Source organism: Scomber japonicus, chromosome 19 (assembly GCF_027409825.1).
Source record: "Scomber japonicus isolate fScoJap1 chromosome 19, fScoJap1.pri, whole genome shotgun sequence".
In the NCBI taxonomy this organism is placed as follows: domain Eukaryota; kingdom Metazoa; phylum Chordata; class Actinopteri; order Scombriformes; family Scombridae; genus Scomber; species Scomber japonicus.
The window spans coordinates 21,187,940-21,429,097 of NC_070596.1; the positions used below are offsets into that span (position 1 = coordinate 21,187,940).

The window sequence follows — 241,158 nt, forward strand, 5'->3', positions numbered from 1 at the left end:
GATATATCTTATTCCTCTCTGCTGTAGACCTCTGTTGTTTTCCTAAAACTATTAAAAACATGTCAATGGGCCACACTGTGACAGTGAGTGACATGTTCCTTTACCATGAGGATAATAGTCACAGTAGTTTGTTTAAAACAGCTCTAAGAACTAATACTATTAACCACTTTTTATTATATATATAACAGTTCTGTGTAAAGCAGACTTCACCAATGTTGGGAAGCTTACTTTTGAATAGGTTTGCAATAGGTTACAGATTACTAGTTAGCCTGTTAAAAATATAATAATTAATGTAATAATTGTAATTACTACATCAAAGTAATGCAACTTACCTGTAGATGTTTCCTAAGGTTTGACATGGAGCACTTTGACATTTCCACCACTGGTAAACAAGCTTTACGCTGACGAGTGATGTTCCATCCCTTTCCTGATTTCATTAGGAAAATTTTGTTGAATTTCCAGCATTGAATGGTGTTCTTGTCCGACGACATGGCCATCCACCTTGACGTGGTCAGCTGGTCGAAGGCATGACAGACTAATGTTACTTAGAGCACTGTGTATTACTTTGACTGGCAGACAAGAGGCGTTGCAAATTCATACAAGAGAGCGAATCAAACATTGAGCACACACAGCCAAATGAATGGAGCCTGTCTGGATGTAGAGACAGCTCCTTGGTAGCCATATTCTATATAAGCTATTTACCTAGAAGAATATATCTGGATGTAACCCCATTGTAATCACCAACATTTTGATTAGTAATTGTGATTTTATTACATATTGTTTCCAGTAACTGTGACGGATTACAATTACATTTATTTGGTCATTTAATTTCAGAATGCTGTACACAGTTCCATATACAGTGCTTTGCTGGTTTGTTGTGCTACATATCTTCACAACCTCCTGACATTGTACATTTGCAAATAACTTTAGTACAAGGAACTACTCTCCAGAGAGTGAAAACATGATCACTGTTAGTGTTTGGAGCTGTTTCTAAACAAACTAAAGTACCTGTAGTCTTCGAGGTGAAGGAACATGTCACCCAGTGCTATGATAAGACTCAGTAACATCTTTTTAACAGTTGTAGGACAACAATAGAGGTCTATGGCACAGAGGAATGACATATAGTAGGCTTTGGATACACACACAATAGTTGTAAGTAGATCCGTTTATTGTTGGTTTGTCTCTGCACATGAGATTGGTTGACAATAAGAAAAACCTAGAAAATCACTAGTCATATCATTCAATGCTGAAGGTAGGAGATTCACCCCAAACATGAACTCAAGAGTAAAATATTTGGATCCAGTTTGGGTTGAAACATGATGTCAGTGACCAAACATGAGTTACTAGACTAGATTAGAAGCTGTTCGTGTACAGTACATTTGTGTAAGAGCCTGGGGGAATTGGTAGCAGCCAGTAGGAACCAATGCAATAGAGTTTCACCAGGTCACTCCTTCTCTGCATGGGGCCGTCTGAGGAAGGTTTTAAAAGCAGGTTTGGGCCCTGATGCTCCTCCCTCAGAGTCCTGCAACCCTCTCCTCACATTCACACACACACACACACATACACACATAGTCAGAAGCTTCCATTAGGCTTAACATGACAGCCTTGTCTCACTTCTGATTCAAAAAGGAGGTAAGGACACAAACCCACCATTCGCAACAGGCGCAGACATACTGGAAACTGTGACTCTGTCACATACAAAGGAGTCACTACAGAGAAAGTGCTGATCTGGGACCAGTTGGAAGGACAAAAATGGGTTTGTGGACAGCCCTGCTTCTGGCCTGGCAGCTGCTAGTAAAACTGTGCTTACACGTGGAAGCCCAGGCTTTAGGTGAGTAATATGAAGTGTTTTAATTTAAATGTTCTCTTCAGATATTTAAATTACATTATCATTTTCATACAAGTGCCAAAACACTGATTGCAACAACTCTGGTTGCTGCTGCTGAGAATATCAATTCAAAAAATGTAAATCACCTTTTCAGGTTTTCTGTTTAAATTTTAAGACACACACAAAAAATGTCTGATTTTATTTGAAGGAGGCATTTTTCTGACATCCTGCCTGTGATGCAGTGCTCGATTTTCATTATGTGTCAAAAATGATTTAATGGCTCCACCACTGGGTATTTTAACACACTGTGTATGAGTCCAATGCATAATGGATAAAGCAGACTCTGTGAAAGGAAATATAATATGCAGACCCAAAGAACACAAAGGATTTGACACTATGTGTGATACTCACCAAGGTATGAATAAAATGCTAAATATCCCTGTCAGTTGTAAAGAAAGATGGGGCACTGGAATAATTTTTGTTTATGACAGGAGGCAGACAAGGATGCAGTATAAAAAATAGAGGTAGCCTCACCACCTTTCAGCTGAAGTAAAGTCACCCTGCTTTTCATATCTATCCAGCCGGATCTTCTTGATTACTTGAGCTCAGGAGGTTCAGCTTTCTGGCTCGTATTAATTTAAACAAAGCTCCAGCTAGGTCACACACATGGGAATAATCAGACATGATCTGGGCGCAGGATTGAACTTGAAGTCACACATACACAGTCACACACAAATTTGTTCAAGGTCACTCACAAAACTGAGCCCCAGATGACATGTAGAAATATTGGTATTTATATTTTATCAGCTTCTTACAAATCACATCAGTGATTGATGGTGTACCTTTCAAACACCCATTAATCCCTGCAATCTTTTGGCAATTGCTGCCTGATGTTATGTATAAAACAGTCTCCAGTTTAATGGAGTTCATCATCTATCATTTCCCTTTGAAATGGCTTGTTGTCTGCATGAGTGGAATTCACTGTGTTCAAATGGAGTGTGGCCAATTTTAAAGCTGCAGTAAGTATCATTTTAGTAGCACAAAACAGCTATTCTAGTTCTGTATGGGTTATTGATCAATATTAATGTCTCAAGGACGGCTTCACCGGGAGCTAAGATTACAGGAATTCGAAATTCACTTTCTACTCTGGGAACAAAGACTCTCTGCTCAGGGATAGAGCACATCTCCAAACTGCAACTGAGAGCACAATATCATCATTATTACTCCATTATACATCACAAAATATCACATCTTCACTGAATCTCTGCTCCGTATAGTGAGGTCACTGGTGGCTATTGCAAAAAATGTGACTTCACTGTTTATGTTATCTACAGTCTGAAGTTAATGACGTAATTCCCTCATCACCAGTAGTGGTTGACTAAAACCACATGAAACTACAATAAATCATAGCTTTCTACATGCAAACCCTCAAAACTTGACATATTTGTTAAGCACTTAAATGAAGAATGCCAACCATTTGTACGCTTTACAGGGATCTATGACCGTGGCAAATTTATGCGCTGGTGTTAAGGAGAGGACAAGACACTGGATTACTTTACAGCTTTCAGCTAAGTTTTATGAAGCTTGAAATCTGAGGTTAATCAGGGGGTGAAATGAGGCACTTTCTCAGGATGTTGGCTGTAAGACGACCCTGACCCCCATAAAGCTGTCTGTCCACAAGACTTATGAACAGTGGGACTGTGTGCTTATGAACAAGTGTGTGTGTGAAGGGTGTTTTGTTTATTTATGTTAACCCTAAAATAGTGAAGCATGATTGTTCTCTTGGGTTTTTTTGTTCATTTTTTTTACTTTTAGTCAATGGAACAATACTAAGTCACGCTGAGTCAAAATGAGATGTTTGTGTAACACTCTCCAGGTTGATGATTGATGACTGTGAACACAAAAGACTTCCACAAATCAAAAGCATATCATTGTTTGGTGAAAGTGGTTTTGATGATGCTATATAAGCAGGCATTTTCAATAGTCACATTTAACTACACACGTTTTTAAAGCCCCCGTGTTTGACTGAAGAACGCCATGTGCCGGACGAAAACACAAGGGACCAGAGGAGAGAGATAAAAGAGAGAAGGAGAGATCTCCGGGGATCATGCTTTGCATTCTTGGCTGACAATGGCCAATTTCTGGGAGCATTTGGGAGCAATTTTGCTCCCTCACGACACTGGGCCTTGCAGACTGCTTTTAGGGTACTTATGTATTCATGATGTGTGCAGATGGTGGACTAGAGATTCACTGCACATCCTCCAGTGGCCAGCCCAGCTCCCAAGCCACTTTATTAAAGGAACACTCAAACCATAAGCACAAGTGTACAGCCTCTCTCTCTGGATTTTTTCTCCTCAGTAGATATGTCTAAATCCTACCATAACTCTGCCTGTGAGAACAATGAATTGGTTATGACTGAAAATTAGCACTAATATAGATTTCATCAGAGGAATGTCTTTGATATGCTAACAAAAAAAACACATTACATCTAATGGTTATAATACATATCTTGATTTAGCCACATCCTTGTGATTTCTCTGAGCCAACTCCGCCTTACAAACTAATGCTGTCTGATTGATGCAGCGTCTCGCAAGAGCAACAAACAGTGGGTCAACATCATCATCGTCTTGTTATCGACTCACAATGTGTTTACTCTGGGATCTGAGTGCGGCATTGCTTTGTAAATATTCATATCTCATCATCTATCACTCCTGTGCTTTACCGCTTCTCTCTTTGCCCATCTCTGTCAACAGTCTATGATCTGCTCACCTCACCCGATTGCCTGCCAGACCTGCTGCAGGGGGGTCTGGTGGAGCAAGGGGTGAACGACGCTTTCATCCTAACCACCTTCAAGTTGCAGCCCAAGACTGGAACCACTGTGTTTGGCCTGTACAACCCAAGAGACAACACCAAATACTTTGAGTTCACTGTGATGGGGAAGCTCAACAGAGGTATGAAATAGTTACAGTTTAAAGCTGCACTTTATGACTAATGAACAAAATGTAAAGTTGAGGAGAGAAAAAAGAGATTATCGCCTAATTCTGCAGTCCCCCTCAGTTCGATGGATCGTATTATTGTCTTTGAGCTCATTGTTTGTTTTACAGCCTGCAAATTCATTGTTTAGTTCATTCTCACCAAATTGCACAACCATCTTTCCAGCTGGAATAGGAAGTTAAAAGTTAGATAAACCTACTGCATAACACCAAACAGCAGACAGACAAAGCCAGGAAACTAGCTTGTGAATATATTGAAGTAACTTGTATTTGATTGGTGGCATAAACATGACTGATTATCTGCTCTATGTGTAAATAAGCCACTGTCATAATGTTATAAGTTGATAATATGTGAATACTGTGTTTACTGGTTCATATGCTGCCCCGAAGTGGCTGGAAAAAATAGAATCCAATTATTTAATATTGCTGTGATGTTGAGTTGAGGTGAAAAGCTTAAATTCACAGTATTTATTTCCATTACAATCAAAGTACAAATATTAGTTGTCAATCAATATTTTCTGTCTCTCAGTTCTACACTGATTTGACCTCAGTTATCTCCAGCTGTATCTAGCCAGATAGTTGTGCTTTAATTTGCCCATGCTTTGAGATATCTACCCACACCAACACAATAAAATGGATTTTAGTTTTTGGTGCTCACAGCACTGAAAGCGTTACTACAACATTGACAACATCAGCTCTACCTTCAGTATTGACTACATTTTTTAGTTGGGTGCCCTTCACTTTGAAAGAATCAGGTTTTCTCTGTTGGAAGAACTTCAAGACTTTAAGAAAAAAATTGCGTCATTGCTTTTCAAGAAGTCCATACAAATTTTCTAGATCATTTTTATTCATTGTCAGACAGTTGTTAACGGAGCAGTCTAGAATGACCTCTTGGAAGGGGTGTACATATTTTCCTTTCCTAATGTCTTTATTACTGTAATGTCTATATTTTTGTTTGGATTCTCTGTTTGTTTTTTCAGCTTGTGCACTTACTATTATGATTGTGGGTTTACCAGGATCTGTGTTTGAATGTGCTGGCGTTATTTTACAGAAAATTGAAGCATTCAACTGCCCCAACTTTGTAAACACCATCAGAGAATAAAATAAAAATACAAATAACAAAAACATTTCACAGCAGAACAGCTTCTCAGATTGAAAGTTCCCATAACTTTGGATAATCCACCAAAAACATTGTCAGCAGTTTTCACTGAGACTGTTTTTGTTAAGTTGATTCTAATGAAAATTAATCACAATGTGGTCAGCCTGTGTCTTTGATGCTGTTTCTGGAAAGTTGTTGTAGAATTTTTTAAATGTCATCATTCAACGCCATGATGACAAAATGAAATCCCATTAAATTCTCATTTTCTTTTGGTACCTGATAAAATAAAACCCTAACTATCTGAATTGCTTAATGTCTCTACGGGTCAATTACAAAATACATTTTCAGAATTTAGGTGAACTAGCACATTAAATGCTTCCTGTAAATCCTCTCTCATCTCTTCCTCTCTGATCTCTTTTGCTATCCCTGCTTCTTCCTGTCCTCCCATAGCTGTGCTACGCTACCAGCGGAGTGACAAGAGGATGAGCTCAGTAACCTTCAACAACCTGGTGCTGGCAGACGGCCAAATACACCGACTGTTGTTCCATCTGAAGGGACTGCAGCAGCAGGGGCCAGGCGGGGTGGAGCTGCATCTGGACTGCAGGCTGGTGGAGACAGTCAGGGATCTCCCTGCTGCGTTCCAGGGTTTGCCAGCAGGCTATGGTATGGTGGAGCTAAAGACCATGCAAGCCAGAGACCAGGTGATCCATCAGTTACAGCATTTCCATACAATAATAAAAATGTTTCTGTCTCAATAATGGATCTGGAAGCTTACAGTGGGCTTAGCTGTCCACTTTCACCTGTTTTATTCTTACAGGAAAGTTTAGATGAGCTCAAGCTGGTTGTTGGTGACTCATTTGAGAATGTGGCTTCATTACAAGACTGCCATTTCCAACAAAGAGACTCCGTTCAAACTCTGGGTAAGAATCTTTTCTGTGGAAGTAAATGTCCAAAGAGACAGCCAGATGTTCCCTAGAAAAACAGTCACCGTTGTAGGAAAACAAGAGTCAATGTTTGTCAGAGTGAGTTGAGAGCAGGCTCAGAAAATCCCCCTCCTCTGCTTCAGTTAAACTAAATAACAGTCCCTTTCTTTTAGGGGTCAACACAAAGCAGCTGTCCAATCAAATGCTGGACTTAACGAAGGTGATAAATGAGCTGAAAGATGTCCTCATTCAGCAGGTGAGGCCACTTAATCCCTGCTTCCTCACTCCTGACCTCCTTGACAGCTTGCCTGACTACATATAATTGTGTTTATGTTTGACCCTTTGCAGGTCAAAGAGACCTCATTTCTCAGAAACACTATCTCAGAGTGTCAGGCCTGTGGTAAGATAATCACCAACAAAAGTCATGTCACATACCAGTGAATATAATGCTTAATGACCACTTTTGTATTTTGTGAAGAAAAAAAAATTAAATAGCTTTCCCTTTGTTGATTAAAGGTCTTGGTGGAAATGACCTTGGTGCAACAGAGAAACCAAAGTGTGCCCCGGGTGCCTGTTTCCGTGACGATATGTGTATAGAGACAACAGATGGTATCGAGTGTGGACCCTGTCCTGATGGATACACGGGAGACGGTTTCAACTGTGACGATGTAGATGAGGTAAGGTTACTGTAAGCAATTATGCTTGTGAGATTCACTGACTTCAAGATCAACAGACTCAAGACTTGTTACAAAGTCAGTACATGTTAAAACTTGGATTTATAATTAAAATTATAGCTATTACAAAGTTAAGATAGGTAAAGTTGGTCTAAATACATGTATACAAAAAGTAAACCACAAATTCCAAGGTGACAATATAGAAACAAGTTCATATACTGGTTTGAGATCCAGATGCAGAACATGTGAACCACCCCTTAACTCTAGTTTAAACTGAAATGATGGATCCTTGAACCATAGCATGGGCCTTTACAAAACAAAGTGAAGCTAAAAACTACAATACAAACTGAATTTTAAAAAACAGCAACAACCTAATAACAATAAGTAAAAGAAGTTCATCACAATACAATAATACATGAAAAGCGATACCAACAAGGTGAATAAAGTTACCGAGAATTAAAAGACAAATTAAAAAGATAGGTAAAGGAGTTTGCTGTTGTAAGATCAAAGATTAGTGCCATAAAAACAAAAAAGCAGCCTCAACATATTTCTTGTAGGACACCTTAGGTGCTTCTAAAAGGTAGACAGTAAAAGATCTTTGAGTCCTTGTTGGAACATAAAATGAAAGTCAGTCAATGATATATGAAGGTGCTATGTTATGTGAAGTTTTATAGTGTAATAAAATGGCGTTAAAATCTATTCTAAATGTAGTGGTGTGACATACTGCCTGCGTGTAACAGAGGTGTGCCTTCACTGTATTCTTGTCTACTTATCATATGTCCCATAGAAATGAACAAGCTTATTAGTCAGAAATGTTGCAGTGGGGATCCAAAAGCCAACAGTTTGTCCATTTCACCAATTTTGTGCCAAAGAAAAGATAAATACCCATGTAATGAGAGGTTGAGTAATGTGCAAGAAGGCATATTTTGTTAAATTTCCATGAGGTAAGTGCAGGCCTGAGGCTTTTAACATGATTTGTATATTTCCGCAAGGAAACACTAGTGTTGCATACACAAACTGGTAAATAGTGCCTGCAGTTAGCCTACATTAGTCATTTGATTTTACATGGTATTTTAAAATTATTCTGGGGGCATTAGGCTTTTATTAAAAAATAATCTTAGCAGATAGGTGACAGGAAATGAATTTAAAGAGGGGGGAGGGTGACATGCAACAATTGTCTGCAACTAAGAATCAAAGTGGTTACAGTATGTATGGTATGTATGCACCTTAATCAATTGAATAGCCTTACACCATATAATGTTAAAAGCTGTATATGTGAAAAAGTAAGGACTAATGTCTAGACAGACTTTTGTTTCTCCAAGCTGAGGACATGGGAATTAAAATAATTTGAATACATTAGAACATAGTTTTTCTAGGCCCCAAAGGGTTTATTAGAAATTTCATAGAAGATTTCACCAGTTTTTTGTTGACTTAGAAACAAATTCTGGCAACGGGATCAATGAACAGGAAAGCTGAAAAGGCATCATGAGATTCCCAAACAGCAAAGGTGAAAGTTCAGAAATTGAATTAAAACTTAAGGCATGACTGTTGTTAATGGAGGTCCTCATAAGGATAGAAGTACAAGGACTCGTGTTTGAGGTTTTTTTGCCTGTCTTTTCATGTTTGCAGTGACCTCTCTTCTAAGAACCAGCCCCGGCCCCTTCAGCATTCTCTTTTTTGCATGAGCAATAGTGTCATCAAACCTAAAAAGCTTTTGGGAAGAAGCCCTGTGAGAACCACATGCATTTTGCATCTTTAACAAAGCTCATGCCCTCCTTTCTGCAGTGCCAGTTTAACCCCTGCTTCCCTGGAGTGAAGTGTGTGAACACGGCCCCGGGCTACCGCTGTGACGCCTGTCCTCTGGGCTACACCGGCCAGCCAGTGGAGGGTGTGGGTGTTTTGTTTGCCCAGACCAACAAACAGGTAAAAGAGTGGATACAATATGGAGGACACAAAGACAAAATGAGAACAGAATATAAAAGGGATGCATGTTGACTACATCAAAGACAATTTTAATTACAAAGGCATAAAACAATTATTAAAAAAGTGCTAAAAGAAATAAAACATATGATAAACTTGAGCTCTTGGGGAGATATGGCCTCTTCGTTGTGCATTTTATGCAGTAAATATTGTAAATATGACATCTGAAGATAAAGCAAGAGGGGAAGTAGTCATAAAAATGAACATTAAACTCATACCAAACAATTCAGGTCTGCGACGACATTGACGAATGCGAAGGACCCAACAACGGAGGCTGCACTTCAAACTCAATGTGTCACAACTCTGTGGTAAGAATGCTGTAAAAAATGATTTGACCACTACACACATGGCTCATGTAGGACTATTTTTTCATTTGTGCAGCTTTACAATTGCTGTACACAGAGACCAGATGTCCTTATTCCTCCACAGGGCTCTTACAACTGTGGCAGCTGTAAGTCAGGCTTCACAGGAGATCAGGTGAAGGGATGTAAGCCAGAGATCAGCTGTGCCAACAGCCTGACCAACCCCTGTGATGCCAATGCCCAGTGCATTCTAGAAAGAGATGGGTCAGTCTTTTGTCAGGTAGGATTTCATACACATCTTGCATACACATATTGTGTATACTTCCACATACATGCCATCTGAGCTCTAATTCATCTTCTCAGTGTGGAATTGGCTGGGCCGGTAATGGATACTTGTGCGGGAAGGATACCGACATTGATGGATACCCAGATGAGAAGCTCAAATGCAAGGATTCCAGCTGCAGAAAGGTAACAAAGGTCACACAAATTGTCCACAACTGCAACTTTGCTAGGATAGGCAGGTCTTTTTTCATTCCTTTCCTGTAATATCTCTTTCCAGGATAACTGCATGTTCGTTCCTAACTCTGGGCAAGAAGATGCTGACAAGGATGGCTATGGAGACGCCTGTGACGACGATGCAGATGGTGATGGTATTCCAAACGAGCAGGTAAACAAATGCCTGCAAGACAGGGGCTGCAACTAACAATTATTTTCATCCATTTATCTGTTAGTGTCTTTCTTGAATGCCCCTTGAATCTCTCAATTAATTTATGTCTGTAAAAGGTCAGAGTGAAATAGTGAAAAATGCCACCAGAATTCCCCTTAAACCCATTGTGATACCTTCAAAAATGTTTTTATCCAACCAACATTTTACAAGCATACAAAGAAAAGCATTAAAACATGACAATGAATTCTCTGCAACCAGATAATATTGTACACATTTTGTTGACTAAAATGAAAAGTTTGACATTTTTGGGAAATTTGCTTCCAAGAGTTACATAAGAAGATTGATTCCACTCTAATGTTTGTATGCTAAACATGAAGCTCGCTTAGTTTAGCTTAGCATAGCCGCTGGGGGAAACAGCTGACCTATCCAAAGTTTAATAATCTGCCTACAAGCACTTCTCATGCTCACTAATTAACATGTTTTATCTCAATTGTTTAATCCACACAAAAATCAAAGTGTACCAACAACAATTTGTAGAAGTAGTCCTGCCCAAGAAGTCCTGCACAAAACATCTCTAAAACCACATGTTTGAGATTTTTGCAAGGTATAATATGTTAATTACTGAGATTTAGAAGTGCTGGTAGGCAACTTTTGTTACCTTTATACACACCGAGGCTAGCTGTTTCCCCCTGTTGCCAATCTTTACATTCAGCTAAGCTATGCTAGCCATGTGTTGGCTTTAGTTTCATGTTTAGTGGTGAGACATTACTACAAAATGTTGACTTGTTACTTTGAACAGTTTTCAAAAAAGTTAGTTCCTGTTAATAGACTAATAGAGTAATCAACTAATCATTTAAGTTCTGAAGCACACAGATACACACTTTTTGTGCACATTCACTTATTAACATCCCACATGGAAGGGAAACCTTTTTTGCTAGCATTATTTTCTTCAATAACCAAACATGTGCACACACAAGCCTATATATTGATACAAACGTACATGCTGTGAATGAGAACTTTTTGCTCGCATTTCAGGACAACTGCTGGTTAAAGCCTAACTTGGACCAGAAGAACAGTGATAAGGACAGCCACGGCGATGCCTGTGATAACTGTCGCATGGTGGAGAACCCTGACCAGAGGGACACTGACAGCGACGGCAAAGGGGACGCCTGTGATGACGACATGGATGGAGATGGTATGGAGAGGAATTACATCACTAACACTGACGCTCATGTTATATAACCAGCGTCACTGAAGGCATTCACTGTTATGACTTATTACTCTGCTCTCTCCTTCACATTTCCTTGAGGAAATTATGCAAGAATCATGCTCATGTAGTCAGGTTTTACAGTTAAACTACATCTCTCTAAATCATGTCATAGAAACAGTTATAAGCCAGCTGAGGCATGAGAAACAGCATTGCCAACAAAAAAAGAAAAAGCCAATTCCAAGAGCAGTCTAACCCCAGAGCGAACACAAGCTTTGATCATTCGACAGTATGATTACACCTCAAAAAAATCCCCACAGGACAGAAGATGGTTTTTGCTCTATTGCTGCTGCTTGACCTTTATGCATTTATGGTGCTGCTGCTGCCTCCCTGTGATGAATAAAAAACAGCATCTAAACTCAAACTGGTGTTCACTACATAGCCAGTGCAACAGTGCATCCCAGTGGTGAAATTACAAACATGTTGTTAAATTGTTCGATTATTCTTAAAATGGATATTATATTATATTATATTATATTATATATTGGTTTAATATGACATGTACATTTCAATAGGAATACCCTCTGAATACAATATTGAAAAGGAGACAGAAGTGGGTCTGATAGCTAAATAAAACACTAACCATCTCCTCTGGGTGACTGGCGAGCAGGTCTGAAGAATTTCCTGGACAACTGCCAGCGTGTCAAGAACAAAGACCAGCTGGACCGGGACGGAGACGGGGTAGGAGATGCCTGCGACAGCTGCCCTGACATCCCCAACCCAAACCAGGTCAGCCAGAGCCAGATAGATACATAGAAATATGTTGGGCGATGGTGGTTTTTGTGAACTCTATGCTCTATGCTCTTGTTTCAGTCTGATATTGATAATGACCTGGTTGGAGACTCCTGTGACACAAACCAAGACAGGTAATATTACTTATACAGTCTATGTGTTGTGTTTTTGCAGATATCTATTTGGGTATCTACTACTTCTAATAGGTTTTGTTTACGTCATGTGCTTGTGTCACTTCCCCTGTAGTGATGGCGACGGTCACCAGGATACCAAAGATAATTGCCCGTTCGTGATCAATAGTTCCCAGCTGGACACTGACAAAGATGGGCAGGGTGATGAGTGTGACGATGATGATGACAATGATGGAATCCCAGATTCATTGCCACCAGGACCAGACAACTGTCGACTCGTACCAAACCCTGACCAGATTGATGACAACAGTGAGTATCAGTCATAAAAAATCAGCAATCAGTTCACTGTAACATACTGTAACTTATATGTAGAGTTTAAATAATAGTGCTGATATCTTTGACTGAAAACAGGCCAGGTACTGAGAGATAAATATCCATAATTTCATCTTAACATCCATATACTCCCTGAACTGTTCCTCATTGACCTCTATGTGCAATTTTGGGCCCCAATTTCACACCCACACAGATCAAGCAAAACAACCTAAAGCACATTAAGTGGCAATTGCTTGGCAGGTAAAAGCACTGTTTTTTGTGCCTGAGCCCATTTAGCAAATGTGACTCACAGTGAATTTACTTGAGTGAAAATTGGCTCTAAAGTCAATGAGATTGGTGTGTCAATTCAAATGGAGTGGGGCAGGGCAGTTTTAGTTGGCTGTCAGTGAGTTCAGTGTTGTAGAACAAAAACAGACCTTTCCAAAGGTGTTATGTGACCAACTGTGTCCTAAGAATGTACATCTCTACTTGTGCTTCTGTTACCATGATGAAGAAGTTATCATTTCCCCTGTATATGGTCAACAGTTTGGTCAAAATTTTTGCAAAGGGAAAATCAAGATGCACATATTGGGTAAGACAGTCTCACATTTGCCAAATTAAGCAAATGGCACCAAATTAATATGCAGTCAGTGGCGTTGTACTGCATCTACAGTCTTCATAGTCTATCTATCATGACACCGATATGGAGGAAAAACGTTTCATTTATTTCCTTCCATTAAACATAACTCATCATCAGGCAGATTTGGAACTTCACGTGCATATTGCAAGACACAGACTCAGCACATCAGCCTAAAACCACCTCATGTCCTGGAGAGACTACAGAAAATGCATCATAGCAGTTTTTAATTCAGTGTAGACCAGACTGAGCTTAAATTTCAGTTTCCCTAAATTATAGAAAAGCATTATACAGCCTTGTTCTTTTGCTAGAATGTGAATAGCCCTTGAGAAAGGACATTCAGCAGCATATTCAGGATATTTTATACTCTGCCTCTGGACAGTTTCTTTTAAAGGCAGACCTTTTTGACATTTCTGAAGATAAAATCTCCTCATTATGACAAAGCAGGGAACACTGTGGTTTTAAAAGGAGTGAAACGCGATAATCACTTAAGTGTCTGCACTTCTATCTTGACCATGAAGTAATGACCTGTCATTTTTTGTGCTTTAATCTAATCTGGCTTTATTCCTCCTCTCTTGTCCCTCAGATGATGGAGTTGGAGATATCTGTGAGTCTGACTTTGATCAGGACAAAGTGATCGACAGAATTGACAACTGCCCTGAGAACGCTGAGGTTACCTTGACTGACTTCAGGGCCTATCAGACAGTGGTGCTGGACCCTGAGGGTGATGCTCAGATTGACCCCAACTGGGTTGTTTTGAACCAGGTCAGATTACTTAAAATGTAGAGTATATGCAAAAGTAATTTTATTAGACTTTAAACTATTAACTATTCTCTCTTTCGCACACAGGGAATGGAAATTGTTCAGACCATGAATAGCGACCCAGGACTTGCTGTTGGTAAGATGTACATTACATTTTTGAGTTGAATATGAGTCCCTAAAATTCACAATGTTGTCTAAAAAAATCTAAACACAAATCAAATATGCTTTCTGTTGGTCAGGTTACACGGCCTTCAGTGGTGTGGACTTTGAGGGGACGTTTCACGTGAATACAGTGACTGATGACGACTACGCCGGCTTCATTTTTGGCTACCAGGACTCATCCTCTTTCTATGTTGTGATGTGGAAGCAGACTGAACAGACCTACTGGCAGGCAACACCGTTCAGAGCTGTGGCTGAGCCCGGCATCCAGCTTAAGGTGAAAACAACAAATCATGTCACAAGTGTCAGATTCATCCTATTTTTATCCCTCCACATATTTTCCACATTTCAGCCTTTCTCTTGTGTATCTACTTCCACATCCACCCTCACTTCTCTGTACTTCTCTGTCTGTGTTCGGCAGGCTGTGAAGTCGAAATCGGGCCCTGGGGAGCATTTGAGAAACTCACTGTGGCACACCGGAGACACCAGCGACCAGGTGCGTCTGCTGTGGAAGGATCCAAGAAATGTTGGCTGGAAGGACAAGGTGTCCTACCGTTGGTACCTGCAGCACCGACCACAGGTTGGGTACATCAGGTATGACAAACCATCTTTTTAAGATATTTGTCTACATATTAAAACCCAAGTGAAATTATATTGCCTTTTCAAATCTTGTGTAAAGCAATAACATGGCATTCAATCATCGGTAGAGCAGACAGTCACACTGAGCCTGATTGCATCCTGCTACACAACACAAGTGCAACAGACTGAATAATGACTCAGATTAGCATTCCTGCTAAAGTCTCCTTCTGATTCAACTTACAAATGTAAACACACATCTTGTCCTGAACCTTACCCAGCTGATATTGATGGCAGACAAACTTTCACTGGGGAAAAGTGCACCACTTATCTCAGCTAGCAGGCTAGATAGCTAATAAGCACATTAAGCAGCTTATGAACATACCTGCAAATGTCAGTTCAGATTGTTAGATAGATACTGGTTTGGTCATTGCTCTTCAAAATCCCTGTTAGCAACACACTGTCCAACTTCTACAGCAGTTTGTTTATTTTGTCTCTGTTCTGCTCAGTGTTAGCCTGCCAGCTAATGTAAATCAAACAAGCCTCCAACATACCCTTCCAGTCAGCTGAGATAGAAAGAAGCATTTCTGATACTAAAACTATTAACAATATACTATAAAAATAACAATTCTATTATTAACAATATTATTTTTGACTGCAAGGAGGGATGATTAAATGTGATTTCAGTTTAATTTTAACATCATGCAGGCCTGCCAATTCAAATCATCTCTCACGTTGAATCTCCTTAGTGGATAGAAAGCCCCCCCCCCCCCCATCTCCAATATAGATGCCAAAATCCTTTCTTGTTTTTTTTTTTCAGGGCTCGATTTTATGAGGGAACTGAGCTGGTGGCTGACTCTGGTGTGACTATTGACACGACCATGAGGGGAGGACGACTTGGCGTGTTCTGCTTCTCTCAAGAAAACATCATCTGGTCTAATTTGAAATACCGCTGCAATGGTGAGGAAAGACTTATTATTTTACGTTTCTTAGCAAGCTTGGTTTGTTTCACTGTTCTTATTTTTAGGACATAAAATATCTTCCTTAATGGCCATTCTGACTTGTGTCTGCAAATATTAGATTATGCATAAATAAGACTGCAATTGTAAAGAAAATTAGTTTTGCCCCACTACATCTGAAACAACTTTGACCTTATTTCATGATGCCTAATGTCTCTCTTCCACAGATACTATCCCTGAGGATTTCCAGGAGTTCAGCACTCAGCACGGCGTTGACTCACTCTAAAGTCAAAACAAAGATATGACACCAGATCAACAAAGAATGTGTGACGGGGTGTATGTATGTAAATGTGTGTGCTTGTGGGAGAGTGTGGGATATGTGTCTATGTGTATTGATGTGTACAGTTTCTGTGCATATATGACCACAATCTTTGTACTGTATGTGCATAATATCATGTCTGACTTTCCTTTTCCCAAACATCTCCTCCTATCAACTCATAAAGACTCCAGCTGAGCTTATTGTGCTAAATATTGTAAATTATAATAAACTTTACCAAATATGAGATAACACAACAAAGCATGAGGTAGGACAAGAAGACAGACATGTAACATAACACAATATAGCATATGTCTCATAATGGACATTTTACAGTGACTTGAGTAAATAAGTTGCATTTTTCATTTCTTTAAATGCTTATAATAAATGTGACATGTTTGAAATCAAGTTATGATAAAAACAGTATTTTGCTCCTACTCTGCAGTTGATCAGAAACTTGTAGCTCATGTATAGTATTATAATCACGTTCAAATCCTGTTTTTTGATCATTAAGGGGTTGTATTGTGTCACAGTGTCAATCATTAAGCTTCTCGTTTAACTATCAGCATGAAACTGTTTACTCCGTTTGTAGAGACGATGAACAGAAACAGACCAAACATACCAAGACCAAGATTGTGCTTTGCCTCTAGATGATTAACTTAAAGCTCGGTGTAACCTTGTTTTCATCATGTTTTCTATCATTCAGTCCTCAAGATCTTGATCATTTCATTTCTATGGAGCTTGGTCTAAATAAAGGGCTTTAAAATATACTGAAATTCATGTTGATTTCAAATTGAATATGAACATGTTTTGATGTTTCAATTTGTTTCTAAGATTATCTCATGTTTGCTTGAAGATGTCAAAAGACATGACATCATATAACCATACATTACATACTATACATGCAAACAACCAATTAACCATCTGAATGCATGAAAATAACAACTCAATACAATCTTCCTCTAGAAATGGGTGCTTTCTCCTTTAGCTCAGAGAGAGGTACTCCTGAAACAAAGCAACTGTTTTGCTTGAACAGGAAATACTTTCCTAATAAGAACATTCTTACCCCTGATTAGCTGCTGAGAGAGACTTTGGTCTTTGTTCCAGGAAGGGGGTGTGGAAAAGAGACAGGGATGAAAGTTTTTTTTTAGTCTTTAATATAGACAAAAGGAGGCCACATAACATCATGCAGATTATTTTATGCCTACCTATTTCATCAAGTATATATGCCTTCATTAGCATAGCTGGTACCTTTTAGATAGCTTAATGATACAGGATCTGAGACTCAAAGAGGTAAGAAAAAATCCATTTTTATTAGACTATATAGTAAGTTACATGACACGGCCATGTATAATAATTTAGTGGGGCTTAATTTAGCTAAAGAATCAAATGTAACTGGTAAATTCAACAGCAACACAATGTTTTGACCACTCTGTATTACTTAAATATTTAGACATTATATTTATATTTTTATAAATATAAAAAAAACATTATATTTAGAAATGAATAAATGAGACAATAAATACAAAATCAACAAATCAATGTCCAGTAAGATTTTTGCAGCTATGGATGAAAGTCCATCCATCTCTCAGTGCTTTACTTTTGGTCCAGATGTAGACCTCCTTTAAGAATTGTATTGATCTATTGATTGATTGATTGATTTATTGGTTAAATATGAAGAGTGGTGCTCTCACTGTTCAGTGTTTTATTGGAGAATCACTGCTGAAAGTAGAGCGTGAGGGAATTTTATTTGAACTAACATTTGCATAAAATGATCGGATTAGCAACAACTCTGCACCTCTAATCCAGAAGTAAGAGTGTGATCACAGTTTCTAACTCACAGCAGGAATCTGCAGCATTATAGGAAACTAACTCCTTTATGAAAACACTCAAAGACTATTGCTCAAACTAAACTGAATTTGCAAAGCAATATAAAAGCAGGTTCATGAAGATAATGCTATCATGGTCTGAAATACCTCTGAACACATTCTAGCATAGATTATGATCAATAATATTGGCTGTTTTATTATTTTTATTTGTTAGTTTCATCAGAAATGCTAGTAGTTGAGAGTTGTGCTCTGTTGCTACCTTATTTGTTGATTCTTAGGAGATTTTGGGAGGTGTTGCTACACAGAGGAAAAGAGGTTTAATATTGACAGAGCTGAAAGATCAAGAGGTTCACTGCTCACTGAACAACAAAAACACACCCAGTCTTTCATGCAGAGAACTGTGACTGAGGATGTTGACGGTAACAGTGGGAAGCTCCTCGGGAAGTCTACTTTGATCACTCCTTCAAAAAATCTTAAAAATAAAAATAACTGAAAAAGATGTAGCAAACTGGCAGCGAGGTTTTGATGTGATTTTAGCACACACTCACATTGATTTAGTTTGTGTGCATGAAGGCATCAAGTTACCTCATTTGTGAGTTGCGGTGGTAGGGTGGATAACTATTTCTAAATTATGGGTTTCACAAAAACACTATTGGATGAACACAGGCTTGTATAATAGTGTACAGTGATGAGACGTATTGTTACTTTGCTGAAAACCAACCAGTGAACTATAGAGGCATATTATTGGAAAAAATTCAAAGTTAGCTGTTATGCTAGTTGTAATGTTAGCACTAACATGCTTGTTAGGGAATTTTCCATATTTGGGGTCAAACATGGACCTTGACGTCACAGTAAAGGCTGCACTATCATCTTGGCAGAAAGACATACTGTCTCTCTCCTTGGCATGGTGAAGGCAGCTGTCTGTGGTGTTTTGGGGCGCAGAGGTCAGAGGTCAGAGGATATGACCGTCTGATTCCCTAAAACCACAAATGGGTAACTCTGTTTCCTTGCTTGTAGAATAACGAACCAATAGGCTAATTCCATTACTGTAGATGCATTGAGTATCACCAATTATGGGCATAGAGTATTCGTGGTACTGTCTGTGAAGTCTTAAAAACTATCCACGGAGGACAGTGTCTTCAGAACCTTGTTGGAATCATGCATCAGACGGGTGTATTGATAATACTTTGATTCTCCTTGGCCAAGCTTCAATAAACACTTTCAGTGTAAGACATGCTGGACTCCTGTACACTTTTCTCTACAGCTGAAATTAACCATTGACAATCTCCATAACAATGCTGACATGCCAGCATGCTGATGTTTAGAAGGTATAATGTTGTCCATCATCTTCATTTAGCCTGGTAGCATGCAGAAATTTCTTAATTAGCAGAAAAAAACAAAGTAAAGCTGAGGCTGATGGGAAAGTCATTCAGTAAGTATTGGACCATATTGGACAAACTGAAATTTTGACCTGATGATGATGACTTCATGGCAATCCATTCAATAGTTGTTTAGAAATTAAGGATGAAATTTGAATGACTGGATGAATGAGTTGAGAGATGAATAGAGATCAAAATAGATTTCTGTCTGGACCAAAGGGGCAGATTGACGGCAAACCGACAGACCTACACTGCCACAGAACTATGATCCACTGGTGTGACCAAAAGATGTGATATATGTAATTAGGAACTTTATAGTCTGCCAACTATTTACAGAACAATTCTTTTTTGTGATCAACTCTAATGACAGCAAATATGGACAACAGGAACCAGCCGTCACATGAAGAAGCTCCAGCTCGCTCCTTCCTCCTCAGAGCCTTTGGGCTTTTCTCTGGTGACATGCGCATGTGTGGCGAGTGGGTGAAAAGTAAGTGATAAATCATATCTGTCTGTTATACTTGAATTTATTTTAAAAACTGTAAAAATCTGATTAAACCTATTTGAATTTTAAATAATTTCGTATTGGCAAAATTTGAAATGTAACAGTAGCCTATAGATCGAAAATTGAGCCAGCAAAAACAATTTATAGTTTCTTTTAAGCCATCTGGTGGCCATAGTAATTATGACGTCAATGTAAGGTGACACATTTTCATTTAGAAGGAGGTGAGTTGGGTGGCTGTCTACATAGATTGTTGTTTTAAAAAAAAAGTGGTAAAAGGTGGACTGTTACAATTACTGCCAATAGATGAAGCATATTAGAAAACACTTCTATGGGTTGTTTTTCGGAAACACTCCTATGAATTGGAAGTACAATCGACCTAAGACTTTTTCATAACCATCACGATTGATGTACATGATGACAGTTGATCAAAATGATATCATTATCCATCCAGGACAGCCTTTTGCGATCCAGCTGCTGGATTCGGTTTTTCGAGGGGTAGCCCAGGTCATGTTTGTCAACAACCCTCTCAGTGGGCTCCTCATCACAACCAGCGTCTTCCTGCAAAACCCCTGGTGGGCTCTGAATGGTCTGCTGGGTACCCTTGTCTCCACTGTTTCTGCCATAATACTGGGACAAAACAGGTCAGATGGTATCCTCCTTATTCTTATCTGACCTAGGAAAAAGAAAATTCCTCCTGCCATCAAACAGTTATTGCTTTCTTTCACTCCCTGGGGCTATACTTTCAGCTTTGACACTGTGCTATTTTCAGTTTGTTACACATTTAACTGTGTTTTTACACTCATGTCAGCTACATCTGTCACATTCACCTCAGGGAAGCCGTATCAGCAGGATTATATGGCTACAATGGGACCTTGGTTGGCATACTCATGGCTGTTTTCTCTGCCAAAGAAAGCTGGTACTGGTGGCTTTTACTGCCAAATGTGTTCATGTCCATGGTGTGGTAAGTGTTCTCTTCTAAAAATTAATCTGAGTAATTTGCAATAAGCTATGCAATAACACAAAGTAAAAGGAGGGGAGCCACTGAATGCAGAAAAGTGTGAAAAGGGTAACGAGTGCCAAGTCAGGAGTGGCTGCCAAAACAAACCTTGTTCTGTGTTCTTTATGCCACTAAAGGGGACACGTCATGCACATTTAGGTCTATATTCATATGCTCCGCTGCAATATTTTTTGCATGATTTACTGTTGACAGAACTACTCATTTATCTTATACTGGACCTTTAAGCAGCCCCTCAGTTCAGCCTCTGTCTGAAACTGGCCAATTTAGCTCCTTTCTCTTGAGGGAGTGTAGATGAGTTCAGTGAGCCCACTCTATTCTTATTGGCCAGCTACCAGAAGCTGCCCCTTAGCAGACTACATAAACAAACAGTAGTGGGTGTCACTTATTTTTCTCATTCTTTACTCAAAATGTAAACTTCTCAAATACATCCATCTATGTTAGAGCCTGAATGTAATCTGAATTATGCAAGTGTTCGAACAAACTTAGCAACAACCTCAGTAACAAAGGCTAAGGAACATACAGCTGTTAGCGGGCATGTGGGGGCGATCTAACATCATCACAAGGAGGGAATAGAGGTAACGTTTCAAATGAAGCATTTACTTCGAACATAATAAAGACATCCAACATCATGAAGCATTTAGCTGCTCCTGTCCTCTTTTCTTTGAATCACATATTGTAAACAGGAAAGAGACAAAGGCAGCAGCATGCAGTGAAGGTCCTGAACCCTATTCAAATTCACCCAAGGTAACTCATTTGCTATTTCAAAAGAATTTGAGTATAAAGACGACACATAGACACAAACTCTTAAATCCACCTTTAAGGTAAACATAAACAAGATTCAATTATAATGTTGGTGTATTATGGTTTACTTTTATGCACAGTAGGTAATCCATTTCCTGCCTCTGTTCACAGCCCAGTGGTCACCAAAGCTTTGTCCACAGTTGCCAGCAAATGGGACCTCCCAGTATTCACTCTACCCTTTAACATTTTGGTGTGTCTGCACATGGCAGCTACAGGAGCAAATCACCCCTACTTTCCAGAGGTACAGTAGAGCCCTGATATACACAGATGGATAAACATATATAGTATTTTGATACAACTTAAATATTTTTTCTGCAATTTCAGGTTGATATCAAGCCAAATAACCATCTGCACGCTCATAATGACTCCATCGAAAGCCTCAAAATCACCCAGGTATAACAGGAATGACACTGAACTACCAGCTATCTGGAAAAAAGAAAAAAAAACATTATTATATTGGCTATTCTCATAGTTCTCCCTGCCTCCTCCTCTACGTGCCTGTTTAATTCACAACAAGTAAATGGAGGCTTCACATTTGCAGCTCCTCTTGTCTGTGCCAGTTGGCGTTAGCCAGGTGTACGGCTGCAACAGTCCTTGGAAAGGAGGTCTTATCCTTCTGGCCCTGCTGCTCTCCTCACCAACTATCTGTTTTCATGCCATGTTGGGCTCTGCTGCTGGAATGCTGTCTGGTAAAAAGCCTCTCCTATTTGCATAGAAATATGCATAATAGCTGCTGAGGCCAGAGCATTGACCCCTCAAAGGGCACCTTGGCATTATGTTGAAAGAACCATGGCACGCTTTCTCAAATAATGCTTTACAGCCTTTGCATATTGACTCAATTTTCAAATAAGACATGTGTGCAGTCATTTGCTGTTAATAATACATTTAATGGAGAAAACTGTGCTCTGTTCTCTGGGTTTGTGAAAGGCGCTATATAAATCTCACCTATTATTATTATTGATGTGTGCTGCAGGACTCGCTCTGGCAGCTCCTCACATAGATATTTACTCAGGACTCTGGGGATATAACAGTGCTCTATCCTGCATTGCCATTGGAGGTGTCTTCTATGTTTTAACATGGCAAACACACTTACTGGCTCTAATGTGTGGTAAGTTCCACAAACAGTATGATCACTGTCAGCTAAAATGTTAATGCTGCACAGAGCAGCTGCATGGGTTTTTTACATAAAAAATAACAAAATGTGTCTCTCTCCAGCACTTTTCTGTGCATACATGACTTCAGCGATCTCAAAATTGATGTCTGTGGTAAGCAAGAAAGTTTCTCCTCAAGTCAAATTCTATAAATGTCATCTGAACACCCAGATGTCTCTCATGTCATGTGTCATGCTTCTCCTCTCCTACGACATCCCCTTTCAGTTTGCATTACCAGCCTGCACGTGGCCTTTCTGCTTGTCGACTCTCATCTTCCTCCTCATTTCCTCTGAGATCCCGGCCATCTGCAGACTGCCTCTGTCTGTGGTCTCCTACCCGGAGGAAAATCGGCACTACCAGAGACAATTAAAGACCTCTGAGAAAGCTCAGCACAGTCAGCAGAGCGGTGGCCAAGAAGAGGCCCCGCTGAAGGAGAATGGAGGTCCAAATGTCCACTTGGTATTAGAAGAGGGCTACAGTGATGCTCTTTTGTTCTGACATTTCCCTCTACATGTGGCTAATGTATGGCTGTATACAAGTGTGTTATTTCATCTCTTATGTAATATTTGTTACATAAAAACACCTGGCATTGCAGTAAGAAGGATTTTCTTAACAGGAAATATTTTCTTCTGCAGTGTATATCTTCTACACAGCAGAGGGCAGTGCTTTCCAAGAAAAGATTGAGCCCTTTTTGCATGTACATCCCACAATACTGAGCAATAATCCTGAGCAGATTTGAATACTGGAATACTATACTATCTATTTTTTTTAGCAATAATATATATTTTATTGCATTTTTTTCATTTAGCAAGCAAAGCCTGTCATGTGGTGGTATTTATATTCAGTAGTTACAGAACAAAGATGAGCAGTTAACACTCTTTTCTCTCAAGAGCACAATTTTAATGGTTGCTGGGAGATGATTTAAAATGCAGCAGTGCGTTTCATCAGAGCAGACTGTAGCTGTAGGGGAGATTTCATAAAGTGCTCCCCAAGCAAAAACACCCTCTTCTCTGCCAGGCTTAATCCATCACTGCCTTCTGCATTCCAATCTGCCCTATTGTTTTCTCTTATCATTTCCCTGTACCCTTCTTCTCTTTTGCTTTCTTACTCTTCCTTGATTAAACCTGCCTGTATAAACTCTTTTTGCTTATCTGTTGTCTTCTCTTCTGGCGTTATCTGTCTCCATCTTTTCTTTTGTGGATAATCGTTTCCCTTTTTCACTCGAGAAAGATTTTGATCTCTGTGAAAAGCTACCAAGATGTTAGGTGATAATGTCACAGCTGAAAAAACTTACTGAGCTCTGTCTGGTTCTGTGTCTGCATTCATATTTACTTTCATATATTTAAATGTGCCTTTATTTGTGCCATCTGCCTGTCTGGCCGATGTACCGCGGCACATGGCTTTAGTCTAGCTAGTATAACACACAAGAGACAGTCACACTCCCAGACATGTGTGGGAGTGGTGGTACAACGGGGGAGAAGGTGTGAGACGAGGGGAAGGAGCCGAAAATGAGAACATCTCATTTTTTTGCCTGGCGATAAAATATGACTTGTGATGTTTTCTCTCTTGAATATGTTATGTGCATTTTTTTCTCTCTCTGCCCTTCCTTTGAACCCAATACCTAGCTTTTCTGCTTAATATTTTAAAAGCATTTCAGAAGGAAACTTTCTTCAGCAGTGCCAGTTATGTCTTCTTTTATCCACTGTAGCCTGTAGATAAAAGTGACTTTAGTGGATGGATTTTTCTGTGGCCTTTTACACAACATTGATTCATCCAGCAACCTTTGAAGGACAGGATAAGTGTTGGCAGTGGGTTGATGTGAGATGAGGTTGGTGTCACTTCCCCTGTGTCAGTGCTGTGTTCTCACAGCAGTGTGATTCACCCACCCAAGTCCCATGCAGGCAGCACCTACTTCTCCAATAAAACATGACAGGAGAGAGTGAGACAGTGCTGAACCTGTGTCTGATAAAACTTCATCACACAGTCACGCACACCTGCATGTACACAGACACACAAAGACAAAAGGGCAGAAAGGCGTTAGTATCTTGGTGCTGGCGGTTTGTCTACTAAAGTATATGTCTTTTAAAAATAGCCTGTCTCGTATATCAATACATACCTATATACATATGAAATTCCAAAAGTGATAACGTACTGTTACTAAACAAATCTGAAACTATACCAATCACAAAAGCAACTCTGGTTAGCTGGTTTAAACAAAAAATAATACACAGAAACCACTGCACACATTATCCAAGCAGAAATGGCTGCTTTCATTTTTTGAAAATAGCATCTGTCAAAGGCTTTACAGCAACAGAAAAATCCCAATATATCTTAAGCTGCATTGATGGAGGATCTGATAGGATATGATCACCTTTGCCAGGGATGTAGCTAGCATTCACAGCACTGAGGTCATGTAATCTATATTTTGTGTCTGACAATTTGTTGGAGTGGGTGTATCCACTTGGAATATTCCAGTAGTTTTACAATCAGTTTATCTGAATTTGACTACTTTTCAACAAAGAATGTTATTCTTGGCAGTGTGAAGAGAGCTTTGAAACACACCTTCAATGTTCTTCAACATATAACTATATAATATTGTTAGGAAGTCAGCTATACTTCCCTCGTCCCTGTGTTTTGCCATTGTTTTCCCTTCTTAGTGTTTCATATTTGTCTCTCTGTGTTTGTGTGTGGGTGTACGCTGGACGTGACCTCCTGGTTTCTCTCCCCCATTCAACCTGAGCATCTGCAGCTGATCAACACATTAACTCTACAAGCCACAGCAGTATGAAGCCCTGGTTCATCTCTCCAGACTCTGCCAGATCGTTCAGTCACCAATGCAGTACATCTGCTAGTTTGTTTCTCTGACCTTCTGAACTCCACTGATTCTGTTCTCTGCCTGTGCCTCACGTTCACCACACAAGTTTCCAGCACACCTGCTATGTCAGCCTTGTCCTTATCTGCTGTTTGGCAGATTGGGTCATGGATCCCCTGTCTGCTCTGTGCTGCCTTGAGCCCCTCTGCCAGCTTCAATCCTGTTCTTTGTACCGGTTATGGACTCATGGCCTCAATTTTTCTGAATTTTTCGAGGCCATGAAATTATGGCTTTGGCCTTGGCACTAATGTAAATCTACTTTTTTATATATACTGAATTGTATATGAATATGTATGCATGTAAGTGGCTCTGCATACACTTGTGTCTGCATGCATTCATTTATATAATCACACTCCCCTGCATAACATTTGAGAAAGCTGTTATAGGCCTATATGTGTATAATTTGTACTGACTACATTATTGCTGTGATTGACTGTCCAAAAGCAGTGACCTGTTTGTTTTATTTTAAGATATAAAACAATAAATAGTACTTGTTATAAAAAAGAAGAATACTATTATTATACTTTGTTTAAAGCTACTATAGCCACTAAAAAAACTAGGGCACAAAAGTATCTAATACTGAGCACGTGAAAACTGCAGACAACACCATGAGAACTCTGAGCCGCATGTGAGCTGTCCGCCTTCGGGCATCCTAACAATAACAGTGTCAGTACAGCTTGATACTTTAATTAGCATTATTTTCTCCAAGACTGACAAGCAAATGTGTATGTGTTTCTATGAACATGATCGTGTGAATGTGTGAAAAACAGGCCAACACACAGTCAGACTGTTCCCGTGGGCAGGAGGAATGAATGCTGTGAAAAAGGCTGCACTGATTCACTCTAGCCTGCTCTATCTGTGAATACTATGTAAGAGCTGCTATCTGGTGCATGACGCTCCTGGCACAACATGTTCGAACCAAATTTGTCTGTCGTTTCCTGTAAGACGACAGGAGAATCCACAGGAATCTCCGACCTCTATTGGATGTAAGAATCATCACAGCAAAGGAAGCACTTCCATGTATGTACGGCTCCCTGTGGCACTGATTTCCATATCCATGGCTGAACTGCCGGCTGCAGAGTGTCGTAATACTGTAGTAGGATCTGTGTAGTATGATCTCAAAATAGAAATACTGACTCTCAATGAGAGTAAAAGTGGGATTCACGCAGATTACTAGCTACATTTTAACGGGTGACCAAAAGGACTGTAGTGATGTTTTATGTCAATCAATTAATCAAGATAAATTATTCAGGCAGTTTGACAGTAAAATGCAATCCTGCCAGATTGTGAGATAAAAATAGATAAAATAAGTAATTATTAGGAAATAATTAAAAAATATTAGTTGTTTATGAAGCTCATCCTGAGCCTCTCAGTGCTGGCCGGGTGGATCTATTACCTTCTTGCCAACTGCAGCAGGAAGAAAAGGCCATTATCTGGAACTGGATTCTCCCAACCTTATTTTTACAGTGCCTAGTGTAAATATCCTTTAGGCAGGGTAGCACTGCCTATTATATGTTCAGCTGAACAAACCACTCTTTACCAGGCAGTGATGTTCCCTATCAAGACACCCTCAATGATGAAGGATTAAAAATATGTCAGTATTTGAGAGAATACCTAAAATTTCCTCAAGTGTATGAGGTGAAACAGTCTATGCTTTGATTGAGTCAGTGTGCAATACCCAGGTCAGGCCCTGTGTGATGTGGACACCAAGGTACCTGAAGCTGTCTACCCTTTCACCAAGGACCTGTTCATACTAAGGGCAGCATAGTTCACCCCTGCTTCTTCCCAAAGTCCTCTATAAGCTGCTTTGTCTTCCTGATCTTCAGGGAGGGTTGTTGTCCTGACACCAATGGGTCAGGTTATCGACTTCTTTCAGGTGGGCCTTTTCATTGTTATCTGTGATCAGGTCCACCACAGCTGTGTCGTCAGCAAATTGATGATTATGTTGGAGTCAAATGCGGCTAGACGGTCGTGTGAACAATGAGTACAGCAGGGGGATCAAAATGCAGTCCTGGGGTGCTTTGTTGTTAAGGCAGAAGAGGTGTGTCCTCCAACCGTCACCACCTGGGTCTCTCCGTTGGGAAGTCAAGGGTCTATATGAATAGTAAGGTGTGTAATCCTAGATCCTTAAGTTTTGTGACAAGTCTGGAGGGAACTATGATGTTAAACACTGAACTGTAGTTAATGAAGAGGAATCTTAAAGAAAGGGTGGTGTAGAAATGTGTGCTATGGCATTTTCTGTTGATTGGTTGGGCCAATAGACTGTATTGGGTCAAGTGTGCTGGGTAGTGAGGACCAGCCATTCAAACCACTTCATCATTGCAGAGGTAAGTGCCACTGGACAGTAGTTGTTCAGGCAGGCTGGACTTGTTTTCTTGAGCACATGAATGATGATGGATTTCTTGAAGTATGTGGGTATGACAGACTAAGCCAGGGACAGGTTGAATATTATTATGAACATTAGTGCTAGATGGTCAGCACACAGGGTGAGGACCCACCCACTGATACCATCTGGTCCTGCTGCTTTCTTGGCGTTCACAGGCTTGAAAGCCCTCCTGATGCCATGCTCAGAAAGGGTGATAGGTGTGGAAGGTGCATCCACCCATGCACTTTGATTGGTGCTACTTCAGCTGTTGCAAGTACAAAAGATGTTTAGCTCACTTGCTAGAGACATATCAACATTTGAGGCGGTGGGTTCGGGTGGGGGGTCTTGTACTCTATCATAGTTCTTATGGTTGCCCTGCTACATCTTTTATGAACAATTGTATCTCATGCATCTCTTTCCCTTTTTTTTTCTTTTTTTTTTTTTTACAATGCATCTTCTTTGCTCAACTCAACAACTCAACATCAGAGAAAAGTGTGCTGGAAAAGCAACAGCATCAGTCAGTCTTGACTGTGTAAATATTTTGGGGTAAAATCTTGAATTTTCACTCTCATGGGGAAGACATGTGAACTCTTATCAAACACCAGGATTTTATAACATTCAGTTATATAACATGAAACTGCCTGTTCCTTCTGCAGCTGTTGTTGTTATCTGTTAAGTGTCTCATTTGCATTGGTTTGCATTCTCTTACACAACAGCTATGCAGAAGTACGGGGGTGGACACCATAACATACACACAAGCACAATCTAATGCATGAAAGAACCATTGAATAAATACCTCTGTAAATCATTGACCTTCTTCTGTGAGACTCCATTTAGAGAACAGTCTAAATTCATTTCAGCTACAGAAAAATAAACCTGGACACATTTAGAGTGCTGGCCATTTATATGTTTTTTTAGATTTGCAATATGTGATGCTTCTGTTTTGGATTATGTCCAAATGCCCCAAAAGCTGCAGGATTGCTGTGTGTCAGCTGGGCTAAGTTCACATATTTTAGTGTTATATATACCGGTGATACTTGGTATATATCACCGAAACATTTCAAATTACATAATAAGGGCCTTAACTTGGGTCTTACATATCACCTTGAATGTCTTAAGGAGGGCTCCTGCTTCACCCTGCTTCAGGGGCATCTATAATGCCAAACATGAGCTGCAGTACCCCCAGTTTGAATTCAGTCTTCAGTCTAGAAATGGCTGCAAAGACTAACAGTGGTCATGTTTTCCTTTACAGCAGATGGCTATGTGCATGTGTGCACACTGTTGTACAATATATCACATCCTCTTGACTTTATACTGAAGCTGATTGATTCTAAACAAACTACTGTCACCATAATCTTTATAGTGAATGTCACCTAGTTTAACAGTGTAGTTCATTGATGTGTTTTTAATAGTTTTTGGACAACTGAGGTCTATAGCACAGAGGAATAAGATATATCAGGCTGTGGATACATATTTGGAAGTATATCCAGTAGTTGTTGGTTTGGCTGTGCACCAGAGATTTGTTGCCATTAAAATATACATGTTGAAAATCACCAGCCATGCTTCTAAGAGTATCTTTAAAAGAGTTATCAAGATATGAATGTATTATATGGAGTAGTGATAGAGTACAAGCCTCCTTGCTGAACTGCATCATGCCCTCATCATTTTTGGGGGGTTTTGGGGTTCAGGAGCAGGACTGATCTGATGCTCAATGGTTTGGATGTCTGGACGTTTGGTTTGGAACACTGAAATGGCAGCTGACAACAGCAGAAAATGTTTTTTGACTGTTTGGCAGCAACAAGATGACTGGCTCACAGAGACTGTAACAGATTTAGCAAATCAGCTGACAGAGTATATACTGGAAAGGTGAGGGACATAAATAGATAGAACAAGCACAAAGATGTTCTTTCTGATTGAATTTTCAATTATCTTCATGTTGCATATCCCCATATTGGGCTATGTTTAATCACACTAATAGACAGTAAATCTATTAATTAACAGCAGTTAATTGGAGCCAAGCTGAACAAAACCAGACTAATATGGCCACGATTACCTCAAAAAGGTGCGTTTTTGTTTTGAGGGGTTTTTTGGGGGATTGGATTGTCAACCTTATGTAAATATGAATGTGTCATACGGGTAACCTGAGTACCTGCTCTTTCTTGGTACCTCACAGTAGAATCAAAAATCAAACATTACTGATTAACCTAAGAAAGAAGTATCTCAGTTCCCTGCATTATCTTCAAGTGTCAAAAATACACATTAAAAAGTCATTTGAGGACATCCAGTTGAGCAGGTGACTGTCTGGAGTTTGTCTGGGAAGCCAGCATAGTCTCTTATATCTGCATGTCTTTGTGTTCTGGTCTGTCTGCAGGAAAAAAAGGACTCTGTGCACTGTGTCGTGACTGTCTGCTCTGCTCTGCCTTCAAGAACTCCGGAAACAAGTCTCGAGATGGAAAAGGAGGCTGCAACATCCGCGTGATCATCCGCGGAGCTCCAATGAGTTTTCGCCGAGCAGACTGAGGACACCGGCATCCCCTACTGCGCGTCAGGAAATGGGTGGATCCGGGGAAAGCTCGGTCACGCTGCGTGGGCGGGTGAGCGTATAGTAAGGAGCTGCAGCGGCAGTATTTATAAGAGAGCCGAGGAGAGCTCAGACAGGACGAACAGTAGCCCGGCACTGAGGAGCGATTTCAGCACCATCCCGACTGGACAGCGACACGTAGCCCCACACAACTTTTGCACTTTTGTCATCATGGTTCTCATCTGGACTCAGTTTGGTGTCAAGCACAAAAATGTCAATGTCAAGTGCAAAGTGCGAGTTATGCACAGAGGTGACAGCTCAGGATCATCATCATCAGCGGTAAGTTGAACTAATGTCTATGAATGTTCTTTTTTGTTTTTTTAAGCTTTTCACCTGTTTAAGTCGTTTAATCATTAATTAAATCAATTACTCAAATTCTTAGTGAATTGAAGACACTGTCAGGTTATTTAAATGTTAGATTTAGGTTTTTATGTTGATATATTGTGTCTTGCTGTGGGGAAAAAAGCCCTTTAATGTACCGTCATCTCTGTCTTTATTGCCTTATTTCTGTTGCTGTGGATTCATTCAAATGCTAAACTCGCTGTTTCGCGTTCAGCCAATCGCTGCAGAGGATCTCGGTCGTTGGGGGAAGTCTTTTTGCCCCTCACGACTTTGCCCCCTTCTCTCACGTTGTATTGTGCATCAGCATATTAAATTCACAGCAGATATATGCAGAGATAAGCTGTTTTCCCGGAAAGTGTCCCCGGAGGGGCTGTATTTTTCTGCACATTAAAAGATACTGTGCAGCAGTTTGAATTTGCATGATCATAAGTTATTTATCGGCAGCATTTTGGGTTTTTGCAGCTGATAACATTTCAGATGTCTATGCATCATTGTGAATACTGTATAAGATATTGGACAAAAAAGAAGATTTTTAAGAATGGAGATATGACAAGTAAATAGTCTAATGTATGATTGTTCTTTTTTCTACAGGAAAGCACCAGGTCTGAGCCAGACACACCCTGCCTGTCGATCAAACCCTCAGGCAAGGACTTCTACAAGATCTTGGGTGTGTTACCAGACTCCAATGAAGACGAGATCAAGAAGGCCTACAGGAAGATGGCTCTCAAGTTCCACCCAGACAAGAACAGCGACGCTGATGCTGAGGACAAGTTCAAAGAGATCGCAGAAGCCTACGAGATCTTGACTGACCCCAAAAAGAGAGGCATATATGACCAGTTCGGAGAAGAAGGTGAGAATCAGGCAGTTTTGACACTAAGATGATTTAAATATCAGAAGAAATGGGAATTCATTTACATGTGTTAAAAGGCTTTAATGGTAACTGCCATCTGGCTAATTACTGTAGCAGAGACTGGTGCATTAGCCATTCATGCCATGATCGAGGCTAAATACTTATGCGAAGTGAAAGGATCATGCCTGAAACGCTCCCACCCCTCTTTAAACCAGCTAAACATGTGCAGCATAGACAGCTGTGAGGCTGATAAATTATTCAAGGTGCAATGAAAGAGTCCTGAAAACTCCTTTGATATAAATATAAACCTTCCAGAAGGAGATGCAGAATATGCATGAAAGAAGCATCAATATCAGCATAAAAAAGGAGCATTAGATCAAAAAAGATACTCTGCATGAAGTTAACACATATATTTTTGTTTTCTCTGTGTTTTCAGGCCTTAAAAATGGAATGTCTATGGCTGGCCCAGGCAGCGTTTTTCGCAATAATTTCCACGGTGATCCCCATGCCACCTTCTCCTCCTTCTTCCATGGCTCCGATCATTTCGACATCTTCTTTGGCCCTGACACTGATGGCGACGATGACCTCTTCAACCCCTTTCGAAGGTTCCCCTTCAGCCATGTGGGCGGGTCCACCGGCAGTGAGGGCGGGCTGCGAAGAGGCCAGCGGCGCCTACAGGGCAAGGCAGTGGTGCACAATCTCCTGGTGACCCTAGAAGAGGTGTTGCACGGCTGCACCAAGCACGTGAAGATCACCCGCAGCCGCCTCAACCCTGACAGCCGCAGCCTGCGATCTGAAGACAAGATGCTAAATGTGGTGGTAAAGAAAGGCTGGAAAGCAGGGACCAAGATCACCTTCCCTAGGGAGGGAGACGAGACACCCAACAACACCCCTGCAGACATCACCTTCATTCTCAGGGACAAGGAGCACACCCAGTACAAGAGAGATGGCTCCAACATCGTTTACAAGGCCAAAATCACCCTCAAAGAGGTGAGTTGAATAAATGCATTCATATCAGGCTGAAAGGTCTATCAGGGTTAAGAATCCTAGCCTGGTGGCTCTCAAATAAAAAATTAATTAAATTATATGAAACACATAAGTGGTCTATAAGTAGATATACTGCCATTTTACCAGTTACGCCTACTCAGGGTCATCCAGTACTTCTCATACATTACATAACTGTTGAATGGTGCCTTCTCTTAAATGCCAGAAGATCGATAACTGAAAGACATCAGTAAGACATAAGGCTAAAGCTGCCATCTCTGGCAATAGCAGGGAGTGTAATATGTTTGATTGTAGTCAGAGGACAGAACACAATGTTCTGTTTGGGGACATCTGAGTCCAAAGCTGAGAATGGGCTGACAGACCCCCGCTAACAGAACAGCAGCAGCAGCCTGCCAACGCCTTTGTTACCTCATCAGCCCCTGCAGAGTGAGAGAGAGCAAGCTAAATTTAGCCTCAGCACTGACTGCCCCCACGAATCGCACCTCACTCTGCCTCTCAACTACTATGTATGCTGCAGACTCCTCCACCTCTACGAGGCAGAGAGAGAGGCAGAAAGGCAGCTTTTTTTTTTACTCGGTCCCTGGCTCTCACTTCTACCAACCCACACACAGATTAGCTGGGTAGCAGTCATAGAGACTGGCATTTCAAAAGAGCTCCTCCATCTTCTTCAGTTGCTGAAGCACTTGACTCCCACACACCGGCAGTATATAGAGCAGCGATTATAACAGCTGTAACACCGGTTTATTCCACAACACAGAAAACCATTGTGCTTTTAGAAAGACAGACGCTCCATATTTAGCTCTTATGTAACTTGACACTTTCAAAGATCAGACATTTAATAGATTTTTTTGTTCTATGTGTACTTCATTCTAGTCATTTCGAGGCCACTCAGGACACATTTATGAAACTTGTACCTAAATATAACAGGTCTAGAGAACTAACCTTCTGTTCCCTTTTTGTCCTCCAGGCTCTATGTGGCTGCACAGTTAACGTCCCCACACTTGACAACCGGATGATGCCTCTACCATGCAGTGATGTCATCAAACCTGGTGCTGTACGGCGGCTAAGGGGCGAGGGTCTGCCAATCCCCAAAAGCCCATCCCAGCGGGGCGACTTGGTGGTGGAGTTCCAGGTGCTCTTCCCTGACAGGATCCCACCCCAGTCACGCGAGATTATCAAGCACAGCCTGGGCCAGTGCTAGCCTGCTTTCATTAACCTGATTGGCACAGCTTCACCATGCGTGTGTGTTGTTATCAGTTTACAAACACAGCCTTGCCCGAGGTGCTAGTATCACAACCAATCACAACCTCTTATTGTGTTTGGAAAATGGCAAGCAGCAATGAAGTGAGTTGTAATTCGGACAGGACTTTCTGCATATGTACGCACTTTAGGCATAATGCACAACAACTATGATGCCACATGAGCAGTGAGTTAAGAAGTGATGAATGGGGTCTTTGGTATCTGAGGATGTCCATTGACTCAAAAGCCTTTTGTCTTGAAGAAAAGGTTATCTGTACTGTTATACTTGCATATATATAGCAGGATATCAGTGTGCTATTCAAGTCTGTATAGACTTCCTTAAACCTGAATGGTAGAAACATTTAAAAAAACATCTTTATTATAGTTATATGGTGTTCATATGACTGACTTTTGCATTGATTTATTACAATAGCGAAATGTACTTTTGTGCAAAGATCTACTTTGTGTAATGCAAAAAACATTGTCTCTAAGAGAGATTCATCGTCAAATGTTCTATTGAATTATTTGAAATGTTTGTATACATTCTGCAATGAGCCAGCTGTTGATGTATTATTACCTGATATATTTGGAAGCATGAAATATAAAGGAAAACGTAGAATTTGAAGTTGTGTTCTCTACTTTTCTTTGTGATAATCATGTATTTTGCAAGACAGTGGACTCCAAAACTCCTCATCAAATGATCAGACATTGCAGTCCATGTATCTTCCAGATATTGTTTTAGTTTTATACATACAAAATCTCAGCTTGGAAATGAATTTAAATACATTAAATAAATAAAAATCAACATACGACTTTATGACTTTATGACTTTATGTGATGCTTGAAAGTGCTTTTTTCATGTGCTCGGGGGTAATTGGTTTCAATATATCTTTACAATAAGACAACTAAAAAAAAATGGGTAAGATCTAAAAATGTTCCAGTAATGTTTTAAAAAATTGCTTAATAATATAACATATATCTTTTGGAAGGGATGAATAACAATCAAAGTAAGCAAGGTCTACATTTGTTAGCTGCATACTCTAGACTAAAATCCTCAACATATTTATCCAAATCTTTAGGAAAAAATTAATGTAGCCTATTGAGTCTTGGTTTTCTATGTTTAAACTGAATTTTCCATTCAGTACTTTCAATATAAGCATACCAGAAATATGATCTATTCATAATTTTTAATCAGTCACTCGTTACCATAGAAACTGCTCCCAATTCTTCCCATTTTGAAGACGTGACCTGAACGCAGCATTTGGATGCAGCGGATGCAGGAGTCAGGGGCCATCTGCTGCCATCTAGCTGTGATTTGTTGCTACGACAACGCGAAACATCCCTGCAAATAATAGGACACACCTGTTGATCTGTAATTTACCTGCCAACTGAGTGGGCGCTGCGTAGACGTCTCAGATCTTTGGCTTTGATAACTCTGACAGCTTCAGTCTGCAATGATGAAGAAAAAGGTGATCAAAGACAACATTAACACTTGCAGACTGTGTACATTTGAGATGCAGCCTGGCATTTCGCTATTAAGAAAAGCAAAAAACAGTTTGAAACACAAAGTAGTCCACATTGATTGACACATCAAACCACCTGCGCACAGAGACAACGTGAGATCTCCAACTGAGATCAGCAATTCTCTAAAATTTGCCCTTTATGTCCTCTGTAATGAAATGTCGCAAGTACATCAGACCACGCCATCACTGGCTGAAGGTTACCCTGTGACAAATCTGACTTTGGTGGTCCTTTTGCTCATACCCTGCGTGGTTATTCTGCTTCTGCTGAATTGCCTGTTCCTGGGTTACAAGTTGCTGATCCTGTCAAAGAAGAACAACAGACCGAGGCGAGAGGACACAGAGGAGATGCTTCTGCAGTCCACCCTGCATAGAGTCAGAAGGGTCTCGGACGTGGCTTTCTCCCCGCTGCAGGAGGGGAGGAGAGCCTACATGTCTCTGTCAGAACCCGTCCTGCCCCATCCTGTCACCTCTTCCAGGGCTTCATCCAGGGAGGGGGCCGAGGTGGATCACAGAATCAGGCTCTTGAGGCCAGATGGTGCCACCGGCTCAGGGTCTCTGAGGGCGCCGAGCACCATCCGGGCCACTTCCTCCGCAGCTGGTTTCACCCCAAGACTGGACCTGCCCCCCGGGTCACGGACACGTTGCATCAGTAGGACAGGGTGGTGTAAAAGCGCACCGGTCCTACCACAGTCCAGTGACTCGGAGGCTGAAACCAGAGTGAACCTAGTTCCGCCCAACTCTCCCATGGTGAGTGGTCCATTCAGTAACTAAAATATAGGGTGGATTAGGGTAATGTGTAACACTTTTTGCAATTCTGACTTGTTCACCATATTTAAATATGAATCACATTACATCTCAAACACATTATATCAACACCTAATATCTATATTATGAAATCCCTGAGATGTTTCCTTGTTTAATCAGAAGACAATTTTTAGATATTGTACTCAAAAGATAAATTGCACACATTGATGTTTCTTGTGTCATATGGTTTCAGTGTGGAGTGTGCAGTGGAGATAAATAAAGGCTTTAAAGGCACAATATGTAATTTCTCACATTAAAAAGTCTGGAACTCCCATGATCCCACACTACTTCACAGTGTCATCAAACTCCATCTGTTGTTATTGTTTTGAGAGAGACTCCTAGTGGCAGAAATTACGATATACGATATATTAGCATATTAGGTTTTTTGATCATTTCCTAAAAGTAGCTGTGGTTTGGTAGCACACAAGATATAGTTTAGCACACAAAGCTACACCCTAAAATCAAAGTATTTTCTGCCAGTTAAATAATTATCAAGAGTCTAATCTATGAAGAACCAACATTGCTATTTGTACCAAATGACACCAACCTCGTGGTAAAATGTCCTGAGAACATATTCTTAAATACCTGAAAATTACTCAGAAAATGTTAAGGAAATTAGTATAGAATTAAGGGACGTACAAAATAAAGTGTCACCTTGCTTCATGTGTAAAGGTCTCAATTAAGCCCCATTTTTGTAGAATTGACACTCCTCACATTTATTATTCAGTATATCTGTGTGCCATTTGTCTCTCTAACTGCCTGTCTGTCTCTCTCAACTTTGGTGTAGAAGCTCTTCTTTCTGTTTTCAGAGATTACATTGCAGTCAATTTATTGAATGAGCCTCCCTGATTATGTGTTTATGTGGGTGGTATCTGTTCCCCTGTGGTGGCTGTCACTGTTGTACTATCCACCCTACAGTATATTCTTGGGTGATTTATTCCAAACAAAAGGGAAAAATAAAACCCACGCCATGTACACCACAGGATAATCCCAGGAAATGGCAGAATTCACAGAGCAGCACATGTAAAAGCTTTAATTAAAACCATGCTCATTGTCCTATCATTCAATATGATGCTATATTAATCAGCAAAAGGGATTAGCTAGCAACAAAACAGTCAGATTGAGGTCACCCTTTTTCTTAATGTGACGTCTGTATTTTGTCCTTTGTTCACAGCAGGAGACAGAACATGTGGGTCTTAGACGTCAGAGCAGTATTTACCAGATGTTGACAGATGTGAACCCAGGTGTTGCAATGCACGTGTTTGACAAAATAGACATGGAGTGTGAGTACACCAACCCGCCCTCCGAGGTGTCCTGTCTGAACACATCTGCAGTGGGTCCTGGACTGGACAGCGACTTTGGTGCAAGTGCAGGTAGGTTACATTTCAGACTCCATCAGCTCCACTGTAATCAATATGACTTGTCATTAAGAACACGTTGACTGGGAATATGATGAGTAATATTTGTAATTGTCCCTATCACCCCCCAGTATTTGTTTCCTTGAACGTCCACACAGAAACTCATCAGTGAGAAACATGAACTTTCTTGATAAACTCATACAAGGTGTTTAGAGTCATATGCAAAGTTACAGTATGACTTAATGTAAACTAGTTTTAAGTAACGCATTAGTTTGTGGAGGACAGGGTGAGTACTGATTGAAAATTTGACTTAGGCTATATCTTAATTTACAGACTCTTATATGCAATAGATATCTAAATTACAGTTAGTCAATCACTGGAAAAGTGAAGTAAATATGGCACATGAACATTCTTCTTTCTAACTTTCTAGATGTGTAGATTTGCTGTTTGTTGTGACTTATGAGGCTATAAAGGTGAAAATATGTATATTGGTTGGACCTAAACAAGTGAAGGCATCACACAGGGCTCTAAGTAGTGAATGGCATTTTTTCACAATTTTGTAACATTACATTGATGAAACTATTAATAATAATAATTGTTAGCTGCAGTCCTAATCTAAATGGTTTTGGCAGTATATTTTTATGTTGAATCTGCTTTCAATCTGCTCGTTTGTAGGCAAATAAATACAGTGGAAAGTCTCTGTGCTAAGTCATGTAGCTTAATTTGTTGTTATAGCCAAGAATAATGAAGAGAACATGTCCAGTGTAGTACAGCTATGTGGTAGAAATCTATTTTTTAAAAGTTTTTTTCCATACGGTCAGTTAAATTGTTTTGACATCTGAAATATGTAAATTTGGGGATATGCCTTGTTTTGCATTGCCATCGTACATTATTACAAAGCTGTGAAAGACTGGAAGCATGAGGCAACTCTATCACAACGGACAAGCCTCCAGGTTTCAGATTTATACTGGTTATTTTTATTTGAACTTCTTTTCAGGTGTCTCCTTGCGGATTTTGTCAGCAGACAGTGACGGTTTGTCCAACGGTGTGCTAGCTTCTGCTTTGGAGTGGGATTATTACGACCCCTGCTACGTCAAACAGAACAATGTACCCAAACATAAACATCACAGACCTGCAATGCACACCAAACAGTACTGGGTGTGATATTTCCCAGCTGTCAGCGTCATTAGTAGTTTTAATATTTATTTTTATTATCTATTTATTTAATTCTATCTAAATGTTTTATTTTTGGAAAGTCACATTTGTTTTCTCTCACTTGTCATCACTATGCCTTTACACTGATTTCTATTGATACCATTATTTGTTGATGAATGCACCCTTCCACAGTATTAGTTCCCATTGCAGAATATTAACACACGCTCTTCACTAAAAACCATTGTTAAATATTTACTGTGCACCCTTCACATATGTTCATTTTAAATATAGTCACTATTTCATAACACCAGGGCTGTTGAACTAGTTCTGGGTTTCATTAACATTCACATCAGTTATTCACTGTTATTGTTTGAAATGTTTTGATTCACTCTGAACAATAAAGACTAATTTAAAATTTAATGAAGTGCTTTTTGATTACTGTTATTTATCCAGTGAAATTAATTAATAGTCACACAAGGATAATTAGATTTTCAGGCAGTGTACACTAAAAACCAGGATGTTTTTCTCTTTTTAAAAAATTCCCATAAAGGCCTGCTCCATCAAACTCATTTAAGTCATCTTCATGACATTTTATTATTTTTGTGAGCTACTCCCTGCCACTATAGTGCTGGTTTTGCCTATTGACGCTCAAGGTTTTTCCTATTTGAATTGTCCAACATCCAAAACATGAATTCCTTTAACTATCATTTGTGAGAAAAGCGTTAAATCATCACATCTGAGAAAATGTTTGGCAATCTTAATTTAAAAATTTACTTAAATGATTTGATAGTTTGATTATCTGTCAACTAATCATTGCAGCTCTAATACAATATGAAGTAGGTTTATCATTAAGGCATCATAGCCATTACATACATGTGAGATCTAATTTGTAAAGTCCACAATGAGGGTCTCACTAGTTTGTTAGTTTTATCAATTTCTGGACAAGAAAAAAATCTGATTTGTAAGTTGTGAGGGTTTAGGAACCACCACAGACATTGACGATTAAAAACCTTTACTTTAGATGAACCAATTTTCTTCCAAGTTTTAATAAAAAATAAATCAAAGTTTCTGTGTTTGTGGTGGGAGACTGTTACAGTTTATTGTTGATGTATAAAATGCTTAATATGTTCTGTATTGCTTTGAACAGCATCAAGTACATTTGAAACTGATAATGAGCCTAAATGGTAAAAAAAAAGGACTTCAAACACAAACAGACCATGTCAACTAGCTGGAATACTTTATTCTCTGTTGGGAGATATCTGTACATTAAAGATCAAGTGCCACTTGAATTGTTTTTTTAAGTTCATAGAAAGTATAACCGACGATGCAATATGCAAACATGGAAACAAACCAGACCGAAAACCATCACATTACTCAAAGCTGGAGAGGAAAGTCAACACAGTTTGCTTAAGCTTAGCATCGGATGCCTCAGAGATTTTGCCATCAGCCCTGCAAATAGGAGAAATAGATTACAAAATGTGTACATACATAAATTAATTTGCAAAAATCCCTGTTCCCTAGAAGCTATAACTTACCTAATAGCTGCCAGCAATTCTTGGTGCTGGCTCAGAATGTGCTGCAGGAAGGCCTTCTCGAACCTGGTGATCTTGCTTGGCTCCATTTTGTCCAGGTGTCCCCTCACACCAGCGTAGATGACTGTTACCTGTTCTTCAATAGCCATGGGAGCTGAAAGATAAAGAGAATACAGTTACAATGGATAAAGACAGCTGTAGACTGGATACATTTACTGACAGAGGTGCCTACAAACATTTTCAGCACAAATGAATACTCACAGTACTGTCCCTGTTTGAGGAGCTCAGTGAGACGAACACCACGGTTCAGCAGCTGCTGTGTGGCGGCGTCCAAGTCGGAACCAAACTGAGCGAAGGCAGCGACCTCACGGTACTGAGCCAGCTCCAGTTTCATGGTACCAGCCACCTGAGGATAAACAGTAATTAAAATGTCAGAACTGAAGACTTTTATCAATATTTACAGCTTAGAGATGATCCCGCTTAAAGCCTCACCTGCTTCATGGCTCTGGTCTGGGCAGCGGATCCGACACGGGACACAGACAGACCGACGTTGATGGCGGGACGAATACCCTTGTAGAACAGCTCAGTCTCCAGAAAGATCTGTGAGAGGCAAAAGCATTCAGCATTCAGTATTCAGCAATCGGTATTTCTCTTCTAATGAAACCAGACAACCGGTCACGCATTCACCTGTCCGTCTGTGATGGAGATGACATTGGTTGGAATGTAGGCTGACACGTCGCCAGCCTGTGTCTCGATGACGGGGAGGGCAGTGAGGGAGCCACCGCCGAAGTTGTCGTTCATCTTGGCAGCTCTCTCCAGCAGACGGGAATGCAGGTAGAAGACGTCTCCTGGGTAGGCCTCACGACCGGGGGGACGACGGAGCAGCAGGGACATCTGACGGTAGGCGACGGCCTGCGGAAAGACAACGAGGTAGAGTTTTACACTAATTGTTTTCCTCTGTGTTGAAATCTCCTTCAACATCAGATTAAGTTTTAAAAATACAACTCACCTGCTTGGACAGATCGTCATAAATGATCAGGGCGTGCTTGCCGTTGTCTCTGAAGTACTCTCCCATGGAGCAGCCGGAGTAGGGAGCCAGGTACTGCAGGGGAGCGGCATCAGAGGCGGTAGCAGAGACCACGATGGTGTACTTCATGGCGTCGGCATCAGTCAGCCTCTTCACCAGCTGAGCCACGGTGGATCTCTTCTGGCCGATGGCGACGTAGATGCAGTACAGCTTCTTCTTCTCATCGGTTCCCTCGTTGAAGCGCTTCTGGTTGATGATTGTGTCGATGGCAATGGCGGTTTTGCTGCAGAACAAGATTTAATGGCTGAGTACAGTGGATACACCAACAAACAGTTTCAATTGTGTACATGAGTGGGTCTAAATTATATGTGACTAGCTCAAGATTCTGCCAGATTAATTTAAAATCCCCTGCATCACCTGATTGAATGAAAGACAACTGAGATAAACCATTATGCATCAATGTTATATTGTAACAGGCCTTATATTGATACATTACGATTTTGATTTGTCCCTTTTCAGCACTTCAACTGATTTAGCAGCATTTAGCAGCACTAGAAATAGCATCAAATGGAGCCGTGTGTTCAGATATTCACTTTGAGCAGAATCCTCTTACCCGGTCTGCCTGTCTCCGATGATGAGCTCACGCTGTCCACGACCGATGGGCACCAAACTGTCCACGGCTTTGATGCCAGTCTGCATGGGCTCCCTCACAGAGATACGGGGGATGATACCAGGGGCCTTCAGACCCACACGCCTACGGGTGCTGGCGCCAAGGGGGCCCTAAAATGTTAGTGGGGGGAGAGAAAAAACAAAAAACAAAAAACAGTGGACATCAAATAAACTATTAAATCTAAAGTGACGATACTACAAAACCCCAATATAATCACACAAAAGGTTTCAATCAACAACTTTATTGCATGTACAAGTCTATGGATGACTGAAAACTTCTTACAGCTGAATCAAGATAAAACTGGGATTTTAGTTATTTGAGCAAATTGCTGAGCGAGAGAAACTCATCCCCTAAAATCATTTGCATTGACCACCAAAGAAGAGTCTTAAAACCTTGGTGTCATCATTGGCGCTGACCTAAACATTAGAAATGTGACTACGGTGTACCATTTATCATTTAAACTGGCAATGTTGGATAATTTTTGGCGGCACCATATGGCGACACAAGGTAATTGCAGGAGTGTTGTTCTTTCGCAGATGTTACTAAATTGCTCTTATTGGCTCTTTACCAGCAAAACTTTTTTGCCCTTACGGTTACATAACAAGTGTAGTTGTTGTCAACTCGAGTACTTAACCTAGTTCACTGTCACAGAAACAGACTGGAGAGGAGTGGATATAGTGTGACTATAAAAAGAACAGCAAATCTGACTGCAAAACGGGTTTGTAATAATCATGATACTGCAAATGTGAAGGCCCCATTTGGCTATACTGACTTAACAGATATTTTTAGACTGCCACGAAAAAGGAATAATGCGAGAGTCAGACCATTTCTCTCCCAGGCAGACACAGAAAGGTCAATCATTTCTCTATATCAGGCGGGACTTCACCTAGCAATTATTTCATCTTATCCAATCTTTTAAACTTTCACTTTAAACTTTCGTTGTTTTATTGTAAATGTCATGATTGTTTGCTTTTATGTAACACACTTTGTGTTGTATTTTATGCATGAATTATGTTATATAAACAAATGTTAATTTTATTCCTGTGCATTATTTTTTACCTTTCCATCGATGGCATTTCCCAGAGCATCAACAACACGGCCAAGGAGCTCTACGCCGACAGGCACATCGACAATGGCACCAGTTCTCTTGACAATGTCGCCTTCCTTGATCAGCTTATCGTTACCGAACACCACAACACCAACATTGTCGGGCTCCAAATTCAGAGACATTCCCTGGAGAAAAGCAGAAACAGTTAGTCTTTTCCCTTTACTTTACACTGTAATGTTACTGTGTCAGTAACTGTGCTGTGCTGTCATGTACCAGAAATTGGTATAATCATCTGTTTTAGGAGCACTTCCTTATACAGTGTACTTCTCTTAATATCTGAGCTGCAGCGTCAATACATTCAAGAAAAGATGAGGATCTAACCATTACATTATCAGTCTTACCTTCAGACCAGAAGAGAACTCCACCATCTCCTCAGCCTGCACGTTCCTGAGACCGTACACTCTGGCGATACCGTCACCGATGGACAGCACACGACCAGTCTCCTCCAAATCAGCACTGGTGTCGGCTCCCATGATCTTATCCTCCAGGATGGAAGAAACCTCGGCTGTGCCTTTAATGTACATAAAGTGTATTATGAAGTTATAATATCCCCACGAATTTATAAAAAAAATGTGAGATTTTTCCCCCCTAAGTGGCTAATAAAAGTTCCCCAAAAACACTGACCTGTTTTCTGCAGCCATGGACGGGTGGTGTGCAGATTCCTGACTCCTACACATGCTGCAGCAACGTTCTTGGATACCTTTAAAACAATAAGATGGAGTTTTAAAAAAAAATTTGAATTCGACTTCAATTCATCTTTGTGATCATAATGGCTGTAGTTTGTGACACTGTTGAAACTGGTTAAAAAGATTATTGACTTAATCTTAATCTAATTCCAATTTCAGTTGAGTCAGTTTTCTCACGTGCCAGTCTAACATACTTCATGTCAACACTGATGATGAAAATACTCAATACACAGCATTAGACAACAGTATAATAAAGTAAATATTTCTTAATGGCTGAACAGGTGGTCTGTTTTCTATTCAAAAACAAAAATCTACTAAAAATAAAGTAATGAGATATGCTGCACAACATTCATTGTCTTTATTTTTAAACCCAAAAAAAAAAACATTTCTAGCTATTTCTGCATACCTGAATGATGAAAAATTAAATAATGAGGATTTTGTTCTTGTGTAGCAGACAGAATATTTTGCAAAGACTTCTATCTTAATCTGAGGATTTTCAAGATACCTTCAGCACACCAGTAACTATTATTAAATGACCTTCTGGAGGTTTTCAGATATTGCTTTCTTTACCAGAGAAACTGTTAACCTTAACTTAAATGTAATGGAAAGATCAATCTAACCTAATCATACGGTAGTCGAGCTTAAGCCATTTAATAACTAATTAATGGTTCTTAGATCGGTTTAGTCTTCTATGGCAGTAAACTGAATATCTTTGGTTGTGGACTGTCGGGCAGAACAAAACAGAACATTTCAAGATGTGTCCTTGAGCTTTGGGAAACAGTGATCTACATCGTTCACAGTTTTCTCACATTTTATAGACCAAACAACTATCAAGAATCAAAAACATCTGCCTATTAAATCGATACTGAAAATAATAATTATTATTATAATAAAAAGCTAGTTTACATGCACATTACATTAATAATTAACCCTGGCCCTTGAAATCTAAATATTAGGACGTTAATATTTCTGCAACATAACTTCAGACGTCTCCCCAAATATGAAAACATTTGAGAGAGGCCTCAGGTCATGCAGTCTGCAGAGTCACAGGACAGTCTCACTATTAACATTTACGACACAGAAACAGTAATGTCATTTAAGAAAAATTAAGCCTAATATTTAATTTCGCATTAACAACTACGCCAAGCTTAGCCGCACAAATACATTTCTAGTGACACCTCAGCTAGCGTAGTGACACAAACATGACCTTCACTATCAAATTACATTCGTCATCGCATTTTTATTTAGCCTGTTCCATATCCAATGACAATGATTTTACAACACAAAACAAAACAGATAGTCGCTTAAAAATAATGCACTGTGCAATCCTTGGAGAGGATTTGTTGCTATCTGTGTGCTACAACAGAAAGAGGTAGCTGAGTGAAGGGCCCGGTGTCCTCCGCCGCTAAAGACCTGAGCATGCCACGAGTTTACATCTGAATAAATTACACGTTTCCTGCAAAAAATACACCAGATATCTACACTTTAATGAGTTATCTTTGCTTACATATCCAGCCCGTCGTGGCAGGGTGCGGGCTAGGGCCGCTGCGACGCGTACTGACAGCATATTGGTGTGGCGGAGGGTCTGTCCTGCTCCCGGAGCAGAGAGAGAAGGATGGCGGAGCGGCGGCCGTGCAGAAGAAAGGTCACACTGACCCGGAAGTGCTTCTACTGAGTCTTTTCTTTTTTTCTATTTTTCTTCTAAAACATTATTATAACTTATTAAAATATTTTCTTGTTGTTGTTGTTTTTGTTATGTACTCATATATGCTATGCTCCTTTTATTTTCGTATAATCGATCTATTAATAATGTCTTTTTAAAAAATATATATATATATTTTATACAGGCACACGCACACACATACAGACAGAAAGACAGTGCTAATCAAATTAACAAAATACAATGTGTATATATATATATATATATATATATATATATATATATACGCATACAGACACACACAATACATATACATACATATATACACATACATACACACATATATATATATATATACACACACACACACACACACACACACACACACACATATATATATATATATACACAATAATAGTAAAGAAGATAACAAGTACAGGCACACAATAAGAACAAACAAACAAGAGGTTCCTTTGAATTTATAGATGTTATTAATTTGTGATTTAGGTTTCTGCAGAAAAAATTGTCTTTGTTGTTGTCCTTTCAGTGATGTCTTATCTTAATACACAATGTAATAAATGATTAAATAAATCACTTAAACATTCAATAATTAAAATCTACTCTGAATGATTTAATTGAAGATGTCTGTCACTTATAGCATTACTTGTTGTCTTTCTTTATATTGAAATTATACCCATCTTTTTATACCTACATAAATTTAATATTTAATTATGAATTGGAATGACTGGTCGTTTGTGTTCAACAAAAACTAAAGAGGCTTTTCTTTTTGCAGATTATTTCATGTGGAAGGGTACATTATTAGATAAAAGACTGACATGTTTCCTATTTCGGTTCCGACTCATAGTCTCGAGCAACAACCTATTCGGTGATTGAATACCAATATCATGTGACTTCAGGGTTAAAAGAGCTGAGTGGTACACAGCATCCAGTGAATTTAGTACCATAAAACTCATGTGAAGTACACGAATTAAGTGGTTATTCTCCACCATATTATGTACCCGTAGTATTTTTCTTATCCTGTAGTGTTTATATTCAACCAGTGGGGGCGCTCGATAACGAAAAAAGGCCGGAAGTGACGCACGCATCTTTGTGACCGACGCTGATGGAGACATTTTAAAATAAACAGCTAGCGGCTAACAGCTAACAGGGCTCGCAAAGGTGCGAGCGCACTGCGCCAAAAATAAATCCCTTCAAGTTGTAAATAAGTAAAGTATACTGAGCAGTGCAATATTTGTGCAGCGTAAATTTAGAGCGGTGACCAATTAATGAAGATGTTGAAAAGTCTGACACTGGGAAAAGAAGAATAAAAGTAACGCCACGGTAAGTTGCAACTAGCGCAGCCGATTTAAATGCTACGTTAGCCGATAGCTGCTGACATGATCCCGTCTGTTTCGCCTCTGGGTGGCTACATACGCTTCCATTTTTAGGATCTTGCGAGGCAGCTTCCCTGCAATCTGAATATATTTGTCCATGACTCCTTTGCTTTCTTCTCGCCAAGTTTGTGTGTACGTATGAGAGAGAGAGAGTAGGGTCGAGGTTAGCTTCAATACGCAGCTAAAAGTAGTGTCTGGATGGCAAACCTGTGTTAGCATCAGCTAGCCACAGACCCAACTAACTAAAGTCATTCAATCTGGCACCTATACATGTCTCATAGTAGACACACTCAAATAATTGTAGCTGAAGATGTTTAACAGACATGCAACAACTCGCTCTCGGCCTATAAAAGACTGAAAAGTAGAATAAAAACATATGTAAAAGTATCATTCATTGCTCTTACATTACTTAATAATGCCGCTAATATGAAATTCTGGCCGAAATGTGCATAAAATTGCAATGAGATTATTTGCTGTTTTTGGTACGTGAACACACAGTAAGTGATTGTGCAACAATTTATCCCAGCACAAAATGTACGATAATAATCAGCGCTTCTGCATCTGGAATGGAAAAAAAGGAGGAAATGGGTCTACATTTATGTGAAGTAGTTGAAATGAACATATTCAGGTTTAGAGTAAATATTGTGGGGCCTTTGTGATCATAATAATAAGAGTAATTATAATTCTGAATGACCACTACATTTGAATGAGACCTTTTTAAAGAAATGGAAAATACAATTTGATGCCACATATTGTGTTTATTCTACAAATATAGAAAGTAGAAAGCCAGAGTGCCAGTGTATTTTTATGTTGAATACATACGATACTAAAAATAAATAAATATAGATAAAGATACTATGTCCCTTGCTCTCAGAGAACTCTGACACACAGTATCTTGCACAAATTTAGACTTTTGTGACAGTATGTTTTGTTTTTTTCCTGCAGGTGAGCTCCTGTCCAGGCACGTTGGTCCATGTTTGTTGGACCACTGGGCTCTGGGCTCAACTAGCATGAAGATGGCTGATTCAGAGAAGGCAGAGGAATTTGTAGATGCTGAGTGCCCCTCAGAGTGCCTTGATGAAGCACAATCAGCCACAACATCTGTTCAGGGAGAGCAGGACGAGCACCTAAAAACTGAGACGACCACAAGTACCAGCTCACCACCGAGGGAAAAGGAGGATGGGAGCCCCTTGCATACAGAGGGTGAGCAGAGTCTCCTCTCCATGCCATGCCTGATGAAGGAGCTCCGCAGAGACTCCCCAGAGTCCCAGCATGCCTCCACAGGAAGTGACAAACCCGTCTCACGTCATATCTATGAGAGTGACTCCTCAAACCCCTGCATGCTTTCCCCCTCATCCAGTGGCCACCTTGCTGACTCAGACACACTCTCCTCAGGGGAAGAAGGTGCTGCTCCTGCCATGGGAGAAGAGGAGGACGGCAGTATGGAAGCTACAAATGATCCTGGCCAAGCGTCAGGAAAGCAAACGTCTGCCATGGCAGCCGGTGGGAGGAAGTCTCGGCGGTCACGTTCCGAGAGCGAGATGCCTCCCAATGCAATGGCTGCAAAGAAAAACCGCTGCCATCCCACTGTGGTAGCAGCAGGAGGGCAGGAAAAACAAACCAATGGAAAGCTGGCAAAAGTGAAAGGTCACCGGAGCCAGAAACACAAGGAGCGCATGCGTTTGCTGAGGCAAAAACGAGAGGCAGCGGCACGGAAGAAGTACAACCTGCTGCAGGACAGCAGTACAAGTGACAGCGAGCTCACATGTGACTCCAGCACCAGCTCCTCTGAGGATGACGATGATGACACTTCAGGAGGCAGCAAGACAATCAAGACAGATATTCCAGGTAAAATCCAGTGTTCACAACACACACTTACAGCTCAGTACTACTACCAAAATCCAGGGTATCAGTCACTTAGAAATCCCATGTAAAAACACTCTTGTCACATAGTAATAGAAAGACTCATAGGCCCATAATGAATGACAATCAAGAACTGAACACAGCTAAACAATAAGAAGCTGGCTGTGTAAACCTGTACATTTTTAGGCAACCCCAAACAAATTGTACTCTTGTCACATATAGTCAGAACATGTGATTCAGCTGCACAAAGCCTTTGTAAAATCAGATTAATACAAGCACTGCTTTGTTTGTTACTCTCAGTCACATCATTTTTCGTTTTTTAGTTATTTCCTCACTCATCATTTGTCTTCATTCATCCTGTCTCTAGATATTTAGATTCTCTGTTTGTAGAAGGGTCCACGCCCAGTCACTCGTAGTAATATACATGTTTTGTACCTGGTACTTTGTCTCACTGTTTTGCATGCTGTGAAAGTCTAGTGAACATTATTCAACTCATGGAATGACATAATCGGAGATGTGATAATATAACCTATATTGTGAGTTCTGCAATTCAACAAGTGAGCCATTTATATCCTCAGCCTTTGCTGCGAATAGACAGTGGTGTGTGATCTCATTGTTTTAGACTGTCTCTGCAGCTACTCTTCAGCCTTGGGATACGGGTAGAAATATAGTCTTAATGTGCCATTTTATTAGAATGCTTAAAAATCAGTTTTATACATCTTTTCAGTTTCAATTATAGGGCGGGTTTAGTTTAATGTCTTTCCCCTCTAAAAGTACGAGGTGTTTCATATATCCTGCTTTTCTGTCCTGCTGCTTTTGAAGCCTCGATCTATCATACACTTCACTCTGCCGAACACAAGAGATGACAAAGCTTTTTAGAGCTGCAAACAGGTGGTTCTCTCCTCTATAATTGGCTCTGTAGCACATTAAAGTTGGATAGCTCTTGTCATCTGACTAGAAAATATGAATGCATATCATGTCTGTGCTATAAACTAAACTGAGGCACAGAAAGGTCCAGTAAAAATAAACACTGACAGTATTGTCCACTCGCACGCCGGCCCCTATGTTTGTGCTCTTAGTTAATCTCATGTTTTCTGATGTTTTTGTAGAGATCTCGTGGGTGAGTTGAGTTCTGTGTAAGTAGCTTCAAACAGGGTGGTATATTATTTACAGGCCTGCTGCTGCTGCCGCTGCTGCTGCCACTGTTGCTGTTGGAAGAGGAGTCACTTTGTTTACTTTTAGACTGATCTTTTCACTGTGATTACGTTTCTTAGAACCTGTTTGGTTGGTTCTGGTAGGCGTTTTTCTCCCAATAAATTCAGAGCTTAGCTTGTGGTGTGTCAAGGCTTTTGTTAAATAAATGGTTTATGTCTCTTTTTTATTGTATTTACAGAGAGGAACTAGTTTATCTAGTTTTTTTCAGGAGCACTCTAGTGGTGTATTATTAGCTGCCTATTTTGGCCCATACTAACCCTACCTCATATTCACAAAGAAAATTCAAATATTATCAGTGAAACATATCTGTTGCTCTTACATCACAGGTTTGTAATTCATTCGCCTTAGATGGGTGTGTTTACTTCAGAGTCTCACAAGTTAACACATTTTCCAAACCACAGCCACTAAATCAGTCGCCCGAGACATCCAGTTATCTTCCGTAGTACATGAAATGCTTTCAACCATTTTTTACATCCCGCACACAGATTTGAGTGCTTCAACTGCATGATGTAGTCCATCAGCATGAAAGAGTCGATCTGCACGTAACCAAAAAACAAACTGTCATTTTCTCTTTTTAATACAAAAGTCCACCTCCGAAGCATGAACGTGCTACTGTATTTTCTTATGGCTTGGCCTCAATGTCTTTAAAGCTGGCTTCAGACGTGCATCGGAGAGATCCAGAGTGGGCGCCCAGATTCATGGGCTGCTGGACACCAGTTCGTGGGACAGGAACGGCATCGGCAGTGTTCTGGAGGAGGCCATGACGCGTTTTGCCGTGATGCAGCGCCAGACTGAGGAGCGCTTCCGCATCTGGATGGAAAAGCTCGCACACCTCGACTCGGACAACGACTCGTCCAAACGCTCAAGTGACGCCCACGAGGGGCAGCATCCATCCCAAGGGGCACGCCCCTCTCCACCTAGTTCCTTTTTGCCATCGTCAGAGTCTGCAGAGACTATGGCTGCCTACATGTTGGCACGAGAGAACAACAGTCTCACCCCCACCCCCATAAACAACAACAACATCCTACCTGAAGTGGTCACTCAGAATGGAAATCTAGGTGTTCCAGATCCTGGTCTCTTGAATGTTTAGATTTCACTTCTACTTCACTCCTCGCAGTGTCATACTTACCAAGTGTAGAGCTAGTTGATGCAGAAAGCATAGCAGTGGGTATTAACAGGTAAACGATGCAAGGTCACCAAACAGATAAAACCATCAACAGCAGCTGGGCCCAAGCTGGTCATTGGAACTTTGACTCTACACGGACCCCCGAGGCCTGGTGCACCTGCTGGCACTGAATCACTGTGAGATTTGACTTTCAGAATAATTCAACTCACCTGTTTGATTTCTGCAGCATCTGGGACACGGACACGGGGCATATCTCAATAGACTGTTGAGTCAGGGCTCTTATTGTATTGCTTATTGTATGGCCTGTTTCTTTTTTGTTTCACAGCTGTACACACACACACATACACACGCGCATACACACATGCACACATAACCAGTAGCTGATTTTTTGTCATTCATACAGAGTGTGCATTACAGCAGCTGGGCAGCCATCATTACAGTGCTAGGTGGGGTGCTGCTGCATAATAGCATGTGCCTTGTCATTCTGAATTTGTGCTGGGAATGATAGATAGCGCATCATAGTACTATTTCTTTAGGAATCAGGTTCAACACTATACACCACCTTCCTTTCTCCTGAACTATGTTTGCACTTTGCTTGTAAGTGGTTCAGGACTTTTAAAAACTCTTTTATTTTTTGGTGGCATAGCTTTACTAACATCATAACATTTAAAACAACAAATAGATTTACCTACAAATATAAACTCAATATACTAACCCACACAATCTCTTGCTTTTTAAAAATCATATTACGTAATTAGATTAGATGTGTTTACATTTCTTTTTAACGTTTGCCTGTCTGTTACATTTGCTGCTATTGCTGCCTTTGTGCAGTAACAAGAAACTAGTGAGGGAGAGATTAATCCTGATGTTTATTTTTAGTGGCCTGTGTATAGATAATGGACATCAGACAAGACGGGGGGGTTCCTCTTTGTTGTGGCTATTAGCTGCAAAACAAGAGCCTCAAATCTTTACTCATATTATATTCACCTAGTTAATTTTTTATTTGCACTGGTCTGCCAGCTTGGCCTGTGTCTCCAAAAGGCACTGCGTGTTCTGCAGCTTGACTTTAAACTAAAAACCCAGGCATCAAAACTAACAAGATACACTAGCAGCAGTGCAGCTGCAGTACGGTGCATGGCAATGTTTACTGACTTCCTAAAAACTGACTGATCTGGGTGATCAAGTGGCCTTCTCTGGTTCAGATCCTGTGGTCCTCTGAGGGGGGAAAACATTCCTCCTTAACCCCTCTCCTCAAACTATTTTTATGATGTAGATGACCATAGTGTCACGGTTCTTGACACTGACACTATCTAACCATCAAAGACATCGATTGAAGGAATCTTTGGCCTAATCATATTTATAGTTAGGATGTTAAAAAAAAGTGTGACATTTTCTGTATGTGTATATGTAGCCCTAATATGACTGTCAGTTTTACAAAACCTAAAGCTGAAAGCATCGTTTCCCCACCTGTTTGCATGTGATTATATTAGTATATAGAATGTGCAAGGCCAAAATAAGTTCTCATTAGCAGCATGAGTGCAAGGTATAGCTTTGCTTATGCTGATAAACGGTGACTGACAGAACATTTTTATCTATTTAGTTGTTCTCTCTTGGCCTAAATTTTTTTTAATGTTTCAGATGGTGTGAATACTGGTGTTTTTGTTTCATGTTACATAACTACGTTGCCAATTTTGGGTTTAAATGGATCTGACGACTGCTGTACTGCATTTGTTAAAACTGAAATTACCTTTAAATCAACGTTTTTTGTCGACCCAGTAAAGGGAGCCTTGTGCATACAATCACATACTATGTGCATTAAAAACAACTAAGGACAGTTCATTGTTTACCAAAGAGACTATCCTGGTTTACATGAGTCCTTTTTTCTTTCTTTACTACATGGCCTTTACATTGACCAGTGCTTGGTTTCTCTGGTAACCCCAATACCTGCCCGTTTTCAGCCCAATCAGCTATTCATAGGCAGTGTTCTCTCATAGTACATGCTGTCCAGACGAATCCCCTCACACACACCCACAGACGCGTCTGGATAGCAGAGTGTGCGCGTCTCTACTAGGGACTCCTTTTTACAGGGTAGAACAAAGATCCATGTTCCCGCTCTTCCACAGAGTTCCTGTTGTGTTGTTTGGCTTTTATTATCCCACTGCATTTCACTCACTGAGTAAGATTATTTTGAAGTGTTTTGTAATGACTGTATTCTAGTGTAGTTTTTATGTGAATGGCTGTTATTTTAAAAGCAATAAATGGAGAGAAAAAAAAGGCTGCTGCAAAAGGTTTATTAATACACTGCAAACACGACCACTCTTACAATAGGGCTTTACAAGGCGATAATAACCATATTCACATAAGAAAGGAGGTTCCTTTTAAATTGTTCATGTTTACGACAGAATTAGTACTATCAAATTAAATTAGCCAGAATATCTGAGGCCTTCGCAACTAGGAAAACGGGGTGTGCTTCCTTGTATTTATTGTAGACGCTGCAGCGAGCAGGACTGTGAAAGCAGTGTCCGGCCTCTGTTCCAAACAGAGTCCCACTATTCTCAGGCATGATTTGAATAATGAAGTGTTTTCTTTGTTTTCTGCAGACGGGCCTCCAGTAGTGGGTCACTATGATATTTCAGACACTGATTCTAACCAGGAGAGTATGAGTGTCGAGACAGTCCGGCCCACGGTGATAAAGCATGAGCTAAAAACACACAGAGGCCAGGATATGGCAGCTCACTCTGGGTGTATAAGAGCTCTGAGCTCTATCTCAGGTCAGTTACAAACCCGGTATATCCAAACTGATACTTTCAACTCCTCTTAGTGAAGACAGGACATTTAGAGGCATGGGTGTCATCAGTAAGCAGCGTGCTATGTGGGGGAAACGGTTTTTATTAATCTCAGCAAGAAGCCTTTGAAGCGCTTCTGCCTTCATCCCACACTCCACTGGCTTGCATTTGGTGCTATAAAAAGTGTTGCTGCCTTGCTTCGAGACAAAAGAATTGACCTTTTTACGACTGACTAGCTGGCATTGTCAAAACATGAATGTAAAGTCTACAATTTATGTTTTGTCGAATGTGTCACTCCATGCTATCCAGTGAGCTTTTCAAACACAAGTGTCAGATTCATCATTGTTTTTGTTCCTGTCTGTGTCAAAGCAGCTGCAGTCTTTATGTGTCAGCAAGGCCTGAAGCTCACTAATGCTCCAGCCCTCCATACAATGTGTGACTGTGTTCCTCTTTATTTGTTTCAGGCCACGCGGAGGCAGAGCTGTCGCGCAAGGAAAGTTCTCAACACAAGGGCCAGATAAACATTGCTTCCTCAGACAGTGAGGTGGAGATAGTCGGAGTGCAAGAGAAAGCACGGTAAAGGCAATCTCTGGACAGTGGGGAAACTTTACCTGTTTATTTATTTCCGACAATATAAATTGACTGTGCAAATGAATTCAACTTTCTTTTCTAAATCCAGATGCGCCCATCCATGCGGAGGTGTGATAAAGAGTTTGTCCACCTGGAAGGAGAACTCAGTGGAGCAGTTAAACAGCACAAATCAACCACAGCTCTGGACTACTGTTTCCCCTCAGCCCAACTGGGTGTCCCCTCCTGAAGTGGTGGACCTCACGCTGGATGAGGACACCGGACACAAATACCTACTTTAAACACCTAGTACACTGAAGAACTCCTCATTTTCTCCCTCTCACTCCTCCTCACCCCTTCTCGCCTCGCCTCCATGTTATGGCTGAAATCCTTCCTAGAGTTGCAGCCTCGCCTGTAACCGCTCATAGACTCTTCCTGCTCCAGAGCACTGTTTGTTTTAAAACTTACTGTTGAACAATCATATGTATCGAAGCCATTCTACTGACGTGATTCCCTGATCTCGACTTGTCAGCTTTGAATTTAGTTGTAATAAAATGGCACAGCACTTCAAGTGCAGGTGGAAATATACGTAAGAGTGATCTGTTAATGATAGCAATATCCTCCCTTCATTTAATACCTCAGTTTCCCCTTGATAACGGATGTAGGTAGTAATTTTGTCTTGTATGCTTGCAAGCTGTTAAGTGAAAACGTAAAAGTTGCTGCTTGAGAGCAGGTCAGTATCACGACATGGATGTTAACCCGCTTCAATACAGACTGGTGTATTTTCAGACTTGATTCGGCATTTTTATCTGCAGTCAAGACAAAACGGCAGCTGCTACACTTTCTGTACAGTAGACCTTAGATGACTTGGTTCTCTTTGTACCTCCCTATGGTCAATTTTGTTTTAAAAAAAAGTCTCACCACTGGTTTCACATTTAGTTCAGGCTCCATTGCTTTACTCTACAGTGCCCAGGACTGTTTAGGTTTTTTGTTTATGCCCTAAATTTACAGCTTTTATTTTCTGTTGCTGCCATATTACAACGTTTCTTTTCATGAAAGCAAAGCAAACCACTGGTTAAAATCAAGACTCAAAAGGTGTAAAACACAAGCACACATGTCACAACAACACTAAAACTTACGACTCATTTCCACCATGGCCCGAACTATCCTGCGGCATATTGGCAATACAAACGGTCTACATTTCAGTTTGTTTTTTTAAACATTTTTCTGAGTCTGAGAGTGTCCCAGGTGATTATCTGTGAATGTATGACCCTGCAGTGCAAACTGGGTGCACTTACGGTTTGCATGCTTGTCCTGAGTGAATGCAAACACCTTTAAACCTCTGGGGACCCCTTTATAACAACTGAGGAAATGTATCTTCCATTGAAAACTGCAACGCAAGATGGCCTGAATGCCTTGAAATGTGCACTATTTTCTTTTAGAATCGTATAAAGCTTATTCTTTTACCTTACAAAAGCAGTGGATTTTGCTATCTCAACAATAAATATTTTAATAATAGATGTGAATTTAGCACATGTATAAAAGAGTAAAAGTGGTGTTGAGTTTGTGCCCACGTGTAGGGCATTTCTAGAAGAGACATTTACTGTATGAACTGTTTTTACCCTGATCCTCAGGGCCTGCTCTTTCTCTCTTTTCCCTGTGGTCTTATTTCTGTCCTCATGCAGTACTGCTGGTAAATTATTATCAATGATCCAACTTCACATACTGTTTTAGCATGTAAGATTTGTTTTGGGTAACATCTAGTTTCCTAAGTGATGCTTTGAATAGTAGTGTCATACTATTTCACTTCTGCTGGTCACAGAAAGGGAAAATCCTAAATACAAGGAACTAAACCAAAGTCTAAATGGAATTTTATTTAATTTTTCTTTTCTCTCCCTGTTTGATTGTTTCTTCTGGCTTATTTCTTTTTTTAATTTTCTCCATGAGTCTAAATATTTTAATTTCAAAGTCATTGCATTTGTTGTGAAATAAGTTGACATGAATTCTTGTTTCAAACTCAAGATACAGTTTAATATAATGTGATGGGTTTTTTTATATTTTCCATCGGCCAGTTTCCACTATATGCAGCTACCACTGTAACAATAATTATTTTACCAGACCACTTCTGCTTGCGAAACCCATTCTTGCTATTGCTATTGTTACTTATGAAATGTAAGTATGACATTGCTCATGTCTCTTTTTTTTTTCATTCTTTTTTTTTTGTAGATAGAGGTTTGGTAGAAAATGGGGCAGTGATGCTCTCAACTACGGTTGCACATAGCATGTTTGGTCACATCTTTAACCTCAAGTCTTGATATTATCCTCATTACAAGTAATTTAGCCTCGCTCTTCTGTTCTGTTTTTTTTTGTTTGTTTTATTTCACTGTCAGTATTTTAAATTAACAAAAAAAAGGTGTTTATTTTGTTGCTTCTGCAAGTCCTTGACTTCCTTGAAATTATGTCTGTAGAACAAAAAGAAACTATTTTAAAATTAAATAAATATAGCGTTATTTAATGACAGTCTTGTACAGTAATTTGTTTACTCCATGATTCATATTTCAATCAGGCTCTTTGCTTAGATGCTGCGACTGAAATGGTTTGGGGGTGTCACATCTCTAGTGTCAAGCTTTTCTTTATAGTTTGTCACTGAAGTCTGATGAATGAATGTCTGCTAGTTAATCAGGCTGCCAATTTTGGCCATCAAAACAAGTCTAATTGGGACTGAAGTTTATGAATTGCAGACAGTGACATTTGTGACATGGTTTTACTGCTTTGAGACATCCAAAAAATATCACTTTAGCAAACAGTGTTACTTTAATTCAACAAAAGAAATGTCCTCACACTTATGATGTATTTGATGTTCTAAGTCCTGTCTATCAAGAATTGACCCGGCTTTACACCAGTATGTCCTCTCTATGAGTGAGAATAATTACCATCATAGGTGCAATGCTTAATGAGATGTTTCATTGTTTTCTTTCATCCTGTGGCCAAACAGTCTAGACAACTGCCTCGCTGTGAACAATACAACCTCACCCTCACCCACAACAGTAGCATGCCGGGTCAGAGGTCACACCGTGGCAGCTGCCGCTAGGGGGACATATGGAGTTCACATGAAGAGGACAATGAGGGAGTGGAGCAATGCAGTCGCGGGGCCCTTTTCCCTAAAAGCAAAAGCCCTCTAGCCATCTCTTTTCACCCTCGGGGCAGAACATCAGCTGTATGCTAATTTTTGTTACAGGGCAGCGGCTGCCTCACAGAGCAGCGAATGTGCTCACTCCTCCTTCTTATTGATATCTTTTTAGCCTGGATGACGCAGATGAAGAGAGTTTGCTGTTCCAGGTTATATCCAGACAGCTTCAACCACCACCAACAACTAAAATAACATATTTAACTACTTTATATTACCAATAAACACATAAACGTTTACTTTCAGCCTGCTGTTTATGAGTCAAATTTAATGAGCTGATGTTCAAGCCATCTTCCAGTAGTTCTTCATTTTTTCACTTTGATAAGACAAGTTAGGATTACTCAAAAATCTAAAACTATTTTAATAATTCCTATTTCAGCCAATTTTTAAGCAAAAATAGTTTTAAAAGATAAAATATTCTCTGGTTTAACTTCTGAAATGAGAGGATTTGCTGCTTTTCTTTGTCTTAAATCACTGATTATCTTTAGGTTTTGTACTTTTGATCAATGACAAGACATCTGAAGACATCATTGTGGGTTTGGGAAGTTACGTAGGGCATTTATTAATAGCAAAAATAATTAGCAAATTAATCAATCTTGAAAATAATCATATATATAATTTAATTGTTCACTGACACACTGCATTGACATAGAAGGTGATTCATAATCATGAGAAAAGAAATTGAACACAATGGCTACTGTTCTTATACTGATATACTCTAAATGTTATGTAATATAAAGTGATAGTTTGACAGTATTAAAAGTCAAAGAGCTGATGTGACTAAAAGAAAGTGACAGCAGTAGTTTGACCTGTGCCGATAGTAAACCATTGTGAAAGGCTCTTTGTGTTGCACTGCAGGCTTAAAGCATAACATGGTGGGAACTGGAAGACAAGGACATATGGGACTAAGAGTTTTTGTGACCCCCTGAGCCTCCCCAGGCCCATCTGTTCCTTCACCCTTCAGGCTTAACACTGAAGGCGACGACTTTTTTAGTTCACAGTCTTCCTGCATATCTGCTATAAAGGGAAATGGTGCAACATATGTTTGCATGAAAGGATTGTTTTTTTTTCAGAAGAATTATGATGAGAATTAAATATTACTTAATGATCTGTAACAAATTATTAAGCAGAATTTCCTAATGTCTGTGTCTACAGGGGTCTTCTCACTGAGGGGATAAATAATCTGCTGCATCCCAAAGTGAAGAAGAATAAGATTCAACTATAATTTAATATGATTTATGTGAAGAAAAATCAAATGGAAAATAGTCAAGATTCAGGTGTTTCCTTGACTTCAAAATATCTTATAAGCAGGCTATGTTGTCTTTTCTCATGTGTTGTTGTGGCTTAGGGAGAGAAAATCAAACTGGAGAGATTTTAAGCCTGATGAACGAACGTCTACTTGCAATGTCTAATTTGGATTGGGGTCTTTGAACTGAAAAACACTGACATTTGTTACATAGTGGTGGAGGAAGAGCTCACTTCCTTAAGTAAAAGTAGAAATACCATTATGTAAAAGTCCTCCATCCAGAATTCAACTTGACTTGTACTGCTTTTATTGGCTCTACTAGTAAAATGAACTCTAAGGTAAAAGTATTCATGAAGCAGAATGGCTCCTTTTAGTGTTTTAAATGTGTTATTATTAGTGGCATTTTATTTGCATTTCAATGAACTTCTAAATATTTAAATGTTAAATGAAGCTCATTTGAACTCTTTTATAAACTGTGGAGTAGTTCATAAACCTGGCATACCTGTGGTCCATCCCCTGAAGTGGTTTCACTTATTTTATCTGATTAAAACTTTTCTCAGGGCTTTGACGGTGCACAGACTTGACATGATTGGACTTTGATGTGGAGCAAGTTTGAACTTCATCATTTTTATTAGTAGCCAGAGACAGGTGACCTTGTGTACAGCTTTGCACGACTCAATCCAGAGCAGGTGCAATCAGCCACAATATTTGAAAACACCAGTGTAGGTATGCAGGGCCTTTTTCTACATTATAATAATGCACTGTATATTTTGTGTATAAAATCAAATTATAAATGTAGTCAATCAGTCATTTACTCTATGTGTGCAGCATTGTAACACAGTAATAACCATATAGATAAGCATGTCTGGGTCTGGCTTCATGTTGACACTATATGAGTCAATTCACAGCCTTAGACCCTCAGGTGGGGCCCCTCTGGCTGTTGCAAAATCAAGGCTTAAATCTAAAGGTGACCATGCTTTTGCCATCAGGGCCCTTCAGCTTTGGAGCGACCTGCCTAAGGAGATAAGGCTCACATAATCAGTGACTCATTTTATAAAATCTATTTTTATAGACTTACTTTTATGTGATGTCTTTTTATGTTTCATCATGTCTCATTCCTCCCCCTACTATGTGCACCTTTTGTCTTCTTGTCTTAACTTTAACTCAGTTTTGTCTTGCTTTTGTATTGTCTTGGACTTACTGTGTGGCTTTCTAACAACTTGTTTTGTCTTTCAAAGGACTCTGTTTTTAAACGTGCGATAAAATATGGCTTATGTGAAATATATAGAGAATATCTCAGGACTCCTCAGGTGTTTTCTTGACCTTAAAAAACAAGTCTGTTACAAGAAGCTGTGTAATCTTTGCTTGTTTTAAAGGACCAGTGTGTAGGATTTAGTGACTTCTAGTGGTGAGGAGACAGATTGCAAATGACTGAATACCCTTCCCCCTTCCAAGCATGTAAAACCTACCATGGATGTATAAAGAGAAATGGATACAGTGTCAGAGGTGGGGCCCTGTTCAATCCTATGAAAGTTGCTCAGTGGTGCATGAAGCCAAAAAAAGCCACTCCCTGAAAACCTGCTACGTACACACTGTATGGGTCCAGTGCGTCCATGGAGCATGTTCATTTCAGACTTCCACAGAGAACAACTTGAATAGGGATGAAACAATTCAATCATGAAGCTCTTCTAAACTTTCAAAATATTATCAGACCGAATGGATAAAATTCTAATATTGAAACAAGTCATTTTGCAGGGGTTGTGATGTTTTAAAAAATGTCGAACCCTAACCCTAACCCTGATTTACAGAAGTCTCTTTCACAATGTAAGTCGACAGGAAACATTTTCGGGCTCAATAGCATCACACTTTGACCACTATGTCAAATTAGCTTCAAAGCCCAGCACATTTTCTGGGGGTTGGAACCCTATTGTGGCTGCGAAAAATGTGAAAGGCCCTCTCTAGAGGCAATGTTTGGTTTGTCCATTCTGGGCTACTGTAGAAACATGGAGCTCTGTGGAAGAGGACCCGCTGCCTTTGTAGATATAAAGGGCTCATTCTAAGGCAACGAAAACACTGATTCTTATTTTCAGGTATTTCTTATTATATGTTAATTAAAACATACGTATGAATATTAGTTTGTTCTGCAAGATACTGCACCTTTAATTTTATCTTAATTTTGTCTTGCTTTTGTTTTGTTTTGTTTTGACCTTACTGTTCATGCATTTAAAAGCACTCTGTATGTTAGGATAAAATAAAATACAATTTACAGTAAACTGAATCTTTGTGTAAATAAATCACCAATATATAAATGTGCAATGTGCAGAAACTCTGAGATAGTATACATGTTTAATGTTCCTGGGATTTACAGGTACTTAAAAACATGTGCAGCATCAGTCTTTTTTAACTGGTTTATGGTTTGAGTCCTAGTCAGTGGAGTGGGAGGTACTGGGAGCTGTAGTGTTGTGCAGTGTGATAACTGATGAGCCCAATCTACATATGTGTAAATAATATTTTGCCAGCAGAATCATGTTGTTTATAGGATATTCAACCTTCTTTAACCCCAGCATTACAAAATTAAACTACAAAACAAATCTAATTGTAATCCATTATAGTTACTGAGAAAAAATGTGTAATTAACAGTTACTTATAAAAATGTTGATGATTACAAAGCTGGGTTACATCTGAAGTCAGACCTTCAAGATTTTGTTCAGCAGGAGGGATTTTTCCCCAATTGTTAATATTTAACATGTTACTGAATAGTATACATAGCCTATATTGCTGTTTTTAATTCATACCATACATTCCAAAATGAGAGATAAATACATTGCTTTATAAGAATTGATCTCCTTTATAAATCATGTCAGTATCCATGAAAAACACTTGAACTTAGATTTCGGTGGGCTTAATGGGTACACTTACCCTAACTGCTGAAAACATTGGTTAGAAAATTAGAAAAGTAAGGTTAGGGTTAGAGTAAGATACATTACATTGATTAAGTAATTGAAATAATTACATTACTTATTACATTTTAAAAAAGGCTGACTAGTAATCTGTAACTTAATACATTTCCAAAGTAACCTAACCAACCCTGACTATATAAGTGGGGCTGTTAAGTACCTTATCTGGGGCTGGTGGGTTGAGACCACAAGGAGGGGGCGGGCTGTCCTAAACACAGACTCCCCGCCCCTTCGCTGATGTGATTGGGGGAGCCGGGTGCCAAAGCCGGAGGGTTCATGTCGGAGGGATGTAGTGATTGGCTGCTGGGTGTGTGTGTGTGCAGGCAGCTCAGCCTGTGTGTTTGAATGTGCAGAGGACTGGAGGGGATCATTTCCATGGACCATCTGTCTCTCCGGCTGCACACACAACAAAGAAGGACCCAGGATGGTGTTAGTACATGTTGGATATCTGGTTCTCCCCGTCTTCGGCTCAGTTAGAAATAGAGGTATGACTAGCTTTACTTATTTTTATTTTATTTTATTCTTTAACCCTAACAATTTTTCTCGGCGTCTCGTCCTCTTTTTTTTCTCCTTTTAAAAAAAAGTGCATAAAATGATGTAAACAGAGCTGACACCTGCTAGCAAAGAAAGAAAAACAAAAAAACAAACAAGCCAGCTTAATAACAGCGAGTCTATCTTGGATAATGCCTTAGCTTGTCTTGCTAACATAGCTGTAGCGTTGCGTCAATTTAGCCGAAATAAAATCCTGTTAAAACACTTACTTAGAAATGCCTTTTTCTCTAGTATTAACACTAGGATGTTTCAGGGCCTGTTAATCGCTACCAAAATGACTGCAGCTGTCAAGAGGCTGCACAGCTTTGATCCTCGGTTGCTGCAAAATGTGGACAGTCACCGTTTCTTTCTCTTGACTATCAGCCCAAACATTCACAGATTTTAGCTCATAATATATCCAAAACTCGTCGTGTATGTTTGGCTATTAAACCGAGGCGAAGCTGACAAACATGACAACCGCTTGTTTGCCTCCTTTGTGTGCATCTGGCATCCAAGTGTGTTGAAATCAGGCGCTCATTTTGTTCATTTTTTTGTACCATGATTTAATGAGATAGTTCAGTATATATCTTCCCCTTTAAAAAAATAAAATAAGACAAGAGTGTAATAGCTGCTACCTTCAGATTAAAGGATATGGCTGGCTATTGTAATCGGGCTTTAAAATGATATGCCCCCTAAACCTTTTAAAAAACATATCAATCAGATGGGGGGAAGCAATCAAACAAAACCTTCATTTTTATTATAGTGAAAAATCTGAGCAGCATGAAAGACGAATAATAATAACAACAACAATAATAATGAATAATCACACTCGTTCAATTGGGCAATAACAACAATAACATCACCCCTCCATTGCAGCAGGCTTTCTGTGTTGATTATGTAATAATAATAATAGTAAAGATATTAATTAAATTTTTAAAAAAAGAAAAAGATGACGTGCATTGTTAAAGTACATGCAGTAGCACCAATGATTTCATTGTGCTTTTATTTGTGTTCTTTTTTCCTGTTCCATAGTATCGAGGCTGGCTCCACATTCCGCATTTCTCAGACCTTTGTCCCCCTCCATTGTGTAGCTAACGATCATCTGCTGCTGTCTGCCGTAGCCTCTGCCTGTTCTCTGCATCTAGCTGTATTGTGAACCCCTTCTTCCTCATTTCCTCTTTCCATCTGAAGACGACATTGGCATTAAAAAAAAAACCGAGTTCTCCCACTCATACCGTATCCTTCTGTGTAACAGACTAAAGAATAACACCTTTCTGTAGAAAACAGTTTGTCTTTATTTAAACTGTCATGTTGCTCTTTAGTGAAATAACCCATTGTAGCATTTAGACTTTACTACAGACTTGTCATTGTGATTCTCCCATTCAGTGTGGATAGACTACATTCTGCTGTAAATTTCTGTAAAGTGGATACATTTTGACCCCCCCCCCCCTCCCACACACACACACACACACACACACACACATCCTCGTCACTACCCCCCCCCCCCTCCCCACACGATTCGATTACAGCCAGACTTGATCGAACTCTTTGATTATTGTCTCCATCCCCTATTTGCAAAGGTGCATTGTACCAGCTTTTATTATCTATAAAGCAAAATGTATGATCACCTTCTCTAAATCTCCTAACATTCACCAATTGGCCAATACCAGCAAGTACTAAAATCACAGTAATTTGTGTGTGATGTTATGCTCACCTCTTGATGGTCCACTGCACCTGTTATAGTGGCGTATACATATATACACAGCTGGTCATAATCCTATCCATGCCTTTTCTTCCTGCTAGCTGATTTGATTCATTCGGTCACTGTAAATTTGGCGAGACTCAAGTATTAACTCATCTTGCCATTTGCACCAAAAAAAAAAAAGCAAAAAGAAATCCCCCCCTTAATTTATCCACTGTCATGCACAGCCCCCACCCCCCTCTCTCAAGTCTCTCCTCCAGAATGCTATCCATTTTACAGGGATGTGTATATCCTGCACTGCTGTAGAAACTCCTTTTTTTAGAATCAAAATGTCTTTTTTATTCTTTGGTTGTGGTTTTTTCTACCTTATGTTCTTGTATTAGATCCTAATGCATGGTCATTTTTATACTTTTTGTTTTTCCACATTGAACAGCAGATTCCAATGTAATCTTTGTGTAGAGATGTCCCTGCTGTACTGAAATGTGCTGTAAGCATACACATCTACTCATTGGATGCTGCTTCTGTTCTGTTAACCCTACAGAGAGCATGGTCGGGCCTTGCCTTTTGGTCTTTTCTTGCATGGTATTATTATGATTATATAGGAGATATTACTCTTATTATTACTACTATCACACAGTGCCACACATACTAATATTTTCCAATAAAGACTGTAGTTTTCTTCCTAACCTTCAGTGTGCTTTTTGCTGATTTCCATGTGTTTCCCCCCTTCCTCCCTCCACAATGTGCTGTCACTGAGACGGTCCCCCTCACTCTATATGTGCTCTCATTTCTCAGCTGTCTTTGACAGAGTTTTTTCAAGTTGCTGCTCTGCTTACATTGGAGTAGGGGCAACCAAATGTTCTATCCATTCAAAAAAAAAAAGAAAAAGAAAAGAAGCATGTTTATACTGAAACACACCGGCATTGATTTTTAATGTTACATGCTGTCATTCCCTCCTAATCCATACACAGTTGTTTATAGAACAAAACATAGACTCCCTCACATCCACTCATTGGTGTTCATTGGTGTTGACTTAACATTGGAACAATTTTGGGTGATATGGATAAAATTCTCTATCATGGTACCTATAAATTCGTATTGCATCAATATTCACTTACTGAGCACTTTTATATAGAACATCTGTGAAATCGCATCCAATCCAATACAACAGCTCTGCCATAAAATGTTCTTTTACGAAGCTTATACATTTTCATTTTTTATTGACATTGTCAGAAGGGTGATAATCCTACTTTATGTTTATTACAGAGGTTATAATGGGTGATGGTGTAATGGAGTGTATTATATTGAAAAGTGTATGTTCCCCTTGGAATAGACAAAACTTTAGGAACACTTCAAATTATGATATAATCCATTTTCTGTAAAAACCCTGTTAGAAACTTAATGGATTAAAACAACCACACAATCAATTTGCTGATCTAGCAAATTGAATACCTGACAAATCAAACGCACGTTCATGCAAAATCAAGGGTAATATGCCACGGTATCAATGGTATGACAAATGAATAGTCTCATGGTACATACATTATCATTATCCTCCAACTCTACTCTAAGGTATTGACCAAAATTGACGAGTGTCTAAAGCCCCAAAGACCTTTTGAAATCCCTCTTCATTACAAACATTTAACACTGGGCTTAACTCCACTCTTGGCTGCGCTTCTCTCTCGTATGGTCTTAACTGTTCAAATGTGTAGCATAAAGAAAAACATTGATTTTCAATCACCAATGACGACTATTTCATCCGCAAAGTGTTATGTCTAATGATTTTACTCTTCCATCTGGTCTTTTTTCTGCTGATAAGCAGAACAGAAACAGATTTCAACACTTTTATACGAATAAAGAAAAGCAGCACATTGCTGCTCAGTTTTATAATATAAGAATAAATTCTTACAGTCATCCTGTCACTTAAATCTTATTTGGCTTTACAAGTGCAGGTAAAGCTTTTCATTATGTATTGCAGGGAGTTAAACATTAAATTAAAGGCGTAGAATTTACTATTTTTGTGAGTGATTAAGTAATATTCTACTTAATGTTGTCTACAAAGTCCACACAATAACTGTATGTTTATATAAGTTCTATAAAATGGCAATATTTTGTTCTTAGGTTCTTGTTTTTCCTTTAAATGTGTTTACATGTTTTTTAAATGTACCATTTGGGTTGAAGGTTTGCTCTCACTTAATGCACACAAAGTGTAAACATGGGGCAGTCGGTCACAACCTGCAGCAGAGGCTTCGTTGACATTATTTCAAATATTTAGCCCCACATTTTAAATAGAAACTTAACTGTTTAAAGGATTTTAAAGTATGTGAGACTCCAACTGTCCCACTCCTGTCACTTGAGCCTTACATCTGTCCGTCTAAAATAGAGTCACTTAAGACGCAAAGTGTGACTGAGACTCAGCAACTTTCTCCACACTTTTAAATAACACAACAGCTGTAATGCACATGTCCACAGTTGCTGCACTGCTAAAGCAAACATTAATGGCACAGTTTTTTGTTACCACTCAGCATTATCCTTATTTGACCGATGTACAGCATCAAGGTCAGCAAGAGAAGTGCCGCCATCTAGAGCCATTTGTTTGCAGATTTTCAGTCCAGCTGTGCGACATACAGTAGAGGCTGATTTCATTCATTAGTCCCCCACCCCACAGCCTCCCACCCACCAACTCTGCTTGTGAGTGCGCTGATGATAGTGATGTGCAGTGATATCAGCTGGCGCAGTGATGGGCTGCAAAGAAATACCTGCATACACACAGCTCAGAGTGTCACATGATGGAGGAGAGCTGGACGAGGCAGGAGACAGGATTATGGTTAGCGAGGAGGAGGTGTGATTGTAAAGCTGCAGTGATGGGAGCAGTGGGAGGGGGGTTGGGGTGGGTTGGGGGTGGAGGGAGCGGGGAGGACAGGTTCGATGTCAGACTGCTGCAGTCGCGAGTGGGCGGTGCTTCCTAGCTGTCACTCACACTATGACACCATGCCGCAGCCACACAGTGGGGGAGGGGCTGCCTGTGCAGCAGCTCAGGGGTGAGGAGAGGTGGATGGGTTTGTATGTGCGAGTGTGAGTATGTATGTGGATGGATGGGTGGGGGTCTGCTCTGCACCAATCAGACGTTTTATGGCAGTAAGTCAAAGCCGAAGCAGAGACAAAACAATATCAACATCAGGGCTGTTACTGCTGGCAGCACTGCAGTATGTCAAATATTAATGTCAGCAGTTCATGCTGTGGAAGAGCCCAGAGACAAATAATTTGATATTTACTCTGAGCCTCATGCTGAGTCCAGTCTTACCAGGTCACAGGCCTCATACAAAAGTGATATACAGCCCTTTATCAATCCAAACCACAAATCTGCCATTTCTGCTCTATTTCCTCAGCCAAATGTTGTTTTGAGTTTGCTCATGGCTCTCAAGGTTCACTGGCTTCCCATGTCCCAAGGCTATATGCAACAAAGCACAGCAACAACCAAGCAAATGAGTCACATTAGCAATAATTAAATGCACAAAAAGATGTAAATGTTCACATATTAAAGGGATGTTTTTGGATTTTGTGTTTACATAAAAGCAAAGCCCTGCCAGATAAATGTTACTGACTTGACAATTTGTAAACTCAGTGAACCTTTTACTGATAATTACATTTGGCAGCAAAATGCTAAATATATCACAAATCATTAACTAATAGCCAGATCCTCATCATATTAGATACAGTGTCACTTCATATTATAATAAGTCCTGAAAGTGTGAAACTGTTAGATAAAGACAATAATTTCTTCCAACCTGCACAATTTAAAAGGACTGCATTTATTCCTGGATCATGGAAAAACACAATACTACAATACTCAATATGTACATCTCATCCTCCAGACCCTGTCGTAATGGGAAGTTGAAGTAGCAACTGTTTGTCCCTGCCTAACTCTCCTTCCAGCCCTCCTGTCTAAGCTCAAAGTAATTTGTACTGATTGTTTTGTGCAACTCGATACCGAAGTAGTTAAGTGGAGCTACCACACAATCTCATGTCTCGTCCACCTCTGATAGAAAGGGTGGGGGAAGGTAGAGATAAAGGTGGATAATCCTCTGGTTCCTGTGGTGTCTGACTATTATCAGACCAGCAATAGATCTCAATGAGAAATCTACAGTTGAGTTTTTATTCCTTCAAACTGCATGGTATAGAGAGGCCAAATTCAATCCATTCGCTAGCGATGGACCACAGATCCTCCTGGAAACACCCCAGGCTCTTCCACCATTCCTGCTGGCCGCACTATGGCAAGTGGGGAGGCGGGCCATTGGGCGCAATCTGTCTGTGGATTTAGGTGGTGCTCCACAGGGGTCTCAATGTCTGTGTCCTCCATCTGCTGTTCTGTCTGTCTCCTCTCTTCCTGTGTCTCCTATTTTTATGTTCTGTCAGTGTGATTGGCAGTTGAATGTATTTTTTTATTTGTTGTATTTGTGTATGTGTGTGTGTGTCTTTGTGTCTTTTTTGTAAATATGTCTTTCATTATGTGCTGGTGTGTCACTGGTTTGTATCTCTGTGGGGTATGCTTGAATGAAAGTAATCGCAGGCTTATCTGGTTTCTGATCGCTTACATTTATTTCTCCCAGGAGCACACTTCACCAGGCATCAACACAGCCATGCTACCTCCTGCCGACACTTTCACCTGGGTGCTCCCCAGGCGCCCATCTCAGCTGAGTTCCCTCTAGGACATGCCAGCCAGCCCCCTCAGACTGGCCTGGCCACCCACCTGCCCCCGGCACACCATCCGCCCCTCACTGCCCTACCTGCAGCCCCTCAGTTCCAGGATGTGCCAGGGCCTCCATTCCTACCTCAGGCCTTACACCAGCAATACCTCATCCAGCAGCAGCTTCTTGAAGCGCAGCACCGCAGGATTCTCCCACACTCCAGGTAGAAATACAACTACATGCGTATTAATAAACACAGAGAAACAAGCCAAACATTTTTACTTCATATATATCTTCCCTGTTACACAGAAGAACCCAGGAGCGCCTCCCCCTGAACCCTCACCGGCTGCGCTCAGGCTATGAGTACTCCCCTCCCCTTCATGTTCCCCAGCCAATGTCACAGCAGCCACGGTACCTGGCCGAAGGCACCGACTGGTGAGTCGCTGTTGGGGATTAACGAGAATCCTGCGGAGACGAGAAATGACCCTGTGCTTTCATCTCTGCTCCCATCTGTCTGTCTGTCACATTGCATAGCATGGATGACGACACTGATTTAGTTGCATGTCTGTCTTCCTGCAGGGATCTCAGCATAGATGCTGGCCTCCCTCACCACCAGTACCAGCTCCAGCAGCTTCCGCAGCACTATCAGCATTACCTGGCCTCCCCTCGAATGCACCACTTCCCCAGGAACAATTCGTCTGCACAAGTGGTAAGTGTGTGGCAGGCTGTTTGGGAGCATGTTGGAAATAAGTGTAAAATAAGTAAAGGACACTATTATTCTCCCAAAAAATTCTATTGATACACTTCTGCTCACTGTGGTCCAAGACTGCAAATACAGTAATCCAATCCAAACTCCAAATGCATATAAGAGAACATTTAATATTCCCCTGTTTACGACTGTTTGTGGGACAAAACAAACAAATTGAAGACATTGAAACAATGAGAAATTGTTGTTTGCATTTTTAAAAACAATTCATAATCATTAGTTTCAGTTTTAAAAGGGACACACTTGAACAGTTTTGGGAGCATTTCACTTTTTCCAGAATACTTGCAAACAGAAAAACATTTGGTGTTAGTGTCACCCTACGGCCTTCTCAAAAATGTGTTTTTGTTTCTAACAATGCATCAGGGGAGCTTCTGCTCTGCTTATGGCCTCACAGACTTAGGTGCCAATTTACAGATTGTGTACACATGGTGAAATACCTTCTGGGTTTTTGGCTATTAATTCTTAAAGGACCATCTTTTTCAAATGTGAAGCACTTGGTGCATGTCATTTCTTTTGTTGCAAAGCACTATGAGCTCCACTTTTTTGTATGAAAGTTGCTAAACACACATAGTTGCTGTAATATGATGACAACGTCTCTCCAGGTTGTGCATGAAATCAGAAACTACCCATACCCCCAGCTACACCTGTTGGCACTGCAAAGTCTGAACCCGTCAAGGCACGCCACCGCTGTGCGGGAAAGTTATGAGGTAAATTTGACCTTACCTCATATTACATTTAATATAATTTAAACTCTTTATCACTGCACCCGCCAAACCCAGGACCCTCTTGTTGCTAGGAAACAGCTCTAAGCTTTGTACCACCGTGCCAGCCCATCTGCATCAGTGATTAGTGTAGTAGTCAACTTGAGCTTGAACTCTTCTTTTTTATCTCTGCCTGTAGTTCCATTTAGTGGCTGTTCTGGAGCTTTCAACCATATTCCATGTTCTCCTTTAGCAGATGGAGTTTTACATTTCCAGTTTTTGATCACTTTTGTGTCTTAGCTGGTTTAAAATCTGAGGTTCATTCTTGAAAGTATGAACAGCAGTTGACAAAACAATCGCACCTTTGAGGCTTTTACTGTTCTATTATCTAGTTTATTCTACTCTATGCTTGTCTCAACTGTTTGCCCACTTTGTCACCAGGAGTTGTTGCAGCTAGAGGACCGGCTGGGGAGTGTCAGCAGAGGCGCCGTGCAGACCACCATAGAGAGATTCACCTTCCCTCACAAATACAAAAAGGTAAGGCAGAAAACAGTTATTAGTGGATGTTAAAGATTCACAATTTCTTAAAACAACATTCAGGTGCCCTTATTTATCATATTGAAACAGGTTTTGCTCGCTGTAATCATTCCTCCTGTTCATACTGACCATTAGAACATCACCTCAAAATGTGCTTACAATGTAAGTAATGGGAGACAAAATAAACAGTATATTTTAAAGTTTTTCTGAAGATAATATGAAGTTTCATCCGTCTGAGTTAGTCAAAGCCACAGTTGGTCTTTTTATTTAAAAAATCATCCCCCCTTTGTGTCTTGGGGGACAGTGTTTTCCTGTTCAGCTGCAGTGGAATAGTAAAAAAAACAAAAAAAAACAGGGAATTTGGCACAAAAAGGACTGTAACTTTGACTCCATTTGACTCATTTGGATGACTGAAGCCTCGTATTAGTTTCAAATAAACTTTTAGCTACATTTTTGCACAGAGGGAGAGCTGTGGATTTTTTCCCCCATCACTTTATCCACATTATAAAAGGATCTTCTAATCGTCAAACAGGAGGAATGACTACTGCAAGAAAAACATGTGTCATAGTTCATTAGGGCACCTGAATATTGTTTCAGAGCAGACTTGAAAAATAGTGAAACTATCCTTTAATAACACATCTGCTGATTCGCTTGGGGCTCTTATGGCTTTTTGACCTCACCCTTTGTCTCTCTGTAATCTGACCCACTAACAGAGAAAGCCCCTGCAGTTGAAGATTGGGGAAGAGGAGGAAACAGATGTGGATGAGAAATGCACCATCTGTTTATCCATGCTGGAGGACGGCGAGGACGTCAGGTTAGGATCACTCTTTTTACACTGTAACTGTCAATCTAACATTTTCACCAAACTTTGCTTTACTTTAAGGGAGATTTCAAAAGTTGAGGAGCTGTTAGAAGCACATGCACATATGCTTTAAACCAAGTTGGGGGTGGGGGACAAAGAGGGAGGAGGGTAGGTTTACAGCACATGGAGTCTCAGCTGTCTGAGAGGCATGTAGGATTGATGACTCAACAGAAGTCGCCTCTGCATGCCTGAATGAACAAAATTATCTCCCTATTGGTTTCAGAAGTTCTTTGCAGGCACATAAACTACATGCACGCCTCCCCATGTGACTCAGCATTGACCCCATGTCTCTCTGTCTCTCTGTCCTCCAGGAGATTACCCTGCATGCATCTCTTCCACCAGGGCTGCGTGGACCAATGGCTGGCCACCAGCAGGAAGTGTCCAATCTGTCGAGTTGACATCGAAACACAGCTGAACCCTGACAGCTGATGAGATTCCTCCCTCTCCCCCTTCTTGTCAATCACCCTCGTGTGGTTCCTGCTTTCATCCACCCCGGCTTGCCGGCCCTCTTTCCCCCACTGTTGGGTGCTTTTGCCAAAATGTCTCCAGACTTCATGTGACATCATCACCCTTCTGACTCACGCTTTACTGAGCCAAGCCAGGATAACTAACTGCACGAGAGGCCCCAAAGGACTCTCTTTATATAGAAGCACATCCCTCTGGAAGCAAAAGACACGCAAACACACATACACACACAGACACACACACATACTCATGTACACAGGGTTTACTTGTAGCTTGCTGATCATAAGTGGGGTGTTGTTACTGTTGTGGTGTTGTACTGTAGGTAGCCCTGGGCTGTGTAGCATGTCCTTAAAGCCATGACTTAATGTCCCGAGAGTGGAAAACACAACCCCACACTGAGCTGGCTACTTTCTCTCTTTTCTCTCTCTTTCTACATATATATATACATATATATATATATATATATATATAGGAATATATATATATTTCTCTCTTTTCAAATTCCTTCAATCAAAATTAATATTCTGCCACACAAGAAAGCTTAACAAAAACTAAATGCTCTGATGCCATGTTTACTTAAAGATCATTTGTGGTCGTAGTAGAGTAGCAGTAACCAACAAGTGATATCTGGTGCACTGTTGCCTTCTTCTTCTTCTTCGAGGGCAAGCAAGCACCAGCTGAGTGTTTTAATTCTATCATGCAGCTTTGATATTTTGCAATACAGTTGTACATTTCCCTTGGGTCGGTGTCCTGTGAGATGGTGTTATGTGAGTAGGTGTCTTTCACTGCCGCGGAAACCTGAACCCAGTGATGGAGTTGTCGTGTGTTCAAATGTAATATAGGTAGAAGGTGTTTTACCAAAATGCATTTCATCACAGTGTCGCTTGACCTGACGCACAGGTTCACGTGTGTGTGCTCCACCCTGCTGTGTGGACTCGCAGAATGTGTCTAACAAATGCGTGGATGTTCAAAAAGTGCAAATGCGAGTGTGTTTCAAGGGTTCCAGGCAACACTTAAAGGATAATTGAATTTCTATATTTTCCTTATTGTCAAATAATCTCATGCGCAGAGCCAAACCAACAATGAAGTAATCTACTTCCTTAAGTATTATATGTGTACCCAAAGCCAGATGTATCTTATTCCTTTAGCATTGTAGACCTCTGTTGTTGTCCAAAAATTATTACAACTACTTCAGTGAGCCACACTGCTGTGTTATGTTGCAGCTTCAAAGACTAGTAACAGCAATCAAGGTTTCAGACTTATTTTCAGAGTAGTTCTGTGTAAGGCGGGCGCCACTGAGCAAGCATGATTCTGTTTACAGAGCTTCGCGAGCTTGTGCTACTTATCACAACCTCTTGACTTTGCACTGAAGTTCTTTGAGAAATGTTAAGTAAAGCACAAAGTCAAGAGCTAGTGAAGTCCTGCAAACAGAACTGTGTTCCGGTGCATATGCAGGGGCGTCTGCCTTACACAGAACAACTCTCCACAGACTGAAAACGTGATCACTCTTATTAGTCTTTGGAGCCGTTTCTAAACAAACTAACGTCCCCAAAACTTTTTGTGGTGAAGAAATGTGTCATCCAGTGACTCACTGACATTTTTAAAATAATTTTTGGACAACAATGGACATCAACGGCACTCAGGAATAAGATAATCAAGCTTTGAATGCACACAGAACCCTTGTAAGTAGATGGTTGGTTTGGCTCCAAACATGAGATTTGCTCACAATAAGAAAAATACAGAAAATCACCAGCCTTATCTTTTAACATGAACTTACTGTAGTTAGGTTACTAGCATGGCCACTGGAGTACTTATACACCACAAAGCCAAAAAAAAAGGAAACTAACATGCACTGCAGAGTGAGGTAGGAGGAAGACTTAGCTGCCCTTGTACCTGTATCTTCATCTGGCGCAGGGCCAGTGGCAGAACAGTGTGTACTAAAAATGCATGTTTCATCGTTGATTTGGGCTGTTAGCTTTTGGTAGCGTTTCTTCAATTTAAAAAGGTACAGAGATGGCTGTGCTTGATTTAGTTAATCTGAGCTGTGACTATCTTCTCAACACTAACAAACAGACAAAAAAAGAGCACGTGTCAGTGGCTGTTCCCCTGACTTGTAGCGTGTGTTCATCCTATCCCCTTCGGTGGCAACGATGGGATCCTCTTATTGATGTTTACCTTATTGCCTAAAGAACAAGCACATGTGACAATAGTTATAGCAACAAAAAGTTTTTCCTTGCATTTGCGTTGGTTTATATTTAGGTATAGATTCATGCAGTGTTTCAGCAGAGAGGTGCTTGCGTATTGATCTTGTGTATTTGTGTGACAGACCTCCCCTCGTGGTTGCTATGCTGGTTGCTATGCTGTATTGCTAGAACATGTAGAATGTGGTGCGACGGAGGCAGCCTCTCTCTCACAGTGCACACAGACATGAGACGACACAACAGCAGGAAAACATTCAGGCTGTTAAAACCAACAAGTCCACTCCCTCACTTGCTACTAGGTCTTGCCAGCTTTGTTTGTTTTGTTGTTTTTTTTTTACCCTTTGTGTCAGCTTGTCATTTCAGTTTCCCAGGGCTGTGTGTTAATGCCTTTAGGACCCTCACTGTCCTTTGCACTGTGATAGTAAAAGGATAGGACTTGACTCTTTCAGCCTTGTGGGCCAAGGATCAGTTAATCACGATTACTTCTCCCTGTCTTGTGCACTGCCAGTGTTGACACTGCCTCCTCCTGTAGTGGAGTCATCTGTGATGAAGTTTTCATAGTTTACACAGGGTGTTGTCAGTTGAGATGCCTTAAGTATTTAACAATCATAATTTATTACTAACTGTAGATATTGTGGGTATGTATTTAATTTTATATAGTTTTTTCGGGGGCGACTGAATCATAATTTATTTATTTAGAAATAACACAAAAATGCTATGAAAAAAACTATTACCTCATTTTTGCATTGTTTTAAATGGGAATGCTTTGCATGCAGTTGTACTTTTATGGAACACTAAAGTTAAAGAAAAAAAAAAGGAACCCTGCTGTTTGATCTCCACAAGCTGGCTGTGCGATGTTTACTGTCCAAGGCTGAGCTACTGAGCCCCCTCTCTCTCTCTCTTTCTTTCTCTTTCTATGTCTCTCTATCTCTCTCTCTTTCTCTCATGTGGTGCTGTGGATCTTGGTTACATTCCATTCAATGCAATTTCTCTGATCCCCCATGCTGTGATGTAGTGGACAAACTGCAATGACATGAATTGGTTTTAGTTTGTGATTTTCTTTCTTTTCTTTTTCTTTTTTTGTTTTGCACTCGCTGTTTAAATATGGGAACCCTCTCACTGGCAAAAAAAAGGTAGTTATGATAATTTAATAATATCACTTAAGATCTCTGGCTTTTCTGTTTTTATGCTCTGCTTCTCACAATGCACTATGGGTCTTAATAATGATCATCTGTGAAGCATGTTCCTTCGCTTTGTATCTGTCTTTCTTTTCTCTTGGTGTTTCTCTTCAGTTCTTTTTCCAGACTAGTTTGTAGACTTAAGCATAACAAGTGCCTCGCTTTAGTGTTAGGAGATATTTCCATATGACTGAAAACATTAATAACAATCAATCCATGAAGCCACCATGCCTTATTGGTTGCATAATTAATTAAAAGAATGAAGGAGACAGACAACATTTGACACAGGTGTCTACAAAAGCCATTATCTGCAAAGAATACAAGTCAAATTGTCCAAAACAGCTGCTGGTTTGTAGTTCTTAAGCATTACATGTTGTGGAAATCGTTCTGACAACAAAGAGGCATGTCTCACTGTGGGCTTTTCAAATACTACAGTTACTATCTTTCTTTCAGTTCACTTCTCTATTCAGTTCATCCTCTTACTGTATCTCTCCATCCCTCTGCTCCCTCTTCTTTCCATTTTGTGTTTGATTGTACCGTCCACCCCTCCTCTCAGTATCTACCCTCTATTTCCTTTCACAGTCTAAAGGAAGGCAAGGATTTTAAAGCACAACCTTTTCTAAAAATGCATGTTTTCTCAGGTTTCAATATAGTCTCAATGGTTTAATAGTATATGGTGAAAATATATACAAAGAATATAACAGAAAAAAAAGTATTAATTTTGTTGCTGCTTGAATCTGAAAAAACAAAACTGAAGAGAAAATATCCCAAAAAGTGCCAGTGAAAGGGCTGCCGCCATCCTTGTATGAAAATCTGCTGTTTAGTTGTGACTGCGCAATGTTTTTTCAATAGGATATTTTATCTGAAAATAGAACTATTTATCATTAATATTAAAGCAATAGCGCATTAATGGTGATGAGTGTGTTGATGAAGAAATGGATGAGCATATTATGGGTAAATGTTAGATTCACATGTGGTGGAATTTTGTACTTTATTTATTATTACTACTAATAATAATGATAATGATTTCAAAAGTTGCATTGCTAAACCCAAACTGTTCTGTTTTTTGTTTTTTAATTTTAATTTTATTTCATGGCTTGTATATTATCCTTTTGTATGTGCTCTTTTTGTAATAAATTGGATAAAATGGACACTTTGAGTCTTTTTAGTCTCAATTTTAAGATAATGAACAACATAACATGAATATAATAAAACCCTGGTAAGAGGTTGCTTAGGTTAATTGAGTAAATGGTAAAAATGCAGCAACCTTTATGTTATAGAAACATTCCAGATGTTAGTTAATACACATTTTTCAGACATACTGTATTTCACACCTTTGAAACCATTTGGTACCTTATATTATACAGTTGTTAGACTGTGTTAGCATAAAGTTTCCTTTTTTACACATCTATCAGAAACAGAGCAACAGTAGCATTCATGTGTGGTTCTGTTTCTGGCCACCCAACAAATCTAAATAAAATATTCTCTCTTTTTTTAGCTCTGTTTTGGCATCTAACAACTCCTGAGGCAAATATCTGGCTCTTTAGACTCTAAATGCTCCAATACATACACCAGTTAGTTGCCCAGTTAATCGGTCTGCTATTTGGCTCTGAGCAGGTAGTGCACAGTCAATGTATCACTAAAAACATCTGCCTGCTGCTGGACACTCGATAAGAGTGGTGACAGTGAACCAAAACGGTAATGAGTGAGTTGCAAAACCAATACAACAAGCTGAAAGATGCTCTCCTTTCAATTTACATCTAGTCATTTGATCCATTGTTCATGTAAAAACACTCATTTGTGCAGCTTTAAAATAAAGAGAATCAAACAGGTTGAAAACTGTAATTCTGAGTATTACAAAAGAGTTTAATCTTTTATAAAACCTCCAATATAACAAAGTAACTGACTGCAAACCATCCCTGACATATGAAATGTAAAAAGATTGGCACATTCAGCTTCCTGACCAAAGTAGATATTGTCACAGTATTTCATTGCAGGCTATATTCTCAGATATTATTAAATATCTAAGCATAGTATAATTCTTAAAAAAGCTATGAATGTAAAAATCTGTCACAGTTCCTGAGATATAAAACTTGTCAGAGCAGAAACTTTTTGGTCATTACTTTAAAGCATGAGGGAAGAAATCTCTGCAATGGGAAATAATACTTTAGTATTTTGGATAAATGACTCTGACGATCTGCCCATCAGCCAATTTAGTGTCCAGCCACTTCCTGCACAGGAAGATGGTTGTGACACCATTAGATGTGTTGGTGACTTCCACACGATCCAGTAGCCAGCCAGGACTAGGACCCGTGTTGTCATGCTCCACCCGAACTTTCTGCAGCTCTCCCATGTCCAGCATTTCCATCAGGAAACGATCCGTCTGCTCACGTTCAAAAAGGTTGCGAAACTTCTGCCGCAACTGTCGGCGGCCTGAATCTCCATTGGAGCCATAGATAGTGATGAAAACGTTGGCATCTGTACCTGCTCCCTTCTCGTTGCCGGTGATGACGATGATCTCGTAATTGACAGGCACCAGGCTTCTAGCTTTACTGGCGAAGCTCTCGATGGTCTTTGTGCACTCAAAGGTCGAGAATTCATCCCTTTTTGAAGAGAGAGGGATGAGGGCATTGCAGCTGAAGATGTACCTGAAGCATAGAAGGAAGAATATAGTCTGATACCAACAAATAGTATGCATATGGTTGAAAAACAAAAAAGAATGACTTTTGTGTGGATGTAGATGTGTATTAGAAAGCATGTAACCAAAGTCTTACTTGTTTCCCAGCTCTCTTTCAGTGACGACAACCTGCTCTACTTGCCAATGAAACTCCCCCTTCACTTTCTTTCCATCTTTGGGTGTGTGGCCCAGGCAGATACCTGCGATGTCACCCAGGTTCTTGGATGAAAACTCAAACCTGTCCACATTTCCCCTGAAAAGACAGGAATACATGCATGTTAAAATGAGTAGCAAGTCTCTTAAATTAGCCTACGTACTTTAAATTCATGTCATTTCCAAAGTATCCTGTGTCACAATTAATTTTCAACAGGATGGTGTAATAGCATGAGAGCGGATGGCAGCATTTGTCTGGACTCAAGTACTCTGTGGTGGTGGGATTATCATAATAAGTGTAAAGGAGGAATTAGAGGGAGTGAAAGCACATTTCTTTGAGCTTTTTCATGCAAACAAGTTGCAGCTCATCACGTTAATCTTGCAGTGAGTACCTACCGCAAGAACCTCTTCTTCTTAGAGGAGTTCTCCATTACAAATTCTTTTGATCGGCCCTTCCTCCCCTCAAGTACAATCCAGCCATTTTCTTTGGTCTCAGTGTCTCCAGTTGTGATACAAATTTCATACTCTTTAAGGGAGAAAATGAATGCAGTTAAGGTAAATTGTCCCTGTGTCACATCAATGCCACAAAGAATATACAGCATACACATTTTTTTTTTTGATTTTTTTTTCATTTGAAATTTTTTGATTTTTGGATCATTTGTTTTCAATGAATTATACATAAATTGTGTTGGCAGGTGCTGGCCCTTACTTGTCTTTTCGTCCAGGTCTAAGAAGTCATTGCTAGCCAAGGCCAGTTCTCTCATTATCTGTCCATCATCGTCATTTTTTGCAAGCCAGCGGCCACAGGGGAACCGAAATGTTTTGTCTATGATGTCATCTTTCACTTCAATGTATTCTAAGTGCCATCCAGGAGCAGGACCTGGGTGTAATGGGATCAGGAAACAAAGAAGACAGTAAGTAAAATTGATGTCAAAAATGACGAACTAACGAGTGATGTCTGAACCTTTAGGGGCCAATCAGTAAGAAGCTGTGTCACCCCTTCAGGTCTCCACAAAGCCAGACTAAAGATGTAGCTGGTAATTGTGGCCAGATTTATTTTAGTTTCTGTGATTGTAAATTTAGATGTTGCATGTGTTGCAAAGTGAGTACACTTTTCAACATGACAGTGCCAGTTTAATGACTTCACCACACAGAGTGACTGTTTATCCAAACGCCTGACCTGTGTTGTCGTGCCAAACTCGTACTTTGGAGAGCTCTCCCAGGCTGAGGATGTCTGTGAAACGAAATGTGTCGGTCTGCTTGCGCTCAAACTTGTTGGACTTGTTGCACTCTTTCAACGCCAGCGTCCCCGTGTCACCGTTCTCTCCGAAAATGATGATCCACACATTGGCATCAGTGCCTGCCCCTGAGGAGACAAGAGAGAGTAACCCAGTTTTAATAAAATAAATAAGAAATCCTGTTTCCCTGGACAACCTCTTTAGTGCTCTGTCCAGTTTACATTTTTTAAACATAAAGACATGTGTTGAGGCTATAGCCCTCGTTGCATGTGACCCCGGTTTGAATCCCGAGCCGAGCCGTCTTATCCTGCGTGTCATTCCCCCTCTCTCTGCCTCCTGTTTCCTGTCTATCTCCACTGTCCTGTACATTAAAGGCAAAAAAGCCCGAAAAAATATACTTTCAAAAAAAACCATAAAGACATGTTGGAGTAAACAAAGGACAGTGTGACTAGATCTGTGAGCTTGGAAATATACAGTATTAATGTGTTTAGATTCAGGTTTATAGAGTTCCATCATCTAATGAATCACGTAAACTGTTGTTTTAGTGACATTTTCTTGTTGTATTTTTGAAGAGCATGAAACTCATGAAAATGGAAAGTGTATACATTTACAAATGCTTACACTTTGTTGTAGATATTTTTATTATTTCATTATTTATTGAATTGCCAATAAAGACTAAGGCTGAAAAGGTCTGAGGTAATTTCTAAGCTGACAACCAACTACATTATGAGAGGAGCAAAATGAGGGGCAGAGAGAGCCGAGTTCTCTGACTCTGACAGCACAGCTACAGTATAAGCTGTACTTTATTATTTTACTGCAGAGGTTTAGCTACTAAGTGAATGTTTATGAGGTGATGAAGAGCACAAACATTGCTCAGTCTGCAGCATGCTTTTCATTACTTCTGTCTAGAAATCCTGCTGTTTCAATAAACAACGATAGCGTTAGCAAGATTAAAAATGCTGTTACCTTTAAATGTTCATTTCATTTGCCCCTTCACACTACACATGCAGATCACCCTATAAACATCTCAAAGGAGTCCATTACTTTATGCACTGCATCGCCTATGTAATGGTGTCTGCATGTGTGTGCCGCTGTGTGTGTGTGTGTAAGTATCAGCCTAGCTCATTATTCCTGCCAGAGCCTCTGTGGTGGTGCAGGGCTACATCTTAGCTTCCAGTAACTGCCAAGGGCGAGAGAGCACTCCTTTGAAGTCGGCTCAGACTTCTTGCTACGCTATCGTATTGATCAGCAGCACTACTGAGCTATAGAAAACACTGCATGAAGAAAAGAGGGAGCAAAGCCATGTGGGGGATTTCTGAAGAGGATTTCTTTCATTACTGTGTTGCAGTCACACATGAATTATTCCACCTTCACTCTTACAGGAAAACACAAACATCAGCATAAGGACAGGTCAAATTAGGAGCTGTGTAATGTCAATCCAACACAGCCTTGAGCTTTGGATAATGATTGAAAGAATGAGATTACAGACATAAATAAACCAACTCATTTGACATTCAGAGAAGTTGACACTGATTTCAGAGGTCATCAATATCATGACACCATCCTCTTTGACGTCATTTTATCACCCGTAGGATACCCCTCAGGTGCATCCCTGTGAAAGTGTTCGACTGTGAGGTGATGGCAAAGTGGATTAAATCTCTCATCTGTCCTTTGGAGAGGTTCAGGATTTCCTAGAAGGAGCTGGAGGTGGTTGCTGATGCAGAGGATGTCTGCTCACTTTGAATATCCCTGGGCTTGACCTTACACTGACCCGGAGATCAAAGGATGTATGGTGAATGCTGGTATGCCTACTGAGATGGCTTGAAATGAATTTGAAGCTTTCCGTTCCTTTGGCTCATAATTTGTGAGGTGAAAATCATCCAAATATAAAAGGTGTTCCCCACAGATTAATTCTAGGTCCTCTGCTTTTATGATAATATTGTTTTATAATGTAAGTATAGAAATACATAAAGCATAATTCAAACTATGCATTTAATTTTGGAATAACTACACATATGTACTGTCTGTTTATAAAACATTTTCCTCCTTCACTGACTGTAATCACTGCAGTTTGTTAACAAATGTTATATGTTGAGGTCACGTGTGAAAATATGTTTTCAATGGAACATCCCAGTAACCTAAATAAAAACATTGTTATGAGCCCACAAACGCCAGCCTGCATGGGTTGAAAACTTACCAGTAGCATCACTGGTCTTGACCTGGATGGTGTAGGTGGTGAGCTCCACCATAGTCTCCTCGTCTACCACAGCAGCCATCTCGCAGATCATGGTTCTATTGGGTCCGTGCGTCCTAGACAACCAGTCCTCGTAGGTGAACACGGCCACCTCCTCTGTGGTAAGGTTACGCATGATCACCTGGATGCAGATGCACAGATTTAGCACTGTTAGTCATTCAACATCAGAATAGTATACACATTGATTTTTTATCTGTCAAATAAAATAAAATAAACTAGAGAATTAAAGCGTTATTATTTCCAATTTTAAACACCTTCAAACACCTTTAAAATGTGCATGTGGTATGTTAAAAATCATTGTCACATGTTATGCTCACTAATGTTTTACCAGTATGAATACAAAGTGTCTGATGATCAGTAGCCCTGGGAAGTGTTTCATTATTAGACAGTGACTCGGCTCATGCAGCCACACTTGTAATAGCGCTCCACTCTGCATATTTATGCAGGCAGATGCCGGATATACTGTTGTGTCCATTTCATGCACAGACACAGGCAATCCATAAAGGCAGCACATCTGCTTGTGATGCTGAACACACAAGGCTCTGTGCAGGGTCAAGTCAAGGAGATGTTTGCAGTCGCTGAGTCCCAGGCACGGACGGACAGGGCTTGGTATTGTTCCTGACTGCTCTGCTGCTCTGCAGGCATGGTGCCTTTACCAGAGAAGACATTTGCATAGGAAATGTGTTCTGTTTCGTCAAAGCAGCTGGCCCGAGACATCACACCGAATTTAGAAGTGAGAAGTGATGTTGTCCTCACAGGGTCAAAGGAAGAGGAAAAGTACTGAACCGGTTATTTTAGGAAGCAAAAAATGTATGTTAATGAAGGTGATTATCTTGCAGGACTACATATTAATAATAAGTGATATTTGCACCAACACACACCAATTCACACTAACAATAAATATGAAATGAAATGAAATGTTTTTAGCAGAGCATATAATATTCTGTTTATCTCTCTACTGAATACAGAAACACACAGTACTCATTACTGAGCCTGTTTGTGCATGTGTGCAGTGTACTCTGTGTGTGTCTGTGTGTGTGTGTATATGTGTGTGTTTGTGTGTGTGTGTGTGTCTGCAACAGCATGGTAAAAATGGGTCAATATGCTCACTCCAGGAACTCTGGGCCCCGCTGTGTATATGTGTGTGGCTGTGTGTGTGTCTTTGTGGGTGGGTGAATCATTGACCATTTTCCTGCAGGCAGTGATAGATGTGTGCTTGTGTTTGTCTGTGTCATATAATAGATTGAATGATCCTGTGACCTTAAGAATATAGCACCGGGGTAAAACCTGTATTATTGATTTTGCAAGAAGCTGACAATAACTGTTCTGCTTTTTATGCACCTGGTTTCATGTTTTATGCATAACCTCTGCTGTTTCTTCTTCTCAACTAATAAGCCCATGACAAGAATAAAGGAAGCCAGTGTAAATGCATGATCAGCTGATTCTGGAGACTTAAAAGCTCTCCTTTTGTCTATTTAGCAGGTAAACAGCACCTGAACAAAAACGATACCATCTGTCTTGCTGCTAGGTTAGTTAAGATGTGCTGACCTGATTGAAAAACCAGTCAGGTCGACTGCCAGAGCCATCAATGCGAAGCCTCATCTTCCTCAGTGGGGTAATGTCATCGATCTCCATGGTGAAAGTGTCCTCCTGACCACGCTCAAACCTGTCATCCACAACACAGAGCTTATAACCTGTACCATTTGTATTTTAATAGTCCAAAAAGATACATAATGTGTGTATGAGCATGAGGTGAGCACATGCTAAGAAGACATGTTTTGGCTACCTGTCCTCATTCTTCTGCAGCAGCATCTCCTCTGTGCTGCCGTTGGCCCCAAACACAGACATGAAAATCTTAGTGTCTGTTCCTGCGTGCTGAATATCTCCCGTTACCACCGTCACCTCGTAGATAAACTGGCATGAAAAGATTAGGACATTTTACTTTTTTATTTTTATTTCATAGCCATCTCCCACAAGCAGTATTACCTCTAAAACATGAGTAGACAAGGATGTGAGTTTTACATTGCAGCTTATATATATTTGAGTGTGTGGAATTCCGTTAACATATATAAAGTCGTAGTAGATGGTATTTGAAATTTGCCATGTTTCTAGTTAAAACAGGGACCATTAAAAATGTCTGAGATTATAATGTAGTAAATATTGTATTGTTTCTCATTTTTATAGCTAATATTGAGTTAAGGTGTATTATTATAGATACTCATTATCTATAATCTTACTTGATGTATTATTCCACATAACCCTCAGCCCTTTTATTACAGAGCCACCAAATTTAAGAACTACATACATTTATAAATGCAATCCCATTTTAAGATGTTAAAACCAGTATCAAAGATTAACCCTTGAACGTTTTCATTTTTATATCAGTCAAAAAATACCATTACTAATAAATCTACCCAGGATAAAGTCATTTTAGTCTATATACTTTAAAGTGTTGTGAATAATATTTGTATTTGAATGTTCTTGTGATAATACATTTAGATGGTCTAAACCCGCAGATTCGCTAGATTTGAAGGTGTTAATTGTTCAATTATGTTCTTTCCGGAAATCAATTAGTATAAGGATGTGGAGTGTGTGGATGTGTTATTATTGGATAGAATATTTATTTTCTGTACACTGTTTTCCACAAATTGTTCTGTTATTGTCATTAGTGACAGTATGATAGAAATGGGCTCATTATCACCCGTCTGTTGCAGTAATTTGATCTAACTGCGATGTATGTTTTGTGCCATATGGCTGTGCTTGCATCCATTAGTTCACATCTACATACCTTCTGGGAGATGGAAATGGCCTCTGCATCCCGCATGTTGAAGACTCTAGAAGTTAACCCATCTCCACGATCTTTGGCCAGCCAGAAGTCGCTGGCAAAGACGTATTTGACCCCTTTGGTTGGCACAGCAACAGACAGCTCATCAACCAGCCAGCAGCTCTCAGGAGTGGCCCCATCATGGCCTAGCTGCAGGGAGGGAGAGAAACAATCACTTCAAGCAACGTGGGTGTATTTTTCTGCATGTTCATGTGTGTGTGTGCGAATGCTTGAAAGTGCACGACTCTTGCTGAAATTTTAACAACCTCCCCCTTCCTCACCTCGACCTTTTTGATCTCCCCCAAATCTGAACCGTAGGACTCAAAGCTCTCCAGAGAGCCGGCCTCAAAGCCCTTCCTCCCATTCGGCGGGTCCAGCCATAACCTCTCTGTCTGGGTGTGATTGGCCCCGATAATGATCACATAAACCCTGCTGGTAGTGCCCGCATCTCGCTCCAGTCCAGTACAGATGGTAATGTGGTATGGTATGACTGCACAGGAAGGGCACAGTAGTTATTCATTCATCAGAGGGCGAGATTATGTAAAGATGTCTGTGTTAGAATATCAATGACAGCCAGTAGCAGAGCAGACGATGAATCAGGCGTGCATTGCTGAAAATTCTTGATTTTTGTCTGAGTTTTCTTACTCTGGAGCTCTATTTCTTCCCCCTTCTTCTTCTTCTTGTTCTTTTTGTTCATGTTGCTGTCAACACTCTTCACCATCATGGCTGAGTTCTTTTTACTGTTTAAGCTTTCTCTCACTCCCTCATAATCCTGAAATAACACAACACATAGTGATACAGACAAACGCACAGACACATGCCGCATACATAACACAAAAGTCTATATGCATTTATGTAACAAGTCTTCCACATATGAGCACTGACAAAAATATTTATCACTGTTCATTTCTATAGCAGCAATGTATGCAATAAATCATTATGGTCACCAACAGCAATTAAAGGGTCAGTTAATTCATGCAGATGGAAAACACAAATAGTTATTACATGGTTTTTATATGCCTCTGAAAATCTAATATAGTCAAGTGGAGGGGAATGGAAACTTCATTTGCACTCCTCAGAGCACTGAAAAATGACACCTGAAAAACTAACAATTAACTTGCTAGTTACAGTGAGTCGGGATGATTCACTGACCTCATTATCAACTGTTTTTATAGGGACTATTTTTCAAAGGAAGGGGCTCCGGTAAAATGAGTAATCAGGACTGTGTTTCTGAGAGATACAATGAGGGTTCAGTGGAAAAACCGGTGCTTTGTTAATTTAATGCGAACTGACCTTTCTCATTTTGCCAGTGCAGTACTAGTACAGTAAAAAGCAACTTAACAGCAGCTGAGAATCTTGATTTGTTGCTGATTTCCACTGATTCAGCTTCTTACCTTGGTCCTGCTTTCACCCAGAGGGGAAACAGGTTTAAACTATCATTCAGAGAGGGCAGTGCAGTACTGCTTTTCTGCATGATATTGACTTCCACTTTAACTCTCCTTTCTACTATTTTGCTCTAATAGCTTATTTTCTTTTTACACAGAAAGTCACCCCTTTTAGGTCTTTCATGCTACCTTGACATAGAAGAATCTCTCAATGCGTCCGTCCTCTTTCTTCTTGGAAAGCCATCGTTCACATAAGAAGAGGAAGACCTCTTCTGTATCCTCATCAAACACCTCCACTTGGTCCAAGTACCAATCTGCACTTATCATACTGTTATCATGGCGGATTTTAATCCTAAAAACCTGCCCGAGGTCGACTGCCTCTATACTGAACGTATCCACCTGTGAAAATAAAACATGAGCACAGAACATCAACATAATGATGTCATTTACTTGTTTGTACTTTTTGAATAATGATGTTTTGCTGTAGTATTTTTCCTTTCTTACAGATCCTCGTTCAAACTTGTTTCTGTTTGTCTCCGACTTGCTGAGTTTCCTCTCTCCAGTGTCCCCCAGGTCTCCGTAGATTGTGAGGAAGACATTGGCGTCGGTGCCGGCTCCGTACACATCTCCTGTCATTACTGACACTGTGTATGTGTGAGCTATTGAGGGGATGATGATCACAGACAAGCACACAGGAGATCGGTTTGAGGCAATTGGCAGAAAATTGAGTGAAAAGAAAGCAATTTTCCGTCACTGTTTGATGCCAATGTCATAACAGAGAAAGAGAGAGAGAGAGAAAGAGAGAGAGAAAGAGAGAAAGAGAGAGAGAGAGAGAGAGAGAGAGACAGAGAGAGAGAGAGAGAGAGAGAGAAAATTGTCTATAGCTTCCAAATTAATGCTCAGAAAGATGTATAAAAGAGAGGACACAACAGGCAACACAACTGCTGAATGTCTGCATGTATGAATGCAGTTGAATGTATCTCTGGTCTGAGGATGTAAACATACTCTCCAGGGCATCTTCCACCTCGATTTCAGTTACTTTCAGGCTTCCATCTCGTGAAAGTTTCTCTGTGATGATGTCAGAGGGCACCAGCTCTCTCACTGTTTCTCCGTCATCCTCCGACTTGGCGAGCCAGCACTCACACGGGAAGATCAAAGTCTCTGAACCCTAGAGAGAGAGAGAGAGAGTGGGAGTGAGAAGGGGGCCACACACATAACACATCTACAATTTTATGTGTGTGTGTGTGTTTGAGGAGAATCAGTGAACACAGGGTCCTTTGGCTCAGAGCTTTGGCTCAGTATGTGAGAAAAAAAAAAGAATTTGCAGCATCTAATTGTAAAGAGAACATCTCCACCTACTGACCAAAATGAGTGTTTGTCTGATATCACGAATGTGAGTAGTGAGATGCAGGCTCAGTGTCAAAACTAAACATTTGACATGTTTAAGCATTAATTTGCAAGCATTAATTTACAAGCGTTAATTTCAATATCAGCGTTCATCTCGACAAGTGTTCACGTTTAATTTTTTTCAGTATGTGGAGCTTTTGAGATGACCTGATGCTTAATATTGCAGTACCTTTCCCTTCCTGAGCAGACGTCTGATCTCCACTCTGTCCAAATGCCAGCCTGGGTTGACCCCACGGTTGTCATGGCCGATACGGATCTTCTCCATTACATCCCCCACGTCTTCTAGCTTGAGAGGGAAGAAAAGTGAATTAACAAAGCATTATTTAAGTAATATTATGATAAATGTGTATATAAATTACAATACAATGGAAAGAAGCAGCAACATTATATAATTTGTAATACTATAAATTGTTACAGTCACTTTCAGGTTGTATGATAACACTTGTAGTGTATATACACTGTATTTGATGACCACTAGCCTCCAGAGCTTGATGAATGTGCTTATTCTGTTTATTTATGACTGTTATTGTACCTCAACAATAAACATGTCCTCAGCTCCTCGTTCAAAGTACATCCTCCTCTCCCTCTTGTTGAAACACAGAGACTTCTGCTGGCTGCACACCGCATCCTGGCCGTACAGGACGATGAAGACATCTGCATCTGTGCCTGCTCCAAACACGTCACTCGTGAAGATTTTGATCTCATAAGGAACAACTAAAACAATAATAAAAAAAAAAGTATAAACAATTATCCACATCAAATGATACATATCTTTAATATTTGGAAGAGTGATTTAGAGTGACTTATTACAGTGACCCAGTAGGATTTACATGGTGTGTAAAGCTCTGTCTGTAGGGGATTAGGGAAAAGGTCCCTGACAATGGCCCCATCATCCTCCCCTTTATCCAACCAACGGCCGCAGGGGAAGCATAGTTTCTGCCCCAGAGAAGGAGCATCAATCTCCACCCAGTCAAGGAACCAGCCTGCTGATCCCCCTCCTGAAACGTTGGCACAAATGAAGTTATTCACATGTGTACATATTGTAGAGAACTTCAGCATCATTCACTCTGCAGGCAGGAAGTCTGTCCTACTGTACCATTGTTGTGTCCAATACGCAGCTTCTTCAGCGGTCCAATGTCCACCGCTTCCACGGTGAACTCGTCAATCAATCCCCGCTCAAACTTGTTCTTATGAGTCTTAGAAGCCTTCAGCTTAATTATCCCTGCAGATGTGAACATCACAGAGTCAATAAATCATTTGCAAAAACACATGCACACAGATATAAATGCAGTATGATGCTCTGAAATATTACCTGTGTCATCCTTGGTGCCGTACAGGATCATAAAAACATCTGCGTCAGTCCCTGCATACTTTTTGTCACCAGTTTTTATCTTCACTGCGTATGTTGTTGACTTGGCTGTTGTAAGAAAAAATCAAGAGTTGACATCTCTGCAGATGTTGGCATGGTATCAACACACAGTCTCTCACTTTCTCACAATACGCCTCTCACCTTTCTGTTCCAGACCGAGTGCAGCGTCAGATCCCTCCTCATCCTCATCATCACCCTTCTTCATAAAGGCCTCGTCCACAGGAACCAGCTCCCTGGCAAGCTGTTTGTCATCTTCATCAACAGCCAGCCAGCGTTTGCAAGGGAAAAAGTATCTAAAACACATTATATAACATATTTTGTGCTTTGTACATTTTAAATAGTGACAGTACTATGATCAAACTGTGTTCAAAAATGCTGGCTGTGGTTTCACCAGCATATTTCACAGTTCCATTTTACACCACACAGTGGAGCTCCATGGACATTTAAAATGCAAAGCTTTTGTCTGCTATGTAGGATGATGTTTTGTGAAACCTGAAGCGTGGATTTTGTGTCTAGTATGACTCAGCAAGGTGTTGACTTTCTTTTTTTTAAATTAACGTGCTCATTAATTCCTAGAGTTTGTGTGATGATTCTGTGTCACGTCTACATTAAAGCTCAGAAGCTCTCTTTTCTAATATCATCATGACTTACGTAGTGTCATCTTTGTTGTCTACAATCTCCACTCTTTCCAAAAACCAACCGGCACTGGCCTGACTGTGGTCATGTCGGATCCTCACTTTCTTCAGGGCACCCAGGTCGATGGCCGTGATGTTGAAAATGTCCTCCTGGATCATACACAAACAAACTGGTGACAAAGGGTCCAGGAATGTCACAGGTCCATGAAAACCTCATTACTTATTTATTCGATCTTTATTTAACATGCAAGGCTCTTTAGATCCAACATTTGTTTGACAAGAGAGACACAGCCAAGAAGAGTACCATTGATAACAATTGCGACCATGTGAAACAGAGCAGATAAAACAAATACATCAGTGCATTATGCACTGTGGAAGTGGGAAATCTCTGTAGAAGAAACCTCTGGGGGAAAAAAGTATTTTGCAATGTAATAATACTATAATAATACAATAAATATTAATAGTATGTGGCATTTTACTGAGCCCCTGTTCAGCTTGTGGCTCCCTGACATCACTCAAAAGAATAAAATCAAACCTGGCATGTTAAGAGGCAATCATCATGTGGACATAGTTTTAAATGTAGCAGCCAAGGATGACAAATTTGTTTTGGGAAATATGCTTTTATTCACTTCCTCGCTCAAATTTAGATTAGAACATTAATGTTCTAAACTGAGTCTTGGCAAAAAAATCGAATTAATGTATTCGATAAAATATCAAAATATTCCTAAAATATCAAACTATTGCTTTAATAGTACTAATACTCAGATTATCTCATAAAACAGAGCACACCCAGCACTGGCAGAGATAAAACTCACCTGGCCTTTCTCAAATTTGTTCAGGTGGTTTGACTTCCTGAGCCGTCTCTCCCCTGTGTCGCCTATCTCTCCATAAATGTTGATGTAAACATTGGCATCTGTTCCCGCTCCCCACATAGTCCCAGTGAACACATGGACCTCATACGAGTTCACTGAGTAGAAAAATACATTGCTCATCACCAGTGACATTTTCATATTGCACATTATGACATTTGCATTTTGCCCATTAGCATGTAGCCTTTAGGTGCAAATAACAGTGGATCAGTGCTCTACTAACCCTCAAGATCTTCATTGCCCTCAGTCAGCAGCTCAACCACAATCTCCCCGTCCTCCTCATCCCTAGCCAGCCAGCGGTTGCAGGGGAAAGAGAATGTCTCCACCACTTCCTGCAGCTCCTCAACTATCTCCACCTCTTCCTCTTTCTTCTTCTTTTTTTTGTCCTTCTTCTTGTCTTTCTTGGTGTCCTCTTTCTTCACCTCAATCTTCACCTTAGCCATCGTCAGCCGCTTGATGTCCACTTTATCCAGGAACCAACCGTCTCCAACACCCTTACCGTCATGGCAGATGCGTATCTTGTAGATCTTACCAACATCCAGAGCCTCAATCTGGGTTGTAGATATGAAACTATGGTAAAACTAGGATCTCAAATCTCCAACATATGTTATAATAACAAAACACAGCCTTTATACAGACCTTGAAGATCTCAGTGGTGGCACGTTCAAAGTTGTTGGAACGATTCGTTAGAGGAAAAACTTCAGTTTTTCCTTCCTTTCCATACATCTGACAGAAGACATTGGCATTTGTGCCAGCTGTACGCCTATCCCCTGTTATCACCGTTACTTCATAGTTGATCACTGTTAAAGAAAGGGCATCATGGAAGTTGATAAGTCAATAAGAGTTTATGTGGAGCAGAGAAATATACTTCATCTCATAATCACTGTAACTGTATTTAAAATGATGAATTTTGACTGCACAGAACGTTTTATGTTGTTGTTATTTACATTGTTCAATATCCAGGATCTCACTCGGATAGAGCTCCACCTCCACTTTCCCATCAGCCTCGTCCTTGCAGAGCCAGCGGTGGATCGGGAACATGTACTCCTTCCCATGAACTGGCACAGAAATCTTCACACTGTCCAGATACCATCCAGCCTGCAGGCCTTCGTTCGTGTGACCAACCAGGAAACGGATGATCTGTAAGTAGACAGTGGACATAGATAAAACAAAATTAGGAAAACATGAATTCGCTTCTCTGTGAAATGTGCATATGTCTAAAGGACTTGCCCGTCCAACGTCAAAGGTTTCAATGGTAAAAATGTCAGTGCGTCCTGTCTCAAAGTAGTTCCTGAGGTCATTGTCAGTGACCGCCAGAATCATCTTGTTGGTGTCACACTTCTCTCCGTACAGCTTGACAAACACCTTGGAGTCGGAGCTGGCCCCATTCACATTGCCCGTCTTGATTGCTATATGGTAGCTGACATCTGAAATTAGGCACATTAATTCATATTAATTTAAAATATATGTTGTCTGTTTGTTCCATGCATGTAGTTTGCAGGCAGTCCTCATTGATGGTTTAAATGGTTATAATAAAACCTACCATCAAATCCAGCCTGCAAAGTCAAATCCAGCCTGCCTAAATGACTTCCGCCCTGCGGCCCACACACCAATACTAATGAAATGTTTTGAGAGGCTGGTCATGCAGCACATTAAGAACTGTCTTCCTTCAAACCTGGGCCCCCTACAATTCGCATACAGAACCAACCGATCCACAGAGGATGCCATTGCCTCCACACTCCACTTCACACTGTCTCACCTAGAGAGGAAAAACACCTAACAGTAAACTCAATGAAGTTGAAAATGAATCACATTTTCTTTTACACTGTCCCTTGTATGATGAATGGAGAACTTCAATATTTACTGAAATGTCTGTTAAAAACCCAGAAATGTTCTGGTGTTCTGATGATGACAGAATGGACTGGCTGTTTAACTCTAATGTTTTTAAGTTGGCTAAATATGTATCCGAAGCTTGGAAAAAGCGTCAGGACGGTCTATATGTTTAATTGCTCTAATGTCTGTTATCTGGTTTTCATTTGTTATTATTTGTTCCTTTCTTCTTTTGTTTTGGTGTCTTGTAAGCCCATTTGGGCTGGGCACTTTTGGTGCATGACACATTAATAAAATCACGTTAATAATCAAATCAAATCAAATCAAATCAAATCAAATCTATACCAGAATCCTCCTCATTGACTTCAGTTCAGCATTTAATACAATCATCCCACAACAGTTGGCGGAAAAGCTGAAGCTGGTAGAGGTGGACACTGGTACCTGCAACTGGGTCCTCAACTTCCTGACACAGCGGCAGCAGGCAGTCAGGGTAGGCAGTCAAACATCTAGAACCACCTCAATGAGCACAGGCTCTCCTCAAGGCTGCATCTTGAGCCCCCTGCTGTTCAGCCTGCTCACCCATGACTGTACTGCTAGACACAGTATCAACCACATCATAAAGTATGCGGACGACACAACAGTGGTGGGCCTTATCAGTGACAACGATGAGTCCGCTTACAGGAGGAAAGTGGAGCAGCTCACCGCATAGTGCGAGTCCCCCAACTTTGTCCTAAATGTGGATAAAACGAAGGAGATGGTGACTGACTTCCGGAGGGCTGGCAAACATCACACACCATTAAATGCTGCTGTGGAGAGGGTCAGCAACGTCAAGTTCCTGAGTGTCCATCTGGCTGAGGACCTGACCTTCTCCACTAACACCACAGCAACCGTCAAAAAGCCCAGAGGCGTCTCCACCCCCTCTGGAAGCTCAGAAAGGCAGGTCTCTCCACTCCTCATCTCACCATCTTCTACAGAGGCAGCATCGAAAGCATTCTTACATACAGCTTTACTTCCTGGTTTGGGAGCTGCAGGGCTTATGAACAACAGCAGCTCAACAGGATTGTGGAAACAGCGAGCAAAATCATTGGTGCCCCTCTGCCTTCCATGATGGAGATCTACAAGCAGCGCTGCATCCACAGAGCTACCTCCATCACCCCTCTCACGGACTTTTCTCCCTCCTGCCATCTAGAAAGACGTACAGGAGCATCCACAGCAGAACATCCAGAATGCTGAACAGCTTCTTCTCACAAGCTGTGAGGCTGATGAATGGACTGCGCCCCCTCCCCATACACACTCATATCGAGTAGGCAGCCAGCCAAAGACAATTCTTTTATGTAGCGCTTTATTAAGGGTCACTCATGCACTTTTTACTCAACCCAAAATACATGTGTGTGAAATGACAAATAAAGAAATCTTGAATCTTGAAATGTTGTTGCACTCTTCACCCTCAGTATAATTAATATAAATAATTATGGCTGTTGTGTTTTCCTGTTTTAGATAACATGAGATCATAATATAGTAAGATTGTTTAAGGATTTTCTCTAAACATGACAGACCTAAAGAAGACAAGCTGCCTTATGTGGCTCAAAATTTGGTATAGGGACCAATTTTAAAGGGATAATTGAATTGGGTCAAAAATAACCCACTTCATCTGGTGAAGGTCCAGAAAATGAACATTATGTAAGGGTTAAAATGTTCTTTATCTACTCACGGAAAAGACGCAGGCCATCTCCAGCTGGAACTAACTCGCGGAAAATCTGCCCATCATCCTCATTACGGTCCAACCACCTGAGGGAAAACAGATAGAAACACTAATTTAATCCTAAAGCAGTAAACATGAGATCTCTATAACTATAACTCTATACACACACACATATATAACTATATAGAATACTTAAATATTGAAATAAAATGTTACTGGATCCCTTTAATTCAAGATACCATTCTGGTAGAAAAGAAGCTACCACCCACATAAAGAGAGCAAGGAATAGAGGACAACAGGTGTGATACAAAGATTAAAATACTGTACATTCAACTGAGATATGCACCACAATTATTACATTTGCCATTTTCAAGTTATTTAAAGCTGAAAAAAGAAAGCAGCTGTATGTTCTCTGTCGTTTGTGCACAGGAAGCTACCAAACCTTTCCTTTTTAACAGGATAGACAGACAGACAGACAGACAGGAAGATGCTCTTTCCAAATGTAACACAGCACCTCAGCCTTGCGGTTTGGCTCCAGTTACTGAAGAGAAAAGCTGGCTGACCACTGTGCATTTAGTGCCTATTTGTAATGGCAAACTCATCCATCAGCTGCCTAACTACATACTTGAATGCTTGCCACTGGACAACTATTTAATGTAAGCATGGCCAATTTACAACACATGGGGCTTTTAGGACTGTTTGGACAATTTTGTCCAGATGGTTGGCAGATTTTAGACTTTTAGATTTTAGGAAATAATAAATAAGGAAACTCAACACTCAAAATGAAGGCTGTATAACTTTTGTACACACAGCATTTCCTTGTTTAAAAGAGTAAACATTTTGGGAAATGTTCTTTCCTGCTGATTGAGTTGAGAAGAAACTGCTCAATGCATCTTTCATGTCTGTTTGATAATTATGAAGCTACAGCTAGAAGGTGGTTAGCTTAACTTAGCATAAAGACTTGAAATGGAGGAACAGCCAGTCTGACTTCATGCAAGGTTTAAAACTACACTTATCAACATTGTTAAATTTGACTAAATAACACATCATATCTCATTTGTTTAATCAAGAAAAAAATGGAGTGGTCACAGCCAATAATCCTCCACAAAACCACAACTTATTGTTTTTATGCTTTGGTTGTTGTACAGATTAAACAAAACGAGATATAACTTGTTTTATAGGTGCTGGACAGACCCAGGCTAGGTTTCCTTTACCCTTGTTTCCAGACTTTATGCTAAGCTAAGCCTGGCTTTATTGTGGTATTGATATTACCATCTAACTCTTGGAAAGAAAACAAATAAGCTTAGTTCCTAAGATGTCAAACAAATATTTTACATCATGTGTTATGTATTACTATCTTACCTATAACAGGGGAACTCAATGGCCGTAGCCTCTGGCTGGCCCTCCTCTCTGACCAACACCTTATCAAGAAACCAACCACAACCTCCACCGCTGCCATCATGACCTACACGCACTCTGCGCACCTGGCCCAAGGACACGGACTCGATGATAAACTCATCATGCTAAGAGAAGAGAGAGAAAACTGGTTAAAGATGCTGGCAATGCCTTTCCTAAACAATATTTATTGAATGTCTGTGTATTAATAAAGCACTTACGTTGCCCTTTTCAAATTTGTTGACATTGGTTTTGCTCATGACCATGAGTCGCTCCCCTGTGTCGCCAAGGTCACCAAAAATATTTAGAAAGACGCTGGCATCGGTGCCACTACCACTGACGTTGCCGGTGCAGATGGTGGCACGATACTTTATCACTGAGTAAAAAAGCAGTAATAGAGACTAGCATCATATGACAAAAAATAATCATATTCTATCACTCATTTCCTGCCATGATCACTGTTAAGATTAGTGACTATATTGATCATTGAAGGCATAGTTTGACATTTATTGATATTCTAAAATTTTAAGTTGAATGAAAAGACTGATACCACCAAAGATGTACAAACAGAGCCAGGCTAGCTGTATCCTCCTCCTTCTTCTAGTTTTTAAAAGGACCAATGTGTAGGATTTGGGGGCATCTATGTATATTTAGTTTGTCCATTTGCGGACTGCTGTAGAAACATGGCTTCTACACATTGCACCTTTAAATGGTAAATGGCTGCATTTGTATAACACTTTTGTTCAAAGCTTTAAAGTTTGGAGCAAGGAGCAATTTTGAGTTCAGTATCTTGCCCAAGCACATTTCGATATGCAGCCAGGAGGAGCTGGGGATCGAACAACCAACTGTTAGAGGACGACCCCCTCTACCTCTTGAGGCACAGCCAAGCCCCCAAGAAGTGTGCTGAGCTTTGAAGCCAATTTGACATAGCAGCCAAACATGACATGACCTAGCTTATGCTAACCAAGGTTATGTACCACACAGACATGAAAGTGGTGTCAATCTTCTCATCTAACTCAGCAAGAAAGGAAATAAGTGTCAAACTAATCCTTTAACATAGAGTCCATGGGTGTGTCTTACAGGGCAGTGGCTCATCAATGAGTGGTCCAGTAGCCGGCAGCTCTCTGATTATCTCATTGTCATCTTCGTTGATATCCAGCCAACGGCCACATGCAAAAGAGTATTTCTCCCTTGTCAGAGTCTTCATCAAGGTGACCTGAAAAAAGTCATAGCCTTGAGTGTCATCATAATTCATTATATATGAGGTGTATACAAATCGTCATCTTCATCTCTAGTTAATGATAACTTTCATACAAGCAGCGGGGACACTAACATGCTCACAATGACAAGGCCAGCATGCTGATGTTTAGCAGCTTAAATGTTTAACATGCTTAGTTATCGTGTAAGCATGCTAACACTCGCTAATTAGCACTAAACATAGCTGGTTATAGCTGAGGCTGATGGGAAAGTCATTAATATTGCCAGTATTTGTGCATAACCCAAACCATTGGATTCAGATGATGGCACTGGATAAAAAGTTATGGGATCATCAAAGTGAATACAAGTGGTTTTTGGTCAATTTTTATTGCTGCTAAATTGACATATCGTCTTTTTTGTCTCTTTCTCAGATCAGATGTAAGATTAAAGTCTAATCTAATTCAATGTTTGACTCAGAGCCCCGAGGGGACACAATCAGACAGACAGTGCCATGGGTCTCACCCTTGCTAAATGCCAGCCACAAAATGGATGCCTCTTCTCGTGCCAGATGCGCACTTTCAGTAGTTTTCCTATGTCTGGCATTTCAATCTACAGTGATTTCAAAAAGTTAAAAAACACACACAGAAAAACAGAATATTACATATTTTTCTACATGTATCAACATACAAAACTGTTGAAAAGGTAAAGGTTACTGCAGAGGGCTTACCACAAATTTATCAATCTGGCCCTGTTCAAAACTGTCTGAGCTGCTTTCCAGTTTGATCTCATCAGATTTGCCTTTCTCTCCATAAACCTTCACAAACACCTGGGCATCTGTCCCTGCCCCCTTCATATCTGTGGTCCAAACCCACAGGGACCATGGGCACTCTGGAGTGAAAGCAAAGTAAATTATAAGAAAATCAAAATGTTTAATCAGCAATCAACTTGTGCTCAGAATGAGATATATTTCTTTAAAATGTGACTTAATTGAATTATTTTTCTGTAAATAAATTGAATATGTGTGATATGCTTTTCTTTCTCTAAGCAGAGATCTGTGAGGAGGATGAAGTTACACACTCTTCTGTTTCTTCTGCCTGAGAGAGACCATCTCGTTCAGCTCCCTCTCAATCAGTCCATCCCCCTCATCCTCATCCAGCCACCTCCCGCACTGAAATGTCTGCTCAATGCCCGTAAACGGACAATATATCACCACCTAGAAGGGAAACGGATGCTCATTGGGTGAATAACACTTCACCCAAGAATCACTTTATTTCCAAAAACGGATGTGAAGTACCTTTTCACAGTACCATCCGGCACCGACAGCCGCATTATCGTGTCCGATGGTGACCCTGCTGAGTGGGCTGATCAGTTCAAAAATCTCCACATTGAAAATGTCAATGAGACCACGCTCGAAAGCACCGCCCTCCAGAAAGACTTTGCCGCTGTTTTTTATGCCCTTGGCACCATGCATAACTATGTGGATCTTTGAGTTGGTGCCCGCACCCCTCACATTTCCAGTCATCACTTGTACGTTGTATACAATAGCTATGTAGATGTAGAGGCAAAACACAGAAGCAAAATAACATAAAACACTAATTTATCACTGAATTCAGATGGATGGGATATGATTATTTCCTTATATGGTATTAATACATTTTGTCTATAGGGGTAATATGCTCACCCATTGGTTGCAATGATCCAACCAACACATCTCTCTGTATTTTGCCATCAGCTTCATCCACAGAAAACCAGCGATTGACTAAGAACTCGTACACTTCTTTATTCCCCATGTCATCAATCACCACCTGGACAGATACATAGCACATACCAGTGTAAGTGTATGCACAGACAAGTGTCATATTAAAGTAAAAACCTGGCGTAATTAGAGTCAAAATATGAGAAGTACAGTTTTAAAGAGGACATATCATGCTTTTTGTGATTTTGTTATTTTCATACCTTTGTGATGTCAGATATCTATGTTAAACATGGTCAACTTGAGGTGAATGTATGTAAAAATGCTCCCTGAAAATGAAAAGCCTTTTGTTTACCTCTACTTCCCCATCGAACTGATGTCAGATAGTTTGCACATGCTCCATTCCATAGTCTTTGTTAAGCTAAGCTTGTTCCACAGGTTGTTCACGTTGGCCATATTTCAGATCAGATCGGGACTCACACATGTACAGATGTATTTTAGAAGTTTCCATTTAGAGTAAAGAAAAATAAGCTAAATCCTACTACTATTGTTTGTTTATGTAGCCACCCAAGCTGCTAAAAATCTGCCAAGAGGAAGCATACAGAACCTGTCCAATCAGAACAAGTGACCTAATTGGGAGGGGAGCCTTAAAGAGACAGGAGCTGAAATGGCCTGTGTCAGACAGAGGCTGAACTGAGCAGCTGCATAAAGGGGCCAGTATAAGATAAATATGTTTGTGTATGTATGTTTATGTTAAATACGATTTTGAATTGTAAATCATATAAAGATGTTCCAGTAGAACCCCAGAAATTAAATACAGACCTGGATATGTGAATGATATGTCCTATTTAATACAGGGCATGACAGGTCGCTGTGAGTATCAAAGTGATGTGAACCATATTTTTGCATATCTCAACCCAATTTGACACCTATGGGAGATCTCAGAATGAAATGTTAGACAGTGCTCTCCACCATCATCATCACAAGTCCAAATGAGGGAAAACCTTTTGGAAGAATGGTGCTCCTATCTCCAGTAGGACTAAGCCAAATAGCACTAATGGTGTTTTGGCAGACATTTTTCCTATTGTGCATAAGCAAGAAATATGTGAATGTGTAGGAAGCACATGCCTTATCTAGACACCATCCAGCTGATGAACCTTTGTTGTTGTGGCCGATGGAGATTTTCTTCAGCCTTCCCAAGTTTGGAGCCTCTACCATAAACTTGTCCTCTGCGGCACGCTCAAAGTTGTCTTTGTCACTGATCAGTCGTTTCTCTCCTGTCAAAATACAAAACAAAGCATAGTAGTATAGGGAATGAAACACTATCATAGTAAAGATATAGCAGGTAGTCAGTATCAGTGTCACCTGTGTCGCCATTCTCTCCAAAGACATTCAGGAAGACGTCGGCATCAGTTCCACATCCCTTTATGTCAGCAGTGAAGACACTCACTATGTATTTATTCGCTGTAAAACACGTAGAATCAGTTCATAATGAGGGTGATTGACGTATATAAACAGCAACATACCAGAACCAATTTACTGCCTGGACAAGTTACATAATTACTACTCATAATTACCAGATGGACTTTTCTATTGTCATTAGGCAGGCTCCTCGCTAATCCACACTGAGATGGTTTCCAGGTTAAATATTCATAACTGTGTGTGTGTGTGTGTGTGTGTGTGTGTGTGTGTGTGTGTGCGTGTGTTGTGTTTGTTACAGTTATATTGCCATGACCACTCCTTCACACCACAGCCTGCCTTTATCTGAGCCTCAGCTTCAAGACGCCCTGCTTGACTGACTGCAGTTATTGAGATGTTAGATCACATTGCATTAGAGGGCACATGGCCTGGTTTACCTGAGGATTACACTCTGACGGAATTCACTTACACCCTGAAACATTAGGAAGATCTGTGGGCTATCAAACACCTTTGCGTGTAACTGGCCAGACACGTGGCACTGATAGCGACAAGATTGCAAAAGAGAGAAAAGGGGGTTCTCAGATATTTATGGTGCCCAGATTTAAAATACCTCTCTGTGTGGTGCCATTAATTCAATTAATAATCAGATCATTTATAGTGTAAAATTAAACCCAAAAGAAAACAGTAGTTTACTAAAGTTGTAGTCTCAAATGTGTGGTGATAGGTTAAAATGTACTGAATATGTCTCCAAAAGAAGAACCAGCATTTTTCAACAGATCCTAGCCTTATTACTTATCAAGTGTAATTAACAAAATGAGGAATAGCATCACTTGAGTTTGAGTATCAAATCATTTGCCACTGAAATCACTGTCAAAGTCAAGTAAGTTGTGAGCAGCACAGATCCCACATAGTTTGAGACTCAGAGATGTGTCTGGTATCATTGGAAAGGAAACACTCTCAGGATTCTTGTAAAAGTGTCTGTGTGATTCTGTGACTTACTGACAAAGAGTGGCAGAGGTTACAATGATGGGGTTGTTTACTCGCCCATAGGTTTGCCTTTACAATGACATGTGTACAGACATTCAGGGACCTCTCAGCGGGATATAGACACAATGAGGCCACAGCCACATGTCTTGGCTTCATGGAGTCCAAATTTGGAGTCAAAAGACCAAAAGATGAATTTTTCTGAATTATTTTTCAACAGGTATGTCCATGCGTTTTCCTCCGGTCCTTTTTGGAGACTCCAAATGGACACTTGGTTACCAAAGCTGTATAACCACAATCAAACACCTATAACTTCACATCCCCTTTGTCTACAATCAAAATCTTGGTCTCTAATGAAAGCTGACGCCATATTATTATTATTATTATTATTATTATTATTATTACATATAACCATATTTTTTTGTTTGGCCATATCTATCTATCTATCTATCTATCTATCTGTTTATTTTGCTATAAGTCATATGTTAAGTCGAAGAAGAACCAACCGTGTACGAAAATGCCGTGTGCGTAATGATATGGCTTGTGTGTGGTGTCGTCAGAAGCAGGAGAGGCTCACGGTCGTAAACATCTAGTCACGTGTACTCTGAGATGGACGTGCAGGTCAGGAAATGACGTAAACGGACCGTATATGGTTTGTTATTTGTGTTATTACGTTACGTGTTGGACTAAATACATGGACATATTGTGGAAAGTATTTCGGTTTTATGGAAACGGATTTCATATTTCACAAGAATGGATATTTGGCGAGCTGTACAGAAAGTCCTGAGTCATAAGATGATCGTTGTGGATAAAGGGAAGACTTTGAAGGTATGTAGCATTATAGCTTTTCTTACTTAGCTCAGGGGCTAGCCGAGCTAATCGCTAATACTATTACGGCTGTGAGCAACCATACAAGTCGTGAGTGGTCTTGAATGAATCAGGACTATCTAAGCTTTCCAACAATGTACGGCATGAGTTGGTGTTTAAAACATCCAGAATAACTTGTGGCTACCTCCTAACATGTCCCGTTCCGTAGACGGAACAGCGTTAAGTGGTTAATATTTTTATGACTGAAATTAAGAAAAGAAAAATAATTTCTTCAGAGTGTGCTTGTGTGATTAACAGAGAAGTGCAACATGAATGGAGAGATAAAGCAAACAAACTTGCATCTTACAAGCGTAGGATTTTCCATAGTTGTTAGCAGCGAAAGTGAAGGAAAAACTGGATCTAGATATTTGCAGTAGAGAAGTTTTTAAGCTGTCGAATGTGCTTGGGCTGACCAGCTAGTTAGCTATGTAGCATACAAACTGATGTTCACAGTGCATTTTTCCACGGTGAATGTTTGTTTGGCTGCTCATTCAGAAAAGCTACGTTGCAGGAAATGCCATGTTTGTAGTTCAGATGGAGACATTAGCTAAAATGCTAACATGGGTTGTATATATATGTATATATATATTGTAGCTCTTGTTTGGCAGGCTGCTCTCGCTGTTTGACCATCTGCTTAAGATGATGTTACTTAATTACATAAATATAGTTTAAAATTAAGCAATTTGATTGTCTGTATGGAGGGAAGTTCCCTCTGTCTTTTGGGTACTTTTTTCCTTCTCAAAGTAAAGCAAACACATAATTTACAGAACATATCTGTGTTCTTTTACAGAAATAAAAATAAGCATTATTATTTCAGTTGGACTATATTTTTTAAGAAAAAAAAAATCCCCTAAAAGTGCAGGCATATGGAATTTTATTCAGTTGTTATTTTGGTGTATCCTTTGTGAACCTTTGTTTCTGCTTTGTGTTATGCATTTGTCCTAGAGTGACCTACATTTTGGGACGTCCATGGGGTTCAGGCTGCCCAGCAGGTCCCTGACAAACAATTTGTCACCCTCCTCCCGACTCAGCCAGTTGTTGCAGGCAAAATAGAAGCGCAGATGGGGCCGGTGCATGTCGGTCACCACCACCCTGTCCAAGAACCAGCTGGAGTTCATCCCCGTGTTGTCGTGCTCAATCCTGGGGAAATCAACATAGTGTCAGAGTGTGACATGAATTCCCCTTGCAGGTAATCATTTCTCAAATGGGCACCTTAAATGTGCAAATATCTTTTTTTAGTTTGTTTTAATTCTTGCAGTGATAAATAAAAAACTGTGAAGAGACACAGGTGCTATTTATCCTCAAGCATTGTGGTTCTGACACATCAGAAATATGAGGGCTGACTAAAATAGGGTAGAATAAAATACATGAATAATGCATCTGATTTACATAAAGCTGCCATATTAAAAGTAGACTAATGGGCATGGAAATTCTTATAGTTTCTTATGGACTTCAGCACCTCTGGCTAATTCTGCTGCAGGATGATATAACTACAGTTTAATATAAGCAGAAAAGTCTTCACTCTCCAGCATTACAAGCCTTGATACTGCCTGAGTATGTATTACTATTATTTTGGTGAATATTATTCATGTAAAATAGAAATCTAAAACTATTTCTCGTAGGTAGACTCATCTGTCAATGTTTACAACAAAATTTTGAAGACATGAAAGATCTTCATCTCGATCTTGGACAGGACAGTTCACAGTTCCACTTACTGCCTTATCATGTTGATATCAAGCATATCACACACTCTTTATCCATGGATAGAGTGTGCACAGTTGTAATGGAGATGGATCTGACATGCAAGCTTAGTAGCCTTTACGATAAGGAATGAGACTTTAAAATGCATCCTGCTGCATCATGACACTGTTTACGTCTGGTAGCTGTGATGTAACTCCTCTGAAGTAAGACACTAACTCCCAACAACAGATGGGGCTTAACCTTCTCTCACTGGATGAAATCCTTTGATGGCCAGCACAGCTGGAAAATAAGTGAGAAATGTTCCTGTGTGATCCCCTTTGTAAGCTGCTGTTATCCTGTGTGAGGTATAACTACGAAGCGTAAACTGTGATGCTGTCAGTGTCCTGTAGCTGGGAAATCTTCTGCAGTCAGCAAACATGAAAGAGGCATTACGGTATACAATAAGGTCCACACTGTAAAATGTAAACAGTAAAATATTTGTGTGTGTATATATATATATATACTGTATATCCATCTAATAGGTTTCACAGATCAAAGTCAGCACAGTGGTGTTTACCTCAGCTTCTTCAGAGGCCCCACGTTGTGTGTTTTGATACGGAAAACAGCGGTCTTATTCCTATCAAATGCAGTTCGGCTTCTGTGAATCGAGGAAATGTGGGAAATGAATTTGGGAGACATGCAGCTTAGCTGAGAGCATGTGTGTGAGAAAGACATACTTTATTTGATCAAGAGAGATTATAGGGGGTGAAGATAAACAGTTCAGACAGACAACAGCAACTGAACTCTTGCACAGTAAATTACATCTCCTGACTGATCCAGCTTAGGGTACCCTGGTGGTCTCATGGCAGTGGTATAATCTGAAACCTCCTGTGGCTCAGCCACTTCAACGCTCCCTCTTCCTCCACGTCCTTCAGAAAATACCTGGCTTTGTTTCTGACCCACATCTCCATCTGTTCTCCTCTCCCTTCAACACTCAACCCAAGGACAATGCCAAGGCTCGCATAATTAAGGCTCACAGTGCCATATACAGCAAAAAACTGCCATGAATGAAATACTGTCCAACACATATTAATACATGCCCTCATTCTCTCTTTCTGTGTAAAATCACCTGTGGGAAAAGGATGTTGAGACATTGATGAGGAAAAGCAAACCCAATGCAATGCACTTTGGAATTCATGCAATTTGGATGATTTGTAATTACACTGAATTTCCAAAGAGTTGCATCTTCAATCTGCCTCGATTGTTCAATCGGGCAAATATGCTAGAATCCATAGCAAACCTCCCTTACCTGTATCATGTTGTAAAGTTTTAATAGATCATGACACAATACAGGCAGGACCTAATATATATCGGAGTAAGGCGAAACTCCTTACTATGCAAATTCATCAACGTCCATGTATAGTAGTTCATCAGCTGAGCAACACTACAGTCACACAGCATGGAGATACTGAATACATGGTATGTTGATGCTGTCCGAAGTGGATGAATGAGACCACCACAAGGTGTGTGTAACATGGTCCAGTGTGGCTAACAATAAGCTGGTAAATCCTATACGCTGCACAGGTAACCCTATCTGTCAATCAATGTGTAGAGAGATAAAGGAAGTTTGCTGCTGATAAGATCTCCTCAGAGTCATTTGATCATCCACAGAAATGACATCGTGGTCTTCTTTCATTTGCCTTTGAATGGAAAAGAAGACCGGCCATGTCTAATAGTTCCTCCTTACTCCAGATATTCTGTGTCCGACACTTTATACGACTGTATAGAAGAGAGATTCCTCAGCATAACCCAACCTCTGTTATGAGGAGGATTTTAATGGTTGGATATGGTTTCGACAAACATGTTAAAGAGGTTCTTCCTGTGCAGATTGAGTCTAGTCTACAGGTATCAGATTAATGCTGAGCAAGAATGCTCTCTCTTACAGTGTTATATGTACAATACAACCCAACACAAAGACAGAATCATAATCATTCTTTATCAGGTTGATTATAGAAATACCTCTTTTCTGTGCTGAAACGTTAAAGAGGAATAGAAAACATAAAGTTAAGTTAATAACTGATATAAAAAAGAATATTGCTCTATGAAATTAAACAGATTGAAATGCAATTGACTCAAAGCTACAACATTACATTTAAAGCCTGATATAAAAAAGTATTTAAAGAATCAGTGTAGAGACATTAATTGAGACCTGTTTAGAGTCCTAAAGAGTCTTCCTTTTCAAAACTCACTTGCTTGCCAGGCCAACCTTGGGCGTGACGCCAAATTCTCCAAAAAGAGTAACAAAAATATTAGCATCGGTCCCGGCTCCTTTTACATCACCAGTGACAGTGACCACTTCATACACTGAAAGAGAGAGTAAAACGGAGATTAGAAAGAGATGTGTGCCATGTCACGCAACATCACAACAGAAATGCACATTTTCTTAATGACGAGCTGCGAATCAGAAACTTCTATCACTTGATAATATCACGAGTAAAACGTTGAACAAAAGGACAAACCCAAAGTCACATTCGCAGACAGTGTCCAATAATCCATAAACATTAGGGAGCATTATGTTTCCTTCCATGCTCAGTTGCCAGGGAATTCAATGCGGCGAATCTGCAGCGAATCTACGTCTTGGTGTAATGCACCAGCCAAGCCTCTCTCACATTTCACAATTGTGTCTCTTTGTCTGACCAAGTCACCACATTGATGGGAAGGTAAACAAGGTGAATACTCAGCAGTATTCAAATCTGCATCAGTTTGTGACATCATGGGCATTTGTATGTTGGGAATTTACACTTTTACTTTACAGAAGCAGTTGCTGTTTATCTGTATAGGCTAATCTATTTACTGTGTCACTTTTCAATTAACTTTTGTGACCATGAATCCCATGAGTTGATAATGACTCATCAAATAATTTGTGATCATCATCATCTGCATAAAGAATTACTATTTTATTGGAGAGACCTTCAAAAGTCACACCTGCTAAACGGCCTTTGTTTGTGTTACAGTAACAACATTAAATCTTCAGTAGGAGATTAGTCAGCTATTGGCTGTTGCCTGAGACTCTACAGTTTAGACTATACAGTGGTAATTCTATAGTCCTGTTGCATTACTCATCTCTCCTGTGGTTATGTAAGATGAACTGGAAGGTATGGGACACTCACACAAGCTATCTGACTTAAGGTTAAACTGTACTTTGTCTCCGTTTAGAGAAACAAAGAGATGTCCAGTCTGAACAGAGGAGAATTGTTTTAATGGTAAAATGAATGGTAGACTGGGGTCTTTGTAGGCTAAGCAGTGTTTTAAGTAAATGATCAAAAAGTGGCAAGCTAAATGTGTTCATTGTAATATTTGTATCTAAATTTAGGAACGAATTAATACATTATGATCATGATATTGACTATTATCTCGATAATTATTGATAGGTTGAGATTGGGGATGGTGGTGATAATTACTATCATAATAATAGAATTGCTATTACACATGTTAAAAGGATATCGAAAATTATGGTGATGATGAAGGTTTTCCTCAGACCCCTCTTGTAGGGTTGAGGGCTGTTCTAGAGGGTATCTGTGAGAGCAAAGAAGAGTAAGGAGGAAAGGGGAGTTCGGACTGGTAGACAAACAAACTGTAAAAAGAAGTGGTTGGGTAGGAGTGGAGAGAGGGAGAGAAAAAAAAATCTGTCCCGACACATCCTGGTTTCACCCTGGCGCCTCTTTGTCTCTCAGCAGCTTTTCTTTTTCCTTTCTTTTGTCCCCTCTTCTCTCTCTACTCTACATCCTTACAAAAAGACACACCAACACATAACACACACACACACCACATGTGCATCTGGTATTAGGCCATTTTTTAAATTCTTATTTTAATTTTTCATCATGTTGCTCATGTTGTTTTGTTTTGGTTACTGCCTGCTTCTCTTTGCTTCTCCTGTTTAGACTGTCCCATGTCATGTGTTTTCATGTTAATCACTTAGCTTGCACTAAATAAAATCGAAAAAGAAGGAGGGAAAAGAGGATCAGCAAAGAAGAATGCTACTAACAGAGACAGAGTGTCTACAAACATCCAGGACAGGAGCAAAGGAGAAGCAGAGATCTGATAAAGAGCAATTTGACCAAAGAGAGATCTAATTAATAGTGAACTAACGTATTAAAAGCTGATTAAGGAGAAAGAGAGACACCTGATAAAATCAGATAGAAACTGGCCTAGTAAAACTGAGCCTTGATAAAACTCCTTGGAGAGACAGAGTCAGAGGTAACAAAGGCATGTACACAGGAATGTATTACTGACACTGACAATGATACTTACTACTCATTTCATAATCGCCACTACAGATAAAGAGCTAAAAGTATAATAAACTAAAACAGCTCTTGTATGGTCACATTTTGAGCACTTTTTCTGTCAACATGATGGGGGGAAATAGATGTAGAGCTTTTAAGTCCAGATGTGTGCAATTTCCTCATTCAAAACACCTTGATCTCAGCTGAGTGCTGCACTTTCCCAGTGCTCCTTCATAGTAACTTTGTCCCCTCTGAATTGCGTTGATAGGCTACCAACTGGTTTCGCCAAATAAGGAAAAAATCAGGAAGAACAAGCTTTGATACCGAAGACTGGATGTTAACCTCCTGAGCCCCATGAGTAGTTAGGTTTAGGCAACCAGAACACGATGGTTTCAGTTTGGCATTACAGTAAACATGTCCTGTCCTGTGCTTTAAGTAACAGTCAATTTTTTAAATATTTAACCAAGAACAGGATCTTTCTAGAGCCTTAACAAAGTGCTGTTAGGCTCTAAACACAAACATACAATCACATCAGGTTTCAGTTGTTTAACGCAGATATCGCATCATAAAAGGTGTATTAAAAACTTTTTAAAAAATAGTTGTTTATGCGCATCTGCAGTAATTGATGTAAAATACAATACGATAAATTTTATGCATTTAAATTTTAGATTTAATGTGTATTTTTAAAATGATGATCTGAACTAAATGATTATTTTCAGTGGATGATGGTGTAATTCAGCTCCACACAGCTGAGCAGCACAGAATGATTGTTACATTTTACACCCACTATCAGTAGTTAATAGTTTTAATAGTAGTAGTTAATATCATTTCTGTTCTAAACTAAACATGGTGAAGCAGCTTTTAGCTGTTATGCTGCACACAACTGGAACAAACTACCAGCAGAACTGAAATCAGCCCCAACTGTGAACACTTTTAAATCCAGGTTAAAAACATTTCTCTTCTCCTGTGCTTATGATTGAGCTCTTTTAAAGCACTTTACATTTGCACTCTATGTCCTTTTAATGATTTTAAAGCAAATCATTATCTTATAATGCAATCTTATATTTAATGCTCTATTCTAGCATTTTATTTCTGTCTTTCTATTTTTCTGTACTTTGTTTTTATTATTAGTGTGTGTGTGTTGGGGTGGAGGGTTAATTGTATGTTTTAATGTTTCTCAAATTGCATGTTTTTCTGTTTTATGTAAAGCACATTGAGTTGCCATTGTGTATGAAATGCGCTATATAAATAAAACTGCCTTGCCTTGTTCTGTATTGTCACATAGATCAGTAGTTGTTAAGAGTTTTATTGTTCAGGTTGTTTAAGGATAAGGGTGGAAATTCTCTATATTTTTCTTAATGTAAAGAAATCTCATGAGTCAAACCAACAATGAATGTATTCTTCTTACATGTATTGTGTGTGCATCAAAAGCCTGATATATCTCATTCCTTCTCTGCTGTTAGACCTCTGTTATCCAAAATCAATTCAAAAACTCATCAGTGAGCCACCCTGTTTCACTGGGTGTTGCACATGTTCTTTGGCTCTGAAGCATTTGGACATGTTAGATTGTTGTGAGATGGCTTCAAAGAATAATAACAGTGATCATGTTTTCAGTCTCAGGGGGTTAGTTCTGTGGAAGACAGATGGCACTGAGCATGTGCAGTTTACAGACCTTTGTTAGCTTACTGTGCTACATATCATAGCCTCTTCATTTTGTTACTCAATTTCTTTGAGACATTTACAAGCTGTAAATGGAATATCTGCCCTACACAGAAATACTCTCAGGAGACTGAAAACAGTATCATATTTGGAGCCTTTTCTAAATAGACTAACATGTTGATACTCCTCAGGGATGACAGAAGTGCAATGGTGTGGCTCAATGTCTTCACAGTTTTTGGATAACAGAGATGTATGGCAAATATATCTGGCTTTGAATATACACATACTTGTAAGCCAAGGCAATTCACTGTTGGTATTTTTCTGCTCATGAAATTTGCTGACAATAAAAAAAAAAACATCAGCAACTATATCCTTTTTTTTACATCCAACAAATCATTCCTCCCTATCAGACACAATTTAAACCATTTTGCAGTCCCCTATCCTAGCTCCCTTGTTTGGGAACCTCTGTTCTGCTACCTCCTCTAGCTCCCGGTTGTGCTTCTAACCACAGCAACTGGGACAGCACCCAGCACCTGTCTGCCCCCGAGCCTCTGTTTGGCTCCATTCATGTGGAACATAACTGAGCTTTCACCCAGGAACAATCACAGAGGGATTCCCTGGGTGCTATGCTGAGAGCTAAAGGGCACCAGAGGAAACCTGTATACAAGATTTGGCTGGATGGTCCACTCCAACAGGTAGGTACATACTGTATGTCAGATAGCTGACACTTACCTTATGTTGCATCATGTGAGGCTTCCCTGTGGGCTCGACAATGACAAATCCTTACCTTTCTTTTTGTAGTACTCATCCTCATATCCATCTGATGAGTCTGAGTGGTAGTTAAACAGCTCGTTCTGGTAGATCACAGCATAGTCCAACTGTTTAGTTTTGGATTTTTTCCCCTTTTTCTTTTTTTCGTCGTCACTGTCAGTAGAGCCCTTCTTTGCCTTCTTCTTTTTCTTTTTCTTTGAGTCCTCCTCTTCTTCCTGCTCATCCATCAAAGGCTCCTCATCATCATCATTGTGAGACTGCTTCTTCTTCTTCTTGCCGTCTTTAGACTTCTTGTCCTTGGTGCTCATCTCCTCGTCCCCCTCTGGATTCTCTGTGGAGGATTTCTTTTTCTTTTTCTTCTTTTCCTCCTTTGTTCCCTCAGTCACTTCCTCTTTGAGTTTCCCTGATTTTTCCTTTTTGGAATTGGTGATGGGGTCATTATTGTTTTGCTCGCCATCTCCATCTTCATTTTCAATCACAGCACTACCATCAGCATCCTCCTCTGGGTTCTTTTTCTTCTTTTTCTCTTTTTCCTCTTTCTTCTTCTTCTCTTTCTTCTCTGAGACCTCCTGTTTCTCTGAGCTCTCCGCACTCTTCTGCTTCTTCCGACCTTTCTCTGCTTTTGTGGTGTCCTCACAGGGCACTCTGTTGCTCCTCTCCTTTATTTTTGGCTCCGTTTCCTCCACTTCGTCATCAACCTCTTCGGTTTCTTCTGAAGCTGTGGAGTTTTTCTGTTTCGACGACATCTTTTATTCATCTACTTCCCTGGCCTTTAGTTTCGTAAGTGCTGCCTTGAGTTTCTAATGTTGTAAGACAATTCATTTGACCCTTGGCTGCAGAAAGGTTCTGGGATCGTGGGGTTCAGAGCCACCTGAGTGTGTGCAGCTGCAGTAACAGACTCAGGACAGGCAGAGGGAGTGACGGCTGCCTGGACATCTCCTACCTGGGTAGTATGGCCATACGACCAACACACACTACTCATGAAAAATTACTGTCACCTCAGCACTCATGTGACCCACGGGAGAAAGCCCTGTGAAAAAGGAGCCTTGCACAGAGAACTTATCCTCTCTGCCACGGCACTCTCCATTATTCATGGTGTCAGGATCGCTTTACGGGCCGGGGGTGTCTCGCTTTTATCTGTACTCACACGCACACAGACAAATAGACAGACACACACAAATAAACACACAAACACACACACACAGACAATTATTCCTCTTTGTTTATTATGATATAACAAAACAGAGATTTGCGTATAAATCACATTTATGACTCCTGAAATCTTGACAAGTCCAGATCTGCAACATATCCGCTGTATCTTAAGATTTACCATAAATGAGTAAATGTCCATGTAGCACTGATTTATTTCTGACTGTTGTTATTTATGACTGGTAGCTTAAAGACTGTAAGAGGAGGGAAACAGCTTGGAGAGCTCTTCACATTTATTAGGCAGATGAGAGAGGTATCAATCAAACTCCCAAGTAAATTTAAAAAGCCAAATTATCATTAAATTATACATTACAGCTAATTAGAGTGCAATAATGGCTTGGAGAAGTAACTATATTTAAATTAAGTTGCACTCTATAAATTGAGTATTTCTTCACCTGGACCTTATGTAAAATGTTGCCAAGTGATGATGGGCTGGATGACAGATGTGGATATGTGCATTGTGTGTTTTTGTCTGCGTTTATTGTTATTGTGAAGCGACCTTGGGTTTCGTGAAAGGCGCTATACAAAATAAAGTTATTATTATTATTTAGTAGACAGTTCTTTTAGATTTCAAACTGACCACCATAGAATTAGCATTCATTTTAAGTATTGTGGAGAATAATTATATCAATTAAATGTAAATATGTTTAACACATTTTCATCCGAAGTACCTGTTTGAATAATAAAGTCTCAGATAGGGGTAGTAAATTTATAGTGCTCAGTTCAAAATTGACAGATAAACTGAGGTATGAGTATGTACTAGCATACAAAAGGTTGAACATGAGTGTGGTATTGTACTGGTTTGAGAACTGCTTAATAATAATCATAATAATCAAGGAAAGATGGGCAACGTTATCATCATGACCTCTAGGTTTTCACTCAAGGTTCATTTAAATTGAAACCCTTCAGCACTGCTTAAAAGTACTCACTGAAATAAGTAATTAGTAGAAATCAGACCTTTCATGTCTTTCACATTTTCATTATAATGGTGATTTCAGTCAAGGTGCCAAATAGAAATATATAATGAATGTTTCCCTCATCCCATCATTTTCAGCAAAGAATTTATTGAAATTATAAAAATAATTTGATAATGAAGTAATTTATCAAATAATAATTTAATAATGTAATAATAATAATACTTAATATGGTAAAGAACTGCTGAAGAACAAAGCAACATTGCATTAAATTCATGAGAACAATGTTGAGTTAACCTGCATAATTTCATCTAGTACACTAGCTAATTTAAATTTAATATCAACATTAAAAATGAAGAAAGACAACAGAAATTCTTCTATTTATGTTTCACTTTGATTGGACTGGCATGCACATCTGCACCTGACTATGAGCCAAATCATTCCATTAGCCTTATTACTGCCACCTGACACCCGATAATGTAGGCATCAAGGGCAGAGTTTGGTCATATTGATCTTTCATCATCAGATTACCCAACCCACAGATGACAGCAGAGAGTCAAACCTCATCTGACCCAGGGAATCAAAGAATCATCCATTAAAATAAAAATCATTCAAACTTCCATATAAGACCTTATGTGTATATGTAATAAATATGTTATAAATTGACTTCTCTGGTTTCTGGTTTGTGTCATGTGATCCTCTCTTAATGTCCTGCAGAACTATCATTGAACAGGTGCATATTTTAATACCGTTCCCCTGTGGTTAAAACAAAGTATAAAGTACTGTATGTTAATAATGTAGATAAGGCCACGAATATCACTTCTAGCCAAGACAGGCAGATGCACCACGAAGGCAAGCACAAGAAACAGATCCAGATCTGTCATCCAGCCCATCAACACTTGGCAACATTTTACATTGCAAGGTCCAGGTGAAGAAAATGTTTGCTTTTTTATTATTATTACCAGAAGAGAAATTTCAGCTGTAGTATGGAAACAATACTGAGCCCTGATGTAATAATCAGGTAAAATCTCAAGTCCTCATTTTGTCTTAAGTTTACAGTTCTGCTCTTATCTCTTTTTGCTTAAATCAACATCTTGTTCATCATTTTCTGAACATGATTTCATATGTTGTGCAAATATAAATAGTATTCACCATAACACTGCCTTGTGGCATGTTGGATCATATTTGTAATTACATTTTCATGTATTTTTTGTAAATAAAAGACTTCCCTTTTAACATGCATATAGTGTTTAGATAAATATTTATTTATTGTCATAGCATACAAAAACACAACGAAATTTCGTTTGCAGCACCAAAAATCAGCATAAAAGATTTACTTATGGGCGCGCACAGGAGGAGTTACTGTGGACAAATGTGTTTGTATACACTTATATCTGCTTACATTACAGTGTGTCATTTATTAGCTATATATGGGAGGGGACTGAAAGTTAAGTGCATTCGTTTTAATGTTAATGCACAATTAAATTTTGACACAGGTTTGCTTCCTGTATTCAAATACTCTGGGTTGCTATCAAGACAAATGGGCCATTTTAATAACAATCAGTAGATCGTTATTGTGAAGCTATATTTTTTTGTTACCTGGCTCTGTCACCATGACCAAGATGAAAGAAATTACATCACACATTATGACTTTATTTAACACTAGAACCGCGGAGACGGTCTGACAGGCCTTTTGGGTTATTAAAATGTAAATAATTCTGTTTAAATAAAGACTACAAGCCTTTCAGCCCATGACTTTTCCTAAATATGTGTTTTTAATATTTTCTGAAGCCCATACAATAAAACGCAAAAGATTTCTGAGCATTTATACCTCTCTCCGCCCTACAGTCACACGTACCGCAGCTGACTTGTATAAATTGTAAAATTAAAAAAAGGGAATTCTAATGCAACCCTAATAAAGCTCAACAGTGCAACTACCAGTCCAAGTGCTGCCTGCTGCTATTCAGTCCAACGCACTAGCTGCAATGGTCTCTACCAGCGCTCATGCGTCATCTTCAGGTAAAGTGGTTACTGAAAAACATTTATGGCTGTTTTCATCTTTTGTCAAATGCATATAATAAGTAAAATTAATTAAGTAATTAATACATAAATAGATAAATAAATATATAACAATGTGATAAATCTCAACTGTGCTAACACCAGCAGGTACTGACACCAGAGCGCACACACCATCTCCAGATCCGGGTAAGACTTACAAAATACTGCTAAAGTGCACCAAAATACAAATGTTAAACTACACAAACATGTATTGAACAATTTCTGGAAACAAAAATACTTATTTGAAAACGAAAATATTTCTACAAAAGAAATCATTATGTTTTGCAGTCCCGAGTCCATGTGAGGTGGGGAAAGATGGGACGGTCTGGAGTACCATCCAACCTGGAGGGAGACACCAGGCACAAAATATGCTAACAGAATCCGCGGGTCCTACAGCCTTTGCCAAGCGCAACATCGAGGATTCCCAGAATGCGTTTTTGTGTTTGCTCGACGAGAAAACCTTACATCACATATGTGAGTACACCGTGGCAGAGGCACATCGGGTTGACAAAAACACTCAGTGGGATCTCTCGGTTAGAGACCTGAAAGCCTTCCTCGCTCTCCTCTTTGTTAGAGGAGTTTATAATAAGAACATAGAGATGGAGATCTTTTGGTCCGAGGAGTGGGGTTGGCATTTTTCAACTCAACAATGCCAAGGAGCAGGTACAGAGAAATAATGCGCTACCTGCGCTTTGATAAAAAGCGTGCCCATCTCTCCAGTGACAAGTTTGCGCTCATGTCTCATGTGTGGGGGAGATATGTAGACAATTGTGTTGCTTGTTACAAGCCAGGGCCCAATATCACTGTGGATGAACAGCTTTTCCCAACCAAGGCACGGTGCCGCTTCACGCAATATATGGCAAACAAGCCCGGTAAGTTCGGGATCAAATTTTGGATAGCTGCAGATGTTGAGACAAAATATATGCTGAATGGATTCTTACACCTCGGCAAAGATCCATCAAGGCCAAAAAATCTAAGTGTCGGCAAAAGAGTTGTCATGAGGCTGATGGAGCCCAATTTGGGAAAGGGTAGAAATGTCACCACTGACAACTTTTTTACATCCCTCACCCTTGCCAAGACCCTACTGAAGAGGAACACTAGCCTGGTCGCCACTATGAACAAGGCCAGAAGGGAACTCCCGCCTTTAGTAACAAGCCAGAGAGGAGAGCTGTTCGCCACAAAATTGCTGAGGCACGAGTAGTCCACTCTCACAATTTATCAGGGGAAACCAAGAGTGTCGCCCTCCTCAGCTCGATACATCAGACTGTGGCCATCGGGAGTGACCGCAAGAGAAAACCAGAGACAGTCACCTTTTACAACACCACCAAGGTAACGTGATGGTTTTATCATAGGAATAATAATTTGTGATTTTTAAAAATCATCAGATAATCAGACTATTATATAACGTTCTTACCCTGCACTCATTTTTTTGTTTAATTTGTTTTGTTCAGTCTGTTTTGGGATTTGCTTTGTTTTGATGTCTGTTTATGATGTTTCTATGTTTATGTAAATAAAAAAGTTCAACTTTGTGAGTGCAGCACACAAGACCAGTTTCTGATCAGCTTGTCTCAAAGAGTCACAAAATGGCTGAAAAATCAAGCTCTTTTGTCGCTTCTAACATAAACTCCCTAATCCCAGAGATGTCCTCCCATAATAATGACAAGAGGACTATCTGTGGAGGAAGATTTGCTATGAAAAGGTCCTATTTAGAAATGTCACAGGACAGCCACATAACTGCAGAGCTCTCTTCTCCTGAAAGGCAGAAGATCAAGCTTGACAAACGAATACTTGCCAACAAAAGGCCCTACTCTGACTTCTCTCAGGACAGCCACAGAGACCCAGAGATGTCCTCCCCAGAAAGGAAGTGGAGGAGGGTAACTGCCGACACAGAGCACAAAGTCAAAAAACGACCAAGTACCTCCAAAGAGGCTTCCAGCACTGTGAACAAGGTTGTATCTTCCATCAGAATAGAGGTATCCTCAAATGGCACCAGACGCTCTACGCTGACGGAAATGGTGTCAAAGATGTGGATCATTGGCGACAGTTATGTTCGTCGAGGGGAGGAAGCGGCGTGTGACAAGTTTGGCAAGAATTTCTGAGTTAATGCCAAAGTTCAGTGGTTTGGCAAAGCAGGAATGTGTTGGAGTGGTGTCCTTTCCCGTTTTTATTATGAGTTGAGCAAACAGAGTCCCCCTGACATTCTGGTGGTCCATGCCGGTGGCAATGACCACAGACTGATGTCCCCCAAGCAACTTGTATTTCTAATGCAAAAGGATTTGCAGCAGCTGCATGCAGAGTTTCCCTCAATGCAGATTGTGTTTCCCAGCATCAGTGAGCGGCGGGTGTGGAGAACTGGAAAACCAGTCAAGATTAACAATGACAGGAAGTCTGTCAACAAATTCATGAAGAAGAATGGTCAAGACCTCAGAGGCGAATTCATTGAACATCCTCTGCTCAAGTTTTATGACAAGAACATCTTTCTGCCAGACGGAGTGTACCTAACCAAAGCTGGAAACCAAGCTTTTTTGACCAGCATCCACAACATGTTGCAGAAGATTCTTCAAAAGTCTTCTTCCAGGCAGCATGTTTGACTGCCCTGCAACTCTGCTGATTGGCCCCCTGCCTTGGATCCATGGGCCATTCTGAATTGTATATAATTGTGACTGAAAATATGATTGTTGTGTGTATTTGTGTCAGTCTTGTCAAATAAATGTAAAAATAAATGTTGAAAAGTTATAAAAATAGATTCTGTATAATATATAACAATACTCGTTGGGACATAAATTCATGTAAAATATTCAAATATTCACATTATTTAACATCTGTTTGGGCCAATCCATCATTTCACTTTAGCTCAATATATACATCGCATAAATCAACCTTTCAAACATTATTACATAATTTGAGAAATTTTACATAGTCAAATATTCTACATCATTAGTTCAATTCTTGATGTATCAGTGTGTAAGCAGAATCTTGCACATATTGGTTTTCAGATTGATTTATTTTAACTTTTTCCTCTGATATTTGATTTTTGGTCACATAGTCATTAATAAATGTATATATCATTCATTGAAATTAAACCATTGTGAGACATTCAGAGGGCAAATGTCATTTTTGGTAGAGCTGCTAACAAATCATAGACATCTTAAACATGGCCGAGACAATCTGAAAATAATCTGAAAAGTAACTAAAGCTTTCAATAATGTAATGGGTTAAAAAGATGTAGTGTGGCAGAAGTATGACATAGCAGAAAATGAAATTACACAAAATATTTTTCACCACTGAAAAACATGCAATTAAATAGTTTAAACAACCCTTTAACTGCCCGCTCAACCATATGGTTGAGCACATTTTGGGTCACTATATCTCAATGAGATGAGTGCCTAATTTAGCTTAACCTGGTTGAGCCATCTCTACCACTTGGCTGAGGTATGTTATGCTAAAAAAATCTATTAGAGGGCACTGTGTCTTTAAATAGTATTCTTCTTCACCCCCCCTCCAACCAGGAAGTCAAAAACACAAAAATCCTTCGTGACATGTTGACAATTTTTAGTAAAACTTTGAAAGGTAGGAATAATTTTTTGACATTTGATAGTGTTAGAGACCTTACTAAACAGAATTATGTTACTTGATACCACCTAAAAATCTAAATTGAATGTCTAATAATTTTTTTAAAACATGCTCTACCAAATGGTTGATTTGTTGCTTTATGGTAAATGTAGCAAATTAAGCTAATGTAATTAAAATTTACTTTTTTGCTATAAAATCAAAAGTTATTTTCATCTATTGCTGTAAATATGAAACATTAAGTGTTACTACAATGTTATACATCATGAATATGCTGAGAGAATTATTTTACAAAGTAATTTTTGTGACCTTCTGAGTTGAATAAATGTGGAAAAATCATAATTTTCGTAACTGAACCAGTTCAATAAGCCAGCATCCAAAGTTGGCCGACCATCTTTCAGCGCTCCACCAACAGAGAAGACAGGCTACAGCCCAAGACCTTCATGACCAAAACCACAACCAGATGTGCGCTACGACAACTTGGGACACTGGCCTGTTCACTGTGAAAAGCGAGGGCGATGCAACCATTGTCCAAAGGGAGTGGCTAGGTGGAAATGCAAATGGACGTAACATCCGTGACGTCACCAATTGGTTTGTGGACTGCTGCTCGGAAGCCAATAGTATCACATCTAGGCAGCGCCATCTTGAAAATTTCAGGTGCATGCCGGGAAAAAAAAGAACACGGATTCTACTTATATGGGCATGAGGCGGGGTCATGGATGGACGTATGGGCGGGGCCAACGGCGGAGCGTTGGCCACGTAGCCACGTAGCCTGCTTTATCGTCAAATATAAAATCAGGGAGGCTGCATTGGCCACGTACGGCGGAGCGTTGGCCACGTAGCCACCTAGCCTGCTTTATCGTCAAATATAAAATCAGGGAGGCCAAAATTTCACAAATGAACATCATACTGCATTGAAGAAGGCTCAAACTAGCGATTGAGACCATAAACACATTTTGAAAACGTTTACTGAGGTTAGAAATCAAGTGAGAAGTTGGTGAATTCTCCATTGACTTGTATAGAGATGGTCGCCCCCTAGTGGCCTTTTGATAGAATGCAGCTCTAAGTTACTTCCGCATTGGCTTCTTTTCAGAGGACAGGAACTCCCCGCCTGGTTTGAATGCAAAACAGGAATGCTTTGCACTGTTACATATAATCAGAAGTGGATTGAATGTGAGAATTTTGTGCTGTTGCACTTTAACACAGATACAGTCAAGATGGGAAAATTAGAAATGCAGTATGTTGTTCTTTGGTTGAAATAAAGTGTATCCAGTGCCCCAGACATTTTTTGTAGTTTATTTCTTCATAAATTAGCATTTTATTTGAATTTATCTACTGTTCCTGGTATTTTCATGAAGTTATGCACTTATACCATTAAGTGAAATCTCAACCGTTTGGTAGAGATCAATATTTTAAAAACCACAGGGTCTGTTAAAAAAAAAAATCATTGATTTTTCTTATGACTCACCCAAAGGTAAAAGAAATGCAAAGAAAACATTTGTTCACAGTTTTTTTGAGCATATTTCCAATGCCTGCAATAATCTTAATAAGACATAAATGTTCGGCTACTAGCTTAGCTTTTAATTCTTTACTTTGTACCCATCTATTTGAACTAAGTAGGTATTTGGACTGTTATCAGTCACTGTTTATGTCAACCAATTGTCCATTTAGCTATTATTTTTACTCTTAGCAAACTTCTTAAAACCCGTTGTCCTTTTAGCATTGTCAAGGATTTATCCAACACAACAATTTATCCCCAACTTTTAGATAATTGTACAATTTAACTTTTAGTTCAACCAAAAAAAGGTAGGGATTGTTTTAATCTAAGGAATGACCTTAGATGAATGATGTAGGAACATAGTCGTCGTTGATGAAGTGTGCACTACACACACAAAGCTTTTTTACCTTTGCTTAGTTCAGTTTCAATGTTCAAGCCTATGGCAAGAAGCCAAAGTTGCCTAATAACAGGTAAGCGGTGAAATATATACGGCGAATCACACTGATTTTTGTTGCTGCAGCCCGGATAATGGCAAATCCGCACCATTGTTGATATATTTTCTTGTCTAATAATATATTTACCTCTTTCTAGTTTTCACGTTAGCTCTCTCGCATATCCAAGCATGTAAACACTAGAGTTGGCCAGTTTGCGAACAAATAAGTTCGAACGAACGACTCTTTAAATGCACAAACTGACCTGATTCCCCGCTTCACTTCTCTCTCGTTCTTTTGTTTGCTGCGTTCATTGTTAAGTTATCAGAGTGGTGAAGAGGGACTGAGAGAGCCAGCCAATCGTATGTTGTCTGTTGAGTCACTTGCTCTCAAGATCTGTTAACAGACACCCAAGAAAGATACTGTTCTGTTGAAGCTAACATTTCTGAGTGTTAGCGAATGTTAAGCTAAGTGCTAGCTTCCTGAGTGTCGGTGAACGCATCTCGAGACTGACTGAACAAGAACGACTGAGATGAATGAACGTAGTGACTGACTGAACGAGACCGACAGAAGAGATATGAACGGAGTGACTTGAGTATCTGGGCTTAATCTCTCTTTTTTAATAACACACGAAAAAGTAACGTGGCCCAGTTTGTTAGCATGTTGAGTCTTTATTTCTTTATTTAGTAGCCCTTGCTGAAAATGAACAAAAAATGAAGACAATAAATTAGCTGATTTAGCTGGAGTCTACTCTCTAGTTACCTTCAATACATGTAAATGTAATGTCAAGGTGTATACACATTAGCCACTGTTGTATTGTACATAATCATGAATTTGCAGCTATATATTTACCTTGACCGTGTTTACCGTTAGCATGATCGTTTGAGAACGAGCTGAGAACCGTGCATTATGATTCACCGCTAAACAACATTGTACCGGAAACACGACTGAACTGAACTGACCGGGAACTGAATCTCGACAACAAATCATGAAATCCATCACTAGTAAACACCATGAAACAGCCGATGGAAAGGTGCTCAGCTGTCAACAGGCGGCAGCGCAGTGATACGAAGGGAGGGAAAATAGTGCCAGGTGATTATGAGGTCTGACTTTTTTACGGACAATGATTTTGTGATGCAAATGTATTACTCTTTTGTGGGCATTTTGGTGAGGATGTCATCAAAAAACCCAAGCTATCCCTTGAATGCGTGAATTTCAGTGCACCCTCAGTAAATGGATCCGACCCACTCATAAACTTCAATCTCAACTGCATTGATTACACAGATTCCTGTGTATTGTGTAGATGCAACTTTTATTTTTAAACTGTTTCAACCACTTCACATCCTTTTATCAATTTCAGTGATTTATCTCACCACTACCGCTAGCTATTTCAGCCATTTATTACATTTAATTATTCAACCGTTTACTTTTAGCTAACATTACTTCTAGCACATTTTTTCATTCATTCTTTAGTTTTTGTTCATCCATTTACCCTTACTTTTAGCTGATGTTATCTTTATTTCTAGCTGTTTCAACCATTTATCCATGCACTTTATTTCTCTATCATTGCTAGCTAACTGTATATCTGTCTATAACTATTTATCCCGTTAGCTACCGTTAGCTAACTATTTACCCATTACTTGCTAGGTCTACAATTACTATTTATGATTACTATTTTAGTTATTACAACCATTTATCTATTTTAGCTAGTTGTTAGCTAATTTGTAGTAACTGTTTACTAAGTGAAAATTTACACTAAATTTAAACCAGGCATATAGCTGAAGAACCGACTGACAAAACTAACGTTAGCTTGCCAACATATGACCAGTTTAGACTGAAGTGGAAAAGAGTATTAGTTTGTTTATTAGTTCATGGTCTACATATCTGACCTGAACTTTGAGCTAATATCATTAAACTAGATTAATGTTAGCCTAATATAAACAGATATTTCCCTCTCAGAGCTAACTGCATGTACTGTTAATTCAGGAATGTAGAGATGAATAAAACAAAGTTAGACATTCACAAAGGATTAGCAATAATGCTTTTTTTGGCTCCTAAAACTGTTATATTTACAGGTTATATTACAGCTTGTGTTGCTTTAGTGACTTCTTGTTTACATAGTTGGTAGTTTATTGGACCTTATTAATACAAATAATTCCCAGCAACAGATTTGCACATTTGCCAGATATTTCAAGTGTTAATGGTTTAATCTGATTCAGTAAATCACTACTTAAACTACTATTTACTAAGAACAGCTGGTGCAATCCAGTTGTGTATGACTATAGTTTGGAATAACTATATTAAATATTATGCCAAATTTCAGCATTAATCTTCAATCGCTTCCCTGATGGTAATACTTATTTTGAGTGGATTCATTATCTTGTCTTGTGCTTGCCAAACAGGCTTGAAAATGAAGATCTGCACAGCTACAACTCATATGACCTGCCACTGAGAAGTCACAGCCATCCTTTGCTGAGTCAGTCTGTCTGAGGACACTGACACCAGCCACTGCTTAATAATTGAAGTGTTGACAGTCGCTTTGCTTAAGGAGCTAATTGGAGCAGACAAACCAGAGGTTAACTGGCCTGAAATGAGACAGTTAATTTGCTTTCTCTATGACCCTCAGCAAGCAGAAGATGGTGGTAAGTGCACTGTGCACCAAAAAGTCTGGAAGTTATGTAAATCTGTCTGCAGATATAAAATAATTATCCACACTCAACCACAGACACACACGAAAATAATTAATCCACAAACATACAAGTGAGAAAATCCAAACAAATTTATTTACAAACACCATACCAGTATAAAGAATGATCCAGAGTCAGTTAAGAAGCACTGTGTTATACATTATTACCTCCATTCAGTAATTCAGTACACAGACCAGTTTTATTCCTTTTCCATTCTTGATTCAGTTGTGTCTGCACAACAGTTTTTTTGGTGTTCATATTTGCTTAACTCATAAGTCTTTGTAAATTATAAGTATGTTTAAATCTTATTAGCAATCAAATATAAATGAAAAAAAAGGACAAGTGCAATGATTAAAATATGAAATTACATTTAAACAAAAAAATGAACAAGAAAAATGTCTTTCCAGTTATTAAATGCACAATGCTCAAATGCATGAGTGCAAACTGAATGTTCACAGTTCAAAGGGGAAGGTGAAGTAATACAGTAGTAGTAAAAGTGTTTTAGCACTTCACAAAGGGGCAGCAACCGTCATCCTTGCATCTAGAATCAATGCAAACTGCATCCACTATAATACAATTCTACTGGACGAATCCATTCATCTTTTGTGTGAAAAGATTTGTGTAAATATTTCCAAAAGCACTGTGAGCTTCAGTAGAGGCTTAAGTGTAAACATAGTTCAGTGATCATTGAAGCAGGCACACACAAAGCTAAGTATAGAGCAAAGTCATGCAGAGCATTACATGGTTATGGAGTTTACAGGGAGTAAGACTTCACTAATTCAATAGAATATGCATGTGGATTTTTACCTTAGTCTTAAATTACCTTTGATTTTAGAGAGAAACTAATATTTAATTTGGAGTTAATATATAGATGAGCAAAACACATGGGTGCATTGCATATCATATACAGTAGAGGGGTTTGATATAAGGCAGCATGGCTTAAGACATGAATGACAACAAGAGGCTGGGTGACTCAACAGTGCTGTTTCTTTACAAATTGGACAGCCTTGAATGTTTGCTGAGGTGGTGTCATTGCAAATTTTGTATTTGGCTTTTGTCCAAAAGAAAACTCACCTCCTCTCACACACCCTTTTTCACCAGAAATGTAAGAGGAAAATTTCAAATGGGAGAGAAAGGCCACTGAAAACAGGCCATTTCAATAGAGTTTAAAATATTCACCTAGTGAATGTGGTGAATAGGAAATAGTTTACAAAAGTAGACAACTGGATGTTACTTTTTATGTTTTTTTTTCCATATTTGCTTAATATCAAGGTTCAGGCGTTGTTTTACACAAACATTAAAAGCTGCCACACCGACAGTGTGTCCAAGATAAAGAGATAAGAAGAAGAGAGGGATTGAGGGGTCATAAGACACCCACCGTGGCCCTGTTTCAGCGTACATATTTGTGCAACATTGGGTAAAAAACAACACCTCTGTACAGCAGAGCCACTAGAAAACTTCACAGAAACAACATCACTATGAAGACCACTTTTCACATTAAAAACAAGCATCCTATGGTCAGAGAGTCAGAGATAACCATAGTGATTTGATTGGCCGCGATAAACAACTTAAAAGTACACATCGAAAAAGAAATGTGTTGGCAATTAAAGAAAGCTACCTTCAACGTGTCATAGAAGTAGTGACAGCAAGGAAGTGTACACTTCGAAGGCCAACTCTCTTTTTTTAATAGGGAAGAAATAGTGAACTGTCATTCACTGAAATAAAAGACAACAAAAAAACAAAGTGAAATGTTGAACTTTCACGTTAAATCAAAGGAATGAGGGATCACGTGCACTGCCCTGTGTGTACATTAATGATCCCACGAGTATGCATGTGAATGAAGTTGAAAATTTCATGCGGCATCGCGTGGAAACCTGGCCGTGGCTTGACGTTGTCGTAGTAATGGTGAGTGATGAAGATACCAGATGGGTTCATGGGAAATGCCCAGAAACCGTAGAGGTGTACTTCCTCACACATCTCTAATGCTGCGGTGACGAGCATCAGGCCGCTGCTGAGGCGCTTGGCCCGGACGCCCTGCACCGCCCAGAAACGCTGCACGTTGAGCAGGTACTGTGGGTGGAAGAAGAACACGCCTCTCTGTGAATCGAAGTCATCCAGCATATACTTGACTCTGAAAGATACATCGGTGTTGCGGGTGTTATAGAAGGCAGGGAGAACCACCGACGAGTTCTCATAATTCTGGAGTACTTCGTAAAATGGTCTCCGCCATTTCTCCAGCTTCTGAAACCTGTAGTGCAGAGGACAGGAGACATGAGATAAAATAAGCCAGAAGAGAAGATTACTAAAGAGACCGAGAGAGTGAGACATCTTTCTCTCTCTGACCCATAAATACAGTACCTCTCAGTAATAATGCTTGGATTTATTGTCACCAGATCTGTTTTAGTGCCAACATCAGCTGAGTACTTCTCATTAATGGGTGGTATGTTGCATCTGCGACAAAGAAAACAAACTGTTATGGAAATTCAAATGCATTTGATGTGACATTTTAAAATAGGCATGTTTGTGAGGCATAATGTAGAGCTGCACAATTAATCATATAGTTGCAATAAGGAGTTGGCCATCAACTATGAATTCATTTTGAAGCAGTGTGCATGTGATGGTATTAAAAGTGATACTCTGTATATCAAGTGTTTGCAGGGTGGTGTGTTTCTTTAAGCCTTTCCACAACCAAAGACACAAGAGAAACAGCTCTAATATAAACTGTAAATATAAGTGTCTTGCCAGTTGGCAAGGAGCGCCTCATAATGCATTATTTTGTGGTGTTACATTATACACTGTGTAGTATTTCTCTACTGTGCAGAAGTTGGTCCTGGATGCTACTTTATCAAAGTTTAGGTAAAGTTAGTGGCCCTGTCCTGCTATTTATTAGATTTAGGCAATTTTCCATTCCTGCAACCCCAGCCTCACTCCAAGACACCATTAGTTAGTTGTCCTCTTATGACTTTTCTCTTGTAACATTAAAGGTGAAACATACAGTTCCAAAAATATAAACAATAAAGAAAAGAGGAAAGGAAGGACAGAGAATGGAGACCTCTTGTTGGGACCATGATGAACAATCAATGATAATCCTAATCCCTTAAGTATGTTGGTTTTTGGTCTCAGTCTGCATTTATGTGTTAACCCGAATGATCAGAAACCAAAGATGGGTCCTGCTCACTCAGGTTCACCCTAACACATAAAGTCTTGGAATTTGGCAACCAAGGCATTCAGTACTACCTGTGTGCCAACTTCTTCTACATGGATCATCAAATGATGAGGATGTGACTTCTGCCTAGACATGCAGCTTTAGCTGTAGCACACGTCCAACAGGTAAACAATTTATTTTACTATGCCCTGCTGTGAAACGGAAAAACACTCACAGCTTGCCTGCTCAACTTGAGTCATGGCTTGGCATGACTACCCCCAAAACAATGGAAAAATGCCATAATGTTAGCAGAGCAGTGAACTTTGATGCAATCGATAGAAACTGAGCATTCAGAGCAGTCTGAAGCTGGGATCATTTAATTGTACGTTTACCTAATTATTTGATACTTTGGCCATGTTTAGTATGAAAATCTGACATTTTAACATTATGTATATGACTGAAAATAAGGAAAAGTATAATAAGTGCCCATTACCTACAGAGGCAATGCGCAAAAGTAATATCAGTGGATTTTCTATGAAGGGCTAAATCTTTTTTATGTGACTGAATGCTGTGTTGACATTATTACTAAGTGGAATATTCTGAAGTGCAACAGAACCAATCTGTTTCTCAAAATGACTGCATAATCATAATAAATACTTACAGTCTTAATGGTGAGTAAAATAATTATGATGATCATTGTGCAGCCCTCACTTAACAAACACTGAAGGATTATATTCTGTATACCTAAACACAAAATCTGCTGAGTCAATTTCCTTTCCACATTTGCTGTTCTTGATGATGCCACCGTTTCCAATGACAGCACATTTCTTGTACTGTGATTTGGAATACGGCATATCCTGAATGAGACATACATGTTTTGGTTAATTTCAGAAAAAATAAGACAGCTTTTTAAATCAAATAGTTCTCAGCGTGGGCTTAATACGTAAATCAATGAGCTATAAACATGAACATTTAAGTTTGCAATGCTTCTACATGTGTTAATCACTAGCAGGTGATGAACTCACATCTGGGAACATCTTGAAGACCTCAGTGGTGATGGGAAGGATGCCACTGGTGTCCACTTCATATCTCAACTTGGTCCCTGCAGGAGTGTTCCTCTTGGTGGTGAATAAAAAGGAAGGAGCATTACAGCAGCGAGACAGAGACATCCTTTAAATGGACACCAGAGAAAGCCAAGCGTTAGTTTAATCATAAAAGACTTCATGTCAGCATCAAGACCAAAGTTTTATGTTTTGTTGACATCAGCTTGGGATCTGACAGACACTACTGCTATATGTCTACATTTAATATTGAATGCAAAATCAAGCAATTGTTTTTTATCTGTCTGACTCCAGGTTTAGGGCAGTTGGGTTAAAAAGGACTAAATGCACTTCAAAGGGAAAAAACACTATAGGTGTAGTTTGCAAACTGAAGTTGTGTCAGATTTCTTTTGTTGAGGTTGAATCATGCTTACTTGAAGTTGCTGGTCTCCTCTTTGCTCTGCTCCCACCTGCACACCTGCAGGTTTCTCCATCTCTCAAACAGCTCTGAGGTTTTCACCCTGGCAGACAGGCAGAGAGACCTGACGCATGAGGAGGAATACCCATGGCTGTGTTTTTTCTGATTAACCATGTTTCTACAAGGGTAGTAGATTGAAGAGGCATCATAAAAACAACTCAAAATACGCACAAACAAGGGGACAAAAATGGAGCAAAATGAAAATTGCAGTTGTTACTCTGTGATGGCTGCGCTGATGAAAATTCGATTTCGACTCGTTATCACAAAGATAGTGGCTTCATCTAGCCTGTCTGTAAATAGCTGTCCTTGAACTGACATTTCCTTGGAGATGATTGGGAGATGAAATTTGCTCTGGGAGGCCGGGCGGCACCACTACTCTTTGACTGTCTGGCAAAGTGACAGCATCTGTTCTAAAGCCACAGTCAGAGTGCCTCATGGCCCTTTGCCAAGAGCCTAGAATGCATTTGACAGTAAAGTCTAAGAGGAAGACTGAGGCACAAAATGCCACTGGACAATGATCACTTTCATATACGAGGAAGAGATGCTGTTCAAATGGCCGTTAGCACAAGTAGCTCATTGAGGAGTGTAAGGAATCATGCCAAATGATCTACTGCATTATGTGGCCATGTGTTATTTATAGTGTGCTGCAGTGAAGTTACAATGAAAGATGAATGCAACCATTTTCAGATTGGACATGATGAATGTTAAATGTCATTTGACAACAGATTACAGGATTTGAGCATTCTTTCCTTTAGTTTTCCTTTATGTTTTTGGACGCCTTTATTTATCAGTAGACCGACAGGAAACATGGGAGAGAGAGTGGGGGGTGTGACATGCAGCAAAGGACCTCCAATCGGGATTCGAATTGGAGTCGGCTGCGTATATGTCATGTACTCTAACCACTCGACCACCTGCATGCCATAATCCCAGTTTTTGTCACTTGGTTACTTAATGACTATAAAGAAAGACCAAAAACTGTCAGATTCACTCTTGTCCACGCATGGTCACACATTCAATTTAGATTAATCTCTCAGATCTGTCAAATTACAGTATTATACAGCCACTCTTGGTCATGGTTATATGTTATCTTCTTATTTAGCCTTTTGTGGATGTATGAAGAAAATCCCCCAGCCTCACAATGAACTCAAAATGTGGTGTCGTTAAGCAAGAATGAGAGAGAGTGTTTTACTTTTTTTTTTTGCAGACAAAATCGTAAATGCTATCACAGAATGTCCCACGGCTAATATTTTTGGTTGCTATGCAGGATTAAAGCGATCTTTTATATTTGTCTTCTCAAACCTGCAGGATATTTAAAAAAAAAAAAAAAAAAAAAGGGTGTTGACCACAAGTGCTGGCTTTGTCATAAAAGAACACTCACATTGTCAGGACTTTGACATCCATAATCTCCTGTCTGAGCTCCCTGCATGTGGTGGAGTTGTACTCAAAGGAGCCATCATAGTTTTCCAAATACCTGGAGGGATACACATAGTCAACTGGCTAATCCAAACACATGGAAAAAAACACACACAGCAACATAATTAACAACAAACTGAGAAAACTCAAATGCAACATAATGTGTTGAAAGGACACAATAAAGCAAAAGATCTTATATTTACTACAAAATGTCTATTGCTTGACTTTATGAAACACTAGAATATAAGTATAGCATTGTGGGCTGACAAATAACAGAAGTGATGCAACGGATTTGAGGCGTCACAAACAGGATATAATGTTACTGTACACTGTTTATTGGACACTTGCACCAGATTCTAATACATCTTAGTCTAAATCAATGTAAAACGCTAAGTGAAGGAAATTAAAAACCTCTCATATTTTCACTACTTTAACTGCTTATGATAAAAAATTACATGATTTAATAACAGTATTGTGTGATTATACTTTCATATATGTGTGTACTGTATGCTAATTTTGATATATATAAATAATCATAGTCTGAAATAGTCTGAAAGGGAAACTTTCTGGGCCAAAAGTTTGATAAAATAGCAGATTATATGGCTAGAGTGGTGTCGAGTCTTGTGGATATGAGTATGAGAGTGGCTATGCTTTTGTATGAGGCAGTTAAAGTCTTTATATGCTATATTCATACATTTTATATACTACAATAATACAGAAGAAATAACTATTAGAACATTTTCAATTTAAAAGAATCGGATGCATTTATTTAACATATACAGTATAAAATAATCACTACACTGAAAATGGCAACATTAATCATAAGCACACAAAAATTATGTCTTCAGTCAGGTGGTGAGAATATGTTTTGGTGGATTTGACAAAGTGAGAAAGTAGAAAGGATTCATAATTGTTTCTAAAAATTCATATCAACATGTGAATAAGTTGCCATTTTTTGTGCACTGATGCCTCATTTCTTACAGCATAACATTGTATTTACGTGCAATCAAGAGTGCAGTCTGGATAAAATGTGTGTGTGTGTGAGTGTTTTGGGATGGAGTGGAGGTGGTTAGGATGGAGGTTGAAAAAGGGAGAAGAAGGAAACCACCAGTGTATCATTGGTATCTTTGTTTAACATTGGGCTTTAATAATGTTGGACAGAGGAAAGACATTTTTTATTGGGCCTCAAAAATTGACAAAAAGCTTAGTTTGATCTAATTTTATACTTCTAGTTATAGTACTTATAGTTCATATGAATGTGAAGTGTAGGTTATTTGACTGATGAAGTGGTTCTGTTTAATGGTTAAGATGTTTGAGACTTTTCAGACTGTATGTTTTATTAATGAAATGATAAATTCTTTAGCTATAAAACAAACTTTTGTTAATTGACTTCATGATTCTTCTTCTAATTATGCTCCTTTTACATGGCATGATGTTATTATCATTAAATCAACTGACTCAAGAGAATCATGGGAAATGAAGGCAAATGCAGTGCACAGTTATCTTGTAATTACCGTTAGTGACCACAGCGGCCGCTGTTCAGCAAAAGTTACGCAGTATCTTTTGCTTGATGGATCCTATAGACCAAAAGGTTACTTGATTTTATCTAAATTCTGAACAAAGATTTTTTTTTTTTTTTTTTTTTACCAAATTCAATTAAATGCCTTACTTGAAGAGACACACATTATTACACATAACAAAAACATGTTCAAATACATTGGTTGGGTTTGCTGGATTCTGGTTTTGTAACACCATTTGACTGATGACCAAAATAACAGCTCTGATATATAACTATACCAATGTTTTCTAATTACATGCAAATACAACATTGTTTCAATATTATCTAATAGTCCAATAGTCTAGCTTTGCTACATTGGCATGAGACAATAAGAAGGCACTAAAATGTGATATATATAAATATATCAGCTTTTACATCAGCCAAATGATTTTTTCAGTTGTAAGCCATCTCACACCCAGATGGCTGCTCTATTTATTCCCAATCTATAATTTTCCTTTTAGGTTTGGGCATAGAGCCAAACCATAAAGTAGTCTCTTGCTGGCTAGATTTAAATAAACTGGTGTTGTATAAATAAAGATATTGATCCACAATATCTGTGGCCAACTGAAGCTCACTTTTGTTTTTGTTATCATCATTGTAATACATTCCCTTTCTGAGGTCTAATACATTTTTTAAATTGACATGTACTGTATGAATCTGAGGGATTGAGAAGACCTGAGGGATGGCGAGATTTAATGCATTTAAAATGGCAGCAATCATAATGTGTGTCTTGAATGAAAGTTGAGGTATTTGTCAGGATGAGATGGATGTTATTGTAACATGTTACATGTGGCTGTGGAGGAAGAATGAGATGAATTTTTAGAGAAATAAAACTATAATGACAGTAAAAGAACACAGCGAGCAATACAATGGATGGATGCATTAAAGGAACAAGATGCAGGATGAAATCGTACAAATAAGGAGCAATGAAACTGGTTGTCTACATCCACCTGATGATGCAGTGTATTTCTGAGATTTTACTAAAAGCAGCATCTGTCTCAATACATTTAGCACTTTGAATAGACCTGCTTATGTTTGTTTTAGCTAAGATGATGAAACCTTTGCAAGTGTTCTCTGTTCACTTCTAGAAAAGTAAGAGAGTAATTCAATTAATGGGATTAATTTCATCTCTATGGCATCTTAGATTAGCTGTACAATGCTGGTTCAAAACCAAGCCAGGATTAGAAAAAGTAAGTAACCAGCATTTTACCACAGATACCGACATCTACTGCTCAGTGCAATGAGGAGTTGGAGCTTTGGGGAGGGGCAAAATCTGGCACGTTCCTGTCTTCTTGTAACAAGAAAAGTAAAGTAGGAAATCCAGGTCGTAGAGAGAGACAATGCAGATGTGAGAAGGGGAGATAGGGCAAGCAAGAGAGAAGTGTCCACACTATGTACATGGCATACACACAGAGCTGTGCAGGACACATGACACACAGGTTGAGGAGGACAAGGCATTTGGAGATGGGTGCTGGATGGGACACAGAGGTACAAGGAGAAGCCAGTACATCAACAGGAGACCGTGGTTCAACCAGCTTCTGAAGAGAGGGGGAGGGAGGGAGGGAGGGATGGGATTTAGGGAGCTGGGGTCGAGGTGGACTGGATTAGACAACATACAAGAGAAAATCTGAAGTGCAACCACGAGTGAAATAAATATGAGAGTTTATACCTTTCAGACTAATGAAAAAGAAAAAGAAGCATTCTTGGGTTTCTGTGAGAATACTAATAATGCCATCAAACTGGCCTACCTTTGAGAGCGTTTGTTCTTCTTAATATCGGCTAGGCAGGGTGTGACTATTACGGAGCTCTGTGAATCTGGCTGAAAATTCTGACGGAAACATCTGTCAACATGCAGACACGTTAAGTTAGAGTTAAATGTGTGATTAAGCCCTGTGACATCACCACCCCTGCTAACTTCCTAAACCTGCAGAGTTCAAAACAAGTAGAGAGAAGAAAAAAGAGTAAATGTCTTGTGTTTTGCTACAGCATCTGAGCAGAATGGTGGGCGTACCAGCGACCCAGTCCATGCATGCAGGGCTGGGTCGTCACACTAGAATGGATTTGAAACTTATGTTCTCTTTCACTCTATCTCACTCTCTTTTCTTAGAGGTGTTGTGCAGTCAGACACGCTGGAAAGGTACCTTTTCCTTCCATTTCTGGCAGGCTTCAGAGATCCGTCATCCGAGAAATTAACGGGACCGGTCCAATTTCCTGTCTCGTCCCCTTTGAGTCGGCTAAACTGTTGCGCACTAGTAAGAAAATGAGTCAGTTTATTTGGGATTTATTGTCCTTATTGTGCAGATGTCAAACACATACAACCAAGCCCATGTGTTCACTCACAAAAGTCAAATATGCACGCACACACACACACACACACACACACACACACAAACACACAAACACATTAAGAGGGACCAGCTTTTTGGCTCAAGAAAAACAGTCAAATATGACACCAAACATGGTTAGAATGAATTTTTGGTCAATGACCACCATTGTTTGAATATCTAATTTATGCCCCTCTGGGCTGTTGCCACTATCCTGAGTGTGATACAAACACTCAGAACTTTCAATATTGATTTGTAGCAGTGTTAGACTTGTAATTCAATATATTAAAGTCAAAGTGATTTAAGGCAAGAACAATAATCGGTGCCAATGTTGCTGAAGAGGAGATGCCAACATATTTTGCCAAGTGTAGATACTATAAAGGGAGCTTTGAAGGAGAGTCCAGTCTGAGAAAATAACCCTAGTGATGTCATCAGGGGGTCATCTTGACTTGAACTGGAGACTCTAAATTATGCATTATGGGAACTGTAGGATCCAGTGTTCTTGGCCCTTTGTGAATTCTCTCTAACCAGGCCGAACCCTTGTTGGGGACTACTTCCTGCTACAGATTTGGCGCTTTAGCAGTATTTACCACAGCAGGCAGTGTAGGTGAGATGGATTTAAAATAAACTACAGTGCCCAGGTTCATGGTAATTAAGCAGCATGTCATCCAGGGCAACAACGGGTCTCACTGATGTATTTTTAATAGATTTTGGACAACAATGGAGCTCTATGGCACAGACGAATATGATATATAGGAGGTTGGAAACACAGACAATACTTATGGGTACGATAAATTAATAGTAGGTTTTGGTCTTTTAATGGGATTTGGCAGCCTGGCATCATAGTCTAGAGCCTCTCAGTTAATTTTTGATTTGTTGAAGGCTAAGGATTTGTTGACAATAATAAAAAATATAAAGTATGACTGAACTTATCCTCCAAAAATCTATAGTTTGTTACATCTTCCTTTCTGAACAGACTTTTCATTTTCCATACATCCGAACATTCATGGCTGGTCACATCTCGCCTATTATCTGACTGATTATTATGCAAGTATTCATGTGTGACTCATTTCTGTGAGTGCTCTGTGGGTGTTGTGCTAAATTCAGCGGTGAGATTGACCCTAAAGAGCCTTTCTGGGTGCATTATGTGATGGAGCATTCATCATCGGTAATCATGTCAATACTGTTCTGCAAGCACATTTGGCTTCTCTGAGAGCCACTTTAACATCTCAGTCATGCTCTGCAGCTGGTTGCGCTGAAGAACAAAACCAGGCACATTTTTGCATGGGTTCAGGATGTGTGCCTGAAATAGGACATATTTCTATTACACAAACAGAAAACATAATCAAAGCATCATAATTTAATCACTTATACCGTTATCTTCCACAGATCTCATTCATCACCAAAACACTATGCCTATTGATGACTGATCTAAAATGTAGTGGGTCAATCAATAGTGCACACAAATCATAAAGAATTGATATGTTCTTTTTCTGTGGTTACCAGCGAACCACTGAACAATCTCTTGAGACTATGTCTGACTCACACATCACAAAGTCTTGAATACAAACAGTAACAGCCCATTTATCGCTCAGTGACTCAGTTAGACTGTGATCTGAGAATTAGATCAGACAAACAACAGGCACAAAGTTGCTTTGTGTGTTGTGTTGCATTGATTCAGATGTCCATTTAGGGCACTCCAGGGGTACTTCTGTATCGACTGAGATTCCTCAAGACAGGGAGATACTTCTCTTTGATTGTCAAAACAGGAACTTAACGTGATTTATGAAAACAGATTCAATTTCCATTCACATTTCTTTCTTGTTTCCCTTCTCATTAACTTTAAACAGAGAGTTGTTCCTGTAAAGTGTTGTAATGTATATACTTTGGACAAATACTGTATATCTGCTCTGGTAACTGAATGTAGACACTAAAAAAAACAAACAAAGCTGCCTTACTGTGGAGCTCTGGAGATACAACTCACATACATAATCCATCAAGAAAGGCTCAATTCATAAACAGAGTCACATGTACAAATCAGTGCTGAAGTGATTAGTTAATTGAAAAATTAATTAGGCAAGGGCGGACTAATTGAATAACCGTTTGAGTCATTTATCGAGCACAAATGCCAAATAATTGCTAGAATTTTTTCCTTTCTTCTTTGTTGTAAAATCTTATGACTTTTGGACAGTTGAAAACGAGCAATTTGAAAATGTCACCTCGACAACTGTGACGATAATGTACAACTTTTCTGTGTATTTTATAGATTTAACAATTAATCTAACAAATAATCAACAGATTAATCGATAATGAAGGAAATCATTAGTTTCAAAGGCACCAATTTTTGGATGTGCTACAATCTGGGGCCCTTGGTGCCATCCTCTCTGGTTGGAAGTATTTTTAGATCACCCTCTTCAAGTCAAACAGAGTTGAAAGTTAATGTATCTCCCTTTACAAACGCGTGTCACTCACTATGATTATTTAATAGTTCCTGCACTGCCATTCTACAATCCTACATCCTAAACAGCATCATCCTTCATGGTGCCAGTGGGTGCTGGTAGGGGGATGATTCATGTGATGTGCCATTATGTGACTCAACAAAATGGCAAGTTTCATGGCCAGATTGTCACAACAGTACAATAATATTCCCGGCTTAGTTTGACTTCAGTGGGTGTCCTCATACATCTAGAGGAGGAACCTTTGACCACCACAGTGGGATTTGATGTAAGATTCATGAACCTGTCCTTTACTTCTTAAGGTACATGTTCAATTTTTCCAAGTCTGTTCCAAAACAGTCAGGGGTCCAAATGAACACTAGCTGTAAGCATCCCTCCTGTTCATATTGAGCTTTAAAATATCCTCTCCAAATGCTATTGCAATGTAAGAGATAGAGGCTGAAATCCACTGTCCTTGTTTTTTTAGAAAACAGCAGTCTGAGTTAGTCAAATATAGCAGATATCTTTCAAGGTTACAGTCTTTTTAGTAAATATTTCCCTCTTTGTGTCTTGACAGATAGTGTTTTCCCTCTCGGATGTAGTGGAGTAGTAATACAAAGAGGGAATCTGGCACAGATATGGACTTAATTTAGCCTCACACTAGCTTCAAATAAACTTTTAAATACATCTTGGCAAAGGCTGTGGGTGTTTTCCCCATCACTTACAAAGGGCATCATGAGGAGATCTTTTAATGGTCAGCATGAACAGGAAGAATGATTACAGTAAGAAAAACGACTATTGTTTTATGGCAGATTTGATCAACAGTGAACCCATCCTTTTAGCTTTCTCTCAATCTAAGCATCCAAATGCATCCTCTGGGCCTCAACGCCAATTTTTGCAGAGATGCTTTTTCTGTGACGCCCTGAAACACAAGAGACGCATGATGAACACCCTGCCAACATATTCTCAGGCTGGGTGAGGCGTGGACAAGGATTCCTGATTGTTTACGCCTGGCCAGGTATCATAAGGTGACATTTTCATCCTCCCCTCCCACGCATCACACACACACAAACACATTCATCTCATCAGCCTCTCTCCACCACTCATCTTCTTCCTCTCACTCTCTCCCCCACTTGCACTGAGGTGTGTGTGCAGACAGACTGTAGCAAAATGGCTGCCGCTGAGCCCACTGGTTTCTGTTGTGTGACTTGTTCCCTCTCTCTCCTAGGGCTGAGCGCTAGGAGAAAAAGTAAGGGCACAGGCAAAGAAGGTGCGCGTGTCGGGGTCTGAATTCATGCATCCCGCCGCAGAGGTCAGGATGCCATGAATCCACATAGAGTATTGTTAAACCAGCCCAGCAGGGTGGCAGGGGAGGGGTTAGCTGTGGGGAGCTTTGAGATTGCAGCACATGTATGTTTGCTTTGGAGTAAACATACATGAGCTGTCTGTAAAATATCTAGAGGTGGGGGGAGGGGTAAGATTTTCCTTTGTAAGGAGTGAGATTTGGTGTTTGTCAGGACATTTTTGAAACCACCTAAAGATAAAATATCCCGGCTTCTCAACATCTGCTCGTCTCACACTGAAATTTGTCTCAAAATGAAAAAGAAAGGATCCTGCAATTTAGTTTAAGGTTTTAAATGGGCCTAAATGGTTAAGATATAAAACTAGACGTCCAACCAAGGACCTGCATGAGGGACATGTAGACTGTTAACTGTTGCAGAGGTATTATAAAACAGGCTCTGCAGTGGCTGCATGTGCACTGACTGCAGCCTGGTAAAAAAAAAAACTGATTTATTTATTAGGGACCAATAAGAAATACACATCATCTTTGACACGTTGCTGTCTGTAATCATCATCAGCTCCAATAGCTTTCAGTTGCATTATGATAACTTGATGCCTCTGTAAGATGTAGGCTACGACCAGTCAAGAAGGCTGAAACGGAAAATCAAATAAAGATCTTTGGAAAAAGAAAGGGAAAACATTACCATACACAGCTGGAGCACTGTGTATGGTATGAATGTGATGCTTCATTTTCAGAAAATATCAAAAAAACAAATCCAATGGAAATTGTTTCTATGCTATTGGGAAAAAAGATGGATGGTTAATTGCTATTGTTCTTTCCAGCCATTAAAGCTTGTTTCCCCCCCCATGCATGCATCCCGACATGTAGGCTATAGACTAGCTCATCCTCCATATATACTGAACCATTTATCAATTTATCTTTCACCATTCAGTCATTAATTGAGCAGCAATAAGCCTAACACAAAACAGCTATGAAGGCATGCTTATGAAGGCTGAATATTATCATTACAGTGAGGCCTGAGCTTTAATTGCCTTTTTTTTCTATCAATGACGATCAGACAGAAATAATAATCAGCACTTACCTCTTGATGTAGTTCTTGCCATAGAGAATCTGCTGTAATAGTGTGACGAGTCCAAATGCGCAAATAAATATGAAACAAAGAGATCGGTTGCCGAGTATATCTTTACCCGACGACGGGTCGGCGTATCCCATTCTTCGGCGCAGCATCCAGGTCTGACGGTGACACCCGACTAGGTGTCTCTCTCCGCTGCATTCAGGACCAGGCGCGCAGGTGTCTTGTACCCGCTGGACTGAACATCGTCCCTCACCTTCCTAGGCTATGTTAATGCTCTCATGCCACAGCATCATTGACTAAGAAGCATTGCAATTTGTCGCCAATGTGATCTAAATTGCAAAACATTAATTGGCCCGTATCCAAATTTGCCAGAATAAATTATACAGATTAATAATAATGTGCAATCAGACGAGAGGAAAATCATGAAATGTCCCGAGGGAAATTCCTGATCTCTATCGGATGTCGAAGCGCTGCTCGTCGACGAGGTGCAGCCGCTCGGACGAGAAGGAAAGCGATGCAGATTACCCCAAATAAAGCGCCCAAAAAAGGCAATTTGTCTACAATAAATCCTGGAATGTTTCAATCAGATAAAGCAAATGCATCGATGTCAAGCGCGCTTCCTTGAATTCAAATTATGCGACCTGTGAGCGACAAAAAAAACAACAACACGTCGTTAATGCTTCATCTCAAATCTGAGCAAAGCTGCGTGACTGAAATATAAAAGGAGGAGGATGCGCCTTTTCTCAGCCTGGCAGCCAGGGGCGCGCCGAGTCTCATTCAGGCGCTCCTTACTCAGCCAAAGCCCAAGGTCACGCTCTCCTTTTCAAGGATGCACTTAATTTTAGATGTGAAGATTACGTCAAGTTAGAATTCATTGTCATTTCTGCAGATCTTATAGGGTTGCAGTTAGAGTACAAAATTAGCACCAGTCACCGGCCAAATGCTGCAAAACGTGCAGGCAGATGTGCTTCACTCATAAACCAAAATTAAATTACCTATAAGTATAGTGAGTGGCTGGTAAAATTTGAACATTAACTATTCATGTGGCTGGTTTGCAATAAAGTAAAGTGTGCATCCTGGTTGCCACACTAATGCACTTGAGCTCGTTTTGGCTCGATCACAGTTTGCTATTTTCATACTACCTCCATTATATAGGCCTAAGTATTTTATTCATAGGAGTTAATTTCACAAAGGATTTTCTGTTCTACATTAATGGCACTTATCTTGTGCTCAGGAATTCCCTGTTTAACATAATTGAAGTTAATTTGTGTCCCCCACTATTCTTTCCACTGTTAATTAAGTTTTCAACCCTTAATTGACAGCAACATTGTGGAGAGCTAGACTCTAATGCCATGATGACAGCAGCACTCTTTGAGCCAGTGGATCTTCCTCAGGATGTGGCAGATAACTTTATTAGTGGAATTTGATTTCTGTCAGTGTCCACTTGTACAACTGTTTGATCATGTCATCAACGTCAATCTAGTATTGTAGGCAGTGGTGCATTGGTACCCTTCTCGCAGCAGGAGTCTGGCCTCAATTCTTCTCCATATAGCACTTTAAAAAAGTCCCTTAATGATAACTTTATTTTTCACCCAATAAATTAATTTCCTATTTGTTTTGTCTTTGTTTAAGTTACACATAAATAAAGTAAGATTATAAGTAATGCATTACTTTGAATGAAAAATAAAGTGTTTGAAGATTTTATAAAGACAGTGGACTATGAAGGTGTTCTAGTAAGCTGCATGCTGTAAACTAAGGTCTGATGCTCTTGTATTTAAATTGTTTCAATGTTCATATGTTTTAAGATAAGCTATACCAAAAGACACTATATGATAAAGGATGCTCTACATGAGGTGAGAAGTTCTGCAGTGGCATAATTACATTTGAACATTAAAATAATTCAGCATAATAAATAATAGTAAATGATGGAAACAAATAGCCCTCTTTTCTTTTTTGTTAAATGTATGGCAATGCTATCTAGATATTTGAACTGGATTAGATCTTAAACATAGATAACTGGTCCTAAACTCATCAATCAATCAATCTTTATCTATATAACGCCAAATCACAACAAAAGTCATCTCAAGGCACTTTACACATAGAGTACATCTAAACCTTACTCTTTAAGTTTAATTTAAAGAGACCCAATATTCCAACATGAGCAAGCACTTGGCAACAGTAGCAAAGAAAAACGGGAAGTAAGCTACAACTAAAACACCAGAATCTTTCCTCTTGACAAAAAGGAGCAGCAGTCTTCTCTCGCTTCTCTTCTCCTTTCATGTATGTGAACTCCTCATCCTGCCCCTAAAAGGGAGCCCAGAAAGAGACTTCATTCAATTATCCACAAACTATTTTTTTCTGTCATTAACCACTGGATGGAATATAAAGTATATGTTCACATTTACCTGCTATAGGAGGCACTGAAGCCCCTATACTGACCCCGACTTCTTCCCACTCAGTGTCTAAAATACCATCAAGTGCAGTTCACCCAGCAGACGCCACATGGCATCAGTGTAACAATTATCACACATTATATCACATGGCTGAAGTTTCATACTCGGGTCACGTGATAACAGTCGTCTCCATGACACTATGACAACTGAACAAACTCTAGTGATGATAACAGACAGTTGAAAGCCCTGAATTTAAGATACATTTGTCACACTTAATTGTTTACCTGCAGCCAAGTTATGTTTATATGGTGGAATATCACTTGGTCCACCTGGCTGTGTTAATTCATTTGTTGTAATTAGACTGAATACATACTTCAAATATGTACCATATAAGTAATATAAAGTATTATTTAAAAAATAGCCTATTAAAACAGATTTTGATACAGAGAAGTGTAAAAGACAAGGTTGTAATGCTTACCAACACCACACCAATCCAACCTTCAATCAGAGTCACAAACAAGACCAACAAACTTTAACACATTCAGGTGAGGCAGCAACACGTTTCCAAACGGGGACCATTATTAGTGTGACTTCACCATCATTCAAACTACTTCATTCTGTGTGTTACAAATCATCAGTTTAGAGCTGCAATGATTAGTGAACTAATTGATTACTTGTCAAATATCCAATCAATTGCCAACTATTTCATATTTGATTAATGAATTTCATCAGTCATTCTTTAAAAAAAGAATCTACTAATTCTATGGTTCTAGGTTTTAAAATGTGAATATTCTGTGGTTTCTATGATATTGAACTGAATATCTTTGAGTTGTGGACTGGTTGGGACATTTGAGGATATCGTTTTGGGCTTTGGGAGAGACTGTGATAACCATTCAGTGATATTTTATGGAGCAAACAACTAATCAAGACAATAATCAACAGATTAATGGTAAATAAACTGTACTTATATGCTCTTTTCTAGTCTTTTTGACCACTCAAAGCTCTATAATGTCTCATTCACCCATTCACACACATTCATACACTGATAAAAGGGGCTACCACGCAGGGTGCCAACCTGCTCATCAGGAGGAAACATATCATAATACACATTCACAAACTGTTTAAATTGCCCAAACACATCGACATGTTGACCGGAGGAGCTGGGAATTGAACTGCCAATCTTCCAATTGCTGGACGACTGCTCTACGTCCTTTAAATAATTCTTAGTTGTATTCCTATTACCTTTTTTAAAATATGTTTTCGCTGGCTTGTTGGCTTCATATGTGTACTTTAAAAAAATCTAAATATTAATTTATTTAGAATTAATACTATTTATTCATATTATTTTGCTATAGGCTAAGCTAACTTTGGTACAGTACATCAAGGAGTAACATTCATGTTTAACACTGTGCATGGTCCCAATGAACAAATTACCAATAATTTATGTAATGAATTTTAGGTTTTTCCGTATTATGAGCAGAGCGCTACATCAACGGGGTCACATTTGAGTGTTACGCAGGAAGCACCACGGATGTAATTTGATGCGGCGCATGCTCCTCTTCCGGTCTCTTTTCCCTTAGCCACTGGACGAAAATGGTAAGAAGAAATGCTGCGGAGTGAAATCTCCTAACATCTGTTGAACGAATGGTTCATCTGTCACAAACTGTTGGTTTATCACTGTCGGTTAAACATCGGCACCGTTTGGATGAAGTATTTTTGGTTGATGAAGCTTAATTTTGGTGAACTTATCGCTGTTTGTGGTTCACCCGTCCAACGTTTATTTCCTCTGCGTTAGCATTGAAAACAAAATGTGCTTCATTCATGCGGATAAAACGTGATGGGATACGGTTAAATAACGTCAACAGTACTCAGGATACCAGTGATTAAACTTGTTATCCGGCTGTTATTTAATGAGACATTCCTCTAATTTAGCCGAAGTGGCTACTTATCTTTAGCTCCTCTTTAGCCGGCTAGCCTCTCCATGTTGCACTCCTTCAAGAAAATGTCCACACTGTTCAAATGTGAACACGCTGCTGTGTTAAACTGAAGCTCATGAATGCCTTTCATTGACTATTAGTGTGTAGCTTTTTAATAAGGTGCATATAAGTAGGTTGTGTTGAATGTAACTTAACATAATTTCTTGCACTCAAAATACAGCACCTCCCAAATAGAGTCCAAGGAGTTGATTGTGGAATAAAACCTACAGATATTAATGATTAAAGAAACACAAAGAAGATTTTGAAGAGCATTTTTAAATGGTTGAATTGTAGTGAATGAATGACTTAGAGCAGTAGTTTTATAAGCAGGTAAAACTTGCAAGAACGTTTATATAAGTAACTAAATACTTGAGGATTTGTTGGTTATAAAACATTCAAACTTCTTCACACTATACACACTTGAAACCTGAGATATCTACATGCCCAATGTGTCTTGTCAGTGATGTTTCAAACACAAATGTCTGAACATATGACTTTCTGTGATTCTATTTTCTGTGCTGAGACAAGACTCATAAAGAATAACCCTAGCTGAAGGCATGAAGTCTTTGAGTTGTTCCTGACTTTTTTTCCCCCTTCCCTCTCTGACTACTTAAGACGAAGGGAACATCATCTTTCGGTAAACGCCGAAACAAGACGCACACCCTGTGCCGTCGTTGCGGGTCCAAGGCTTATCACCTGCAGAAGTCCACCTGCGGCAAGTGTGGCTACCCCGAGAAGCGCAAGAGAAAGTGTAAGTCATCAAAAACATGTCTCGAACCATAACTTTGTCATTTTATTCAGAACATTGCTTGTGAGTGTGTTGTTAGTCCTAAAAGAGGCTGTTAAACATGCTTTGGTGCTGTTTGAGTAAATTTCTCTTGACATAAAGACATATGGATGCTTACACTGAGTATGTTTTACACCAGTGTGGAGTAACATAATGACTTGACACTTGTTCCTAAATACAAGGTAGTTCATTATTAGACTCAGCTATTTTACAAAAGCAGAGTAACTACTAGTGGTTATTTTCAGTATTGATTTATTTGCATTTTTGGTTTTAGTAATAGTTAATATCAGCAAATGGACAAGTGTCCACCACAATATCCTGGACCCAGTCCAAATCACAGACTACATTTACTAAATGGAAGACTCGGAAAAGCTTTCACAGCTGAGAACTTGGCACCATCTAGTGTGACTTTTGCTTGAAAAATGACTTAAAACTATTAATTGATGATCACAGAAGTTGTAGATTCAATTTTCTGGGACTCTATCTTGCAGCATGTCACAATATTGATGCTTTTACAACACATCACCTGGTTGTAAATTAAAATGACAGAATCTGAGCGACAAGGCCCTGATGCTTACAGATGTTGTTTGTTTTGTAGACAACTGGAGCGCTAAGGCCAAGAGGAGGAACACCACTGGTACCGGCCGTCTGAGACACCTGAAGGTCGTCTACCGCAGATTCAGGTAAGATTATTAAATGTGATGAACACAGCAGATAAAACTGTTTGTTCGTCTGTATCAGTTAAAAGTTCACAGACTCTTAGTGGCGAAAGGGTTAAATTAGTTGTTACATCGTCACAATGATTACATTTAATTTTTTTGCTTTAAATAACCTAGAATTGTAAACAACTTGAGCAGCACTTTCTTAGTAAACCTGAATTATAGTAAACGATCATAAATTAATCAACTTGAAACCACAAACATCAGCTGTGCCTCTGAGTTGTTAACATATTCCTAGCAGGTAATATAAGCAAGATTCCTGTATTGGTTGTACTATCAAATGATGCAAAATTATCATTGGGAGTTTGTGGTGTTGACATTGCATCATAAAGTGTTTAGAAGGGGGCGAAATATATAGTGTATCCAAACAAAGTGTTTACAAAAGAGCAGAGAAATATTATCCCTGACATGTTGATAGTTGAGCTGAATGTATCAGATGAGACTATAAACAAGAAGCTGTATACTAAATATCTTCGGTAACACGGCCCGTCAACAGTGCATGCGTATATCAACTTAAAGCATATTTTCTTACCTTGTTTTATTGTGGGGAACTGGACAGTGGGTAATTAAACCACAAAAGAGGAACAATACGATTTCTAAAGAGCCTTAAAGCCCCAGCAGTGGCAGGGAGTCAGCTCAAAACTCACTACTACCGGTGCCACCCACACAACTACAACTCTAGTCATCTGCAGGCTCTGTATCACCACGTATAATTGATTTTAAAGGGTTTGTGTTAAATAGATAAAATTCAGGCCGTTAGTAACCAGTCTGTGGTTGATGCTGCTTACCAGTGATGTTGAAAAATAAATGTCTGAACAAATGAATTCAGTATGATATCAGCCTTTTCTCTGAGGTAAGCATCATAAACAGGATCTGTTAGACTGAGTGGTTTTTAGAGGGGTACTTTACTCTATAATCTAAAGTAAATGCCTGTTTTAAGTACAGTTTATAATGCTTATCAATCAATTAAACTTTATTTTAATAGCACCTTTTGTACAGGTTAATGTACTTCAAGTGCTTTATAGATGCCAATATTAAAATAAAAGCAGGTGCAGTGTGTTCCTGCTTCATCAAACTTAAGGATATCTAAGCTGAATGTTATAAAGCATGTTTCATATTATAACTGTTGTCCAATCATGGCTAAAGATGGCTAAATAACTGTTCAATATAAACTAAATCCATTAAGCAGTTAAGATTTGTATTTTCTGGCTTTTAATGGCTTAAAACTTTGGTCAAAGGTGCCTAAAAAGTAACAGCCAGGTTAATCTGACCTATGTGACACAATATGCCTTTTCCACAGCAGGTGTGTGGACATGTTTGTTTATAGCTTAGGGGCAATAACACAAATAATTGGATTGCCCACATTTTCATTAGCTGGGTGTTTCCTTGCATGCTGGTTCTGTGGTGGTCTAACTGGAACATTTCAGGGAAGCTGAACCATGACTAATGACTTAGTAAAACCTGGACTTTTCCTGCTGTGACAAGTTGAAATATCTGCTTTTAAAGCCCCCATTTAGTGAGCCTTCATTCGCATTCAATAACAAAAACAACTGTATTCGTGCGTCCTTTTTTGAATTACTCATTTTCTTTTTAGATGACTGTACTCACGGAGATGCCAGTTTTTGTTAATCTAAAACAGTCCCACTCAACAACAGAACATCAGCATCACTTGTGCCAATGCACCTCAAGCATACTGTTTATCCTTCTGTCTAAACAAGTCTGAGAAATAGATGTTTATAATTTTGGATTATCAGCAGCCGGGCGTGTTGCTACTGGCATTAAATTATGAACTAAAAAAGTAAAGCTTTTAGCACTTTTACTAAAGTAATAGTATGTTTATAAAAAAACATGACTGACTCTTTGAGGGGGATTACCTTTACATTAGTCAGACAAGTTTAGCTACATGACATATGGATGCATCACCCTTACGTTTGTTTTCCTCCTGTTTGTTTTTTCAGGAATGGTTTCCGGGAAGGCACCACCCCCAAACCCAGACGCGCTGCAGTGGCCGCCTCCAGCTCATCCTAAATGACACATTTTTGGTTAAATAAATGTGATGTTAAAACAGGAGTTTCCGTCTTGTCTTGTGATCTTTGTCTGGTCAGTGATGCCCTTGTTAATAATCATCCAGAAGGATGTGACTGGACACAGCTGACGATTGATTTAATTCCAGACTAAATGTACACACGGTGCTTCTTATTCCCACTCAGTTCATGTCAAAAAATACACAAAACTAAAATAAAAGGTATTTTCAGAAACATGAACTACTGTTTTAATATTGGAGGCTTTGTAGTGACATCAGTAGGATGGGGGCTGTTTAAACTACTACATCTGTCTGGACTTTGTTTGGATTTATCTGGAAAAAATTCATCTTTAAAATGTGGGAACAATCAGTCAGCTGCACCCATGAAGCTGTTATGTGTCTGCAAATACTGTGAGAACACTGATTTTATCACCTACCTGTCAAGTCAAGAATCTGCCATTCAAGGAAGAATAACTTTGAAAGACAATTCAGATTTTTTTTAAAAACAACATACAAATCTGTACATGACTGATTACATAAAGAAGCCTCTGGTGAAATGAGAAACTTATCTGGATGTTTGATCCAAGAAGACCAAACAAAGCTGCACATTTTGTTTTAATTCCTTCAGATCTGATGCAATATGATTAATTTTAAGCTGACAAAGCAAAAGATACTACAGTTAGAAGCTGCCCTCCTTCAGGCATTGCACCATATAACTAATACAAACATCAGTTGAAGTATTTGTAAAATAAAAATTAAGGATGTTCTCTTAACACTGTACTTTGCCTTTATCAACTACCAGCAGAGAAGCCTTTGATTAAAACCTCCCAAGACATATTTTACTCTGCCGTTTGTGATGGTGCCAAAAAGATTTGGAAAGCCAAAATACTCACAGATGCAGTGGCAGATATCTGACTCTGCCTCTTTAACTCATGGGAGATTAATTTAAACCAGGTCATTCATTGAAAGCAAGACTATGTAATACCAGTTTATTAAGGTAATTGCTCTACTACAGCTCCAGAATGAGAGGGAACGTGTAGTTTAGGTGCTCTGCAGCTAGGGTTGGGTACCAGGTCTGTACTGTTTAGTGGGATCAACCAAACTATATCGGAGCTACCAAGTATTGGTTAATGTCAAATCAAACGGTGCCAAATTTCGGTATTCAGACGCATCATTCTTGAGCATACCGGAGTGTCCCTCTGGCAGGTTTTGTATTCCGAGCTCATGGGTGCAATTCCGGCGATAGCCAGTGGCGGCGGTAGATGAGAAATCGTGTGTAAAAAACATGTAACTCTAATAATAGCTCTAAAAGATGCATTGCACATATGAATAAATATGTTTAAAAGAAATATGGATAATAAAGGCTAAATAAACCATGTGAATATATATATATTTTTTTTTAAATCTATTTTTCACTTGTTATATATGTTTTATATATTTACTTTGTATATATATATATTTTTTTTTTCTCATTATCTTTCTAATAAGTGCACCCTTTATATCTTTGTTTTAATTTGTGTGTGTGTGTGTGTGTGTGTTTTTAAAGTAAGAATTTTGGGACTCTTTGGGTTGATACTTCAGGCATTACAGAGAGTAAATTAATGAAGTAGGTGAATTGTTTTTAACACACACAGACCCCTTCTGACTTCACTTAGTACAAGTGCAGCTAGAAGATAAATCACAAAGCAGCAACTCTAATAGCAGAGGAGAACTTTACAAACATCTCCAACAACAAAAGTCTAAATATTTAGCAGGCACCAAACAATGCTGAAATTTCTCAGATGATGACCGGAGGAGGATCTGTTTACAAAATGAGTCAAAAGCTTGTGGTTTATGGCTGCAGCTGGAGTCTGCCTCAGTGAAGAAAACCAGCAGTCAAGGAGTAGTTTGCTTTGTGGAGGAACAACTACACGCTGAATTAATGAAAGAGAAGCACATCTTAACTGTGAACAGATGTGTCCAATATTCTAGCTTCATTTTTTTGAGAAAGCGGATTAATTAGTAGTAAACCTGACCTGACCTGTGTGAGTAAGGAGTGACGAGAAACGACGTCACAAGCTCAATTCTGGTTAAAAACAAGTAGCTACTAGCAGGTACAGTACAGCCTTCGTCATTGAATTGCTTAATTTATTATTTCCCTGTCTACACTTTTTTATTTATTACTGCAAAAGTATGTCTCAACATACCGCCGAAGGGTTTCTGGTTTCTCCTCATCTGTGCTGCCAACTTTCACATTTTTTTGTGCTTATCTGTTCATTTCCTGCGTATTTGATACGGTTGCTATGGATTTTGTCCTAATAGAGATGTTATCAATACAAAATTTGGACTGCTTGAATATTCATTTTGGCGTTATGTACATGTTTGACGCATTAACTCAAATACTCACATTTATGAATACTCTTTAAAGATAAAATGACAATAAAATAATTATATATGTTTCACTGTTTGCAAGATAGCAGATGCAATTTTTTGTGACTTATAGAAAAAAACTTATAGAAGAAGCATTTTATAGCATAAATAATACGAATTGAGACATTAGCAACCAACAGAATCACCTAGCAAAGTGTTGAAGAGCAGGTGGAAGCTTAACTGATTGACCCCTCTCTTATAGTAAGCTTTTATCAACTGGGTTTGTGTGATATGATGATGAAAAATATCATGTCATTTAATGCTGTCAAAATTAAGGTGTTAAATCTTGCTGTCAAGCTAATATGAATAATGAATGAATAATATGAATTGGTATCACTCTTCTTGACATGCTAGAAGTGGGGAAAGGAGCTGAATCAAAGCTTCCATCTGAGTGCTGTTGGTGTGCTATGAGATGATACTTAGCCTAACATTAGTGAGAAAGTCCAGGGCCCTTTTTTAATGCCAGTCCGTCCCTGTAGTGTGTATGTTATAATGTCTCTAAATAAAACAGCAGTTTAATATTGTGTACAGCTATGCCCAAAATACACCATAAATTAATTTAAGCTAGATCCAGGACACTTAACACCACTGCAGTAAAAGCTTGAACATAAAGGAAACCAACTGAATCTTTCACAGTCAAATCTTCAGACTTTCAATGCCTACAACAGAATTCATTAATCATTGTTAAGATATCTATTATATTAATACCTAGGTCACTCTTACCTTGCTTTTTCAGGCTTATGAGCCAGGTGCAGTACAAAGGAAGATGTGACTCACTCTTTTGTGTAATATTGTTGTGTAAGACACATTGTATTGTATCTTTGCATGAAATGTTATACAGTATGTTAAAGTTGTATTATGACTTGTCAAATTACAACAATAGTGAATCATAAGATTGCTACAGGCTTTTACACAAGAACCTGTAATAGTATTTTGTACACCAAAAGGCTCTACAAATTATTATCATTATTATTATTATTATTGTTGGTATTTTATTAAGTTTTATTTTTGTTCTGATTGAGATTAACAAACAGGTTACACAGGATCACAAAAAGCTGATTCATTCACTTCTCAATCAGAACGATCATTATACACACATATTAAAAACACTTGCTTAGAGTCAGGGAAGAAGACATGGTAGATAAAAGCATGCTGCAGCCAGGCTCTGATTTAATATGAAATGATAAAGAAAGGCAGGATTTATTTTATTTTTTTAAATGAATGGGAGCGTTCAAACACCAACAGCAGTGGGCGATAAAGAACTAGAAACCTGCTTCCTGATGAAGTCACCGTCCCACTTTTTCCCTTTCCCCTCTGTCAGCAGGTGAAAGCGCAGTGCAGCGAGGCTGCAGCATTCACTCAGACAGGAGTTAACCTGTCGGACAGCTGGTCCTGCTGCTCTTCCACTCTCACTGTCTGACTGGACTGTTTAGGAACAGCTCTCCTCCTCCCACCTCTGTGATCCAGCCCAAAATCCGGATTACAGCACTTTTCCTGTAGTTTCATGAGTTGGAACCTCCTGAACTGCAGCTGCTGTGATGAGATGTGAGTAGCTTGTGTCCTTGTTGTTACTTGTGTGGATGGTCTACTGTGTGTTGTATCTTCCTGTTCTCTAAACTAACATTGATTTCCAACTTCTGTTGAAGCCTCTGTCATAGGATCAGTTTGTGCTCTTCTCTTGCTGCTGCGGGAGCCTGCATGCCGGGGTGATGAGGTTACCTCCAACATAGGTAGGTGAGAGGTTTAGTTTTGTGTTGGGTTTGGACACAGTGTTGTGCATGTATTGTAACATACTGTATTAATAACTTGGAGCTTATCCTGCTTTTTTGAAAGGCAGAAAGGCAGGAAACACATGTGAAGATATGAATCAGTGCACACGCATCCAGTAATTTCCTTATCTAGTTTGATCAAGATTTACTAATTAGGCATTCTTGTTATCCTGATAACAAAAACAGGTCCTGACAGGTACTCTGCTGGTAAAATAACATGACTTCATCAGCTTGAAGAGGCACTTTGAAACCAAAAAAAAGGAGAGAAATTTCTGATTACGTCATACCTTATTAATCTTCCAAAACTTGATTATAATAAGGAAAATCGACCATTGGGGGTTATGGATTTTTCCAATTCAGATCAACTTTACTTTCAGATTTTTTTCATTGATTAAATGACATTATCCTAGGAAAATGTATTTAACTTAAGGAAACACTGAAGTCAGTTTATTTCTCTTCTTGTTTAAGTTAAATGAGTCCTTAAAACAACAACATTTCAACACTCAGCACTGAGAGATGTGTGAAAGTGAATACATGTATTTCTTGCAGCATACCCCCCTCAGAACAGACATTTCCTGCCAGACCTGTAGCTATGATTTGTAGCCTGACCTGTGCAGCAGCATGCCCCCTCACTCCCTTTATATATACAATATACTATCCTGCCAACAGCCTCACTGCCTCATTCTTTCCATCTGATCTCCGCTTACAACTCATGATTTCTGAGTGAGAGCTTGTGTCATCTCATGAATGATATTTTTTATAATTAATGTGTAGTACATTTGTCCCTCTTGTGGTTCCTACGGTATTCTTATTACTACATCATTTTACTGTTTTCCATTCATGAAATCTATTGTCGTTGGTTTGAAAAGGTAAGGTTCTCTCACGTCACGTGTCGTGTGAGATTTGAACTTGTTCTTACCCATTAAAATAGATAGTATCTATGTTCAACACATAGCACAACAGCAGATGAGTTGCTGCTCTGTTAAATGTTTTGCTTGGAAATGGAGAAGGATGGGGGCCTGTGCGGGCGGGGAAAGGCACGTTTTTACATGCGTAAATTCTCTCCAGCAATTGTTTTTATTAAAGGAGCTTTCCCTTTACTGGGACGTCTCTGTTTATCACAAGTTTTGCGTAGTATGCATATCTGTGACACTACGCCCTAAAATGTTATACAATATTTTGAACTTGAAGTTATCCATGCATAAATCACCAAGAGATGGATCAAGGAATGTCTGATATAAACACTCTTATCTACCATTCAAGAGGATTTAATTTATAAGCTTGCACATATGAGCTCAGCTTCATCTGTCGAGTCTTGACAATACCCCTGTTAGACATCCCCCCTTTACCCCCCTACCCCCCCCCCCCACTCCGCCACCCCTCTCTGTTTCTGCCTGTGAGAACAAAGATCTTTTCATGCGGGTCACTTGATTGCCCCCCCCCCCCCCCCACACACACACACACACACACATTAACCCTAACCCATGACAGAGGTACATTATATATTACTGTGTATTTTCTATCTTTCTCCCTTTTATGAGGTTGAAATGGTTTTAAACAGAATCCACTTTAAAGAGTTACTAATTCCTAAAACAAACAGTAAAAGTTAGTAATTCCTACTAATAACCTCTTGAACTTGACCTCCTTGTTTGTGTACACATGATGAATGAAACTCTTCATGTGTTTAAATGGAGCAGGTCTTTCGAGCTAATTTCTCTGGAAATCAACAACCGCTATTAAAATGAGCAAGGCTTAATAACTAAAAACTAAATGTATTAACAATTGACAAGTATTTTTAAAGAAATGAGTAGGAAATGATGAGCCAATTACGAACCTGTATAAAAAAGCATTTAATAACAAATGTAAAAAAAAAAAAAAAAAAATCAGAAAATCATATCTCCAGAGTGCCCAGAAAAGCAAGATCACCACTTGGAGCAGAAATGATCTCATCTTATTTCCACGTGTTTAAAAAAAAAAAAAAGGTCCATGAGACATCACATCTGGTTAAAAGACAGAATTATTTGCCAGCATGGAAATAAAAACTTAGTTTTCATTTGGGATCTAAATCCATGTGCAGGAAGCGAGGGGTGTTGACATATTGTATAACAGTTACAAGTGTTTTTTTTGCACAGTATCAGAGCTTCATATATGATCTGCCTGCCTGAGTTTATGTAAGCATTTCTCATGGTCTCATTCTTGTTTTCCATAGTGAATCCATGCTGTTACATCCCCTGTCAGCACTGGGGAGCGTGTGTGAGGTATGGTGAGGACAAGTATGAGTGTGACTGCACTTATAGCGGCTACTACGGAGAAAACTGCACTATCCGTGAGTCCCATTATAACCAGTTCTCATATCCTCTTTTTTTATTGTATGTTGAAGGAATTTGAAATATTCTGGTATGTTATTCTTCCCTGTATTACACTGGAAAGGATTACATGGTATGGTGGGGCAAGACTGTGTTTCATCTGAAAAAAGAAACTGAGCAGATTAAACATGGCTCAGAGTTCGGACTGTGTCTAGACCCAAATATTTGGAGGAATTGGAATAACATGAGATAACTGCCAGGAAGAGCTCATCTGGATCAGAGCTGCTCCTGCTGACCTCCTCACCAAGCAATCCACTAACTCTGCTGGTCTGCCTCTCATTAACAAGGAACCTTCACACAGTGCAATCCTTAATCAGACGTGAAGTAATTGACTCACAGTTATGCAGTTACATCACATTAATTGCTGTGATTGTGCAGAGAAAGAAGGGACTGTGGTGGAAGAGAGGGAAGGAAAAGGGCCAGAAAAGTCAAACAGGAAAAAGGAAACTGGAATTAAGTGATAACATTCACAGGGTGATAACTTTCAACTCTTAGATGAAATTGAATAGTCACACGTATAGTTTATTTTACACAAACAAAATAAACTTTAAATATAAACATTTTTATAGGAGCTTAAGGATGGAGCTGTAGCAAGGATTTTCAAAATATTGGGGCAACGAGACAAATACAGTGGGTATTGGACAGCCCCATACCCCACAACCACTAACCTAGCTCACCAAACCAATTAGCAAATGTTAGCATGCTAATATTCTCTATTTTTCTATAACTTTCTATAACTTAATTTATTATGACTATTTTTAAGGCAATTATTGTATTATCGTTATATTGTTTCATCAGTGCAATGACAAAGTATCTATCCTATGCTACTCTATTCTATTCTATGATAACACGCTAAGCTAAGATAGTGAACAGCCCTAACATTATATCTAAACATCAGCATGTTAGCATGTTGACGTTGGCATTTAGCTCAAAACACAGATGTCTGCAAAGCTTTACAGAGCTATTAGCATAGATGTAAACCCTTGTTCCCCAATATGAAGGCTTTAAAAAATAATTGTAATGAAATGTTTTATACAGCACTTATTATAATTAAAGAGCACTTTACTCAACAGTCAAATGTAAATTCACAGGGTCAAAAAATACAAGAATTAGGAGCAGGGTGGTGATTCCGAGGTCTGGAAACAGGAAAAAAGTTGCCAGAAAAAAGTACAGAGGACATTACCTCAGTGACCTTAATGGGCAACAGACTTCAGGCAACTTTAGGCTACAAAACACTAAGTAAAAGGTATCCTGGTGAACCAGTAACAAACATACTGGAGACTTGTGTCATGTTACACTCTGCTATGTTTGTCCTAACGTCTTCGGTCACCTCTCCATGACATAATGACACTGAGGATATAATGATTTTGTTTTTTTTGAATGAATTCCCAAGTTAAATTCCCAGCTGTCCTGTTTTCCAGTAATAACAACATGTGTTCTCCCACCACAGCTGAGTTTTGGACCAGGGTGCGTCAGTTCTTGAAGCCCAGCCCAGATGTGGTGCATTACATTCTCACACATTTCCGCTGGCTTTGGGACATCATCAACTACACTTTCCTACGAGACGTTCTGATGCGACTGGTTCTAACAGGTCCAAAGTCAACAAATCACTCAAAAATTAATTCAAAACTGTCCCATATTCAGTGTATCACATTACCTTTTTATCCCTTTTTTTGTATGAGCAGTGAGGTCCAACTTAATACCAAGCCCTCCAACTTACAACTCAAAATATAGCTACCTCAGCTGGGAGTCCTACTACAATCTGAGTTACTACACTCGACTTCTGCCCCCAGTGCCACCGGACTGCCCTACACCTCTAGGGGTCAGAGGTTAGCAACTCTTTTATATTTAAGTTAAAATACAGAGCTCAAAATGCAGAAACATGTCAAGGCTGGATTTGTAAATTTATATTTAATCTTTGAACAGATTGTTCTCGATTTGAATCAAAAATCTGCCACTTTTAGACATTTGTATTCCCTCAAGGATCTTGTGCAGCTGATTGTGCAACATTTAAGAACTGTGGTTTCTTTTGTTTAACTCAAAGATGTGTTGTTATGGTATCAGTGCCATACAAAACTTAAACTTCAATTTTCCAAATAATACTGTGTTTGAACTATTTATAGTGATGCTACGATCAATTTAGTGTGTTTTCATGTTATGTAGTATATTGCTGGATTCTTTTTACTTGGGCATTAAAATGTAATTAGCATTTCACAGTAATGCTGTACCCTAAACAAATTTTGACTACTTTGTGTATAACTGGGCAGTTTAATGTATAACAATATGTAGTATTTTATAAACGGATTTTATGTTTTATATGAAAATTTTAATCAGAAAAGAGCTGTCAGATAATATAGCTGAGTAAGAGTACAATATGTTCTACAATGTTGAGTCAAAGTATAAAGAAGCGTAACATGGAGGCACCTTAAGGTTACTTGTTAGCTCTTCACCACTGATAGTTTTAATCTGAGTAACAAAAGTGTGACAGTATCAATAACATTCAATGCAGAACTCAGTTTTTTCCGGTTGACGCTTTCACCATTGCAACATCCATGCAGATTTTTGTCCTTGGAGGGTTCAGGAGTGCAGTGTGATGTGTTAACTGTATCATGTTTGCACAGACGTACGGTGTCAGTATTATGACTAGAGGTGTGATGTGTCTGTGTTTTGCCCTGTGCTGCGTGTGACGCTGTGGTATTTCTGTTCAGGCAAGGCTGGGCTCCCTGACCCTGAGCTGCTGGTTGAGAGGCTGCTGAAGAGAAGGACCTTCAGACCTGACCCCCAGGGCACCAACCTCATGTTTGCCTTCTTTGCACAACACTTTACCCACCAGTTCTTTAAGACCTACAATCGCATGGGTGTGGGCTTCACCAAGGCTCTAGCGCATGGGGTTAGTTCATTCAAGATTTTTTCCAGTTGATAATAATGTAAGTCAGCAGGAGGCAGAAATGCCAATGTTCTTTACTTGGTTCACCAAACAAAGATCTGCATAAAAAATAACTCAAAGATTTCTGGCAGTCTCCTTAATATATAGCCTAGCTTGATCAACTGGTGGTGCACTCAGCATGACGGTACATTTATATTTGTCAAAAGTTAAGAAATTTTGCAATTTGATGTCATTAAGATTTATTAGACTGCTGGAGTTGTTGGGCTGCTGATACATAACATAGACATAGGACATAGTGGTTTTGTATCATCTGACAGGGAAGACGCATCAATTCAAAACAACAACAGAGGGCCCTAGAGTGGAGCCTTGTGGAACACCACAATTAAACAGACTTACAGAGAAACACAAATCTGCTCAAAACAAAACAGAACTTTCTGTTTTAGTAGGAAAAATGTAAAAGGTGTAAAGCAGTCAGTCCTCTTAAGACCTAACCAAGTTTGTAGGCTATGTAGGAGAGCAGGTATAAAACCTGATTGAAAACTACTTTAAATTTGTTCTTTCAATAAATTATTTGGTGTTGAGGTCAGTTTCTTTAAAACCTTTAATGAAAACAATAATTTTGAAATTGGTCAATCGTTGCTTAAAAAAAGAAGTTCGAGATTTGGTTTCTTAAGTAGTGCTTCCATAACGGCATCTTTAAAAGAGCTTGGACAGGTGTTCCTCTTTTAAAGATTTATTTGGGAAAAGGCTGTCACAAGGAGATGGCTAAGATCAGACCCACCAACTATTGAAGAGTGGATAGAAATAATACATGAAATGTATATTATGGAGCGACAGTCATTTACCATCAGGTTCCAAAAAGAACAATTTTACCTGATTTGGACCAAGTGGAATGATTATATCAAACCAGTTAGATCAGATTTTAATTAACTTGATAATATGTTTGAAGAGATGTTGACAAAATTAATGGATTTATGCATTCATGGAGAGAAGAACTTCCCATGTTTGACTATATGTATAGTCAACTATGCCCTATTATTTAAAAAAAAGAAGAATGTAAAGTCTCAAAAATCAGTTGTGTGACTTTATCAGTAGTACAGCTGCAACTGTGTGAGACCATACGTAATAATGTACTTACCAAAATTAAATTTAAAAAAAATTTAAACAAAAGATTTATTTGGGACATATAGGTGGAGGATTTCATTTGAATGACCAATTTCTTTAAAGCTGAAATATTGGTTGTTTGATTGTTTGAATACTGATTAAGGGATGGCGGACATAATTAAAAATGGGTTAAACTGCGAGACTTGGGTGAAATCTGAGACCTTATACTCTCTAATTTACCATATTTATCAGTCCAGTTACTACGTTTAAGTTTCTATAGTATGTGGTCAAGGATAGAGAGAGTGATTATTGAATGAGATTAATAATTAATCTGGATATTGTTGGAACCAGTAGAAAGCCTCACATAGAATATGTCTGTAATTACACTTAGGCTTGTCTTTGTTGCTGTGCAGCTTTGTATATGTGCTTTTAATGATTGACTGAGTGATTAAAAAATAGAGAAATTACTCAAAAAATAGAAGTCAATCAAATTGTCAATCACCCATATTTAGCCAGGCCTTTATCTATTTGCTCTCTTTCTCACATATTACTTTTTTTGTCTTGCAACACATACAGGTTGATGCAGGCCACATTTATGGAGATAACCTGGAACGTCAACTCCTGCTAAGGCTTCACAAAGATGGGAAACTTAAGTACCAGGTGAAGAAATACATCAATACTATTGAGAAATCATTTGCACAAAGACTTCTTTCATTTCCCTGCAACCCCTTATTATCAGGCTGCCCCAACAAGTCTCTAAAGACTCCCCAGCTGGCCCAGAACGCAGCTGCACATGTACTGACAAAAACTAGAAAAGGAGAGATCATATGTCTCCCATTTTAGATTCTCTGTAATAACTCTGTAAAGTTCAGATTACCATTTAAAATCCTTCTCCTCACCTACAAAATCCTTAATGGTCAGACACCATCATATCTTAAAGAGCTCATAGTACCCTATTACCCCACTAGAATACTGTGCTCCCAGACTGCAGGCTTACTTGTGATTCCTAGAGTCTCCAAAAGCAGAACAGGAGGCAGAGCTTTCAGCTATCAGGCTCATCTCCTGTGGTACCATCGTCCAGTTTGAGACAGACATGCTCTCTACACTCTGTTTTGATAAAGCATATACAGGTCCGGCCCAGACTTGCCTTGTCCTTGACTGCCAGGAGACTTTCCACAGTGCACTGAACCCCTCTCTCCTCCTTTCCCTCTCCATCTGTACACATTCATGCCCCATTAACATGTGTTTCTAACTTGACATCTTCCCAGAGTGTTGTGCTTTCTTGTCTCAGAGGAGACCTTGCAGACTGCCTGCTGTCCCCTTGGTCCAGCTTGAAACCCACTCCTACTACTATTACTACTAGTCATAGTTCTTTTGTTACAATTGTTGTTAATGTTTTTGATATTGTTGCTTTGCTTCTCTGTGTCCTTCTCTCTATCATTCCTCCCCCTCCTTATTTCTCTGTCAACCCATCTGGTCAAGGCAGATGGCCGCCCACGTAGAACCCGGTTCTGCTTGAGGTTTCTTCCCGTTAAAGGGGAGTTTTTTTCCTTGCTGCTGTCGCTAAGTGCTGCTCATGGAGGAGTACAGTCTAGATCTCCTCCATGTGAAAAGATACAAAAGAAATAACTTCTATTGTTATTTGACACTGTATAAATAACTTAACTCAACATATTGACGGGAACAAAAAGGAAACCTGCAGCCTTCCTTCTTTTATCTTATAATTTGCAGAAGGTTAAAAAAGTTGTACTGTATAATCATTAATTATTGTTTTTCCCATCAGGTAATTGATGGAGAGATGTACCCTCCCTCTGTAGCTGATGCACCAGTTAAGATGAGCTACCCACCTGGGATCCCTCCAGAGAATCAAATGGCTATTGGTCAGGAAGTTTTCGGACTTCTCCCTGGTTTGGGAATGTATGCTACTCTATGGCTGAGGGAGCATAACCGAGTCTGTGACATCCTGAAAGCAGAACATCCCACCTGGGATGATGAACAGCTTTTCCAGACCACCCGCCTCATCGTCATTGGTGAGTAGGACACAGAGGAGTATATTTTGGATAATTTGCTTGCAAGATAGAAGTCGATAGTTCTGTGTCAGTTTTCCCAACATCCAATCTAAGTGAGTCCCAGTGCATCTACTTTGGAAAACATGGACGGCTGCGGCAATCTAAAATGTAGAGGGTCATTTACATGAAGGGTTTCATTCCAACCTGACACTAAAGTGGCTGATTTAACAAATAAGCGCACTCGAAAGGAAATAGGAGATGTAATCTAGGAGTAGACCACTCGCAAAGACTTCTATCAAGGAATGGAAATGGCAACTAAGTTGTTACAGCATACTTATACACACAATACAAATACTACTGTATATAAAATAAAAACTGATGAAAAGATCATTCTGCCTACTGTTCACTGTGTACGCTAGCATATTTCTGTGATGTTAGGTGTGTTTCTGTCTGCAAATGCAGACTAGATTAATCTTGCCCAAGTTTCTGACTTCAATGATTGTTCCATTGCATTTTTCCATATAGGAGATAATTTTTTTCCAAGTTACGAGTACAGTGGATTGCAGCTTTATTCTTTCTTGTCGAGAGTTAAAAGGTAAAAGGTCGGTTTAGCTTAGCATAAAGACTGCAAACAAGAGAAAATAGCTAGTGTGATTCTATCCAAAGGTGCCTATTAGTACATCTAAAGCTCACTAATAAAATGTACATGTTATGTCTTGTGTGTACGAAAGCTGACATTTAAAAAACAAAAGAAAAAAAAGCCTGGTTATACAGGGGTTTTGTGCTGGATTATATTAACTGTCTGGAGTCGGCACTGGTTGGGTTAGGGTTAGGGTTAGACCAAGAAAATAAATAAGCATATTTTCCAAAATTTCAAATGTCTTTTTAAATGTGTTTTTTTTTTATTTTTGTATTTATCGTTTGGATCAATGATGTTTTTTGTGTCCATGTGGCCAGAATACAATTGTGTAACGATAAAAGTTTTGTACAATAAATAAACAAGAATAAGATTGCAGAGTCAGTGGGAGACAGAGTAGGCCACTCTGAATTTAGGTCAATGATGTTTTTTGTGTCCATGTGGTTTGGTCAAATTTAAAGAGGTCACAATTTGAAAATTAAAGATGAATAACTTGCACACATTTTTGTGGACCCAGAATACAATTGTGTAACAATAAAAGCTTTGTACTACATAATTAAACTTGCTTAAAAACTAAATTCTCAATAAAACACCATATCAACTTGTTTGGCATGATCCTATAATTATCTCTTAAATTACATAAAACCAACAAAAATACAAAATGTACAGTTTAATAAACCTGATGCTGCTTTTAAAACAATGTTTAAAGATATTTTTGAGTTGCTCATCTTGCTTACCCTTATTTGTCACTGACCCATAAATGTACTGTAGGTATTTATATCTTGTGTCTCTGTCTGTTTCTCTCAGGTGAGACAATACGAATAGTAATTGAGGAGTATGTGCAGCACCTCAGTGGATACTTGTTAAAGCTGAAGTTTGATCCTACCCTGCTGTTCAACTCCCAGTTCCAGTATGGGAATCGTATCGCTCTTGAGTTCAGCCAGCTCTACCACTGGCACCCCTTGATGCCTGACAGCTTCCTTATTAACGGAGATGAAGTGTCTTACACACAGTTCCTCTTCAACACTTCAGTTCTTACACACTACGGTGTGGACAAGCTGGTGGATGCCTTCTCTCGACAAACTGCCGGCCAGGTAACAAACCTCAGACAATATATCATAATGAATATGCAAAGAGAAATAAATTCAGCTTAAGTTGCCAGTTATCACTATCTCATAGTTATAACTACAGTATTGCTACATTCAAACATCATTGTAATGTGTTTTTTGGCATTCACTCTTACTCGTCCTGTTTTGCTGGGTTTGTATCCTGTCAGTGCTCGGCCTGATTAAACTTTGATGAATTAGGGTGACTTGGCTCACAGTCTAACTATATTCTTTGGGTATTCTTGATCAAGGTTGTTGTGGGTTGCCATAGCTACAAAATGTTTTATGCAGTAACCAGACACAGAATATTAATCTAATTTTTTAGGTACTGGCCGTTAATTACAGTCTTCACAGAGATCGTTACATTTCCTAGTCCACAGACTTGACTCTTAAACTGTAAGCACAGCTAAACATATATATATCAGATACTTAATTCTCAAACTTTTGTCTTACAGATAGGTGGAGGCCATAACATCAATGCTGTGGTGACCAAAGTAGCTGTGGGAACCATAAAGGAGTCGCGGCAGCTCCGGATGCAGTCCTTCAACGAGTACAGGAAACGCTTTAACCTTAAGCCGTACACATCATTCAGACAATTCACTGGTAATAAAAATATACTTGTAGCTGTGTACAGACCACACAACATAAAGTGAAGCCTTCAAAGCACATGATTTACGACTTTTACGAGCCAATGACAGCAGCTAAACATACATTCCTGGAAATAAATTACATCTTCTGTCTTTGTAGGCGTTTTGTTTAAAGATTACTCTCCATTACTATCCTCTGAGTGGTATCAAATCCTTCAGTTGATGATGTAATCTAATTTGGCTGTGCCTAAGAGGTCAACCTCCTGGTGGGGGTAGAGGTGATGTCATAGTCAGAATATCACCAAAGTAAATCTTCAATTTTGTGCTATTCCATGCAGTAGATGTTAAGATATTTTGCTAATGTAGATGTAGAAATTCTTACCTGCTGGTGGTACTAGTGGAAAAGTCAGGGAATCACTATAGTCATTATGATTCATCCGCTGGGGACCATGAATGTTTGTTGAAAATTTCATGGCAATCCATCAAGTAGCTGTTGAAATATTTGAGCTTTCCATCCTCAGCGCTGTGCTGCTTGCATGGCTAAAACATATTCGTGGAGACGTTTGTTTTGGTGTACATTACTGCAGAACACTGAGGCTCGGCTCTCGGCTCAGGCCCAGGAAATAAATGTATTTTTGATGCAATTCATTGTAGATATTTTTATTAACTGAGCAATGCTCATTGTTACCTTTTGCAGATAATGAGGAGATTGCCCGTGAGCTTGAAGAGTTATATGGTGACATAGAAGCTCTTGAATTTTATCCCGGCATGATGTTGGAGAGAACAAGATCGGGTGCCATATTTGGGGAAAGCATGGTGGAGATGGGCGCCCCGTTCTCCCTTAAAGGCCTTCTGGGAAACCCTATATGTTCTCCAGAGTACTGGAAGCCCAGCACCTTTGGAGGAAAAGTTGGCTTTGACATAGTCAACTCTGCCACGCTGAAGAAGCTGGTGTGTCTGAACTCCAGGACATGTCCGTATGTTGCATTTAGAGTACCAGCAGAGGAGCAGTCACCAAGAGGGAAAGACACGAGTAAAGAAAGGACTGATGAGCTATGACCCTTTCCAGACACAAGAAGGTTTGGGTTTGAGATCCCTATATGAAGGTCAAAGAGGCTGCTGCTAAAAGACAAGAGTTAAAGACCTGTGTGAACATACAGTAAATGCACTGGACGAAGGACCCAGAGCTCAGTGTGACATCAAACTTGCCTCTTCCTTTCATTGCACAGTCTGCATCACACTTGCACAAAGACATCAGTGAGGAAACAAATGTGATGTTTTTGATTTGCTTGCTTTGTGTCAGATAAATGAAATACCTTCAAAATATGTGTTCACACTGTAAGATATTAACTGTCTATAACTTTCTTTCAGAAGAAATTATTCAAGTCAAACTATAGACAAGACATTAGCAGATTATTGTACGTAAATTAAAATTGACAGATTAAAGTCTTAATTTTGACTATCCATTGTTCTGTACCTCTCATAAGTCTCCATTTCTATCACCACAGCCAGTGTATGTTTTGGCAAGAGACTGAATACACATGGAAACAGAAGACTGACCTGATAGCAGGGTCTAAGTCTTTTGCACAGGATGCACAGCAAGAAAAAAATCACTTAAATATTGAAAAAAGTCTTCAATCTGTTTTAAAACAACAGTTAGATTCCCATAATGACACTGAAAGAGGATTTCCTTGCTGTAATCACTCCTATTCATACTGTCTATGAAAAGACCCCCATTCATACGTGCTTTCAGTGTAAGTGATGAGGGACAATAAACTGAAGTTAGTAAGTAAAATCAAATTGATATCTTACAACATTCCGGTCTTTTTGGTGCCAAAGTCGTGTTTTCAACAGGAAAATCCTGTCTGAGGAAACACAAAGAGGAGATTTTATGCTAAATTGACTAAACTTGGCAGATATCCACTTGATATGTCTAACTCAGACTGATGAATCATGATGTGGACCTTATTTGGAGCACTCATGGGTTTAAATGGTGTGCAGTACCAATAAAGCCCATTTTGATTTTTTCATAAAATATTTATTTTATATTCCAAAATCTACATGAATGAATACATTTTCAAATGAGACATAAATCTTACTTTATAAGAAATTGTCTCCCTTATAAATTACATCAGTATCCATGAAAAACACCTGAACATAGATTTTGGTGCCTAATGGGTAGACTTACCCTAACAGCTGAAAACATTTGTTAGAAAATTAGAAAAGTGATCAAGAAGTAATAAGTTACATTACTTTGATTAAGTAATTGAAATACTTGCATTACTTATTATTACACTTCAAATAGGGTATCTAGTAATCTGTAACCTGGAAATGTATCCAAAGTAACCTTCTCAACCCTGGTAGTAATACAGGTACTAGTAGGATAAAGTGTATCATGTATACTTCATAGTTATACTGTCCTCTAGTGGTGAGTGAGGGGTCTAACAGCCACAGAACATTTCATACGTCACCGGGATGAACCCGTGTTATCTTTAGGTGCTCTCAGTAAAGACCGAATTTACACCACCAATTTAACACTTTCACAAAGCATAATGTGAAGAAAAAAAAGAAAAAACTAATGTCACGGCCAAAATTAAACATGTGGCTCGGCAATTTTGAATGAATGGTTTGGTTGTGTTATTTAGCACTGCAATTAAAAAAAACAAATGATACTAGCCATTAAACATCCTGATTTGTTCAACACCAATTACTGACAAAGGTATTCAATATGTCTTGATAAACGACTCAAAATGATTGATCAATTAATCAAATAAGTTTCTTATTATTTCAATATCAAGCAAGTAATCGATGAGTCGCTGCAACTCTATTTGAATTTGAACATCTGAGCTGAATGTGGGAAATCTTTGAGCGTGTGCATTTATAATTACGACTTTTCTGTGAGCCTTGAACGCATCCCAGACTGAGAGAGGCTCGGTCAGCTAAAAGCTAACAGATTAGCCGCAGTGACAGTGGGACTTGGTGACATTTTACTAACGTTATCTGGTCGTAACGAAAAAGGTAAGATAAAAAGGCTGATTATTTTTAATTAGTGGACATTTTATATACTTTTTTTTGTGGCGGTGTGTAATGTCGGAGTCGATGTAAACTTAGCATTCATAGCTAGCTAATGTTTACTGACTGTCAAATGATAGCATAGCAGGTTCAAGTACTCGTCCTACTTACTAAACAAGTTAACTGGATTGTCTCTATCCTCTTTACAGTAGAGTTTTGACACTTTACACAGATACCAGTAATAGTAATACAGTTAATTAATATCAAACTCTTCACATCGGGACAAGCAGTGGCTCTTAGATAGCTGAGGTGTTGGCTGTAGGCCTTCACTTTCACTGTTAACATGAGTTAGAAAACAGGATATATGCAAGGTAATGGATAATTATTGTGATATATTATCACCAAATGGCAACTACGTCAAACTGAAACCCCCTGTACGCATTATATAAGTATAAGTATTTACGATTTGCTGCCTGGGAGATTTATATGAAGGGTGTCTTCGTCCATCTGTTCACATGGACAAGCTTACACACGGCTCAGTGCATTATTAAAGGCCTTTCAGCTGTAGTAAAGAAAAAAGACGCACTTACTATAAGCTATGTTTAGTGTAGATGTCCTATTTTTGAATTAAAGCCCTCTGTGCCTGACCTATAACAGCGTGGATGGCTGTCAGTCTGGATTATTTATGCTTCACTGACACTGATGTGCTCACCCGGACAAAGCACTGCTTTAAAAAAAAACCCAAACTGTTGTTAATCTGCAGAGGTTTTATTTATGGGGCTGTGAATTGGTTAAAAACAAAGCAAATAGCACTTAATCTCTGACAATCACCATACACATGCAAATTAGTAGTCAAATGACCAAAATGGAGATTGGTGTGTCTTAAAAGCAACACCAGGTTTGTTTAAATGTGCATTTTGTGTTTTAAGCAAGTTTAATTATGTGGTACAAAGTCAAAATGGATTGAAAGCAGAAATCTTATGCTGTGTCCACTAAAAATGAATGTGTGCTAGTTATTCATATGTTAACCCCTTTAAAATTGACTAAACACAAAAAACGTCAATGACCCAAATATACGCTGTGAATCAGCTTGGTTCAGACTTGTGTTACATAATACACATCCTTTTCCACTGCATGCAATACAAAGAGGAAGGAAGGATAAATAAAGTATTGGGTGTAGTCTAAATTAGTGGATATAGGAGCAGAAATAGATGAATGAACAGAAATATAATGACACAATCTCATATGAAAGTGTTGTGTTAGTTGTGTTGGATGGGGAGATATTTTTACACATTAAAAACCTGCTGCCCCTCAGGTGAGCCGCCGTAATGACGACTCTGGATGACAAGATTCTGGGAGAGAAGCTGCAGTACTACTACAGCAGCAGCGAGGATGAAGGCAGCGACAATGAGGATGAGGACGGGGAGTGCAAGACCATCCGGGACAGCACGGTCACTGAGCCTGAGATAGAGTACAGCGCCGATGGAAGCGCTGTCAACACAGGTAGCGACCATAAATGCATACAAAACACTCTACTATATGATAAGAAATGAGAAGGCAGTCAAAAATAATAATCAGACATTTCTTTTATGTCAAGTAATCTAGTTCTTTAACATTTATTTAAAATCTGTGAGTAATGTGTTGAAATGTGTTTATGTGTTTGAATATGACTGCACTATTTGAGGAATGCAACGACCCATTTTTTGATTATAATATCAGAGTAATGATCAAATATTCTCAGCATGCACCTTAAATGATGTATGTAGGTATTCTTGATTTATTTCTTTTCATCACTGATCAAAAATCTGATCACCTATTCATCATTAAAGTGTCACTGGTTGTTCTCTGACAGGACCAAAGGGTGTGATCAATGACTGGAGGAAGTACAAGCAGCTGGAGGTGGAGCAGAAGCAAGAGCAGAAGAAAGAGATGGAACGACTGATCAAGAAGCTGTCGATGACCTGCCGCTCTGACCTCGACCTGGAAAAAGACAAAGAGAAACAGAAAGAGCTGCAGGAAAAGCTCCAGGGCAAAGTAAGCAGGACAGAGGACAAAATGAATTGTGAAAAGCTCCTTTAGCTTCAACCCCTTGTTCCTCACACCATCCTGGCGGTGCATTGGTAACCCCCCTTCTTTAAACTGTGGCAAACTTTCTAAGGGGGCACTTGCTGGTGAATAACATTGTGGAATCCCTGCACCCTCCTCCTTTATTTTCTGACAGACTAATCATTTTGTAATTAGAAAACTCAGTGAAACACATTCATTCATTGTTAATTATTTGACATTAGTGAGAAAACAGTGAAAGAAAATACATTATTTATGTACTTAGTGTACTCATACAGTTATAATTAGCCAAAATAGAGGTCAGGATTTGAATTGTCCAGATTTAAAAATTGCTACATTGAGCATCTGTAAAATTGGCAGCACATGTACGAGTTTTCATTTTTTTGTCTACCCCACAGATGACCATGCAGGAGTACAACATGCTCCAGGAACAAGAAGATGATGAAGACTTCCTGCAGCATTACCGCATGCAGCGCATCGAAGAGATGCGGCGCCAGCTCTGCCGCGGCAAACGCTTCGAGCAAGTCTACGAGCTCAACAGCGGAGAGGACTTCCTGGAGGCTTTAGACAAGGAGGACAAAAGCACACTGGTCATGATCCACATCTACGAGCTGGAAGTCCCGGGCTGCGAGGCCATGAGCGGCAGCCTGATGTGTCTGGCTCAGGAATACCCGCTGGTCAAGTTCTGCAGCGTACGCAGCTCGGCAATCAGCACCAGCGCGCAGTTCAGAGGCAGCGCTCTGCCCGCCCTGCTGGTTTACAAAGGAGGAGACCTGATCGGCAACTTCGTGAGGCTCACGGACCAGCTCGGGGAGGATTTCTTTGCCGTAGACGTGGAGGCCCTGCTGCAGGAGTACGGCCTGCTGCCCGACAAGTCCCCCGTTGTCCAGAAGACCATCCGTAATGGAGCCATCATACAGAGCAATCAGAGCGATGAGGACTCTGACCTTGATATAGACTAGAGCCGTAACATCTATCTTCCATTATATGCTTGGGAAATGTGTGTACACAGTCTGCATGGACTATAGATCATTTACATGTATGTGGACCCCATCGTAGTGATGACGGACTGAGCCAGGTTCGCCATTTTACTACTCACACAGTAACATACAACCAGCATTGAAGCAGAACCAAAAGTAAATGCTCACACACACACACACACACACACACACACACACACACACACACACACACACACACACACACACACACACACACACACACACACACACACACACACACTACGACCCAATGGGCGTTCATCATGATATCATTCCATGTTAAATATGAGTTATATTGAATGAGAGTAAGTACTAGGCATTATTATTAATATTATTATTATTATTATTATTATGGAGGCATAGTGAGAATGATGTCGGTTAAATGTTTTCTTTGAGCTGTGACTGTCAACTATTTATTCTTTGTGTAAAAACATGTTTCCCTGTTTTGTTTCATGTGCATCTTCACTGTATTACATGTGTTTCACTCTGTAGAAAACGACACTTTCAGCCCAAACTGACTTTTAGTTAGTTTTATAACTTTTATATGTGCTGGACCATTTCAAATAGTGGGAAAAATAAAGTAGTATTTGGACTCCCTGCCTGTTGTGTTTTTTTTGTTATGTATTTATTTAGCAGAGTTAAAGCTGCTCTAATCAATATTTTCTCTCATCAAACTGACACTATGTACCAAACAGCAAACAGAGAAGGTTAGCAACTCATTTATGAACACAGTGGAGCATTCAGCATCTAAAGAGACAGATGTTTCCATCAGGAGGTGGTTGACATCAAACCAGAGGTATGAGGATAATGAATATTGATTTTACATCATTTACATGGAAACATGATTCCAAATGAATAACTGTTGGATTTGTACATACAGGTAAGCAACAATGTAAAGCCATAACACTTTTATAATGTGATAATATGTAATTGTGGCTTTACAGCTTGTTACAGCTGCCCCCAAAACAGTCTAAGTAATAATTGAATACAGTTTTAAAGGTACCCTGTGGTGTTTCTGACCTCTAGTGGTGCTACAGAGCCGTTGTTTTGTTAGTGGGTCCACATTTTGTTTGTGTCCTGCAAACTCATGTGATACACAGTGAGGCCAGTGGTTTCAAACTCTTCCACTGATCTACAACTGGCTCTAATGCATCAATAAATGCAGTAATACACCAACAAAAGCAGAGAGGAAGGAAACTCCCAGCTGCTGATAAACATGCATGTTGACCACACAGGATTTGAAGTACTTTAAAAATCAGCTTTGCAAATGTTTTCTAAGGAGAAAATGCTTTCAACACATCTGTCAGGCCTCTGGGAAACACACAATGCATTTTCACGAGTAACTTTTGTTTAGAAGAAAGCTCCTTAGGGCAGCTTTTATACTATTTTTTCATTCATTTGGTCAAAGGTAAAGTCAACATTTTAGTAGTCAGAGGTTCAAGCACATCAGACTGCCTGAGTTCATCCCATTTGTTGCCATTTATTGGTTTCACACAGTATTTAAATGCAAATCAAGAGTTGTTGATGTGATGAAAACTAGTATTTACAGACAGCATGGACCCTTTTACACAGCACGCATGTCTACTCATCAATCACTGGTGTAAAGTATGTTATTAATTGCTGTGCTGCATTGAAAAAAATGCTGAAACTGAGCCATCATTAATGATATTAGCTCCCACTGTGCTTTTCCTGCTGTGATAAGTCAAAATGGCTACTGTGAAAAATGATCTATACTCACGACCGTCTCAGTGTTTATAGCTAGACAGTTGAAATAAATGGTCTAAATTAATTTAAAAATAATAGTAAAAGAAGCAGTCGTATTTGTTAACTTACGAGTTGTAGCAAACAAATGCATTTCTCTCTCTAGTATGTATTAGATTCCCATCATCTTCACTATCATAAGACAAAAATGTGGTTCCTGAAACATCCTCTAGACAAGTAAATGATGCATTAATTAAAAAAAAAAAGCACACACAATCAAAATGGAAATAAACAAGTCAGCGAATTTAACCTGCTGTAATTCTGTCATGATACCAGCATCAATACATTTCCCAGAGGTGATTTTCTAACATAGATAGTTGATGGGTCAACAGATTTAATCCTTTCTGATCAATAATCACTCTGAACAGGAGGAGCCAGGGTTAACCTCTGGAACCATGTCAAAACTCACTATTCAGTTATGTTAAGTTGCACTGTACAGTTTTTACTTAATGGCCACAAAATGCTAAAGTTATGATAAACTGAGCGATGTGTGCAACAGCTAAAGTTCAGTGTTGCTCCTCAGGCTAATGTAGCCTACAAACAGCTCATCATCATCATCAGCAGGGTGAGACAGGGTAATGTCAGCAGCAGCAGGCTTGTTCCTTCATGGAGGGGACTAGCTGAACCATGCGGATCATGTCCACAAAAGGCATGCTCCAACAGCAGATGGGTGTCTGCACTGATTCCTGCCAGGAAGGGAGAAACACTTTAAGTCCCACATTAGTTCATTCAGGGTGCATTTAGCAGCTCTAAACTCTTATTTTGTAATCATGCTGCTAATATGGTGCTGATGGAAGGCTCATGTGTGACAGAGTTGATTAACAAAACATTTCATTATCCCTCTGGTGCTTACATGACCCCGAAAGGCCTAACTGCAGCCTACATAGCCATGAGATCAATGCCAACTAATGGGACGGACCCTGTCACATTGCAACGCTCAATGCGGTGAATCTGCAGGGCAGCTTTGCACAACTGCTCTCTCTGAATTCACTGACATGATTTGGTTAACTGTGGAGGCCAGCGTGGCATAATACACACCGTGTTGTGACCACTCATCCCACAGATGCTGAGCTTCCTCATCATGATGTTCGTGGTGCTCGTGATGATCCGGGTCTGTGTTGAACACACAGAATAGCTGTGTTAAGGTACAGAAGCATATTGCAATTTCCGCCCTTGGACTATTGTATAAAAGATGAATTAGTCCACTGTATGAGGTCAAACTGACAAGAGAAGGTAGGTTAATACTGGCAATTTTGAGAGAAAATCAGTGAAGGGAAACAACAGGAAAGGATTAAAGAAAACAGGTAGGACACAGACAGGAAATGAAAGTAAGGGAAATGATCAAATGAAAGGAGACAACAGTTCTGACCTTGTGGGCCCAATATTTAAAAACAGAAAATAAATCTCTAGAAAGGTTACATCTTGTTTCTTGATATCAAATTCTGTATAATCAGTGTTTTTCAGTTCAGTTTCAAATGTTTATGTCATATAGACAGTAATGTACAGGTTTGTATCCTCTTGAATCTGTGCTAAAAGTGTAGAATAAATACTAATATTATAAATAATAATAATAATTCAAAGATTCTATCATCCAAAATCAGTATATTTTTGCAATTTCATGTGTGGATTGTGCCAAAACAGAACCTTTTAAAGAATGTTCAGTACAAATAGTTTTGTACCACAACAGTAAAATAAATTCACATCTTGAATGAATTGTATAAATTCACTGTCATTCATTATTTGGCACAAAATAGATCTGAACCTGCATGAGTTACACATAAACATGAATTGCTTGTGGACTATATTTTTAGTTATAATATTCTTAGTTTAAAATGAATGGCTCATTTAATAAATATGGTTGATCCCTTGAGGTATCTAAATCAGCAAATATCACGTTGAATACTGTTGAATATCACTGTTACAGATTAAGCTCTATGCTGCATCAACTAGCTGTCATCTACAATGGTTATCCTGTTAAATAACTGGAGCATGTACTTAAAGCTTTTACATTTTTATGCATATCTGTACTTATATGTATAAATGTTACAGAGGATTTAGTACCATTTGAGTGATGCAAGAGCATCCTCTTGAGTTCCCTGAGGGCTTGGGTGAGGTTCTCCAGTTGGTCGTGGAGGTGGATATTCTCCTCTATGAGTGCATGGATCGTATCCTGTAGTTCAAAGCTCCCACTTTGCAGGATCAGCAGAATCAGGGGGATGAAGAAAAGTACCGGTGTTAGTCCCCTCATAGCGACCGCAGCACACAGCCTCCGGACAGGCAGAAAAGCTTGTTCATCTTCACAGACACCGAGCCATGCTTCCTTAGGTACATCCGAATCTCGTGCAAAAGAGATGAGCTGAACAGCAGAAATGATTGGTGCAGGATTATTTATCAGCTTAAACTGCAGGGGAGGTGACAGCGGTTAGTTATGTCTTTCGACAGCTGTCAGCAGATGGAAAGCTGCCATTGGGCTGCTTTAAAATCTATCCAATGTTTCCACATTAGTGGGCACAGTGATGACAACAGAGGCCCTTTGCATCAAGATAATTTACTTCTAAAGTAAATGATAGGTGTTCTTTATGTACTGTGTAAACAAACATATGGCCCAGGTCTTCAGTTCTTCATGAATTTATGTAAAATAGAGTCCCAAAAAGAGGGTAAGGATACATATTTGCACATTGGGGACAAAGGTGATCGATACTGACAAGGATCCACATTTTCCCGATATTTAATTAGTTGCAGCTCATTTTTGCCAGAAGCAGTACAACATGCACTTTTTAATTGGGACAACAACAGGGAAGTAATGTGAAGAGGTCTGACTGAAACAAAGGTGATTCCAGGTCAGAAATGTTTATTTATATGTGTAGATGTTTGCAAAATCTGAAGGAATCTTGGCAAATTCAAAAGGTAGATTGCTGCATTTATTGTTATGATTGTGTAGTTATCAACTATACAGCATTTAGAAGTTGGTCTGCTGCTGAGATTTTTTGGTAGAGGGTACAAAAAACTTGATTGGAGATAGGTCAGTAAATGCCCTGTCACTGACCTATGTCCTATATTATCTAACAACAGCAGCCGAACCATTTAGAAAAGGCTGTTGGCTGTTTAGTGCATATAACAGCACATCATAACAAAGTGTAATGTTTGAAAGACTAGATGAACATGTTTCCTGTTGTCATACTGAGTTGTACAGCTTTTCGGGCATTTATAGCCTTTTCAAATGCTGTTTTTTTGACTGCATATTTGAGACCTGTCAGGAATGAGGGGAAAAAAACTCCTTCAACTTCCTTGATGTGCATCATTTTCTCAATTTGAACACAAAATGTTCCAATTCTCATATTTATAATCTCATAAACATAAAGATCATAATCTCACTTCTAGGCCATCACCCCCACTGATCAGGTCATTATGGACTCATCATTAACAGACCACAAAATGTCAGAATGGGCATTTTATTACAACTTTAATATAAAATCTTGAATGTTTACCTGCCATGCGTAAGTGTCTTTTATGTATTAAAAATGTATGCATTACAACGATCCCTACTTTCCCTGCCTGTGAGTTTTAGAATTGATTTGAGGATTTTACTGCTTGTTTTTAAAGCATTGAATACTCAGGTACTTGCATATATCTGTGATCTGCTAACTCCCTTTGAACCTGAAGATCTCAGGTAGGTAACGTCACTATCTTCTATTAAATCCTTGAAGATTAACTTTTATTTGATGGCTTACTCTTATAGTAACTGATTGTATTGGTTGTAACATTCAAATTATTTTATCTTACTTTTATTATCCATTTGTTTTGTAAAACATTTTTCAACACAATTCTGTGGCCACGTGTTTTCAATTGACCCGTTTTTTATTTTTTTTATTTTATTACTGCTGATTTGAGTTACCACACTGAATTTCATTGTATGCCTACAATAACAAATAAGTGTCTTATTCTGAGTCGTCTTCATGATTTCCAAGCCTAACTTCATCCTTCAATGGGCTATTACAAAGACTTTTTGCTTATTTACACTTAGATACACTAACTCTACAAATATTATGCAGTAACAAATACTTTAGTATCAAACAGTGTCAAATATCTGAGAAATCCTGCATAACAGAATCCACAGATGTCATCAGATCCTGGAGCAAATTAAAAATCAGGAAAAAGTAGTGGGGTTTTTTTTCCAAAGAAAGAGCCTTTATTTTATTATCATGTGTAGCAATTTATGCTGTCTTGGCAGCCCTGGTGCGCTTCTTCTTGACGACAACAGGCTTCTGGCTCTTCAGAATGGCACTGGCACGACGGAGAGCAGCCTAGAAGAAAACAAAAATATGATCAAAATATGTTCCTGAAAACTTTGAAATACAAAACTTCAAATAAAGAACTGTAACACAAACCAAGGTGGTAACAACATTTCAGATGTTTGTCTAAAAATACTGCTGATGCTCACCATGCGCAGGTCCTTTCTGTACTTGTTCTTGCTAATGATGTGCCTCAGGCTGTTGAGGGTGGCGCGGGAGTTCTTGTTGATGGTGATCTTCTCGTAAGAGTTGGCAGGTTTGTGCTGACCTGTGTGACAAAACAAAGTCAAAGCCAAATTAGCAATAATGATCAGATCAGACCACAAAAAGTCTGAGATTACGTTAACATGCTCTACATCTTTCTGTAGGTGCAGCGCTCATCTGTACTGGAGGTTCATTTACATCAAGTTTGTCTGGTTCATTTTAGCTGATGGCAGGAATCTACAGTGAGTGTAGAGAAACTGACAGCTTGTGACTGCATTGTTCTTATCAAGTTCATTTAGTTTCTTGGCTTTCTAAAATTTAGAATATGAGCAACTGTAGTTTAAACCAATTGTAAGGAAAGAATGTTTTCTCTTTACATTCAAAATAGATCAAAAGTTTAAAAAAAAAAAAGAGACCAAAACCAGTTTCATCAGTTAAATCAGTATTAGTCCCTGCACTAAACTCCAACATACAAAGATCACAGACACTGCCTCATATTTACCTGCACGCTTCTTCAGCACAACAACGACACCCTTGCCGTCAGCCGCTGGCTGCACACCTACAGTCTTCTTGTGAACCAAACCATTGAAGCGGAAAGAGTTCTTGGACTTCAGGTTGTTGGGCTCCTGTAACATAAATGGATTCAATTCAGATGAGCCCACAGAGCAACTGGTGTCAGTAAAAAAATCACTTCCAAGACAATTCATCCTCATTTTACTTCATCATTGAGCCCTGTCATCCACACTGACTTTTGCTATGTCAATTCTACCATATGTCCCAATTCAAAAGTACATACCAACAGTAAATGGTTACTGACAGTGTGTAGGTTTTTACGGTGGGTACACAAGAAATCAATAATCAGTGTAGGACATGATGCAAGTATATGCCAACACAATCGAAATACGACTACAGAATGCCATTATCAATTAAAGGACAGGTTCATGATTTTTCAAGTCTGTTTTAAACAGTCAGGTGACTATATTGGTGTTATCATTCCTCCTGTTCATACTGATCATTAGAAGATCCCTTCATAACACGCATACAATGTAAGTGAAGGGTGCCAAAGCCACACTTCCTTCTGTACAAAAATGTATTTAAAAGTGTCTTAAGTTAAAATGAAGCTTCAGCCATCCTATCATGTTTCATGTCTTTTTAGTAACAAAGTCCCTCTTTTTGTAACTATACTTCCACCTCAGCTCAACATGGAGAAAGGGAATCTGATGCTAAAAAGACTGTACATGTGGCAGATATCCACTTATTAAGAACTACAAAATGACTGCGGACACACTGGATTTGAGTGTGAAAAAAAACAGTCAAAGTTTCCCATAACCCCAAATCAGCAGCTAACTTCAGTATCCTACAAACATAACTTTTGTCTTCAACATGAATTTTAATCTGTAACACTTACTAATACTCAATACTCAGAGTTGATCTGCATTAATACGTAACATTTAGTGGAGACATATCTTTCAGACAGGTGGTTTGGACAGAAACAGGTTACTCACAGTGCTGTAGGTCTGTCCGTTCCTCTTGATGAGGAAGCTGGAGCAGTTCCTGATGACCATCCACTGCAAATGGGACGACATGATGAACCTGGACACAAAAAACACAATGGGTTACCGAGAAATAATGTCAGTCAATGCTAACAGCTCATTTATTGATGGCTAGCTTTAGTTAAACGTGATCACTTAATGTAAGAACATTTAAAGGACAACAACAGGTTTAATGGATAACTTATCGGGAAATGTAAGAACAATACAGTTAATTTAATACATTTGTACCCAAATGTATTATAAAAAGTGCATTGTTGTCACACTGGATCACTAAGTTTTTTTTTAGCATTAGCTGCAAACAGCTCAACGCGGCACGACGAGGCCTCACCGGGACGAAGTGCTCACATGCCAAAATGTTTTAATTTACACAATATACAGACACATATTTACTACCATGTAAGATGCACAGTGATCAACACAACTATATTATCTTACTTTATTAGTATAGCTACGAGTAAGAAGGGGAATTAAATCGACTTTAGTGCGCGGCTACTAGCAGCCGAGGCGACCACGTTACCTTTTAGCGAAGGAAGAGGACCAGAGAGGGCGGAAACCGGTTTACAGACCCTATTTCACAGATCACTGCGCGCCATAAGCCACCTTTTTATACAATATTTACAATAAAACCAACATTTTTACTCATAAAACGCACATATATTTGGATTATCACGGTGTTCATTGTGGTGGTTTGATTGTGCTATGACTTTATATCATATTTCGAAATTAATTTGATGAAGTACTATTTTTTCGTACATGCAGCGGATGAACACGGATGAAGTCAGTGCGCTCGGTCAAAGCGTGACGTCGTCATAGTGCGCCTCATGTTGTTTACAGACAGCCGTCAAATATGAGCTGCTTTAGTTGCAAACACTGCAGAGCTAGTTTAACATTATTATACGAGTGCATGTAGAGAACAAGCACAGAGGAAGTTTAGTAGAGAACATTAGTAGAGAAATCAGGACCATAAATGTGTGCATAGTATTTTTGTGGATGCAGTTTAAATGCTTTATGTGATTGGAGGCTGTGAACTACAAAGTTGTGAAGAGGTGAGCGTCACCTGTACAGCTGTGCTAACATGACAATGTAAGAAAGTCAGACATGGCTGCAGAGGAAGATGTGGAGACAATTGGGGAGCAGCTGTACAGTCGGATTTATCCCAAACATGAAGAGTATGCAGGAAAACTCACAGGTGAGGAAACATGCTCTGCATTTTGTTTGTTTTGTGACATAAATCATGTTTTTTCTTGGGAAAAAAAGAGAGATGCAGTGGTGGAAGAAATAGTCAGATCCTTTACTTAAGTAAAAGCACCAATACAGCAATGTAAAAATCCTCCTTTACAAGTAAGTCCTGCATGAAAATCCTAGTAAAAGTACATAAGTATTATCAGCTTGGTGTAGTTAAAGTATTACAGTTAAAGTAGTGGTGATACAGTTTCGTTTTTTTGACATTTTCTGTAATCTTTTATTTTTGATGAAATATTGAACATTTATTGAAATGAAACAACTCAGATATCTGAAATGTGACCCTGACTACACACTGTTTTTTGTAAGATGTCAAAAGACAAAAAGTTTGAAGACCACTGGTTTCATCTTTAACAATGTGTTGTATTTTAAAAGCTTGTTATATTATCCATTATGTCAAATTTTCATCTGAAAAGTAACTGAAGCTGTCAAATGAATATAGTGGAGAAAGTACAATATTTCCCTATGATATGTATTAGAGTGGGAGTATAAAGAAGCTTCAAAATGGAAATACTTAGTTACTCTCCATGACTGGAGAAATGGTAATATTGTTACTATCAGAAAAATCTGCTGAATTGTGCCTTTTACAAGACAGCACAAAACCAAAGTTTCCTGTCTTTGTGTGTCAGGTATGTTGCTGGAGCTGCCGGGTCCTGTCCTGAGTCAGGTGCTGCAGGACGAGGCAATGCTGACCACAGCCATAGAGAAAGCCCTCAGAGCCCTGCAGGTGGCACAGGAGCCCAGGTACAGACCAGACCTGTCTCCCTCCATCATCCTGAACAGACTGTTCTTAGACAGTATGCGGGATGATATGAATCATCATTTATTAGCCATGTTCATTTCACTGCAGAGGACTGAAATAACCTTAAAGGAGTTTTTCAAGTCTGTCCTAAAACAGTAGTCAGGAGCTCAAGTGAACATAGAAACATGTTTTTATTGCTGTAACCTTTCCTCCTGTTCTTACTGACCATTAGAAGATCCTTTCATAATGAACTTGCAGTGTTCATGATTGGGGCCAAATTCCAACAAGCCTCCTTTTGTCCAAAATGTATTTAAAAGTTAATCTCAAGGTAATATGAAGCTTCGTTGTCTTTTCATCATTTAAAGTTACTGTCTTTTTAGTGCTAAATCTTTCCACTGTAGCTGAATGGATGCAGAAAGACATATTTAATGTCACAGACACAATTATATATTTAAGCAGTTAATTTTTTATATTTTTGCGCATGAAGGCAACATCAGCTATTTACAACCAAGTTTGGGTCACAGTATTATTTTGGGATTGAGGAATAGTTAATACACATGTATGCTGGATTCTGAACAATTGGCACATCCTGGAATTTATCTGGGTGTTGAAAACCTTTTATACAATATATTCTCACGTCTCTGCACCTTTTTGCAGCACAGTAACATGTAAGGAGGAAGATGATGTGTCGGCGTCTTCTGACTCTTTGGGGGAGCAGCTGTTTGAGCTGGTGGATGTTTACAACACCGGCCACTCAGAGAAAATCACAGGTAAGCAAACAGTCATCTGACTCAAATCATGTCAGATGTTATGCAGTAAAATCCCAGTTATTTTTACTGTCCAGTCGAATTGTAACAGTGTGATGTAAAAAAAACCAAGATCAGTGCTACTAACTTTGACAATCTAGTGCTATCATGATTCTTGTTTTTTAGTAACATGTCTTGACAACTTTTGAATGAATTGCCATGAAATTTTATATAGACATGCATAATAAATGGTAAAATATGATTCCCTGTTCCTCCACAGGAATGCTTCTGGAGCAGCATAAAGAGGCACTCTTAAATCTACTTTCAGATCCCAAACTACTAGAAGAGCAGGTGAACCTCGCTCTGAAGACACTAAAAGAGTATGTGACGTACTTCTGTTTGTATAACATACACTTACATGTATACACTCATCCATGTCCCTTTACTCACAAAATTTTAACCCAGCTATTAATCTGCTTTATAACCCAACTGTAATTCATGTCTACTACATGAAACATTCAGAACCAATACTAATTGTTCAATTACAGTTAAACTGCTCATTTGTACTATGGCTGCAATTAACGGTTAGTTTTGTTAACATTTAATTTGTCTTTTTGCTTGATTTATCAACTAGTTGTCAGAAAATGGTTAAAAATGTGGATCACTGTTCTGAAGCTCAACATGCAACCTCAAATGTCCCGACCCATAACCCAAAGATATTCACTTTACTATCACTGAAGACTAAATAAACCAGAAAATATTCACATATAAGGAGCTGGAATGAGAAAATTTATAGTAGATCTTCTTAAAATTTCTCAAAACAATCCATTATCTTAATAGTTAGTGATTTTCTATCATTTAACCAGCTGTAGTTTGTAATAATGTTCCTGCTGCTTCCCTTCAGGCAGAATGTGGAGGAGATAGACGTCAGTGACTCGTCGGACACTGATGACAGCGAGAGGCTGGGGGAGAGGCTCTTTTCACTGGTGGAGGAGCTGGATCCACGTCATGCAAATTATATCACAGGTGAGCTGAGACTCATTCACCTTCACAGATTCAATCTCTTTGAAAGTTTACTTTATTTCTTTCTGTGTAAGTCTTGTAAGGTTTGGAGAAAGACTGAATTTCCACATAGTTCACAAGCATAACACTAATGATATTTCAGTTGTTTAAATATGAATCTGTCTGTGCAGGTATGCTGCTGGAGATGGAGCCGGCTGCTCTCCGACAGCTGCTCAGTGACCACAGGATGCTGGAGGTTGCTGTTCAGAAAGCACAAGCAGCACTGGACACTCAGAGTTGAACTCTCTCAATGATAAAGTGATTTGAGACAAACTCGAAAAGAAGAGGACAAAGTTTTACACACAGAATCAACACATCTATTAAAAAGCTCAGATACTATAATGATGGGACTAGATGACACATCAGTCCCGGATATTGTGGTAATACAAATGGCCTCTTGCATAATCTGCTACTCTTATGACTATTTTACACCGATCATGGACCAACTGTAAATAACTGAAGAGTCTGAGAAGCCGAAATCAAGTTGATTCGACCCCTTTTCCTAATTCCTTATTGTCCTTCTCGGATAAATGGACTGAACACAAGTGCCAGTGTCAAATTGGAAAATATTTATTTGCTCCATCTGGGAGCTGGACTTCCACAAAAGGACGTCAGAATTGTTGCTTGATGAAAATCTCTACAGTCGGCCATTAAAGAGGATTCATTGTAAAGAAGTGCTAATCTAAGTGTTGCCAACAGTCATGCTATAGATGTACAATGTATTTGTTCATTTTTCTATTTTTACTGTCCTCATAATGATGTAATAGTGACGTGAATTTTCTTTGCTAACACAGAATACAGTGTGTATTGTATATAAATGAATGAAGCTCCACATTGAATCAAGTTGTCTGTTGATTCAAACTGAAATATCTCAACAACTATTGGATCCTTCTATCCTTCCAACTTTGATGATCCTCTGACTCTATTAGAGGCATTGCTAGTGGGTCAAAGTTTCATTAAAATATCTCAACATCTACTCGATAGGGTAGAACAAAATTTTGCGCAAACATTCATGATTCCCAGAAGATGAATCCTGACTTTGGTGATCCCGACTTCTCCTCTAGAAACACCATGAAGTTCACATTTGTGGTTTTGGGTGAATTCATATCTAGTGTTGGACATTCATCTACTTCACATATTTGACATGGCAACCCATTGTGGGAAAAATGTTTTGGCACAGCCTCATTTACTCAGATTTTCTCAGAGGTATCATGTGGTATCTGCCTGGCTCTGAATCTCCAACATACAATTGTGATTTCATTTCTGGATAGATTTCTTTCAGCTTCGATAATGCTAATGCCAATAATATTTTCTTTTATAGATCATCAAGGAGTTATTTTGGGTTTACATCTGCATTCATGGGTGAAGAAAAATGTGTTGTTGTGTGATTGTTTCAACCCATAAAAATACCTTTAGTCATGCATTTGAGATTTAACACATTTCTAACACTTAATGACAGTAACTTTATTTCAGAAACAAAAATTCTGCAATGAATGAAACCAATAGACATCTCTTTTCAAAGTGCTACAGGGCGCAAAAATACCTTTATTTCCATTAGTATTTACTTGTTGTATTCACTGCTTTATGTCAAGAGTTTTACACGAGGAATTCTAAAACATTGGGCAAAACAATCGCTTCTTTTCAGCAAAAGGGCAAGTTTTAAATCATTAACTTATGTCTACAAAAATCACTGAATCTGAAAATTTTTTTTTTTAGAAGCAGGGGATTTGGGATGACAAGTGATTAAAATAAAAATCATATTAGTAAACTCAAATAACAAGGAAGTATTTCGAGTACAGTTAGTTCTCATTTCACAATTTAGATAAAGATTTATTTGTTTGCAGAAGCGGCCGATACAAATGATCAGAATATGAATCCATGTCATCTTTAGTGAATCATAAATGCATTTCATCAAAGCTAATCAGAAAAAATTAGTTGCTCTCCACACACACACACACACACACACACACACACACACTTTTATGCCTACAGCTCATAAATACAATCAATCTGATATACAAATATTTGGATAGATTTATTTTTTTAGCAACATTTAAAATGCGATTTCAATCCCGATTCCTGCTGTTCTGAAGTCACCCTTTGTTTTTCGGCGATATTGTCAAATTTCTCAGGTGAGAAGTTTGAGCCTAACTTGGACGAAAAGACCCCCCGACACGTCTTTTAAAGTGAAGAAGTTGCTGACGGGCAGGAGGACATGTAAATAAATATCTGAAACGAGCAGCATCCTTAACACTGCAGACCTTCTCCAACGCTCAGGTCGCGAAGCCGAGCACGAGTGTCTCTCTCTCTCTCTCTCGCACGTCATCCAACATCCTTCCTTTTACTGGAGGGCGACTGAGGGAAAGCGAACAACACAGCAGACGATGCACTATTGACACAATTTTCATTCTCACACAAAACTGCCATCTTCAGTTGACAGAAGAACACTGAAGAACTGCAAAAATGCACATAAAAGTCCACAATATGAAATTAAAAAGGTGCTACTTCCTTTCTATCCATCACCCATCATACACACACGCACACACACACAATCAATCAATCAATCAAGGACATCTGGACTTTAGACACAAGAGGGAAAACTAAATGATGATTGTGTTAACAGTTAACAGTGTTGCGTTCGAGGGGAAGCTGGACAGCTTAGAGGAGCAACATATTTATTATACACTAAATGACGTCTACATGAAATACAGCTTGTGAATGAATGCATCCATGAATAAGCTGTTGTGTGTGAGTAAAAACCCTTTATACAACTGCCTGTTTTCTGTTCGAATGCAGGAGTAAGCCCTTCGAAGAAACACCCTGCCTGTTAAAAATAAAATAAAATAAAAAAAATACACCTGTGACGATAACTGAACTAAAGAAAAAAAGATGAGAGAGAGTGGTTAAGCTGTTTGACAAAGACCAACATGATGGAGACTGTGATTATGCTCTTCTTAGGTGCAGGCAGAAAGAAGGGTCCTTAAGACAGAGAGCAGTATGTCCATGTGCTTCATGTACTTCCAGGTAGGATATCTCTCTATCCAACAAGTCTGTTTACAATCTCTTTCTAGGATGATGTTTACTTCATCACTGGGTACTGGCGTTGACCGACCAAACGACCAGAGCGGAGTCCTCCTCCTGATGGTGCACTTGTCTGGAAAAAAAAAAAAAAAAGGAAATAAGATTGTGAAAAGAAAAGGGGAGGAGTGAGAAGGCCTTTTACAACAGGAACAGGATACTGAATGTGAAACCTTTACCTGTGCAAACTGTGCAGGGTTATAAAAGGTGACGCCTCCAGTGGGTGGAGCTCCCTGGGCAGGATGACTCTGCAAAAAAGACAAGCAGAGTTTTTGTTACTATATAATTATTTCTGTTGGCAGATAGAGAGAGAGTGGCATGGGGAGAGACATGATCATAATCATTAGTACATCATTAAGTACAAATAGCTACACTCCCAATGTCACTCTCTGCTTCAAACATATAAAACAGAAGCCAAGGAAAGAGATGAACGGTAATGGCAAAGGGGATTTGGATCCACAGTGAGGCAGCATTACAAACCACTGTTTCACTTGTTTTAGTAACCATGCAAACATTATGGTGGGTTAATGAAGCTGTGTGCTCCCATGACAACAAGCAAGGGAGTTAATAAGCAACAGTCTCCAGCATGCTTCACTCTCTGATCTGTGGCTCTAAAGTTAACTGGTGACTTTCATGAGAACTACATGGTTCACAAGTACAAACAAGACTCAGAGTCTACTAGTGTGGCTGCACTTTGGCACACCGGTGCTTGGAGCCAATTCAAACATCAGACTTGCTTAAACGCTGATACTTAGCATTTATAACAATTACCATGTTCACAATCTTAGTTTAGCATGTTAGCATGCTGATACTTGGTCATTAGGACTAGAAGAAGTACAGCTGAGGATGTTGGGAGTGTAATTAGTTTTGCAGGTATTTGCGCTTGAGCTGATTTATTCTACAAATGTTAGATAGAAAGTTAAGGGATCACTAGAGTTGGTCAAATGTAACTTGAGGGGTTTCATGAGTGTGTGTAACAAATTTCGTGGCAATCCATCCGATAGTTGGCAAGACATTTGACTCAAAACCACAAATGTTGACCTTATGGTGGTACGAGAGGAAAAGTCAGGGAATCACTAAAGTCGTTAAGATTCATCCACTTAGAATAGTAAATGTTTGCACCAATCTATCCAGTAGATATGTCACTGGATAAGTGTAATTTTTGACCTGCTGGTGGCTCTAGATGACAAGTCATGGGGTCACAATATCAGCAGGACACTGTGGTATCTGAACCAAATATCATCCAATAGTTGCTAAGAGTCAGGATCAAAGTGGTGGACTGACCGACAGACAGGCAATTGCCATTAATAGAAACACACCGCTAGCATGGCTAAAGATAATTAACAGTTTAAAATTGCTGATCATTTTCCAGGTTGAGTGATCAAATACAGATTCAGAGTTAAGTTAGTAATGCTGGAGACAGCAGGCAGGTGAGCAGGCAGACATCCTGAGGTGGATGGACGGCAAAGCTTCAGGTGCAAATGGTGAAGCGTGCTGCTAGTGATGTGTTGAGCTACAATAGGTGAGTGGCAGGCGGGTAGGGGGTGGTGGGGGTGAGAGTGGACCATTCAAGGCCCTGCTAGAGGTACCTGGTTTAAATGCTGACTCACTTCGCGTGATAAAGAACTCATTGAGCTAGAACGTGAGAGCTAAAGACAGCAGGAGGGAAATAAAAAAAAAAAAAAAGAAAACACAAACCATAAACCCACATTAATATTATTACATGCATTGGATTAGATCTGTTCCCACTATCCACCAGTTCAGAATGAAAATTAAATAGTTAGGAAGTGATGGTTCTTGTAAAAAAACAGACATGGACAGAATTAGATTAAAACAGCAAATGGAACAAAGATTTAACATTTTTTAATCAAGGCTGCGCATTTTGCATGATAATGAGGAAAAGATTTTAAGTTGACATGCATGCATGTTCTTCCATGTTCTCTTACATTAACTCACAGTCAAACAAATAAGCAAACTGCACGCGCTGGCTGTTAGGTGTCGAGCATCATGTTTCAGTGGTGGCATGATGGCACTGTGATAGCTACAGTAGCGGACTGTTACGCTGCCAGCTGGCAGGAGCAATTTGTCTTACCTCCCCAGACTGTGACCCATCAGGCACGGGAGGACCCTCTGGGGCAGGTGGTAGCAACGTCGGGTTGAACATCTGAACGGATTAAAAGTTATTTTAAGAATTAGGGCGACAATGCTTTTGCCATTAATTCACAAAGTTCACCACTACAGTACAGAGTGATACATACCTGTGGAGCAGCGCTGGTATTTGGTGAATTCTGCTCCTGATTTCCTCCTTCGCTGCCCTCCAGAGGTTGTTGATCGTCAGGAGCTGCACCAGCGATAAAGACAAATATTTCATTACTTCAATCACTGTACTGACAACCTATTTTTAGCAACTGAGACAAGATAATTTTAGACGCACCTGAACTAGGCACAAATAGGTTAGCGGGCATGGGCATCGGTGCCAGAGGAGCAAAGATGTCCACAGGAGGGGCAGGAGCTAATCCACCTGGTTGAACCGTTCTACTGGGATTCAGAACATCCACATATCTGCTCCTTGCACCTGAGAAGAAAGAAGCTGCAGGTGTGAATGCTGATTTAAAGACAATTTTTATTATGTCCTTGATCACTTTTTTCGGATTCTACTTATGCAAAGTCAAACGTGGTGTTTGTGATGCCAAAAACCATCATGAATAACCCCCCAAACTCACCTGCTTTCCTGGAGAACATGTTGACAGGAGGACCACCACCCGGAGGTGCGGCAGGTCCTCCAGGGCCAGGCATTGGACCCATTTTGGGGAACCCAGAAGGAGGTGGTGGAGGGGGCTTACTCTAACATTATTAAAAAGAAAACATCACATCAGAACTGGTTGATTTATAAAGCTTTAAGGTCAGTTTAAACAACATGTCAAGTAGACTCATTTTATTTATTTATTTATTATTTAACATTACAGACCTCCTCCTCTGGCTCGTTCAAGTCGACCCATTTCTGCTTCTGTTCATCCCACACAATCTGAAAAAAACAGAACATTGCATTTGTTGGTCATGTGTGGAAATAAATGATCAAAACCTGTGCACAAATGTTAATAGGAGTGCTAAAATCAGACATGTGCAATGCATCCAACAAGTATAACTTACAGATTTGTTTTTGTCATCTGGCAGGTGAGCCTCATTCTTCCCCTTCCTATAGAGCCAGCTAAGCCAGCTGCCACCACCGCCGCCGCCAGCGGTCTGTGTGTGAAAGACAGGAAATTGCACTGATGAACATTGTAGAGAGCTGATTAAAGATCTGAATGCTTATTGTGTGTGAATATGAACCTTTTTCGGGGAGTCTTTCTTGGCCTTCTTGGCCTCTTCTTTGCGGGGCTGCTCAGGAATAGAAGGTGGGGGTGGTGAGACCTGCTTGATAGCCGAGTTGCTCCGCTCTCTTCCACCAGAGTGAGTGGAGGACTCAGAGGTGGTGCGAGAACGGCGTCCTGAAGGCTGTAAACCAGTACACCAGCATGAGTAAGAATAACATAATGTATATTCAGCTCTTTTACACCTCGTGTAGAAAGTGCTTTATATTGTAGTGACACTATCTGATGGTGTGACAGACAAGTTTCCTCTTTTTACATTGTGTACCCATATGTCACTCTATAATTGAATTTTTGATGATGAGCTCCTAACTTTCATGCATATGCTGCCAGCTAATCATGCTGCTCTTTTTTTGTATTTAGGCATATGTAAGCAAAGATAAAGCAAAGACAATCTGCTCCACGTTGTTTCTAAAACCAAACGCTAACACAAATAAGCCATACAGAAAGATCTTTTAAAAAAATGGAAAAAGCCTCAGGTGTATTTCAGCCATTTAAAACATGTCAAACAAACGCACCATATGCATCGAAGACTGTGAAGTAGACCTGGATCGCCTTCCGGGACCCTGCAGCGCCAAAAGAGATAAACTACTAAGCATTCTCTATTGCATTTACACAGCAACACTAAAAGCACATGCTGTATGGACAAAGCACTGCGATGCTGTAGAAAGACAAAGAATACTGACCATTTGAGCCATGTGGTCATAGAAGTCCCTCTGAGGTGTGAGGGAGCTTCTGTGTGGGGAGGACGGCATCGGTTGTGCCGCCTGCATCTCTGGTGGCATGTAGGGCGACTGCTCGAAATGTGGCATGTGCCCAGGAGAAGGAGGCATGTGTTGTGGCATCTGGGGTGGCGGGTGGTTCATATGTGTAGGTGAATGCGGCATCTGAGGGGGCATATGTGGTGACATTTGGCCCATTTGAGAAGGTGGGGGACACGGCTGTTGATGAGGTCCTGGATACATTTCAGGCTGGTCGTGTTGAGGCTGGAAGGGAGGCGGGGCGAAGCCGGGATCTTGTGGAGGGTAGCCTGACATGGGGATCTGTCCTGGTGGTCCAACAGGGGGCACTGGGTAGAACTGGGGCATATCATTGTGGGGTAAGGGCTGAGGTGGGGCCATCCCATCTTGGAGGATAGAGGTGGGAGCTGGAAAAAAAAAGGTAGAAGAGATGAGATCTTTTGCATCTTGAATTAAAAAAAAGTACAGAGTGGTTAAAAACCAGAACATCAGTTTGAACACAACTAAACACACACACACACACCTGGAGGCATCAGCTGTACCCCCTGTGGTGGAGGCCCTGGTAGTAATGAGCTCATTAGTTGGTTGTCAGGGGTGGGGCCATCCAGCTCCAGCGGCATGTTGTAAGGTTCAGGTGGACTGGGCTGGTCCAAGTCAGAGCTGGGACTGCTGCAGGTGAACTGTGTAGGAGTTGCTCTGTCTGCATTGTAAGTAATCACCCCCGTCTAAAAGAGACAAGATACCAATAATTATTCAAATATGTGAAATCCATAATCTCTACATCAAATAAAAAAAGGTCAGAATTTTCCAATACAATCATTTGTGAAAAAAATATAATATCACTTCAGGAATTGGGGTCAAAAAGCAAAAAAAAGGAATGTCTACACAAGTCCTTTCTGAAATACTTTCCAAATAAAAAAAGGGAACAATAATTCATTCTGGTCCAACATCTGCAACTATTTCTACAATCAAGAGTCCAAACATGACCCTGGAAATGCATAAATAAAATAATACAACTAAGACAAATTGCTCAATTTTAAAATCCTTTGTTTGAACTTCCATTTAATTAGCACACACACACACACACAGACACACACACACACAACTACAAATACTTTGACTCCTGCTCACCCTGATCTGTCCATCCAGCTGTCGGAGGTGGATCAGCCATTCAGGCTCATTGAACAGCTCCTGCTCTGGCTTCTCTTTCAGTTGTGGGTCAAAGAACCGCAGCTTTTCAGACATCTGTCAACAAATGGTATAATTTTACATTTGTCAGAAAGCTAAACCGTTTATGTATCTGTAATGACTCTACAGAGGAGGAACAAAGAGTGAATGCATACCTGTATGATTTGGCTAATAAAAATAGGAGAGTAGTAGGATGGCTGCATGAGGACAGTCCTAGAGATAACTTCACAGTAGTGGAAGGCCTGAGCACTCAGGCCCACTTCAGCCAAGCGGCATGCATAGATCAACTTGAACACCTAATGAGAGACAAGAGAATAGTGTCATTCCTCAGGAGTACCATCTCAAAATCATGTGTTATGCCATATATACTCAGTACACATATACAAGGGACAATTTATTGGTAAATTTACTAAAGAGTAACTACAAAAACCTACCTGGAAATTAGGCAGTAAACAGGGCTGGGAGCCCAGAGACTGAGCATACTCATAGGCCTCAGTCCTTTGGATTGCTTCGTTGGTTGCAAATTGGTAAAAGGGGAAACTGAAGCAAAGAGACAAAGATATGATTACATGTGTGGAATATTTTTTCCAAGCTATTTAATTGTCATGAAAGTCCCCTTAAAACTGTGTGTGTGCCTGCTGTTGCCTCTAACCTGTGGTTGGAGCCAATCAGAACCATCTTGGTGCTCTTCTTTGTGAAAACTCCCAAACCAACTTGAGCCATCAAGTAGCAGAAGTGTGCCGCATCAATCAGCCCCTTGGAAGCTGTCACAACATAAAACGAGTGCAGACAGAATGTAAGGTGTGTGTTGCAGCCAAGCATGAAAACACTGTTTAGTTCAATCTACTGAGTTACAGCCTATTTGGGGCAATCCTACCGAGAGTGTCCCCCATGGTGGTGATTGTCCGAGTATCCAGGTCCAGGGTGTGTGTGAGGTTCGACAGCACCATGGCCAGGTGAGGGCGCCAGTCGCCCCACTTCTCCTCTCCGCAGCACTGTGTGAACACAAGAAATATCTCAACTGAACACTTGATGGTAATAAAGACATGACATTCTTGAAATACACACTTGAGAAATACCACCTAAGCAACTTCTTCAGAACAATTTAGAAAAACATAATGTGAGGTTAAAGAAAGAGGCGTCAAAACAATGCTTACAGTGGCTGATGCAGGCATCCTCCCTGACATCAGCTGGTACACTGTCTGAAGAGGGTCATTGATAGGCAAACTGTTGGCAAACCTAAGCAACAAAGAGAGACAAAATAAATTACATCTTTAAATCTGTACAAATGATCATAGAATAGCGATACAAGCAGGTTTATAAATCACTTTACCTGGTCATGACACGTGCATGTGTCCTGTTGTCCATCTTACTGGCCAACAGCAGGGCATGGCCCCAGAGACCTCCCTTCATAGCTGCTTCGAGTGCATCCTATTCCACAGACAAAATGGAACATTTTAGACTTCATAACACACTAGTTACATAAACATGAACATAACTCAGTTAAAGAGGGTATTTCTCGCCTTCTTGCGGCCAAACAGCAGCAGCTCCCTGAAGCGTTCAGTTTCTTTGCCAACGTTCTCTGGCACAGTCATGAAGGTGTCCGATAGAAGGGATAGTGGTCCAGCTCCCGGCTCCTCCTCAGCTCGTGCCAGAGGTTCATTGTTAAAATCAATCAAGTTGGCTTCATTAGGACTCTTGCCTGGCAGCCACACAGACCGATGCTCCTTCAGCAGGAGGTCAGCGATGTCTGTGCCAACCACAGTCTTAATAAAGAGACAGTGAGAAAGTTGTTTCAAGCAAATATACAAAGCATGCTTTTAATTTTGTGAGGGATTGCGAGTTACATCTGCACAGTCTTACCCCGTTCTGTCTACAGAGGAGCATAATGAAGTCCCAAAGTAGGCGAGCAGAATCTCTGTCCAAGAGGTTGTTGTCACGGGAACACTCGAGTGCTTTGTTCTGGGAGAACTTGATCACGTCCACTTTATGGGTCTCCTCTCTGATGGACAGGATGCAAGATGTGATACAGGCTGGCAGGGACTAATTAAACTAGTGCTAACTTTTAAAAAAAAAAAGGCAGCACTGATCTCAAGGCAGCAGAAAATCTTGCATGCATTTATTCGTGACATGGACACATAATTGTGGAATTATTAAGAGATCAATGTAAATGAACAGTTTGGAGAAAAATGCAGAGTGCAGTCAGATGATATTCTATATTGTTTTCACAAATAAAAAAAAAGAAACTATATAACAATTTTAAACCATTATGACTTAAGTGGGAAGAAATGGGCTAGGTTGGGGCAGAGTAATAATAAATATATAAATAATATGACCAGCGTTATCATTTTAAGGTGAGTGAGGGATAAAAATGGCAGAACACACTTACTTAACAAGAGGTCCAGGGAAGCTTCGCAGTTCTGCCTGGTCCTGGGTATCCTGCAGCATGGTCTGCAAATACACAAACAGTTCAAAATTATACTTTATGCTGACTTTACACTGTACTTCTATAGTCTGAAGGAGTCATGGTGCTAAATTTGAGTGATTGTCAGTGTTATGTTTACAGGTGTAACAGGGTGTTTAGTATCTAGCACTCATTTTAAGTGTAAGATCAGATCATTTGGTTATAAATCCTAAATTTGTCTGTATTTATCGTGTCCTGGTCAAAATAAACCATACATTTTCTGAAAGGCTCATCAGCCATTTCCAATTTCAGTATGTTAAAATACAGCTTGGTCTGTTAGATGTGGCCAAGCCAGGATAATAATCATACTCTTTTAACATCCCTTATTTGAACATAGTAGGACAGGCGTGTAGTTTAAGGGTACCCAACTCTGTTGTGCTTTCCACTTATGATCAAAATGCTGTAACAGAAACATTAACTCCTTTTTTACTGTCTCATTAGCTTTTAATGAAATCATCCTTCTACAACACACTGGACAAAAACTACACTATGACATTTAAATGTAATCTGATAGAAAATGTACCTCCAAGTTGTGAATATCAACGAGAGCAGGCTGCCCAGCTGAGGGGAGATTAGGCAGAACTTGGACCAGATGACCACCGGGTCCAAAGCGGGCACAACGATGGGGTATGGTGAACTTCTCTGGGGTTGCAGGACGAGGGGGAGCTAGGGGAAAAATCAGTTTGGATAAGAGCAGGATAGATAAAAGCAGGAACCAGTGCTGTCCATGAAATGGCAACTTTGTTGAAGCTAGGGATTGTGTACTTACGTTGTTCAGGGGCGTTCCAGGTGCTATCTGCATTGTACTCAGAGGGAAACATGTACTGACTGCAGTTCTGTGCAGGGTCAGTCTGGTCTGGATAATGTACATAAGAGTAGTCCACAGCCATAGTGGATGCTGTGGTGTCATAGACTGCTGACACTAAGTCAGGCTGGCTCCTGTACACCTGGCTCTGAAGAGAGGGAGGACAAGCAGATATAATAATCAGATAGGAAGATACATAAAGCCAGTTTATGAACTTAAAAATTGCAAGAGAGCAGAATTAGCTATCCGTTAAGTGTGATACATCTCGGTGAGTACTGATTTGTTCATTCTGGATGAAGCCATGATCACAGGGTTCAAAATAACTTATGTCAACTGGCAAACTGGCTGGTGTATTTTAAAATTTTACCAGACATTCAATAGATTACCACTGTTTTTTTTTGCTAGGAAGTGAAGCAAATCTACTATCCACTTGCATTTGGCTGGTGCTAATTTTAAGCCCTGCATGATCAGCATTCATATGATTGGCTGAGTGTTGATCATGTGACTGCTGTTAAAAGGTGAGTTGGGAACCAACCAACATGCACTGGAACAATAGATTTAAGAAAATAAGTCTGATTTTATGTGCGCTCCTACATTGTAACTTGCTTTCATTTTTATTACATTGAGCTCCCAGTATTTCTACACTTTACACACTTTCGTCACTGTTAAACAATCAGTGATTACCAGTGAATGTTTTCACACTGCGAGTGAATGATTGGTAAAGTTCTCCTCAATGATGAACAGAAAAGAGACTTCTAGGTCTTATTCATACGTCTGTTATGAACATAAAAAATTACTAAAGCGTCCGAAAAAGCAGCTTAAATTGCTTTAACATGTTTCAGCAAATTGAGTTCCGCAGTTAATCACATCATAGGTTTTAGTGTTTAAAATTAAATCCAATTAAATGTCATATGTTCTGGCTCCGCTGGTCTTTTACAAGTCCGAACCTTTTAGTTGAATTCATGTCTTTTGCTCAAGAGTAACCCAAACTAAAACTGGATTGATTTATTTTTAGTGCCCAAACTTGTATTTTATGTGGTGTAAGTACAGGTAATAGATAAGTAGGTAATATATAAAAATGTCATTGTGATAATTACACCGAGAGATCATATTAATTTGTCAATAAACTGCATATTCTTACCTGTAATCATAATTATATCAACATTCTTTCATTAGGCCTAGAAATATGACAAAGTGAGGTATTTTTAACTGAAAATTGGTTCAGGGATTCACCCTGAGAGGCTGTCAAGTCAGTAAAGAGAGGTTTTCCTATTCCTTCTTAGGATGAAAGGTTATGTTATTGGTTGCGTTTACGAGAGAAAAGAGTGCTGGTGTCAAATAGAGACAAAGCAGGTGGTGAAGCCTGCAAGAACTGTATTTTTTTACATGACAGGCCTTAACGTAACTTGTATGTATGTATGTGTGTGTGTGTGTGTGTGTGTGTGTGTGTGTGTCAATGAGCCAGATAATACCGTCAACGCATACAAGAAACTTCTGCACATGTACCTGTTGAGACCGTGAGCTGAAGCTGCTTCGTCTGCTGTGCTGGCTCCGGGAGCTGTGCACACTGTGTGCCGACTGCTCGCTGTGGATGCTGCGTCGGTCAAACTCATCTCCACACATTTCACCACCACGGTACTCATCATCAAAACTGGCATCATAACCAGGATAGTACATCCACTGGTTTTCGTAGCCTTCTTTCCTGTGAGAGGAGTGCAAAGTGTTTTTTTAGTTTTTTTTAATGAAGCAATTTGACAAAACTAACTGTTGAATTGTGGCATGTAGTCCATAAAATGTTATAAATGTCACAAACACATCAGAAGTAAAACATTTGAACTAAACTAAAAGTGCTTAGTTACTGATTTGTCAGCCTTAAACTTCTGTCTTAAGTCCATTTTCAAATATACATGCTCAGTATAAATTAAGGGGAACTATAAACCATAACAGCACAGACGTTACTACAACAACACATTCTTACACAATTCTATTACCAAATGTGCTTCAATGTAGCAGCAACAACTTCATTCACATGGGCCACTTAAGAGTGTGAAAATTGTCTTCTCTACATACCTGCCAGTATACGGACGCTGATTATAGTAGCCTTCTCTGCCTCTGTAGGCGTCATCATACCAGTAGGACTGATCATAGTATCCTCTGTATCGAGGGTCATACTGTCCATAGTTGTATCCTTTCAACAGAAAAGAGGGACATTCATATCCAAAAACATTTATACACACAGAAAGATTAATGTGTTTTGGGAACTAACTCTTTTTACAATAAATTCAGAGAATAAAAAGAGGAAAATGCATTTAGACATAGACAATAGCTTTCAACTATATGGCTCATACCTGCATAATTATAGTGCTTGGCGTATTCTGCATAATCCGCATAACTATAGGCACTTCGGTTTGGTCTGGGGTAATTCTCAGGATAGCCTTGCCTACAAGAGAAAGCATATAAAAAGGTGAACTTTACAGGTCGACTGGATTCCCAAACTAGTTTTCAATATCTTCTTAATTAAGAGAGACAGATAAAAACTGCATTAAAAAAGAAAAGACTGAAATGAAAGCGATGCAGACTTGACATACAATAATTCTCGCAATGAAAATGGTGTTCAACTGTGAAACAGTTTCACTGACCTGGATGAAGGCCTGTCAGAGTACTGACTGGTTCTGGAGCTGGGTCGCTCTGGCTGAGGCTCCCTGTACTGGTAGTTTGGATCACGGTAGGCTGGGTTCTGCCCTTCATATCTTCCATACCAAGGATCTGCTCTGTTCCTGTACTGACCATCCTGAAATATAAAAACATAAATGAGGGACTTTCTGTACATTGATTTAAACTTGATATTTTATATTTCAGCAGTTAATCATTATGCTTTTTCAAATGTACATCTATAGATAATAGCTGCTAATGTAAAGAAAAAGAATTTCCACGTACATAATATTGCTGTAGCCTAGGATCCCCAGGTTGAGGTGGGTACTGGCCAGGAGGATAAGGTGCTCTGCCATCCGGGTATTCTCCATAGTTACCATAATAACCTCCATACACTTGCCCTGGCACTGCAGGATGGGGCCCGTAGCTGTGCTGGCTGCCCGCAGAGGAGGGTGGTCGAGGTGGCTCTGTAGGAGCGGGCTGGGAGGCCCCCGGAGGAACTGGCCCCTGAGGCCCTGGAGGGCCTGGAGCAGCAGTAGGAGGGACACTCCCTGCAATGGGCGGCCCCTGCGCTGGAGGTGGATAATGGCCAGGGGGATGTTGTGCTCCACTCACTGGAACAGGAGGAGCATCATTTTGTCCCTGTGGTGCAGCCTGAGAATCTGATGTCTTAGGAGGTTCAGTTTGTTGCTGCTGTGAAACGGCAGCTGCTTGGGAGGGTGCTGGTGGTACCTGTGGGGTAGATAAAGAGGCCGGGGTCTGGACAGGGGCATTCCCTTCCACTCTTAACCCCTGTTGAGCATCTTTGGTGACCTGTAAGTAAAATCCATTACTAGATTGTGGAGACTCGTGTAAAGAAGAGGGATGGCCAGATGCTTGGTTTTGAGTTTGTGATTGGTGCATAGAAAAATCAAGCAGTTCATAATTTGATGGTTGATTATGATTAGAGACAGTAGCAGTCATGAGAGAAGCTTGTGGATTAACTTGAAGAGCAGAGTGGCTGTCTCCAGCCAATGATTGGCCCCTGGAAAGAGGAGGGCGGACAGGCTGAGAGTGCGGCGGAGGTGTGATTTCTGATGTTGCTGCTTCTGTGTTGTCTCGAGTAAGATTGAGTGGAGCCTGGTTAGAGGCCGAAGTACTGAAGTTCATTGGACCAGGTGCAAAGAGTGGATTCTGATTAGGGGCTACTAAAGGTGGCTGAGAGGGACTGGCACCCTGCCCCTGTGGGAGTGATCTCACAGGTGGGGTAGTTTCCCTAAGGCTACTTTGACTGGCTGCTTGAGCATGAGTACTGGGGGTAATCACATTGTAATTGGACACCGGTGGGGCAATCAAAACAGGCTGATGGAGCGAGTCGGCCACCAAGAGAGACGCATAGCCCAGGTTGCCTTGGGAGTCAGCTGGCTCGGCCTCACTCACCTTTGGTGGGTTTTCTAGGTTCTCTGAATGTTGCTGTGATGTTGGTGGGATTCGCTGTGAAGGCTGGAGGTCCAATGGGCCATCCTCTGGAGGCTGGATGACATCAGCACTGGGCTCTCGTAAAGGGGCAAGAACTGTCGGAGCAGCAGGAGCTAGAAGAATGTTAGCGCTTAAGCTAGCAGGATCATTCTGAGCCCACAGAGTTGTGGCAGGGCTCTCACAGGGCCGACTGGCAACATAAGCACGGGATGAAGGTCGGGAGTGAGAATGAACCACTGGATGCGTCGGATGGGGTATACCACTTGCAGCCCCAGCAGGTAAGGGATGTCCTGGCCCATAGATATTTTCCATATTATCTGGTGGCTGCTCCAGGTTGCCAGGTACAGAATCGCCGCCACCCTCGGCTACCATTTTTGCCCTATCAACTTCAACAGGACGCACTCCTACCCCATGTGAGCGCACAGGTTCAAAAGAGCTGTTAGCACTGGCCTGAAAGATACCGGTTGGTTTTGGGGGGCTAGGTGTATGAGGCCACATCTGCTCCACGGGGCTCTGTTGTGCACCCGTATCTCCAGCTGGGGAAGTGTCAATCTGTTCAAAGTAGCCTCCAGCAGCAGCGGAAAGGTTAGCTTCATCAGTGAGACGAGGGCTTTCCTGCTGAATAAAGGTACCTACTACCCCCTGGTGTCGACGAGTGCTGGTTCCAGTTCCACTTCCATGGCTCATGTTGCTGTAGTTGGAGGACACGCTGGCAGATCTTATTGGTCGTGGAATAGAATCTGGAGTCTCTAAGTTAGGACCTGCTTCAAATGTGTCTATTACATGGACAGCAGCAGCAGGAGCAGGAGCAGGAGCAGCAGCAGCAGGAGGGCTGCCATGGGTTTCACTAGGTAATACCTCCATGTTTGGGACACACTCCAAATTCTCCACATGGTCGTATTGGGAATCTGGGGGCTTTTGGGTATTTCCTTGTGATGCATGATTACCATCAATCATGTACGGTAGGTGTGACTGATCTTGCACAGAAGCTCCTTGATAATCCAGAAGAGCGTCTGCATGGCCAGTGTAGGCTTGTGGAGCAGCTTGTGGGTTACTGTGATGCTGAAAGGATTCAGGGACACCATTCACTGCCTTATTTCTGTCTCCAGCCAGTGTTTCCTCATTTTCCACATCATTATCTTTGAAGAACATTGAGATTGTACCAGACTCCTGAGAGTACGGAAGTGGGGCAGGAGCAGGACTAGGCCCAGGCCCAGCGTTGGATCCATGTTGCGATCCAGGAGAGTCATGCTGGGGCAGAGGCTGAGGCTGAGGTTGAGGTGGGCCAAAGCCAGTTCCCATTTGGTGGTAACCAGAGTCCTGTGGAGGTTGGTTGAACCAAGACTCATGGGGTGCAGAGCTCTGACTGAAGTAATTCTGAGTTTGGAAATGAGAGTTATGCGGCTGAGGTGCATTTGGATCGGGCCATTGAGAGCTAGGGGCATTTAAAGGGTTCTGGGGAGGAAGGGTAGCCTGGGTGTGGGAATGTCCATGTTGTGTCGGGGGAGTAGGGGCACTGTGATGGGGTGAAGGGGTGTGGGAGGGGTACACCGGGTTCTGTGGTGGCATATTAAAAGGCTGTGATGGAGGATCACTTGTGGGCTGGAAATAGTTCTGAACTGAAGGGGGGCGACTTCCGTGATCAGGGGCCCATTGAGAAGAGGAGGCGGTGGGAGGCACTGGCTGGAAGGGCACAGGCTGAGGAGGAGGCTGTCCTCGAAAATCCTGGTTCAAAGGTGTCTGACTAGGAGCTGGGGGTGAAGCCACAGGTTGGGGCTCGGTGGCCATGGGTGGCATCTGTTCTCTTGAATTAAAATAGCCCTGCTCAGTATGTGGGGAGGCGTATCCTGTAGGACTTGGTGCTGGGTAGACACCAGGTGATGCTGCACCGTGAGGGTTGAACAAGGTCACCCCTGGCAGAGAGGACTGTGGCGGACCAAGTGGAGCAGCAGGGACACCATCCAGTGCGTGTGGTTGTGGAGGCAGACCTGAGCCAGCCTGAGAGTACATGGTGTTGGGTGGGGCTTGCATTGGTGGAGGGTTGCTGTTTGGTATTGTCGGGGGTCCACCTGCGGCCATAGGGGGAGGAGCTCTGACAAAAGCAAAAGGGTCTGTCATGGGTTGGGTAGCAGGTGGCACTGAGGCTGCGGCTGCTGCTGTATGCTTGTGAGGCCGAGTCCTGCGGAACATATTAGGCCCAGAAGGAGGAGGGCCAGAGGCTCCGGGAGTTCCAGTCCGAGGTGGGGGCTGCATGTCTGCAGAGCTAAGAGGTCCGAGGACCAGGTCACTCTACAAGCTGTCACTGAAGAGGCTGAAGTCAGGCGTGGCTGGATAAAGAAAAGACAATGAGTCAGGTGATTAACATAAAGTAACACTGCTGCCTCACTGATGGTCTTTACCACACCTTTATTTGTGTAGTAGTCAATGATCCTATTTAAACCAACGTACAACGTGGCACTTTCAACGTGAACTCTTTTATATTACACCACGCAAACACATAAAAATACTACACTGAATAAGACACAAGTGATTGAAATAGATGACATTTCTGCCTATATCAAGGTATCGTGGTTTTGACTTTAAAAGCGCGTCTTATTCAAACAATAAGAACTATATCATATAAAAACATTTCTGAAATTATGCAGGTAAAAATCTAATTAAGCATTTCATATATTAAGAAGAAAAAAAATCAGTTATTACCCATACTCATAATTTAACATTACTGAAACAGGTCATTTCTGAGTGTGGCTCGACTATGTATTAATACAACACCTGCCTCAGGATCACCTACAGATTTTGCAAGGTGGTAATTATGAATGCGGTGGCTTCTACAAACATTTAACAGAAGAGCCTGTTGCCACTGCAGCTATGGCTATTTCTTGAGTTGAGACAGCAGGATAACAGCTGATCCTTTCAGATAAAGAGAATAATGATTTTATAATTGAACTGAGTAGCACAGACACTAGACTCTAAAATGCATTATTGTTAATTTTTTTAAACAGGGACGGGCTGTTGGTGTCCTGTTGGTAAACACTTTATTTATTGATTGTTGTTAACGTTATTGGCAAGTCATTTTAGTAAAGATGCCATAAATCCAAACCTGTGATCGTAAAAAAACAAAACTGCTGACTGTGCCCTGATTAGATTATTTCTGCCTTTCAGATACAGACTCATCTGTCAGAGGGGGAAGTTAAAGGGAAGCTAACACAGACTGACATGGAGCATTTGCAATGTTTAAGAAGGCAGGCAATTAGCAGAAAGAGCTAGAAAGGCAAGTTGCCAGATGCCTACTACCATCTGATACGTGAACCCGGATCTTTAAAGCGCAAAAAAGGTTATAAATTAATCAAGAAACGTGAACTAACATTAGCAATAACAATGACGCTAGCTTCCGATTCAGCGTAAAGGGGCATGTTGAGGGGAAATATAAATACTGATGTCAAGCAGTTGATTCTTCGTTTTTTCATCACTTACACTTAAAAAAAACAGTGTTTGACAAGCCTTAACGCACTTTGATGCAGTCTGGGTGGAGAAATATCAGTGAAATTGCCCCTTTCCCCTCATATTTCACAAATAAAATAAAAGTTTCATAAATTTGAAATTGTATTTAATGAGACATTAGAGTCTCCTTAGCAAACTATTCCAGGTTTGACAAATATAACCACCGTGAGTTTTATGTATGCTGGATATGAGGGGGGAAAGCCAAAATCATCCTTTCCTTTCTGTTTTAATAAGCAAACAAATAGGGATTTGACAAACTGAAAGTTGATTTAATCAGCCGGCTACGATGTCTAACACTGTTCTATGATAGTAAGTGGTGAAAAAAATGGAGAATTAGATGCTAAATAACAATATTGTTAAGCTTAACTTTACCCTTCAAGCCCGAATCGGAAGCTAACTTCAACATTAAAACTAAAGCTCATACAGATTGTCTCTTGCATAGAAAACGCTACCGACTTCTTCATCTATATTATTAAAAAACACTTGTTGAAAATCAACCCGGCAGCTGACTCTCAAAATTAAGTTTAAGGTTACACATGAAGCTTCCCTCCGAGCAGAGGTCCATGTTTGAGCTAACGGTGCCGCTGCATTAATCTACATGTCCTCTTGAGCACTGATGTCCACAAAGTCGCCCTATTATACCCCGAATCAGGGACTCCTAAAAGCAAGCAAAGCCAACAAATGACTTTCCCCCCGTTTTAATACACATACAACACCTACAGAGAGGGGCTTTCACCGAGCGGTCACAGGTCGTCGAGGATATTTTAACAGGTTCAGTGCCTGTTCGGCTAACGTTAGCATTGCTAGCTAACTAGCCTACGTGCTGACTACAGGGATAACAGTTTAATATGTGCCACAGACGCGAGATTGAACCGCTAAAATGAAAACATGGTAAACGATGGTATAGATTTACTCTTACCCGATGTAGGAAATGTGTACAGATATAAATATATTCTTACAAATGAGCCGGACAGTGCGTCTGACACACCGCCACCATCTTCAATGAACACATCCTACTAGGCTACGTGTACAAGCAGCGTCACGGGCCAAACAACGGCTGCGTCATCAAGGGGCGGGGCTTCTTCTTTAAAGGTCCATTCTGTGTATTTATCTGGATTAATAAATACATATCTAATAATAATAATAATAATAATAATAATAATACGTTGTATTTGAAGGCGTCTCTCTGGGAACTCGAGGACACCGTAATTAATAAACAAAACAGTAAATAATAAACAAAACAATACAGTACAATACAGACTACGGTGAGGTAGTGCAGTTCATGTGAAGTGGGGTATGCAAGTCTGAATAGGTGAGTTTTTAGCCTTGATTTAAAGAGAGGGAGAGAGTCCAGGTTCCTGATGTCCGGTGGAAGTGAGTTCCAGAGTCGGTTTCTGGGTTACTTTGGAAATGTAATAGGTTAAAGATTACTAGTTACCCCATTTCAAATGTAATAAGTAATGCACATATTTCAATTACTTAATCAAAACAATGTAACTTATTACATTTAATTACTTTTCTAATTTTCTAAAGAATATTTTCGCTTATGTTCAGGTGTTTTTCATGGATACTGACATGATTTATAAGGGAGATAATTTCTTACAAAGCAAGATTTATGTCTCATTTGAAAATGTATTCATTCATGTAGATTTTGGAATAAAAAATAAAGATATTTTATGAAAAAAGTCAAAATGGGCTTAACCACTTAATACACGCCCCTGTTTTTTATGCTGTTAGCCTAAACGACATGCCCAAGTTGTGAGCAGCACAGATCCCACATAGTTTGAGACTCAGAGATGTGTCTGGTATCATTGGAAAGGAAACACTCTCAGGATTCTTGTAAACGTGTCTGTGTGATTATGTGACTTACTGACAAAGAGTGGCAGAGGTTACAATGATGGGGTTGTTTACTCGCCCATAGGTTTGCCTTTACAATGACATGTGTACAGACATTCAGGGACCTCTCACCGGGATATAGACACAATGAGGCCACAGCCACAGGTCTTGGCTTCATGCAGTCCAAATCAATTTGGAGTCAAAAGACCAAAAGATGAATTTTTCAGAATTATTTTTCAACAGGTATGTCCATGCGTTTTCCTCAGGTCCTTTTTGGAGACTACAAATGGACACTTGGTTACCAAAGCTGTATAACCGCAATCAAACACCTATAACTTCACAACCCCTTTGCCTACAATCAAAATCTTGGTCTCTAATGAAAGCTGACGCCATATTATTATTATTATTATCATTATTATTATTATTATCATTATTATTATTACATATAACCATATTTTTTTGTTTGGCCAAACTTAATAGCTTAGTGTCATACACCGTTGGAAACCTCTGACTATTGGCTAAAAGGTTATCAACTTCATTTCACCGAATATTTCCATAGGCTAGAACAGCAGTCAATCAAAGCCATGTCGTCATTGTTGTCGGTCACATGTCCTCATTGGCTTTGGAGACATGTACTGCCTAATCCTAAACACCGATTGGCTTGTGTGTGGTGTCGTCAGAAGCAGAAGAGGCTCACGGTCGTCGTACATCTAGTCACGTGTACTCTGAGATGGACGTGCAGGTCAGGAAATGACGTAAACGGACCGCATATGGTTTGTTATTTGTGTTATTACGTTACGTGTTGGACTAAATACATGGACATATTGAGGAAAGTATTCCGGTTTTATGGAAACGGATTTCATATTTCACAAGAATGGATATTTGGCGAGCTGTACAGAAAGTCCTGAGTCATAAGATGATCGTTGTGGATAAACGGAAGACTTTGAAGGTATGTAGGCATTATAGCTTTTCTTACTTAGCTCAGGGGCTAGCCGAGCTAATCGCTAATACTATTACGGCTGTGAGCAACCATATAAGTCGTGAGTGGTCTTGAATGAATCAGGACAATCTAAGCTTTCCAACGATGTACGGCATGAATATATATGTTTATGGGTTGGTGTTTAAAACATCCAGAAGAACTTGTGGCTACCTCCTAACATCCGCCCCGTCCCGTAGACGGAACAGCGTGCGTTAAGTGGTTCTAATTGGTACCGCGACACAATTAAAACCCATGTGTGCTCCAAATAAGGTCCACATCATGATTTATTTACTCTCTCTCTATATATAAATATATTGATTTCAAATAATTAAAATACCACTGTATGTAGCTACCTCTGTAGTCATCAACATTTTCATAAGTAACTGCAATTTAATTGCCCAAATATTTTTTCTCAGTTACTGTAACGGATTACAGTTACATTTATTTTGTAATTAAATTATGTAAATTACATTTAACTAATGATGTAGTTATTCCCAAACACTGCCAATATTTAACACAATGAAATAATAATAGTAAAACTTACAGTACATCACCACCACCAAACACTAAATATAAGCTTCAATTATCAGCTTTTTGGCAATATCAATAAAAACAGAAAATATGTAAGCTTCATAAAAGTAGAATTTATGGAATTGCATTAGATTGCACAGGTGTTCCTAATACAGTGCTCAGTGTGTGTAATTCCAGTATATTTGTTAGCTGTTTACAAACACCAAATGTTTTTGTTCCATGTAGTCAGGCAAATTGGAATCCAGATGGAAACCTGAATCAGATTTTTTTTTTAAATATATAAAACACAACAGATGAGTAAAGGGGGATCAAAATTATATTGATTGTCAGTGTTTACTCTTAGGCCTGGTTTCCGAGATACAAAGGAAGTTAACATAGTATAAATTATCTTTTCTAACTGCTGTGTAGGGTACTGAAAGTTACACAGTGGTTTCAAAAAAGGGAAATGTTGAAATGTCAAGCCATACCCCAGACCCTGTTCTCAAAGAGTGGACATGTACAGTTCGTTAGGTGCGTGCCAAAATATGTCTGCCTGAAGAGTTGTCCGCAATGAAATGCTAAGTTTGTCATGTCATGGATAGGCTACACTTTATTAAAAGACTTAAATGATCCCAAAGGATTTTAAGTGTTGCAATAGCTCAAAGCACAGGTACAGGAACAGAATACAGGTAAGCAGAAAACAAATAAATCAGGTTTGAAAGATATACACTACATTATGCTATAACCATGTACATAAAGGAAATGTATGTGCAAAACCAATCTAGCAGTTTCCTGATATGGGATATTGTAGATATGGTATATTTATAACATATATTTATGTAGACTTATACATTTGTTTTGTGCATAATATATGTGTAAATATGAATTTAATATAAGCTGGTAATTCTACATATCTGAGATATATACATTTATTCAATGAGATAACAGAATCCAATAGAAGAATTTAAAAAAAAAGATTCACATTTCACATCAGTGTACATTGGAGAGTAATGATATGCTGCATATGAAACAAAAGATTACAGTAAACTTATGTAATTCTTTATACTGTAGTCCTACAGATAACAGCCAAAACACTAAAAGATAAGAGTCAATAACATTTGGGATGAAGACATGTGAACATGACATTCGTCCACTGGGAGGCACTATAGTGTTATGTACACATTATCCACTGTTTACTGAAATACCCAAGTGAGCTGGGCTGTGACATAGGCCTTGTGTTAATTACTGTAAAAACACCCTGATTCATTGCTGGTAAATGCAACATGTGACTAGACACTACCTAACCTTCACCCAAAAAATACCAATGTTTGGCAACTTAAAGATAAGATAAGATCTTCCTATAACACCTATAAGCTTATTGGCTTACAGGTGCACTGATAAAGAATATACAGCAATATACTTCTAGTAATATTTATGATGTCTTTTTGATGCCATCTAAAAATTAAGGCATGATTTATTCTTCACCATTGGAAAAGTCATACAAACCCGGATTTTACTTAATGGTTCAAATTGATGACAGACAAGTTCCAATACTTATCAAAGGGAATTTTTATGAAGTTTGATATAATGTTCCAATGTAGCTCTATAAAGGAACAAATCTAACAGGAAGTAAATACTGATACAATTATTTATGTAGTATTTATTTATACATGGTGGCCCTTATTTATTCACTTTTTTTATCAGCACAGTTTACTTTTTACTTGTAGCTAATTCTATTTGCCCAGATATGTCATTATATTTGATTAAGGGGACTGTTTCTTACTAAATTAATCATTATTTAAGTATGTATCCAAATGAACAATTAATACTCAGAATATTTTTAAAATATTCAACAATAACAGATGTAATATGCTCATCCTTTGTCATAGTTGGATGGCTTATCATGGACAATCTAAAAGGTCTTGGGCCATATAACATAATGTAGTTCAGTTATATAAACTTCATGTGAAATTCATGACATCCCTTGTTTTAAAGGAAATAGAAATGTGGGTTTCACATCACAAACTACAGAAACCACAGACTCTCTGTGCAGAGTTCAAACATGCACAATATAGCAGATTTATGTCTTGTTCACACACCTCCTTTTTCTTCCACTTTCGCTCAGACTTGTCAACCGAAACCTATCCTCCCAGCAGACTGTGTCTGGAGACTACGGGCCACAGGGCAGGTTGAAACAGACCTTCACGTTTACACCTAAAACCCCGCAGATCGTCTTCTTGGTACAAGAGAGGAGTGTTGAGTAATCTGTATGAAGCCTTGTATCTGCTGCCACTGTAACAACTTGTGAAAATGTAGTACATCATTTTTCATAGTAGGATTAACATGAAAGGGACCCTATTGATGTAGCCTAATACATTAATACATTGATTGTTTAACATGATTTCAGCTATTACTGCTTCAAATGTGATCAGTTAATTGATAATAATAAGAAATGCAGTCATTACTTATAAAAATTAGAAGTGTAATGACAAAAGGGATTGTATTGGATAATGCACAGTTGCAATAAAAAAGTGCTTTACATTGAAACAAAATGCACACCATGCAAGTCAGAGTGAAGCGCGAAGTTGCCCTTTTGCACATACATTTATACATATACCACAATATACAGCACCTGCACGTCCGCCTATAGATACACACCACAACCACAAAACTCACTTTTCTCATTTCATGTTCTGTTTACTTAACTCCATTTGTACTGTGTCAAGAGCAGCGGTAATAAAATAAAACATCGAACAAGATAAGGAAATTAGAATTAGTTGTTTCTTTGAAATGTAATTCAAACTTGAAGAGTTTATACCTAGAAATATGAGTTAAAATGTTGTCTAATAAAACATTTAAAAAAGCTTATGTGGAAATATCCAGTTTTAAATTTACAGACAATGCCTTTTTATATCAAATATCAGCTTTGACATTTAAATAAAAAGCAGCAGTTGCAAATAAACTGCTTAAGTTAAAGATGTAGGTGCCAGTTTGTGACAAAGTGACAGAATGTTTGTTTGTCCTGAGAGACTTTGCCTACCCTGTCATTAAGTACATGATTACAGGAAAGCCAGGAGAGTGGTTAATGTTTGGTTAACCACTGTCATACCTCCTTATAAGCCTCTGCATATCAACCTGAACTCTGCGGTTAGTTAATGGCACAGGGTCTCTAAACGATAGCTTCATCGTTACTGAGGCACATATGCTTGTATTCAGCTGTCGAGTTTGGTAGGCGTGTGATGATTGAGATAGGAGCTCAGCATAGAGATACCTTTCTGAATAGCCAGAGAGGGAAATAACAAATATTTAGGCCTACAACCCCCTCCTCTTTGTCTTTTAGAAAATCTCTCTCTTTCCCTCTCTCTGTCTCACACTCCCACTCAGTTGCGGTTAATAGAGTGATAGGACAGATTGCACGGGCAGGTGTGGGCATGGGTTTACAGGATGCAAAGATTAGGATGATGTTGGGACATCTCCTATCAGAGAATCTCTCACATCCCCTCATAATAAACCAGTGTTCAACAGACCTTTGACTGCCTGAGAAACCCACTGCCAACATGCTGTTTCATATCTCTTATTTGCATGGTGCAGTCTTTTAGAGGTCAACAGAAAGGAACATTGAAAGTGTCATGGTTACTGACACCTAAAATGTCCCATGACATAATACAATCATCAGGGTTCTAATATTTTTTTAATATCACTGTCTCATAGACTAATTCAGAATTTCTTGAATAAAAGAGGGATTGATACATTTCAAGCTGAGGCTTGTTTCAAGCTTTTTTCCACATGTGTAGTTTGGCTTGCAGCAAGAAAAACACAGGTGTCACTGATGACATCAACGAGGCCGGCATTCCAATTAAGTAAGCCACTGAACAAAGTCACTGATGAGGTATTGATCACACCTGTGTTTTCCTGGTCTGGCTTTACAAAGTGTGTGGTGTGAAAAAAGACCGTTCTACATAAAAAAAGGAATATGAGTCTGGACTGAGAGTTATAGTCACTACCCAACAGGTTATGCACCTACAGGCTCTGGAAAAACACCACCAGATGGTGGCGTTGTTGCCCAGGCAATTAATCAAAAAACAAAGGTGAATTCATCGGCTAGGCCAAGAATGGACAGACGCAAAACACGACAATAAAATGACACAGATTAAGAATACTGTTCTGCTTCATTTGTTGATCCCATGTTCCCTTTTATTGGTGCGTGTCTGCCAGTGTGTGTGTTATAAAGTGTGTATGTTAGTGAAAAGGGGTAGTGAGAGTGAAATGAAACGACAGATTGAAGGGCACAGTGCATTTATTAGATTACTCTAACGGTCCTGTATCACATTTAACCATCAATTAGGACTAGATGCAATTATCGCAGTACAAAATCAGGGGATAATTTTATTTCTGTGTTGATTAAAGTGAGAGTTATGGGAAGAGGTGATAGAGGTAGAAAGTAATGTTTTTACAAGTGGAAGATGGATTGTTTTACAAGCTGCAGAAGGAGAGACTGATGGTAGGAGGGACAGGCAGAGCGGGGGAGTGTAGACGTCACATCTGTTCTTGCCACTCCCTTGGGGGCCTGGGAGCATGGGAACCTTCAGCAGCTCCAGTGTTTGCAACAGGCTTTCTCCAAAGTGCAGTTCATTTATCAATTTAAAAGGTAAATGGAGCAATACATGGTCCGAAAGCATTGTATTTAGGGAGAAAAGGATGGATATTTGGAAGAGTTCATGCCCTGTCACACCCATAATCCAGTTGTGTGATAAAATAAACTCTGCATGATTAGTCCTGTAGGAAAATAAAAGCATCTGTCATCAGTATTTCATGCATGTGGCGTGTTCTGTCTATGTAAATACATCCAATAAAAGCATCTTCTGAATCTGCGGCTTCCTGTCTGCGGCTTGTGGCAGGCACAGTGCCCAGTTTGCCAAAGACGGTTTTGAGTTTCTCTCACTGCCTTGTCCTGCATTGGCCCCCCAGAATAGTGACCAACGCACTTTAATAAGCCATTTCACAGGGGTCAATTCTCCTTTCTCCACGGCGTCAGCTGGGTTGCCTCATTCACCCTCTTCACCCCTTCCTCAACCAGGCTCCCCCATTGGCATGTGTTCAGCCAAGCGTTGTTTACTGGACAGAGCATTTAGAGGGGTTAGCGTTTCACCATGGCAGCTGTTGGCACCATGTGCCTCCCCCTCAGGCGGCTGGCCGACTGCACGCAGGCCACTGCTTCACACACCCTCCAGCATCCCCCTGAGGATCCCCTCCCTCCTCTCGGCCCCTTCGCCTGGCCTTGGTTGAAACCACCAGTAGCCTTGATCGGGTATCACATTCCAGTTTAATGTGAAGACACAGCTCTGGCTTTAATTGATGGCTCCTGGCCAACACTCATAGTCTGCAGACATGTATCTTGAGTTTTAAGATGAAACTTAAAAGGCAACAGGGAGCATTCAACCACTATGTATACAGTATAAATCTGATGTTTACAGATTTGATTCGTTTTAGAGCAACAGCTAATGTCATATCTGTCATTAGCGGGATTAAAGGCTCCTGTCACTACATTTCCCATGTCACCTCTTTCACTGACTGCTCTGACAACTGTAACAACCAATGTGAAGTTTCAGCTCAAGATTGCATATTGAGTCTTCTGTTTTTAGCCATGCCGCATGGCTTTAGGGATGGCAGTCATACATTAGTCTGTCGGTCGGTCCACCACTTTCATCCAAACTGAAATATCTCAGCAACTACAAGATGGATTGCCATGAAATTTGGTACAAATATCCCTGGTGTCCAGACGATGTGACCTAATGACTTTGGTGATCCCGTGACTTTTCTTATAGCCCGAGCACCCTCAGAGGGTCAAAGTTTTCACCTGTCCTATGAAATACAGTATCTCAACATCTACTCAAAGGATTGTCATTCAAGGCTCCTATGTGATGAATCCTAATACTTTTTGTGATGCCCTGATTTTTTTTTTTGTTTTGGGTAAGACATTACAGACATTCATGACCAATTCTGAGGAGGTTGGCTCAAAATGTGGCTTGATGATAAGATGAGAATGAAGCTAGAGGGGAGGACATGTGAAAGAACAAAGTAATATGCTACTTTGTGGTACTGTGGAAAGAGGAAAGTATGTGCCTTATCTCTGTGACATTCAAGTTCTGTGAATCAGACATGACCCTCTAATCAGCCGATAAACCAGCAATTTCTGGATGAAGTCGTCACCTTCTGCTGTGATTCAAGCAGAGAGGCAGCAAAGAAACATGGAAGAGACACACACACACTCCCATGACAATTCTCCAAATAAACTCACTTGCAGTCATATGCTACATACTCTGAGATGCGAACATGTGAGTGTCTTTATACGCTCCACCATGATTGGGAGATGACTTTGTTTTTGGAGAGACAGAAGAGACAGTGAATGTCGGTAATCTAGTCCCACCCTGTCCCAGAGAGTCTAGTGAGTCTAGGGAGAGTGGTGTAGAGAGGCAAGGTCAGGGTGACAGTTGTCAGGCCCCCATCCATACCATTTGGATGGAAAGTGATACCACAGACAGCTGAGGCTGCTTCTGTCACTCTCAGGGTTAATTTCGAGCGTCTTAACATTCACTTTGCTCAAGACAGATTTGTAATGAATGTGGAACTGGGCAGTAAATGAAAATTAAAGCATCTGTGTCTCCTTACCTTTTCACCCTCGCACAGATGCATAAACACTGACTGAGCCACAGTCACCATATTGAGGCCACAGAGCAGATTCCTAAGGTTGTCCTGTAACCGCAAAGATATGCGGTGCCTATAACTCTTCCAATCATATTCACTGTGACGAGGCCTGACACCCTCCTGCATACGTCCTGCCCCACCCATGCACTCCTGGGGCCCTGATAGTGATGAGAGCCCCTCTGTGAATGTTTCTCTCCTTCACCACAGTCAGGCTGCATATCAGGTGGGCCCTAAAATAAACAGCTGGGAAATGGGATGAGGCCCTCTGGACACCAGATATACAGTCTCCAAATGAGACCAAACAAGTTCAGCACACGCCAGCAGCACCTGCGTGCAGATATAAAGAGGTATAAATGAGATGGCATGAGCAGCAGCGTGTTAATGGGTGATACCCCATAATATGTAGTGCACAGCGAGTGTACGGTTTCGCTGTAAAGGACGTTTACTTTGAAGTGTGTCCCGCTTTTATCTGTTTGAATGACTGAACATAAAAAAATGCATGTGCACTGATGACAAGTGATGTAATTATTAAAGTATCTGTTTATTACAACTTTGGTGTTGCTGTTAGCTATGATAGCAGTATGGCTAAGTTTGACAGTGATGGTCTATCCACATTGTTCGAGACTGAAATATCTCAATAATTCAATTGCCATTTATTTTGATGCAGATATTCATTGTGCTCAGAGGATGCCTCCTAATGACTTTAGTGACCCCCTTCCCAATTTTCTCTGAGTTCCCCTTTAGGGTTGAAATTTATAGTAAGTTTGGTATAAATTTTCATGGTGCCCAGAGGATGAATCCTATGTCTTTCAATTGTCATGTGTTTTGTGAAATCTCCACATCTACAGGATTGAGTGGTACACATTTTGATACAGACTTGTGGTTCCCAGATGATGTATCCTTATGACTTTCCACATTTTTACATCTTGCACCTCAACAAAGTTTACATTTTGTGAAATATCTGGACAACTCTAAGATGCATTGCCATAATATTTGGTACAAACAAACATTCATGTCCCGCTCAAGAAGAATTGTAATAACTGGTGATGCCTTAACATCTCAGATCATCATCAGGTCAATACTTTGTTTTATGACCAAATATCTGCAAACCTAATAACATTCCCATCAGTTGTACTTAATTCAGTTTTACGTATAAATAAAGTACTTTCCATGATAAAGTTTGATATAATTGAATATTGAAAACACACACACACACACACACACACACACACACACACACACACACACACACACACACACACACACACACACACACACACACACACACACACACACACACACACACACACACACACACAAACACATTCCTGATTCAGATGAGATTTGTTTGGTTGACTCTACTCAAACACTTTCTGTGTACCCCAGAAGAGGAGAAAGCGTACTGTGTCCATTAGAACCAACATCAGCAATGTACGTTATTTAAAAGAAAGAGATCATTACTCACTGTCGCTGTTCTCTTAAGTGTGGGAAGCACACCAACACTCAGTTAGTTATGACAAGGGAAAAGATAAAGTGCACTCAAAACTCTTTTTAAGAATAATACACTGTCCAGCTGTGTCATTACTGAACCATACAGTATGAAACCATAAAAGTTGAGGGGGGTATTGTGGGGTTTTAGTATTCTCTGCTTGCTTGTATTTGTAAATTTAATCACAGATGCTTGCAGAAAACACACTAATAAAGTTAACAGAAGCTACAGGAGCTGATTCCTGAATCTCGATTGTCTTCAGAGCCACAGAGGGAGGAAGATAATGGTGGTGGTGGTGGTGGTGGTGGTGTTGGTGGGGGAGGTAGCTGAATCTTCGCCTATTAAAGCCTTTCTCTCCACTTGCCTCTTGTTTACATTCCACACCCCCAAACCCCCTAACCAGAGCTCCAGTGCCTAATCTCATCAGTAAATTCCCCGGCTGAACAAATATCTACTCTCATAGTGAATATTCTCACTCATACACACACACACACACACTGTGCTTCTGCAGACACACACGCGCCTACGCAAACACACGTGCACACACGCATACACACACACACACACACACACACACTGTTCTAGTTCTGATGGTGTCTTGTCTCTGATCCATTTGTTAACTTTAGATTTTCTCTGCGATGTAGACTGAAGAGCATGTTAGCGGAAAAATTAGTGTGAAGGTCATATTCTCACTTCATTCTTTCATTTTCTCTTTTGTTTCAAAGGTCGGTCTCCCTCTCCCCCTCCTTTTCTTCATTTCTCATAATTGAAGGACACAAGTCAGACCCAGTTACAGACCGGCTGCACTAGAAAGGAGCAGGATTTGGTGAATCAGGGCTGTGAGTTCAGCAGGATAACGAGTATCTTTGTTTCCGTGGGCAGCATTTGGTTGGCAGGAGAGACACACACACTGACACGATGCCCAGAGTGAGACCTTGGGGCAGGATGGGGAGGTGGATATGAAAGGCTGGGTGGACAGACAGACAGGAAGACAGACAGGAGATGGCTATGAACTACAGAACAGAGCACAGACCTCCAACTGTGCAACCCTGACCCATTCGTGCAGCTATTATGGTTCGGATCAGTGGTCCTGTAAAGGCCAACTGCCTAGCCTGCTGCATTGCTCCAGTCCTCAGATATAACCAGGCAGCGTTCCTCTCTGAAGGCCTTGAACGTCTGTTTAGTGGGGCAGAAAATCTAATTTATGATCTATTTTGATGACTAGCTGATACAGATGATTTCTGTATTTGGTCAGTGTGTGTGTGTGTGTGTGTGTGTGTGGGTGTGTGTGTGTGTGTGTGTGTTTGTGTGTGTGCGTGCATGTTTTTTGTGTTTCTCCAGTTGTCTTTTCTGTCACAAGGTTGTGAATTAGAACCCATTTCCTGCCCTGTTCTCACTCTGGGCTATATATGTGGGGGAAGGACCCAAAAATGGTGTTGTGTATGGGCGTGTGTGAGTGTGTGTGTGTGTGTGTGTGTGTGTGTGTGTGTGTGTGTGTGTGTTTGTGTGTTGGGCTGTTGTAGTGTATAGGTATGCCTTGTCTACATGGACAGCATGGAGCCGGGCTCTTCCTGCGTTCCATTGTCCTTCGGCACACATGCATACAGACACATACATGTTACTGCAGTTGAAGCTTGCAGTGCACAGCAACATAAAAACAACAAGCTCTCATTGTCATATTTTGGTTTGTCAATTATCTCTAGCAACATAAAACCCTCATCTTTGATAAGACCCAAATCTTCAAAAAGTAGAAAATCTAAGACGTTAACTAAGCATATTCAAAACTAGTGAAATTGTGATGTTACTGTCAATGTTTTAGCTCCAATGTAATAGCATCTATCATGTCTTCACTAATTTTCAGTGCAGTCTCATGTGTTCACCTTGATGAAAAGCTCACTTTTCACGTACTGCCCTGCCACTGGGGTTTCAGATGTGATGCCCATGTGGCAAAGTGCTTCTGTAACACTCTTTTCTCATTACTGTGTGTCTGGGCATGTTTGACATTAGCATGACTTACATATGAGAGGCTCGTCTAGAAACTGAATGTGAAGGCCATCAGAGGAAGGCGATAATTGGGACACATGAGGACCTCTGTTCTCTGATCCAGGACCGTGTACTCAGGAGAGAAAACAAACAGAGGCTCCCCAACACAGGGGGGTCGATTTTCTTCTCGATAAAGTGATGTGCTTTTCTAATCACTATCTTCAAATAACCAACACTGGAGCTGTTTACCTACAAACAGCGGCCATTTCAATCCAAACCCTTCAGTAAATACTGGGTCATCAGATTGGCAGAGACAAAGGTGTGAAGTACCTTTAGCTACAGCAGATTAAACACAAAGGTTTTCTTTTGTCACGCCAAAGCTGTGGTAGGAGCATTGTTTTAGGTTGTAAATTGATATGATGCCTACAAGTATAGGGAAAGTAATTATAACAGTGGGAAAAAAATCTCTCTTGTCTCATAAGATTTAAAAGGTGAAGGGACAATACCTTTGAACTACTTGGTCATGTTTTCCTTGTTTTGTCAGTCCATTGCACTCAAACTGTGTTATATGTGCTGAAAGTGATGCATTGCTTTTGCTTATTTGCACAAAACTGAATATATTCTAACTATTCTAACATGACTCCATTAGTATTTTTCCTTAATTTATCTATTTGTTACCATTATTAAGGCAGGTGCACCTTTCGATTAAATTGTGTTTATTCTGTGTTTTTTTGAGAACACACTACAGTCAATAATACTTTTCAGTGACTGCTTGAAGGTATTCTCTACATCACAATGCTTTTGTTGTAGCTGGTTGGATGTGAACCAAGGTCTTGCCAAACAAGACCTGATAGTAGGATGACATCATGTAGTCTTACTTTTTAAGATAACCTCTTGCCTCGCTCCATTCCTGCTCCCAGGGAAGGAAGGAAGGGAGTCTGAGAGGTAAGCGGACTGCAAATGAGCTCAGGTCAGACTGCAGCTCTGAGTGGTCAGGGTTCATAACAGCAGAGGGCAGTCGCATTTATATTTAATCTCAAAGAAATTACAGTGTTTTCTTGCACTTTTTGTGACCTCTCTGGGTTTTGTTTCTATATTAAGCTTTGATAGAGTTTATTTTCCTAGCTTTGGGTCTTCCCCTCTCCAACCTTGTGAATCCATTACAGAGCATTTTCTCATGGCCTTAAACTTTCCCCACAAACAAATAAGTATTTCAACTCAGAGAGAGCCTTGCAAGCAGAAACAGGGGCTCAGATTTCATGACAGATTAAGAAGAGCACGCTCTGCCAACACTTCTAAAAACTCAGCACTTTCTGATTTAAAGACCAAACCACACCTTACTACAACCGTGTGGATGCTGCAAGGCATGTGTTGACAGTACACCATGACATGAGCTGAGCGTGTGCCTGAAAGAATCAGTATTTCTCACGGTGGGTCAGGTGTTTCCCTATAATCACAGCACAAGCCCGTACACATCTTTTTTTTATTTCATACATCCAACACCTTCCCATTTTACGCTTGTTTCTGTGTTATGCAATACACTCTGCAACTGATTGCTCACACTCCCTCTTTCGTTCTCTGTTTTCCCGGTGTTTCCCACACTTCATGCACCTCAAGAGACCTAGCCCCTTTTGGCATTGGTCCATTTGGCTGTCACACCAATACAAGGACCAGCATGTGCGTGGGCTTCATAATAAAATAATCTTTGCCCTGGGGTGCTGAAACTGTGCAGTTACTCCTTCACAGTTTCACTTGCCCCGGGAGAAAGGGAAAAAGGTATAATAGGGATCTGGCACAGAGATGTAGTCCCAGTGTCTATGCAATACTGTATTATATGTTGTAACTGAAAAACTATAGAATATCATACTGTGCAATTATACTTTCGAAATATTGTGTAATGAAGACTACAGAAAGAAGGATCCATGCAGTCAGTTATGACATGGAAATGAAACTGTAACAGGAATTGAAATGTATATACTTCATGAGATTTTGTGGGCCTGAGTCCTTAATACCAATTTTCAAGCAGATACAGGAAGATTGGGATTTCTGAAAAGCGAACACCAACAAACCACAGACTTATTCTCTCGTATTTTCAGTATCTAACTTAAAAATATAAAATATACTTATATAAACATACTTTTCTGTTTCTCTAATGTCAGTGATGCATGAAATAGCTGCTCAGATCGTTCACTCAAGTTAATTTGGCAGTATGATCATGCAAAAATACTCCATGACCGTTTAAAGTCTTGCTTTCAAAATCTTACATAAGTAAGAGAACAGAGGTGCTGTACTTGTATATGTACTTAAGGCCTTACTCAGCATTTATAAGCTGTATATGAACATGTAATGAATACTTTATAACATATTGTTGTAAGCAGATAGGCCATTTTAAGTGATCATTAACTTAGAACATTTGTCAACAATTCTTCTCCTATGTAGACATTTTACATTTTTACAGATGTGTCTTACAGTAGTCATTTATTTGTTACCAGTTACTGAGTTGTTGACAAATACATTATAAACTCTTATATCGGCTTATAACTACATTGTAGTGTGTTATAAACTATTTATTAACTGTTCATACCTCTTATAATTCCAAATAGAGGCTTAAAGTAAAATATTGAAAGTAAATGTACTCCTTATGCAGTGCTCAGCTGCTTGATTGTCATTACTGATGCATTAAATTAAATATTGTTTAGTAAAATGTATCTATTTTATATACTATTTGGTGGTTTAAGATGTAAAATGATGATATTTCATAAACTGATTATATGTTTTGGAGGTAAGATGTTAAATATAAAATAAATGTATTGTACTAAACTATAAACTGAACTTGAGAAGATGCATTCAGTTACTTTCCCCAACTTTCCCCAAAAGTGTTTGCAGTGTTTTTAGACTACATGAGACAGTGAAGGGGGATATGAGTGTTTGTTACCCCTGCAGCATGTGGAGAGAGAGAGAGAGAGGGGCAGTTTGTGTTTTGCTTGGAGGAGGAGACGAGGGGAGGGAGGGAGGGGGCAGGGGGTGGAGGAAGGAGAGGAGTGGGAGGAACTTGTAGAGTTGCCTTTACATTTCATTGAGAACTCGGAAGACACCAGGTTAACATCTATGAGCTGAGTCCTCTTTGCGAATTTTTCATTCTCTGTTGGACTAACTTTTGGGAAAGGATATTTATTTATTTCAAGCCAACAGCTGGAGTAAACCAAACTGTGGATCTATGCGCACCCTACGTGGGAGTCAACGACATTTGTGAAGTTGAACAGGAGGAATGTATCGTTTCTTTGTGAAACTAACATTTCTGATTCCTGCAATCGTCATCTCACAAGGTAAACTATCTCCAAAATGATATTCCCATGCATGTTGTAAATAACCTGAGTAGCCTAGATTTAAAGCTCAGCAAAGTAACTCTAACAATTAGTCTCTGAAGAAGTTAGGAGATGGATAATAGCTGTATTCATTTGATGAGAACTGGACTTCTTTAATTGCCATTTGAGTATGAGTTAAGGATTAGAAACGGCTTCTATTAAATCCACTCGAATCTTTTATTGCCTTATTTTTAAGAGCCTTTACTGGTCGTGGGAATAAATTCAATACAAGCGCAGATGCCAAAGCTGCGGTGCGCTTGGCTGCTGACTTCCTCGGTATATGCTTGTGAAAGTTATTCACACAAGTTCAAACTGTTTATTTTGTCCCCACAGACAGACCAGTCGTAGTAGTGTAATCTGACTTATACTTTACAACAATTAGGGTATTTATCTAAAACGTAATAAAAATGTGGATTTACCCTGAAAGTGTCAGGTGAAAGTGTTTTTTTAAATTGTAAAGACATTTTTTGGGGGGTAATTTTTTAAATGTAGAAAAGTCTGGATGTAGACTTTTGTTTAAGTCCTCCTTTTAACTGTTCTACAAGCCGGTTTTAAATAACATGGGAGATAATAGAAGTTGGTGCGTGTGTTGGAGCCGGGGGACGCAGGGGGATGGGGGCGGGGGGGTGTACCTTTTGTCTGCATGTGTGGGAGAGTGTTGTGAGTGCCGGCTGGGGGGTGGAGGAGGTGCTCTTATTATTCCCGTCTGCCGGTAAACAATGCCCGAGGAGAGTGTTTTATGGCTCGTGCTGGACTCTGATTTCTTTTGTTACGCATCTGAGCCCCGCAGCTGCTGCGCTTTCCCCGTAAAGCGTGCGCCCCCCAAAGCCACGCACCACGCGCGCTGGCCTCACCGGTGTCAACCACAGGATCCCCAAAATCCCCCACGGACACTCGTGTAACAAATCAATTAAAGATCGGGATCTGCAAGGGCGTGTGTGCATTAAAAAAAAATCATGTGTATAAAGATGTATTAGAAATCTCACTGATGAATAATTTCCTACTAATAATTCCAACTCTGTCTAATCCTGCTTAATCCCAACAGATAGATTAACAGTAGCCTACATATTTCCTTGTGAGTTAATGCTTTGGTAAAAGTGTGTTTTCAAACTTTTCGTGTGCTCAACAGGTCAAAAATGCTCCCTATCCACTGAATCATGCCTTAATGGAGGAAGATGTGAACTCACTTCGAATGGAAATGGAGAATGCAAGTAAGTAACAAGCAAAAGAAACAACAACATGTGATGCACCAGATGTTTCTGCAGACCAAAACATTAACATTTCCTGTTTCTGTTTGTGCTGTGTGCTATTTGTTGTGGTGTTTTGGAATTTGGGCAGGCTTAGTCGTGCATATAGGGTCATTTTGATACTTGAAAGTGCTTTTGGGTAGGAAAAGAAAAGGGGGCACATATTCCCCTTTTCATTCCAGCCTTTGAGCGGGCCCTGTGCCCAGCAACCAGAGGCCCTTGAGTTTCCTCTGGGCTGGTGTGCTCCCGTGCCCCTCCAGGAGCCACAATTCCTGTATGAAGCTGTACACATTCCCCCCAAAAGAGTTTGAGAATAAGTGAAGAAGTGAAAAAGAGAGTGTAGTTCCACAGTACTGGAGAGGTGAGAGAAGGGTAGCTGGACAAAAGCCCCCCCTCCTCATCAGTTGGCCCGTTAATGAATGCAAGACCCCTTCTCCAGAGAAGTGAGAGGACGCGTCCAGTCCTAAATCTTGTTTTTCTGCTCTTTCATGGGCGACAGCTGGGGCTCGCCCGCCGCCCGTCACCCATTGTCCTGTAGTCAGAATAATGCTGTGTGACTAATCTGAGTGGGCCTTCCCATCATGCCACAGCCACCCCAAACACCACAACACACACCAAACCCCTGCCATAACCCCCTCCACCCCCCCTTTCCAACCATAACCCCCACCTCTCCAAAAGGCTTGTCTGCTGCTTTCTGAATGGATACCCCCCACACCTCCCACCCAACCCCCTTCTCCTCCTCTCCACCCCCCACCTTACCCGCGTGTGATCTCCATTAGAAAGCCAGATGGCTGTGAAATGTAATTGGATTGGATGTCGAGAGAGTGAGATTAATTGGAATAAAGTGCAGAAATTTGAAGGCAAACAAGTGGGAACCAAAAAAAGCGGCAGATTGTGGGCTATTTGTTTAGGCTATGTATTGATGTTAATCAGTAGTGGTTGAGATACTTAGTATGTTAACATATTCCTTTTAACTGACATACACTACATTTAAGTCTGTGAGCTGTGGAGTATTCTTGTGCAATTAGACAAAATATGAGGTGAGAAGAAGATGTCTGTTTATAGATTTTACTTCTGGTCTGTCAATAGAGGAAGATGGGAAGATTTCTTTCACTTTTCGTTGTGATTTGTAGTTGTGCAGTCTCTTTTTATCCATCTAAAGAAGCTCAGGGGTGGCCTGTTCCACCCTCAGGGCATGTGGTCATGGCAGGCGCTTATCTGCTCTATGGGGACGAGGGGGTACCATTGAAGAGCCCATGCTACTCGCCCAGGGCCACAAATTCACAGTATCTAATCTGCACACACTCCACACACACATACACACACGCAGAGCTCTGCACGTGTGCATGCACTCGCACACAGAAATTCTCCCCCCTCCTCTTCCTCCACAAAGCTGTTATTGTGGTCTCCATCTCTGCTCAGTCCAATTAAAAACAGACAGGATAAGAGCATCACTTCACCCACCCGCGCTCTCTCTTCCTCCTTGCTTTTCCTCTCATTAATCATTCATCCCTGCCAAGCAGCCATCAGTCATGGGGTGCACTGGGAGATTCAGCTTCAGTGCTCAGGGGTCAGAGTGTAGCGTCTCTACCAAGCTAGAGGGTGGGGACTTCCAATAATGGTTCAAATTGTGTTTTTATCATTGCTTCATCTTATCATCACAAAACTGATTATTTGCATATTATGCCACATTAACTGGCAGAGTTCGGTTTGAGAACATGTGGTGACATGGGTGGAAAGTCCACCTGGGGTTGTTTGGTCGGCACTGTGATGAGTGAAAAACAATGTTCCAGATTCAGACTGGGATTGAGTTGCGTGACGTTAAGATGTGAAGTTCCTGTCACACATTGTCTGATGGAAGATGGAAGGTGAAAGGTTCAAATTTTACCTTTAAACCCACGTATGCAGCCCTTGATGCTACCAGTGAGTCATGTTGTGGTTTATGCTACAGTGTATGATCATACAGTGAGATATTTGAGTGGTATGTCAGATGTTAAATCCACTTTCAGTACAATTCCCATGAGTGTGAGAACAGAGAGTGAAATCACATGTTGGCATAGAGAACAAGGTTAGACTTGGTGTAAGTGTGGTAATCAGATGTCTTACAGATGGGTTCACTGGGATGATGTCTCCTGTTGAGACAAAATTGGTATGTTGCTCCAGCCTGCAGAAAGGATGTCTTCTGTCCTTCCTGGTTGTAAAAATAGCCTGCCTTAATTTAAATACTTTCAATATGGATCATCCCTAACAGGAACAGGCGTGTATCCTGTTTATCTATTTGGTGTATATTTATCTGTCTGTGTTTGATTGAGTTCAGCATTTGTTCTGTGATACTCTGCCCCACAAAGGCAAAGAGAATTAACTACAGAAAAGGGTTTAAAACTATAGGCTGCCTATCAATAGATAGACATTTTGTCATGCCTTGATTTTATGGCCTTTATGGCTGAATACTCATTGGCATAGACCTAAAAAACCCACTCTGTTTTACGACACAAGTCAGGCCTTATGAGTATCAATAATCAAAATGTGTCCTTTTAGCTTTGAACCATGTGTTGATACATTAAAATCAATGTAATATATTTATCTACAGTTTAATGCATTTATATATGCATTAAACTGCTGTTTGGTGTTGCATATTAATGCATTTATATATGCATTAAACTGTGTGTAAATATGTGACTTAAGAGTAAGATAACCACATTAAATCATGAATTCCAGTCGAGTCATAAGCCAAAATGGCAGTTAGGCTACTACTACTCTGCAAAGCTAAGCTAATTACCACTTCTGAATTTCACTACTCCTTTATTTCTGTTGGATAACAAACACAATTGCAAAGATTTTTTGTTCATTGAAATCTATGTAATACAATACCAGGAAACAGAAGAGCTAGCCGTGGCTGTCTCATCAGCTAGTTTTGACCTGATTTGTCTCTCACTCCAGTTATATTTAGTCTGTTTTTTTATTTGACATTATTCATTTCTATATATCTGTACATGGTAAAACAAAGATTTAGCCTTAACTAATTTTTAACCAATATTAATACATTTTAGTTTTGAAGGATTGTTTATTTGTAGAGACACAATGGAAGGAACAAGAGTGCATTCAGAATCCTTCGAACTTGGATGGGGGATTGAAGTTTTGTTTGTTTGATTGAAGACATCAAACATTTCAAATTATCTCTCCTCCTACATTTAGTGTTGCTGTGTTTATTTAAATCACATCTGATACAGATATTGATTCATTGCTGGAAAAGAGTTTAGTTTGGGGAAATCACAATCTTGTTTAGATGTAAAACTGTACTGAAGAAGTTTGTGGTGATGCTAGACAAACGGAAACGGCAAACGTGCTGCTGTAATGGGGAAGCACTCGGTCATGAGTCTATGAAAGAAGAGGTTATCTGAAGGCTGGGGGCTTCCTGTTTCTCATGGAGGTGCAGTTATGTAGGCAACTTAAAAAATATGCAAGGGCACAGCGTAGAGACAGTCAAATTTAGATTCCATTTGTGAAACAGTAATGAGGGCATAGTGAGGTTGAAAGGTTGTTACCCCAACCACGCCATTGCACGAGTGACTGACTGTTGATGCTGCTTTGCTGAAATAGACACTGTTTTGGTTTGAGGTGGCGGTTAATAATAAACTAGAAAACATCTGAACTGTCTTGCTATGTCTCTGAAATACTGCGAGATGTCAGACGGAAATAGACCCAAGACTGAAAATTGACAGTCTGCAGTGGTGGGCGTGATCAGACCTTTGTGACCTTGCACAGAGCTGTTTGGTGTTGCATATTGATGATAAAATGTCTCACTCATAAAGACTGTCTAGAGCAAGCTCAGCAACACTAAAAAGATGTTCCACTCTCCCTCAAGGAATGCTGCTCTTCATTTGTCCTCCTATAGAATTACCGGGCAGGCCTCTGTTAAGGCTCAGCTCCATGTAGGCTTAAGTGAATCAGGAGCATAGAAGTGCATGGCTAGGTCAAGTGCGCCTGCTGGTGTTGTACTTTTATTGGAGTTTAAGCTCTAAGCCAGCCACTCCCCTGGTTGGGCCCATTCCCTAGATGCCATGGCCCCTCTGATACAGCAGTGAATGAGGCTGGTGGGACGCTGTGGGAAAAAGATCCAAGCTGCTTTACCCCAAATGGAAACAAATTCATCATTTATCGTTGATTTTCAGTCTTAAGAACTTTACAATAATTATAAAAAGCTACCACGGAAAAAACATTGATACACAAACAAATATTTATATATATTGCTGAGATGGCCTCAAAGTACACTAAGACTGTGCAGTGATCAGGATACTGTGTGTCTGGAGATTCTCAGAGCGGGGCGATCAAAGCTGTGCTGTCAGAGTGCAGAGATAAGAGGCTATTTGGCTATAACGGGTGCTGAAAGTTCACATACACCGGCACAGGCTGTCAGATATTGAGACACCAACTCTTCTGGCAGGTCAGTGTTGCACTAAAGGGCATGGGGCAAGGGGGTAAATCGTTAAATGCATATGTGTGTGTTCGCCTGTTTCTGAATTTGGGTTTAAATTACACTCATGATAGGAGTTGTTACCAGCCAGGACAGTTAGTTACCCCCATTATCAGTGATGCCTCCATGTTACAGTGTGGCATTTCTGCTAAGAGAGACAAGAAAGACCACCAAAGGCAACCTAAGTAATGGACTCCAGGTTACAGCTGTGTTGTCACTGATAACCATCATGTGAAGTGGAGCGGCAGGCAGGTGTTTTTCCCTCCTTGTTTGACTATGAGGTGGGATGTCTCTGTGGGGTTAGGAGAGCACTAAAGTGAATCTACTATCAGAAGACAAGTACTTTGTGTGTGAAAAGTGATCTTGGAGTCATTAGTGAAGCAGGTGCTCAATCCTGATCAGTGTGACTGACCCTCATAAATCTTCTCTTTTCACTCCTTTTAGAGCGTGAGACAGGAAGTAGCTTAATTACTATCTAAACCATCTCTCCATGAGCCTCTTTTTTCATATGACACTTGTAGAAACTTATACTTGTAGAAACTATTCATGTTTACTTTCATCTGGTTTATCCTTTGTCTCAGATGGTAATCTGAGTTGGGGATAGTCATGTAACAAGCTCATTTCTTTGCTGTTTTGACTGTTGAGCTTTCTTTTCTAAGCTGTAGAGAGATACATTTACACAGATCACTTACTAATGAATTCATACACTTACTTCAGTGTTTTTTTACTGTCTGAATAGTTATTACTCATCCACTTACATCCTCCCACTGAACATAAAACATAAAGATTGTAGTACCATGTAGATTGGTCATTGTGGTTCTTCCGGGCCCAGTACATTTCTCATTTCTACTGGCAGAGTTACACTGTTCTGTTCTCCGTCTTACTAACAGATGTGGACCCCAGGGGTCAGACCTTGGCCAATGATTAGTCACATTGAAGGGAACATCAGCTAACGAGAAAAAATAAATCAGAAGGAAAGGACAGAAATAAATCGCCACTCGAAGAGGAAAAAGGAGGAGTTAAAGTGTAAGAGAGAAGAGAAGTCGATGGTGATCCTGTCATACTTTCACAAGCATCATGAAAGGAAACACCGAGATATAAAACTCACGCTGACCCACAGAAATTACTGTACACCACCCTCAGTCACTGACATAACATTTTCCACAGCGGTGGCATTTTCATCGCACAGTGGGGCTGGTTTTGTGTCGGAGGATAAAGTCACCCCCAGAGTGGCAGATGGTAGATCAGGCCCAGCAGGGAGAGAGGAGAGAGGGGAGAGAAGGCAAAGAGGCCGTCCCACAGTCACAAAAGTGTTTGAGGTCAGAGGTCGGGGAAGCATCTGCTCCGGCCTGAGGGGACATTGCATTGGTGGGAGAGACCTGTTGCCTTGGTTTGTGCTGCTGAGCTTTTCAGCATGTGGGTGGATCTTTATCTCAGATTGGACTGACTTCAGGACAAAAGGGATCTATTACAGTTAGTTAGCGTGGGGTGACACACACACGGGTGCACACACACTCATTATGTTTCATTATTCCTCCCAAAACTGAGTGTGGGTTTTATACCAAAACAGTGAATTCCCTTTGTGATTAGTCAGTTCATGTTGAAGTGAAGCAGGGGATCTTCAAAGCCTCCCCAAATGCTTTTACAATCTTCTGCCAATTGCAACTGTCTGGGTTCCCTGTGGGGCGCATGGGACTGTTAAAACTCCCTGATTGGGTCTCACCTAACTAAGTCAACAAGGGAAATTTCAGCAGTCCCTTGCGACATAAGGGGAACGCTGTAAAAAGCAAACTGCTGGGAGCTGTAAAAAGTCCACACAGGGGGAGAATGATGAAACAAAGCTCTGAAAAGCTGAGTGTGGGTTGAGGCCAAGATGGGGAAAATACTGCAGGGAATGAAGAGTCAATGGTGTCGGGGGGGAAAAAAGGAACTTAAATGAGGAACAGGTAAGGAAAAGAGAAATTAAGATAAAAAATGTGGTGTTTGGGGGGGCCTGCGAAGAGACAGAAGTTGCAACAGCTGACTTCACATGGGTTCTTTATGTCCCTAGAGGAGAGGTTGGCTTGTCAGCACCCCCATCTGACAAGGGGACAGAGGGGAGGGAGGGAGGAGGGAATAAGGGGTGAAGAGGAGAAAGGAGGAGGGGGGAGGAGGAGGAGTCCTGTCCAACAGCTGCCTTCATTAACATGCGCACCTGCTCCCTGTGGAGATACTAGGAGGCCAACAGATGCCCTCCCTTAAGCATAAACACTCACACGCTCATGTGCTCAACTACACACTCACACACAAGCTCCAATTCAAACATAAACATTTTTTTGGTGACTTGAATACATCTACATGTGACAGATAGGACTTCACCGTTGCATACATATTGGTTATTTGAGCAGATTAAATGAACACTTAGTGCGTAAAATAAATATCAGTGATTTGTGTTTTTTGAAGAATTCGGATTTTGCAAAAGAGCTGGTTTTTTATCATCTCAGTTTTTATGTCTTCACATCCTCATAATCAGTCAGTTTGAGCTATGTGACTGTAGCAGCATCTGTCCTTGGTCTGGATGAGAGGGAAGCAGCCAGGGGCTTAGAGTTTGAATGCAGTGCTTCATATGGGACATCCAGAGCCGGCACAGTCCCCTTGATCTCTATGGTCATTGAGGATGAGTGTGGACAGCGTGGGGGCGAAAGGTAGATGGGAATGGCCTGTTACGGCTAGACTATTTCGTTGCGTCTGTTGTCCCAGCAGAATGTGTTTTCAAGGTTCTGAGGGAGTCTAATCCAGAGAGACACACTAGAACAACATGTCATCCCTGTCCGACTGCACTGGGACTTCACTGGGCGGGAAACTATTAGTCCCCCTCTATTACACCTCGCCCCTCCCTTCCATTATTTCCATTATTTTTTTAGGTAATTGTTCCCATGTTTAAAAAAAAAAAAAAATCCTAGCTTTTCTAACCATTACTGTTTTCTATCTCTAGGTGTACCAGTGACTATGTAGGCAGCCGGTGTCAGTATCCAAGCCCCTGCAGCCCCTCACCCTGCCGCAATGGTGGTGAATGCCGCGCTGTTTCCCATGGCAACACATTTGATTTCCGCTGTGTGTGCCGCCTGGGTTTCAGCGATCGGCTATGCTTGACACCCACCAACCATGCCTGCATGAGCTCCCCCTGTCGCAATGGAGGAACGTGTGAGCTCATGACCCTCACTGCCTACCGCTGCCGCTGTCCACCTGGGTGGTCAGGTATGTAACTAAAATCCTCAAATGTTGTACTGTCCTTTCCCTCATTTCACCATGAGTTGTAATGATTCATTTTTGTCTCTTGTTGTTTTGTCTTTAAGGTAAAACCTGTCAGCTTGCCAACCCATGTGCCTCCAATCCCTGTGCAAACGGTGGCCAGTGCTCAGCCTTTGATTCAAACTATATCTGCACCTGCCCACCCGCTTTCCATGGTCAAACCTGCAAGCAAGATGTCAACGAGTGTGCCCAGACTCCCTCTCCCTGTTTTAATGGTGGCGTATGTGTGAACGAGGTGGGCTCGTACCACTGCCGCTGCCCTCAAGAGTACACTGGCCAACACTGTGAGACCCCCTACATGCCATGCAGCCCATCACCATGCCAGAATGGAGGCACCTGCGTCCAGAAGGGAGACACCATCTACGACTGCAGCTGCCTGCCAGGTAACACATAAACGTATCAACACATAAAGAAGCGGCACATTAGTAGTAGTGATTAACTTTTTTTTGGTTGACATATGGAGTTGCATATGGCCAACGCAGTGACAAAACACACACTTTTGTTTTCCTATGACATCAGTTGACCTAAAAACCCGTCTGTTGTGGTAGTAAAATCTGATTGGGTGGAATGAGTAATCTCAGGTTACCCCCTCCCATCTCTTTCTGCCAGCCTCCACTGGCAGGATGCAGTCGCACAGACGTTTCCTTCTGATAATCACCAGTGAGCCCCCACAACACCAGGGTTACACACATACACATAAATGTATAGATATACACAATCCCACACCCTATTCACGAGGTCACACACACACACACACACACACACAGACACACACACAGGCACACACACACACACACACACACACACACACACACACACACACACAGAAACACATACAAAAATATCTTGTTTTTCAGCTAAAAATGGCTGGTCTTTATTGTGTTGGCACCCAAAACCGTTGCATTGTTGTGTAAAACTTTGGTTAATGTTGGGTAATTGTGGTTACTGCTGTTACAGTTGGGAGTGATTGCAGCTGTGGAGGAACTGTTTTCACTCCAAATCACATTACGCAAAGCCCATTTCCACAAATGCTGCTCAGCAAATTGTTCCTGAAAGGATCAAAATTATTGTCTGATTGACTGCAACGGTGTGATATGCAGATGAATGAGGGATATTGTGGTTCTGTTAAAGTTTAACTCATGCTGTGTCACTCTCGTGGGTGTCCATGTCGGAATGTGGACAGACAGTGAAGCTGCACGGGCACCTGCAGAGCTGCTGGTTGATAGTTAATCAGACTATAGTGGCTGTAAAACACCCACTCAAGCCTTTGATGTTTGAGGAAAAGGCATGCTGCATGGTCATCTGCGGAACATTAAAACAATCTGCCACGAGGATAGAGAGAGTTTATCCCTTGCTTAAGTGCGCAGTGATAAGATGAGGAAGAGTGTGATTATTAACGAAAATCAAATGTTGTCAGACCAGTTTTATGTGTCTTTGTTACTCAACACTTTTTCACATATTGTCTCTGTTCATTAGGCTTCACTGGCCAGCATTGTGAGCATAACATCGATGACTGTCCAGGCCACAACTGCCAGAATGGTGGTGTATGTGTGGATGGTGTGAACACCTACAATTGCCAGTGTCCTCCTCATTACACAGGTAACCTTTTTCTAAGAAGATAACTAGAAATTTAAAAATCTTATTTAAAAAAATACTTATAAAACATTTGTAAACCTTCCCTCAATTGTGCTTATGCTTTGTTTTTCGCAGGTCAATACTGCACAGAAAATGTGGACGAGTGTGAGTTGATGCCCAATGCATGCCAAAATGGAGGGACATGCCATGACACACACGGCAGCTACCACTGCGTTTGTGTCAATGGATGGACAGGTGATGACTGCAGTGAGAACATTGACGACTGTGCTAGTGCCGCCTGTTACCATGGTGCTACCTGCCATGACCGCGTTGCCTCCTTCTTCTGCGAGTGTCCTCATGGGCGTACAGGTATGGCTGCCTGTGGCTCCTTAAGACGTATCCTGCTCATACATCATGATTTTGATGAAGTAATTAAATATAATGACACGGTTTGATGAAAATGTTTTTCTTGTGTTGCTCACAGGTTTGCTGTGCCACCTTGATGATGCTTGCATAAGCAACCCGTGTCAAAAGGGCTCCAACTGTGACACAAACCCAGTCAATGGCAAGGCAATCTGCACCTGTCCCCCAGGTTACACTGGGTCAGCCTGCAACCTGGACATTGATGAATGTTCCCTTGGTAAGTTAGTCGTTCCTTTCTTCTGGAGCGGTTAATTATTTCAATTCTTTACAGTTATCATGCACAAATGACCACAGATGCATGACATATCTTGTACCTTCAATGTTTTAGGCGCCAATCCTTGTGAACATGGTGGTCGCTGCCTCAACACCAAAGGCTCTTTCCAGTGTAAGTGTCTTCAAGGATATGAAGGCCCTCGTTGTGAGATGGATGTCAATGAATGCATGTCAAATCCTTGCCATAATGATGCCACCTGCCTGGACCAGATTGGAGGCTTCCACTGCATCTGTATGCCAGGTAAGAGCATTCGTTTACATTTAGAGTGGGAAAGGGTTGAATTAAATGCTTGTGTAGTGACAAAGGCAAGAAAATAAACATGATTCAACTAATAACTGTTTTGTCCTATGTTGTCTTTCCAATTTCAGGATATGAGGGCGTGTTCTGCCATATCAACACAGATGAGTGTGCCAGCCAACCTTGTCTCAACAATGGCAAATGCATTGACAAGATCAACTCCTTCCACTGCGAGTGCCCTAAAGGTGAGGATATGAACAGGAAAGATAGTATAATTAATGGTTTAAAAGAAACAGGGTCTTATCCTTTCAGTCTCTTTTAATCCCTTTTTGTTGAGACAATAGAAGCAGAGAAGAGGCTATAAAAGAGTGGATCATTTACTCACCTGTTAATGAGTGCAGAACTTCATATATATTGTTCATAGGATGAATGTAAATGATTTACTTCTTCTAATAGTTTCACTTAAGTTTTGATTTTTTTTGGGGTGAACAGGACAGAGTAGTTCAGGTTGCAGAAACATTAGCATAATTGGCGGGCATGAGAGTTTGTGTAAGAGCTTAGCGCCAAAACCGGGGGCAGGGATTGGTTTATGGCTGGTAAGCTGGAGACTATTGTGTTGTGGTTTGAAAGAACTGTTACTCTGCACAGTAAGAGCTGAAAAGGGGGGCGGGGGGTGGCTGAAAGGAGTGTTGTGGAATGGTTCTTAAATGTCCTGCAGAACAAATTAAAATATAGATTCGTTTTTCTGTTATATATCTCCACATTTCTCACACCATATAAGTTCATACATTTAAGAATAATAATTAATCAACTAATCTGAAGAAAAGTTAAATTCTCTATTTTGGTCAATGCATCTGCAGGTTTTTCGGGGAATCTGTGTCAGGTGGACATTGATGAGTGTGCCAGCACCCCTTGTAAGAACGGAGCAAAGTGTACCGATGGTCCCAACAAGTACACCTGTGAATGTGCTGAAGGTACACCAAACTATTTCATTTATTGAATTTTCCTGTTTGAATCTTACATTTTTCTAGTTTCTCTCCAAATGAATGTTCCCATTATTCTATGAATACTTACTTTATTCTCTATTCAGGTTACACAGGGCAGCACTGTGAGACGGACATTGACGAGTGCTATTCTGACCCCTGCCACTATGGCACCTGTAAGGATGGCCTAGCCTCCTTCACATGCTACTGCCGCCCTGGCTACACTGGCCGCCTGTGCGAGACCAACATCAACGAGTGTCTAAGCCAGCCTTGCAAGAATGGTGGTACTTGTCAGGACAGAGAGAACACATACATCTGTTCCTGCCCCAAAGGCACCGCAGGTTAGAATCTAGACATCCACATTTAGCTCTTTCAGATCCTTACAGTTAATGCATCTAAATTGTCCTCTCATCATTTGCTTACTTGTGTTCCAATACATAGGTTTTAATTGTGAGGTGAACCTGGACGACTGTAAAGGCAAACCCTGTGACTACGGGAGGTGCATCGACAAAATAAATGGCTACGAGTGTGCGTGTGAGCCGGGCTACACAGGTGAGCACTGGGTGGAGTTTACAGGTGCAGGGGGATGGTCCCCTGAGCACAGGGAGGGGCAGATAGGACAGGTGGCTGGTGGGTCCACTCTTGCAGAACAATGGTGTCATATTACGTGTGTGGGATGGGAGGAATAGAGAAAGGAACACAGTCCCCAACCTGATACACACATAAACACGCACACAAAGCACTAACTTTGTTTGCCATTTCAAAAGACTGTGACGCTGGACCTGGAAAGAGTCTGTAAGTTGATACTTTAAAAGTAAAAGAGGCTGGCCTTTAATCACATATCTGGTGTTCATTTGTGTGTAATTGCATGACAAATCCTACTGATTTCAGTTCATTTAGTGTGTTGGCACACATCTACCTGTAATGTACCAGCATATCAAACTCTTCTGACAAAATCTTATCTAGACAAGGGGAGCACTCTTGTCTTCTTCCCTTTCATGGCCCAACAGAGCCGGTTCTGACTGGTAGCGTGATTATGCTAAAGAGGGGGCAGGGAGGAACAAGTGTGTGTGTGCAGGCTGCTGTGCATCCCTCCTCCTCTTTCTCCCCTCCATCTTTTTGTGCTGACGGGGTGAGTGTGGAGGGCACGGCGGGACTGAGACACAGAGGGACAGAGGACTATTGTAACTGAAGATCAGGCAGTTGGGCCCTCCCCTCCTGATTGATGAAGGGCAGAGAAGGAGGATGCTGGGTAGGCGATCAGAGGGGGGTTTAATTGTTACTCGGCCGTGTGTGAAATGGGTCTGGCCTTCTGTCCCTGTAAACAGCCCAGGGTGAGGTTAGTTCTCCCTGGATGGGGGGTGGTGTGTGTGTGTGTGTGTGAATAGGGTGAGCAGCAAACACCCCCCCCCCCATCCTGCTGGCAACACCTCCCCCTCTCAGATCCAGCTGAAACCCTCCTTCTGCCTATTCAACAGGCCGCCATTCAATCAATGGAGGAGAGGCAAAAGGGCCTCCAGGGGCCGCCAGGCTAGGCACACATTGGAGCTACTACAGGTTCTGCCTGTTGAGTGTTCAGGGAGTCTTTAGTGTTAGCTCTCTCTATTGTCCAAAAGCCATATAGTGCACATCAGCTAGCAGCGCATACAGGCTCAAAGAATACTACATCAGAGAGAATTGACCAGCTGTGGGCCGTTAAGAATGGGCAGTGTAGATATTTATCAAATCACATTAATCAAAATCTCATATTCTGACAGTAATATATACTGAATTGTGCTGAAATAATTTGTCTTTCAGGAGCAATGTGTAACATCAACATCGATGAGTGTGTCATCAACCCCTGTCACAACGGGGGTACATGCATTGACGGCATCAACAGCTTCACCTGCCTTTGCCCAGAGGGCTACAATGATGCAACCTGTTTGTCTCAGGTGGACGAGTGTGGCAGCAACCCCTGCATCCACGGCCGATGCCAGGACCTCATCAATGGGTATGCACACATTCATATTTAAGACAAGCAAGCAGCAAAAAAAGGCACAAATAGAGCTCAAACAAACAAAAAAACACCAATAACCTTTTTTTTTTTTTTACTGCAGCTACAAATGTACCTGTGACTCTGGCTGGAGCGGCCCAAATTGTGACATCAACAATAACGAGTGCGAGTCCAACCCGTGCATGAATGGGGGAACCTGCAAGGATATGACCAGTGGATACCACTGTACATGCAGAGTTGGCTTCACTGGTCAGTTATAACCCTTTTGACCTCTTGTCACTCCTTTTCATTTCCTTTGCTCATTGAGATTTGAGTGTGAGGTTTGCTCACTGGTATCTAACCCATGTGTGTCCTCTAATTCTGCTATTTTAGGACCTAACTGCCAAACTAACATCAACGAGTGTGCGTCCAACCCCTGCCTCAACCAGGGCACCTGCATCGATGATGTGGCTGGATACAAGTGCAACTGTTTGCTGCCCTACACTGGTACGACATATATAGCTGCGTATTGTTATACTTGCAGGATCAGACTAATACCTGGGTTGTCATTTTAGTCAGCTGCTGACTAAGCTGTTTATGTAGGTCTGAAAATGTAAAGACAATCTTCCACTTTTCACAGAGAGGGCTTATCCTATCCGATCCTATCCTGTGTTGTTTTAGAAAACATCACTCAGTGGCCACCAACAGGGATGTATGTTATTGGCATCTCTGTGTGGAAAGATCTGCTTGTCTGCTTTGCAGGGATAACAGAATGTGTGTGTTTTGGAATAACATGCCACAGTGGCTAATACAACCCGGAGAGCTGGAGCCTGCTCCAAGCCCTATTCCCTCTTCCGGCACGTCCTGTTTCCTGTCTGTGATCAAACAATAGCAGGAAATAGGAAGGCCTTTCCTGTTTAGTCAAGTCGTCATGGAAATGGATAAGGAAGAGGGATGGAAACTAGGATCTAGCAATTGATGACACATTTTCACAGTAGTCTAGAAATATATGGATATTTACTATTCATTCTGTGTCTCATGTTTGTTTTTGATGTGCAGTTGCTCCATATTTCCAGTGTAAAGCAGTAATACTGATGTGTTCTTTTTTCTCCCAGGTGAAAACTGTGAGACCCTGCTGGCCCCCTGCAGTGCTAGACCCTGTAAAAATGGTGGAGTGTGTAAGGAGTCTGAGGACTACCAGAGCTTCTCTTGCATCTGCCCTGAAGGATGGCAAGGTATCCTATAACTATTTGTCTCACCTTTTTCATGTTTAGATGTCAGTCACATCAGTCACTGGCATGCACATGCACTGGCCAATGTAATTAACCTTTTTTCTCAACTATCTTTTTCTTTATTTCAAGGTCAAACTTGTGAGATTGATATCAATGAATGTGTGAAGAGCCCATGCCGCAATGGAGCCATTTGCCATAACACTATGGGAAGCTACCAGTGCAAGTGCCAGCCAGGCTACACTGGCCAGAAGTGTGAGACAGACACTGATGACTGCAAACCAAGTAAGGAACAGATTTGCACCACTGCAAGCTCTCATCTTGTTTACAATTTAAAACATCACTTGTAAACAGTGTTCTCATTTCCTCTTCTCTGTGTTTCAGATCCCTGCAGTAATGGTGGTCTTTGCCGCGATGGTATCAACAGTTTCATGTGTACCTGTCTGCCCGGGTTTCGTGGTGGCCGATGTGAGCAGGACATAAACGAGTGCGAGAGTAACCCCTGTAGGAATGGGGCCAACTGCACTGATTGTGTCAACAGCTACACATGCACTTGTCCACCTGGCTTCAGTGGCATCAACTGTGAGATCAACACCAATGACTGCACTGACAGGTAGCTGGCCTTGTAAAAAATATGTTACTTAACTGTTAAATTTGCTGAATACTGAACTCAAAATGAGAATAATAATGTTTTAACATATTAATTTTCTTGTGTTTCTTTAGCTCTTGTTTCAATGGTGGCACCTGTGTGGATGGAATCAATGCCTTCACCTGCCTGTGTCTGCCTGGATTTACCAGCAGCTACTGTCAATATGATATCAATGAGTGTGACTCCAAACCATGTCTCAATGGAGGTAGTTGTGTGGACAGTTATGGGACATACAAGTGCACCTGTCCTCACGGCTACACAGGAGTCAATTGTCAGGTAGGGAGAAACATTATTTTGCCAAGTTAATCGTGTAGGGTTCTGTGTTGGTTTTATGCATTGCCTTCATTTATATTTATTTAGTTTATTAATCTTTCTTTGTTTCCCTGTTAGAATCTTGTGCGCTGGTGTGATTCATCTCCCTGTAAAAATGGAGGCACATGCTGGCAACAGGGAGCCTCTTATACGTGCCAGTGTCAGACTGGATGGACTGGCCTCTATTGTGACATTCCCAGTGTGTCATGTGAAGTTGCGGCCAAACAACAAGGTACAAATGTTATTTTCCATCCATGTGATAACACGTATTTTTGTTAAATTGATGGAATTGATGGAATCAGTCTTGTGCGTGATTTGTTAATTCTGTAACCTATTCATTTTTCATAATCTCAGGTGTGGAGGTGGCTCACCTATGCAGGAACTCAGGCCAGTGTTTGGATGCTGGAAACACACATTACTGCCGCTGCCAGGCAGGCTACACTGGGAGTTACTGCCAGGAACAAGTGGACGAGTGCTCACCCAATCCTTGCCAGAATGGAGCCATCTGTACTGATTATCTGGGAGGCTACAGTTGTGAGGTAGGAGATATATTTAAAGTTGAATTAATGTAATGTTGAATTATTTGATGGTAGATGTGGGTAAAAATACTTATTTTTTGATTTTTGTTGATAGGTGTAAAAATATTTACACAAAAGACTGAAATCCTATTATACAAAATGCAATCATAGAAATCTGATTTAAATGACAAATAATGCATATAATGATTTTGAATTTTTCTTTTTCAGTGTGTCCCTGGCTACCATGGTGTAAACTGCTCAAAAGAGATCAATGAATGTCAGTCTCAGCCCTGTCAGAATGGAGGCACCTGCATTGACCTCATCAACACGTACAAGTGCTCCTGCCCCAGAGGAACACAAGGTAGACACCTGAATATACACATTTACATACACATGGACTCACGCTGGCAATAAATGAAATTTGATATTTGTATAAATACAGATGACCACAAAAATGAGGATATGGATATGGACATTTCCCTCACCCAGTATTTCTATCCAATGTAGGTGTTCACTGTGAGATTAATTTGGATGACTGCAACCCGTCCACGGACCCACTCACCAACGAGCCCAAGTGCTTCAACAACGGCAAGTGTGTGGACCGCATTGGAGGCTACCAATGTGTGTGCCCAGCAGGCTACGTGGGTGAGCGCTGTGAAGGTGATGTCAATGAGTGTTTGTCAGACCCTTGTGATCCCAGGGGGTCGTACAACTGCATTCAGCTCACCAACAGCTACCGCTGCGAATGCCGCACTGGATATACAGGTACTGACATGTTTCCAGCTGCACATTACAACACTGCAATATGCCTGTGCCCAATATCTAAACATCCAGGAGAGGACATGACACAAACATTTTGTCTCTGTTTACCAGGTCAGCGCTGTGACAAGGTGTTTGATGGCTGCAAAGGGAGACCGTGCAGAAATGGAGGGACGTGTGCTGTTGCCAGTAACACACCTCATGGTTTCATCTGCAAATGCCCACCTGTGAGTACAGCTGTGTGATCTGTTTAGACCGTTTCCTTTTTTAGAAATGTTTCACAATCCCTTTTTTTACTGAAGGGGAACACAGTGATCGTAACCTCTTTTCATTTCTGTCCCTCTAGGGCTTCACTGGCTCCTCTTGCGAATATGATTCTCGCTCCTGCGGGAATCTGAATTGCAGGAATGGAGGTACATGCGTGTCAGGCCACCTAGGCCCACGCTGCCTGTGCCCATCAGCCTTCACTGGACCTGAGTGCCAGACCCCCACTGACAGCCTCTGCATCTCCAACCCTTGCTACAATGGTGGCACTTGCCAAATCACGCAAGATGCGCCTTTCTTCCAATGTAGCTGCCCCAGCAATTTCAACGGCCTACTATGCCATATCCTGGACTATTCCTTTGTCGGAGGGTTTGGCCGGGACATCACCCCACCTCCGGAAGTGGAGGTGAGCTGTGAGATTCTTCAGTGTGACGAGTGGGCAGGGAACCACATCTGTGACTCACTGTGCAACAACCATGCCTGTGGCTGGGATGGAGGAGACTGTTCACTTAATTTCGATGATCCGTGGCAAAACTGCTCTGCAGCTTTGCAATGCTGGCGCTACTTCAATGATGGGAAATGTGATGGCCAGTGCAACAGCCCTGGATGTCTCTATGATGGCTTTGATTGTCAGGGCCAGGAAGGACAGTGCAAGTAAGTCTAGAAAACTGACAAATTGTATATTGTAGAAATGTTTTTTGGGATTTGTCATACATTTGTGCTCTTTTAGATATGTCAGAATATTAACCCAGTCTCCATCCTCTCTTTCAGCCCTCTGTATGACCAGTACTGCAAAGACCACTATGCTGATGGTCACTGTGACCAGGGCTGCAACAATGCAGAATGTGAATGGGACGGCCTGGACTGTGCCAACAACATGCCAGAAAAGCTGGCAGAAGGTCATTTAGTTCTAGTGGTCCATATTCCCCCTGAGCAGCTTAAAAATCATTCTTCAGCCTTCCTCAGAGATCTCAGCAGCGTTCTCCACACCAACGTGGTCTTCCGCCGTGATGCCAAAGGAGAACCAATGATTTTCCCTTATTATGGCAATGAACAGGACCTGGTTAAGCATAATGTGCTGAAACGTTCTGCAGATGGCTGGCCTGAATGGGCTGCGGTGCCAGCGAATGTTTTGGGTCAAGTGAAGGAGAGTGTGTCTGCCATGGTTAGCCCACGTAAACGTAGAGAGCTGGATCCTTTGCAAATCAAAGGGTAGGTACCACAAAAAAAGCATTTCATCAGAAGAACACATCTCTTTCATTTTAAACATGAATATGGATTACATGAAGTGTTGAATGCTAACGTTTTTCTCACTTATTTCTGCTTGTAGGTCTGTGGTGTACCTGGAGATTGACAACCGGCAGTGTTACCAGCAGTCTACTGAATGCTTCCAAAGTGCTACAGATGTAGCTGCATTCCTTGGAGCACTGGCTTCCAGCGGGAATCTCAATGTGCCATACATTGAAGCTGTCACCAGTATGTAATCTACAATTTCATATGCGTATTCAAAGTTTCACATTAAAAATGATCACAAAGTTGAAATCTCAAGTAACACATAGGGACTCTGACTATCTTTCCAGGTGTGCGACCTACTGCCGAACCTTCAAAGCTTGATCATATGTATATAGTCTTCCTGGGCTTGGCTGCTCTGGGTTTCATCTGCCTTGGTGTTCTGGTGTCGCGTAAGCGGCGGCGAGAGCATGGCCAGCTCTGGTTCCCTGAGGGATTCAAAGTGTCGGAGCCCAGCAAAAAGAAACGCAGAGAGCCAGTGGGAGAGGATTCTGTAGGACTGAAGTAAGTAGACTTAGACTATAGTAATATGAAGGCAGCTATGTTTTATAAAGTCCACCTCCAGCTGTGTGTTGTGTTAGACCTGACTGGCAGTAGTGTACTGTATCATGTGTCTTTTGTATTTGATGTCATAACTAACCTGCCTTCTCTTCTCAACAGGCCTATGAAAAACTCTGACATAAATCTTATGGATGACAATCAAAATGAATGGGGTGATGAAGATCCAGACTGCAGGCGCTTCAGGGTAAGAGGAACATTTTGATATTAATCTCCTCTTGTCTGAATAAACTGTGTAGTACCAAAGTAGCTATTCAAAACTATTTTAATGTGTGGCAATACTCATTTTGTAATGATTGGTATTTTTTACAGTTTGAGGAGCAGGCCATGTTGGATTTGAGTGACCATACTGACCACAGGAAATGGACACAGCAGCATCTGGACGCAGCTGACCTACGTATTGCATCCATTGCCCCTACACCTCCTCAGGGAGAAATTGAGAATGACTGCATGGACGTCAATGTCAGGGGACCTGGTGTGTGCACTTTTAAAAACATTGCATTATTTGATTCAGACTTTTTTGTATCATAAGTGGCAGTCACATGATTGGGAACTCATTACACCCTTCTCCCTTCCTCTTTCAGATGGTTTCACTCCCCTGATGATCGCGTCCTGCAGTGGTGGAGGACTGGAGACTGGCAACAGTGAAGAGGAAGAGGATCCCTCAGCCGAAATCATCTCTGACTTTATTTACCAGGGGGCCAACCTCCACAACCAGACTGACCGCACAGGCGAGACTGCCCTCCACCTTGCCGCCCGGTATGCCCGCTCTGATGCTGCCAAACGCCTCCTGGAGTCCAGCGCTGATGCTAACGTTCAGGACAACATGGGACGCACTCCTCTTCATGCTGCTGTGGCTGCAGATGCACAGGGAGTGTTCCAGGTAACCACTTTCACCTACAGGAGTCTCATAGTTCTCAGGGCTTTGATTTTTGATTACGTTTTGCCAGCTTTCCATACTTAACTCAACAAGTCTCTGTTCTTTTTAGATTTTAATCCGAAACCGTGCCACCGATCTTGATGCTCGCATGCATGATGGAACAACACCATTGATTCTGGCAGCCAGACTTGCCGTCGACGGGATGGTGGAGGAGCTTATCAACTGCCACGCTGATGCCAATGCCACTGATGATTCTGGTAGCTAACGTTTATCAATCTATCTCCACAGTCCTCAAGGTCCTTCGCTGTGATGGGCTGTTATGATAATCCACCCTGTCTTTTTTCTCTCTCTCTCTGAAGGTAAATCTGCTCTTCATTGGGCTGCGGCTGTAAACAATGTAGAGGCTGCCATGGTGCTGCTGAAAAATGGTGCCAACAAGGACATGCAAGACAACAAGGTATGGGAAATCATGTGACTGTGAGGGAGCTACATGCAAGTATTTACTACTTCACATTTAGGGCAGTGTACCTAGGGTATTTATGTTTTTTTTTCTTATTATTTTTCTAGGAAGAGACACCGCTGTTCCTTGCCGCCCGTGAGGGCAGCTTTGAGACAGCCAAGGTTCTGCTGGAGCACTTTGCTAACCGTGAGATCACTGACCATCTCGACCAGCTGCCCAGAGATATCGCCCAGGAACGCATGCACCACGATATTGTGCGCCTTCTGGATGAGTACAACATTGTCAGGAGTCCAGGCCTTCACAGTGGCCCTCTGAGCACCTCCAGCCTCTCCCCACCTCTCTGCTCCCCCAATGACTATCTTAGCAACCTGAAGCCAAACCTTTCTGTCAAGAAGGTTCGCAAACTTAGCTCTGGAAAAGGAGGGAAGGATGGGGGCAAAGATAATAGAATGAAGAAGAAAAAGTCGCTAGATGGGAAGAATAATTTGCTGGACACATCGGCTGTCCTCTCCCCGGTTGATTCCCTTGAGTCACCCCATGGCTACCTATCTGATGTGGCCTCTCCTCCCATGACATCACCCTTCCAGCAGTCCCCACCTATGTCTCTCAATCACCTACAAGGGAATGGTGACTCTCATATGGGCCAAATGAGCATGGGCAAGGATATGGGCTGTATGTCATTTGACCCTAACCCACCTCGTCTCTCCCACCTGCCCGTGTCCAGCCCTAACAGTCAGGGCACAGCATCCATAGGCGGCGGCAGAGTAGGCCAGTGTGACTGGGTCTCCAGGATGCACCCAGGTGTCGGCCAGCAAGGAAGCTTCGCCCAGGCACCACCCATGTCTCACAACATTATGGGTGCTCTGCACGGAGTCAGCACTGCCACTCTCTCACAAATCATGGGCTACCAAAATCTGCAGACAAGCCACCTCAACTCATCTGCACACATGATGCAGCAGGCTCACTCGCGGCAGCTCCAGCACCAGAACTCCAACTCCACCACAGCCGGGCAGTCCATGACCCAGGGATTCCCCAACATCGAGCTGAACAGCCCAGATATGCAGCCAAACAACAGCTCAGGCCGCTCTATGTCCATCCACACTGTTATGCCCCAGGAGACGCAGATCCTGGGCACCCAGTTTCTCACCCCTCCCTCCCAGCACAGTTATTCTGGCCCCATGGACAACACACCTAACCACCAGCTACAGGTGCCCGACCACCCGTTTCTAACTCCTTCCCCTGGCTCTCCCGACCAGTGGTCCAGCTCGTCACCACATTCCAACATGTCCGATTGGTCAGAAGGCATCTCCAGCCCACCTACAAGTATCCATTCACAGATGAATCTACTCCCAGACCAGTTTAAGTAAAGACTTGTAAAATGAACTGAACTCTTTAGTGGGAAAAATATATATACAAAGTTCATACAGAAAGAAGGTGACAAACCTGTCTCCAGACTGAAGATGCTCCTTTTTTATTATCAGTTTTTATACTAACGATAAGAACAGTTTTAGTAATTTTGTATTTATTTATGTGATTTTTGGCCTGAAATATAAAGAAGATGCTTTTATATTTATGCTTTTTTATTTTTTTGTTTCATTATATATGGGAAGATTAGGAACCGTTTAAAAGGAGTGTATATCAGAAGAATACTCCTAGATGTGTACACTGGCTATTTATTTGTGTCTTGTGTTGCTATATTCACTGAATTTATTTTAAATCTTTTGGCGCATCGCTCTCCACAAGTTTTATTTTTGGGATTTGCATTACATTATGTTTGTACAGATTTCTTTTGACTTTCATAGATTATTTTAAAAAATTCAGTATTAATTAATTATATTTTAACCTCTTTTGTCTTTTTAAGGGACAGGTTTTGTTACTGAACAACATTTCACTAAGTCTTATCACTGAGTTTGTGTTAGTTGATGATCAAATATATATACGACACGTCACCTTTCATAAGATTGCTCACAACACTGTTCTCCCTTGGAAAACTGATAAGACACATTCAACAGAGGTAACAGAGATCTTGTAATTTACTTAGAGATTTGGGACCTCAAAGCACAGAACAAATATTTCTAATGAGTTGAGAGATTTCATGGCAAAATGAGTGGAAAATGCATCTCAGTCAACCTGAGCCAATTTTTGATTAATAATGGTCTGGGCTGGTGTTGAGTAATTGATTTGTGATAATTTATGATGCAAGGACTGTTTCCTTATTGCGTTTCATATTGTATCGCAAATTAGCGATTTTGGTTACCATGTTTAACCTTTTAAAGTGTTAACGTGCCACTCGCTTGTAGAAAAGTTGAAATGTTACATTCGCCACAGTTAAAAATAGTGCCAGTGTGATTTTTGTTTTTCCTAAGAAAAGCAATGTATTTGTGAGATTTTATGTATAAATGTCTTCAAGGTGGAGAACACTGTGAAAGAAATAGGGACCTTAATGACATCACCTGCACTTTGTAAAGGAGTGTAGATTAAGGTGTCTAAATGTCATGTTTTATAAACTAATCCAGAGATAAAAATGTTTTTAAGAAGAGATGTAATTCAAAATCAATGTTCATGCAAAGTTGTAGTTTGCAAAGTATTTCCTGATTAAAAATGTTTTGTAAAAATGGTCTTGATTCAATAAAAACTGCTGTTAAGCTTTAAGATACGCCTTCCTCTCATGTTTATTTTGTGGTTGATGGTATAACTAGCTCTTCTGCAGTTCTGGAGATGCAGCATCTGTTGCAATAATGTGAAAAGTCACATCACATCATCACAGGAGTCAGTCACTGATGGAGTGGAGAGAAATGTATAATGTTGCAAAGCAAAGTTTGTGGAAGTCACACTGTATGCTGTCCTCCCTGCTTTGTCAAACGTGTGGTAGGCAGACCTCCATACAACTACACTTTCCAGTGAAACCAACACAGCTGCATGCCCCCCTTTTGCACCCTTGCTTGTCTGTCGGTTCCACTACTTGCCTTATATGTACTTCCACCCTGTTTTTCACAAAGTTTTTGCTAACCATGTAACTGACCAAATACAGGAAAGAAAGACAGTGTTTGAAATGTTATTGGTGAGCCCAGAGGCATAGACATACTTTATAACCCTTTGCCCATCCTGTGTTTTTTAGAACTTTATGATATATCCCTGATGCTGATACAATTTGCTTGTATTTTAATAAATGACCTTCAAGTTTACTCTGCTGTTTCCTCCTGTATGGTGCAGGATTGCGATTTAATTCAGTTTTTATCTATCAGTAGCTGACGCCATCTAGTGGCCATAAACTACTGAACAATGACACGGGGAACCTAGGAGGAAGAAAACATCACTTCTGCTGTGCTGCACAATTTTAGACACAACAGTCACCCACTGCTCAAAAATCTTTGCCTATTCTTATTTTACTAGGATATTTGAGCTTCACTATGCAGAATGATGTATATGCACAGTTTAATTATATAAGGCAGTCATCACATTAATCTGCTGATGAGGAAACGCAAGACATACGTATAATTACAAGCATGATTGTGTGACATCACAACTAGTCTGAAAGTCAATAAAGGTCTAGTGCAAATTATACTAGTGTTATGTGGAAAGCAAAGTAGGAGCAAAGTAGGAGATCTTGTGCTTAGCAGTTACTTTTGAAATCAACAATATTTGTATATTTATAGATTCTGGACTTTTCAGTGAGGCAGAATATTATTTTAAGTTAAGTAAGTGAACATTTATGTGGGGGAAAAAACACATCAGATGGAAATTATACATTTACGGAATTACACAAGTCACAAGTTGTTGATGCATCCTATGTCCAACATTATCTGGATGCTCAACTTGATTCTAAGCGGATTTAGGTCAGACTGATCTGGAAAAGAACAAATCCAAGAATTAAATTCACTTTACACTTGGAGCACAGAGAAATACTTGAAATGCATGCTCATTTCCCCACAATAGATTGTATTGTTTAGGTCACCATGGAATAACTACTGTATGTGCATTTTACATTTGAAATGTGTCATTCTTTCTGAAATATAACATGCAAAATGAACGATTAAATAATCCTAAAAGTGCTGAATCTTTTGCAACATTGCTGCTATTACACTGAGAAGAAGGCTACTTGTTTAAGCCATCTTTTGGTCTGGCCACCTTGCTCAGGGTACTGGCAATCACAGGGATCTATGCTTTCTAATTGTAGGAAATGACAAAGGGTTAATTTAATTTTGTCAAACATGATACAAATGAAGTATATTTCTTTTTGGTAAGCATTTTATCGTATCAAAATTGATCTTCACTGTGATGGCCTGGAATAGTGTGTTTTTTGTGGTTGTGTTTGTAATTAGTGCTGTAAATTTCTGCAGTGGGTCTGCACATTTTAGGCCTTAGTCTGGGCCACAAATGTCCCATCAGACTTAAAGGATTTGTGCTGGATTACTGTATTTCTACAACCATACACTACTTCGAATTCAGTTCAGTTCAGTTCAGTTCAAATCAAATCAATTCAGTTCAGTTCAGTTCAGTTCATTTTAATTCAGTTAAATTCAATCAATTCAATTCAATTCAGTTCAATTCAGTTCAGTTCAGTTCAGTTCAGTTCAGTTCAGTTGAATTCAGTTCAGTTCAGTTCAGTTCAGTTCAGTTCAGTTTAGTTGGAACTATTGAACTAAATAATGAGACCAGGAAGAAACCAAGAAACGTCCTTCCATCCAGTGAAAGGAATCAAGGAACTATGGAAGTTTCTTGCTTCCTTCCTTCCTCAAATCTTTCCATGGAAGGAAACGTCTTGGTTCTTACCTTCCTTCCTTAGTTCTTAGGTTTCTTGCCTGCTTCTTTCATTCTTTCATTCCTTCTTTGGTTCCTTCCTTGGTTCTTGGTTAGGAGGGAAGAAAGGAACCAAGGAACCACAGAAGGAACCGTGTAGTAGATGCTACTGTTAATTTGGTAAATGAGCATGAGCTCTCCCTTTGCCAGCCACTGGTTGCAGTGTAGGAAATGTAGGATGCAGTGTCAGATCAGAGTTTGACCCAGATGACTAAAGGTCAGTAGCCTATTTCTACCACTGTCTTTAAAATGTTAAGTACAATACTAAATATTACTGCAATCTTATATTCAATGCTCAATTCTAGCATTTTATTTATGTCTTTCTATTTTTCTGTACTTTGTTTTTATTATGGGGTGGGGTGGGGGGGGGATTAATTGTATGTTTTAATGTTTCTGTTTTATGTAAAGCACATTGAGTTGCCATTGTGTATGAAATGTGCTATATAAATAAAACTGCCTTGCCTTGCCTTGCCTATTAGTATTGTGTATGCAGAAACAGTACAGATTATTCATTGGCACTGCTGCAGATGATTAATGCTCAGGCTCTCTCTGTGTACAGGTATACAGCGCCCTCAGCAGGTGAACAGGTGTGTTACAGCCGAGCTCGTCCCCATAGAGACAGGCTCCTACAACAGGGCTGTCCGGTCGCTGTTGTTGGACCCTGCTGGTCCTCTCTCTCTCAGAGGCGATGACAGCAAATATGAATCAACCGGCTTTTGGGCGTTAATATTTTCCTCGAAAACAAACTGCCGTATGGTTGCCAGTGAGATTTTTATTATTGGATTATCGACCATCAGTCGCGGCACGCAGCTTTATCCTGGGAGGCCGGAGATTTGTGTCGCTGGTTGGGGAGGAGTCCTCTGTTATTTCACTGTTAGCTGAAGCCAGGCCAGCATGTCGGCGTTTTAACAGCACATCTCCAACATACAGCCGCGGACGAGACCCAATGAGCCCTTAGAGGTGAGCCTTTATTTGTGTGTAAAGCCTTAAATTTCGAAGTAGGCTACGTATGCGCATTTTAGCAATACAGTAAACGATTGGATCATTCAATGGTCAACCTGCCAAAGGCTCGACTGGACTGAGCTAAATACCTTACAGCAGCTGTGAAAAGATGGTAATTATGCTTCCTTTCTGACAGGCAACAATAAAACAGAAGGTGTAGGCCTATATTATGCATAATGGAGGTCTCAAAGTGCAGCTTTTCATTCACTCCAAC

The 241,158-nt window shown here is 40.1% G+C and overlaps 16 protein-coding genes and 2 non-coding genes across 25 annotated transcripts; 13 read left to right on the forward strand and 5 right to left on the reverse strand.

The window, feature by feature from the left end:
- Nucleotides 1-1,752: 1,752 nt before the first annotated feature.
- thbs4b (thrombospondin 4b) lies at nucleotides 1,753-16,419 on the forward strand. Its single transcript, XM_053339397.1, has 22 exons — nucleotides 1,753-1,831; nucleotides 4,582-4,779; nucleotides 6,371-6,621; nucleotides 6,738-6,840; nucleotides 7,017-7,099; nucleotides 7,192-7,243; nucleotides 7,360-7,520; nucleotides 9,303-9,440; nucleotides 9,728-9,805; nucleotides 9,927-10,079; nucleotides 10,163-10,267; nucleotides 10,359-10,466; nucleotides 11,502-11,661; nucleotides 12,344-12,462; nucleotides 12,547-12,599; nucleotides 12,712-12,905; nucleotides 14,132-14,310; nucleotides 14,395-14,443; nucleotides 14,547-14,743; nucleotides 14,888-15,060; nucleotides 15,863-16,002; nucleotides 16,229-16,419. Exons 1-22 carry the CDS (start codon nucleotides 1,753-1,755, stop codon nucleotides 16,285-16,287), a joined length of 2,832 nt encoding a protein of 943 aa, XP_053195372.1. The 3' UTR covers nucleotides 16,288-16,419.
- A 3,481-nt stretch (nucleotides 16,420-19,900) lies between these two features.
- LOC128379852 (urea transporter 2-like) lies at nucleotides 19,901-30,754 on the forward strand. The gene is made up of 10 exons (XM_053339493.1): nucleotides 19,901-20,012; nucleotides 20,479-20,668; nucleotides 20,860-20,988; nucleotides 21,958-22,087; nucleotides 22,171-22,239; nucleotides 22,388-22,535; nucleotides 22,904-22,954; nucleotides 23,062-23,111; nucleotides 23,223-23,439; nucleotides 30,606-30,754. Exons 1-10 carry the CDS (start codon nucleotides 19,901-19,903, stop codon nucleotides 30,752-30,754), a joined length of 1,245 nt encoding a protein of 414 aa, XP_053195468.1.
- A 232-nt stretch (nucleotides 30,755-30,986) lies between these two features.
- zgc:122979 (uncharacterized protein LOC641576 homolog) lies at nucleotides 30,987-34,213 on the forward strand. Of its 2 annotated transcripts, none has more exons than XM_053339657.1 (4): nucleotides 30,987-31,094; nucleotides 31,749-32,007; nucleotides 32,444-32,997; nucleotides 33,980-34,213. In XM_053339657.1, exons 1-4 carry the CDS (start codon nucleotides 30,987-30,989, stop codon nucleotides 34,211-34,213), a joined length of 1,155 nt encoding a protein of 384 aa, XP_053195632.1. The 2 variants fall into 2 exon arrangements, with proteins under 2 accessions (XP_053195632.1, XP_053195633.1); XM_053339658.1 differs by having other exon boundaries at nucleotides 30,987-31,091; nucleotides 32,477-32,997.
- A 1,717-nt stretch (nucleotides 34,214-35,930) lies between these two features.
- Nucleotides 35,931-39,260, forward strand: hwa (huluwa). Its single transcript, XM_053339494.1, has 3 exons — nucleotides 35,931-36,521; nucleotides 37,753-37,951; nucleotides 38,934-39,260. Exons 1-3 carry the CDS (start codon nucleotides 35,931-35,933, stop codon nucleotides 39,098-39,100), a joined length of 957 nt encoding a protein of 318 aa, XP_053195469.1. The 3' UTR covers nucleotides 39,101-39,260.
- Nucleotides 39,261-40,311: 1,051 nt separating this feature from the next.
- Nucleotides 40,312-45,759, reverse strand: atp5fa1 (ATP synthase F1 subunit alpha). The gene is made up of 11 exons (XM_053339983.1): nucleotides 45,622-45,759; nucleotides 44,053-44,128; nucleotides 43,770-43,939; nucleotides 43,380-43,553; nucleotides 42,264-42,430; nucleotides 41,633-41,933; nucleotides 41,311-41,535; nucleotides 41,116-41,223; nucleotides 40,885-41,029; nucleotides 40,627-40,777; nucleotides 40,312-40,540 (listed from the first exon to the last, which is right to left on the reverse strand). The coding sequence occupies exons 1-11, from the start codon at nucleotides 45,679-45,681 to the stop codon at nucleotides 40,462-40,464; spliced, it is 1,656 nt and encodes a 551-aa protein (XP_053195958.1). The 5' UTR covers nucleotides 45,682-45,759; the 3' UTR covers nucleotides 40,312-40,461.
- Nucleotides 45,760-46,930: 1,171 nt separating this feature from the next.
- ark2n (arkadia (RNF111) N-terminal like PKA signaling regulator 2N) lies at nucleotides 46,931-55,893 on the forward strand. 3 transcript variants are annotated; one of them, XM_053340154.1, is made up of 5 exons: nucleotides 46,931-47,115; nucleotides 48,114-49,016; nucleotides 53,973-54,143; nucleotides 54,623-54,734; nucleotides 54,838-55,893. In XM_053340154.1, the coding sequence occupies exons 2-5, from the start codon at nucleotides 48,179-48,181 to the stop codon at nucleotides 55,025-55,027; spliced, it is 1,311 nt and encodes a 436-aa protein (XP_053196129.1). In that variant the 5' UTR covers nucleotides 46,931-47,115; nucleotides 48,114-48,178; the 3' UTR covers nucleotides 55,028-55,893. The 3 variants fall into 3 exon arrangements, with proteins under 3 accessions (XP_053196129.1, XP_053196131.1, XP_053196130.1); XM_053340156.1 differs by lacking the exon at nucleotides 53,973-54,143; XM_053340155.1 differs by lacking the exons at nucleotides 53,973-54,143; nucleotides 54,623-54,734; nucleotides 54,838-55,893 and adding an exon at nucleotides 50,897-53,949.
- A 6,586-nt stretch (nucleotides 55,894-62,479) lies between these two features.
- On the forward strand, nucleotides 62,480-72,420 carry rnf165a (ring finger protein 165a). Of its 2 annotated transcripts, none has more exons than XM_053340279.1 (8): nucleotides 62,480-62,600; nucleotides 68,959-69,259; nucleotides 69,346-69,471; nucleotides 69,616-69,745; nucleotides 70,405-70,509; nucleotides 70,945-71,040; nucleotides 71,754-71,854; nucleotides 72,214-72,420. In XM_053340279.1, the coding sequence occupies exons 1-8, from the start codon at nucleotides 62,540-62,542 to the stop codon at nucleotides 72,329-72,331; spliced, it is 1,038 nt and encodes a 345-aa protein (XP_053196254.1). In that variant the 5' UTR covers nucleotides 62,480-62,539; the 3' UTR covers nucleotides 72,332-72,420. The 2 variants fall into 2 exon arrangements, with proteins under 2 accessions (XP_053196254.1, XP_053196253.1); XM_053340278.1 differs by having other exon boundaries at nucleotides 62,505-62,600; nucleotides 68,959-69,252; nucleotides 69,321-69,471.
- A 5,493-nt stretch (nucleotides 72,421-77,913) lies between these two features.
- LOC128379854 (lipoxygenase homology domain-containing protein 1-like) lies at nucleotides 77,914-110,783 on the reverse strand. Its single transcript, XM_053339495.1, has 43 exons — nucleotides 110,604-110,783; nucleotides 110,296-110,450; nucleotides 110,054-110,190; nucleotides 105,574-105,688; nucleotides 103,902-103,982; nucleotides 102,600-102,784; nucleotides 99,740-99,838; nucleotides 99,503-99,651; nucleotides 98,363-98,486; nucleotides 97,976-98,226; nucleotides 97,759-97,894; nucleotides 97,409-97,569; nucleotides 97,204-97,290; nucleotides 96,565-96,700; nucleotides 95,706-95,860; nucleotides 95,452-95,612; nucleotides 94,099-94,175; nucleotides 91,788-91,984; nucleotides 91,505-91,697; nucleotides 91,197-91,357; nucleotides 90,781-91,108; nucleotides 90,504-90,655; nucleotides 89,705-89,838; nucleotides 89,195-89,346; nucleotides 88,997-89,101; nucleotides 88,781-88,906; nucleotides 88,515-88,682; nucleotides 88,217-88,398; nucleotides 87,854-87,970; nucleotides 87,283-87,445; nucleotides 86,782-86,936; nucleotides 86,467-86,676; nucleotides 85,538-85,664; nucleotides 85,174-85,382; nucleotides 84,857-85,042; nucleotides 83,855-83,982; nucleotides 83,617-83,734; nucleotides 82,012-82,189; nucleotides 79,757-79,942; nucleotides 79,286-79,456; nucleotides 78,973-79,102; nucleotides 78,521-78,676; nucleotides 77,914-78,394 (listed from the first exon to the last, which is right to left on the reverse strand). Exons 1-43 carry the CDS (start codon nucleotides 110,781-110,783, stop codon nucleotides 77,914-77,916), a joined length of 7,002 nt encoding a protein of 2,333 aa, XP_053195470.1.
- A 13,267-nt stretch (nucleotides 110,784-124,050) lies between these two features.
- On the reverse strand, nucleotides 124,051-137,327 carry st8sia5 (ST8 alpha-N-acetyl-neuraminide alpha-2,8-sialyltransferase 5). Of its 4 annotated transcripts, XM_053340112.1 has the most exons (9): nucleotides 137,182-137,327; nucleotides 132,180-132,287; nucleotides 131,787-131,879; nucleotides 128,446-128,538; nucleotides 127,024-127,110; nucleotides 126,575-126,719; nucleotides 126,294-126,406; nucleotides 124,763-124,855; nucleotides 124,051-124,652 (listed from the first exon to the last, which is right to left on the reverse strand). In XM_053340112.1, exons 1-9 carry the CDS (start codon nucleotides 137,325-137,327, stop codon nucleotides 124,190-124,192), a joined length of 1,341 nt encoding a protein of 446 aa, XP_053196087.1. In that variant the 3' UTR covers nucleotides 124,051-124,189. The 4 variants fall into 4 exon arrangements, with proteins under 4 accessions (XP_053196087.1, XP_053196088.1, XP_053196089.1 ...); XM_053340113.1 differs by lacking the exon at nucleotides 131,787-131,879 and having other exon boundaries at nucleotides 137,182-137,312; XM_053340114.1 differs by lacking the exons at nucleotides 131,787-131,879; nucleotides 132,180-132,287.
- Nucleotides 137,328-141,090: 3,763 nt separating this feature from the next.
- On the forward strand, nucleotides 141,091-145,120 carry rpl37 (ribosomal protein L37). Its single transcript, XM_053339671.1, has 4 exons — nucleotides 141,091-141,164; nucleotides 142,160-142,295; nucleotides 142,930-143,014; nucleotides 145,009-145,120. Exons 1-4 carry the CDS (start codon nucleotides 141,162-141,164, stop codon nucleotides 145,076-145,078), a joined length of 294 nt encoding a protein of 97 aa, XP_053195646.1. The 5' UTR covers nucleotides 141,091-141,161; the 3' UTR covers nucleotides 145,079-145,120.
- On the forward strand, nucleotides 141,996-142,074 carry LOC128380808 (small nucleolar RNA SNORD72). Its single transcript, XR_008323508.1, has one exon. It is a non-coding gene; the product is annotated as a small nucleolar RNA SNORD72 (small nucleolar RNA).
- Nucleotides 143,832-143,910, forward strand: LOC128380807 (small nucleolar RNA SNORD72). The gene has a single exon (XR_008323507.1). It is a non-coding gene; the product is annotated as a small nucleolar RNA SNORD72 (small nucleolar RNA).
- A 3,876-nt stretch (nucleotides 145,121-148,996) lies between the features above and the next one.
- LOC128380013 (prostaglandin G/H synthase 1-like) lies at nucleotides 148,997-161,525 on the forward strand. Its single transcript, XM_053339669.1, has 11 exons — nucleotides 148,997-149,027; nucleotides 149,129-149,212; nucleotides 151,461-151,577; nucleotides 153,068-153,208; nucleotides 153,303-153,446; nucleotides 154,326-154,507; nucleotides 156,185-156,268; nucleotides 157,392-157,638; nucleotides 159,062-159,348; nucleotides 159,816-159,963; nucleotides 160,645-161,525. The coding sequence occupies exons 1-11, from the start codon at nucleotides 149,021-149,023 to the stop codon at nucleotides 161,004-161,006; spliced, it is 1,803 nt and encodes a 600-aa protein (XP_053195644.1). The 5' UTR covers nucleotides 148,997-149,020; the 3' UTR covers nucleotides 161,007-161,525.
- A 1,331-nt stretch (nucleotides 161,526-162,856) lies between these two features.
- pdcl (phosducin-like) lies at nucleotides 162,857-166,616 on the forward strand. The gene is made up of 4 exons (XM_053339670.1): nucleotides 162,857-162,965; nucleotides 164,275-164,462; nucleotides 164,812-164,993; nucleotides 165,422-166,616. The coding sequence occupies exons 2-4, from the start codon at nucleotides 164,288-164,290 to the stop codon at nucleotides 165,983-165,985; spliced, it is 921 nt and encodes a 306-aa protein (XP_053195645.1). The 5' UTR covers nucleotides 162,857-162,965; nucleotides 164,275-164,287; the 3' UTR covers nucleotides 165,986-166,616.
- Nucleotides 166,617-171,951: 5,335 nt separating this feature from the next.
- Nucleotides 171,952-174,375, reverse strand: rpl28 (ribosomal protein L28). Its single transcript, XM_053339938.1, has 5 exons — nucleotides 174,352-174,375; nucleotides 173,787-173,874; nucleotides 172,784-172,907; nucleotides 172,227-172,345; nucleotides 171,952-172,089 (listed from the first exon to the last, which is right to left on the reverse strand). The coding sequence occupies exons 2-5, from the start codon at nucleotides 173,865-173,867 to the stop codon at nucleotides 172,000-172,002; spliced, it is 414 nt and encodes a 137-aa protein (XP_053195913.1). The 5' UTR covers nucleotides 173,868-173,874; nucleotides 174,352-174,375; the 3' UTR covers nucleotides 171,952-171,999.
- Nucleotides 174,376-174,695: 320 nt separating this feature from the next.
- LOC128380435 (uncharacterized) lies at nucleotides 174,696-178,482 on the forward strand. Its single transcript, XM_053340246.1, has 6 exons — nucleotides 174,696-175,023; nucleotides 175,706-175,820; nucleotides 176,476-176,588; nucleotides 176,845-176,944; nucleotides 177,469-177,590; nucleotides 177,758-178,482. Exons 1-6 carry the CDS (start codon nucleotides 174,933-174,935, stop codon nucleotides 177,865-177,867), a joined length of 651 nt encoding a protein of 216 aa, XP_053196221.1. The 5' UTR covers nucleotides 174,696-174,932; the 3' UTR covers nucleotides 177,868-178,482.
- A 657-nt stretch (nucleotides 178,483-179,139) lies between these two features.
- Nucleotides 179,140-197,906, reverse strand: sec16a (SEC16 homolog A, endoplasmic reticulum export factor). The gene is made up of 31 exons (XM_053339664.1): nucleotides 197,800-197,906; nucleotides 193,341-195,706; nucleotides 192,207-192,734; nucleotides 191,909-192,060; nucleotides 191,618-191,709; nucleotides 191,340-191,457; nucleotides 190,776-190,971; nucleotides 189,234-189,417; nucleotides 188,988-189,130; nucleotides 188,390-188,451; nucleotides 187,864-188,002; nucleotides 187,524-187,766; nucleotides 187,334-187,431; nucleotides 187,158-187,239; nucleotides 186,878-186,995; nucleotides 186,653-186,764; nucleotides 186,435-186,540; nucleotides 186,156-186,296; nucleotides 185,944-186,057; nucleotides 185,336-185,537; nucleotides 184,759-185,219; nucleotides 184,591-184,638; nucleotides 184,035-184,199; nucleotides 183,855-183,947; nucleotides 183,673-183,729; nucleotides 183,428-183,548; nucleotides 183,139-183,279; nucleotides 182,963-183,045; nucleotides 182,797-182,868; nucleotides 180,884-180,952; nucleotides 179,140-180,780 (listed from the first exon to the last, which is right to left on the reverse strand). The coding sequence occupies exons 2-31, from the start codon at nucleotides 195,630-195,632 to the stop codon at nucleotides 180,706-180,708; spliced, it is 6,507 nt and encodes a 2,168-aa protein (XP_053195639.1). The 5' UTR covers nucleotides 195,633-195,706; nucleotides 197,800-197,906; the 3' UTR covers nucleotides 179,140-180,705.
- A 15,687-nt stretch (nucleotides 197,907-213,593) lies between these two features.
- Nucleotides 213,594-237,134, forward strand: notch1a (notch receptor 1a). Its single transcript, XM_053339966.1, has 34 exons — nucleotides 213,594-213,708; nucleotides 214,877-214,958; nucleotides 222,443-222,705; nucleotides 222,804-223,142; nucleotides 224,236-224,358; nucleotides 224,470-224,703; nucleotides 224,819-224,974; nucleotides 225,086-225,271; nucleotides 225,400-225,513; nucleotides 226,129-226,242; nucleotides 226,359-226,592; nucleotides 226,693-226,803; nucleotides 228,049-228,241; nucleotides 228,348-228,493; nucleotides 228,617-228,730; nucleotides 229,339-229,458; nucleotides 229,585-229,737; nucleotides 229,837-230,065; nucleotides 230,176-230,377; nucleotides 230,492-230,645; nucleotides 230,768-230,952; nucleotides 231,160-231,292; nucleotides 231,439-231,696; nucleotides 231,805-231,917; nucleotides 232,037-232,608; nucleotides 232,726-233,166; nucleotides 233,285-233,430; nucleotides 233,535-233,748; nucleotides 233,905-233,989; nucleotides 234,115-234,277; nucleotides 234,387-234,685; nucleotides 234,792-234,939; nucleotides 235,042-235,139; nucleotides 235,250-237,134. Exons 1-34 carry the CDS (start codon nucleotides 213,651-213,653, stop codon nucleotides 236,507-236,509), a joined length of 7,440 nt encoding a protein of 2,479 aa, XP_053195941.1. The 5' UTR covers nucleotides 213,594-213,650; the 3' UTR covers nucleotides 236,510-237,134.
- The last annotated feature ends 4,024 nt before the right edge of the window (nucleotides 237,135-241,158 follow it).

Excerpts from the sequence above, each read along its gene's own strand:
- thbs4b (XM_053339397.1), top strand. The coding sequence starts at position 1,753 with ATGGGTTTGTGGACAGCCCTGCTTCTGGCCTGGCAGCTGCTAGTAAAA. Across the intron at positions 6,622-6,737 it reads CCATGCAAGCCAGAGACCAG|GAAAGTTTAGATGAGCTCAA; the intron begins GTGATCCATCAG and ends TTATTCTTACAG. Across the intron at positions 10,268-10,358 it reads AGGATTCCAGCTGCAGAAAG|GATAACTGCATGTTCGTTCC; the intron begins GTAACAAAGGTC and ends ATCTCTTTCCAG.
- LOC128379852 (XM_053339493.1), top strand. The coding sequence starts at position 19,901 with ATGGACAACAGGAACCAGCCGTCACATGAAGAAGCTCCAGCTCGCTCC. Across the intron at positions 20,989-21,957 it reads GTGTTCATGTCCATGGTGTG|CCCAGTGGTCACCAAAGCTT; the intron begins GTAAGTGTTCTC and ends CTCTGTTCACAG. Across the intron at positions 22,955-23,061 it reads CTTACTGGCTCTAATGTGTG|CACTTTTCTGTGCATACATG; the intron begins GTAAGTTCCACA and ends GTCTCTCTCCAG.
- zgc:122979 (XM_053339657.1), top strand. The coding sequence starts at position 30,987 with ATGGTTCTCATCTGGACTCAGTTTGGTGTCAAGCACAAAAATGTCAAT. Across the intron at positions 31,095-31,748 it reads CAGGATCATCATCATCAGCG|GAAAGCACCAGGTCTGAGCC; the intron begins GTAAGTTGAACT and ends TTTTTTCTACAG. Across the intron at positions 32,008-32,443 it reads TGACCAGTTCGGAGAAGAAG|GCCTTAAAAATGGAATGTCT; the intron begins GTGAGAATCAGG and ends CTGTGTTTTCAG.
- hwa (XM_053339494.1), top strand. The coding sequence starts at position 35,931 with ATGTCGCAAGTACATCAGACCACGCCATCACTGGCTGAAGGTTACCCT. Across the intron at positions 36,522-37,752 it reads TTCCGCCCAACTCTCCCATG|CAGGAGACAGAACATGTGGG; the intron begins GTGAGTGGTCCA and ends CTTTGTTCACAG. Across the intron at positions 37,952-38,933 it reads CGACTTTGGTGCAAGTGCAG|GTGTCTCCTTGCGGATTTTG; the intron begins GTAGGTTACATT and ends ACTTCTTTTCAG.
- atp5fa1 (XM_053339983.1), bottom strand. The coding sequence starts at position 45,681 with ATGCTGTCAGTACGCGTCGCAGCGGCCCTAGCCCGCACCCTGCCACGA. Across the intron at positions 41,934-42,263 it reads ATCGGAGACAGGCAGACCGG|CAAAACCGCCATTGCCATCG; the intron begins GTAAGAGGATTC and ends CTTGTTCTGCAG. Across the intron at positions 40,541-40,626 it reads GAATTGCTGGCAGCTATTAG|GGCTGATGGCAAAATCTCTG; the intron begins GTAAGTTATAGC and ends TCCTATTTGCAG.
- ark2n (XM_053340154.1), top strand. The coding sequence starts at position 48,179 with ATGAAGATGGCTGATTCAGAGAAGGCAGAGGAATTTGTAGATGCTGAG. Across the intron at positions 49,017-53,972 it reads AATCAAGACAGATATTCCAG|ACGGGCCTCCAGTAGTGGGT; the intron begins GTAAAATCCAGT and ends TGTTTTCTGCAG. Across the intron at positions 54,144-54,622 it reads AGCTCTGAGCTCTATCTCAG|GCCACGCGGAGGCAGAGCTG; the intron begins GTCAGTTACAAA and ends TATTTGTTTCAG.
- rnf165a (XM_053340278.1), top strand. The coding sequence starts at position 62,540 with ATGGTGTTAGTACATGTTGGATATCTGGTTCTCCCCGTCTTCGGCTCA. Across the intron at positions 69,253-69,320 it reads GCACCGCAGGATTCTCCCAC|CATATATATCTTCCCTGTTA; the intron begins ACTCCAGGTAGA and ends ACATTTTTACTT. Across the intron at positions 71,041-71,753 it reads TCCCTCACAAATACAAAAAG|AGAAAGCCCCTGCAGTTGAA; the intron begins GTAAGGCAGAAA and ends ACCCACTAACAG.
- LOC128379854 (XM_053339495.1), bottom strand. The coding sequence starts at position 110,783 with ATGTCGTCGAAACAGAAAAACTCCACAGCTTCAGAAGAAACCGAAGAG. Across the intron at positions 110,191-110,295 it reads GGCAAGAAGAAGAAGAAGCA|TGACGACGAAAAAAAGAAAA; the intron begins GTCTCACAATGA and ends CTCTACTGACAG. Across the intron at positions 91,698-91,787 it reads AAACCTTTGACGTTGGACGG|ATCATCCGTTTCCTGGTTGG; the intron begins GCAAGTCCTTTA and ends GTCTACTTACAG.
- st8sia5 (XM_053340112.1), bottom strand. The coding sequence starts at position 137,327 with ATGCTGCGCCGAAGAATGGGATACGCCGACCCGTCGTCGGGTAAAGAT. Across the intron at positions 132,288-137,181 it reads GGCAAGAACTACATCAAGAG|TGCGCAACAGTTTAGCCGAC; the intron begins GTAAGTGCTGAT and ends TTTTCTTACTAG. Across the intron at positions 126,720-127,023 it reads GAGGAGACCAGCAACTTCAA|GATGTCTCTGTCTCGCTGCT; the intron begins GTAAGCATGATT and ends GTCCATTTAAAG.
- rpl37 (XM_053339671.1), top strand. Across the intron at positions 142,296-142,929 it reads CGAGAAGCGCAAGAGAAAGT|ACAACTGGAGCGCTAAGGCC; the intron begins GTAAGTCATCAA and ends TTTGTTTTGTAG. Across the intron at positions 143,015-145,008 it reads GTCGTCTACCGCAGATTCAG|GAATGGTTTCCGGGAAGGCA; the intron begins GTAAGATTATTA and ends TTGTTTTTTCAG.
- LOC128380013 (XM_053339669.1), top strand. Across the intron at positions 153,447-154,325 it reads TACACCTCTAGGGGTCAGAG|GCAAGGCTGGGCTCCCTGAC; the intron begins GTTAGCAACTCT and ends ATTTCTGTTCAG. Across the intron at positions 159,349-159,815 it reads CTCGACAAACTGCCGGCCAG|ATAGGTGGAGGCCATAACAT; the intron begins GTAACAAACCTC and ends TTTGTCTTACAG.
- pdcl (XM_053339670.1), top strand. The coding sequence starts at position 164,288 with ATGACGACTCTGGATGACAAGATTCTGGGAGAGAAGCTGCAGTACTAC. Across the intron at positions 164,463-164,811 it reads TGGAAGCGCTGTCAACACAG|GACCAAAGGGTGTGATCAAT; the intron begins GTAGCGACCATA and ends GTTCTCTGACAG. Across the intron at positions 164,994-165,421 it reads AGGAAAAGCTCCAGGGCAAA|ATGACCATGCAGGAGTACAA; the intron begins GTAAGCAGGACA and ends TCTACCCCACAG.
- rpl28 (XM_053339938.1), bottom strand. The coding sequence starts at position 173,867 with ATGTCGTCCCATTTGCAGTGGATGGTCATCAGGAACTGCTCCAGCTTC. Across the intron at positions 172,908-173,786 it reads ACGGACAGACCTACAGCACT|GAGCCCAACAACCTGAAGTC; the intron begins GTGAGTAACCTG and ends TTTATGTTACAG. Across the intron at positions 172,090-172,226 it reads ACAGAAAGGACCTGCGCATG|GCTGCTCTCCGTCGTGCCAG; the intron begins GTGAGCATCAGC and ends GTTTTCTTCTAG.
- LOC128380435 (XM_053340246.1), top strand. The coding sequence starts at position 174,933 with ATGGCTGCAGAGGAAGATGTGGAGACAATTGGGGAGCAGCTGTACAGT. Across the intron at positions 176,589-176,844 it reads CCACTCAGAGAAAATCACAG|GAATGCTTCTGGAGCAGCAT; the intron begins GTAAGCAAACAG and ends GTTCCTCCACAG. Across the intron at positions 177,591-177,757 it reads TCATGCAAATTATATCACAG|GTATGCTGCTGGAGATGGAG; the intron begins GTGAGCTGAGAC and ends CTGTCTGTGCAG.
- sec16a (XM_053339664.1), bottom strand. The coding sequence starts at position 195,632 with ATGCAGCCCCCACCTCGGACTGGAACTCCCGGAGCCTCTGGCCCTCCT. Across the intron at positions 182,869-182,962 it reads ATACCAGCGCTGCTCCACAG|ATGTTCAACCCGACGTTGCT; the intron begins GTATGTATCACT and ends TAATCCGTTCAG. Across the intron at positions 180,953-182,796 it reads ATGGGTCACAGTCTGGGGAG|AGTCATCCTGCCCAGGGAGC; the intron begins GTAAGACAAATT and ends TCTTTTTTGCAG.
- notch1a (XM_053339966.1), top strand. The coding sequence starts at position 213,651 with ATGTATCGTTTCTTTGTGAAACTAACATTTCTGATTCCTGCAATCGTC. Across the intron at positions 222,706-222,803 it reads CTGTCCACCTGGGTGGTCAG|GTAAAACCTGTCAGCTTGCC; the intron begins GTATGTAACTAA and ends TTTGTCTTTAAG. Across the intron at positions 233,167-233,284 it reads GATCCTTTGCAAATCAAAGG|GTCTGTGGTGTACCTGGAGA; the intron begins GTAGGTACCACA and ends TTCTGCTTGTAG.